This window comes from Chroicocephalus ridibundus, chromosome 3 (assembly GCF_963924245.1).
Source record: "Chroicocephalus ridibundus chromosome 3, bChrRid1.1, whole genome shotgun sequence".
Lineage (NCBI taxonomy): Eukaryota > Metazoa > Chordata > Aves > Charadriiformes > Laridae > Chroicocephalus > Chroicocephalus ridibundus.
The window spans coordinates 36,197,255-36,470,593 of record NC_086286.1 but is presented as its reverse complement, the minus strand read 5'-3'; the positions used below and the strand labels follow the sequence as shown (position 1 = coordinate 36,470,593).

At 56.5% G+C, this 273,339-nt stretch overlaps 10 protein-coding genes and 1 long non-coding RNA gene across 29 annotated transcripts; 6 read left to right on the top strand and 5 right to left on the bottom strand.

The window, feature by feature from the left end:
• Positions 1–51,092: 51,092 nt before the first annotated feature.
• On the bottom strand, positions 51,093–61,901 carry MRPL14 (mitochondrial ribosomal protein L14). 2 transcript variants are annotated; one of them, XM_063328740.1, is made up of 4 exons: positions 61,205–61,449; positions 60,857–60,954; positions 54,410–54,503; positions 51,093–51,738 (listed from the first exon to the last, which is right to left on the bottom strand). In XM_063328740.1, the coding sequence occupies exons 1-4, from the start codon at positions 61,306–61,308 to the stop codon at positions 51,375–51,377; spliced, it is 660 nt and encodes a 219-aa protein (XP_063184810.1). In that variant the 5' UTR covers positions 61,309–61,449; the 3' UTR covers positions 51,093–51,374. The 2 variants fall into 2 exon arrangements, with proteins under 2 accessions (XP_063184810.1, XP_063184811.1); XM_063328741.1 differs by lacking the exons at positions 54,410–54,503; positions 60,857–60,954; positions 61,205–61,449 and adding an exon at positions 61,839–61,901.
• A 51-nt stretch (positions 61,902–61,952) lies between these two features.
• Positions 61,953–111,121, top strand: TMEM63B (transmembrane protein 63B). Of its 2 annotated transcripts, XM_063328735.1 has the most exons (24): positions 61,953–62,111; positions 91,678–91,876; positions 92,502–92,581; positions 94,422–94,460; positions 98,098–98,188; positions 99,003–99,040; positions 99,799–99,941; positions 100,210–100,261; positions 100,549–100,657; positions 101,186–101,256; positions 102,107–102,187; positions 102,324–102,447; positions 102,534–102,667; positions 102,817–102,954; positions 103,209–103,362; positions 103,614–103,720; positions 104,498–104,584; positions 106,150–106,215; positions 106,356–106,518; positions 106,671–106,776; positions 106,919–107,086; positions 107,216–107,331; positions 107,567–107,647; positions 108,694–111,121. In XM_063328735.1, the coding sequence occupies exons 2-24, from the start codon at positions 91,700–91,702 to the stop codon at positions 108,856–108,858; spliced, it is 2,490 nt and encodes an 829-aa protein (XP_063184805.1). In that variant the 5' UTR covers positions 61,953–62,111; positions 91,678–91,699; the 3' UTR covers positions 108,859–111,121. The 2 variants fall into 2 exon arrangements, with proteins under 2 accessions (XP_063184805.1, XP_063184807.1); XM_063328737.1 differs by lacking the exon at positions 94,422–94,460.
• A 2,783-nt stretch (positions 111,122–113,904) lies between these two features.
• Positions 113,905–127,068, top strand: CAPN11 (calpain 11). 2 transcript variants are annotated; one of them, XM_063328739.1, is made up of 22 exons: positions 113,905–113,986; positions 116,803–117,085; positions 117,700–117,769; positions 119,215–119,333; positions 119,476–119,609; positions 119,785–119,953; positions 120,545–120,628; positions 120,715–120,800; positions 120,979–121,053; positions 121,466–121,626; positions 121,709–121,878; positions 122,101–122,112; positions 122,377–122,588; positions 122,695–122,734; positions 123,002–123,067; positions 123,417–123,474; positions 123,573–123,637; positions 124,502–124,570; positions 124,702–124,780; positions 125,243–125,359; positions 125,435–125,493; positions 125,736–127,068. In XM_063328739.1, exons 2-22 carry the CDS (start codon positions 116,840–116,842, stop codon positions 125,760–125,762), a joined length of 2,118 nt encoding a protein of 705 aa, XP_063184809.1. In that variant the 5' UTR covers positions 113,905–113,986; positions 116,803–116,839; the 3' UTR covers positions 125,763–127,068. The 2 variants fall into 2 exon arrangements, with proteins under 2 accessions (XP_063184809.1, XP_063184808.1); XM_063328738.1 differs by lacking the exon at positions 113,905–113,986 and adding an exon at positions 114,416–115,086.
• Positions 127,069–133,717: 6,649 nt separating this feature from the next.
• Positions 133,718–154,238, top strand: LOC134512892 (uncharacterized). Of its 5 annotated transcripts, none has more exons than XM_063328732.1 (32): positions 133,718–134,831; positions 138,004–138,111; positions 139,542–139,697; positions 140,410–140,541; positions 140,657–140,848; positions 140,937–141,020; positions 141,173–141,291; positions 141,452–141,566; positions 141,841–141,927; positions 142,246–142,361; positions 142,542–142,686; positions 142,909–143,015; positions 143,125–143,206; positions 143,589–143,720; positions 143,990–144,246; positions 144,426–144,549; positions 144,719–144,913; positions 145,220–145,375; positions 145,896–146,116; positions 146,414–146,591; positions 146,903–147,049; positions 147,257–147,655; positions 147,998–148,117; positions 149,203–150,750; positions 151,152–151,232; positions 151,468–151,554; positions 151,699–151,790; positions 152,020–152,105; positions 152,679–152,745; positions 152,871–153,028; positions 153,327–153,458; positions 153,670–154,238. In XM_063328732.1, exons 1-32 carry the CDS (start codon positions 134,403–134,405, stop codon positions 153,903–153,905), a joined length of 6,288 nt encoding a protein of 2,095 aa, XP_063184802.1. In that variant the 5' UTR covers positions 133,718–134,402; the 3' UTR covers positions 153,906–154,238. The 5 variants fall into 5 exon arrangements, with proteins under 5 accessions (XP_063184802.1, XP_063184801.1, XP_063184800.1 ...); XM_063328731.1 differs by having other exon boundaries at positions 133,721–134,831; positions 141,844–141,927; positions 153,324–153,458; XM_063328730.1 differs by having other exon boundaries at positions 133,721–134,831; positions 153,324–153,458.
• Positions 154,239–155,005: 767 nt separating this feature from the next.
• On the top strand, positions 155,006–190,237 carry SLC29A1 (solute carrier family 29 member 1 (Augustine blood group)). Of its 10 annotated transcripts, XM_063328726.1 has the most exons (15): positions 155,412–156,008; positions 162,420–162,582; positions 164,181–165,149; positions 183,250–183,332; positions 183,831–183,912; positions 184,188–184,360; positions 184,589–184,728; positions 184,937–185,071; positions 185,247–185,344; positions 185,735–185,825; positions 185,954–186,045; positions 186,184–186,292; positions 186,567–186,652; positions 188,385–188,584; positions 189,223–190,237. In XM_063328726.1, exons 4-15 carry the CDS (start codon positions 183,304–183,306, stop codon positions 189,332–189,334), a joined length of 1,347 nt encoding a protein of 448 aa, XP_063184796.1. In that variant the 5' UTR covers positions 155,412–156,008; positions 162,420–162,582; positions 164,181–165,149; positions 183,250–183,303; the 3' UTR covers positions 189,335–190,237. The 10 variants fall into 10 exon arrangements, with proteins under 10 accessions (XP_063184794.1, XP_063184796.1, XP_063184788.1 ...); XM_063328724.1 differs by lacking the exons at positions 155,412–156,008; positions 164,181–165,149 and adding an exon at positions 155,006–155,027; XM_063328718.1 differs by lacking the exon at positions 164,181–165,149 and having other exon boundaries at positions 155,413–156,008.
• Positions 190,238–190,524: 287 nt separating this feature from the next.
• LOC134512891 (uncharacterized) lies at positions 190,525–191,883 on the bottom strand. Its single transcript, XR_010070281.1, has 2 exons — positions 191,781–191,883; positions 190,525–191,191 (listed from the first exon to the last, which is right to left on the bottom strand). It is a non-coding gene; the product is annotated as an uncharacterized LOC134512891 (long non-coding RNA).
• Positions 191,884–192,038: 155 nt separating this feature from the next.
• HSP90AB1 (heat shock protein 90 alpha family class B member 1) lies at positions 192,039–198,196 on the top strand. The gene is made up of 12 exons (XM_063328716.1): positions 192,039–192,134; positions 192,222–192,368; positions 192,548–192,754; positions 193,026–193,185; positions 193,386–193,519; positions 194,001–194,318; positions 194,750–194,915; positions 195,111–195,301; positions 195,577–195,724; positions 195,998–196,266; positions 196,723–197,056; positions 197,599–198,196. Exons 2-12 carry the CDS (start codon positions 192,222–192,224, stop codon positions 197,706–197,708), a joined length of 2,184 nt encoding a protein of 727 aa, XP_063184786.1. The 5' UTR covers positions 192,039–192,134; the 3' UTR covers positions 197,709–198,196.
• Positions 198,197–199,218: 1,022 nt separating this feature from the next.
• On the bottom strand, positions 199,219–206,856 carry SLC35B2 (solute carrier family 35 member B2). Its single transcript, XM_063328727.1, has 4 exons — positions 206,770–206,856; positions 204,148–204,341; positions 203,724–203,884; positions 199,219–202,414 (listed from the first exon to the last, which is right to left on the bottom strand). The coding sequence occupies exons 2-4, from the start codon at positions 204,323–204,325 to the stop codon at positions 201,476–201,478; spliced, it is 1,278 nt and encodes a 425-aa protein (XP_063184797.1). The 5' UTR covers positions 204,326–204,341; positions 206,770–206,856; the 3' UTR covers positions 199,219–201,475.
• Positions 206,857–208,627: 1,771 nt separating this feature from the next.
• Positions 208,628–221,904, bottom strand: NFKBIE (NFKB inhibitor epsilon). Its single transcript, XM_063328729.1, has 6 exons — positions 221,358–221,904; positions 210,936–211,038; positions 210,152–210,383; positions 209,919–210,007; positions 209,405–209,653; positions 208,628–209,127 (listed from the first exon to the last, which is right to left on the bottom strand). Exons 1-6 carry the CDS (start codon positions 221,732–221,734, stop codon positions 209,062–209,064), a joined length of 1,116 nt encoding a protein of 371 aa, XP_063184799.1. The 5' UTR covers positions 221,735–221,904; the 3' UTR covers positions 208,628–209,061.
• A 9,791-nt stretch (positions 221,905–231,695) lies between these two features.
• TMEM151B (transmembrane protein 151B) lies at positions 231,696–251,964 on the top strand. 3 transcript variants are annotated; one of them, XM_063328714.1, is made up of 4 exons: positions 231,696–231,906; positions 239,094–241,087; positions 241,172–241,574; positions 246,553–251,964. In XM_063328714.1, the coding sequence occupies exons 1-2, from the start codon at positions 231,814–231,816 to the stop codon at positions 240,528–240,530; spliced, it is 1,530 nt and encodes a 509-aa protein (XP_063184784.1). In that variant the 5' UTR covers positions 231,696–231,813; the 3' UTR covers positions 240,531–241,087; positions 241,172–241,574; positions 246,553–251,964. The 3 variants fall into 3 exon arrangements, with proteins under 3 accessions (XP_063184784.1, XP_063184785.1, XP_063184781.1); XM_063328715.1 differs by having other exon boundaries at positions 239,094–241,574; positions 246,865–251,964; XM_063328711.1 differs by having other exon boundaries at positions 239,094–241,574.
• Positions 251,965–252,686: 722 nt separating this feature from the next.
• TCTE1 (t-complex-associated-testis-expressed 1) lies at positions 252,687–259,295 on the bottom strand. The gene is made up of 4 exons (XM_063328708.1): positions 259,016–259,295; positions 256,524–257,092; positions 255,111–255,560; positions 252,687–253,182 (listed from the first exon to the last, which is right to left on the bottom strand). The coding sequence occupies exons 1-4, from the start codon at positions 259,173–259,175 to the stop codon at positions 253,006–253,008; spliced, it is 1,356 nt and encodes a 451-aa protein (XP_063184778.1). The 5' UTR covers positions 259,176–259,295; the 3' UTR covers positions 252,687–253,005.
• Between the last annotated feature and the right edge of the window lie 14,044 nt (positions 259,296–273,339).

Here is a 273,339-nt window from a genome sequence, read left to right as displayed (position 1 = left end):
GCTGGCACGAGAAAGCGTTGCTGGCATGAGGTCTCGCTGAGGCAAGTTGCCCCCTGACATCTGTGGGCATGTGGATGTGAGCAGACATTCCCGTGGTGAGTAAAGGTTATGCCATGTCGCACAGGCAGACAGGCACGTTCACCATGAGAGGGTCCAAAGGAAAAATCATGCCCCTGGCCCTTCCTCTTACTAACAGGGAGGGAGTGACTATGAACAGAAGGATGATTGGGAAGACTTGGGCAGTGACCACGAGAACCTGGAGCCTGCCTGGATGAGGGATGAGTTCACTGTTCCCAGTCAGAGACCTCAAGAGGACAGAATTTTTGGAAGGGGAAAAAAAAAAGGAAGGGAAAAAAGAGAAAAAAAAAATACAGTGCCAAATGTGCTATTGCTGTGAGCAGGATTCACAGGTCAGTGAAAGCAAAACTCATCCTGTCACTCTATAGATCCCCCTCAAACCTGGAGTCAGAGCCCACCTGGCTGCCTTCTGCCTTGGGCCACTTCCCAAAGAAAGATGGAGAAAAATGCACCAGAGGGCTTTGCACAGCTCTATGGCCAAGAGTCTGTCTAACGACCTTTGCCTTTCTGGGGGTGTGACAACACAGAAGCAGGTTTCCCTGATATCAGCGCAAAGACCTGAGGCTGGAAACACCCCGGGTTAGAAAGCTGGGGGAAAAAGGACTTGGTGCAAGCTGGAAAAGAGCCAGGGATTTGAAGGAACAGTGAGAAGACAGACATCATCTTGGACATCACAGGGAACACTAACAGACATGAATGCAAGCAACCCCTGCACACTGTTTATGTCCAGAAGGGTCCTGGTATCTCCAGACCTAGAGAGGTCCCTTTTTTTCTTCCCTCCATCCTTTAAGCTGTCCACACCACATATGCCCTGCAAGCTTCATCTGACAGTATTTGTGCCACAGAGCTCCTTGTCACCAGCCACCGCCGTGTTTTGTACAGCCTCTTGATGGGCTCACTACCCAGCCCAAAGCCTGGACCAGGCCACCACAGAACCGCAGAATCACAGAATGGTGGGAATTGGACGGTACATTTGGAGGTCATCTAGTCCAACCCCCCTGCCAAAGCAGGGTCACCTAGAGCAGGATGCACAGGATCATGTCCAGGTGGGTTTTTAATATCTCCAGAGAAGGAGACTCCACCACCTCCCTGGGCAGCCTGTTCCAGTGGTCTGACACTTTCAAAGTAAGGAAGTTTTTCCTTATGTTGAGATGTTATTTCCTGTGTTCCAGTTTGTGCCCGTTGTCCCTTGTCCTGTCTCTGGGCACCACTGAAAGGAGCCTGGCCCCATCCTCCTGACACCTGCCCTTTAGATATTGATAAGCATTGATGAGATCCCCTCTCAGTCTTCTCTTCTCCAGCCTACGCAGACCCAGTCCTGTGTGTGGCTGCAGGACCCTGAGGTGACACAGAGAAGGAGGAGAAGTGGTGTCTTAGTTCACGTTGGAGAGGGCCAGAGGTCCCAGCCCCACCTGGCAGCAGCACCCCTCTGTGTTGGGGAGGGGGAGTGGGGACCAGCACACACTCCCAGGCACGGCAGCTGCTCTGCGAGCGCTGCCTCCCCGTGGGGGACGTGCTGCCCGCCTGGCACCAAGACCGTCCTTCTCCTCCTTTGTGGCATGAAACAAAGAGCAGAGGGAGGGAGGGAGGGAAGGAAGTGACTTCTCTGGAAGCGATTGTAGCAGTGGGATGAGCACCCATCTCTTTCCGAACAGACGGAGGAGTGACTCCCCCAGCCCTTCTCCCATCCCCTCTTGCCTCCCATTCACTGCTGGCATCCCCTCTTTCTCCCCCCTCTCCCTCGCCTTCTGCAGGCTGTGAAACTGGGAGAGAGGAAAAAAAAAAAAGAAGGAAAAAAAAAAAGAGAGAGAGAGAGAGAGAGGAAGCGGATTCGGGGCACTGGCTGGCAGGCAGACAAGGAGCGCGGCAGGGGCGGCTGGGAGCCCGGGACTCTCGGCCGCTGCCAGGGCCTTCTGGGCTGCGGGGCATGTACGTGCGGTCAGCAACGTGCGAGCCGGTGTGTGCCGGGGCCGGCAGGCACGCGCGGCTGGCAGCCTGCGTGCCCCTCCGCTCAGGCTCCCAGCAGGCAGCACCCCCCCACACCAGCTGGCAGCCTGCCGGGTGACTGACTGCCACCACGCACATCCCCGCTGACCCTGCCGGCGACATCCAGGTGATCACAAGTTTCTGAGCGGGTGGGTACGCTTTTCTATCGCGCCAGCCCGCCTGCCATTTTTGAAACTAAGAAAGAGAAACCGTGACCTGCTCCGTCCCAAGGCCGCATGCCTCCTCCCGCCGGCGATGCCATGCTGGGGATCATGCTGCTGCGGCTCCCTTCTGCCTGTCTCAGCAGTTTCGGAGCAGTTCCCAGCCCAGCACGGCTCCCGTGCCCTTGAGGAGTCGGCAGAGCACTGAGGCTCCCTCTCTCCCTCCGCTGAACCCCTTTTCACCCTCCTGCACCCCATTTTGGGAGCATCCTGCCCTGCTCCCGCTTCTCACCCACCAACTTGGGAGCAAAAAGAGGTCCCACTGGCACCCCAGTGGGATTTTGGAGTGGGGCTCCAAATGTCTCCCCAAATGCACCCAAAAGTCATATTGCACACTCAGGCACAGTTTCCCCTACACTCATATCAAATTCACGGGAAGGGAAGGGAAGGGAAGGGAAGGGAAGGGAAGGGAAGGGAAGGGAAGGGAAGGGAAGGGAAGGGAAGGGAAGGGAAGGGAAGGGAAGGGAAGGGAAGGGAAGGGAAGGGAAGGGAAGGGAAGGGAAGGGAAGGGAAGGGAAGGGAAGGGAAGGGAAGGGAAGGGAAGGGAAGGGAAGGGAAGGGAAGGGAAGGGGCAGTCACAGTGGAGCATTTTATAAGACGTGGTTTCTTCGTTTCCACATCTGTGCATTATGTCGTGGGCCAGCTGGGAGTTAACTGAGTCTTAGTCTCCTTCTCCTCATCTCCTGACAATGAACGAGGTTTCCAGCTGTTTTGGAGACCACAGAGCAGTCTCCAGGGCTGGAGGTGTGCTGAACCCATGAGTCAGCAGCTGTCGGTAACGGTTAGACACACGTGGGTGACACCGCTGGGGTAGGAAAGTCCCTGTAATATCACGCACCGGACAATAGGCACGTAGTAACTTGGCTACCCAAACCCATCCTTGGTGAGACTAAGAATATACCAACACCGCAACCAAGGCGTCCCTACGTCCTGGAGAGCACGTACGACTTAAGCCCTCTGGGGAGGCGACAGCAGCAGCACAGCTACGCAGGGATAGAGCCTGCAGCAGCCTCTGTGGGTCATGGCTCTCGTGCCAGTGGCTGTCAGCTGCCTTTCACTGCCCTCTGCACCTGCGTTTGCTCACTTTTGGTATATCCGACCCGTTTTAACTGCACCTCAGAGTAAAGCAGACCCCTCTGAAATCCTCTGAGAAAGATGTTCACCCCGCAGCAGACAAACCCAAGGGGAACTGGTAGCACGTGGGGCTGTGGGGGGTCGCTGGTGCTTTTTCAGGGTACTGAGATGCTCCTGGGTGGCAGGGTACCTCCTTTGCTGGGTGTCACTTGCAGAACAGCCCAGCAGAGCATTGTCGTAGAGCCCCGGCCCTTTGCTTGGGAAACATGAAAAAGGCCGCAGGCAGGGAGAGGCAACCGTCATGGAGGGGGCAGGAACACCAGCTTTTGAGCTCACACCGGTTGTTCTTGTAAATATTTTATTCATTTCTCAGTTATTCGCCGTAGCATGCCACTATCTAGCCTCTGGCTATCAGAAGGCAAAAGCACTGAAGAGCGTTAAGTGTATAAGCAGGCCTGACACGTAACAACTGCTGCATGAAGGCAGCACTTTTCATCTTCATGTCCTTTTCTGCAGGTTGCTAACCCAGCCCCAGGCCCCCGGCTCTGCCCCTGCCCCTCACTCCCGCAGCATGCCTGAAGGCCGTTTAACACACCACATATACAGTGGCTTCATAATTTTTACTCCCAGTGCCAGCAAAACATTAATTGTCCAGGGCGGGGGGCCGATAATAATCCAGGTTACTCAAAGCAGACGAGTAATCACATATCTATAAAAATGGACAAAGCTAGCTTGGAGATGGGCTGCCATCACGTTCCCTTAAACAAAGGAGGCAGATGAGGCAGATCTAATCACATCTTTCATTGACCCCATCCTGCAAACTGCCTTTGCCGTGTTCAGTGAGGAAGGGTGAGCCTTTGATCCAGGTAGCCTGAGCTGAGCAGCTGAGATGGGTAGAGATGCAGAGTCCAAGCCCCTGGGTCCAAACCAATCTTAGAGAGCTCCCCAAACATGGGAGCTGTTCAGTGTTCTGCTTCTGGTGGAAAGGCATCTTGGCCTGTTGGCCAAGGCACAGCAAGGTCCAACCAAAGCATGTTGGACTTCATTTCAAACCGCTGGGCACAGCACTGGGTTGATTTGCAACCTGTTTGCCCCCATAAGGCTAAGAGAAAAGCCCTGCTCTCCCGTACAGCTCTGCTCGTCGCATGCCGGCTGCTCTGCAGACAGCTTTCCAGCTCCATGTCCAGCAAACCTCTTCCCTTCCTTGGCCAGGCTGTTGCAGATGGGCACCACCAGCACTTCCTTCCTCAGCTTATTCATCGTGAAGGGCATGACCAGAGCCCGTGACAGCAGCAGCAGAGGAAGCGGGAAGTTCCCACTGAGATTTGCAAGAGTCTGTTGCACACGGGCAAGGCTGGCCACTGCGGAGACTTGTTTCTGGTGTGTGTGGAGAAAATTCAGCGCGGCACTGGTGAGACACAAAAGTAGGACTATGGAGAACCTGCCCTCCCATGCTCTCCAAGACCTGTTTGTTTGACAGTTTTGTTTTTTCTGCCATTCATGGCAGAAAAGGTGGGTGCTAACACCAAGTGGATGTCAGAGGAGCGTTGGGTCTTCTCCCTTTCTGCCTCTGGAAACCAGCCAGACATAACTCCACTGGGAGCATTACACCTGAAGGCAGCTGAAGGAAGCCGGGTCTCGCTGACAACCCAGAAAAAGGAGATTCAAAAGATGCCAAGCTTGTCAGTCCAGCCAGGGGGCGAGGGCAGATCCCCACCTGCTGCCAGCTATCGCAGCTCCCCCCAACACCAGCAGCACTTTAGCAGGCGCAGACCGTCCCCGGGACAGTGCCGCTGGGAGGCTGCTCTTCGCCGTAGGAAATGGGAGCAGCAGCTTCTCTGACTGCACATGTGTGGAGACCTCAGCCGGGGCATTGTGCTCCGGGCTTATTGCCTGCCCAGCCATTTTCCTGCTTTCCCCAGGGTCCCTGAGCTCTGCCAGGGCATTTCCCACCTCCAATCCCCTGCGATCCTCTGCCTGCACACCACCACTGATGTCCAGCAATGCCCCACTCTGGGCAAAGCCGGGGACGGCTGAATCCTGTGGCGGGAGAGCTTTGTGCCGCTGGCAGGCTTCCCACCCATCCTCCACCTATTCCTCGCCTTCCTACCAGCACTGCTCCGAACAGCAAGGAGAGAGCTGCCGGTGGGAATAACAGGGTGTATTATGCTGACGCTACTTACTGGGTCTGTCTGTCCAAATGCCCTGAAAGCTTCTCCCGTGTCAGCCCATGCTTTTCCGTCTGCTGACAACTTCAGGATGCTACACCTCTGCATTCACTGCTTCGTCCCTGAGGCACCAGCACAGTGAGGACCCTGGGGAGAGGAAGAAGAGGGGCCAAGAAGTAGCAGAAGGAGGAGTTGGGATGAGTAGAAGGCTGGGATGAAAAGCGAAAGAAGTGACAGGATCAGATAGGGGAAGGGGCAGAAGGAAAGAGATGGGTTAAGGGATAAACTGAAAGGACTAGAAGGGAAGAAGTTGCTCAAAGGGAATTACAGAGGTTGTTTAAACTGAGAATCAGTGGGACAGAGATTGCCTCCATCGTTGCCCAGCATCTAGGCCTGGATCCTAAATGAGCAACAAATTAATAGATGTGTGAACTCAAAACAGAGCTTAGAGGGGAGATGAATGGGTGAGAATTACCAGCATTCGGAAAACTGAGGAGACATCCAGACCCAGAAAGGCAAACAGAAAGAAGCAGGAAATGCAAAAGCAGCCAGGTCTCAGCACTGAAATCCCTTACACAAGGAGGGAGAGTGAAGGAAATGATGAAGCTGAGCTGGCACACTGGGAAATGGCCTGGCCCCATCCTGTACCGCCAGCGCTGCTTTGGGGGAGCTTAGCACCAGAACACTCCGTTTGGGAAATGCCGCTCTGGAAATAGCCCACTTGGTAGTGAGATCATTCATTCTTCTCGGCTGGAAACCTGACCCTGTCGCCAAAATTATTTTCCAGACTAGAAGCTGACGTTCATGGAAAACTTCGTCCCCAAGATCCAAATAGTGAGATCCTGAGCTTGTTGATGCTGAGCTTCAACACCTCAGCAGGCTGCACAGCCATCTCAGAAGTCTCTCAGGCCTTGCTGCCACCTGGCTGGTGGCTAGTCTCTCTCCTCACACCGTGACCAGCACCCAGGCAGCCCATGGGCTGTCTAACCTTGGGTTGGCACGGAGTGCTCATTGGATGGTCTTCAAACAGATTTATGGGGGCCAAAGCCCAGCAGTAAGTGGCAAGGGCGTAAGAGGGCGCAAATACCTGGTTTGATATTATGTCTCCTGGCTGCCATTAAAGGGAGTTAAGTCCTCCTGGATCTCCGGCAGCAGGAGGGGACATGTTTTTGGATGTCTTTTCTGGCTCCAAACATCACATGAATGAGTGTGGATAAGTCAAACACTTTCAGTCATGGCTTTTGTCACGGAGTCATGACTCTGCCAAACCACCATCCTACTTCTGAGGTTTTGGGCAACTTCCACCGTGCCATGCCGGGGATGTGAGCCATTGCGTTGGCAGGGCATTCTCTCCCCTGGCTCTGCACTACCTGCTGTCCGTGCTGCTTCGGCTGCTTTTCCGTAAGCAGTTGGCCCCAATCCAAAGAAAACAGCAGCAGCGATGCCATGCCATTGCAAGGCATGTCTGCAGGAAAGCCAGGCCCGCCGCAGGCAAGCAGCCTTCGCGGAGCTCGGGGGGAGGCTGGGCACACTCCGGGCCCTGTGCCTAATATTTGCCGTGGCACCCGGATAATATTTGTGTGCAGCTGGCAGGTGCTCACCTCGCTTTGGCTGGGGAGGTATTTGAGTGTGTGGTGAAGGTGTGAATTATACCATTCCAGGCACTGAGGAGCACTTGAGGGACAGCCAGGGCTGGAGGCATCTCCCCTGCCTCCAGTTTTGGTTGCAGGCAAGCTCCTGCAAAGCCCTCGCCTCCCCGCCTTGCCCTCTCTGCAAAAAGCACTGCCCTGGGGGGGACAGGGCGGCCCCAGAAGCCCCCGGCCACTTCACTCTCAGGCACCCCAGGGGGAACCAAGGGGCGATGCTCCTGAGGAGGAGCTGAATTTGGAGATTCAGGAGCACACCAGTTGGGATGTTGGAGGGAACCGAAATGCCAGGTGTCCGGATGGAGGGGTGGCACCGCGGGGGACGAAAATCCCCGCGCTCCCACCGGCAGTGAATAACCATTATCCGGGCCGCCTACAAAGGCAGCTCGCTGCCTGTGGGCAGACGTGATGGCAGGCACAGCCTCGGCTCCCGCGCTTGTGGGAACCAGGCAGGAACTCTCCCAGTTCCCCCTGGGCTCGGTTCAGCTGTGCCGGGAGATTTGCATTGGCAGCGGGGCGGCGGGGAAGCTCGCCCACCCCTTGCCCGCACGCTGCCAGCGTCCTGCCAGCCTTTCGCCTCTGTGAACTTTTTGTCTCCCGTGTGAAAGGGGAGCTTTTTTCAAAGGGATCGCTTAAACATTGGCATCTTAATTAGAAGTGGGCAAATGGCACGGGGAGCCCTACCTCTGGCTCGGAAGCGCACCTTTGCCCATCCGCTCCTCTCTTGCCGATCGGCACCCTCCTTCGCCACCAGGTCCCCAGGGACATCAGCTGGCAGAGCCCCTCGATCCATCCTGGCAGCCCTCAGCCCCCCACTGCCCCCAGCCCGGCTGTCCATGTCACGCATGGCTGTGCCAGTGTCCCTTCCGTCCCCTCTCCCAGCCTCCCGCTGCTCTCCCAGCCCCGGGACCCTGCCCCCTCCCAGCCACCCCTCGCTCCTGACCCTGGTGTCACCTGTAGCCGCAACAGCTATTCAGCCTATATCCATTACTAAATGAAGAATCCACTGTGAAGCAGCAGAAAAGCTCCGGCTGTACAATGCGCCCGGAGTGAAAAGGGAAGGCTGTTAACATCACTTGGAAAGGGGCCTGCATTTGACAACAAACATGGCCAAGTTTCGAGCTCCTTGCTAATTAGTCTATTAGCTATATGAGCAGAGAAAGCCTCTCGCCATCCAGCACCGCTCCACTCTGGCGCTTCAGCCCCGTCACCTCAGGAATCCCCTGCCCCGTCTCCGTGGCGCGGTGCTACGTAGGCATCACACCAGCGGCCGCCTGGCCACTCGCCTGCGCCTGAACGGGAGAGCCAGACGGAGACGGTTTCTCGCCGATGGTTTTCTCTAAGGAACAAAAGCTGCTTAAAAAAAAGAGGAGCCAAAGCCCCAGGTGCTGCTGGGATGCGGGGCTGCCGAAGGAGAGGGCACCCTGCAGTAATCCACAGACCCACACGCTGGCGGGATGGACATCCCCAGCCTGATGGTGCTGGCCAGGAACAGCCCTGTGAAGAAGGTGTTGGGGACAACTCGTCCCCTTGCCAAGGCCCACGCCCCCCGGCCACCCTCAGGTGCCAGCAGAGCCGGCAGCCCAGGGAGGAGGTCACTCCCTGGTGGGCCTTCGAGTCAGGAGCGAGCAAAACCATCGCTGTTCGCCCCAGCACATGAACCAGCACATCTCTGCACCCACAACCTTTCTGGCACCTTTCTGGCACCTTTCTGGCAACCCAGCCAGCCAACCCAGCAGAGAGAGGCTCCCAGTGCTTCAGCACCAGATGGAGAGCATCTGCCCGCCCATCCATCCATCCATCCATCCATCCATCCGTCTGTTCATCCGTCCGTCCGTCCGTCCATCTGTCCAGGGAATGGGTTAAACAGCCCATGCCCCACCCTGCGAGGCCAGCCTGGGCTTCCAGGCATGGAAGGGAGAGGCTTACAGCTGGGGCTCATTACGGGGCAGCCATAAAGAGGGTGGAGGCGCTTCCTCCCACACTGATCAGAGGAGCTTCGCAACTGTGTGCCCTGGAGCCAAGGGATGAGGTCCAGGGCTTGTTTACCGCCTCCTGTGAAGTAGGGGAGGTTTGTCCACGCCAAGGAGAAAGCCGGCTGATCCTACCAAGAAGCGATGTGTTATGTGCTTCCCCAAAGTGTGGGGACCACTTGATGACCACCTGGTCTGCTTTGGTTGATTTCTCCAAATCAGGAGGGCCTGATTTGTCTGGCCTGCCTGAGGACATTTATCCATCTAATATTTCCCCCACCAGTAGACAAGAGGGGATACTGTGCTCCCTAACATTTTATTGACTGTCTTCTGTTAATGGAGCTTGTTGACAAGCGCCAGAGATAGATAGATAGATGCATCTCTGCTGCCTGAAAACATGGAGCCGTGGCAGAAAAAGGTCCAATTCATTCCTGCCCTGTGCAGGACTTGCAGAAATCAAGAGGCAGCCTTTCCAATTTGGCCACAGTGCACTGAGGGATTGACACCAAAATCTCCAGCTGCTGAGCTCTCTCTGCTCAGAGAGACTGTCCAAAAGACTTGGAGATCTTGGAGAAATTTAGCAAAAATCCTAAGGGATGCACTAATAGCAGAGGAACGAAGCATTTTGTCCTGGGGATGGCATGTTGCCTGGCCATCAATGGATGAATGGAAACTCACGCGCCAAGGGATGCCGGAAGCATGGCCTTTTCCCTTGGAACGAGGGGAGCTCCACATGAAAAATGGATGACTCACTCTCCCGAGCACCACAGTCAGATGGGGAGGGGAGGAGGTCACGGTTCTCCTCCAGGCTCAGCCCCCGGAACAAACTTGCCATATACCAAAATGAGATATTATGAGTTCTTTGGCTGGCTCTGCTGGCTGGTAGACATAAATAGTGTAGATGTAATCCCCTCTGGTTTCCAGTGAAAGCTGGGAATGTCTGGAGGGCCAGCTGTAGCTTATGAGGGTTGCTGTGGTGGTCGTGTACCTCTTCAGCAGAATTGAGCCAGCTGCTCAGGCAGCTTCTTCTTGGCTGAGCAGGGCGGCCAGAGAAGGTACTTTCCAAGATCTGAGCTGTGTTATCCACCGTGACGCCTTTCTCCTCCCTTCCAAGCACGGGGGATTTTGTACTCCCCCCGGGATGGCCTTATCAAATGCTCTTGAGCTGCAATACAAAGTCCTGGAGAAAGCAATTCCCCTTGGTTTCATCCTACACTGTTACACAGGGGCGATTCAGCCAAGGAGTTTGGAATAATTATTTATTAATAGGTCATGAGATCACTGAGGTCACTCGCCTGTGAAATCACTGAGGAGCAGAAAATGGATCATTGGCCTCAAGTCCTTGAAAAATCATATAAACCTGTGGAGGATGTCTTTGCTCCATCCCTCTTCTACTCTTGACAGATGTTTATACCACAGTGGCCTCTCTCATCTCAGTGCTGTAATCCAGGCAACGGTCAGCCCTTTCCTTGCCAATGCCTCCTTTAGTGCGTGCGGTGGGTTGGCTTTTCCATGTTAACGAGGCTTAGGGTCTAGTTTTTCCATGCAGCCTCCACCCAGCCCCTGTGAACATGCTTACCCTCTGGCAGAGGCACCCATTTGCTTGAGCCAACCTTCACAGAGCATTTGAGTTTGAAGTGGCGGTTTGTGTGCTTCAGCACGGGGCTGAACCAACGCAGCTGCAAGAGGATTTCCCATACAGACTATGGCACCAGGTCTGTGTGAAAAGGAAGGTAGCTTAGGTCTGCTCTGAACAGCCTTCTGCAGAAGTCTGGCACAGCTCTGAAGGACTCCTGTGGGTTCGCTTTCCTATTGACCCCTTAGAGGACTCACCAGCTTCAGTGCGTTCTCTTCCTGAAGGACTGCTGTGAGGTCTACTGGAGGCTAGGCCCTCTTTCTCCTGATGTCTTGAAAGTTCATTCAAGGACTGATGTTTACTCCACGCTTGCAGTTTACCCTGGATTAGTGGTTTAACTTCAACCACAACAAAGGGTAGGCTTCATCCACCACTTCTCTAAATTTTTACTTGTTATCTAGCCAGCACCCGATGAGAGACCCATTCAAGAAGCCTTCTCATCTGATTGCTGTAGACAGGAATGATGTAAAGAGCCTTTCTGGTTGAGCCCCAGTTCTGCAGAATTAGGAGCCTCCACAGTGCAACTAAACCACCGCATTCCGCAGTAAGAAGTGGTAGCAGCCTACTGTCCTCTGTCAGCTAAAGGGTAGCGTTGTCTGAACAATGGGTTAAGCTTCACCTGGGCAACTGACAGGTTGCTGGTGTTGTGCCCTGTATCCCACAAGGCTATCCACTTGTTGAAATGGGAGATATGGTGTGGTGTCTGGACAACTCTTCCCTCTTCACTGATTTCCAGCGATGCCCTTCTTGTCAGCCTGCAAAGACCAACTCACGCCTGGAACTGCATGGCTGTGCCTCGCCGTGTAATGGTGCATGACCAAAAACAGGGCACCTGAGACATCATCTAGACGCGTCTCTGCCAAGGAGGGATACCGCTATCTAACCGGGCCTGACAGGTATTTGTAACACCTTGGTTTTGGACACTTCTAGAGGAGGAGATTGTGTGGTCTGTGCAAGGCACTCTGTCTTAAGAGGACAGGACAGCTCTTAAGGAGCTGAAAAGTTTTTCTGGATGTTGAACCTTATGTCTCCTCGAGATGGAGAACAATCCATTCTGTTCCTTTTTCAGACACTTTTTATGAATTTGAAGGTTGTCATGATTTCACTTTCCTCTTCTCCTAACTAGACTAAACAAATGCAGTTCTTTCAACCTGTACTCATAGGTCGTGGTTACTAGGCTGCTGATCATCTTCTGTGGACCTTAATAGATGCAAGCCTTTCTTCAGCTGCATTGCCCAAAACTGGACATATCCAGAAAGTATGAGGCTTTCCTAATGCTGCATGAAATGGGATGATTGCAGCACACAGGGTGCATGTGGCACTCTTGTTTATATAGCCTCGTAGGGACGTTTGCTTTTCTTCACGTCTGTGGGTTATCAAGTCACTCATTAATGACACCCGTCACCACAATGACACCCACGTCCTTTTCTGAAGGTCTCGTTGGCCCCTTGTATAGGCATAGAGCAGATTATCCCGCTAAGAGCTGTGGCTTGCATTTGCCCTTACGAATTGCGTCCTGTTTATATTCATTTCACCAATGTCACAATCTGCTTGAGCTCCCATCCTGATCTCCAAAGTGCCTGCAACCACCACGTGGCCAATCATCAATGGCAAATGTAATACGCATCTTTGAGACCAACACCCAGGCTGATCATGCAAAGGGCTCATAGCATTAGCTCTAGGAGACATCTTCCTTGTCTCCTTGCCCTCCAGCCCTGATGTAGAAGGAAATTAGGTAGTTGCCAAATTCGTGTTGGCTATTACTTTTCACCTTGCTATCATGCTTAGTCTTACAAATAGGGCGTCTGCTCCAGGGCCTTTGCTGGCGTTGAAGGCAGCCTGGCAGATCCGCCGTCCCGTGGCTCCATTTCCACTCCTTTAAGAACAGGTACTGTCCCTCTGCCTTTTCTCCCTAGTCATCTGGAACCTCACTCCTTCTTCGTAAGATAATTGCTACCACATTTGAGACCGTTTCAGCCAGGATTTCAGCAGGGCTGGCTAATCCGAAAGGAAGGTCACCGGTGAAAGGACAAGGGAAGTGGTGTCTCTGCCCTGGCCGGAGGGCACATGGCTCAAACCCTTCTGCCCAGCTCAGGGAGCCCGCAGGTGCAAGTCCAGCACCTCTTGCAGCCCGAGGAGGGTACGTGAGCCTGGAGACAGCATCCCGCAGCATCTGGCCTGTTTACATAGCAGGGAGCTTTTGTTAACATCAGGAGGTTGGCCAACGAAGGGAAATTTTACAATTGCACCACAGAGCTCTGTTGACTCAAAAGGAAGAGTTAGCTTCAAAGCAAAACAGGCTCCACGTAGCCAGGCTCACGTAGTCCGGCCAGCTGCACAATGAGGCGTTTCAGCAGAGGGCTGGGAGGCTGCTGGATGGATGCACAACATTCACACGGGGCAGATAGCGGCTCTCGCTAGGCAGCTGGCAAACAGGCAGCTCCCGGGAGCCAGAGAGCGCCCTGGGAAAGGGGCAGGCAAGGCGGGGAGACAAAGGCTGCCGGGTGGCTGCGGGGAGACTGCGGGTGCGATGCTGACATCCTCTCCATCAGGCAGGAGCTGGCAGCTGCCTCTCGGTACCAGGAGGGAAGGGAGGACAGGGGACGAATGGGCCACTGAGTTCCCAGGCCCCTTGGGGAACGTGACAACGGTCGCACAAAGCGCAGTTCTGCGCATCAGTGAAGGGGGCTGCCCGAGCATTGTCATCCCCCCCCCCAACCCCAACCGCACTTTTTTCCATTTCTTTTCCCAGACAGGAGCGGCCCAATTCTTTGGTGAACCTTTTTGCCTTGTCCTTACCTTTAGCCATGAATGAATTTATTCTTTGCTCTGCTTTTTGGTCCAGCGGTTTTCCCAGGCGGGCAGTGAGAGAGGCAGGCGGAGGGAGCGCTACATCCACCTCTCACTCGCTTCTCCCCTGCCCGCCGCAGAGCCAGGCAGCCCTGCACACCATTAATTACGGGGGACGGAAATGCCCCGTGCCCGATATCCGGTGGGGCTGAGTGATGACAGCCCGCTAATCACTTCCAGAATTTGTGATTGGAATTAAAGGGCCGGGTTCTCCTTTGGTGAGTGTGGGCAGAGCAGCTGGGGGAAGGGAACGGCCCCTCTTCGAGAGGAGACGAAGCTGCGCAGAATATTGCTGCGCTGCTGGGGCGATTCAAGCACTGGCTGGCTGAGAGGTGATTTATGAGCCTATGATAGATGTCCTGTGGGACATCTTATGATAGCGAGCAGTTACAGCTTTGCCGGATGACAACCTTCCTCCCTGCCCATCACATGCAGCACCTCCACATCCAGCATTCGTGTGCTCCTTCCCCGCCTTCTTATGCTCCTGGGAAAGAGCAGGTCCTGCCTCCATTCTGCCAGGCAATCAGTGCTGCCCACTTGCCTGCTTTCCCAACAAGCACCTGCGTGCTTCTTCCCTTCTCACCCACTTGTGCCTGGGAGAGTCTTCCCACACACCTCCTCCAAACCAATTTCTCCACTGTGGTGCTGGAGAGCATAGGAAGCCTGGCTGCTTGCTTTATCCCAGCTGGGGACTCACACCACTGGATTCCCCGGTGCTCCCTACCTGCCTGGTGGCTGGTGGCCGAGGCTGCTGCTTGGCTGCCTGCCCTGGGAGGTATACATCCTTGGGAAGGAGCCATCTTTCCTAGTTTTGTGGCTCGGCAGGACCCAGCAGCACCCCAGGGACTCTGCTGACACAAGGAGTGCTTGGTCAGAAATGGCCCCATCAGCTCCCACACTCCGGACACAAGATGTGGCGCAGGGGTGGAGGACACCAAGGGCAGCAAAGTCTTTTATTATTATTCATGTCACCAAGAGACAAGCACTCCAGAAGAGAAGCAAGCCTGTGCTTGTGGACCTGGCTCATTAGCCTGAAGCCTCTCGTCCAAAAGCAGCTCTGGGAGGGCCTCTGAGATGCTGCCCTGTCTAAGCACAGACCAGAACTCTTTTCTCCCAGGAACAAGGCACTGCCCCCATTTTCCCCTGTGCCCCTTTGCGGGGTTTCTCACCTCTTTGACTGAAGCTACAGGTCTGGGCTATAAGGCAAGGAAGATGCTTGTGGTCTTCCCATTCATCTCCACCCTGGGCCCCAGCTATGAAGCTCTCTGAAGGGAGGCTCAGGGCAAGGTCCTGTGGAGATGATCTGGAGTGAGCTGTGAAAAGGGAAGCCAGCAAGAGGGTGGGACGCCTGGAAGGCTGCAAAGAAACTTTTCAGTAATTGTGTCAGAGGAAGAAGAGATGGGGCTGTGGAATGGAAAGTAATGAGCTGTCTGCAGGGCATGCGCAGGACAGACTGGAAGCCTTGGGAGCCTCCTGGAGCCGGGCGGCCAGCTCCTGCAAGAGGGACTTCATGTAATACGCTTGTGTCAGCGCTACGCAAGGAGCTTTGGCGGCTAGCCCATATATTTGGGGATGAGCCTCACTGCCTGACTTCCAGATAAGAATTTTACAAAGATTTCTGGCTCCCAGTTTAAAACCACTGCAGATGTGATGTGTTTCCATGCTTCAGGTGGCCACTTTTTCTTGACTGCTGTGGGACATCCTTTAGCAGAGGTCACCAGTGTGGGAAACTCCTTCCCTGCCTAGCCTGCCAAACGTGGGGTTTGACAGCCTTCTGCAGACCCCTGTCTGCCCCAGCGGGGCGAGGAGGACGTTTGCAGAGAGCCTGGGATGAAATCACGGTCTGGGAGGTCTCTTATTCCTCTTTGCAGCCTCAGAGCTGAGCTCGGTGCCCAGCTAGGATCCACTTTATGAGCTGCTGTTGTTTGACGTGCAATCGCCATCCTGAGCCCAGGGCTTGAGATAGATACAATTAATAGATTTGATGAAATAACTGAGATAAAAGAAGGTGTCTGCTGGATTCTGGGCCAAGCCCTGCCCGGGATCATGACAACAAGCACATTTTGGAGAGCAAACATGCAATCGGGAGTGGGAATTAATTACCTGGGCTTGTTTATCTCTGCTCTCCCTCCCTGCCTCTCACGGCGGCTCACACCCCGTCTCAGTGCCAGGCTGCACGTACGGTAGCAGGGCTTTGACTAAGGCTTGCCTAGGGATCCCGGGCAGCGCGCTCCCATCTCCACACCCTGCCGGGCTGGCTGCTCACTCCTGAGCCTGGCAGGCAGCGCAGAGCCATGGGGCAAGCCAGGAGTCAGGGTGGCAACTGCCTGCTTGTGCCTCTCGCCTGCACCCAGGCAACCTGCTCCGAGACGGTGACGGTTCCTTGCAGGCGACCGTCGAGGATACAGCTCGCTGGCTAAGGGGGCCGAGCAGAGCTGGGGGATGCCAGGGTGCTGAGACGGTGCTGGTTGGCTTCCAGGAGCCGGATGGTAGTTGCTGAGAGTGATGGTGGGTTCTCAGAGGGTGATGTGGAGGAGAAAGGACCCGGCTCAGCCCTTCTCCTACGGAGAGCAAAGCAAAGAGGGACCACAAGGACGGAGCGGTGGCGTTGCATGCCAGGTGTTGGGACAGGCCTGCAGGCGCATCCTGAGGGACGGGGATGCTTGGAAGTCGAAGCGGGTCTGCTCTGCTCTGACTGCCAGGGCCACGCTGAGGGAAGCTTCCTCCCTCCAAAGCCTTTAGTCCCACTTCAGTCCGCCCCTGCCTACCCTCACAGCAGAGCTGGCACACGAGTGCCGGAAGGGGACTGTGGGCCTGTGGCAATGGAGGTGGTGAGGGGTGGGGGGACCAGCCCAGGCCTCCCAGAATGCAGGGTACCTCCCCCAGGCTAGCCCCATCTCCTGGGCCCTCCCCTGGCTCCTGATGGGCTGCATCTCCCGTCACCCCACGGTCGCCTCTTCCACTATTGGCCACCAAGAGCTGAGTCCATTGGTGTTATTCGGATCAGCCCATCCAGGTTGTTCCATCCGGGGATGCTACCGAGGAGCTGGAAACAAAGAAAACCCCGTACCACTGCCTGAAGATCCCACACACACTCTGAGAGCAAAACCCCTCTGGCTTGTAAGCGAGATGCAGCCACTTTTTGCAGCTTGTTTAGCAGACAGCACCCTGTGTTCACCAGTGCCTCCTGCCACCCCACCGAGGGGTCAGGTCAGTACCAAAATAATGAAAAGGCGGTACATCACCGATGTCTACTGGCTAAAGAGCCTCACAGATTTCTGAAACACCTCATGCTCTGCAAATTTGTGCAAGTGCTGGCCACACTGGGACTGCATCTTGCAGAAGAAGAGGGCAAGGAGAACTTGGGCAGCGTTAAAATCTTGGGAGACAAAAGGCCAGGCTTGGATGTGAAATACCCCAAGGAAGAGAGAAAGCTTGTAATCAGCTCAGGGAGAGCAGCTCGTGGGAGGACAGGGAGCGTGCTCCGAGGGATGGCACAGCACAAGGTCTGCACACACAGAGCAATTCCTGTGCACAAGGAGCTCTTGGAGCAGCGGCAGGGAAGGGATCCAAACATGAGTCAGATGGGCGCTCACTTAGAGGAAGGAAACGGTCCAGAGGACAAACACCAGACAGTCAGGTAGAGAGAAGAGCCACCACCTCCTCTCCTGAAACGCTGCTCTGGCCCTCGCGTACTGCAGGTTCCTGCAAGAGGAACCAGCAGCAGGACCTGGGAGAAGGGACGTGCTCCACCTGCCCAGCCCAGATCAACAGAAACGGGGGAGCTCCTCGATGCGCTGGCTAGTAAAACATAGCGACAGCCCAGGCACTTGCCTTGCGGACATGTCCTAAAACAGCCTGCCCACCACACGCCCCTGCCCTTGAGCAACATCTTCATATGGAATCAGCACGGCCACAGCAGGCAGCCCAGCCGGTGTGTGATACAGGGAGCGGAGACAAGGCACAGGGACTGAGACAAGCTGGTGAGCTGCCCCATGCAAAAATTTCCCCCTTCTCCCCACTCCGTGTAAGAATTTACAGCAGGTTTCTCGACTCCACTGGTATCTCCCTTAAACACACGGCAGGGTACTGATGGAGAGGACAGGCTCTTGGGCTCATGGGATGTTTGTTGCAGAGAGCATATGTGCTGTCCTTACAAATGGCACAGCATGCTGCGAAGGACTCTCTTATCAGTCCTGAAGGATGTACCCAACCTAGCATTAAATCTAGCTGGCCTGAGCGCCAAGAGCAGCGAAGCTCTGGTCCCACAGACTTCAACATGAGTCATTTACCTCCAGCACGGAGCCTGGACCATGTCCTCGTGGTGACTAACTATTGGCACCGCTAGCTCAGAGGTGTCTACATATGTTCTATGCCTACCTAGCTGCTGTCCTTTCCTAGAGCAAAGTCACACACACACACACACACACACACACAAACAGTCCTTGGGCTCTGCCACCAGTGCCCTGCACAAGTCCTGCCCCTTCACACTGGCTTGTGGCCTGCCCTTGCCTTGGCTGAGGAGCAGCATAGCTGCATTGCAGGTGTGCCAGTTCTCCCTCCCCTGGTGCTGCAGCCAGTCTGTGGGGACAAAGACTCTGCCCCAAGATGACGATGATGGCAGAAGACCTCATAACACAGCCCGCGAGCGCTGATGTTATGCTGGTCGCCACACTCAATTCATGACCCATAGCACCTGTTCTTTCTGAGTCCCTGGTGTTTTCTTTTCCTTGTCAGGGCAGGGTACCCCAAGCGTTAGGTATTTAAAGAGACACCCCCTCCCAGTCAGTACAAGGTTTCCTTGAGCCCTCCCAGTCCCACCGCCTGATGGGCATCTCACACAATGAATACACACAGTGCATTTGTGCTCTGGCTCCAGATGGTGAGTAGGATGAGCAAAGGGCTCTTCTCCAGGGTTTGCCTGGTGGTTTCACCCGCCTTGGTTGCTGGGAAATAATATTCCATTGGAAAAGTGAAGGAATTTACTGCGAGGGTGGTGAGACACTGGAACAGGTTGCCCAGAGAAGCTGTGGATGCCCCATCCCTGGAAATGTTCCAGGCCAGGCTGGATGGGGCTTTGAGCAGCCTGGTCTAGTGGGTGATGGTGTCCCCGCCCATGACGGGGAGGGTGGAACTAAGAGGTCTGTAATGTCCCTTCCAGCCCAAACCATTCTATGATTCTATGAATAAGTTCCCCTATGTCCCCTCTGAGAGCAAACCAACCCCAAAGACACTGACCAGACTGGAAGGGAGAGACACAGGGGATCCCCCCCCAGCTCTTCCCTCTGAGAGAGACGCAGCGCAAGAGATCTCAGCCGAGCCACGGCTCCCAGAAGCCTCTTTTTTCGCCCCTGCTTCCCAATACCCCCACCAATGTCCCCCACTCCCTCCCTGCCCCAGCTGGGTCAGTCCGGCCGTAATTGTTGTGTATGATTCAGTCATTTCCTGACATTCGGCAGCGTGCAGGGTGACCAGGAGCAGATGTACAGGAGCGGAGAAGAGCGGGAGCTATGCCACCGTGTCCAAGAGTGCTCCGGCAGAGCATCGGGCAAGGGGCGGGGCGGGGGGGGGGGGAGAAGAAAAAAAAAAAGAAAAGAGGAGAGAAGGAAAAAAAAAAAAACCCAAACCACACACGGCTCAATACTTTCCATGTGCTGCCGCTAAGGAGGAAATCGCCTCCATTTGCTACGTGCAAAGCTGGGTGTCTGCAGAGGGGGCCGGGAAGAGAAGGGAGCCTGTTTCCCAGGTGGGGAGGAGGGGCTGCGGGGGAATCTGCAGGCAGCTGGGGGGGGACACGCACGGTGCCTCCCACCCGCACCCACGCGGGACGGGGACGGCAGGAGGGGGCTCAGCTGCAGGTGGTGGAAGGGGTGGGGGGGGTGTGCTTGGATTCCCCCCACCCACCCACCCACCCCGCGCCGGGCTGCCGAGCAGTGGGGGGGGGGGGGGAAGGGAATGTGCGCTGCCCCTGCTTTCGGGGTGCCCGGGGGCTCCCACTCCCACCTGCCCCCCCCCAGCACCAGGGATGGCAGGAGATCCGGCTCCTTACCCACCACCCAGGCTTGCCTCTTCAGATGGGGTGCCAGCTGTGCCCCCACCCCCCACCCCCCCTCCTGTGGGGTACCCTGCGCTCTCTCTCACCCCTCAAAACAGGGGCAAAGGGGGGGTGAGGACAAATTTCCCACCCGCCTACCCCCCCCCCCCCACCTCCCTCTGAAGAACGTGGGGGCGGTGGGACAAGGGCTACGATGTCCCTCTCCCTTCCCGTGACTGCAGCTCTGTGCGTATTGGGGTGCTGCCAGCCCTCCAGGGCCGCTGCCCGCTGCTGTGCCCCTGTCCCCTCCCTGGACCTCCTGTCCACCCGCCTCTGGTAGCTGCTGCCCCCAAGCCTCGTCCCAGCTGGCAGCCTCCTCCTGCACCCCCCCACCCCCGGCAGCCACCTCTGCTGGGGCAGGAGAGGGGGAAGGATGCTCCTGACCAAGGTCCCAATCAGAGGCACCCCCAGACTGATGCCTCTGGGACTGTGGCAGAGGATGAAGGGCTTGTGGGGAGCAGAACCCCTCCTGGGATTTCGAGGGCTTATCCAGTGACACACTCAGCATCCCCCTCTGGAGCTGAGCATCTCAGAGGATGGAGGTCCTCTCTCTCCAACCACGCCTTGCCCACTCCCACCATCCCCACCAACACAGCAGTTACCCCTCCTTCACCCACACACTTGCTCCTGGGTTGGTGCCACGGGGTACACGCTCCTCGCCCTACTCCACAGCCCAGCAAAATGTGCTGCAAGCAACCAAAACCCACCTCTCCTTGCCTACCCCCAGTGCCAGGCGGGGGCCACCCCCCGTGCCAGCCTCTCCAGGGCAGGGAGACCCTTGTGCTGGGAGTGGCACCACGTTACCTTCTGCACCCAGACTGGGAGGCAAAGTCCCTGATTAGACAAGGTCTGCCAGAATCACCCCTGGTCTTTGCAAGCCCATGCCCAGCACAGCCCATAGAGCACATGGGCTTGACGTCTCACCGGGAGACTCTCATGTCCAAAGCGTTTCTCCAGCTGTGAGTGGGGACCGCCAGAAAGACTGGGAAAATACCTTCCGCTGCCTGCAGCCTACACCCCGGCTGTAAACTGTAAAGTCAGTCTGGTTCCGCTCCAGGCTGCTTAAACACCGGTCCAGACCCCTTGAGCACCTTCCGCGTCGTATCAGCAGGCTCACAGCTGCTGAGGAAGTTACAGCCCTCCCAGCCCCTCGCTGGGAAGCCACTGTTCTGTCCCGATTTGACCCATGTCCCCGGGGCCTTGTCTGATCTCATTTGCACAGGTGTCCCACAGGTGAGGAACCCTTGGAGTCCACAGATCTGCCTCCATGCCAGCTAAAGCACAACCAAGCTTTAGGCCATTGCTGTTCCCTGGGAAAAGACAGGATGAACAGGGCCAAGCCACAGGAAATCCAAATGGCCCCATTCGGAAACTGGGTCTGCTACAGGAAAGGCTTGGGAGGGGGGACAATATTTTCAGGGCTGTGGGGTCTTTGTCAAATCCATCGACCATAAAACACAGGGAAGAAAGTGTGCAGTACAACCCATACTATTTTGGCTGGTCCACCCCTTCGCTCATAGTCCTGCTCATCCTCAGAAGACCCCATGTGATGGGTGCCTTGGCCTGTTGCAGGTTTTTGTGGGGCACACTGGGGTACGGATCATTTGGCAAAGCCTTCTGTGATACGCAGAGGAAAGCTTCAGACTGACACACCCAAGTCCCCAGCACCCACTGGAGTGAGCAGGATGGCACTCAAGCTCTCCAAAACATCTCTTAGGTCACCTCCTGACCCACAAGCCCCTCTCTGGGTTATGCTGTCCACAGGGATGCCACAGGAATTGGCATCCCGGACAGTCCACCCTGAGGTCCTCCCCGACCTTTTGCAAAGAGCAGAACTTACCTCTAAACGCCTCCTGAGACGTGGGACTGTCCCCATTGGGATGTCTCGTGGTTCCCCTGCGAGATGCCACGGCTGGAGACCTGCTGTGCACCTACTGCAATGAAGAAGGCTGTCGAGTGTAGGGTCGTGAGATTGTGTCCTAGCTCTGCAGCTGCCAGCCAGCTCCCACTGGAGGGGCTGTCAGCTCTGTTCACCACCTCTGTGCTCTGTGGGCTGTACACTGTGGTCAAGAGCTGATGGTGCCTACTGAGAAAGGTTCAGTCCATCTATCTGCAGGACGGGTGGCCCTTGTCACCCCATGGAGAGCGCAGAAGCAGCCCCAGAAGCTGCAGAACTGGGTGCAAAGCCATGAGACAGCAACTTTAGTTTTTCTGGGGAATCAGTGTGGTGCACGGAGGAGTTAGCAACCCCCAAGCAAAGCAGGGGGACTTCCAACAGGGACCCCAGTTCATCTTCCAGGAAGGTGTGGGGAGGTGGCATCTTCTGCTTGCTGGCGGTGAAAGCGCAGTGGGGATGACGGCACACCACGCTGCCTGGGGAGGAAAACAGCTCTGAAAGCGGACATCCCCTTCTAACTAGGCATCTCCCCCTCTGTTGGTTTATGAATTTATTTTTCTTTTTCCCTCCTTCCTCCTCTTCCTCCTCCTTCTTTCCCCCTAATCCATGAACAAGACTCTCGGAGCTAGAAGAGAGGCGAAAACCAGCACAGCTGCGAATGCGCTCAGCGGCGCGCTGGCAGGCAGGCACGCACAGCTGGAGAGGGGAGCGCGCTCTCACACACACAAAGCAGCACCAAATGGAGAGCGTGGACGAAGGCCAGCAGAGGCCGGTGACTCACATATCCTGGCCTCCATCAGCTTCAGACCAAGGAACATCAGCAGATGACCCAGGCTGGCAGGAGGTACCGCAGTGCCTGAGCCATGCTGAGCACCCACCGGCCACCCAAGCCAAGGATGTGCAAACTCTCCCGTCCTCAGAGGCTACTCAACACATCTTGGTGGCAGCCAGATGTCAAGCACCACGTTATCTTCTGAATCTGAGCCTACATATTTATTTCCGCATCCAGGTCCTGACACATCCTTCCTCCCTCCTTCCTTCGTCAAACTGTCCATACCACCAGTGGCAAGAGGTGACCAAATGGGAGAGAGTGCCTGGTGTCACAGACCCAGCAGATGGGCAGAAAGGAAAGTGCAGCTTGCTGCTGGCTGCGCACCGACCGAGACGTGGAGAGCCCTGCACATGGCAGAGGTGGGGAGCAGCAAGGAGGCTGTTGTGAAAACTGCAGCTGCCGCACCGGGAGCTCCTGCTCTCAGGGATATTCTCTCCCCTCCCCAAAACATCGCAGCAACACGGCAGGACCTGTGATGGCTGCCAGATTCTCCTTGCTCAGAGGCTATTTAGTCTCCCAGAGAGGAAAAAAGCATGCTCACGGGAGACTCCGGCAGCAGAGCAGAACCAGCACCGCTAAGGACATGCAGCAGCCCCTTTGCAAAGGGCAGCCCTGCTCCTCGGCCCTGCCTGCACCCACCGCAGCACCACCATGGCCGGGCCAGCCTCTCGCCTTCCGCATCTGTCATGGCAGTGGTCCATGCCAGGGCACGGCAGCAACGCAGGAGAGAGAGGAGGTCTGCAGCATCCATACCCACCTCTCAATGCACGGTGCTGCAGCGGGTGGTGCTAACCGGGGACTTCAGTCTTCTTCCATCCTCTTTAATGCCTCCACCGCTGCAGTGCAGCTCTATGCCATTCGCTGTGGCCCAGTTATACATCCCAGTGTCGGTCTCCTTGCAGTACAAGTTCCTCCCAGTCCTGGGCAGCATCACTTTTATTTGGGATGCGGACTCCCCAGCTTGACAGAACACAGACACGCTGCAGAGCAGCAGGAGGGAGGCCAGTGAAGCACCGTTTCATCACGCTGCAAAAAAAATGGGAGAGGACACTGTACAGACCTGAGCAGTGGTACAGCCTCGCCCAGCCCTGCCTGCCCCTGGAGCCCTCATCTTCGGATATTTCTTCTTGCACAGCCGCTCTTCCCAGCGCAGCGGTCTGTGGTGCCTGGCTCCCCTCTCTTCTCCCCTCCTCGCCCTGCCGTGAGGACCACACAGCCTCCCCCAGACGTGTTGTAGGATGCACCAGCATTCAGAGCTGTCATGAGGTGGAAGTTTGAGGTAGCTGGAAAGCACCTGTATAAGCTGACCAACTTTCCTGTGCATAAGCAAACATACCCTGTCCGCCCCAAGCTCCATCCCCAAACCATGGCTGGAGCCTGGGTACCACTCAAAAATTAAAGATTGGGCACTGCCATTCTGGCCTGGGGGAGAAAGCAAGTGAAGGCAGACAAGGATGGAAGTTTTAGGGTTTTCTCACACTTCCTTCACCCCAACAAAACACGATCTCCACTCCAGCAGCTTTGTGAAAGCAGAGATACGAGGGATAGGCGTTGCAGGTAGGTCCACTCCCGCCAAGCACTATGAACATGCCGTCACTCTTCCCATGCCAAGCGCCGGTTTTCAGCCGGTTTTAACTTGGCCATACTTAAACTGTTTGGACTGGACTTTGTCTTGCTGGTTGGCTGCCTGATGTTGAAATATCTATATAAATATAGATATAAAATATATAATTTCAGCCAAAATGATTCATCTGCTTCCAAGAACATTGTAAGGGGAAATACTTTGGTTTCTCTTGCTTTTGTTACAGAGAAATCTGATGACCTTTTCTTTGAAGAGGTCTCAAAGCTGCATGTTTTTGGCATGCGGACTTGAAGTTTGGCAAAAGGAGAAGCAAGGAAGGTCTTTGGTTTAGTCCAGATGCACCCTTTTCTGCCGCCAAACTTAGCCAAGTCTTTGAAATATTCCATTTCACATGTGCTCTCTTAAGACAGCCTTATAGTGCTCACCAGCTAAATTCCCTGAAACTTTTCCCCTTTCAGGATGCACTCCAGCCAGGGGCTGAGCAGGATTTCCAGATAAGCAAAGCTGTGGATCACTGTGGTCCAGACCACAAGTCCGGTCCCTCCCTGAGATTAGGCAGCTCCTGCCTCCTCATACTGCCCGTCGTGGACCAGGCAGCTAAGCAACGAAAGCACAGGCAGGTGGAGAAAGGATCCGACAGAAATTGCTGGGAGGAGAGAGGATTTGGGATGGGGATTTGGCTGAAGGAAAACTGGACCGGACCCAGGCGGGGAAAGGAAGGTGAACCTCCATGAGGAGTCAGCATGAAGAACTGCGACCAACCGAAAGCGTGGCACAAGGATGCAGAGCATTGTGCAAGGATGCAGCCCTGAAAAAAGCCAGGGTACCCTGGGAGGCAGAGGAGTTGAGGAGCAGGGTGGGAGGAGGGGGACAGCCAGCTGCTGAGCATCACCAGCACATAACGAGGCAAGGGCCCCGGCAAAACCAAGAGGTCTTGGGTAGCATCACAGGCAGAGGGGACAGCCAAAAGGTGCGCAAGGAGTGTAAGAGCTGACGTTGTAGGGTATCAAGACAAGACCACATCTGCAAAGAGGTTTCTTTAACACAAAGCATGGAGAGGAATCTGCATGTCATGGATATATTACTATGAGGGCTCATCCTAGTAGATGGTGAATCAGTCCTGCACCGTGACATCAGGGTCCTGCCCTGCTGGGGGAAATCAGCAGAGCTCTAAGTGTGAGCTGATGGTCTCATAGAGGTGTGCAGGCTCCATACTCTGAAGATGTAAGAGGGAATTCATTGGAGAGTAATAAACTGTAAATTAGGACATTGCTTCCAAAAAGGGAGGGACACATCCTGCTTGGTATGGTGCAAATGAAACCCTCCAACGTGGCAGAGGCTCAGAATAGCTCCATTTGTTTATTTATTTTCATTGTGATGCTCTGGTTTTGCTTGGAAGCAGCCGCCCTGAAATCTTCACAGCTCCAAGGTCTCCGACCTCAGCTCCAGCCCAAAGGAGGGCAGAAGGTTTGGAGACCATCCAGGCAAACATTTGAAGCTTGTGAGCCGCGCTTCGCACTAGCATTAAGAGCCCCCTTCACAGTCATACTTCATTAGCTCTAGGCACCAATGCAAACGGTCTCTCTATGGACATTAGCTGGCCTTTCATGGGACTGCTATTCTCCACGGATGAGCAGTCAATGCTACCCGTCTCTGCTTTTGCTTTATTTTTCCCTTAAGGAGGAAAGTTTTCTTACCACTTTGTTAAAAATTTAAAAAAAAAAAAAAACACACAAAAACAATGCACTTACACTCACAAAGCAGCAATACCTTTTCATTTCTCCCCCAGAATCCCACAGGAAGCCCAGGGCAAACCCTACCACTTTTTCTCAGGAAGCGCATCTTCTCTTCCTCGTTTCATACGTAGACGAGAGCAGAAAGTTTGCATTCAGGCTGTGTCAGCAGCACAGGGGGTGACTTGCCCATCTTCCAGCTGGGGTGCCAGCCGGTGACTCATCTGCCATGGAAATCAGGCGGCGTGAAGCAGAAGAAGAATGGAGAAAGCAGCGGTCCATGTTATTCTGAGTGCGTCACTCCGCCAGGAGATTTCTTCCTGTGCAGACGGGGTCACAGGCCCTGGCAGAGGCAATGGGCAGAGCTGGACCTCAAGCTGCGGGGAAAACCTGCGGCGGAGAGTGTTTGTGCCTCCGAGCGTCCTCGAGAAAGGGTGCGTCTCTGGGCAGCTCTCCACTTAAACGCTTCCTATGCGGAGCGGCTGGAGATTATCTGTGGGAGCTACTTCTTTGTATTGAGTCTTTTATTCTGTTTTAACAGCAGGTTCTGGATTCTGGAGGGAGCTTTTACTTTTTAACGCAAACATGAGCTCCTGGAAACTGGTCAGTTTGGCCAAATGCCCTCCCTCCCCCAGGCCCTGATCCCGAAGCACCAGGGCTGCCTCCTGGTCCCCGAGCCTGGCCTTGCCACGCTCTGCCTTGCCACTCCAGGCTTTCCCCTACCCTGCCATGCTCTCCCCTGCTGTGCCAGGCTCCCATCCCGCACCATGGTCACCTCGTCACGTTTTGTGAGCAGGGCATCCTGGCTAAGGGGGGTGGGATCTGCGGTCCAACCAGGGTGCTGGGTCTGTGAAAGGGCAAGATGGGCACCAGCCACCTGGACTGCAGCTCCTGGGAGACAGAGCAGTATCGAGAAGTCGTGAGTGTGACTTTGTTCCTTGATGGCAGCTGAGCAGCTGGAGAAGGAGCGATTCTTGACCAGCTCTGCGTTTTAGCCTCCCTCTCTAGGGGAGGGCCAGGAGGGCATCTGAACCGGGGTAGTCCTGGGAAACTGCACAGCAGAAGTGGCTTCACAGGAGCATTTGGCATCGGAAGAAGGACCCGATGAGATTTGGCTGCTGAAGTCCTTCTGCCCTCGACTTCTCCTCCACAAGCTGGCTCCTGCCAGCTGTTCCTCCGTCTCTCCACTGCAGCACTGCCAGCTTTGGCCAAGCCGAAAGATGAGCCTTTCCAGCCTCAAAGCTAGGAGACTACCGAGGGGAGCTAGACCTTAGCAGACATCCTTAGCTCGCAAATTGATCTGAGAGCTCCTCCAAGGGGCAATGGCACTGCGGAAGAAAAGTGAGCCCACCGTCTCTCTCCCCCTGCATCCCCAGGTGTCCGCAGAGCCGTCAGACCTGCAGTGCTCCACGACCTCGGGCGTCTGCTCCACTTTCTCTGGGAGAGACGGCCAGGGCGCTTCCCTGGGCACGAGCAGCTCCCACGCAGCGGGCCAGCGCTCGGTGCCAGGGGATGTGTGTGCAGAGCCAGCCGGAGGTAAAATGTGAGCCTGCTTTCTCGGAGACAGCCAGGGCCAAGCCCAGAGGAAGAGGCGAAGAAAGCCTTTGCTGTCAGAGGCAGGGTTTACAACCAGACGTAAATGGCCTCGGTCCCTAAAGTTCCCATGGTGACAGTCCTGGTGGGAACCGAGCTGTCTCCTCTGCCCCGTCCCCACTAGCCTTTCCCAGGTCCTGGAGCAGCCCGGGTGAGCGCACCCCGCTCCAACACCCCCTGAGATGGGGAACGCAGTGTGGCCCCAGCTCCGGGGGGAGCAGCAGCCAGGGCACCTTGCGTAGCGTCCCGCCGGGGCCAGGCTGCAAATGCAGCAGCTTTGGGGTTTGCTGCTTCTCATTCGGCTGAGAGCGGGGTTTGGTATTTCCCTCCTCCCAGGCTCCAAAAGGCAAAAGATCAGTGACGACAGCAAAGGATGGACCAGTTCTCCCTGGGACACTGACACGCAGCACCTACCACCAAAGCCCAAGGTAGGCTTTCTGGAGAGAAAGGCTGTTTGCAACCCACGACCTTTGCTATAAGCTCCTCTTGAATTCACTAGCTCATTTTCTTTGCTGGTGTCTGGCCAACTTGACTTACAACTCTTCCCAGCACATGATATTCCCTTGCTTGTTTTACCAGTTTGCCTATTTAATGCATTCACATGGGGAAGGCCCATTGCAGAGGCATCAGTGTGCAATGCAGATCTGGGTTTGCTCCCAGGGAAGGCTTCCCTTTGACCTGCTGTGAGACCATGGGCAAATCGCTTGAACCTTCTGTACCAAAGAGTCCAATGCATTAAAAAAAGACATTGTTTTTCCCCTGCTCTTGCTCTGTCTTCCATGCTGTTAGAGAAAAATCTGGTGGACATAGATGTATGCACCACATCCCTCCACGGGAGCCACTCTAGACTCCCTCAAAGTCCCACCAGACTATCCCCAGGGCGGATGCTGCTGCCTGAGCTAATTACCCCAAGCTCTCCATAGAGCTGGTGGGAAGAAAAAGCATCTTTAGGACTTGATTGACCTAATCTATTTGAGTTGTCTGCTTGAGGATGAAACAACTGTGCTGCTGGCTGCTCATGAAGCCCAGCACATCTTGGTCACATTAGGTGCCTGCGCTGCAGAGCCTGAGACGTGGTCAGACAACTCGCGCTGGCCACGGCAGATGCAGTTTGGACTCACGGATGGTGTCACCCCAGTGAGTGAAAAGGATGGCTTTCCCCGATCATCTTTCTGAGCATAATTCCTCTTAAGGCAGAAGGCCCTGCCTTGGCTGGTTACAGCATGGCTGTGCAATGGACATGAGTCACTGCTGTAACGGGCTGAATTACGACTCCTTGCTTGCTGAGTTTAAAGCAGAGGACAGCAGCGGAAAGGCCTAAGCATGTGAAAAATGTTGCCTTTTCAAAACTGCCATTAGCCAATTGAAAATCTTTGTATTTGGGCTGTAAGTCTATGCCAAGTCTCTGTCTGAGGCTCAGTTCAAACACTCAGGCTATATAATCCCTTCCAGTCTGGGCTCATAATGGAAACGCCAACAGACCGTTAAGCACAGCAGTATTGCCAGGTTCTACTATAATTAAACACACACAGGAAAAGGTATAAATAACCAGGTTAAATTAGGCAGGAGGCTGTGTTTGAAGGGATCTCCGGGAAAGCCTGCAGCCTGATTGTGCCTGATCGGTTCAGGGGTGGTCAACCGGGGACCTGGGGTTTGTGCCTGGCCCAGGTGAGCCCTCTCCAGCAGATGCTGTGCATTAAAGCGAAGTCAACTGGCTACAATCACCTGCAGAGCCTGATGTCCCAGCCCCCAGGCCCTCTGTGCCTTGCAGAAAGCCAGGAAAAGGGGAAAATGGGAGCCTGGCTGCCTTCTGAGCCACGCTCAACCTTGCTGGGTTTATTTGCCCCATTGGGAGCCTTGTTTCTTGTTTGACACCTTGCCTTCATTTCCACAGCAACCAGATAAGGTGGCTTGAGGAAATGATGATGCAAATGCCACAGATAGATAGATAGAAAAATCTCAAACTACAAGAAAGAAAGGGCAGCAGAGGATGCAGACTTCTTTTGGGGATGTTGGTCCCTGAAGATCACTTTATCCACAGCCTTGAGGTCCTCCAAGGGAAGCACCTCTCTGCAGCATGGAGGTGTTGCAAAGCGGCCAGAGGAGACACGGCAGGTCCTGCTGTCTCCTCTCTGTGGTCGTTACCAATTCCACGTCCCGGGTGTCTTACAAGACACCTTCACAGAATCACAGAATGGTAGGGTTGGAAGGGACCTCTGGAGATCATCTAGTCCAACCCCCCTGCCAGAGCAGGGTCACCTAGAGCAGGTTGCACAGGAACGCGTCCAGGCGGGTTTTTAATGTCTCCAGAGATGGAGACTCCACCACCTCTCTGGGCAGCCTGTTCCAGGGCTCTGACACCCTCAAAGTAAAGAAGTTCCTCCTCAAGTTTAGATGAAACTTCCTATGCTCAAGTTTGTGCCCAGTGCCTCTTGTCCTGCTGCTGGGCACCACTGAAAAGAGCCTGGCCCCATCCTCCTGACACCCCCCCTGCACGTAGGTGCTGGGGAAAGGTGGGACACTCACCACTGGAACACTGGCCTGGCTGTACCAGCAGAAAAGTAAAGCCAGGAAAAAAAGGCAGATTCACAAGCGAAATGTTCCCACACCAGCCTCCTTCCTTGTGCCGATGGGTGCAAGAAGTAAAGCCACCTGAATGCTGCAGGACCCCCAGGTGAGGTGCCCAAACACCACCACCACACAGCCCGCTGCTTGCTCAGGACGGCAGTGCTGGCACCCGGGCTTTGCAGCAGGATTAGCTGCACGCACACGTCCTTCCCGGTTTTCCTCCTGTGACTCCCAGCTCGGTTCGACTGAGTTTTCTGGGCCAACTCTTCTAAATTTGTACAAGTATCCAGGGAGCTTTAGTAAATAACACAGTAAATATTTGTTTTCCGTATTTGTCTTTCAAAAAAGACAATGAGGCAGCAGCCACGCACAAGGACACGGCCACGCGTACGACCCCGGGCGATCGCAGAGCACACCCCGCATTGGAAAACTGAGGCTCGCTTTTCTATCCGAAGAAACGACTCCACCAGGCTTAACGTGGAAAAGACCCCCCCCTCCACTGAAACCAGACACACGCATGCTCCAGCACATATGTATATTTGTGTACGCTCGTATATTTTTCTGACCGCAGTCATCAAGCATCAAATCTTGCACTTTCCAAAAAAAGAAAAAGCTCATTTCCAGGCTGCAAGACCGACTCTGACCTCAGCCTGTGCTTCCCCAGCTGAGCTAATAACGCTCCCAACCCCCAAAATATGGAGGCAGCTCAGAATGGAAATGTTAAAGAGCCGTAATTCCAGAGGATGTGAATGGCTAATTCTGTACATTCAAATGAAACAGAGGGGAAATATACTGAATGGAGCCCATGTATAAGATCATATGAAATGTAAAAAGACTTGTTGTTCGGCGCACACACTGCCTCTTCAATCTAGTTCTGTTTAAATGCCCATTCTTTTCGTTTGGCATCTCCTTGTCCCTCGATGGCTGAATCAAAAGAGGAACGAAATAATGACACAAAGATTTTTAAAAAACTCAGCCCCAGCTGCAGCAGGGAGAAGCCTGAAGCGAAACGTGAGAGCGTACGGCTCTTTGTTAAGGTTTCCTTGGCTATAGAATATGGTATATGAAACGCCTGGCGGATCCCCGTTTGGTCCTATGGAGGGAGAGCTCTTAAGGTGGCTCCCTTGGGTTTGGGAGGGCTGAGGGAAGGCTTCCCCGCATTTGCAGGCAGCAAGCGTCCCACCTGCGGAGACCCCAGGGCCCAGCCGGTTCCCCCTCCGAACGCCCCGGGGGCCCGGGGCGCTCTCTGGCAGACGGTGGGTGGTCCAGCCTTCTTTTGTCTTTTTCTCCATTGTAGCTGCCGCTTTACATTGGAAAACCGAACGCGGCGCTTCTTGTTGGGAGATGGTTCCAATTTATATAGGTTTCCAGGAAATAAATATGGGTTGTTTTGGTTTTTTTTCCCCTGCCTCTGAGGTATTTTGTGCGTGCCCATCCCCAGCCGGCAGAGCTGCGCACACAGGCAGCTACGAGGCATCGGTGCCAGCATCGTGCAGCCCAGGCTCCCCGGACACAGCCTTTTCTAAACTCTGCCTTGGGAAGCTGGTGGAAGGCTTGATGCCCCGATGACTGCAGGGACCCCAGCGTCACCATCCCAGCAGAAACGGGGAAAAGCTGCCTGTCTCCTCCCGATCTCCAGCGCCCGCGTCCACGGGAAAGTTCGGCAGGTCATTGCACCGGATACCCCCAGCGCAACCTCCTTGCAAATGCTGCAGGAGATAATGCCTTTTGGGAGAGGGCATCACCCGGAGCATCCACTTCTGGGAAGGAAAACCACTGTTTGGTCAGCTCTCCGGCTATGAGGAGCAGCCAGGGAGAGAAGCTGCGGTGCAGAGGAGGCGGCTCACGAGGACAGGGCCAGCTCTCGTCACCGCCACCCAGCCGCTTGGCCAGCGCCATGAACAGCAACACCGAAAGTTGTCTAGTAAGTGCCGTGGTGACCAGCTCCCCACAGCTGAGCAGCTTTGAGCCATATTGCTTAATCTAAACAAACGTTCTGCGAACGTCAACACTAATTCATTTTCCGTGGGCTGCAAAGTTTTCCTCTCGGAGGCCCTTCCAGCAGCTGCAGCTGATTTCTGCTTGTGCCCAGCACGTCTTCCCCAGGACCCCCCACCTTCATGGTCACCAAGGTGATTCCCAGCGTGTCCCCTCACAGACCCCAGCCCTTGGGACATGCTGGGAGTGGGCTCTTTCCAGGGGTTCCCTGTGGGAAAACCCAGTGATGGGAGGATGCCCTGAGCTAGCATCGGCACCGAAGGCCCAGTGGTTAACCTGTGTCACCTAGACAGCGGCTAAAATTATTCATTGGCATTGACAGATTCTCTGTATTTTTTATTACCTGGGACACGCTTGGGCTGTGGAGTCCTTCTGTGCTGTGCCTACATCTCACAGCTCCTGGGCACCCACCGCGGGGCCAGCACAAGCGGAGTGCCATGCCCAGCCAGGCAGCAGGATGCTTCCCGGCTGCAAGGAGCACAGGGCTGCTCTGCCCAGCTCTTTTCCTGGCAGGAGGGCCTTTGCAAACCACCGGGTAGACATTCCCAAAGGCATCAGGTCACCCCAGCGCCCTTGGCTATCTTGGCTAAATCCCAGAGAGGAGGGGTGCTACGACCACCGCTCCCTCCTGCCAGGGCTGTGCCCCGGCCATGTGTGCAGCCGCCGCATCAGGAGACTTGTCACCTGTCTGTCCCCAGGGCTGGTGAGGAGGAGCACGTTCCTCCATGGCCACTGAAGCCACCTCATGACGCTCACGCACGTGGCTGCCAGGAGGTTGGCACGGTGCAGGGGAGGACAGCCAGAGCGGCCATGTGATCCCCTCGCTGCTATTCCTGGTCCTCGGGGAGGCTGGAGGGCTGTCACACGGAGCGAGAATCACCCGGCTGCAGCGTACAAGCCAGGTGAGTCCAGCTGTGGTGACAGCAAATTCCTAATTAGTTCATTGCATCAGACCGTCCAAATACTCACAGTCATTACCCAAGGATGGCCTACGTGCCGGGCAGGGTGTACTCCCCTGATCCCTGCTTCCCAAAACGGGAGCAGGAGAGCCAGACGAGCTTGCCCTGGAAAAGGGACACGCTGTGTGCTGTGCCCGGCAGGCCAAGCCACTCCAGGTGCCTCAAACCACATGGGGAAAAACCAGCGAGACAAAGTGCCAGGCACGCAGCAAATGGCCCGAGCGTGACTGTCCTACAGGGTGAGGTCTCCTCCTGCCCCGTGCGTGGATGTGGAGTGGGTCTCTCTTACCTGCAGCCACACAGACCCGGGCACAGGACGGTGGGGTGCACAGTGGCTCCCCCATCCTGCTCCCCTGCGCCTGGGGTGTAGGCAGGCCTGACCCTCTCCTTTCCAGCCGCTTTCCAAGGAAAGCTGGTTGCACATTCGGAGCCCCTCAACAGGGCGGTAATGGGGCAAGCTCCCTGCGCGCTCCCTGGTGGCTTTGCAGAGAGGCGGTGTCCCCACGAGCTTGGCTGGACACTGCGCAAGTGCAGGCTGGTGGGTCGGAGCATCGGAGGGCAGCCGCACCGCCGCCTCGGAGGTAGCACAGGTAGGTTTGGCAGGGAACTATGTATCTTGGAGCTGCTTTCCCCACGGCGGTAGCTGGAGACGATCCTGAATACTTAGCTGGTTTAATATGCAAACAAAAATCCTTGGATTGTCAGCTCTTCCAAGCAAGGGACCATCCGAGTGCTTGGCAAACACGCAGGGTGTGGGGGGACCTGTGGCAGCTAAGCAGCGGTGGCCAACACTGGTCACAGGATGGAGGTGAGGAACTGAGCAAGAACCAGGCTAGTCTCTGCTTTATGCTGGCTCTGAAGTTTAGCTGCTCTCCTTTGCTCAAGGCAGGCTTGGACGGGGTGCCAAGGCGTGCCCCGGTCCTCCCTAGGCTTGAGCCCCATCAAGGTGTGTGCTGCTGGTGTTTTCTAGGCATTGCAAGGTTCTTGGCCAGGTGGGGACCTCTGGCCAGACCACGAGGTGGAAGGAGGCTCTGCTGTCCTTCTCCCCCCTCACCTCCTGGCCTTGGGGGCACCTCACCCCGCCGGCTGGAGAGTCTCCCCTCTCTTGTGCCCTCTGAACGAAGGATCCTGCAGGATCCAGGGTGCTGCTGAAATGTGGAGACCTTTAGGGCGGCACACAGTAACCAGCTCCTGGCAGACACCAATCCTACCTAACTGGTTCGGACAAGGGGTGATGAAAAACCCTGCGTCCTGCTGAAACCGCTGTGGGATTTAGGTCAGGCAGGTGGGATCACCCAGGCTGCAGTGGGACCAGTGGGCAGGAACTGGTGCCCAAACAGTGCTAAAGGCACCACCAGATCTGCAGGATACCACCCCGGGGCACTGACGGGGGGGTCAGTGCCATAACAACAGCCTTGTCCATCCCGCAAGTAACATGAGCACTGATGACCAACAGGGCCCAGCCCCTGCGAGCACCATGCTGGGGCTTTCTGCAAAGTCCCTGGCCCATGCCACAGGCCATCTCTGCTCACGGGGGTGGCACAAGGGGAGGTGCCCACAGCAGGAACCCGATCAACGGTGCCGTTGGGAAAAGCCATGTTAGAGCTTCCCTCCTGGAGAAGGGAACCCGCTCCCGAGGCTCTCCTCCAAAGCTCCCCCTGAGCATCTCTGCACTTCAAATGCTCCCCAGAAGGAAAAAAGCCTCACCAATGCAAGCAGCCAAAGCTGCCTCCGGAGGAAACTTTATCCCCCATGTGGCAGAGTGGGCAGAGTGGATGGGAAAGCAGCGAATCCCCAGCCTGCTGCCTCCCGGGAACAGCAAGGGCTGTCCGTGCTGCGCTGCAGGCACGACCCACACCCGTGGGAAGGCTCTGGGGCTCTGTGCAGCCACCACTTCTGCTGCTCGGTCACCCTGTCCCACAGCTGTGCCAGCGATGCTAATGTCCTGGTCCCTAGAGTGGTAAATCCCAGCTGCAGCTGGAAGCAACCGACACATGCAGTCGCAGGTGATTCCTCAGGGGCTCCAAAACCAAAAAAAGAAGGGCTTTTTCCTTTCCTTATCTCCAAGCCCTGAGCAGTCAGTCACCCCCAGCTTCTCTGCCAGCAAATGGCAGGGAGTTACTCGGCTGCTTCTCCCGGCTTTCCCCACCAACGGGGACCTCTGATGCAAGTGGGAGGTCATGGGGGAGCAGGGTGGAGGGCTGTGAACATCCCTCAGGGCACAAAGAAGCTGCCGGGGAGGAGGATGCCCCAGCACTGCCTTGCGAGGCCGGGCATAGAAACGGGCAGCGGGGAGAAAGGAGTCTGTTGACAGCAGAAGGCAGCTGTGCCCCCCAAAGCCCAGCCTGCTCCCAGACACCCCCCCACAGGCCCAGCACCCCCACCCCGAGGCTGCCAAAAGCTCTCCAGGGGGTGCAGGGAGAGCACCACTGGGGCACGCCAGGGCAGCCCGGTGTAAAACCGACGGGGCCGCGCTCGCCCCGAGCCAGGCTGCGCTTGAAAAGGGCGGGGAGGCGGGGGGGGGGGGGGGGACGACGACCCCCAGTGCGGGGGTGGGGGGTACCGGGGTGTCGGTGCCGGCATCTCCACCAGGACACCTTAAAGTCGGTGCCTGCGGGGCCGCCTCCCCGCCGCCCCGCTCCGCTCCGCGCCGCTCCTCGCTGGGAAGCAGCTGACTCGGGGCGGCTGCCAGCGCTGCTGGCTGCTGGATCCGGCCGCGGCAACGTGCAGCCCGACATGTAAACCCGGGCAGGCCTATGCTAATGGCTGGGGGAGGGCGCAGGGGCGAGGGGGAACGGAGGTGGAGGCCGGAGCCCAGCCAAGCAAATTCCGCCCCCCTTCTCCCCCCGCCCCCCCCCCCCCCCCCCCCCCGCCTCCCCTCTTCTCCATCACCGCCTCCCCGCATCCATCTGCCTCCCCTCCTCCTCCTCCTCCTCCATTCATAAAATCCGGGCGGCACTGCCATCTACCGTAGCCTGCCACGGCCAGCCCGCCGCCCCGCCGGGCCCACGGGCAACCCCATAAGCCCACCGCCCCCGCCGGCACCCCCGACCCCTACCCGTGAGTCCCGTCCCCACGGGAACGCGAGCCCTCTTCCCGGCAGCGCTCCCAAAGGCCCCACGAGACTTCCCGCGGGGCAGAAAGGCAACCCTGTCCTTGCCCTTGATGCCAAGTTGGGGGCTCTCCGTCCAGCCCCTCACCCCAGCTTCAGGCCTGCCCCAGCTGTATTTGGGGGGGGGGGGGGGTCTCCTCACTGCCCTCCGGGGCAGTCAGCCCCACTGACGCTGACCAAGCAGTTAGAAATCCAGAGGCGGCAGAGGCAGTGGTCTGCTACCTCTGCTGTCTGGTCTCCCACCCCTACTAAAAACCCTCAGCTCCCACTTTCAAGCACCTCCTTAAAACCACAAAGTCCTCTCTCTGTGTGGGGAGATACAGGAGATAAAAACCCAGCTTCTCCTGTAACTGAGCCATGGGCCTGAGGCTTTAAAAAAAAGATGAAAGTAGACTTGCCCGCCAGGAGAAGGGTGAGTTAGCCATCAGCCGTAGTCCCTGATCAGGAAGAAACCTTCCCAGGGCTGAGCATCCCCCTCCAGGAGGAGACACTGAGGGGCAGCCCCGTTTCCTTGGTGAGAAGGCAGGCCCAGTGAGCCATTTCCAGTTCCCCACTGGGGAGGTCTTGGGCTCCCACTCCCCACTGCTTACAGCGTTTTATTCTCCCTCCTCAGCGTGCAATGGGGGCACCCCTGGTTGTGTCTTATTCCATGTCCCTTATTATCATCCACAGGAATAAAATCTCACACACCCCCCCGCCCCCCATCAGGAGACCCTCCCCAACCCCCCATGCCTTTCCTTTCCTTTCTTCCCTCCCTTCCTTAACGAAGGTTATCCCTGAGCAGCAAAGATGGCAACCCCACACCCCAGCGGGAAGCGAGCAGCCCTGCAGGGAGATAGGAGCTGGACCTCCAGACTCACGGGTGGGTGAGCAGGAGCAGCAGGCTCCCTGTCCGAGCCTTCCCCCTGGCAGCATCTCAGCTCGCATCAGCCTCCCTCTTTGTTCACCGGAGCTCCCCTCGCCAGGACTAAAGCCCCAGGGGAGCGGGAGAAGGGGAAGGGAGTGAATTTGGACCGTCCCAACAGAACAACCTGCAGGCGGGTCAGTGTGTGCAATGCATGTGCAGGTGGGAGACCTCGTGCTTGAAGCTGAATGGGGAGCACTGTCTGAGCATCTCTACAGGGAGCAGAGAGAGGGAGGGAGGGAGAGAGAGGGGAAAAAAAAAAAAAAATCCTGTGAGTGCAGCGTTTGCAAAATGAGCTGGCGGTAAATAGCTGGAGGATAGACAGCGTCTCTGTACGTGATGCACAGCACGGAGAGCTGCACCTGAGCAAGGCTGGGCCACTGCGCGCTCCAGCATCACACGTCACTTACTGATGCATCCTCCCCAGCCTGCCTCCTCTCTGCACCAGCTCCCCCGCCTCTGCCACGAAAATGCAGCGGGAAAAATGGGTTCCCCCCACACACACACTCGGCGCAGCCACAAATCAGAGAGGCGGGAGAGGCACAACTGAACTTGATTCAAGGTCCAGCTCGTTCTGGGGGCATCCGAAAGCACGAACCTCCTGAATCCCATTTTCCTGCTGGGGACCCACACTCCCTGAGCTCAAGCCTCTCCCCACGCCCCTGCTCGGGCGCTTTCTTCCCCAGGCAACGGCAGCCGTGCTGCCAAAACTCCCTGCTCGCGAGTGTCGCTCTCGCTATCCAAGCCCCTTTGTTCCCCCACGCAGGGCAGCCTTCCTCTGCCTTTCCCCAGCGAGAGGCTGAGGCCCAGCGCAACTCATCTCGCCTGGGGCTGCTCCAGCCAGGAGACCACCTCCCCTCCTCCCCCCTACCCCCCTCCATGCCGTGAAAGACCCGGCAAAAATCCCGAAAAGCATCGCACCCTTCCTACGTGCCGCAGGAAAGGCAGGAGAAGCCATCCTTCCCCCGTAGAAAGGCGCGCTCAGGGTGTACGGTTTCTAGCAAAACCAGCCCATTATTTGCCGTTTCCCCAGGCTTCCTCCCCAGGCCCGCTGGGTTTGCCGGTCCCAGAGGCGCCGGCGAGCGCTCCGGCAGCCGGAGCTGGGGGGGAAGAGGCCGGCACCCGCCTGACACCCTGTGGCCGCCGCCCGCCTTGCAGGGAAAGCGGGGAGCGGGCGGGAGGCAGCCCGGGGATGGGGCCGGGGCCGGTGGGGAGGGAAGGGAAGGGAAGGGAAGGGAAGGGAAGGGAAGGGAAGGGAAGGGAAGGGAAGGGAGGGGAAGGGAAGGGGAAGGGGAAGGGGAAGGGAAGGGAAGGGAAGGGAAGGGAAGGGAAGGGAAGGGAAGGGAAGGGAAGGGAAGGGAAGGGAAGGGAAGGGAAGGGAAGGGAAGGGAAGGGAAGGGAAGGGAAGGGAAGGGAAGGGAAGGGAAGGGAAGGGAAGGGAAGGGAAGGGAAGGGAAGGGAAGGGAAGGGAAGGGAAGGGAAGGGAAGGGGAAGGGGAAGGGAAGGGGAAGGGAAAGGGAAAGGGAAAGGGGAAGGGGAAGGGAAAGGGGAAGGGAAAGGGAAAGCTGCGTGGGAGTGGGAACACAGGGGTCTCGCCCGGACTCAGTCTTAAAGCTGACAGGAGTGGGGAGAAATGTCATCCCGAGGGCATGCCTGAGTCCCGCCACCCGCCAGCCAGGGGTAAAATGCTACAGACTTTAATAAAGCAGCGCACACAGGCGTCCCGGCAGTTTCCATAAGTGCCCATGGATTCAACCCAGCATGCGCGGAAGGAAAAGAATTTCAATTTACTGCTAGCTGATGGTCCAAGGCTCATACGAGCGCACAAGACCTCTCGCTCTATGGGCAGCATGTGACAGCAGGAGCTGCTATAATGCCTCGGCACGTGAGAGGCCCCTAAGAACATCCATATGGGTTTCAAGCTCCTCGGAGAGTCCTCCCCATTGCACGGCAGGGCCTGTCCTCTGCCCTTCCACGGCTTTGCTCACCTCCTGCCAGAAGGGGGTCGCTGCAGGGGCTGCGCAGGAGTAAAACCCAGTCATCTGCACCCCGCCAACACCACGGGGTGCCTGTTTGCTGCGCCCACCTAGGAAGGTGTGGTGGTCAGAGTGGCCCTGTATGGTGCATGACCAACACATGTCATGGTGCCTGTGCCAAGTGTCACACACTCCTGCAAGAGTCGAAACACCCCAAAAATTCCCACTGCTCAGAGCTGACCCTGTGACACGTCTGAGGCACCACCAGCAGCTACTACACAGCAGGACCCCAGCCCGGGGAAGCTCCAGCAGCAGCTGGGGATGGGGCTGGCACTCACCCTTCCCAGGGAAGCAAGAGGAATGGCTCCATTTAGTGCCCCAGGGGAGTTACTGACCCTCAGCATCCCCTCCTGCAGGGACAGCTGAGGTCTGCCCTCATCCCTGGAAAAGCTGCCAGGATGCTAGGGGCAGGGGGAGGTGAAGGTGTTTGCCGAGAGGGCTTTGAGAGACAAGCCACCGTGGAGCAGGCAGCCCTTGCTCCAGGTGCTCACCCAGTGAAGTTCTGCAACCTTCATGGAAAACCTTGTCTCCATTTAGGAGGGGATCCTTTGGATACCCGTAGTTCCCTGCCTCCCTTACAAACCCCAGTGGATGTCCCACCTTCTTGGGGCCTTGGAGAGAGACCTCCAAATCCCACCAAGCACTGAGCATGGCCACCAGCTTGATTCTTCTGCAGATACATCAGCCATGCCCGGGGAGCTGGTGACTCCTAACCGTGCCATACTGCTCACAGCACTCACAGCCTCCCCCGGGCACCCCCAGCTCTGCTCGCTTCTGCATTGAGAGACACCATTTCTCATTCCCAGGCTTTCTCCTTGGGTGGGCAGCCAAAGTTCCTCATTTTTTCAGAGCATTGGGCAGAGATTGCTGTAGAGCGGGTTGGCAGAGGGGCAGTATGGCTTTCGGCTACTTTCTCTGCTCTGACTTCAGTTTCACTAAACTGGCTGCAGTTCGGAGAGATTTCGACGTGATACTCTGCCCCAGCACGTCCCTCTGGCCGAAGCCCAGCGGGGAGAACCAGAGACATTCAGACGGCGCATCGCAGGGGAACCATTTTAATTAAAAGCGATGCTCTGGTCAGCGGGGCACAGGCTTCTTTGGGGAAATGGGGAGGAGGAGTGAGCTAGGCGGGTGGCGGGCGGGGGGGAGACATGCCTCCTCAGGGTTAGCTCTGGACTCAACAACTTTGCAAGGAAAGCAGGATGCGGCAGGATGAGCTGGTGCTCGCTTCCCAGCAGCCTCACCATGGGGCTGGTGCTCCTGGCAACGCTTACGGTGACCTGACAGCCCAGTGCAAACTGGGGGACACCCTCCCCCAGACTCAAAGCATTTGCTGCTTCCTGACACCAATCCCTCTCCCGGCAGAGAGGGAGGATGTCTGTGGGCTGCTTATGGTTGTCCGAGGGCACGGGGGCCCCATGCTGGCTCTCCGTCTCTGCCAGAAAAGAAAGCTAAAAGCCCAGGAGTGCCCTGCACCAGGTGGGTTATTGCAGGGTGGTGGGGAGCCACCACAGCCACAGCCACCCCCCGGAGCCGGGAACAACCACTAGCTCTGATGTCCCTCCTGGTGAGCCACAAACCATGGCGTGCTCTCAGCTGTGGTGACAGAGGGGATCCATCGCTGCCAGGGATGTGCTAAGAAGACAGAAGACAAGAAGCAACTTGCGAGGGGGAGTAGGGTTTGAGGAGGAATTAGGTAAGGGGATTTTTCCTCACATAGAAGCACAGGATCCACAGGGACTGGGAGGCTTGAAAGAGGGCCAAGACCTAGTGTACATCCTAAAAAGCCTCTCTCAGGTTGGCCTCCCAGCTAGAGCCTAGTTCACCCCAGGTAGCCATGATCCTCCCGCCTTCACCTGAGGTTCCAGGATGCTCTGGAAACAAAGCTCCCAGACATCAAACCACATGGCTCTGAATCACCAGGAATGCACCTCCCTCCAAGCAGCCACCAAGCACGCACAAGGCCTGTTTTCTGCTCCCGGGAGAGCTGTGGAAAGCAATAGCTGGACCCCGTCAGGAGTCAGAGGTGGAGCAGCCTCCAGCCTGGCACCCGGCAGATGCCGTGATGGTGCGTGGTGCCACGCTCCTGTCCCGGTAAGGATGCGTCTCACCGCCTCCCCGCCTGGGCTAGCGGCAGCCTGGCCACGTGAAACTACAATTATATTTCAGGCAGTGCAGGGAGCATTTCTAGCCCACGCCGACGGCTGCTGTGAAGAGACGCATGTGCCGATCGATCAGCGCCGGGGCGAGACGGAGGGAGCATGGCAGGAGGATGGGTGGCATGGGATGGAGGTGGGGAAGCTACACCACTGGTCCTCAGCAATGCCTGGCAAGACAGCGAGGAAAGGGTGGAGAGTGACTACGTGATGCTTCGCAGGGAGAACTGATCTTATTAATAAAAGCTGCTTCTTCCCAAGGCCTTGATAATCTCTCCTGCTGCAGATTATTTACAGCTGTGGAATTTAATACTCCAATGAACAAAGCTCCCCGCAGAAGAGAGGGAGCGAGTGGGCTGTTAACCCTTCTGCATGGCACCAGGGGCACAGGTTTGGTGTCGCAGGCTGCCGCAACCCCCCCCAGATCTCAGCACCTATGTGGCCCAGCACCCGAGCCAGGCTGACACTTGGCAGGAAGTCAACCCAAAGCCCATTCAAACACAAACACCTGGATGGGGAGAATCATAGAATCACAGGGTTGGAAGGGACCTCTGGAGATCATCTAGTCCAACCCCCCTGCCAGAGCAGGGTCACCTAAAGCAGGTTGCACAGGAACGCGTCCAGGTGGGTTTTGAATGTCTCCAGAGATGGAGACTCCACCACCTCTATGGGCAGCCTGTTCCAGGGCTCTGCCACCCTCAAAGTAACGAAGTTCCTCCTCATATTTAGGTGGAACTTCCTATGCTCAAGTTTGTGCCCATTAGCCCTTGTCCTGTCACTGGGCACCACTGAAAAGAGCCTGACCCCATCCTCCTGACACCACCCTTTAAGTATTTATAAGTGTTGATAATGTCCCCCCTCAGTTGTCTTTTTCCCAGACTGAAGAGACCCGAATCCCTCAGCCTTTCTTCATAAGAGAGGTGTTCCAGTCCCCTAATCATCTTTGTAGCCCTCTGCTGCACCCTCTCCAGCAGTTCCCTGTCCTTCTTGAACCGGGGAGCCCAGAACACCACTTAATTAAGAAGACAGGCCAGGGAGTAGTGCTCGGAGGCAGAGCCTGGTCAGGGCTGGGGGCTGTGTTGTCAGCGAGGTGGTGCTGCATTAACATCACCAGTTAAGCACTTGACCTTACAGACACCAGGCCAACAAACTCAGCCCCCAGGCTGAGAAGATCGCTGCCCCCAGCTACGTTATCCACCCCACAGGCTCAGCATTAGGCGTGTGTGAAGCTGAGTCAGCTAGCCCCGGGGGGCCTTGCAGCACGTCTGCAACGCCAGTGGGGTCACAAACTGCAGCCCAGCACTCTCGCTGCCCTCCCTGGGACCAGAAAGCCCATGGTTAAAATATACGCTTTAACATGCTCTGAAATGTACCCTTGTCCTCAGCTTGTCTTGATGTTCAAGTGCATGTCAGGATGAGGGCATAAGAGCCATCAGACTTGGCTTATTGGCCTGAACAGTCCCTTAGATACAGCTGATTCGGAGGGAGAGAGAATCACACAGAATCACATTGAATGGTCGGGGTTGGAAGGGACCTCTGGAGGTCATCTAGCCCAACACCCCTGCCAGAGCAGGGTCACCTAGAGCAGGTTGCAGAGGAACGCGTAGGGCATTCCCATAGAATGGAGTGGGCTGGAGGCACGGCCTGGCAAAAGCAGGGGTGAGAGGAATGTATAGGAAGGATGGGTTAATCATACGGGCTGGCTGTCCCACCAGCGTCAGAGCCTGGTTTGAGCGTGCGGAGAAGGAAAGGCAAACACCAGCCCTCACTCACACGCTAAAATCCACTATCCACCTGTCGTGGTTTTGGTTCCTATAACAAAGTGACAGACTGTGGAGCGGTAAATGCAGCCCGGTTTTGCTCTCCACCTCTCAACACACCTGTGTTTCAGACATTCCTCAAACACCACACAAACCCTTGGTCCGGTTCTGCACAGCACAGTTTAAAGGGTCACAGCAGCATCCCTACTGTAAACTACATAACTATAATCCCCGGACGTGATAAAAACAGCCCCTATCCACCCCACATAGCCCACGCAGGAAAAACCAGAGCTATGGCAGAATTCAGGTGGGATCTGCCACCCTCTCAGGTGGTAAAAGCCTGGCTCCTGAAGCGCAGGAAACACAGAGCTCACACACCAACTCTCGTGTCTCACGGGATGGCATCTCCTCTATTTGTCAGCAGCACCTGGCCTTTCTGCAGCGGCCAGATCAGCCCACGCCTGCCCTAAAACTACAGCATGTGCCTCCCAGGTTATGCAGCCCCTTTGCTCTTGATTTGCAACTTCTACAGCCCCTCTCCCACCCGTATGATGCCATCTGGTGGGGATCTCTCAGGGCTCTCCCCATCCTTCAACCACCCCACAGAGGAGGAGCTGGAGGCTGTAGAAGGGAGTTCAGCCCAGCCTCAGGTGGCCCAAAATTTGCACAGGACAGCCCATTAACTCTGCATTTCCTCATTCTTAAAAGTCTTAAGGTTTGCTCAACTTTATGCAGGAACACAAGATATCACCTGCCAGCCATCACTCTGCATTGGCGGAGCCTTTTGCCCTTGAGATTGCCAGCAAGAAACGCAGGCTGCTGTGAGCACGTTGAGTGGAGACACCAGCAGAGAAGGGAGCCCAGGGAGCAAGGGAAGGATGGATCCTGCCCCGCAGAGCCCGATGGGTGTTTGGAGATCCTCTATCACAGGCAGGAGGCCAGCCTGGCTTCCCTCTCCCTCCCCACCCAGAGCCTGAGCTGCCAAGTTTCCAGGAGGGAACTGCCTCCGCAGGTCCAGGTTTGATGCCCTGGAGGTCCCCATGTCCTCAGCTCACCCCACTCCAGGTGAGGCCTCCAGAGGACCTGTCCTTCCTCCGCAAGGCAGACTTGAGAAGCCAGTTAAACCATCTGTTTACTGCTGTTACCATCATGAAACACAGATTCGAGGCTTCCTAGAGCTGTCTAGGGCCTCCTGGAGAAGGGCCAAGAGCCGAGCATCAACCTCAGGAAACAAGGGCAAAGATAACATCTACCATCCTACCACCTCCTCTCCTCACTTTATCTACCCCTCTGAGTGATAAGTTTTTTGCCATCAGTGAACTGTAGCCTTTCCCACCACCCATCAGAAGAGGATTGGTTCAGAGTCTGGACTGCATGGCTGTGATTGTGAGCTTCATGATGGCCCTCTGTGGCCAGGGTAGGATGCCACAGGGTGATGTTACCATACCTGAGAGTTTTCAGCTCTGGAGGGCTGAAGGTCAGCCACCATACACGCTCCTACTGGGGAGTTAGAGCAGCAGTCACGAAGCCCATCAAAGCATTGCCCTTGGTTTTGGTAATGAGGACAGCACCAACTAGGGAGACCACTATACAATGGGTAGGAGATGAGAATTTCCTTGGGGTGGCCCATGCCTGGCTCATTGCCTTTCCTGCCCTGCCCTGGTAGATCCTGGCAGAAAGGGCAGAGTAGCTGGTGGGCTCTGAATGCAGCTTCACCTCCTCTCCCCACACCCCACAGGCAGCTTGGGGTACAGCTGCTGCAGGTCACCGCTGGAAGCACAACGGTACCCAACACAGGACGCCCGCCAAGCCCTTCGCAGAGCTGAAGCCCTTCAGCCGGCAGAGCTCACCCCACCACGCCTCCAGGCAAGCAGAGGGCTAGCCCCACCGCAAAGGAGCCGCAGGACCACCGCGTCCTCGCCTTGGTCCTGGGGAATACTCACCCCTGAGCTCCACACTCAAGTGCTGTGAGGCCATAACTACGAAGAGCAGACCATTTGAGTTAGAGAGAGAGAAAAAGGTCTGTGGTATGATCTTATACCGAATGACCTTGGATTTGCTTCACAGGCTCTGCCTCAACCCATGTTGTATCTTGGGGCTTGCATGTTTATTTTTAAAGAACCACATTAGGTTCATGGAGTTTACAGCATTCAGACGTTTTCAAAGCAAGCTTATATGTCACAAGCCTAAGTGACAGCCTGTCTTTGGTGTCCACACCACAATGACTGGGCACATCACTTCCCAACCATTTGGGAGAGGGGTGTGTGTACTATTCATACTGAGCACACTCGCTCTAGCTGGCACGGAGGTGGGGGTCCAGCTTCATTTTGAGTTGTATTAACCACTGAAGCTTGCTTGCGCCCTGGAGCAATGAATTCCATGGTGCAACTTATGCTTTGGGTGAAAGGAAAAATGAAAAAAAGCTAATTTTATTCCCTCTGCCAGCCTGTTTGATGGAACGTCAGTTCTACTGCTCTCTCAGACAGGGTGAATGGATGTGCCTGATATGCTTTCTCCACATCCTTCTTTTTATCCTTCTGTCGTGAGCCCTCATTAATCTTCCTTCTCTCCAGGCTAGACATTCCTGAGCTTTCCAACTCTGGTTTCTTGTTAGAGGGTGTATCTGTGAGAGGTCTAGGAAAATTCCCATCCTCTACCCCTGACAGCTTCTGAGATAAGCTGACCAGCCCGGCATGCACTACCTCACTTGAGGCTCCAACACTGATTTATGCAACAGCATTAAGACTAGATTCATTGTCGTTCACCACCCCGTGTCTTATGCTGGAGAACGGGAGAAACTACTCAGAAAACAAGTTGACGGGGCTGCAGTCGGTGCTAACTCGCTCAGGGGAGGGCCCTTTGGGCAGCGACCACACAAGCTTTGACCTCAGGGCTCTGCCCCGGCAGCGGTGCCAGCCCCAGCCTCCTCCCTTCACTCCCGGCTCTTCGCCCCCTCCAGCCCCTCGGGGTTTCCCAGTAGAAGTGTCCAGCCCACATCAACCTCCCTGATGCAGGGTCTCCCCCTGCCTTGTCTGTCTCCAACAGTAGCTGCAGAATATAAACAAGCGAGGCCCCGGCTCCAGCTGTTCCCCGGTCCTCTTTGCTCTCCCTGGGTCATGCAGATCCTAAACATCACAGCCATGTCCAGAAGAGAAGCAGACGGCTAAAAAAATTATAATCCTCATCAGAAGGGTTTGGGGGGGTGGTGGGGGGGGGTCCTCCTGCTGCCTCTCCGCCAGCGGCTGGGTGGAAAATGCTGCTCAGGCTGTTAACCCCCCTCACCGCCCGAGGCTTGGCAAGCCTCTCCCTCAGGGAAGGGGATTTGGCAACTGCCTCTTGGTGAAAGGCCCCAGCAGGGGGTTTCAATGCGTTTTGAGGGGATGTTTTGCATCAGGAGAGTGGCCCGGCTCCAGGCATCCCAAGGGAGCCGGGCTGTGCCTCCCCACTGCGCACCCCTGCCCCCTGCCATCCACAAGCCAGCATCCTGCTGCTGGGAATTGTGTCCCTCCTCTCCCTGCCCTGTGGCATCCACGGTGCCACTCACAGACCCATCTTCCCGTTGATTTCCCTAGCCCAGCTAACCCTCGCCAGAACGGGACGGGGGTTAGATGTCACCCTGCCACCCCTGGCCACTCAACACCCCTCTGTGAAGACAGGGTGGTCAGAGCTCCTTGGCTCTCCATGGGTCTTTCCCCAAGGGACCAGATCAGGCTCAGTCACCCCAAACTCTCCATCTTCCTCCTCCTCACCGGCCTTGGCTCCGCTGCCCCGCTGCGGGCCAGTGGCTGGGGAACGTGCTGACGGAGGGAGATTTTGGCTCAGTCGCGTCAGTCAGGCTTAGTGGCCCGCCGAGCCAGGCGGGGGGCCGTGGGGGCAGGCTCCTGGGCACACCATCGCGCCCACATTGCCACCTAGCCTCCCGCTCTGGGATGTGCAGGTCGCCGCCCTCACCCCCACCAACCCAGCGATGCTCACTTTGGACCAAGGTCCGGGCTCTGGCTGCATCACCCCTGGTTCAGCCAGGGTTTCGGCCATCTCCCCTTCCTCCCAGCCCCCAAAATCACTACTCCCCCAGCTCTGCGGTCTATCCACCCTGCTGGCACAGGGCCACGAGACGGGGCTGCCTGTCTCCCGGCCTCGGTCTCCAAGCAGATGGAAGACATCAGCTTCCCGCTGCATCCCTCTGTGATAATCTGTCTCGCCCGCTTCCTTTCGGGGACACCCCTTCTCACGGCCAGCTAATCCCCAGTGCTCGCCTGTCTCTTTCCAGACCCCGGCCCTTGCCGGAGAGCCCCGCCATATGTCTTTTCTGGGCAAGCATCTCCCCAAAAGGCCATCTCTCCCTACCCATTCCAGGATGCCCTAAAAAAAAGACCGCTCTCCCCCACTTCCCATGGAAGAATGCTTGGGCACAGAGTCCCCCCGCCAGGGGAATGGGCACCCTCTCGGGAGCTTCATCTGACGCAAATCCCATATCCAAACACACGGGAACAGACACTAACCCAGGGACCCAGTCGGAGCTGAGCTGGGAGGCACATCCGAAACGGGGCAAGAAGACCCTGGGAGGACTCTGCCTTTCGCTTCTCCTTCCCTCTGCAGCGGGTGGCAGCTCCCCCAGAGGCTGCATGGGAGACTAAAGAATTCCTCCTAAGAACCGTTTCACGCTGAGAAATTTTCCCATATACCATATAAAATCATGTTAATGGCAGAATAACAAACATAAATATGGAGCAGAGAAGAGAATGACCTTCCGGCAGCTGCTGAGGTAGGTGGTGTTTCAGTTTCTCTTCCCTCCCCTGATGGAGTCATCCCACCAGCTCGCAGCCATCCTTCAAGAAAAGGACCCGCAAGAATTGCTGCCTACGGAGGAAATCACATCTGATTTCCTCGCAGGATGGACGCACAAGGAAAAGCCTCCCATTTGGAGAGAGCACAGGCTCAGACAGATCCCAAAGATGGATGCCTCAAGCCGGAGCCCAGGAAACCCAGCAGCTGCTCCTGGGACACCACCACCACCTCGCTGCTCAGAAGGCTCTGGCATGTCTGGAGCAAAGCGGTAGGCAGCCTGGAAGTGAGAACAAGCAGATATCAGCTGCTGCGCTGAAACAAAAGAGAGGACCTGGAATACGAGGCCTGCGCGAAGAAGAAGAGAGAGAGAGCCCAGAGAACGTACATCAGCCTGGGCCGCTGGCAAGGTGCCATCCATCTGCTCCTGCCTGCGCAGAGCAGCGCTGGGGGAACCAGCATCTGACCATCCTACAGCCACAGCGGGGCCGAATTCAGCGGGATGAGTGGGAGTAGTCTAAGGGCTCATCCAGGACCCAGGCCTTTTTCCCTCCGAGAGATGCTGCTACAGGCAGCGCTTGGAATTTGCCAAGGATGGAGCTGTCACTGTGAGTCGGGAATTTCTGCTGAGGCCATGTTCCTCATTAGGGAAGCATGGGTAAAAACTGCAGGAGCCACTCTATGGGATATGCTTAGCTTAGCTGTCTGCATGTCTGCTTATTAAGCTCCGAGGTTAAGGATTTAGTTCCACGTATCAGTTTACTTAGAAATAAAGCATCACTTCACATTTTAATCTCAAGTATGCTGCATTGTCTTGCCCGCTTCCTCTCGTGCCCTCTCCCCACGACCTCTTCCCCAGTGAAACGCCAGAAAGTTATTAGCAAATATTCTGTGAAATATTTAATATCCAAACAGCAGGGTCTGTGCATCCCATGAGGGACTCATACGGTCCCTTATGGTCAGGAAAAGAAAAACAAGGACTGTTTGCAGGCCCCCCAGGTCCTGCTGGGAGACGCTTCGAGGCTGGAGCTGTTGCCAAGCAAAAACCTCACAAGCAAGCAGACCTTTGAATGAGTTATAAACCAGGCTACCTGGGACTGAGTTATTCCAGCTTGGGATGGATCCCGCTTCCCCTGTGCCCATAGGCTTTGCACAGAAATGAAATACCCCATACAAGTGACATTTGAAAGTCTATTTTCTGGCCCAATGGAAGTGGAAGCCATCTTCCTCTTCTGTTCTCTACAGGAACATCGAGGAAGTCTGAGCTCCTTCTGGCTGCAGGAGGGGCATGACAGACATATCGATTGGCTTATGATTTGTTTATAAAAAGAAATGATAAAAGTATTTGCTTATGTGTTTATTGGGGTTGGGGGACTTTCAAAGGCTGTGGAAGGTTTTCTAAAGGAAGAGCGCGGAGCTGTTAAGTGGCGTAAACACTTTCCCCAAATACGCATAAAAACATATACACTTTTTTTACTTGAAATACTTCAGCGTGCTACCGGGATGAGCTTTGAAAAAGCTAAAAAAAACCACACCTAAGCTGGGCTGTGAAGATTTATCCGCTAAGGGCAGGGCACAGTGATGGCTTTCCCACCCCTGAGCGGAGCTGGGGTGGACCAGCACCCTCCAGCCCTTCACCTTGAGCAGAGCAGAGCTTGTCCCACGCCCCCGGCCCGACGCTGCCCCTGCAGCCGGGCGGGATGCGGGATGGCGGAGGGCTCCCACCGGCGGCAGAGAGCCGCTAGAGGGCCCGGCCGGCTCGCCGGAGGATGCCGGGGCCGGGCAGCCCTCCAGGGGCCGGCCCTGTCCCCGCCACCCCGTTCCCGGCATCGCTGCACCGGCCCGCACGGCTCCCCGCGCCCGCAGGGCTGGCACCGGGCGTCGCCAAAGGGCTCGAGGAACAGCGCTCATCCCCAAAAAAAGGAGCCCCGGGAGCATCCCACGCCTATCCCGGAACAAATTCAACCAGGGAAAAAAACCCGTCAGGCCAAGCCCTGCCCCTGTGCCATGGAGGACAGTTGTGCTCATCGCTGTGACCAGCATGCAGTTTGTTCACCATCCTCCTTAGCAAAATGGCACAAACATCACCTCCGAGCACGGGAAGTTCCTCCTGGAAGCCGATCAGAAAGACTGACATCAGCCAGGCAAGCGTCTGCTCCGCTGAGATGGCAGCAGGCAGAAGCCTAAGCAGCAAGCAGGCGGAGGGCTGAAAGGCAACACCTGCGGGGTTCAGGAGGACTCAGAGCAGCAGAGCCAATGTCCACCAGCACACGGACAACAGCTGGCAAGGAACGTCTGCCAGCAGCAGCCAATTCCACTCTCCACTGAACTGGGCAGCACATAGGCTTGGGCTCTTCCAGTTCACAGGAAGTTTTACTAAGGGGGACAGTGACCTTACTTAAAGGTTGAGCCTGAATTTAAATTTGAAGCACCATCTTACCTGCGTTACGCGGAGTAATGGAGTACGAGGGGATCCCGGGCTCACCTTTTCCTTGGGCAATGCGGATTCCACAGTGGGCGGCATGGGCAGATACATCTGCCAGAAGTAACTAGCTAAAGTGTGATATAGCTCAGCACTGCAGCCCTCAGATCTTCACGCAGGGGCAACACAGGGCCAAGGTGAGGAGCTTTCCCAGCATGACAGGGAGAGGAGGTGGAAGGACAAGGCACAGCCAGCTGCCACTGCCACCGGACCCATGAGGAGTCAGCTCAGGGGCCTGAAGTTGGCCAGACTCCCACTGGCCGCCTCCCCTGCACCCTCTTCCCCAGCACTGCTTTGTAGGAGTGCTCTGCCCTGATGTCCCTTTACCTGCCACGAGCACCAAGTGTCTCTGCTCAACTCCATATAAAGGCAGCTGTTTGGCTCCTGGACCACAGCTGTCCCTGAAAGCAGTACAGTAGTGTTTGCCCACTACTGTGCCCGAGCTTAGGAAGCACCGCTGGACAACAGACAGTCTCGCCAACCAACATCACAGATAATGTCTGACATGGTCCCAAAAAGCAGTCCAAAAGGAAGGTGCTTTCTATGGATCTTTCAATCTGAACCCAGCCCTTGCGTTACTCGGAGAGCACAATTTCCTGAGGTTGGTCAGGTAGAGAGCACAGGCTGCATCTCAAACCCACCCCCATTCACTTCCCTTTCCTACCTCTGCTTCCCCACCTCTGGCATACCCTGTTCAACCACGCACCACCAAAGCTGGAGGCCATCATGCTCTCCCAATTCTGATCCCTCCTAAAGACTTTTCTTAGGCAAAGATGTACAAATTAATCCTTTTATCGAATGTGCCCAAGGCAACAACAGTTCATTATATCTCTCTCCTACTCTATTACATGGGAATTCATTTTGTAGACCACAGTGTCACTGGGCCACGGACTGACAGTGCTTTGCTCTTGGGGAACCGGGAAAGGCAGAAATAGGGAAAAGAGAACATAAGCAGTACAAAACAAGAAGGATTTTCACATTCTTATTTTAATGATTAGAGACCAAATTAACACCACTGGAGCAGTAAGAGTGAAGGAGCATTTTCCCAACACACTGCAGAAGTTCTGTGAAACAAATCCATCCTATTTGGGAGAAACCCCAGGTATTTCAATATTTCAACTAGTTGTCTGCAATTCTTAAACAGGAAGAGAGACTCTTGACGACTCGACTTTTTCACGTTTCACCATTTTCTAGAAAAGGACCAAGAAACAGCTACTGTATGAGAGAATTGCCAGAAACCATTCTTGGCTTTCATACAAAGTTGTGGGCAATAGCCAATACTTTGGAGAATTCTCCTTTCCGTCGCAGCATATAGGGTATTGGTGTTTTTATTCTAGTCCCTACTGGATTTCCATTGTCTTCTATGAGTACCACATTGTTGGAATCAAATCTAGGCGTCATGGTGGGGCCAGGCATCTTGTGCCCTACAATCAAAGCTTTCTTCTTTTCTCCTTTGATAGCCAGAAGGATTGTATCTCCTACTTTGCCAACTCCGGTCTTGTTATACACGTGGATACATTTTGGTGGCCGGTGGTATGGCGTGTTCCCCAGGGCGCTGTTGTCCACCACTCGCACGCGGGTGAGTTTCTGTATCGCTTGGCATGCTCCAGTGATACTAGCAAAGGACAGGAAAGAATGAGAGACAGATCTCCTCAATAATCCTTGGGGAGCAAGGGCAAACCCAGCACAGAATCTTGTCATTATAGAAACCATTCGGAAGGCGCCAGCAACAAATACATACCATACGGGTGACACATTGACTGCATTCAATGTGCTCTTTGAAAGCCAGATGCTACTCTGGGCTTTGCACACTCTTCACTAAATGTCAAACATAAAACGACTGTTCTACTCTGAAACACGACTAAAAGATGGTGTGAAGAGTGGCTTGCATTTTTGGGGCTTTTTAGCAACTGCAGATGATTCCATTCAACTTCAATTTACAAGCAAAAAAATGTGCTTGCTTCTGCCACAAACAGCCTGCAGGAAGCTAAGGCTCAAATCAGGCTCTTTCAATCTTGTAGACAGTTCCCAGCAATAAAGACTTTTCTGACCAATCTTCTTCTCATTGAAGTCTACGAGGGCCTGCCATCTTATTCCGCTTTCAGTGAGACCTCTGAGGCCCTGCTGTGGCTGTGCTGCCACCAACTAGAATCTAATGGATCATCATCTTCCCCATGTGGGAGGAACCCAGAGAGATATGTCTCTTCTGTATCTGCTTGCTCTGTCGGATTATTAGGAGTAAGAAACAACAGAAATAAACTGCATGATACAAAGTTGCTAGATCTGACTCTGAATATGCTTGGGAACAGCAGGAATAAACAGAAATAATTCAACCTCCCTTTCAAGAATGGCTATTCTGTAAGCCAGCAAGCTCAAATTCAAGTGATTCGCTGCTTCTCTTCAAAGGACACCCAAACACAGACCGTCGGAAAAGCAGGAAGATCCTTTCTACTGCTAAACCACTGCTTTGCAGGAAGGTACTAGAAACATGCTGGCCAGGCAGCTGCAGGAACACCAAGCTGCTGTCAGCTGAACTACTCAAACAGACAGCGTATGGAATCAACCTACTCATTCACCTTGTTTTGCAGCGTAGAAGTGTGTACAGTACATAAAGACCAATGGGGACCACCACCTCTTCTTGAAGATGAAGGACCTGTATGTCCAATCATAGAACATTTTGGGTTGGAAGGGACCTTAAAGATTGTCTAGTTCCAGCCCCCCTGCCATGGACAGCGAAACCTTCCGCTAGACCAGGCTGCTCAACGCTCCATCCAGCCTGGCCTTGAACACTTCCAGGGATGGGGCATCTACAGATTCTCGGGGCAATGCTGCCTAAAAGAAGTGCAAGCGTATCAAACACAGTGTGAATGGATATCAGCTGAAGCAGACATTTTTACATGCAGTAAGGGAAGGCCATCTGGGTCAGTCTGTGTTACTCTAACTGCTCCAGAGGCCCAGTGCTGCCTTTTGAGATTTGTTTCCTACAGCAGAGGCCTAGCCCAGCCTTCCCCTCTAAGCAGGCACCTCTCTCCTCTCTCAGAAGTTCACTCACCTCTGCAAGCAGCTGCCCTGTCCCACCCCATCCCCTGGCAGGGACAGTGGTACGCCACACTGCCTATCCTCCGCTTGCCAGGCTGTGGCTGCACAGGAGGGAAGGCGAAAGGGAGGAAGTTGGAAAGGGACAAAAGCACTGTCACAGGAAGGAAAGGGGAAACCTAGGTGGGACCGAGTCTGCAACGCAGCAGCAGCAAACAGCTGTAAGAGAGATTGCCCGGGTGCCACTAGACAAGAGTAACAGGACAAGGAGGACTTTTTTTCCCGTCCTTTCTTCACTTCTGCCACAGTCTTGGAACAAAACCCCACCACACCCAAAGCAGGCCCACCACAACTGAGAGGTTTTCCCATTAAGACTGCTGATGTCCTGCAGTAGCACTGCTTACCTCTGTGGACTTGGCCTCCCTCTCCCTGTCAGCGTATATATATACTTTAAATGTCTACTGGCCAATGCTCTCATGCAGCCCATTTACAGAGAAAGCCAGTAAGATGTAAATACCTCCTTGAGATAGCTCCTGGGACCACCACACAACCTAGCCCTCAGCATTGTCTTAATCCCCTCTCTAGACCAAAGTCATGGGAATGACCATTCTCACCCTATAAACTGAAGCCCTGAGCCTTCAAAGAGCTATATGCTGGAGATTCCCCATACACGCATAGAGCATACCGTGGGATTAGCCTCTAAGCTTTGTGCAAAGCATTGTAAAACATGAGATCCATAAATTTAAGCAGCTTTAAATGCCTTGACCCTGGAACAAGGACCTAAAGGAAAATAACAAAGTGGACACTGTTAAGGCACAAGGCAATAATTTTCAGGTTATTCTTGTTCTAAATAATTGAAATGATAAACTCTGGAATAATTTTAAATATCTAATTGGCTTTACATCAGCAGGGGCTGGCTGTTGCTTTTTTGGACTTGGCTGAGAAACACAGACACTTTCAACTTCTGTTTGCAGGCCCTTGCAATGCCCTCAAAAGCCTAAGAATCTCCTTACAAGCATACAAAAATGCAGAGTTCAGACCACACTTAAGATTGCCAGGAACCTGCATCTGTAGTTGTGTTTGGGCTCACTTTACAACCTGTGAAGAGACAACTATGAGATTTGTTTCATTATATTACCCTTTTTGAATTAGAAATACTGGATCTTATGCTTGACCTACTTAATAGCATCTCTTTCAATCAGGAAATTCTCCCAATAAAACAAAAGCAAAAGCAGGATTTGAAAAATTACCTGAAGTGTCGCTGTATCACTGTGCTGCTTAGATGGCTTAAGGATAAACCCAACTGCGTATTCAATAGAGCCATTTGGATTCTGGTAACCCAATCTGCATAAGAAACAAGAGAATTATGAACTCTGGAAAATGGACAGAATTTGTTTTGCTTCCTTTCCCTTATGTGAATCGCACATCAGAGCCTCAGCACCTCTTCAGAAGCTGCAATCCACAGCACAGAATGGTAACAGCATCCGCAGGGTGCTACAAAGCAGATCAACAACCCCTGCCTGAATTCAGCAGCCAACATAATTCAGATGCATATACCACAAAGCTGAACTCAGTACCACTGCACTGCAGTTTCCTGCACACAGAGGTAAAGGCCCTTCTGCATGCACTGTGAACCACGTAACAAGCAGGTCTGAGAATGTTGGACGTGAACCAATTTAGAGGCAGCAGTGACCAGTAAAAGCTACCATAGTTACTTGTAACAACTACCAATGTTACCTATAAAATCAAGCAAAAAGCCAGAGATACTCTGCAGACTGGCATCACAGCTTCAAGAAACAATCTGCCAGACAAGGGGTGAACCAAAACACCACTGGTGAGGGTACGCTCCCTCTCCGCATACACAAGGTGTTCAGCAGCCTGTGTTTAGAGACCAGAATCACACCTCTGCCAATCTCGCCCTGATAAAACCGTTCCCTGTAACTTTATGGGGCTCGCTCAACCCAAACCAAAATACCACCTAACTCAGGTTAACCTCTGAGGCTCACCACACCCTCTTCTCTGACTACATCTACGGCAGTTCTCTAACCTCATTCTGTCAGGCTGATGGGGACCAGCTTGCACACGCAATTGCGGAGGCTTGTCTGAACCCGGATCATTTTGCCAGACATCAGTTAGGGAGTGATGACCCAGGCAGCTATGCCAACAGACCCAAGTGAGGGGAGAAAACAACACCGACCTAGAGCCAGTCCTCTTTCAGGCCAGCTTTGGTAGAGCTAAGACTTTCCATCTGACTGCAACTACCGCCGTGTGACACTGCTTGCTTAGACGTTGGCAGTGGAACCAGCACATGCTCCGCTTCTCTCCTGCCTAAAGTAAACATTAAAAATACATTGACCTCTTATCTCCCTTCGCCAGCTCTCATCAGCTTAGGGCCAAACTGTAGCAGTACCTTGTAAAGCCATTTTCTTAACTTTTATTTTAAAAACAAAGCTGACTTAACTTCTCTAGGGAGAAAAAAACACCCACATAACCTTCCGACAGACAATGCCACAGCTGTTCTTATTACAACCAAGTAAAGCCCGGGCTAAATTTTCACTCTCTCTTTGCTTTTGTTTTTCCACAGTGTGTTTGCTAACTTGGGGATATATGTAATTTTTAGGGTTTGCAGTTGTCCTACAGAGCAAGCATTACCTGACAGCAAGATGAGAAGCACTGAAGATGTGCACCACAGCAATTTTGTAGCAGTGTTCCTCGAGCAAAGCACACAACACATGGCAAACCACCTTGCCTGTCACACAGGCAGGTTTGGAAGAGATCAGGAACAGCCACAGCTTACATTTATTTGCTAAACAAAGCCACTTTTCAGTGGGGTAGAAGATCTCCAAATGAGTTCAGAGCTTCTCTTCACAGCTCACCTGCACTGTCCCCTCTGAAATGAGATTCCATGAAGGCTGTGTTTTTGCCACAGCTCCTAACGAAAACAAGGCCCTGCAGTATTTACAGTGCTGCTGGGAATCAAGGTCCAATTACCCAAGCCTTGCTGCTGCTAGGATTTCTAAGCAAGTTCAGCTACGTTGCCTTGCTGTAAGCCCACACTCTGTGTTGGCGGGGAGGACAGCCTGTGTCCCATTCTGCACTTCAGTGTACTGTTTCCCCGTGTGAAACTCAAACCCAGTAGGTAATATTGCTCCTACTTCCTCCACAATCACACTGAGGCTTTGGATCCCTCTAGAAAACCCAAACAAGCATCAGCAGCAGTGAGTCGGCCTCTCTGTTGTCTTTGACAGATGTCTCCCAGGGGGGTCTGGCTCTCCTCCCCTAGCAGGCATGGTGGCCTCGGTGGCAGGAGAGGATGGGCCCGCTTATCTTCACCACTATATAAGACCGACAGGAGAGGTCTGCTGGCTTGTGGCAGGGCAGGCACGTGCGAACACTCTACCCACTGTCAGAGGGACAGCAATGTCAGGACCAGCATACCTAGATGTGCTCAAGGCCGCATGTCAGATTCCTGAAGCTCTGCCTAAACTCTGAACTCACTCCCCTCTCCTGGGAGGAGTCGCCACTTGTTTCCTCCCTCTGGCAACAGTGAAGGTTTGTAGTTACAAAACTACCAGCAGAAGCATCAACAGCGTTAAGTATCCAAGGACTGTTTATTTTTCCAGATGACTCAGTACCTCCTTCTTTGCTAAGAATTATTCCTCGGCACATTAAGATGTGTCATGAGCTAAGAAACTTCGTATGATTGATTATTTAGTATGAAGCATCCTGTTAGGAACTGAGTAAACAGGGGGGATGCTTCCAATTACCAGGAAGGTTCAGGGTGGAGAAAAAGAGAAGAATGCACCTGTGGCATGGAGTACAGCATGCAAGGGTGCAAGTGGGTTCATGAAGAGTGAATCACATTTTCAGCTATTGTAACATGTCACCTTCCCTTCTAGAAACAAACAGCCAATAGCCTGGGTCTGTCTCCAGGCGCTCCTCAACCAGACCCAGTCCTGACTTGCTCCCTCTGCGGCTGTGAACAGGGCGCTCCATCTCCTCCACCCTGTCTTCCCCTCTGTGGAGCAGCTAATTACTAACCTAAACACCGAAGGGCACAGAAGCCACTCAATCTGTCATGCTGGGTGCTGCCACACGAATGCTCCGAGTGCAACCAAAGTTGAAGAGCCGCTATGAAGTGATGAGAGCCATTGGCCCCAGCTCTCCTTCCTAGTGCTGATGTTGCCTCACACCAGCAGGCCTTAAAATGGCTCAGAGGAGGCTGCAGTTAGCACAGGCACAGGGAACGCACGTGACCTGACTTTGCTTATGAAGGTGGCTCCCCCAGGGTTGTCTCTGATCAGGTTTCAGTGCTCGGAGGTATATGGGAAGAGTATCTCCATAATGCTCAAGCACAGGAAAATCTGCAGGAATTCCCAGAAATCTGCTGTTGGTATTGCCCGATTGATGCAGGAGTGCACCCTACAACACCCTGGATAGGCAAAACACCACCGCTGCTTAGTACTTAGTCACTAATACACTCTTGACCAAGGAATTATCTTGGAAGGGACTTTTGGAGGTCATCTAGTCCAATCTCCTGCTCAAGCAGGATTAATTTCCAAGTTGTTCACGCTAGGCAAGAGCAGTATTTAAACAGACACTATCCTAAAATGAAAGGCCCAACACAAAGACAACTACTGATACAGTGCAGGGCACACATAGCTGCACCAAAGCAGTGATAAAGAACTATGCAGAGAAACCTTCTCTCCCAGCTCCGACCCTGCCGCTCCTAAATTCTAGCAGTGGCTCTATATCATAGTTAGAGAGACTAATTTCTTAAACCCAGAAACATAGAGACACTTTGCTTCTCTCCATTCCACATATCAGTTAAAAGCGCAGACCTCAGAGTGACTTCAGAGCAAGACTAAGAAAGGGTGAAGGAGTCTGTTAATCAAATATTCACTAAAATGACCCAATTTCTACTTCACTGATTAAGTCTGAGCACGCAATAACCTGCTGCAGCAAACACTCCCTTCTCAAGGGCCCTTCAGTCATACCCCACTCAATGCAACAGACTGACATCAAATTCCAGCACTGCACAACAAAGGAACCCTTCACCAGTTATAAAGCTCTGGAAGTTATTTACCCACTGCACCATTTTCAAGTGCCATACCACCTTCACCATTTCCCCTTGAGATTAAAGAACTAACTTGTATTTACTGCAATCTTGAGTGGTTTTTGAATAGAGGAGTTCTGGAAAATTTCATCCCAGCTAACAGAACCAGGCCACATACAATATTTTCAAACGCATGCACACATGCGAGTAGACCACCTCAAGGAGTTGATACAAACCAAGGACATCTTCCAGACATGGAGGACAGGATTACATACTCATTTTGAACCAACATCAGGGCACACAGTACCACAAAAGAAAGCCCTGTGTCCCCGCAACACACATTGCCATCACCTCCCTTAGACTAGCTCTAGCATTCATGTAAATCAGTCAGTCTTCAGCTAGATCAGTTCCCTGATCCAACTCATCCCATGGCCACATGAATGCCAGTGCGAGGGAATGTGGCAAAACACAAGACAGGGACTTCTCCTTTCACTGCCAACCCAGACTTACGTCGTGACAGTATCTCCAGAGAAACGCCAGCAGATTTGGACAGGAAAAGGATCCCTTTCGTTTCAGCACAAATACTGATGTGCTTCACAACAATAGTCTGTATGAATCTGCACTATTAACACAGCCATGTGAGCAGTAAAAAGTTCTGCATCTGAACACTCAAGAGGTCAGTGCAATGGCCCTGATCAAGTTTTTATCAGTGGTGTATACCCTAAAAACCAGCCAAGGTGCCGTTCGTACCCTGCCTGCATCCTAGAGTAAACGTACTTTTAAATAGAGCTGTTACCTAGCAATCCAGTATTACTTTCCTTTTTAATCACAAGCTCCCTATATTCCCAAGATCTGTAGTTCCACAATCATGCAGCTATTTCTTTTCCTTCTTTCTGCTAGTAACTTATCCATACGAACAGGCCCCAAGGAAAACCAATGGATGCTGCAAAGCAATTGCTGAGGCCTACTACCCAAAGCCTGCTGTCAAACATACAAAATAAAACAGGAAAAAATATTCTTCGCTTTTATAGTAGTAACCTGATCTACACAGTCAAACAGTGGGGGCCAACATCCCCTTTATTCTTCTAAGAGACCAAAATAGACATGCTCCAGGCACCACAAAGATTTGAACTGCATCTGTCATGCATCATTAAAACACAGGAAATAAATCCAAGACAATATGTGCGATGCAAATACCTAAACCCCTACTCTGCCACTGCAGGGTTATTTATAGACTGTCTGCCAGGGTGAGCTACAAGAGCCAACTGTGAACTACAGGACCCAATCCATTCACAGCTCTCCTCATAAAGGAAACGATGTGATTAAGGGCTTGTGTGTGTTAAAAATACACAAGATATTCATTACCAAGACATAATTGGTTTTACATTAATGACACACAGAAAGGCCGGGATTCACAAAGAGGAATTAAGTCTTTTCCAATTCCCTTTATGAATAGGATTAGCTATTAAACAGGATATTTATTGATCCAAGTTACCAACAGAAACTCATTACAGGTACATCTGTTAACAATTTTGAAGCAAAACACACTAACCTCATTTTCCAGATCACAATCAGGAAAGGCAGATAAAAAAAGAGTTAATACCTTTAATGGAAAACTTACTTTTGACGTTTTAAGTCCCAACTCTAAGGTACTTAAGGCTCTTAACATTCTAGCATCTGAGCACCTTAAACCATTCTATATATTCATATTCACAGCATTGTACTAAAATAGGAAGGCATTATTCCCACTGCACCAGCAGGAAATTAAGCTAAGGAGAGGACAACTTTCTGTGTGAGGTCAAAGGAAAGGAGCAGTAAAACAGGTACCTAACCCCAGAAGCTCTGCTCTGGTATGGTCTGTGGGGCTGGAGGTGAAGCTCAGAGAGCTCCCTCTCTGTCTCTGCCTTCTGGAATTATATGTGAATTCAGACAACTGCCCACACTCCCATAACTTAACACAGATATCACCTCTCAAATATATCTTTACTACTTCTAAAAGTATTGAGGTCTCGGAAACAGGGCGATAGGTGGCAAGCCACAAGACCAGATTCGGTTTCCAGCCCTGACCTGGTCCCAACCAGCAAGGTGTGATCACAAACCAGATAGCAGTAACTGCGCTGGGGGGGGTTGGGGGAGGGCTGTCGCAGGGAGGAGGACAAAACAAGAAGGAAGAGATGGGGAGCTGTGGCTCAACCATAAAAAAAAAAAAGTCAGGAACCACTGACCTAGGCTAGTTGTTTACAGAATAAAGAACGATAGTGGCTCCAGGCCTTCCTGATAAAGCTACACCAGAAAAGGATATCTGACACAGACAGAACTCAGGCTTAAGAGAAACCTAACCTGGAAACAAAGGCACACTCATGCTGCAAGGCAGCACAGAGCTACCTGCAGCTTTGCTGGAATAAGCTTTGCTTCTCACTCAAAACCTTCCCTTAACTCATTTTCTCTCCTTCCAAACAAGACCCTCCGGATAAGCCTGGGGAACTTTCAAACCAGGCAAGTGAATGCAGCTCAGATGAGCATCTGCGTCCTGGTTTTACAAGGGCTCTCTGCCTCTCTGCTTTTACTAGGAGTAAGTCTTTCACGCTTGTAAGAAACCTGTCACACAGTCATCTTCCCCAAATTGTCTCCCCTTACTCACCAGACCTCCAAAGGAGTTTTCTGGAGAATAACCAGCAAAGCACAGGCTGGCACCCACACTTCCTGAGTCCCCATGACACACACGAGCAAATGCCATGCCTGTCAGGACACAAGAATTTTGGTCCAACTTTGCTGCATGACTACTCATACCCACACAAGCCTAATCGTGGCAGCACAGCCCCGCATGAATTCTGAAGCAAAGAAACACTCTGAAGGACACACATGCAAGAGCATCAGAATAGACTCTGCGTTTTCCTCCTCCCCCAGGCCAGACTGTGAGGGCACAAGCTGAAGCACAGCAGGAGCAGAGGGTGCTGCCTGCTGCAAGAGGCAAGATGCTACTGCTCACCCCAGCTGCAGCGAGTGCCCTGCCTGCAGGTGACACAAAGGCTCCACACAGCCCGGGCTCTGTCTCCCAGCTGCTTTTACAAGATGGTATCTGCCCTGCTGCATGCCACTCAGACTCAGTCACTGGGGCCAGCGTTTCCCAGCCTTTTTGAAGCAGCAACCCATACTCAGGGTTTAGGCGTTTCAAGCCCTGTGCCCGATGCATCAGCGACACCTGCAAACGGCTCGCTGTGAGAGACGGGCGGCATGGCCGGTACCCGGAGGAAGAGAAGACCCGGGCAGCCCAGGCGCCGCAAAGGACTCACACACTGCTCGCACCGGCACTGTGGCCCGCTCCCACACCGACGCAGCGCCCCGGGGACCGCCCAAGCCCCAGCGGAACGCCGGCACCCTGGGAGCGGCCTGGGCAAGGCCGCTCGCAGGCCACCGGCTCCACAGGCCGCGTCCCGCCCCGCCCAGCAGGCCTAAGGCCCCGCCGCGGCCCATGCGCCGCCGGCTCAGGGGTGGGATGGGGCGGCGCGCTGCCGCCCGGCTGTCCCCGCTCCGCTCCCCACCACCCCGGCCCACCGCCGCTCCCGGGGCTTCCTTTGCGCCCACCGCCCACGCAGGCCCCAGTCCCCAGCTCCGCCGCGCACCTCCGAGGGGAACTCGGGCCCTCCGCCCGCAGGACCCCGCGCATGCGCAGAGCCGCCGCCGGGCCCCGCCCACCGTCGCGCCGACCCCGCCCGCCCCGCAGACCCCGCCCCTCGCCGAGCTCAGCCGAACCCAGCCGAGCTCAGCCGAACCCAGCCGGGTGGTTGCCGCTGTCTCTGCCGTACCGCAGCCCGGTACCGCAGCGCCCGGCCCGGCAGGGCCAAGTGGAGCGGCAGCCCAGGGAAGGGTGGGAGCCAGTCCGCGCCTGACACGGGGTAAGCAGAACCGGCGGGGTGCGACGGCTCCTTCCAGACCGGGCGGGCCCGGAGCCGCAGACTCGGTGCTTGGGGGTGGGGGGGGGGCGGCAATGGCCGCGCCTCAGGCCCTGCCGAGGGCGGAGCGGGCCGGACCGGGTGTTGTGTGGAGCCCTATAGCGGGGGTGGGCTGGGGCGGGGGGCGCCGCCTGCCATCTTGGGGCGGGGGGACTCGCCCCGCTGGCCCTCCGAGGCGGGGTAGGAGCGGGGCGGCTGGGGGCTGCGAGGCTTCTCGCCCCCCTGCCCAGTGTGCGCCGTCCCTCGGCTCGGCCGCTGGGTGGGCGAGGCGGTTTCGGCACCCTGGGGGTCGTTTCTAAGCACCCCGTTTCCAGCGGGTGGGAGCGGCTCCGCCGTCTCACCTGCCGGCGCCGTCGGAGGTGCTGAGGCCGCTTGTGCGGGTGCTGGGAGAGCCCCCCCCGCCCTCCTCCGGGCACCGCCGCGAGGGAGGGGGGCAGGCAGGCAGGAGGGATGTTTCAAGGGTGGGAAGAGCAGGGAAATTTCTGATACCGCCCTGCTTTCGCCTACCCTGGAGAAATCGGCAAAGATGGGGCTTGTGTCTATGCTCGTTGCAGCCAAGCAGCCTCTTTCCGCTCTTCTCTTGGTGGCCGGCCTCTCCAAATCGGCGAACCGTGTGTTTTTTTTCCTCTTGTCCTGGAGTGCGCCCTGGATGCCTGTATGTAGCTACCTGCTGGAGGCATCATGCCAAAAATCTGTGACGTGGCTGCAGTCAGCCTGGTGCCCGTAGCAGGTTTGATAGCTCTCAGCTGGATGGAGACCAGGTGTTTGGGGAATTTGGGATTCTGGGCACCTCCCTCCCTTGCCCTTCCCTCAATAGCAGGAGTTGGAAGCAAGAGGCTGAGCAGTGCGTGCTCAGGGTGTGCTAATTTAGTCGTGCGTAGTCCACAAGGGCCCCTGTCCCCCGTGTTTGTGTGTTACTGTGGAAGTGTCCCGCTCTATCATGCCATACTCTGGAGTAAGCACATACGGAAAGCCATGGGCTGCACGGCAGGAGCATCCCGTTAGCAGCGGTCATAAAGCCACTGAAGGGTTGCACAGCACAGGTGCCTCTTGGATGGTCCTGCAGATGCCCCACCCGGGCATGGGACAAAGACTTCACAAGTGCCTTGCGGGGACCGGTACCCTTCCCCTCCAAGCACCCGTGCTGTACCGTCCCTAATAGCCTTTTATTCTCTTAATGCTTCTGAGAGAGTGGAAAGCCAACCACTCCTCTCCTAACCGGCTCCAGGAGGACTCCGTTTAAACCAGAAATAGCAGAGCATTAAGGACGTTGCTTCTAATGACTGTAATTAGCTGGTATCTACCTAGGAAAGGCCTTTTTTGTCTGTAGCCTTTTAGTGGCAGGAATACGCTATCTTCACCAGGAGAAAAATCCCTTCTGCAGTCTTCACCTGAATAGCATAGGAGCAAGATAAACATGAAAGAAGATGCCTTTGAGGGGGTTGGGAAGAGACTCTGTTTTGGCTCATGAATGTGTTTTGTTGCACTAAGTTTGCTCTATTTTTGTCTGTTCCTGTCTTCGGTAACCTTGGAAGGAACTGAAGCTGCTGTATTTTCTGAGGGTGTCGGTTTTCTTGTCAAGAAGGCACTGCCGTGAGGCTTTGTAATGCTCCATTTTTTTCCCCTTCGACTGGAGCATGGTGCAACTATTCTGAAATGTCCTAAAGTAATGAATTGGGCCAAAAAAAGAAAAATACCGAGGGCTTTGCTTCTTGTTTGTTTATTGTTTTTTGTTTAGTTGTTTTTTTTTTTTCCCTTCTGGACTTTTAAAATATCCTGGGTCATATTTTTTAGTTTTCTTCAGCAATAAAATGGGCTAGAATCTTGCTCAGGGAAGGGAGGGGTTGGCAAATTTTTACATAGAAAAATAAAATACCCTCATGAAATCGCTTCATTCTGGGAACTAGGACTTTGAGAAAATCCCAGGTAGCGTGAGATGTGTGATAAAAGCCTGAGAGCTGGCAGTGCCGACGGCCTGCTTTTTTTTTGTCTGTTGCTAATTACTCTTTCCTTGAGCCCAGGGTGGCTGGAGTGCCTCAGGTCACGGGGAGCCCCGCAGCATCCTGCCAGTGGCTCCTCTGCCACCCTCCCCATCCATACCGAGGTGCAACCCCAGCCTGCATCCTATCTGCAAGTGCCCTGTCCCCATCCTTGTAGCCAGGGTGACGTTGTATGCAGGGGACCGGAGGGCTCCGCAGGCGCGGCACCTCCCGCTCCCAGGAAACACAGCCGAGACCTGCACCATCTGACGTGAAGCCTGCGCAGCTGTGGGGTGCCTGCTTTGTGCGGGAGGAGGCCCTGGGCGTAGGATACTCCGTGCACTGTTAATAGCAGACGGTGCTGGTTATGGATCCTGTGGCTGATTTGCATATCAAAGCATCTGAGAGCTCCGCAGTGGGTAACGGAGGCAAGGATGATATGGCTTGCTGGAGGCTGGGGCTGGATCTTCCCTGGGGGGTTTTGTGGTGCGGAGATGAGACAAGACGATGGGGATGCTTGGAAAATGGAGATTGTCTCCATGTCCTTGAATGACAGCGCCGTTAAGGCTTTTTTAATTTAGCAGCTGCTATCCAAGGGGTGGGAACCAAGAAGAGGGGGAGCAATCCTTGGTGGCAGTGCCTCGGGCTGCTCCTGCCCTACCTCCTTCCTGCCAGCAAGAGCTTGGCTGGCAGCTGTACCACCCCCCCACCCCCCCCAGCCAGCAGCTCCTGTGGCGAGCGGATGATGTGCCAGCCTGCTGCCTGTTCTCCATGCTGCCTCTCGAACAAGGAGGTGGAGTCACCGCTTGGAGCCTGAAGTGGAGGGGCAGGTTTGCTACCCCCTGAACTGGCTCTGTAGGGTCCCAGGTCCTGCCTGATGTCTCTGGAGGCATTGTGGGGGGGACCAGCAGAGCCTCCAATGGGTCATGGCCTCTGGGATGCTGCATGATTCAGAGGAAGGTTTGCCTGTGTTGTCTGGTCTCAGTAGAGCTGTCTCCTGTTCCTCCTGACTCCCCAGGGCCTGGCTCTGAGCTGAGGGGGTGGGAAGCGTACGCCTTTGCATAGGTCTGCCTGCTTTCACCCATCACAGCTACAAGGACTGCAGAGAGTCCTCTCTTTTTTTTTCTATTTTTCTTATTTATTTTTTCCTTTGCCCACTCAGGTGTTGGCAGGATTTTCCTGACCTGACCCATGAGGAGAGGTCTTTGGCTCTGTACTTTAGGCTGTGCAAAGGGGCCTTGCTGCTCACGCCCACCCCACAATGGCAGCAGCAGTGGAAGTCCAGAGGTACAGCCTGGGGCTCCGTGGGACCACCAGTGATCCCAGCGCTGCCCAGACAGCCCAGCTACCAAGCAGGTCGGTGCTGGCATGAGCATGGGGTGAGGAACCATGCTTGTGGTGGTGCTCTCACCCCTGCCCTGCAGCCATCTCTGTTCCTCCAGCACCAGGTGTCCTGCTTGGGGCCTGGCTGCAGCCGTTCCCAGTGGAAACGAGGATGGGGAGCTTGGAGCTTGCTTGCAGGGTGAGCTGGAAACTGAAATGCAGGTTTCTAGGCAGGGAGAGAGGGGAGAGATCCCCATGTTCCTCTGCCACCTTGATCTTCACAAGCGTGTTGCTGGTCCTGACGCTCTAGCTTTGAAGGACTGCAGCGTGGGGCAGCTGACCTCTCTGAGGGTAATTCTGCCTTCATCGTGGGAGCTTCTGCTGCCTGAGACTGCAGCCCTGAGCCTCTCCCCCATGCCCTGTACAGCTCAGGCTCTTGCTGGGAAGGAGTCCTCATCTCACCAGCCATATGGGGAGTTGGTGTGTGCAGGAGCTGCCTTGAGCGTGGCCCTCTCAGGAGGCACCTCTCTGCCTGCAGCCCTTGTCCTGTTGGCAGTTCTCTGGCTCGCTCAGGGGAGTGAGTTGGCGGGGGCAGGCCTCATGCTTTGGCTAGAAAGTTGGTTAAAAGGACAAAAGCAAAACCCAAGGCACGAATAAGAAACATGCATGTGTGTACGCACTCTGCAACAGAGAGAGAGGCAGAGATTCGTGAAGCTGGTGCCAAGCTTCTAGAGCAAAGGCTTGCAGTATGAAATGGCTTTTCTCTGAGCCTGCAGGCCTGCGGTTGGCACTGCCTTCTCGCTTCATGTCCTTCCAGCATGGAGCTGGGTGTCTGCCCTCTGCTCCAAATACAGATTAGCTGCAGGAAGCCCGAGACTCTCTTGCTAAGTGTGAGTTGCAGAGCATTTTCCTCTGTGCTTCTCCATGCAGCACTCCCTGCCCTTCGCGGGGTTATCTTTGCATGCTCGTTATGCTTTCCCCGCACATGATTGCGGAGCAGTCCTGGAAATACTTCTGTTCTCCCCATGGCTCTTGCATGTTGGTATTGTTTGCTTGTCATTCCCCCTTTTCTGCTTTCAAGTGACTTCCTCCCCATCCCTTGTAAAGCCAGGTGGGGAGTGGCAATGCTTTCCCAGTATCCCAGTGCTGTCCTTAGGCCAAGCTCTTACAGTGGCTACACAGCTTGTATGGGCAAGATAGGGATCCTGTTGGCATAGCCTACTGCTTCTTTTGAGCAAGGTTTCCTGTACTTTATGTGCTTTGGTCTAATTGTCAATGCCAGCAGCTTCTGCCCACATGGTTATTGTGCTGGGAAGAGAGAGAGGTCTTGTTTTATGTATGCCGTTTTCCCCAGAGAAATTGGCAGTTGGTAGTACAGGTCTGGCTTAAACCAAGGTTTTGAAGATTCCCGTTTGTGTGGCCTGATCTGGGAAGATGTTTGTGCTGTTGCATTAAAGGAAGGAGCTGGATCTCTTAAGGGACTGTGTGTTTGAAAGGTGTCACATTGCATCAGCACCAGAAGAAAGCGGCTGTGGGCAGGATTCATGTCGGCCTGTTTTTGGTGTGTTCTGCAGTTGACTTCCTGAACGACCTCAACTGTGCTGCCTCTGAGCAGCAAGCTGAAGAACATCTTTGCCTTTCTGTGGCTGAAAGAGTGGCTGCTGCGGGTCTTTCCTCTACAGCCTTTGCCTGTGGCTTCCTAGAAGGACTGTCTGTCCCCAGAGCTACTACTGTGAGTCCCTGCATTGGGTGTGTTTGTCCCCTCTGCACCGCTGTAATTGTGTGCGGAGCAGTTGCTTGCTTTGGTACTCCTTCCCTTTCCTCTAGGGATGCTCCTGCTGGGTCTGTGCAGGTCTCTTCTCCTGGCTCAGTGCAGACCATCGCGCTGCAGACAGGCAGCTGCCACCAGCGATGTGACTTCTGGCTCTGTCATGCCAACAAGGAGGCCATGTAGTGGTGTTCATGGGGAGATGTACTCTCTCCTGTTGACTTGCATGGAAGAGCAGCTCTGACAGGCTCCCTTAAGAGCATTCCACCGTCTCCTGATGTGTTGCTGACATGGGTCAGAGGGACGGTGCTACTCTTAAGTGGAACTTCTTTGGAGAGTTGTGTGTTGGCCTGGCCCTGCTTTTGCTAATTAAATAGGGACCTTTAGTAGGCTGTCTCGGGTCCCTTCAAGGCCAGGTGGTGAGACAATCTTGGCATGATCTTTTACTTAGAAGAAATTCAGATGGAAGCAGGCCTGCTTGAAGTAATTATCAACATCTGGTGTCTTCTGCTTTGAGGTCAGAGAGAGCCTGGCAGTGACATAGGCTGGCGAGGTCTCTGCAGCTGATCTTAGGATACTTGGGCTCTTGTGCCAAAAATTTAGTGCCTTTGGGATGCCAAGGAAGATCTTAAAAGGGATTCACCCTTCAACTCCCTGTGCACGTGGTCTAGTCTCCCTTTGTGTGGAAACTATTGGACTCTGGAGGCTCTTGGGTGATGCTGGTAAAGCTGACATCTTCCCCAGGATGACTGTATGCAAGTTGGTGATTTGGTTTTGCTGGGCTCTCATCTTCGCTTGAGGCATAAACCTGGCTGTGAATTATTGTGTGTCTTCTGAACTGCAGTAGCTGCCCAGGGGCTTGCTATTATTCACAACACAGAAAAGGCAGCCTGAGCTGGCATGAGTTGCAAAGTTATAAATCTGGGAGGAAGGAACTGGATTTGCGGTGGATGCGAAGCTCAGTGTGAACTCCCAGCTAGGGCAGAAGGAGCCAATGCGGCTATTGGATAGAAAAAAGAATTGGTGCCTGGCTGCGCGGAAAAGAGGAACAAATAAAATGTGACAGTAAGAACTCTGTCTTCACCTTGCAAAGAAGGTCAGGGGTGACAAGGTACTTAAAGAAGTTAATTTTTAAAAGTGAATCCAAGTACAAGTCATAACAGGTGACAAGACTAGTTAGGTAAATTAGATGTGGGCAAAGCCTTATGAAATTTCCCTGAAAGTACTTAAAGAATAGACTAAGGCAACTTTTGCATGGTGAGTAGCCACCTTAGAGAACATCTAGTTGGAGGGAGATCTCAAGATCTGATCCCTTGAAATACAGGGAGAAAGAATGGGACTACAACCAGCCTGTCTAAATAAACTGGAACAAACAGTTAAGCAGTTAATATTTATCCTGTTAAAGAGGTGGGAGAATATGCTGATTAAAAATCCATCAGCATGCGTTTGTCTGGAACGTACCACATCAAGTCGGTCAACACCCTTGCCTGGAAGGATGGCTTGCCTACTGGCTGAGCGGGGGCGATAGATGTCATAGAGCTTGACTTAAGTCAGTCTGTGTCACTGACCCAGGCGTCAGCCTCATAAACAAACATTGAAGGGATGGGAGATAGGAAGCATCCCTCAGGTGGACCCACAACTAGTTGAAAAGCTGTACTCAGAAGGGTTCCTCTCATAAGGAGACCCTGGCTGGGCAAGGCAGGGGAAAATGTTGGTATTACCAGGGTTTGTGAGCAGGATGACTTAGTGCTGTGTTGGAGAAGAGAACAACATGAGGCAAGCCTTGTGTGTGAGCAGTGACACCTCTAAGGTGCAGGAAGCAATTAGTCCTTTCCACAACACAGATGAGGTATTGCTGAAGGACCAGGCTCAGATGTAGACGCAACCCTTGGAAAAGGATGCACACAAACAAGAGAGTATCCAGCAAAGCAACAGAAGTGATTAAGATCTTTAGAAATACAGTGTGGGAGGAAGGATGCGAAGAACTAGGACTGCGTACCCTGAGGAAGAAAAGATGGAAGAGGGAACTTCATGGTCTTCAAGGATGTGCAGCAGTGTACTTCTAGAAGACTGTAGTTGTGATGAACACAGGGCAGGAAGTCACTTTACCTGTAACGAGGGAGTTCAGACTTCATGGTCTTCCTTAGTATCGGTTGGGATGGTGAAGCAGAAGAGGAGGCTATCTTCAGGGGAGGTTTTATGGGGGTTTTTTGTGTTTTGTGTAGGGTGTTTTTGTTTGTTTTAGAACAAATTAGCCAAAAGGCTGTAGATATGGATGAGTTGCAGCTAGCTGTGCCTCAAGCAAAGAATCTCACCAGATGACCTTCAAGCCTGGCAGTTATGTGAAGTGTTTGACACCTGGAAAGGCAGCTGTGAGTAGCCCTAGGAATAAGACTTTACTGCTGTAGGAGGTGCTGGAGAGACTGGTACTAAAATACTCTGTCTAAATCCAGTGTCAGTGCTCAGAAAAGGATGCTGAAAAATTGAAGAGAATGCAGAAAAGAGTTACAAAATAATCTGAGGGCTGGAGAGAAAGCTTTATGGTGAGAAACATAAGGAGATCAATCTGTTTATCTAATCAAGGAAAAGATTAAGGTGGCACTCAGTTATCCTGCATAAGCATAATGTATCTTATGACTGTGTATCATTAGCTTGGTAGGATAAAAATGCCAGGCCAAGATGACTGGCAAGAAAAACCCGTCATGAGATGCTGGGGCTGCGGTCACCCTCAGAGCCATGCAGCCAGGTCTCCCCTCTCCTCTTGTATGGGTGGAGATCCCTGTCTTCACCTGTTACCGCTTTCTCTGCACAACCCTTTTTCTCTGGCTTTCAAAGCCCCCCTTTCTTTGTTCCTCCTGCCTTGGTATCTAAGCCCTTTCCTTGAGACTCCTCTACATTATGGTTGAAAGCACTAGCCTGGACCCAGATAATGTAGGGTGTTGCCCTGACAAACCTACGCCCACTTTCCGTGCATGTGCCTCTGAAATTGTTCCCTGCCTTTCCTTGCCCCAGCCCGTCATCCACCTCCGAGCGATTTCTAGCATCCCTTCCCTTGTGGCACCCAGCTTATTTGCCAAACAGGTACTTGGGAGCAACCAGCACCTACCACCTCTCCAAACTTGGTACCCTGGTCAGTGAAAATGATGAATGAAACCAGATGTCACTCTTGCCTCTGGTTCCTGCCAGCCTGCAGTCCAGTGCTCTGTCACTTATAGCTGTTGGTTTATTTAGGGTCATTACACCCGTTTTCAGTCCATGAGGTGACGTTTCTGCCTTAGCCCGATGAAGAAACCTTGAGAGGGAGACTGGGTGAGATGCCGCAGCAGATGGCTCGCTAAAATCTTGCTACATCCACGACTTCCCTTTCACCCACTAACGCTGTAATGCTGTTAAAAATAAAAATGATCCAGTGTGCCTGACAGGATGTATCCCTTGTAAATCCCTGCTGCCTAGTGCTCCTGGAATCTCACACTCTCGTATCTTCATGTTTTATTATTGCCTGGGGTAGGAGGGGAATTTCAAAGCTAGTAGATAGCTCCTGACTATGGTTATGAGTCAGGGGAAAACAAATGCTTTGATGTGCTTTAAGGGAGAAGGGGGAAAAGAACCCCAATGTTTCCTTTACTTTGTTTTCTCCCAAGCTTTGTTCCATTTGATAGGAGCAGAGCTTTGGTTTGTAGGAAATAACCCCGGTAAGTGTTTGTGTCTTCTGGGGAGTTGCGTGCTACAGGGTGGAACAGCCTGGGCTGTTCCAGAAGAGTCTTGTGGAGTAGCAGCCATGGCTCAGCTCTCCTCTGGTGGGTATGGGGAGAAGGACACACCTTTGCGAATTAAAGGTCTAAAACCATGGTATGGTAGCAGCATTTGAGCAGCACGTGTCTGTGTGGTGCGTTAGGTGCCTCCTTCAAAACACCTGCAGCTTCTGGCCTGCCTGATGTGTAGGGTTGCCTGTTTTGATCGTTCTGATGATATATTATTTTGGCAAAAATGTTCCTGCTTCTCAGTCTGGCTTATTCCACCACCTCAAAACCCTGAGAAGTAGTTTTGCCAGTATAACTGCACCTCCATCAGCAGACTTATGCCTGTGGAGACATGTTGATCTGCTTGGGTGTCTTTGCCTCTCTGTCTAACACAGCTATGCTCGCGGATGTCTCTGGCGTTGGCTCGGTGTGAAAGATCAAATAGGACCTCTAGTTGGAGTTCAGAAATCTTGGTGAGAGAAGGGATGGGCCAATCAAAGTAGAGGAGGTATGCAGTTTTAATGAGCTTGTTTTCAAAATATATGGGAGTGACTGATGTATAGGTAGGAAAGCAGTGCTGGAAGCACATGGCTGGGAAATAGACTTTGGACAGGTTAGGGAGAGGGGCCTTTGCTATTTGGACTGCTGCACGTATACTCTGTCTCTTGTTGTTTGCACTGTGTTTCTTGGAGCAAGCAAAGGGATTTTTTTTAAACTCATTTGGTGAAGGTAGACTCAAGCCCATCCAAGCAGTGGTGCAGGTAGAGCTATGCGTTGTGACTGAATAAGTGCATGGTCTGGAAATTCCCAGTCAAGTCCTGAAGAGCTGGTGCAGGGCGGTGAGCCTGTCTGGCCCATAGCAAGCACGCCTGCCTGCTTTTTCCTCTGTTCCCCTCCCTTTCCCCGGCTGTTTCCAGCCTGTCAATCATCCTGATCAACCTCTAATTGCCTCTCAGCCCACCCCAGCATTTCAGAGCATCCCTTGTCTTGCTACGCATTACTGATTGCAAAGCCTGCCCTTCCTACCAACCCGTTCTTGCAGAGCTGGCTCTGGAGGCTCCAAGGAGAGCTCTGGGGCAACACCCTCTCCTCCTACCCCAGCGCCGAGGCTTGGCTGCCCTGTTATTCCTGCTCTGCCTCTCCACTTAGAGGTGTGTGCATTTTCGTGCCCGTTTTGCCTGCAGGAGCCTTGTGCTGGTTGGATTTCAGGATCAATGAGAGCTTCAGACTCAAATGTGGCTGGAGGTTGGTGGTTTGGGGTTTTTGGGTTGGTTTGTTGGTGTTTTTTTTATCTACTCTTGCTGCTGCTTTAAGGCATGTGTGTTGGGGATGGTGGCCCAGGAACTTCTGCCCCATCCCTTGGTAACCAAGCAGGTAAGAAGGTCCAGCAGGAGGCCCTGCTGGTGCACACTGCTGCCTGCCATGCCAGGGGAGGAACCTCCTGCTCCTTCCCTAGCACTGAGGCACCAAAACAAATACCAAAGGGAATTGCAGAGATGTGGTTTTTAAGCTCCTAATCCAGTGACTGTGGATGCTGGGAGAGAAGAGCGGACCACAAAAAGTGGTCAGGCATATGTGCTGTTCCTGTTGGGATCACCTCATGGGGCTGGGGATTGGCCTGGTCCTAATGAAAACCTGAAGTCTGCCCCAGGGAGGGAAGAACTAAAGAAGAAAATGTGATGATGGAGACAAATGGCAGGTAGCAGGAGGCAACGTGTAGGAGCTGCATGAGGTGCAGAATGAGGAGCCCATGTGTGGGGAACGGCAGCTGGGGGCACTGAGCAGGGCATCCAGCAGCACCACTGCTCCTCACAGGTACCTGAAGGTGGACGCTGCCTGCAGACAGGAGAGGCTGTGCTAGGGCTGGCAGGGGGTCCTGTGACTTAGGCCGTGGGTGGATGGAGAGTATTTTGTTCCTTCTTTCTCACTCCTGGAGATGAACTTGCTGCTGGGTGCCACCCCCCCTTCCCTTGAGGGCAGGGCATGTACCTGGTCCTGAAGAGCCTAAGTGCTGACTTTGGATGGCAGATGAAACTAGTGGTGTCAAAACTTCATAAGGCACGCTGCTGCCCACCTGGGTATCTCCCTGGCTGCTTGGAGCTGAGCTGAGCTGGCAAAGGTGGCACAAAGCCTGTGTTCTTGCGTTTACCCCAGCAAGCAGCTGGGAAATCATTCAAAAACATCTTTGGTTTTACTCCTGTGGCTGGTGATGCTCTCGAGCAGGGGCAGGACAGGTGTTACTCACCCAGGAGAGGGATAAATCCAAAAGTCCTGGTGGAGGAAGGGGCAGCAGGGCAGTGACAGCACCCTGCTGCTTGCCCAGACCTTACCGATGGGAGCAGAGGACCATAGCTCCAGGACATATCCTTCATTCCTAGTAACTCACAGGGATTTCAGCTGACCGTAGGTGGGGGTACAAGCAGCGAGAAATCCTTGTGTGCTGTTGGTACATCTAATCTGGAAAGTGGAGTGTCTTTCTAATGCTCATGAATTAACTACGTGGTATCCCTGGAAGGGGTTGTATGTGATTCCGACAGACAGAAGCAGAGGCACGGGGCGTACCAGCAGCATGCCCGTGGTCACACAGCTGGTCGGAGTGGGATGCAGAGCAGAGCCAGGCTGTCCTGTGTCATGTGTCCACGCTGCTTTGCTGCCGCTCTCTAAAACAGAGTACTGACATCTCACCCTGTGACTTGGGGTGGCAGGGATGCCGGCGGTGAGCTGGATGCACGGTCGTGCGTGATGGGGAGTGAGTCAGTGCCGGGGGCAGGTGAATCGGTGCCGGAGGAGCGGGTGGGCCTGGTAATGGGTGGGGATGGCCGGGAGCTGCCACATCGACGTGTGGGAAGCTGTCAGGGAGTGGGGGCCCAGCAGCTGGTACCAGGGTGAGCTGGGAGGATGGAGGGAGTGAAGGATTATCCTGGGCACAGGCAGCACCACTGGTGCCTATGCCTCTGGCAGCATATGGAGGGCAGAAGCCTGCACCCCCACCATGTCCATGGCTTGTTGGTGGGGAGAAGGTGTGCCAAAGGGATGGAACGTAAGGGTGAGCTGAGTGGACAGCTTATAGCCAAAACTTGTTGTGGGCTAGCAGTTCCTGGGCCCTGTGTGACGATGTCCCATGTTCCTGCTGCCAAGGCGGTGTGCTCCAGGCACACCTCTGGACTCCAAGCCTTGGCTGAACATGCACCAAGCCCCAGCTGAGGCTTTCTGGTAAAGCCCCTAAGACAACTCTCCCTGTGCCCGTTAGGAAAGGTTAAAAACTCAAAAAATCGATCCAGCCTCTTAATGTAAGTGTATCTTGCCAGCCTGTTTGGGGCTGGTAAGTGCAATGGCACAGGAGATGGATCCAGGAAATGACAGAGGGGAACATAGCCAGGAGGTCCATTACCAGTTTGGTAGGGTGGAATAGATGTTGGCTATTTGAAGGCAGGAAAGCAATAACTTTCTCGAAGATGGAGAGGAAAATCTGAGGCTCTAAAAATGAGCCTGGCATCAGGAGATGGCTGGGTGCTGGGAGGGAGGAATGGAAAATGCGGATGTGGCTCTGGGAGGAGCCAGGGGCTGGCACTGGTTGTTTCACCTGGATGGGCGTCAAGACTCATCTGCCACCATATGCATGTGCAGTTCAATAACATCACGCAGGGTCTGTTTCCAGCCACACAGGAGGGGATAAAGCCTGGACACTGGAGAAAGTCTGCAAAATTTAAGGAGTCCTAGGAGATACTAATTTCTTGCCTTCTGTTGCTCAGGAGCATATTCCTGGACAGTATGCTGAAATGTGACACTGCCATGGGAGCCTGGGGTTGTAACCCCTTTCCCCCCCCACCGCACTTTGAGACCCGTAGCTTGCCTTAGCAGTTGGATGTTCTTACTTTATACAGCCCCCCCAGATCTAACTCTTCCTAGGGGTGCTGAGCAAATGCACTAACAGAGTGACTGACCAGAGGGGATGCTGGGAGAGAGCGAGCAGTGGGGGGTGCTTTCCCACCTGCCCGCCAGAGGACCACCAGCTGGCAGGGTTGTGGTTGCCCCTGGAGATGGACACTGCCTGAAGAAGCCCTGTCAAAGCATTGTAGCAACCAACAGCCCTTCATTGAGCTGCTGGAAGAGGGTCCCAGCAGCTGTCAGGAGGTTTTTGGAGACCTTATGTTAAATCTGTTCTTCAACACCTGCTGGCACTCGGTGCTTCCCAAGCCCAGAGCAGGCTGCAGGGGGATGCTGGTGCACTCCTGTGTGCTGGATCTGATTTTGCCCTTTCACAGGAAGATCTTCACAAGAGCTTAAGGGTCTGATGTAAAAAAAAAAAAAAAAAAAAAAATGCTGAGCATGCCCTCAAGTCTGCTTCCATTGGTGAGGGAGCTGCGGGTGATCAGCCATGCTGCAGCACCCAGCCTGAAGTAACCCTCCCACGATCCCCTCATCTTCCCATGACAGAAGAAAGGTCCCTTGCTCATGCTCGCTTGACTCATCTCGTTCTCCGCTTCCAACAAGAGAGTGATTGGTGTTGGTAAACAGCATGTTATAAATAGGCAACTGATGCTATATTGGGAGGAGTTTTCTCCACTGGTAAGCACAGGCGTGGTGGGACTTGGGCCTGGAAGCTGTGAGCTTGGCTGACAGGCATGCGGAGGAACTGGTGACCCCTCGTCAAGGGGCTACTGTGGACATGGCTGGGGGGAAGGTTCTTGAGCGCCAGCTCTGTCCCTGAGAAGCCATCCACAGCTTCCCACCCCTACTGACATGTGGATGGGGACATCAGAGAGGAGGCTTGAAAGCAGCTAGGATTCGGGAGGAAGGAGTGAGATGAGCAGGGCTGTGTTGGGCTACAGATATCCTTGAGGAGCTGCACATGTTTCATGTAGGGGCGAAGGTACTGCAGTTGGCAGCAGTGGGGTAAAACTTGGGGCTTGGTAGCTGTCAACTTCCTCCTGATGAGATGGTCCCTGACTTGGGAGAAGGTACATAGCCAGCGTTTGTTGAGGCTCTGAAGATGAGCAGATGACTGTTCTGGGCTGCTCTGTAGTGCCCACTGGGGTGCCAGGTAGAAGGCACCAAATGCCAGATCTCTCTCTGATTGCTGCCTGTTCACACGTGCACGTCCCTAGGCCTGTGCTGCTTGGAGAGTAAGTATTGACCCTGAAGTGCTGCTGTGGCTTTCTGATGAGCTGCAGTAAATGAGTCACCCCCCTGGTTTGTGCATGATGTGAAGCCCTGAAGAGCTCTGGGCAGCAGGATTGATCTTGGAGGTCACAGCGTTGACCCTGAGAGGACATTTTCCCCTGCCACCAGACCCAGCAGTTGATCCCTGGCAGCCATGCCTGATGGCTGGCACCGCAGCCTCGATGGAGGCCTGATTTCCGTATGTCGGGATTCCTTGGAGGCTTTGACCGAGATGCCGGTCGAGTGGCGTAAGTAGAGGGCAGGGTGCCGGGGGTGAAATTCCAACCTCCCCGCTCACTTACGGGGCCGTGGCAGAATTGCTGTGGCAAGCCTCAGGCGTAAACAGGCAGGCAGGGCAGCAGTGGCAGGGCTGGCCACCCAGGAGGAGAGGCTGGAGGAGGTGCTGCCCTCCTGCATCCCTGTACTTTCCCATTTCAGGCCCTGGAGGAGCTACGCGTGGCTTCCAGGTTTGCTCTGGGGGCAGCTGGGCACCTTCCCCTCTGGAGGCTGGCCTGGGAGATGCAGTTCCAGCCCCAGCAGCATAAGGTGTAGAGGGGATGTCTCCACCACAGGCAGCTGTCGTTCAAGGAGCTGAGAGTTGGCGTGCCTGGGATGCACCTCCTGCTAGGCTGATGCGAAATCAGTGGTCCCCTGCTTAAGCAGCCTTCCTCCCCCATCAAACAGGGGAGGGTGACTGGGAGGAAGGAGCAGCTGGGCTTGCCTGGGAGCTCTTTGGAGGGCAGTGATGGCTTGCAAAGTGCAAACTGAATCTGAAAGCTCTTGCAGTTTGAGGAGTGGAGGCTTTGCTTGGCCCACTGCTCGAATAAGCGGTGTTGTTCGGCCTTATCCTGCATTGTCCATGTTGTGTTTTAGACTGTGTAAACCTAATGCTGCCTAGTGCTTTCCTGTGAAGTATCAGGCTGGCTCCTCCGAGCTGATTGGGATGCATTGTAAGATCCAGGCAAAAGGCATTGTAAGACCAGCCTGACCAGCATGTGAGATGAGGCAGTGTGGCTGAGCTTTCTCCATTGATAAAAAGCAAAATACCCTGCAAGAGGCTCCTGCCTTATGTCTAGCATGTAGCACATGTCTTTCCACACCATGATCTAAAAAGCAAATGTTAGGAAGCTTCTCCTCCATCACGCGTTAATGGAGCTCACCTCTTGCATCTGTAGATTGCGTTCCCCAGCAGGAGTGCAAGAGACCCTGGATTATAGAACTACTTGGGGAAATTGAGGTACTCGAGTGCTTTAGTGCAGGAGACCTGTTCAAAATACCCTGTAACAGCGATGGAGATGCAAAGGCTGTGTTGGTTGTGTGGTGGTGTTTGCCAAGAGCAAGGCAAGCCTGATGCTAATGCTGATGATGGGTAGCAAGTCTGGCAACAAATTGCGGGTGTGTCCCACTGTGTAAAAATGAGACAACTGGGATGTTTGAATGTTGATATAAATGAGAAAACTGAAGTTCACCATGTTGACACTTGCCAAACTACTGTGTTTATTTAAAAATAAAAAAATCTTGCTTTCCCCTCCTGCTGTGGACACTTTGGACACCATGGGAGGCAGCTGTGCCGGAGGAAGTGGGAAGTGAGAAGGAAAGCTAGGATGACAGGGTATGGAGGTTTAGATATTTGGCCATGATGTGACTGAAAGAGAACACTGGCCTTTCAGGCTATAAATGCAAAGGAGTTGTGCTGCAGAGCAAGGGGACCGCAGTACCGTTCTCGCTCTGGCCATATCCGTGTTTGGGATGCTCAGGCACAATACAGCTAGAAAGATGCTGACCATACAGAGAGACATCAGCTGCGGAAGCAGTCAGAGGCTGGAAAGGTGTGCTTGGAAAAATGCCAGGTGTACAGAGCTTAGCTTAAGGAGAGTGGAGGCAGGTGAGACATCTCCTGACAGCAAGGGATCTTATATCTCCATGCTGAGAAGGGGGAGCAGTATTTTTGGAGGAGCAGCCAGAAGCAGAAGTAATGAAACAGAATCAGGAAGAATGGCATGCCTTTCAAGCCTGCTAGAACCATTTGCCCATGAAGAGGAGAAAGCTTTCTGGTCTGGGATTATTTATTTAACCAGTCACTATAAAGTGTATTTGGAGGAACTTATTTCTCATCATCAAAGAAAAATTCTGGTTAAGCTACTTGATCTTTGCTGCTTCTACCCTGAGACACTCAGCTGGGGCTGGGCTGATAACCGGTGCACATAGCCAGGGTTCAGAGAGTGGTCTTGGAAAACATCTGGTCCTTGAAGCAGAACATAGTGCTCAAGTCTGTCCCTTCTTAGGTAAACACTTTAATTTAGCCATATACTTAAGTTATGATGGCTTCAGTGAGAGCGTTTCAAGATAAGTACATACTTAGGAGCTTTCCTGAGCAGGGGTGATTTCTTTTGCATGAAGATCCTTGGAAAAATATCTTAACAAGCATTTGCCCATACAGCTGCCAAAGCTCGATTTGTGTTGGGAGAAATACTAAGCAGTAACCTCATCTGGGTTATTAATTAGTAATTGATCTCAAAATGCCATAATCTACTAATTGTTTTTATACTCTTGCTCCCGTGATGTGTTTGGGAAGGCCAGGCAAGCTTCACACCTATAAGGAAAATTCTGGAGGAACTGCTTGCTGTTCTGCCATGTTGTATTAGAGGCCTCAGCCACTGCTTTAACGGGTGATTTGTCTTTTCAAGCAATACATGTGATATGTTGTCCTGATCCAGAAATGAGGTAAGGGACAGCATGTTCGCCTTGCCCTCGCACGTGAACCAGCAAAGAACAGTTTTGTTGCCTGAAGGTACTCTGATTTTCTTTGGGGTCCACTGGCTCCTTTTTATTTGGGTATACTGCCTTTCCTGCCCGCCTCTGTGATGCTGCACTTCACATCGGTCCATGTAGCCAGATGCCCCTTCCATAGAAGGGGAACAGCCAGGAGTGTGCTTTCTTGGTGGAAACATATGGTGCGCTTTGGTGCATCTTGCCAGTGTTGTGCTGTGTGCTGGTACCCTTGTCCAGGGAAGGGTTAGGGTTGTGGGTACAGGGTGACCTTCAAACCAAACTTCAAGGCTCCACTCAAGGATGGAGACACAAGATGAGATTCAGCCTAGGCTTGGGGCACGTGCACCCCATCCATCAGTGCTGTCACGCTGTTTTCTTTTGGCATTAGGTGTCATCTGTGGAAGCACAGAGTATGAGGGAGTGTTTTGAGAGGGAGAGGTGGTCTTGGGAAACAATGGCCAGAAGTGATGGGTTTTGGCTCCCACTAACCCATAAGGATGTGTCAAGGATGAAGGGCTTAACTTGCAGCAGAGGTGATGGGATGGGAGCAGCGCAGCTCTTCTGAGTGTGGTCCCTCTTGGGGTCGCTGCTGCTGTGATTCCAATCAGGAATCACCACTGATTTGCACTCTGTTTAGGGCTGTGCTTTCCATGGAAAGCAGCCTTCAGGTGTGCAGACTACCTTACAGCTGCTCTAGGCCATGATGCTTAGCTGCTCCTGGGTGTTCTCCATATGCAAGCCCATGGAAAGTGCCTGCTGCTGTTTTCCTTTCAATGCCACAGCCTGGAGGAGCAGAGGCTGCCTGGGAGACATGCCTGAGGGGCTGTCAGGTATCTGGTCTTAGTTCTTGTGTGTGATGCTGGTCTGTCTGGGCAGCAGGGTGCTTCCTGACTTCACCTCCAGCAGCCCTTGGTGCACAGTATTTGGTGTGCTCCACATTGCTTCTGGGGTGACCTTCAAGGCACCTCCTTTATATCAAGTCAGGATTTCAGTGGTCTTAGGTGTGAGCACCCTAGCTTCAGCCAGGGCTGTGGGCAAAAGGAGCCCAGGTTACCAACTGCATGTCTTTAGTAGACTTTCATAGGCTTGATATTTGCTCTTGTGGAGCTGTGCTCCATGGATAAACAGTGACTCAGAGCTGCTTTGCCCAGTTAAAGTACTGTTTCTTTGTTTGTCCTAACATTGAGATAGAGTCCAGATGACACAAGGCTTGCACTGCTGCGTCTTACTGAAAATTCAGTACCCTCCTCCAAGTCCAAACAGCCACTTTATCTTGCACACCTGTATCTGCAGGTCTGGGAGCCGGGCTGCTTGCCTTGAAGTACCACTTCAGTGTTCCTGGTCTCAGCTGGACGCCGTCGTCTCTGTGCCCAGCGACCGACCGGTGCTTTGTTCCCTGTGTTCCCAAGCCAGGCCCAGGTCCTCTTGCCAAGCCCCACGGGGTGGAGAGAGACCATTGAAAAGAAGAGCACAATCAGCATCACTCAAGTGCTGGGGGCTGGCTGAGAGCCCGGCATTCCCAGCCTGGTGCATGCGAGTGATTCCTGCCTGCAGACCCCAGCCCTGGCAGTTGAAGGCAGGCAGAGCTGCCCTGAAAGCTCAAAGAGACGTGTTCAACCCTCTTTCTTCCCAGCAGGTGAAGGTTGTCGGTGAGCTGGCTCTAGATTAGATCCTTCTGGTAGCATCAGAGCAAACGTCCAGCAGAAGAGGAACTGGGACATCTTTGGGTACTGATATGCCAAGTGAGGTCCAGTGGTTCTCTGTCTGTAGCACAGGTGAGGGCCTGGGGGCAAGGACAGTCTAAAATCTGTGTTTAATGTCCATCTTGCTCTGCTATGGACCTTTGTTATCTATTCAGTGGCCAGCAGGAGCTCAAAATTGGTCTCTTACAGCCTCTGTCTGCCATGTTGGAGTTCAGTAGCTGCTGGGACAGAGTGCATAAAGGGAGCGGTGTGCTGTAAAGCCTCAAGGTTTTTCCACCATCACTGTCCTAATTTGGACGTCCTTTTGGCCAAGGTTGCCCTGTTGTTCTTGGTTGTACTGGTTGCTGTGCCAGCCCTGTGCATAGTGTCCTGGGTTGTGCTGTGCTGCTGTTGCTGGAGCTCTGACTCCTATCTTGATTTCCCCAGCATATGCAGAATGCTGGTTCCTAGGTGTTCTCCTGTAACTGTCCTGGCTTGCTGGCCACATCCAGACCTCTTGCTGCGAGAGCCCTTTGCTGATGTCTGCTGTTGAGGAACAACTGACTTCTTTCCTCCTCCTGCTGTAGCTGATGAATTTCTTCTCAGCACGGAGTCGTAAAGGGAGCTCAATTCTACCTGCTTCAGGGCTGTGATTGTGTTGACCTTTGTTGTTTGCCTGTGCTATGGGTCCTTTGTAGACTAACCCTGCAAGGCAAGCACTACCCTAGGAGTGCGGTAAGGAAGGGGAGGAAAACACGAGAACATCCCTAGCCTGCAAAATACAAACACTTGGAGCTGCAATCTGCTTAAGGACCTTTGGAAAGGATCAGCCTTTATTTGTTATAGAAAGGGTGCAGTTGCCAGGGTTTGGAGTAGATGTTCCTGTTGTTGTAGGAGCAATGCTGAGAGGCTGCGCCTGCTGGAGGCCATGCAGCATGCTGGCTCCTTGACCCCCAGTGCCCACAGGGGAAGGGGTTTCCCTTCTGGGCTTGCTGATTTTGCATCCCGTGTGTTTCCTGCTGGATGAGAGAGCCAGGCTTGTAGGCCCTTCCCTGCTAGTGCCAAGTTTCTCCACCTTCTGATGTGAAGGAGGGGTATTCTGTGTGCTGCTAAGTGTCAACTCCAGGGATGCTGCTCTAAGCGGCCCTTGCACCTGCTTTGCCACTGTTCCTGAATTGATGCAGGGTTTCAATTTTCCTGAGTACCTATGGAGCACTTGCTAAAAGCATGAAGCTTTTCTGAAGTACCATCCAAGACACATAATGCCCCAACCCTGTGCCCGCTAAGTGCGGTGTTGTCAGTGCTTAGGACAGGAGGACCGGGCAAGAGAGAAGCTTACCCCCCAATAACCTCTGAGTGAGCAGCTTGCGTGCTGCAGAGTAAGGAGCAGGGATGCTCCCAGGGCTGATGCAGTAGGGTATCCTACCAGCCCCTGGCCTGGAACCAGCTGTGGAGCCCGGAGAAGCAGTTTGGACAACTCTTGAGAGATGCTTCTTGCCACTGCTTGGTGACTCGCATCACCAAGGCTTTCCTTGGTGGGAAGTGCTGATCACACTGTGTAGGGAAGTGATTGTAATCATGCCCAGTGGACAGAATTCCTGTGTCTTTGAGCGCTGTGCTGCAAGGAGGTAAAGACTCCTGTCATGCAGAAGTGAGGAGGAGGAAACAATCAATGTGACCTTGAGAGACTAGCTCAGAAACCTGGGTTTACGAGAGACACACACATATGCCTCACTTGAGAGGAAAAGCTGGGTGCAGATGAGAATACCCAGTCTGTCATGACTGGCAGGGGACAGTTATGGGGCATGAAGGAAGGCAAGTATGTTAATACTCCCCTATGCACAAGAGGATTAAGATCAGAGATAAACAAGAAGCTGTAAGGTGAGGTGAGCTTACTGATAAACAAAGGAAAAAGGGATGAGAGCTGGGAGAGGAGTAAAGCTCTTGCTAAAAATGTCTATCTGTGCAAAATGGAAAAGATGGCATTTGGTCACTTAAGAAATGAAGGGGAACATGGAAAAATTCAGAGCAAATAAGGCATCACCAGTAAGTCTGGTCCATGCTTCAGAAAAGCCAGATGTCATGCACCTGAACAGCTCTCACTAACAGTGCTCAAAAGCTGAAGTGATATTTGTGCAGTAAAGATCCTGTATAAATAGTTACTCTCACCTAAGGAATGAAGTATGGGTGAGCCAGCCTGGGGCAGGCTCATAAAAATTTTGCAAGGAAGGTGCATACCACATGCAAGTAGCATAAGCGGTGATAATAGACATGTAGGAGATGACCAAGAAGGCAACCCCTGAGGAACAGCCCACGTGTCACTGGGGTCCATAAACCAGAAGCTGAAAACCACTGGTGTTGAGAGATGGTGGAGTCTCCATCCTTGAGTTTGGTAAGCATCTGCTGGGAATTGGTAGCTACTGCTACTGCTGCGGTGTTGGGTGGTAGGTGAGGAGGCCCTGTTTTCTGGGGCTTACTCCCAACCAGGGCTTGGTTGCCATATGGCCACTGCTTTGCAGAATATACATCGTGAAGTCCAGCGCCTTGTCAGTCTCACCACTCAACTTATTTATTTTGCGTTTGCTGTATCACTACCAGCATATGCCTACAGGAAACAAGGGAAGCCAAACAGTGAGCAGTATTTCTTTATAGACTATAAAGTACAAGCTGGCAGACAAACTTGGTTTCTTTCTGATAGATTTACAGCCCAGGAGCTTGAAGGGAAAGTGACAGGTAGATATATTTGGAACCAAAGTGTTTGATTCGGTGACTCATGAAATCTAACACTCAAAATTTAATGCAAATCAGGTTGGCTGTGACTCTGCTGTGCAGACTGAGAGCAGATTGATGCGGAGAACTGTTGGATTGGTTTGGGCTTCCTCTTGATGGCAGAGGAGGAGATGGGCCCTTGCCATGGACTAGGATGGGATGCATGGATGGGACCCTGAGGGTGTCCATGTGGCATCAAGACTCCATGGTGTTTGTCAGGAGGCAAATAAGATGGGGCTGGAGACCTCTCCTTAGTGGTGCAGAAATGCCAGGTGCCAGGGCTGTGTTGGTTCCTCGTAGACAGATGGAGGCGGTCGGGCGGCTTTCTTGGCAGCAGTGCCGTAGCATGGTATTGCATGTCTGCCACTGTTCCACCAAACCTCCCTGGAGGGGAAGGGGATGCCATCAGGCCTTCCCTGTTGGCCAGACAGGGACAGACGCCCCTTGCCCAGGAGCACCCAGTACAAAGGGATGTAAAAACAGAGGCAGGAGGGCAGCAAGGTGTGAGGCAGGAGCAAAACGCAGAGCCAGAGAGACCAAAGAGCCTTTAGGCCGAGGACAGATTAGCCAGCTGAGATGAGAGGAGCATGAACTACTGCATACCAAGGTTTCGAGTGGTGGTACAGCCCCTCTTGGCATGGTATGTTATGTTCAGGGCACCATATGACTTGAAAGCACTGCCAGCAGATTGTAGGGAGTTCCTGTAAAAAAGAGGCATAAAAAAGACCTAGCTGTCTGCAGCTAAATCGGTATCACTTGGCAAGGCAGACAGTTTCCGGTGAGCGAAGGCAGCATGAAGGGTTTTGCTGATGTTCAAAGGTAAGGTTTTGTGATTGACTATCCTGGGTGATCTTGAAAGGGATGGAGTTGTGACCTGAACAGGTTCCCTGACCTTCATGGAAGTTAGCACCCAAAAGCTCTTCTCCTTATGGAAAATCATGGATGAGAAAATAACCTCCAAAAAATAAGTTGTTTTGTGTGGCCTGGTCAAAGGAGGGCTGTCAAGATGAAGTTGTGGAAGTGGTTTGGTTTCACCTGAAACTTGATGATTTCCCTGATGCTGAGATTCCCCAGCTTGTGGAGTGTTTTTTCCCAAGGAAGGGAGGGGGAGTTCTTCAAACAACCCTATTTCAAGCATTTGAAATGAAGGAGCAGCCCAGCACTGAGCCCCAGGAAGTAAGCAGGGGTCTCCAAAACATCTGTGTACCTTCAGGATCACCCTCTAGCAGGTTCAGGACAGAATGTCAGGAGGAGTTCCCCTCCTCCTTTTGGGTGGATAAGCCATTCTTCCTTCCCCTTTTGCTCATGAAGTGATCTACGTACATCTCAATTGCCTTTAGGAGAAAATAAAACCCAGGTTTCTCGTGGATCCAAAGGCTCCCAGCTGTTACAGTCTACTTCCATCCCTGCCGGGCACCATCCCAGTGCAGAATGAATCACTTGGGTGGTCGGTTGTGCTTACACCTGTGCTGGGGGCAGAACCAGGGGTTCCCGAGCAGCAGGATGTACACAGCCAGCAGTACGCAAGCTGCTGCAGAGCGGTGCTCTGAGCAGCATGGGGTCAGGGGCTGGCCGTGACAGTGACGGTATCTGCCAACACCAGGGCTGGGAGCTTATACACACAAAAAAAGTTGTGATGCCCTTTGCTGGGAGATATTTGAGGCCTGATGCAAAGCCAGATGGAAGGACCTTAGACCCAGGGCAAGGGGGCGCTTAGTTTTTGCTTTGAAGAAGCCAAACCTGCCAGATCAATGCTTTGGAGGCCTGGTGTCTGCTTGGCTGGCTCATAGAGATGATGAAGCATGCAGGGGGTGTTGTACGTTGACTGGAGGAGATGGAGAGGAGGCAGAGAGATGCAGGGCTTTGGCAGGCCCTCCCTCCTTCCTGGGCGATACAGGACTGATCCTTATTGTATGCTCGTCGGTGCTTTGCCCAGGCTTGTTTGAAATGTGCCAGTAGCACATTTTCTTCTTGATGCTTTTCCCCTTCGCCTGCAGATCGCGTTCCTCCTCGCTGCACCCAGTGTGTCAGCACTTCTCCGGCCCTCAGCTGCCTGAAAGCCCCATGCCAGGTCTGAAGCATGGCGCAGGGCAGCTTTCCCACCACTCTGTCTGCAGCAAGAGCGCTATTTACCCCTTTTATTTGCTGCTGTACTCTGGGAAAGGCTTTCAGCTGATTTGCAAGCCCCCTTCTCTCCGTCTCTCCCGAGGCTTTTCCCTGCTTGCTCGCCAAAGGTTGGACTGTTCTTCCTGTGGTCTGTTTGTGGCTGCAAGCGGTTTGCACAGAGCTCTGCTGGTCTTCTCCGTCGAGCTGCAGGTAACCTAGGTGGCTGTTTGGGGGGTGAAAAGGCTCCCTCAACCTTGGGTGCCAGCTGCTGCATGAGGGTCCCCAAGTGCCCAGTGCAAGCAGGTCTGTGTTGCCCTGTCAGGCGGGGGCTCAGGGTGGCACATCCTCTGGGCTCAGGTCCCTGGTGTCACAGCGTTACCTATGGTGCTTGGGAGACCAAGGGGACCCCAGAGGAGCAGGTCTGCAAAGACACATGCCATGTCCCCAGCACCCTCTGGGGCCAGGTACTAAAACAGACCTCACCTTCCTGAACGTCATGTCCTAGAGATTTAGCAAATTTTGGGATGGTTTTTTTTTTGGTTTTGTTTTTTTTTTTTTTTTTTTTTTTTTTTTTAATCTGGAAATCTCTAGCATCCTCACCCCAGACCTGCTGGTATCCGGCTGCCTATCTCTGTGCCCTGAGACTGTCACATTTCCGTAAACGAATGCATCTCTACTGGAGCACAATCTCTCTGTTCTAATTACAGATGGGGTTATTAACATTTACCGGTGAGAAAACAAATGAATGTAGCTTGTATGCTTACGTCGTTCTGGCTGCAAGGGCAGGCATATGCTTTATTGATTTATATTTTTCTGCAAGTGTTTCTCAGGCCACCTCCTCATGTCTGGCTGACATCGGTGGTGCGGCTGGAAGAACACAGCTAGCCGCTCGCCCATGTCAGTGCATCTGTCTGCCTGTAAGCCAGCTGTCCACCTTCTGCATCACTCCTGCCCGAGTCCCAGCAGGTTGCTTTCTCTTTCTTCTTTCCTCCTGGTGCCAGGGTTTTGGCAGAGGATGCGAGTGCTGGGCATGAGGCACAGAGACTCCAGGGTGAGCTGGAGAGGAGAATGGGAAATGCTCCATTTGGGAGGGCCTGCAGCGCTATTTTATTGCGTGCCCTAGCCACTCTGTGCTGCGTCAGAGTTCGGCGTGGGGCAGGTAGCCTCCTCAATGGGTGTCTCCTGGTCCCCTGCCCTGCAAGAGCCCCTCAGGACTCTGCCAGACATCAACCCCTGCCCAGACTGTGGGATGAGTCCATGAGCATCCTGATGCACACTCTGCAGGCTGAGACGCAGACATAGAAGGGTGAAGGGGTGTCATCCTGGCCTTCCCAGCCTCGTGCCACCTTCTTTCCTCTTTCCCTTTGTAATGGATGGCTGGGAGCATGGAGGCTTGCTTGGCTTCTATGTGGATGCTCATCCGAAAGGAAAACCCAGTGAGCTGTGCTGACCTGCAGGCCAAGGACAAAGGCAAGGAGGAGAACCCCTGTTCTGCTGGGTCTGCCAAGCCCTCAAGAGCAGCAGTTCCCAGGGCTGAGCAGGCAGGAGCTGGGCTGGAGGCTGCATGCACTGCAGGACCCGGGTGGGATGTGCTATAGGGACTTCAGCTGGGAAGCAGGATGCCTCTGCTCCTGACATGTAGGGGTGGAAACATGGGGCAGTGTGGACGCATAGGTCCTGCTGGGAATGTAGAGGTTGTGGTGTGGGGAAGGAAGCAGACTTCTCTGTGGATGGGGGAAACTGGGGGACTGTTGTTCCTCCCTCTGCCCTTCCTGCTGCTCATAGAGAAGGGGTTGGAGTCCAGTAATGCTGAATAAGAGCCGAAAATGCCTTTTGGCAAGTCATTCTGTGCTGTCCTTGCTGTTTTGAGGAAGTCAGCATTAAACACGCAGACTAGGGCTTGCGTGGGACCTGGTTTGATGTCCTGCTCTTACTGCTTCCTTGGCCCGGTTGTGGTGGGAAGCCGTGCTTCCAGTCAGGAAAGGGCTTGGACACCTCGGGCTGGTTCCCACCACGCCAGCCCTCACAACAGCTTACCACCAACTCCCTGTGTCTCTCTCTTGATGCGCAGAAGCTTGTGCTGATGGTAGCATCCCAGCCCAGGCAGAGCCAAGATAATCCTGTTCTACAGCCTGTTAGGGGAAGGAGGGACCAGGAAAGGCACTTTTAACCACATCCGCAGAACAGCACAGCGTGTGTGGTCACAGAGGCTCTCCTACCTGTGGTGGCAGCATAGGTGTAAGGAGGCACCCAGGGTCCTTCCCCAGAGGCAGGTAGCAGGATCTGAACAGAAAGTTTTGCAAAACCATCTCTGCTTTGGGTGGAAGTAGGACATGTGTTTGGGGAGGGGGGCGGTTGTTGCTGGAGAAGTACCCCTTTCCCTCCCGTGCTGCTGGAGGGGATTTCCTTTGGTAATGGCGAGCGTGCTGCTGTACCGCAAGACTGTGCTTGCTGTGAGCGCCGCCTCTCCTCCCTGCCTGTGCTTTGCTTAAAACACCGCACCTGGCATCAGCCGCCTCCAGGACCAGCCCTGCACCTTGCAGCACGGGACATGTTGCAGCGTGCCCTGCCTGGTAGAGGTTGGAGACCAAGGGTCCCGTGGAGCAGCCATCTGAGACCAAGGTGCAAACTGAGTGCGAGGACAGAGGCGTTGCCAAGCCTATGGGTTGCGCTGTGCCTGTCAAGACCAGCCAGCCTCCTGCTCAGCTGATAGGCTCCTGGGGAAGGTCTTTGGATGAAGGATACTAGGTAGACACTATTGATCAAGCCTGCAGAGATGGTCGTTAAGCGTTTTCTTAGTTGCCTCATATTGTGTTGTAACACCAGAAGAAGCTGGGTACCTTGGTGGGTCTGACCTGAAGTGATGTGCTGGCAGGTCACCTCTAGCCTGCTGCCAGGTGTGCCTGCAGCTGGGGGAGCTGGAAGGACAAAAGTGTTCCTGACATCCCTGCAAGCTCTCCCAGCCTTCCCACACACCCGAAACACCTCTGTCTCCATGGGGAGCCCCTTCTTGTGCTTACCAGCCAAGCAGGAGGTTGCATACCTAAGGATGGTGCTGACCGCTGCTGGGACACCTGGCTGGGCTGACGAAAGGGCAACCTAAGCCTTGGACATATATGCCTCAGCTTTTCTATTACTGGGTGTTCTGGGTGGGTTACTGGAGAGGCTAGGAAGGTTTATCTCCAGTCCCTTCCAGTCCATCTTCTGGGCTTCAGGGAAAACACAAAAAGTCTCTGGGACCTGTCTCTGTGAAATGTGGCTTAAATTACCAACAGGCTTGCAAAGTTTGTCTTGAACACGTAATGGTTTTTATAAATAATGATTATGATAGGGTCATGGGCAATGTAAGTGTATGAATGAGCCTCGTTGCTTTTAGAAAGACGACTGGAAAATGGGGCTATAAAACATGCAGGAATGAGGTAAATAGTTTGGTCTCTGCAGAGGAAAATTATACTTCTGTGATATGTTCTAAGTCTTTCAGTACTTCGGTAAAATAATAGGTAATATTCGTCCAGCTTATGTAATTTGCTTGGATGTTCAGAAAACCTCTGAAATTCCTTGCAGAAGACTGTTAAGAAAACTGTCCGCTGGAGGAGGTGTAGAGTCCTGGATCAAAAACTAGCTGAGGGTCCAAAAACAAAGCCTAGGAGTGAATGAGCAACTTGAGTGTGCCAAGAGCAGAGGGATGAGGTCCTTCGCTATTAATGACCCAGAAAAGATAGTGTGCAGCAAGGTATCCAAAATCTGCCGATACCCTGGAGTCATTCAGATTTGACAAGCTGAAGTAACTCCAAAGTAACACAGTGTGAAGCAAGGAGAAAGTGGGTACTGAGAAGTGTGCAGTCAGGTGTACTGAAAGGAATTATTCGTTCTGGGACATGGCTGGCTACTAAATTACTGTGGCTACTCAGGGCAGCCACACTGCAGGCCAGTAAGAGGGATGTTTTTCCTCAATAGGCAAAGATGCCATCGGAGAAATAAACCATGCTCAGCTGCACAAGGAGTAGCATAAGGAGAGATGCTGAGAGCATCAGGACGTCATTCCGGCAGTCAAGGTCATTTCCCTACCCAGGATATTGTATGTGGTTCTGGTCACCTTTCCATAGGGTCAAAAGAGCGGACTATATTGGGGATGTGCGGTGAGAGTGGTTAGAGCTGGAAGACACCTCGTGTCATGGGAAGGAGAGAGCACTTAATAATAGCTTAGTAGGTCTAGAAAAAGCAAAGGCTTTTATTCTTTGCCTTTTCTCACTATGGGAGGAGAAATGAAGGCTGTGGACTTGCAGTGAGATTGTAGTGGTTTATTCAACATCTGGAACTCACTGCTGCATTTTACAACCTAAAAGTTTATAAGATTCCCAAGAAGAGGAATGAGAGGTATTTATCTCTGCAATGAGTCCATCTAGGCTGACACTTTAGAGGTAAAGACAGAGGGGTGTAACTGTTCCCACTCCAAAGCATCTTACTTCTCTTTGCTGAGTCTCATCCCATCATTTCTTCCCATCCCTCCCCTGGAGCTTCCGAGTCTCTCATTAATTCAACCGGGGTGAATTATCCTGCCTGGTTTCCCAGTTTGTTCCCAACTGCGATCTTGTGGCTTGGCTTTCTCCTACTGCTTTTCCACTCCCATTTTCTTCTCTTGGCAGCCCTGCTCCAGCTTTGTACCTGTGAATATCTCTTGGTGGTTTTTCCAATGTGGCTGACCCCCCTCAATGCCTGTACCCAACCGGGCTTTTGCTCATCGCAGTGACCTTTGTCATCGGTGCTTCAGCTGTTTTGCAGCTGTTCATCTATCCCAGCTGATCCAGGAGGGATCACTTTGAAGCCAAGCTCTCTGGGGCACTGCAGTGAATGGTTTGGTGGTCACTATCCAGCCAGTGTTGTGCTGCAGTGCTGACAGATCTCTGCAGCCAGGCAGGAGATTGCCAGGATATACCATGAGCTGGAGGGAAGAGCCCTGCAACCCTCTCTGCTAATGTCACCATCCAATGCGGAGCTAGAAGGGCAGAGCTGGTGGCAGGGGACATCTCTGAGACAAGAGGCTGAAACCAGCACAAGGCAGTGGTGGTGGCGGCTTGGGCAAGTGGTGGCTCTTTTGCCCAGCCCACCAGGATGGCATTTCTGGGCTTGGGTGAGCAGCCCCTGAGCATTGCCCAGCAGTGACGTTGTGCCAGCCAGCCTCTCTGCTTGGTACATGGTAGTAGTGAAGGATTTGGGGTGGTTTGTGGGTGCTGAGGGGTGATTTATGGATTGGCAGCCTGGATAGGTCTTCCGGTCTGTTACCGCTGCTTCCTTCTGCAGCTGATGGGATTTTCTCTCCCCTGTTTGTGCTGTTGATTTGTCATTTCTAGACCACGCTGGTGACGCTCAATTTGCATTTATCCATTGCTAGCGTGGTCTTCTCTGTGTTTCCCATGGAGCTGTTCTGCGCAGGAGGAAGATTGTCCCATGTTGAAGCAGTGATGCTACAGTGATGCTGACCCGAGCCCAGCTGCAAGTCTTGTAGCAATTTGAGGAGGGCACTGAAATAAATAAAATATTTGATCAGCTTGATAGTATAGCCTAAGCCACCTCCCTGCCCTCTGCGTGCTTGCATCTAAATGCATTCAAGTCAGAGGAAGGAAAGAAAACAAGCAGGGGGTGTAACCAGCCCCTGATGGGTGCCCTGGGAGCTGGGGGCTGAGGCCCACAGTGAGCAGAGGGTGGTGATTCAGCCTAATAAAGCTAATGGCACGCAGCCAGGCAAAGGAAATTGTGGGATCATGATGCAGCAACTGTCCCGTAGCAGTTTGTTTCCGTCACCCAGACGTGACTTCATGTCTCCACCGCCCCACCCTTTCATTCTTTCCTGTACATAAAATGTTCTCCCTGCTGAGGGGAAGGGGCTGAGACATTGTGTCCTCAAGAAGAGGAGTAGTCCATGAGAAAGAGAGGCATCTAAATGGTGTGAGAGTGGGGGAACAAGAAAGGGAGCTCTGGGACTGTGTGTGGTGGGACCACAGCTGCTGAAGCACCTGGGTTCTTCCAGCACCCCACAAACTCAGCAGGCTTCTCCAGATGACCTTGTCCCTGGACACTGTTTCCCAGGGAAATCCTGCAGTGCAGAGGAGCCTGAGATAGCAGGCAAAGTTGGCCCCTAACTTTGACAGGGCTATCCTGTTGTCCAGCTGGTGTGTGTCTAACTAGGCCTTTCTCTCTCTTCCCTAGGGAAGACGATGAAGCTGTAGAGATGCTTCCCTACGTGATCGCCACCCTGGGCTCAGCAGGGGCCACCTGCAAAGCCTCCACATGCAACAACAGCACCAAGGACTACTGCTACAGTGCCCGCATCCGCAGCACTGTGCTGCAGGGGCTGCCCTTTGGTGGAGTGCCCACCGTCCTAGCACTCGACTTTATGTGCTTTCTCGTAAGTCTACCTACTGCTGCTTCAGCACTGTCTCCCCTAATTAGCCACGAAGGGAGGACTGTGATCCTGTGATTAGAGTTGAGGGCCCCAAATGCTATCTCAGACTTTGCTGCTGGCTGACTTTATGGTCTTCATAGTGTTGCTTAGCCACTATTGACTTAACTCCAGTACCACTGCACTGAGCCCATGGAAGGGTGTTGCAAATTTTCCTAAGGACACGTGTAAGGTTAGGTCAGTCATGCATCCCAAAACTCCTGCTTATGATGCCAGGTCCCTGCAGCTTTACCTACCCAAATGCTTTGCTTGTTCCTCCTTAGAAACTGCAGGACCACAGATGCTGCAACCATAATCTCACCTCCTTGGGACCTCAGGGCCTTTTGATCCTGTAGCTGACTTAGCTACAGGATACAACACACAATTGCATCCTGGACCTCTGCATTCCACAGCCACCCAGATAGTCTGATTTTAGCCGTGGGGATGTTGTGCTGTCAAATGGCCTCAGTGTGCTGTTAGCTGAGCATGCCTGTCCCCTCCTAGCTTCCTGCTCCTGTGGCTCTGCACACAGAGGACAAGGATGAAGCTGGACAATGCCTGATCTCACAGCTCCTCCTTTGCTCTCTTCCAGGCACTGTTGTTTGTCTTCTCAATTTTGCGTAAAGTTGCTTGGGACTATGGACGCCTGGCCCTGGTGACTGATGCTGACAGGTAAGCGTGGGAGGGAGGCAGGAAAACAAGACACGAATGGCACTCTTCATTGATGCGGGGCAGAAGGGATAAATACCTTTCCATGTGCTGGAGGCAGCTGGGCAGGAGAGGCAAGAATGCTAGTTGTATCCCCTGAGTCCCAGGAACAGGAAAAATACCTGCTCTTTTGTTACAGCGTCCTTCTCCCAACACAGGGAGTGATTCCCACGGGCTCCATATCACTTATGGTCCTTACAGTGATAGAGGTGCATAGGGGCCCTTACAGAGGGAGAGCAGATGGAAGGGAGGGAGGAGAGAGGAAAAGAGGTCACAGGAAGGGTGACGGTTGCCACAGTGAAGGCTTTGTTAAGCCTCTGAAGGTGTCTTTGTGGCTCTGCTGGATGCAGCTCTTGTTAAGAGCACTTGAAAGCGGTAAGCTATATTTCCAGGTGCTGTACTGCTGTGCTAATGCGAGTTTAGCTCGCATCCCAAGTGCTGACAAGTCGGTCTGGGTATGGATTCTTCCTGCCCAATGCATTCGTGGGCTGCAGTGTCCATTGGCAAAAGCCGAGGCCCATTGAAATGGCAGCTCCGCAGCAGAGTGAGATGCTATTCTTGTTTTTGCTGTCAGCAGCAGGAAGGACAATGATTATTTTCTTCCAGTGCAGAATAAGGAGCTCTCATTGATTAAGTCAGAGGGATTGTGTGCGTAGTCCACCTCTCTCTAGGGACTGTGCGCATGGCACTTCGTCGTGTGCTGGTGGCAGTGTGGCTTCTGAAGGCTTGCTACAAGAGATTCTTCTTCCCCTTGATCAGCTCCATGAGCTCATCACACCCAAAGGCTTGGAAGGGGCTAAGCTCCATCCTCTTTCGTTCCTTTGGTGATACAGATCCAAGCAAGCTGCTCTTGAGCACTCCATGCATGACAGTGGAAAGAGTAAGAGTTGTTTTCTTCCAGCAGTGAACCAGGAACTCTCCTGTTTAGATAAACAGTCCTGGATAGCATTAGATACACAGCTGTGTCCCTGTGGCTCTTCTGCCCCTCCTTTCCTGGCCTGGCTGGGAAAATCAGCAATACAGGGGCCTTGGGTGAAAGTGAGGAGTAGGGAATAGCTGGATGAGACCTCACTGGGGAGAGGGCAGCAGCTCCTTGGGGTTAAGCTATCTGGACCCAAGCACTGGCGGGTAGCCACAGGGGCTGGACAAGCTCTGACTTTCAGTGAGGAGAGAGGGACAGCCCTTCTCAGAGGTGATGTTGAGCATGTTGGGTGCAAGCGAGTGGGAGCAGTGGTTGTAGGCAGGAAGGCAGAGGGGTGCCAGCTGTTTGGCAAGGGAAAGCTGGTAAGTGTGGGGAGAGGGACAGCATAGCTGTAGAAAGGCTATCATCAGGACTGGGATCCCAGGGAGGATCCCCTGCTGCTTGGCCCATCCATGGGGTGCGATGAGCATTTTGGGAAAGTGGGATGCAAGTGTCTTGGCTGCCTGGGTGGGGAGGGAAGGCATAAAGGGAAGCTCAGATGGCAGCCAGGCAGCCCTGGCAGGCTGTCCTGCCTGGCTCAGTCCCTCAGGAGCTCCCTGAGACACCCATGGTGTGGAGCCAGGCCACCTTTTCAGTGAAGGCAGCTTCCCTTTAGCTGGCAGTAAAGCACTCTGCTCCTGGGCTGATGGGGGGTCTGGGGCGTTGTGGCTTGGGGTGGTGCTGGGATCTAGAAGGAAGGTCTTCTCCAGCCTGACCATCAGCAGGTCTCACTTCCTCAGGATGGTGTGGAGCCATGTTGGGTGCGTAGCTCCCTGTGACAGAGGAGACCCAGCACCTGCTCCCATGGTTGTAACCTCTCCCTTTCTGTTTCTGTGCCCCCAGGCGTCGACACTGGCAGACGGAGCGAGAGGAGCGGGAATAGTATGTTGTTTTTTCAGGGTCTCGTTTCTTCTTTTTCTTGCTCGCACTTTCTCTCTCCTTTTCTCTTATAGTTTTCTGTCTTGCTTTTGAACTAATCTTAGGTGGCTGGGAGTTCGGGCTTGGATTTGTGCCTCTTGGTGGATTCATGCTCTTCTTTTTCCCTTGCCTTTGTGTCAGCCACTACCACAGCTGGATGCACGCTGGTTTTTCCCCTAGTAGCACTTAAATGCTCCCTGAGGGCAGCAGTGACGAGGACCTCCCAGTCCCAGCCAAGGTGGAGGGTGCCACGTCACATACCCTGCTCTACCTGGCTGTGACCAGCTATCCCACCTTATGATGGAGAAAATAAACCCAGTTGCCTGAGCCCACGACACACTCAGGTCACCTGGGCGCAGGGGATCCTCCTTTGCCCGGTCCCTCTTGTGCCAGGGTGCAACGAGTGCTGCTCCCACACCAGCTGCAAGGGCAGGTGGGTGCACAGAGAGGATCTGGCAGGCAGTTGCAAGACTTCTGCCTTTTTCCTTTACCCTGTGAGGCTGCCAGGACCAGGGCAAGTGTTGGCCCTTGTCCCTTGCCACCTACCCCTGGCTGGCAGCATGCCTGGCAAGGCAGCACTCTTGTCCCTTCTCTCTCCCCTTGCAGAAGCAAACTTCCTGTCTCAGTGCTGCTGAGAGCATCCTCCAGCACCTTGGCCTAGCATTGCCCATGAAGCACTGCCATGGACCCTTTCTCCCTGCTCTTTCCTCTTTCTTGCTGCTTTTATGCCTAAGAAAAGAGCATCCCCCGTGCCTTGCTGACTGGTTGGGTGGTGCATGCTGCAGAGGATGCAATCAGCCAGCAGGACAGAGCCTGTGATGGTCGCTCCAGCCAGGCTGATGCATATCTAAGGCTGGGGGAACAAGCTGCAGCCTCACTTCTCATACTCCATCACTTGCAAAGCAGGTACCTGACACTACTACTGCCTTGAGAGGGTACAGGGATGCTCCTCTTTTTGTAGTTCCTCCTTGCCCCTAAAGGAGCAGAGCAATCAGAGCTGTGAAAACAGAGGTGGTGGTAGCTATGGTACATGGAAGAGGGGACCCCTTGCTATGCTTGAGTGCTTCACTAGGGGTTGGCCCTGCTTCAGGTGTGTCTGGCAGCTTTTCACTGCTAATGCCTTGCAGGGGGAGTAAGGCAGAAGAAGCAGAGCTGTCATGTTTTGGGGCTTCTTAGGGGGCCCACCTCAGTTATCCTTACAAGTGCTCACCTCTCGCCAGGGGGCTGCTTCTTCCTACTCCCATTCTTCATCTGGACTTTCTGGAGCTCTCTGCTGACCTCCCCAAAAACGTATGGCTTGAGCTGGGATGGTGTTGGTAGCCAGAAACTTCCAAAGCCTGTGGAGCTCAGTAAGGAAATCTTGTCCTGGCTGTGCTCCTCCAAGGCTGGTGGCACCTTCCAATCCCAGCTGTTCTCTGTGCTGAGGTGCAGTGGCACATGGTGGGTTAAGGACACGTGCATGCTGCCTGACGCTCCCAGCCCTTGAATGCAGCATCGCTCTTGGTGCAGGAGGGACCCTTCCTCAGATGGCAAGTACCATTGTCCTGCCCCTTGCTGGGGCTTGTGGTAGCCACTGACACTCTTAATTGGTGTCTCAGTCTGCACTGGGAGATTGTGGCAACCCACCTGCACCTCTGTGTAAAGGCAGTGATCACAGGGCCCTGTGGGGCTTGTCACCCACACAGCCATCTCCTGCCTTGCACAGCAGCAAGCCGCTTCCACAGCATGCCTGGCCTGGCCTCCCCTCCCAGAGCCTGCAATTCCCTTGGCCTGAAGCTAGCCATGCCTTGGACCCTGTCCTTCTCCCTCCCTGGGAGGGCCAGCACCAAATCTGGGGCAGCGGGCAGGGTCCCACCTTAATCTTCTCATGGTTTAGGGCAACCTTGCCTCCACCCACTTGCTTCATTAGTATTTTGTTTTAAAAAGCTGCTAGCTAGATGCATGTTCCATTGGAACTCCCTCTTCAGCTTCCCATCTTTGGCAAGGTTCTCTGTCTTCTCAGCACTGTTGGTCATCCTGATCATCATCTCTGCATCCCCCTGAATGGAGCTGAGTTAGCCTGGTCATCTCATAACATGGCACTCTTCTCAGTTTTTTCCTCAAGTGCTGCTTGTGCTCTGCCCTCTGCTTTTCCAGTTCTGAGGAGCCAAAAGCCCACTGTGTTGTCGTGCTGGGCTCTCCTCAGGGGTGCGGACAGCAGAAACTCACCCCCGCTCCCTGCAGCCAGCTGGAAGGTCTCTTGGATTTTAAAGGGCTGAATGTCCGAGAGCTTGGTCAAAGCTTGCTCTGTGCCTCAAGCAGAGCAGGCTGTCGGGCTGTGCAATCGCAAGGCTGCACACCACTGTCTAATCTGCACTCCTGTAGTCCCATGACCTTCAGCTAATCTCCTTTCCCCTCTCTCTGTTACTTCCAGGTAGGGACTCGGCAGGTGCTGCTCTGCTCTGAGGGAGGCCACGTGTCCCATCATCTTTCCTTCAGCAGGGTCACAAGGGTTTTTGCTTGTTTTCCTTCCAATAGTGTCATCCACCTTGTCTCTGGCACTTGTCTCTCAGCTGCTGCTTCTCCAGGTTCTTGTCCATCTGATCCTTCTCAAGCCTGTATTGGTTACAGGGAGACCATGTTTTCATCTGTTTTTTTTTTCCTTGGCTTCTAGCCTTCAGATTAGCTATATCTCTTCTCGTACCTCCGAGGTTCCAGCCTGCTCTTGTCATCTCGCAAGTGCTATTTGATTTAAGTCTCTGGACCATTTTCTTGTCTCCTTTGCCAGCTGCCCTTCACCTCCATTCGTAGTGGGGGTCTATTGTATGCCTCGGATGCTTCTGCTGCAGGTTCTTCATCTAGATCCCTGCCTGCACCTGGAGTAAAGTGGTCTGGGATATTCACCTCTCTTGCTTTCCTGTCCTTTAGCCTGTAGTCATTCACTTCCAGCTGTCTGCCCTGCTCCTGCTGGAGGGATTTCCAGGCAGGAGGCCCAGCTGAGGCTGTGGAGCATGTTGGACCAAGCCTGGCTCCAGGCAGTGCAGCAGCCGGGACTCAGCTGCGTTCCTCCTCCTGGGATTCCCCGCACTGAAGCACTGAGGGCGGGGAGGACTGGTGTAGCAGGATACAGCGCACCAGACTCCCAGCCTTCCTCTTCCCTGCGGACGAGAGAGGTCCTGCGGGACAGGAGCCGCTGCCAGCGCCTCTCCGGAGCACCAGGGCTGCCGCCTCGTGGCCGCACCGGAGCCAGAGGGGCACCCTCTGATTCCCACATCCTCTCCTCTGTCTAAACCCTGCGCTAAGCAGACCTCACCTCTCCTCTGTGGCAGCTGCTGCCAGCCCCTCCTCGTAGGGGCTGCTGAATAACACTGGTGCCTCTCAGAAGGTGCTGAGCAGGTAGCATCCACGGCCAAGCCCGTGGGGGCTGCCAGGCTCAGGGTGATGTCTGAGGAGGGGGACTCGGCTTACTGCTACCTCTGCTCTCTGATCTCTCCTCTCTCCATCTCACCTGGGGCAACCTGACCTGAATTAACCTCTGATCTTCTGGGTGCTCTTCGTTCCTGACAATGCTGCCTCCTCCCATCTTCTAACTTTCTCCCTCGCCTCCCGCTTGTCATTTTAGCGTAGCCTCCGCCCTGCACTCCGACAACCATGACCGCTACGAGCGCCTCACCTCTGTCTCCAGCTCTGTGGACTTCGACCAGAGGGACAACGTGAGTAGCAGCAAGAGTCAAATACTTTGCCTTTGAGTGGCCAGGAGCCCACAGCTTGTCTGAACCAAGGGCTCTTTGGAAGAAACACTGTTTGCTCATCCCCAGGCCTTAAGTCCCACACCTTGTAGTGTGTGTGTGGTACAGAGCTCAAGGCTCTATATAACTATGTGGCTTCTAGGCATCTGCTTAATTAAGTAGGCTCTACATCCATGTGGCTTAACAGACATCTGTCCAACCTATCATCTCAGCATTACAAATAATACTTGCCAGCTCCTCCTCACGCTGCTCTCTAGAGATGAAAACAGCAGTAGAGGTAAAGGGGAGGCACAGTTCAGTAGGATAACAGGGTGTGATGGATGGGTGGTGAAGCTCCCAGGAAATATTCCTCCCCAGGTGTCCTTTGAAGAGCACTGGCTTGGCCCAGCCTGCCTTCCCAGTCTCTGTAGAGCTCCTCTTGTCCGGGATGATGGCTGAAGTATCTGTAAAATGAATTTCATGGGTGTCCCTAGGCTGTGGAGAGCTTCCATGCTAGTCAGGAGCCAGGGTCACCTGGGTGGTTAAACTGACGCTTGGTAGGGGACAGCCACATGTCAGAGTCCAGCCTGTGTTGTCCCCCATGGAGTAGCGCTGTCATCGCCTTGGCCCATCCATGGCTCCGTATGTCTGGGTACTCATGGTCTGTCCCCCCCCCGCCCCGAGCCAAGTCTGTGGTGGTGCAAGGACACCAGCCTGGTCCCCCCGAGCCTTTGAAGGAGGGAGCAGGGATAAGGGAACACAAAGTGATGTGAGACCCTCCTGTCTTCTTTCTGCACAGGGTTTCTGCTCCTGGCTGACGGCCATCTTCAGGATAAAGTAAGTGCCCCAGGGCCTGCACAGGGACCCACGTGGGGAAGGAGGAGAGGCAGTGCAGGGTGTTGGGACACCTAGCTCAGTACAGCTGTGTGAAGCTGCTGCCCGTGCTGCAGCCGCCTCTCTGAAGAGCAGAAGCAAAACGTGCTCTGGAGAGGTCAAGCAAAGATGGGACTAGATGAGGAGTCCTAAAGCCAAAACTAAGGTCAGACAGTGAGTCTGTGACAGAGGAGAGCACCCAGCTCAGGTCTGCTCTGCCTCAGGGTCCTATCTCAGAAACACTGTCTGCTGATCTGTAGAGATGCTCCTCTCCCTGGGACTCCTGCTAGGGGCACTGCTGTCCAGGGAATGGCTACAAAGCGGGGATTGGAGGATGCAGGGAGACATTCCCAGGCTGATGATGCTCAGGAGTGGTCTTGGCTTCAGAGCACTGCGGGATGGTGTCAGCCATCCCATATCTCAGCAGGGGAGGCAAGGCCCACCAGGTGGGTGTGAGGCGGGGTTTGTGTGTGTCCAGCTGCCTGTCCTGGGGGGCAGAGGACAGGGGCATGGGGACTGGGGCTGCAGTAAGGATTGCACGGGCAGGTTTCTGCCCAGGCTGGTTCTAGGCTGGGTGCTGGGCTCCCTACCCTTGGGCCTTACCACAGCTCTTCAGGGCAGAACCAGGGGTGCTGTATGGGCTTAAACCAGGAGCCCTGTGCTTTTCTCCAGCATTTGAGGGAATGCAGAAGATTGCCTGATGGCCTTTTTCTCCCCGGCAGGGATGACGAGATCCGGGACAAGTGCGGGGGTGATGCAGTGCACTACCTGTCCTTCCAGAGGCACATCATCGGGCTGCTGGTGGCCGTGGGTGTGCTCTCCGTGGGCATTGTGTTACCTGTCAACTTCTCAGGGGACCTGCTAGGTGAGAGCAAGGAGCCTTTGGCTGGGCTGGGGGTGCTGCTTTCAACACCATGTCCCAGACCACTGGGGAGCAGCGGAGGGCAGGACAGGACTAACAGACAAACCCTGACTGCTGTCCCACTTGGAGTGTGGCACATCCAGAGGGTCATCCTGGGCACCTTGGGTTTTGGGGTGTTCTGCAGGTGAGATTCCTGCTGTAGACTACCCCAGTGGTGCTGTGTGTCACTCAGTATAACTGAATGTGCTTGTATCTGCCTCTTTCTCCGTAGAAAACAACGCCTACAGCTTTGGAAGGACAACTATTGCTAACCTGAATTCTGGGTATGTGTAGGCAGGGGTGGGATGGATAATTGAGCCCCTCGGGGGGGGTATTTTTTAAATGTCCACTTGCTGCAGAGCCTCACCTCCTTGAAGGTTTTCTGCCCTCATTGTGAGGCTACTCTCCCTGCTCCAGTTTCCAGGCTGAGCTCCTGGAATTTGGTTCTAGGGCGTGTGGGTGCTGTGCTGGTTACGCTGCTCGTGGCCCCAGTGCCTTCAGGGCCTGACCAGCCATACACAGACTTGTAGTGGCAACCTTGCATTGACCTTTGTGGTCTTCCTTGTGACAGGAATAACCTGCTGTGGCTGCACACATCTTTTGCCTTCCTGTACCTGCTGCTGACAGTGTACAGCATGCGCCGGCACACCTCCAAGATGCGCTACAAAGAGGATGACTTGGTGAGCAGGATCTGGCCGCTCTCCCAGGCACATTTTCCCACACCCTTCTGTCAAGTCGGGTGGCCTTGGAGAGAGTGCCGAGCACCCCACATCAGTTTGAGGCTGTCTTGTTTTGGCTGTTCTTTTATTCTGCCTGGCCAAAGGCAGGTCTCTTCCAGAGCTGCAGCCCCGTGGGGAAACAAGAGAGGCCTGCGCTGGGTGAACGTGATGGGGGAAGGCAACCCCATGCCTTCCTCAGGGGTTGCTTCAGCTGCTTTTGCTGCCTTTGTTTCTTAAGGGTACCCCTTGTTTCTGTTTAGGTAGCTGCAGTGTAAGCCCTTAGTCACTCAGTCTGCAGCGCACCGGGATGCAGGATGCCAAGAGCTAGTGGAAGCCTAGGAGAGGGGGAGCCCTGGGTGCTAGAAGTGATGGGGCTGCCCTTTCCCATCGCTGACTCAGGCCTCGGGGGTGGTGTTGGGGTTGCTGCAATCCAGTCTTTCACGCCATCCACACCTACCTGCCCTCTCCTTTTTTCTTCCTTCTTTCTAGGTTAAGCGAACTCTCTTCATCAATGGGATCTCAAAATATGCTGAGCCAGAGAAGATCAAGAAGCATTTTGAGTGAGTCTCACTGTGACCCTAAATAAAGGCTGCTCTGTAACGGGGCTGTTTTCACTGGCGTAGCGCTAGTGTTACCTGGAATGGCAATAATACATTGAGAGCAGAAAGCTAGTCAAAATCAGTGAACACTTTTATTTTGGGCATCTCCCTGTTATTTTTCTGCACAATTTTATTATCTGAATGTGCAGTGTCCTTGGTTTTGTGCCTTGGGATATACCCAGCTATCTCTTGCAGAGTTTAGCGGGGGTCAGCGTGGTAAGCAGAGGACAGGGCATGTCCTGGGATGTAGCCAAGTTCAGAGATGAGATGCGGGCAGGAGACGCTCAAGCAGTGACTATGGGAAGTTGTGCTGCTGCTTCTGCCCTGATCGCAGTCCTTGTAGAAAAGTATGTTTTTTCTTTTTAACAAAAAAAATCAAATTACCCTTCCTTCAGAACCTCAATGAACACACAGTTGGAGCCATGTTTAGAAGGGCCATGTTTAGAAGCACCATGGAGAAAGGAGAAATGCTTTGTACCTTTTGGGAACCCTTACGCCTCTTTCTGCCCCCAAGCCCTGTGGCCCATGAAGGCAGAGAGGAGGGTGTGGAGTCAGAGGGGTGCCTTGCTCCACAGGGCGAAAGTCCAAAGAGGCTTCTCATGCCAGAACCTGGAGGCTGTAGCATTTGCCCCATGTGTTGCTTCTGCTTTAGGGGACAGAGCCTGCAGGCTCCCATGCTGCCCCCAGCAAGCTCATGCTATGCATCATGATGCTCAGCCCAGGGCAGGAGAGAGGTCCTGGACACGTGGGGTTTGCTTGAGGGTACAGCCTTTGGCTTCGGGTGTGATGAGCTGGTGCTTCCTGTCTGCAGGGAGGCCTACGCCAACTGCACCGTCCTGGAGGCCCGTCCCTGCTATGATGTGGCTCGCCTGATGTTCCTCGATGCGGAGAGGTAACCGCTGGTTTGGGAGAGAAGGCAGGGTGGGCCAATGCCCCAGGCTCCCCCTCAACTCCAGTGCCACAGGAGCTTTTTCTGATCCCACCCTCTTTCTTTCTTTCCTTCCTTCTCTTCCGCTCTCCTGTTTCAGGAAGAAAGCTGAGCGCGGGCGAATCTACTTCACCAACCTGCAGAGCAAGGAGAACACCCCGTCCATGATCAACCCCAAGCCCTGTGGCCACCTGTGCTGCTGTGTCATCAGGGGCTGCGAGGAGGTAGGGAGAGCTGGAGGTGTTGGGTGGCAGGGCACTGGGGACTCGGCTCCCCAAGTCTCTGCTCTGACCCCTGACCCCCTGCCCAGGTGGAGGCCATCGAATACTATACCAAGCTGGAGGAGAAGCTTAAAGATGACTACAAGCGGGAGAAGGAGAAGGTGAATGAAAAGCCTCTGGGGATGGCCTTTGTCACTTTCCACAATGAGACCATCACAGCCATGTGAGTGCAAAGGGTCCTGTCCTCCCCAGGAAGGTGACCTGTCCCAGCTCTCACCTTAAATCAGAGGAGTGCCAACACTAAGGCATCCCCCTCAGCTTGTTCCTGCCAGCAGTCTGTGTTAGCATCTCCCTCTTTCTCTTCTTCTCCAGAATCCTCAAAGATTTCAATGCTTGTAAGTGCCAGGGCTGTGCTTGCCGTGGGGAGCCCAGGGCCTCCTCCTGCAGCGAGTCCCTCCATGTCTCCAACTGGACTGTCAGCTATGCTCCTGACCCACAGAACATCTACTGGTGAGCAGCTCTGTGGGGCTTAGGGGTCCTGCCAATGGAAAAAGGGGTGCACCCTTTCTGTCTCCCTCCCCGTCTGCTCCTCTGGTAACTGAATGAGTTGTTCTTGCTGAAGCCCAGCTTGGCTGAGATGGAGCTCTGATCTGACTTGGAGGGCGAAAGCCTTGGGCTGGGTCATGGTGTACATGTGAGGCCCCCAGACCTGACCACCTTCCCCATGCAGCCATCCTGATGTTCCTCTTCCCCCCCTCTCTCAGGGAACACCTTTCCATCCGGGGTTTCATCTGGTGGATCCGCTGCCTCGTGATCAATGTGGTCCTCTTCATCCTCCTATTCTTCCTCACCACCCCTGCTATTATCATCACCACTATGGACAAGTTCAATGTCACCAAGCCTGTGGAGTACCTCAATGTAAGGCCTTCGGAGACGGGTGCAGGATGGGTAGCATGGGAACCGCCCTGAGGGACCACAACCCCTGCAAGGGAGGGGGTAGAGAGAGAGGTTGTCAGTGGTCACCAGGTCCTGTCACCCTGACCATGAGGGAGGTGCTGAGCCTGGCCAGGGTGCTGGGGACTCGGTGTCAGCAAAGGCAGCTGTAGCTGTGGCTGGCACAAGAGCTGCCACACCGTGTAACACGCGGTCTCTTCTCTGCCTCATTGCAGAACCCCATCATCACCCAGTTCTTCCCTACCCTGCTGCTGTGGTGCTTCTCTGCTCTGTTGCCCACCATTGTGTATTACTCTGCCTTCTTCGAAGCGCACTGGACCAGGTGAGGACAGCCAGCGCCTGTTCTTAGTCGTACCAGCGTGCTGCCTGACCACTAGACACTTCTCACTGATGTAAAGCTCCTGGTTGGATCCTTCTACTCGAACTTCTGTCTTCCACTCCAAGCGTGGTGTTATGTTGCACCTCTTGGATACCTGGGGTCTGCTGTGGACAGCTGTTCTGCCAATCCTTAGCTGCTGTTGTGCAGCATGGTTGTCTGAGCAGAGCTTGACATAGGTCTACAAGAAGAAAAAAGCTGAAGGGAGTGGGGGCTGGTGAGAAATGCTAGTAGCGAGGGAAACCTTGGCTTGGGTGAGTGGGCCACGGTGGTGTGCCTGTACCCACGTGTAAGTCATAGCTTTTCCAAGGGAAAATCACCTTACCTTCCCTATGGTCAGAAGCCGTAGCAGCTATGTGAAGTGCCGAGCACTAGAAATGCGCATTCCCCACAGGATGTGTGATGTAAGCTTTGTTTTCTGCTATATGTTGCAAAGATTGGTGGGGAGGCTATTACCAGCTCGGAGGATTGCAGGTTAAGAGAGGTGATTGCAGAGAGTCCTCTAAAGGTACAAGGGCTGGGAGGGCCTGTGAGACAAGGCGGGAGGAACTGGGACTCGAGAACAGGCCTCAGACATACTGGAGGGAAAGGTACCAGTAGTGGACTGGGTGGGATTCAGATTAGACACTGGTAAGTGCTTTCTGATGAGAAAGCAAAGGGGGCACCGCGTCTGGGGCTGGCAGAGTGACAACAAAAGATTAACAGCCTCCTCTCTGCCCTCAGGTCTGGAGAGAACAGGACGACCATGCACAAGTGTTACACCTTCCTCATCTTCATGGTCCTGCTGCTGCCATCGCTGGGCCTGAGCAGGTAGGGGTGGTGGGAGAGGAAAGCAGAGAGACCTGGAGCAGAGGGAGGGTTGAGATGCACCCCTGGCTGTTCTCCTACACTACGTTATTTCCCAGCTGCACAAGTGTCCTGGACACCATACCCTTGGGAAGGTGGCACTTAGTTCTGGCTGGGGGGCCAGGCCAGGCCATACCTGGTTGGGTCTCTAGGATATTATTGAACCAATCTGCGGATACATTGATATGTGCCATGGTGTTACAGATAATGCAGCAAAAATTGGCACAGTTGATGGACACATGTGAAAAGTCTGCTAGAGGTCTGCTGGTGAAGGAGCATCCTGGTTTTGGCTGGGATGGAGTTAATTTTCTTCCTAGTAGCTGGTATAGTGCTGTGTTTTGGATTTAGTATGAGGATAATGTTGAGTGAGCGAGTGGTTGTGGGGTGCTTAGGTGCCAGCTGGGGTTAAACCACAACAAGGAGGCGCTCCCCACCTCTGTGCTCAGTGCGCACTCTGAATTTTGCACAAAAGTAGTGAATTCCCCCATCGAGCCAGAACTGAGTAGGTTGCAGTGCTTGGCTGGGTGGCATAGTTATGTGTAGGCTGCAGCAATGCTCATCTGTTTGGATGTGAGCCCCAAATCTTCCTGCAGGGGTTGTAGAAACACCCTGTGCAAACAGCGGTGCCTCAGCTGCCACCCGTCAGCATGGGCTCCCAGCACTGAACAGTGGATGAGTAAGGAAACAGTGTGAGGAAGGAAAAACTGGGGAGTGGGAGTGGGACTGGGGGCCCTCACTGTGGTAGGGAGTTACTTATATATACATTGTAGGGTGTGGGATCTACACGTCCCCTGAATTCAGGATTCAGGGTACGGCCCCTCAGTGGTAAAGTCAGGCAGCTCCTGAGAATAGACAAACCCTCTGATAGAGGCAGAAGAATAGCCCTCCGTCCTAGTGGGTGCTACGGCAACGTTTCCCAGCCAGATTAAAAATGCCTTGTTGCATATAACCTTATGATGTAGGCAGGTAAATGCTCTCAGAAGGTTTGCATTTTGACCAGATACTGTTAAACAGACCACGCTACCTTCTGAGGACTCGGTCCCTGTGCTGTTGCCTCTGGAGCGCTGTACTCCACCAGTACCCAAGGTGCCAGAGGATTGGATGGTTTTATATCAAAAAATCAGACTTGAGGAAAATGGAATTTGTTTCTTCTAAGGGATTTTTCTTTAATCTCTGTGTTGGAGGATGCCTTGTACCTAACCAGTTTCTTCTGTAGAGTCAGTCATCTGTTCCTTGCATGGATGTTGTGTCCAAACGGAGGGAAGAGGAAAATACTTCATTGATAGGATCAGGGTAAAGGAAGAACACACATGAGAGTGGGAAGCTTTACATCCCTTTTTGGGTGCTGCACTGTTTTTCCCAGTGTCTGACGTACATTATTGCTGGTGGCACATTCCAAGAGTGAACAAAAAAGTCTATGGTCAGAGCTTTGGGTCCTTCTAGTGCAGCTTCCACGTATTTGCATGTGCATGTCTGTCTATTGGTGCTTCTGACTGTTGCCCTTTTCTTCTTGTCCCCCTCCTCCACAGCTTGGATGTGTTTTTCCGCTGGTTGTTTGACAAAAAATTCCTTGCTGAAGCCGCCGTGCGATTTGAGTAAGTGGAGTTGGACAGAAGGCCCTTCTTTGCAATGGGGAGGGAGGTTCTTGTTGGTGTCCAAAGGTACTGTGGGCTCCCAGCTGCTGCCCTGCCAGGGGGAGCACCTCTTGCAGCCTGCTCTCGCTGTGCCTCCCCAGGTGTGTGTTCCTGCCAGACAACGGGGCCTTCTTTGTCAACTATGTCATCGCCTCTGCCTTCATTGGGAATGCCATGGACCTGCTGCGCATCCCTGGCTTGCTTATGTACATGATACGCCTCTGCCTGGCCCGCTCGGCCGCTGAGCGAAGGAATGTCAAACGAGTATGTAGTGGGACTGAGGGCGTGTGGTATGGCCTCCAGCTGGGAATGGAGTGCTATGGTGGGGCCTCGATGCTGTGTGTGCAGCTGGGTGTGTTGTGCACCCCCACTGAGCTCCTGGAGTCATGCTGATGGGTCTCTGCTCCCTTTTGCAGCACCAGGCCTACGAATTCCAGTTTGGGGCTGCTTATGCCTGGATGATGTGCGTCTTCACTGTGGTCATGACATACAGCATCACCTGCCCCATCATTGTCCCTTTTGGTAAGTGATGCTCCTCTGCCTCCCTGTGTCAGAGGCTGGGGGGAGGCAAGAGGGGTGGCGTGGGAGAGAGATTCCCTCTACTGGAGGTACTGGGAAAGAGGTCGATTCCCCTCTCTGCTGGCATCCCTCCCCTTTCTCCCAGGGCTCATGTACATGCTGCTTAAGCACCTGGTGGACCGATACAACCTGTATTATGCTTACCTGCCTGCCAAGCTGGACAAGAAGATCCATTCAGGGGCTGTGAACCAGGTGGTGGCAGCCCCCATCCTCTGCCTCTTCTGGCTTCTCTTCTTCTCCACCATGCGCGCAGGTGAGTACTGGGCTGGGTTGCCAGCCCCCAGCCTCCTGCAGAGCCGCTTCCCTGGTCCTGGCAGCCCCCAGCCGTGGAGCATAGTCAGGGGTTTTCTGACACCACCACTTTGTTTTTCCTTTGCCCCAGGGTTCCTGGCCCCCACTTCAATGTTCACCTTTGTGGTCCTTGTGATCACCATTGTGATCTGCCTGTGTCACGTCTGCTTTGGGCACTTCAAATACCTCAGCGCTCACAACTACAAGGTGAGGTGGAGTGCTGGGTGGGAGTGCAAGACTCTTTGCCTTGGGAGCACAGCTCAGCAGCAAAACAGTGGGGGCTCTTGTGGGCGGCCCAGACTGCTCCACGGCAGAGCTTCTCAAGCCTGGCTTCACGGAGGGGACAGTTCTTGAGGCCATCCCTGCTGCCTGGATGTTACTCCTGTGTGGGACAGCAGACATGTCATCCCAGCAGTCTCTCAGTTTCTCCTTTCCTCTCCAGATTGACCACACGGAAGTGGACTCCATAGAAAACAGGCAGAACGGGAGACCTGCCCCCAGCCTGCCAGCTCCCAAATCCGCTGTGAGTTCCTGTCCCCACCTCCATGCTCCTTACCCGGGTTTGGGAAGGGGGAGGTAACTTTCTGTCCGAGCACCTCGCTCATCACCTCTCTGAGGCAGCAGCCAGAGTTTCCCAGAGAGAGTGGGAGGCAAATGTTGGGCCCTGTGCTGCTCACCTAAGCTGGGTGATGAGGTGTAACCCACACACACGTGCACCCTTTTCTAGCTGCTCCTCAGATGCCATGCATCTACTTTCTGCCTCTTTCTCGGCTGGAACAGTGAATCCAACTGGGTCAGTCTCCCTTCTCCTTCTGCATCTTTGAGCGCTGGCCCATCAGCAAAGGCTGCCACCCATTGGGCTGATCCTGGTGCCAGCACAAAGAGGTCTCCATAAGCATCGCCTCAAAGGCTGCAAAAGTGTTTTGGGGACTCCCCCCTCCCCTGCCCAGCTCTCTGGGATCTCAGATTTCTGAACTTCTCCTCCGTTCACTGGGTCTTTTCCAGCCATTTCCTTCCACCAGGAGACTTCTCTACTTGGACTCTGTGCAGAGCTGTTCAGGAAGTACATGCAGAGCCTCCTGCTTCCTTAGGAGAGCAGGGCTTGGGTGTGGACTTGTAATCCAGGCTCCTTCCCAGTCTCCACGTATCTAAGGGCAGCAGTATCTCTTCAAGAGGAGATTCCCCTTAGGAGGCAGGCACAGCCTCAAGGGGACAGATCCACTGGCAAAAATGGGAGCACAGTCTTCTAGTCCACGTAGGCTCTGAAGCCCTGAGAAGCCCCATGCTCTCCCAGCCCTGGCTCCCTGGGGGTGATGCCAGTCCCAGGATGCTGGGGTTTGGCCCGACCCATGCTGCAGGCACATCTGCTGTTGCAGGGCCAAACCAGCCTTGCTTTTAACTACTCTCCTGGTACATCCCGTGGAGTCTGGGCACTTCCTCTCCCTCCCAGCGTATCCCCACACTCGACCTCTTGCATGGTGCTTTGTGTGTTGTGCTCTGCCCCCGGGCTCACATGTGTTTCTGCTCTTTCCTCACCCCTCGCCCACCCTGTGCATATGGCCCTGGCAGAAGTACATCGCCCAAGTGCTGCAGGACTCCTCGCCCGAGGGCGAAGCGACAGAGTCGGAGGAGCAGGGGTCGCAGGACGAGGAGCTCATCAACACGGATGGCATGAACGACACGGATTTCCAGTCATGTGAGGACAGCCTGATAGAGAACGAGATCCACCAGTAGGGACCTCGGAGGGAGGGAGGGGAAGGAGGCCCAGGAGCGGGGCAGGCTGTACGCACGAGACCTAGGGAGAGGCATCGAGGGTGCTGGCCACTGCCCTCGCCCGCCCGCCCTCCGGGGCCGCTGCCTTCAGTGAGGGCAGGGGCCCTGTCGCAAGCTCTCCGTTTCCCTGCCCCTCCACCCCTGCGCTGGCCCAGCAGCTCGGCGGGCATGCTCTTTACTAGCTACCTTCTTTAATGCGTCCCCAGACCCCAAAACCCTGGGGGCTGGAGAAGAGGGGGACTGTGACCCCCACGGTGCTGCTCTGGACCCGCAGGGAGGAGGAAGGCTGGGTGCTTTGTGGGGAGGGGCGCAAGGAGAACCTCTGGGGGCTCCTAAGCAGCCCCCTCTGTCCCCCGTCCTCCTGGCAAGGAACACTAATAATTTATTAGATTTACAGGAAGGTGACAAACAAAAAGCTTTAGTCAGTGTATTGGAAGTACCCCCTAGGGAGGGGGGTGGCTTTTGTTGCACCTTCTCCCCATGCGTGCTCTTTCTCAACCCCTTGCAGCATCCCCTTGGTGTGACGTGCCAGGTGTGGGGGGTGGTGACAGAGACCTCCCCCCCTGACCGTGAAGGTGACAGCCTGGCCTTGCGGTCAGGGTTGGCATCACCCTGGGGAAGGGGTGCGGGGTTGGCGTGAGCCAGGCAGCCCCTGGCAGGGTTGAGGGGTGCTGAGGGTATTTCTCGTGACAGGAGGAGGCGCAGGCAGCCTCTCCCCCAGGTCCAGTCCCCTCCTCCCCCAGGGGATTGCAGCATCATTTTAAGTGGCATTTTTTTTGCACATTTTACTCCCCTTTCAAACAAATCAACCTGACCCCCGTGTGGTACCGCAGCCCCCTTTGCTGCCCTGTGTCTGCAAAGCAGGGTCAGGCTTGGGGGTGGGGGGGCCGTCCTGGGGGTCTCCTGGGTGCTAGGGAGAGGGGAGAAAGGGTCCTGGACTGCAGGCCCTCAGCACCCTGCAGGGTGCCTGGTTATGATGGGGCCCCATGGGCTGCCTTCCCTGAGCTGCTGCAAGGTCTTCCCCCAGCTGAGGTGGTTGGAGAGGGAGGGAGCCCCGGGAGAGGAGCCCCTGGGAGCCCTCTCCAAGTAAGACCACTGTCTTCAGGAGCACAAAAGCCTCAGGGGGCTGTGCTGGCTTTCTGCACCTGCCCTGACTGGGTGAGTCGCCAGTCACCCCGGCATCACCCAGCCTGAGTTTCCTCCCCTACCTTTGCCCTTGCCCCCTCCCTGGTGATTGCTGTGTCCCAGAGGCAGGCAGGGGACAGGATGGATGGGAGAGGTGGACTGGAACCCCTGGCACCTGTAGGGAGGTGTGACCCTGTTTAAATGCTCTTTGTGAGGAGGTTTCTGGTCAGGATCAGTTGCCCTCAATTGCTTCCCCCCTCCCCTTGTGTAAAATGTAAGGAAAATAATAAATCTCCCTGCTATCGAGCTATATTTATTTCCCTTAACCCCTTGCCACCATCCTGTTTGGTGCTCGTTGCAGACACTAACACCCTCCCCTTTGCCTGTCATCTGTGGGTGCTGCACCAGCTCACTGGAGCCGTGCCCTCCAGGGTCTTACGGGGCTGGGGGAGACAGTTATTTACCTTTTCAATCATCCTTGCTGGCCCTGGAGCTCCAAGCACTTTAAAAGACCTGAACAAGTGAAGCGTCAGCCCTGCCCCTTCCAGGGAAGGGTGGTCATATCCCATGGCTTTTCTCACCCTCGCCCCCCATTAGAGGACACATGGAGCAGGCGGGGGGCTGCTCCGGGGAGGACGTAGCTGACTTTCCTGTATGCCTCTCTATAGGAATCCCGGGCCCAGAGGAAAGGGGAGACGGAGGGGAAGACATGTGGGTCTTCAATGTATGGGGAGGGCAGGCCGCCCTGGTTCTCAGGGCTCGGCTGGGTCTGGAGCACATACAGGTGCAGAGGGGTACGGTGAGTGTCACCCGTCCCCTCCAGGGACGGGCTAGAAATGAAATGAGCATGTGAGCTGAGAGCTCACGGTCCGCTCCCAGGCTGGGGCAGGGAGGATGTTGATCCTGCTTCCCTATTCTTGCACCCACCTACCGCCCTTGGTCCAGCAGGCGGGCTGGGATGCTCCAGTCTCTGTAGGTACAGCCGTGGCCCAGGGCTGCCTCTGCGCCTGTCGGGGCTCTGCCCACGGAGAGCTGTGTGTTCTGAGTGGCACTGTCTGTGTAGAAATGTGTATAATACCCTGTATATATTTGTGTACAAAAAAAAAAAAAAAGGAAAAAAAGGAGCTATTGTTCTTGCAGTCTTTTCTTTGTGGAGCGGGTTGGGGGCTGGGATGTGGCAGGAGAGGACCCCAGCTGCAGTAGGGATGCAGGAGCATGCGTGGTGCAAACGGGGGAGGTGGGGGTTGTGCGCTCCCCCTGCCTGAGCCTAAGCCCTGCTCTGCTGCCAGGAACTTGGCTCTGGCTCACAGGCTCTCCCAGCCCAAGTGGGCTCTCCCTCTGGCTTGCAGAAACATCAAAGGCTTTGCTGCTAAAAGCAGGTGGAGGGGGAGCTGCACGCACTGAGGCTGGGATGGGGGGAGATGCTTTGGGAATGGTGTGGGAGGGGAGTTTTGCTGGTATCCTCGGTGGCGGATATCAGCCCAACCCTACAGTCCCAACAGCAATTTATGTGGCCGCTCCTGCCATCTCTATCCGAGAACCTGTCCCCTAGCCTGCTTCGGGTGGACAGCTGAAGCTTTTGGGAAAGGGTTGAGGGGTGCTAGACCCCCGGAGCGCAGCTTGGCTGGGAGCGCTTCCCTGCCCTGTGATGCTGCGTGTAGCTCAGCCATTCCCTAAGCACGGGGGCAGGCAGCAAGCAGCCAGCGCCCGGCTCTGCTCCCTGCTCCAGGCTGGAGTGTGTTCCTGGGCAGCTGCTGCGTGCTCATTACTTTGTGTAGAGTGGCCATCGCACAGAGAACGGCACAACGGAGAGGCGAGGTGTGGGGCAGGCCTCCGAGAGACGGACAAGTGACTCCAGCTCCATTCCCACCTCGCTGTGTTCAGGTTCTGTGGCTTCACCTGCCAGCAGCGCAGCATCGGCGGGGGACAAAAAGCTCTCTTTTTCCCTGGCACCCTGCTGCCAAAAGGCTGGGAAGAGGCAATGCCTGGGCACAGACAAAGAGAATCAAAGACCGAAAGAACAACAGTGGCCACTGCCAAGTCCCTGCAGGCATGGCTGCAAAGGGAAGCTTGAGGGAAGGGAACAAGGAAATTGCGCAGGTATTTGTGCAGGTGTTTGATGGAAACTGGTCCCAACCAGAGGGGGCAGGACCCAGGACAGCCTGCGTGACGGGATTACACAGGAGCTGTCTCCTACCCCAGGAGAATTAGCTGTGAAAGCGGCTTTAAAGGCCATCGAGGGGCAATGAGGTGGGAGGAGAACGGGGTCACAACAAGGACGGGCACTGTCCTGTTTGGATCCAAGCGGTCAGTGGTGGTCAAGGCCAGAGAAAAAGCTGTCAGAGCCATTCAGGCACAAGCCCAAAGCAGGAACCAGCCCTGGCGTCGCAGGTCTGCTTGCTCCTTGTCTGAGGGCACATTGCTGCCTGCAGCTCAGTGCAGAGCTGGCTGGTGACCCCAGCAGGGACCCCGCCACACTCCCAGCCTGTTGGCAGCAACAAAGCCACCTTCTGGCTGATGAAACGATGGAGCGGCCGCTGCGGCAACCCAGAGCAGGGCACCCCAAAGCCTCTACCACACCAGGGTGGGCAGAACAAGCTGCCTGTGGCAGGCTCTTTGAGGTGGGGATGGGGACAGGGCAGCTCTAGTGGGTCCTGGCCAGGGCCAGAGAGTTCCCTTGTGGGTGCAGCAGCACAACCATGGTACAGCTGGTTTTGACCATCCTGGTTGTCCTTCCCTCAGGCGAGGGACACAGATCCTGACCCCATTTGCAACCTGCTCCCTGCTTAGCAAGCATTTGCCCCACTGGGGCAAGGTGGGGTGGGTTAGAAAGCCAGTGCTCTGTGAAGCCTGGGGGAGCAGCTGGATGCCAGTGAGGTGCTATGGGCACAGCCTCCCCAGTTGCAACTAGTTAAGAGGGGAGAAGAAGGAGCCCCACAGTTGGTGACACCATTTAGGACCACCATGTTCAGCCCTGGCAGCAGAAGAATGGCAGGGTAGAGCTTCTTCCCAGGGCTGGGGCAGGTAGGGTTGGGCCAAGCCATGCCGAACTGGGCTCAGCTGAGGTGGTCATGCCAGGCCAAGCCATGGTGGCCATGCTGGGCTAAGCCCCACCAGGCCAAGCAATGCTAGTCCATGCTGGGCCATGCCATGCCAGACAAAGCCACGTTGCACCACAGTGGGCTGTGCATTGCCCTGCCGAGCCCCACTGCGGCCATGCCTGTCGGCAACAGCACCACCCAGCATATCCGGACCATGAGTCACGGAGGGCACGCATGGGCAGCCCTGCTGCGGGAAGCCCCAGGGCAGTGGGACCCGCTTGGGATGGGCCCTGCTGGCACCCAGCAGCGAGGGGCAGCTGGTGGGGTGGGTGCTGGCCGTGGCTGCCGGGACTTGCAGGGTTGCTGGCCATGACTGCCTGGGCTTGCAGGAGTGAGGCACAGCTTCCCCAGGCACGAGGAAAGAAGGGAGCCCACGGTGGGTGACACCCGTTGGGACCACCGTGCTCAGCCCTGCCACCAGCACAACGAGCCCTGGGAACGGGGCGCAGCGCAGAGCTTCACCCACTGGAGCTGGTGTGCCAGCAGCGTGGGGCAGTGCCATGTCACCCCCAATCCCCTTTCCCAGGGGAAAGTTGCTTCCTCTTCTCCTTCCACCCATCCCTGTGCACCGATCCCTTTGCTCGGAGCAAAGTTGAAAGGAGCGCGCCCAGCCCGGCGCTGCCCACCCCCAACCCCCCATCCCCGGGAGCTGGGAAGGGGTGACAGGATCAGCCGGCATCGCACCGGCATCTCTTGTTAAAACCTTTCCCGGGAGCTGTGAGCGGTCGCTGCGCCTTTAATTCCCCCTCCCGGCTTCTCTCGTACATCCTGCCCGCCGAAACCCCACCTTCCGCGGGGCCGTACCGAGCCGAGCCGGGCTGGGCTGGGCTGAAGCGAACAGGGCGGTGGCGGCGGCAGCTTCCGTAAGTCCATCCCCCCCCCCCCCCATCTTCCCCATCCTCACCCTTCTCCGACCCCCCAGCACAGGGGGAAACACCGCGGGGGGGACCCCGCCGACGGGCGGGCAGGGCTCCTCCGCCGCGGGGGCGTTCGCCCCCGCGGCGGAGGAGCCCTGCCCGCCCGTCGGCGGGGTCCCCCCCCCGGCTGCTTCCCCCAGGCTCTGAGGTTCTCCAGGCTTGCCTATTTCCCCGCATCCCCTTATTATCCGTGGGGATTTTTGCATTAGATAACGCAGCCGCAGAGACCCGGGGGCTTCCCGAATCAGGGCGGCGAGTAAACTGGGTACCCGGGATGCGATGCCGACCCCCGAGACGCATCTTCGTCGAGGGGGATGGGGCGGGGAACATAAAAGGGAAGGGTGGGGGAAACGAGGATGTTTTTTGGCAGCCGGAGGGTTGGGAATGGCCTGAGAGCTGCTTTGCGCAGTGTGGGACCCTATGGGCCGCTGTGGCTCCGTGCTCCGAGCTGAGTATGCGGCAGGATGCGATGTCTGGGCTCGGCCTGGCTGGTTTTGAGGAAGGGAGCTCCCCCCTCCTTCCGTCTCCAAGAGCAGCTGGCGAACTAGAGGTCTGCAGGGATTTTTGGCAGGACTTCAGCAATGATGCACTCCAGTGGTTTTTAAGTATGTGCTAAGGTGCAAGAGGTATCGGGGACCCTGCAGGGACCAGCATGTCTTTCTGCTCCCACCTTGGAGGGATCAGAGGTGTTTCTGATATTGGAAAGCATCATATTGTGGTTGGACGTTGGCTGGTGTGAAAAACTGCCCTGGGGGCTTGGCTTGTCTCTGCACGCCCTTTCCTCTCCCATGGAGGACCTGCAGTGTCCATCAACATCAGCCTGGGGGAGGGTGTCAGCAGCCGACCCCATTGCTTAAGGCCCTGCTTGGTTCCTGTCCCGACCTGGGGTCTGAAATGCTTTTCCTTGCTCTGCGCCTGCGTGACCTCTGTCTGCCACCAAGCACAACCTTCCCGAGTATTTTGAGCCACAGAGCTAAGAATAACTCACACGGTGCTCATGTCTCTGCAGCACACAGCTCCCGTGTCCGCAGCCATGTCCAGTGCCGGTAGGCAGGGTGGGAGAGGGTGCAGGGAGCCTGGCAGGGGCTGCGGGCAAGGGGAGCTCCCCAGCTCTTGGGCAGGCTGTGGTGTGAGTGCTGGGGAGGTGGGAGCTGGAGGCTGTGCGGCCAGCTGCATTTGGGATTCCTGCTCCTGCAGCCCCCAAAGGCTCTGGGCAGCGTCTCAGACCGGAGGAGCCATCCCGCTGGCTCTGCAGGCAGCGAGTGTCTCGCTGCTGGGAGAGGCTGCCAAGGTGCTGGCTGCAAAGCGGGAGTCAGAGGGAGGGGGTGGTGGAGAAGGGCTAAGCTCCACGGATTTGGGGCCATCATAGAGGAATGAAGAACTTGCACTGCGTTGGAGAAGGGCAGTGGATTTAGAGCATCCCCGGTGCAGGAAGGGTGATGGGGAGGAGCGGATTTTCCTCCTGAAAAGCTTCTGGTTAGAGCAGCCCCTTGGGTTAGCAGACAGGTTTGTGCCCTGTGCACGGGCCAAGAGCTTGCAGCCCCCTTTTCGCTGTTGCCTGCCTTCCCCTAGCTATTGCAGCACTTTGGGACAAGGAGAGCTGCCTCTCCGGAGCCAGGCTGTGCCCAGCTCCCCTGGGACGGGGTGCTGGGGAGGCAGCAGCCAGCCACTGGCATCCCAAACCACTGCTCTCAGTGGGTCGCTGGCTCCTGGGTCGTTTTCCCGAGAACCGCTCCGCTGCCTCACACGGAGAAACCTCCGGAGTACTCAGCACCAGCCCCCTCTGAGCGGGAGCCGAGACGGCTGGGGAGTGGGGCAGGGTAAGCCGCGGCTGCCGGTGGGCCCACGGTGGTGGCACCCGCCCCACGTCCCTGCTGCAGGCGACCCTGCTTGCCTGGGGGGGGGTTGGACCAAATGGCGAGGGATCGGTGCGGTGCGGGGGGGGGTCTCCTGGTGCCGGGGTTCCCCCGCTTGCACCCAGCATCTCTTCCCGGGGGCCTCCCAGCCGGCTGCTGCGCTGTGGCCGCCGGCGAGGCTTGAGTCACCCCGGGCCGGGTGAGTGTCCGTGTGCGCCGGGAAGGGCCGTCCCGCCTCTTCCTTCCCTCGCCGGCCCCATAGATAGAGCTGTCTCTGCCTGGCCGGGCTCCTCCCTTCCCTGCCCTATTGACTCAGTGCTCAGGCAGCCGGGGCGGAGGGAGAGGGAGAAGGAAAAGCTGCGGGGCGGGAGCTGGCGCCGGGACGAGGGAAGGTCCGGGAAAGCTGCGCCGGAAGGAGAAGCTGCCGGGGGCGGAGAGCGCCTGAAATTCCTCTGGGCTCGGCCTTTCTGCACAGCTGGGATGGGATGGGATGGGATGGGATGGGATGGGATGGGATGGGATGGGATGGGATGGGATGGGATGGGAGAGCCGTGGCGGGCTGCCTCCTCCCAGCCGGCCCTCGAAGCTGCTCTGCTCCTTCAGTGTCCCCTCAAAGATGGGATGTGATGGCCGGGCTGGAGGCCGTGGGTCGGAAGGGGGCTCTGCTGGGGATGGGATGTGGGGAGGCCCTCCTGGCGCCTGGGCCCAGCCTGGGGATGCTCTGTGTGCCAGCTCTGCTCGCCGTGCTGGGGCAATGCTGACGGAGAAGGTCCCTGCTGTGGGGGTGGTGGGGAACTGGGGATCCGGGCTCCGAGCCTGGCACTGTGTGAAATGGTTGATGTCCCCGGGGGGGTGTACACAGGTACCGGGCTCTGCCTCAGCCTGGCCGTACCTGTTTCTTTGCAGGGAACGGAGCTGAAGGTAGCGGTGCCGGTGCCCAGCCATGATGCCCTTTGGTGGGATGGCTGCCCGTCTGCAGAGAGACCGCCTGAGAGCCGAGGGGGTTGGCCAACACAACAATGCCGTCAAGTACCTCAACCAAGACTATGAGGCCCTCAAACAGCAGTGCATTGAGAGCGGCGCCCTCTTTAGGGACCCCCAGTTCCCAGCCGGCCCTTCTGCCCTTGGATTCAAGGAGCTGGGGCCACACTCCAGCAAGACGCGGGGGGTGGAGTGGAAGCGTCCGTCGGTAAGTGCTGTGCTTGCTTCTCCTCGGGCTGGACTGGCATCCCTGCCCTGCAATGTCTGCACTGACGTGGTTTGCCAAGCTGCAACCTGGCCCCAGCTTGCTCCTCTCGGTGATCAAAGTCCCTCGAGTGCTCCATAGCCTCCTTTCCCAAGGGCCTAGAGCAATACCCCGTGAGTGTCTGCTCAGAAAAGCATCATGTCTAGCAGGCTGGGCTTCCTCTGGGCAGCAGACCATGGGCTTTAAAATGGGCAGACTATGTCATTGCTTCTAGGTGTTCTGGCACGGATGTCTCACCCTTGGTGACTGGGGCTGTTGAGGGTACAAATATCCCCTGGTGCCATGAGTGCAAGGGGAATGCCATTAGTCTGTCTAGCTGTGTCCTCCCATGGCTACAGCAGAAGATCTTGTCTTGACGACCTTGATGGTTGCAACCTCCATGATGATCTTGGGGTTGCGGTCAAGCAGATTTCCCTGGCAGAGGGCAGGTGGGGAGCATCTCTGGGGGACTGTATAACCTTCCTCCCGAGTCAGAGCTGCAGTGGGTGCCAGTCCCCTCAAAGCCCAGGCCCTGCTGAGACCCAGTACTGGCATCTGATTCTCTCCTTCTCCTGCAGGAATTAGTGGATGACCCTCAGTTCATTGTTGGTGGTGCAACCCGGACGGACATCTGCCAGGGGGCTCTGGGTGAGTGCTGGAGCTCTGTCCCCAGACCTGTCTGTGTCTGGAGAACAGTGGCTGGGGAGGGCTGGCATGGTTGGAGAAGATGTGTTTGTGTAAGGTTGAGGGTGGACCAGTTTCACAGCACCTTTCCCCAGGCCCGTGTAGCGCATTTTCATGCCAGCCTCTGCACGACCACCTCTGTACCAAAGGCTTCCTTCCCATCTAGTGCAGTGAAAACTGGAAGGCGGGGGACACCCTCTGCCTCCTGGTGGCTCCAGATTAAGGCTCCACAAAAATGGGTTGATGCATGCACAGCTTGACCATGCTAAGATCAGGGGAGATGCTGGGTGGATCCATACCTGACACATGCTGACAGGAGCTGCTCCAAAGAGCTCCCTGCTTTGGTAAATGGTGAGGGGTAGCAGCTGGATGACAAGAACAAGCTGAGGTGAGGATGTGCTGGTCATGACAAAGGGCTTGCAAAGCAACTCAGTGTGGCAGAGTACAAGTGGTGATTTGTCATTTCTCCAGGGGTGTCTCCTGGGGCCGAGGCACTGAGACAAGGAGAGCAGTGTTAATGGGCTGGACAGGCTGGCAGGGCTGGCAAATGGGATTTTGTGGTCATCAGAACTAGATCTGGGTATCACCAAGAGTGTCGTCCTGATCTGGATCAAGTTGGGCACTTGATCAGGAGTATCGTGTACCTTAGCACTCGTAGCACGCTGGTTTCAGGGCTGACCACATTTAATGTATCCAATAATTAGAGCAAACTTGAGGTGTTAACCGGAGCAGGTAACAGCCCAGAGCGCTGCGGTGGTGTTCAATTGGTCGTTAAAAAGTCTGGAATGCCATTTTGTCAAACCACAGCCCGGTACAGGTTATCCAGCCTCAAGGCGAAGGTGTGACGGGCTTCAAAGGCAAAAGAGAGAAGGGAAACAAGGCCAAGAATTTAAAGCATAGTGCTGGCCTGGAGCAGCACTTGTGGTTAAGAGCACTTGGAAGGAAAAGTGCGGTGATGTTGCTCACAGTTTGAGAAGCCAGGGCAGCAGCATTAAACCTCTCGCTCGATGAAATGTTTTTTTTAAATGCAAAGTGTAATTCCGCTGCAGAACTCACTGTCTGCGATATGGAGGGCAGTCATACGAATGAGTCCCAGGATTGTCTAGATAAACGGCTGCAGGAGGGGGCTGTTGGTGCTGCGTGGTCTGTATGTGGTGGTCTGGATACAGGCTCCAGGTCAGGGAGGACCGTTGCCTGTTGCCTTAAGCTAATTCTTCTCCCCGAGGCAGCCTGTCTCCCTGAGCTCCGTTTGTCTGCTGGACCGTCTCTGGTTTCTCCATGTGCTTTTTGAGCCGGGGAGCCCCAAACATTTGCATGGAGAGCACGCCGTGGGCTCCTACACATCCACAGCCTGCCCCCCCAGCAAGGGAGGTGGTGGGTGCTCACACTGACCTCCTCCCCTTCCCCAGGTGACTGCTGGCTGCTGGCTGCCATCGGCTCCCTCACGCTCAACGAGGAGCTCCTGCACCGTGTGGTGCCCCACGGGCAGAGCTTCCAGGAGGACTATGCTGGCATCTTCCACTTCCAGGTGGGCTGCGAGCTCCTGGCCCTCCACGGCTGGTGGAATGGGGGCAGGAGGGAGGATGGTGGGTTGAGGGCATCCCTCTGGGGTAGTGATGAGGAAGTCATGTGATGCTCTGAGCTCACCCCGCTCTCTCCTGACCTCCCAGATTTGGCAGTTCGGTGAGTGGGTGGACGTGGTGGTGGACGACCAGCTGCCCACCAAGGACGGAGAGCTCCTGTTTGTGCACTCGGCAGAGTGCACCGAGTTCTGGAGTGCTCTGCTGGAGAAGGCCTATGCCAAGTGGGTACCCCCATAGCGGGCACATGGGTGGGTGGGGGAGAGGGCACCTCACTGTGCAGGGCGGAGGGGAGGGGGTCTCTTCTATCCCTGGCCCTGCTTTTGTTGGGTGCCTGGGGAGCATCAGTGTGCGATGTCCTTGTCACCTCACGTGCCCCTCTTGCCGGGCGGTGCTCAGGCTGAACGGCTGCTACGAGGCACTCTCGGGGGGCAGCACCACCGAGGGCTTTGAGGACTTCACCGGCGGCGTGGCAGAGATGTATGACCTCAAGCGGCCGCCACGCAACATAGGCCACATCATCCGCAAGGCGCTGGAGAGGGGGTCCCTGCTGGGCTGCTCCATCGACGTAAGTGGTGTGCCGGGATGGGCCAGGGGATCTGCCCCAGCCATGGCCAAAGTGAGGCCTTGCAGTCACAGACCGTGTCAGCAGTCCCCTGGGCTGGGACACCGGGCGGGAGGTTACTTCTTTCCCCTCTTAGCAGAGCACCCTTTCCAGAGCCAGCGTGGTAGTCCCGGGGCAGTGAGTGGAGCTGCAGCCCAGCTGCTGGGAACAGGGTGCTTTGGATGGAGTGGGAATGTCCTTCTCAAGCATGGGCTGTTGAACAAGGGTCTGCCTGTAGCTCGGCCCTTGTCTTATGTCAGCGTACGAGAATTGCCTGGAGCAGGGTTTTCCATCCATTCCCTCTCATGAAATCCTTTTCTTGCTTTCTGAAGTTTGGGCGGTTCCCTGATGGATCTTCAGGGTCTTCTGGCTGGGAAACTGTCTTTATGTTGTCCTCAGCCAGCAGTGTTTGAGCAGAGGGTTCTGGTACCTGCTGCCTCTCTTTGCTGCAGCAGTGTAAAGCACAGGGAATTCTCCACACGCTGGAGGGAAGGGGTAGGAATAGGACTACATGAATTTACTGTTGTTCACTTGAGCTTTGCACATTCTCCTCAGATCACAAGTGCCTTTGATATGGAAGCAGTGACCTTCAAGAAGCTGGTGAAGGGCCATGCCTATTCTGTCACAGCCTTCAGAGACGTGAGTTGGTTATGTGAGACTTTAATAGCAATAAAATAGCCTGGCCAGTGGCATGGGCTCAATCTCCTGTGTCCACTGGCCGGCAGGTGAACTACCGAGGTCAGCAGGAACAGCTCATCCGCATCAGGAACCCCTGGGGTCAGGTGGAGTGGACCGGAGCCTGGAGCGATGGGTGAGTTGGTCAGATGGGACACACAGAGCAGTCGAGTGCGTGGCACTGCCAAGGGGAAGATCACAGTGTGCAGTGGCCTTCGCATCGGTGAGGAGGGCAGTTGAGGGCCAGCTCTGAAGTGCTCTCAATTCACCTTGAGTAGTCTCCTCATCTAATTGTCTCTCTCCTGCTACTCCAGCTCTTCCGAGTGGGACAACATTGACCCTGATGACAGGGAAGAGCTGCAGCTGAAGATGGAGGATGGAGAGTTCTGGTGAGTGCCAGAGCAAAGTCCTGCACTTCTTCAGCAGCCAGCCTGGGAAGGAGCAGAGGAGCTGGGGAGAGATCCTGTGGTCCTACTTCGCCTGAAACACATGACCTACCTTTATGAGCTGGGTTTCTGGCACCAGAGAGCCCGCCAGTGTTTTCTCAGCTGGTCTAGTTAATAATTTTCTTCCCTTCAAGGAAATACAGTCCAACTAAATGCAAAATAAATACCTAGGAAGGTTAAACATCCCTAATTCCCCAAACCCAGCAGAAGGCTTTAAATGAGCTATAACTGCTCAGGGCAAAAGATCTTGCTGTCCCTTAATTCTCCCAAAATGCTGCCTGGGTCTGGAGCTGCTTGTGCTCTCCTACTTCCCCCAAGCTGTGCACTGGCCTCAGCCTCTGCCTGCCTCCCACAGGATGTCTTTCCGGGACTTCATGAGGGAGTTCTCCAGGCTGGAGATCTGCAACCTGACCCCCGATGCCCTCACCAAGGACGAGCTCAGCAGGTGGCATACGCAGGTGTTCGAGGGCACGTGGCGCCGAGGGAGCACTGCTGGGGGCTGCAGGAATCACCCAGGTACCATCTCCCAGCCTTGCATCTCCACTCTTGGCAGCACGATTGAGCCGGGTGTCTCATCTACGTGTCCGCTTCCTCCCAGCCACGTTCTGGATCAACCCCCAGTTTAAGATCAAGCTGCTGGAAGAGGATGATGACCCCGGGGACGATGAGGTGGCCTGCAGCTTCCTGGTGGCTCTGATGCAGAAGCACCGGCGACGGGAGCGGCGGGTGGGGGGTGACATGCACACCATCGGCTTTGCTGTCTATGAGGTAACCCCTGACTGCCCCGATGCTGCTTCCTGGGGACCGGCTCAGCCCTGCCAGTCCTGCTTGGACCTGGCACCCAAGTCCTCAAGGAAACCTTTCCCACCTGTTTTGGCTGATCCGTGGATTAATGTCCCCTGTCCCGTGCTTCCTGCCCTGTAAGGGATGGGGCCAGGTACTGGGATTCTGATTTTTTTTTTTTTTTTTCCTTTTCTCTCCTCCCTGCAGGTTCCTGAGGAGGTACGTCCTGAGCCACCAGAGCCTACCCGCTCTTGGAGGGGAGCGCAAGAGTGGGCAGGAATGGGTGCACATGCGTGTTGTGGAAGCTCCCACCATGATGGCAATGGCTAATGGGTGCTGGCCACCTTGATGCGGGAGGGATGGCTCCTGCTGGATGGACAGGACAGGAATGTCCTGCCCAACAGGGCTGGCTTTGGTTCCGCCTCCCTCTGTGGGTCCCCCCTGTTGCAGGGCTGTGGTCCACAAGTATGTTCATTCCCCCAGGCCCAGGGCAGCCAGAATGTGCACTTGAAGAAGGACTTCTTCCTGCGAAACCAGTCGCGGGCACGGTCCGAGACCTTCATCAACCTGCGGGAGGTGAGCAACCAGATCCGTTTGCCCCCCGGCGAGTACATCGTTGTGCCCTCCACCTTCGAGCCACACAAGGAGGCCGACTTCATCCTGCGGGTCTTCACCGAGAAGCAGTCGGACACAGCGTGAGTCCCTGCCTGGCTGTGTCTGCAAGTGGTGGGACATCTTCCCACCGCAGGCAGCCTGCTGACTGGGGACCGGGCTCATCACTGTTTCTGTTTTCTCCCCCAGGGAGCTGGACGAGGAGATCTCGGCAGATCTGGCAGATGAGGTAGGAGCTGCTGCTTTCGTTCGATTGCTACTGAGGCTCTGGGGCTTTGGAGGAGGAGCTGCAGGCAGGAGGTGGCTGCCTGGGTTTGGGACGTCACTGTGGCTGGAGAGGGGCTTGCAGGGTTGAGGTGATGGGGATGTGGAAAGTAACAAAGATGAGAGGAACAAAGAAGAGCTTCCCTTCCAGTTTGGGTTTGCTGAGCCTGGGAGGCAGGGCAGAGCCTGGGTTTGACCACTAACCTCTTCTTTCTGGCCTGTGTCACCCTAGGAGGAAATAACTGAGGATGACATAGAGGATGGCTTCAAGAACATGTTCCAGCAGCTGGCAGGGGAGGTGGGTACAGCTGTGCTGAGTTCTGGGGCCTCTGCCCTCGGGAGGGGATGGAGCACGACCCCCTGGCCATGAGAGCTCCAGCCCACCCCACGCTTGCTCAGTCCAACCCCGCAGACAAGTCCATCCCTGCCATGGCTCAGCCCAGCTGCCCTTAGGGGTGGTGTGATGGGAGCAGATTTGGGGAAGGGGCATTCAGCTGTGTCCCAAACTCTTCTGGGCATGCAGGAAATGCAATGGCACCCTGATGTTTTGTGATTAAGGCAGAGATGTTTAGGCAGGAGGCAGGGAATGGCCACAAGTGGGGTGGAGAGCAGGCAAGGGGTGGCTGCTAACTCTGCTCCTGCTGCAGGACATGGAAATCAGCGTCTTTGAGCTCCGGACTATTCTGAACAGAGTCATCGCTAGACGTAAGTGCTGCCCTTCCCGCCCTTTGCTGCCCATGGTCCAGGCCTGCTTAGCAGGTTGGGTCTTGATGCATGTGCTCAACCCTCTCCTTCCTCCTCAGACAAAGATCTGAAGACGGATGGGTTCAGCCTGGACTCGTGCCGCAACATGGTCAACCTGATGGATGTATCCTCTTGGTGCCACGGGCAGGGGGCCAGCTTCCCCGGTCCTCAGCCTGCCGGCAGCAAGGCTTCTCCATGGGAGCTGGGTCTTGGCTCTTGGCCATGCCGAGGCTGTTCAGCCAGGAAAGGGAAGGAAGGAAGGGATCCTTCTGGCTTCAGGGCCACCTGCCCTATACACCTGGGCTTTAGCAGCAGGTGTTTTGGAAAGGGTCATCAGTTCCCCTGCTTGGTTTGGGCCCTGGCTGCTCTGCCAAAAGCCTAGCCCAGCCCCACTCGCGCCTTCAACCTTCCCCTTCATGAGGAAGGGCCCTGTGCTTCCCTTCCCCGCAGGCTCCCCAGTCTGACGTGCTGTGATGCCACCCAGCTTTCGAGGCACTCCTGGAAGGGAATGAGGGCTGTTGGGCTTCTTTCCCCCCAAACCATCCTGTGCAGCAGTTGAGGATGAGAGGTGTAAAGAAACAGGAGCCACAGCCTGTGCTCCTGATGCACAAGGACATGCAGCTGAGGGGTCAGGCGAGAGCAGAGGAGCACCTCCGAGCCCTTCTCCAGCCTGGCCCTCCAGCATTCCCTTTTGCTGCAGGCCAGCCCAGTTTTGCTCCGAGGACACCACAGTGATGTGTTTCCTACAGCAGCAGCACAGCTGCACCCGGGGAGTGGCACGGCAGCTAGTTCAAGCATTGCACTTTCCGCGTTGGGTTGCAGGCTCTGATCTTGCTGATGCCGCAGGACAGAGAGGGGAAGTTGTGGGTAAATTGGGCAGGCCAAGTGTGGGCAGGCTTTTTTCACCTCGGGTGGCTGAGATCTGATGGCTTTGCCTTTACACCACCCCCTTTGCTGGCTGCTTTCTCCTTGACCCTCTGCTCCCCAGAAAGATGGCAGTGCCCGCCTCGGGCTGGTGGAGTTCCAGATCCTGTGGAACAAGATCCGGAGCTGGCTGGTGAGGAGGAGCTGGGGGCATGGCACACTGCACAGGGGTAGCACCCCTCCTGGGGCAGCGGGGCAAGGGGACAACCAGGCTGGAGGCCACAGGAGAGCCAGTCCTTCACATCATCTGTGATGTTTTTGCAGACGATCTTCCGCCAGCACGACCTGGATAAGTCAGGCACCATGAGCTCCTATGAGATGCGCATGGCTCTAGAGTCAGCCGGTAGGTCTGGAGAAGGATGGGGCTGGGCTGGGGGCTGGGGAGGGGGCTCCTGCTGTTGGACCCCTGTCCCAAGTAGATGAAAAAGAGTGAAACCAGCCTATATTGCATGCTTGGAGACAAACTGTTGTGGTAGTGAGATGTGGCCCATGTCTGCTCTGGGCTCTCTCCACCCCATCTGTGACAAGTGCTGGAGCCTTGGAGTTAGGGATCCACACAAGGTGGTCCTGACTCTGTCCTCCTCCGACCTTTAGGGTCCCATCCTGGTAAAGCAGAGGCCTGGGGTGGATCAGTGAGCTAAGTAGTCATATGGCTCCAGGGAGATCATCCCCTCTTCCTGCTGAGGCTGGACACGGTGCCCTTCCTTGGGTGGGTTCATGGCCCCTTTGGGTGGGGGCATGGACTTTCATAGTTACACCCTCCCCTTCTGCCTCCCTGGGGTGCTGACTGCTCTCTGCCTTGCAGGTTTCAAGCTGAACAACAAGCTGCATCAGGTGGTGGTGGCCCGCTATGCAGACGCTGACATGGGTGTGGACTTTGACAACTTTGTCTGCTGCCTTGTGAAGCTGGAGGCCATGTTCAGTGAGTGGTGGCTCTGGGACAGGGAGGGCAGGGACAGAGGGACGCATTGCTCACCTTGCTCTTGTGCCCCTGCAGGGTTCTTCCACGGCATGGACCCCGAAGGCACTGGCACTGCTGTCATGAACCTTACCGAGGTGAGTGCTCAGCCCAGTGGGTAGTAGGGTGGGAGGCAAGGGGGCAAGGCATTAGGGTGAATGAGGTCCCTGGGGTGGGTGGTAGAAAGCCCTCCATCCCCTCGGGTAGGGAAGGAACCCATAAAAGATCAAGATGAGAAAACAGGATTGTTGCGGGCTCCATGTTTCTTGAAGGGCTGTCAAAGTTGACACATGAGGGCATACATCAGCCCCTACTCATCCCTTCTCCCTCTCCTTCCCAGTGGCTGCTGCTGACGATGTGCGGCTAGGAGCCACGACAGATCTGCTGTGGCTGGGACACCTCGGCAGGCCAGGCCCCCTCCAAGTGCCTCCCCTTGGATCTGTGGACACAGGATACTCTTCCCCCCTTGCTCCATCCCACGCTGAGCCACCAGCCCTGCCTCCCAGCGAGCCTCACGCCACCCTCTCTGGTGGACCAGGGGTCAAGGCAGGCAGGGGATGCCCTTCTCCTCTTCTGGGCTGGGCTTCTTTCCACTCTCCCCGTCCGCTCTCCCCACCCTAGAACAAGAGGAGGGCAGCATGGGGTACCTGTGCATCCCTGCACCAAGCTTGGCGGGAGTGAAGGAGCAGGCTGGGGGCCGGCTGCAGAGCCATGAGAGGCAGGAGCTGCAGGGGGAAAAGAGGGGGGACTCATATTGCTTGCTCTAGTGCCGTCCCATCCCTGCTGGCACACGTTGCCTGTCTCTGCGCACACCCGGGAACATCAGCAGGTACTGCCTTGCCCAGGCAGAGGCAGAGGGTTCCCAGGAAGCCGAAGTGGCCTTCTGGGAGGAGGAAGGGCCATACTTTTCTTCTTGAAGCCCTTGCACTGCACTCATCACCACTAAGCACGACCAAAGCATGGAGCCCACTGCCTCTTTCTGCGTGGCCTTCAACACATCTCTGCCACCTCCGTGCCCCTGCCTTTGCCGCACCGCTGGGTCAAGCCCTGCATCTTAAGCACTGAATGTCTGGGGGCTCCCCCGCCACGTGAACATGTGCCACCCTGTAGTGCAGCAGAAGCTTCTCTCCTCCTCATAGGCGCAGCAATGCCACCACCGTCAGAGGGGCTTGGCCTCCCCTCCCACCCCGGGAGCTCCTGGGGCATCCGCTGCCCCTCCTTATGGCCTACAGCAGGGCTGGGGAGGGGGGGGCAGCACCCAAGAGGTGATGCCTTTCTCCAGACAGGAGGAAGTGGTGGTTTGTGGACTGTTCTGCACACAGTTGGGGGGGTGGGGGGGATGTTCCCCGTTCTCTCACCCTCCCACACTGTTACACTCCCCTCTTCCATTGGGTTCCTTCACCCAGTTGTGGATGGGCTCCAGTGCCAACATATTTGCACTTCTCTGTGCTCCTCCGCTCCCCTCACCTTCTTCTGGGGTATTGGGGTGGCTCCAGCTTGGCGGCGGGTGACTGACCATCCTTTGCCCTGTAGAAGCAGGCAGTTAGCTTCCCCCAGACCCCTGTCCTCGCTGGAGGAGGCGCCTGCAGCAATAACCACTGCTGCCCGCCTGGCAGCTCTGCTTCCTCGCCCTGCTCACTGCGCACTCCGGGAATAAACCGAGATCTGTTGGACGTGTGGCCCAGGCAGTGACTTGGGGGGTCGCGTCCTCCTCCTGTTCGCTGTGGCCGGGGCTGGGGGGAATGAGATGCGGAGCCAAGCCCAAGGCGTGCTGCTTGTCCAGCCCGGGCCATGGATGGAGGGGCACCACCAGGTACAGGTCTTGCCATGGGGAATGGGGTGGTCCCTATTCCCAAGGATTTTATAAAAACTCACATCTTCCTTTGCAGGGGGTGTTCAACACCAACACACAGGGGCAGCGCCGTTTAAGAGAGGTGTAAGGGAGTGCTGCTCTTCAAAGTGACAGCAAGCAGCGTGGTATTAGCAGGGCTGTTTGGTTATCCCAGGGATTTTTCAAGTGGAGGAAAATCCGGTGCTTGCTTCCTGGTGTTGGTGGGAGGAGGAGTGTGTTAGTGCCGGGCTGGGATGGGGAGCCAGGGCAGCTTCACCCCAGCCTGTGCCCCAGGGATGTGGGTGCAGCCATGCTAGGGGAGCCCAGGGTCTGGCCATGGTGTCCTGCAGACTTCTCCAGGGCACTGCCGGGTGCCTCTGCCATGCAAGCAGCTGGAGCAGTTCCAACTCGCTGTCCCCCTGCCTTACCAGCAGCCTGGCAGTGGCAGAAAGCAGCCGGTGAGGCTGGGTCTGTCCCAGCCGACTTTGCGCTGGGGTGGACTAATGCTGGTCATGGTTTGCTGCCCCGGACGGGCCCTCGATGAGGTCTCCTTTGCTGGTGGCAGAGCTGGGGTCTGCTCTTAAAGAAAGGTGTCTTGGGGAGGGGATAGGACGGAGTTAACCGTGGAGCAGCTGGGAGTGGAGGGCAGCCTGGACCTCTGGACCCTGGAAAGGGACCACACGAGGTATGTGACCCTGAGCAGGGGCTGTGGGAGGCTGGTGTTTTCCCCTGCTTCCTTTGAGGCCATGCAGCTTGCCTTTGGTGAAAACAGCAGTGGAGGACCGGGTGGTGGGGCTTTTCCCTGTACGGCTCAGAGCAGGACTTGCTGTCAGCGTGTGCGTCCTGCCCCTTGCTGACACCCCAGAAGGACATCGCAGCCCAGATGGCCCCAGGGGCGCTCAGCATTTGGAATAGGAATGCCTTTCCACACCTTATCCCCCCAGGACCTCAGTATCCCTCATGTGGGTGCCCTTTGTGCCAACCCAGCTCATTGGGGCCAGTCTCCCCACAGTGGGGCATCACCCAGCTCTGGGGCAAGCCAGCCTGGCTCAGAGCATGGAGAGGAGCTGAGGTGCCATGACAGGAGGGAGCACGCCCCCAGCTGCCTCCCCAGGCTGCCCTCTCCTCCCGAGGCTCTACAGGGCTGGATGGAGATGGGCTACTTGCACTTGGCTCTTGGCTACCTGTGAGCTGAGCTTCCCCCCATGGGGTGGGGGTACCTTGGGGCTTGCCAGCCCGGGGTCCCTGCTCCTCCGTGCAACCCAGAAGGCCCTGGGAAACAAGGGCTCAGGTGGGGAGGGGATACAGGGGTAAGCATGCAGAGCTGTCATCACTGTCCCAGCTGCAGGACCTCATCACACACACACAGGCCCAATTGTAGGGCACGGTGACGCCCTGGCTTTGGGATGACAGGTGCCCCCGGCACAGCCTTATAGAAGCCCCTTCCCTCCCTCCCTCCGGGTGCCAGCTGGCAGATCCCTTCCTTCGCTGGCCCCAGCAGCTGGCAGGCCAGTATCGGCTGGGGGCCAGCAGGTGGGGGGTCCCCAGCTGCCAGCTAAATGCCACAAAGAGTAGCCTGGCTCGTTCCCCTCATTGCAAAGGGGACAAGGAGGAGGCCCAGCAGGGTCCTTAAATGCTGGTGTGAGGTGAGGAGCAAGAGGGGACAGATGTGGCCGACACTGCTCGTAGCTTTGGGTTTGTCTTGCGATGGGCACCAGCCAGCCCGCTCCCCCCTTTCCCACACCGATCCCACGGGTCTGCATTGGGTGGGAGTGCACAAAGTGGGCAGGCAGCACCCATCTGTATGTATGGGACCACAGGATTACGGCTTTAAGATGTAGAGAGATATCAAGTCACAGGAGTTGCACCGGGGGAGGATTAGATTGGACATTAGGAAAAATTTCTTCACAGAAAGGGTTACCAAGCACTGGAACAGGCTGCCCAGGGAAGTGGTGGAGTCACCACTCCTGGAGATATTTAAAAGAGGTGTAGACGTGGCGCTGAGGGACACGGTTCAGTGGTGGACTTGTCAGTGTTAGGTTTACAGTGGGACTCCACGATCTTAAAGGTCTTTTCCAACCTAAATGATTCTATGGGTGCATAGCACCACTGCTCCTGCTCCCCAGCATCTCCTCCCACACCCTGGGCCCTGTGTCCCTGTCTCCCGCAGCCCACAGCCGCCTGCCCATCCTGGGGGTCTCCCCTCTCCCACCAGCTGCTCATGTCCATCCTCCAGGCATGGGACGGGGGGGCAGGACTACAGCCCGTTCCCACCTGGCCCCACCAGCTGCCCCGGCAGCCGGGCTCCGGCCTCGTCTCCCCCTCTGCTGTGCTTAACTCTGCTCCGGGCCCGTGGCCGCAGGAATGTCAGTCCCGTGGGCACAACGGGCCTTTGTGCGAGCAGAGACGGCGGGCGGGGGGCCATGGCCCAGCCCAGCATCCCCAGCCAGGGCTGGGGAACGCCGCAGCCGAGGACATGTGCTTGGGCAGCAGCTGCCACCAGCATGGCCTCGCAGCTCGGTGGTGTTCCCCCGCTCCCCATCCTCCTCACCCCTCCAGCACCAGCAGCCAGGCAGCGGGAGCATCCTGCAGCCACCGCCATCCCGGGGAGCAGCGCCAACACCAGCGCAGAGCTGGCACTTCCCTCGTGACAAGGGATGCCATGGGCTCGGCCACCCCACGAGGGGAGCAGGAGGGCTGGGGGCATGGGGAGGGGGCCAGTAGCACCAGGCAGCAGCTGCTGGATTCGGCCTTTCTCAACAGCTGCCGTCTCAGCGCCAGCAACAGGGAATGTGCACGGGCTGGGGCTTTCCAAGGCCTGGCCGTGGTGCGTTAATCCAACTATTTATAGCATTCGCATCCCTCCCCAGCAGGAATGGCCCACGTTCCTCCTGCATGGGGCCGGGTGCTTGGGTGCCACTGGTGTCCCCACCACCCACACCCTCTCGGGTCCCTGCCAGAAGGGTGAGGTCTCCTCAAACAAAGGACTCTTGGGCACCTCTCATCTTCTTCCCCCATTTCTGTTAGCTCCCAGTGCTATGCAAATCTTGCACACCTTGTGAAGAGATGCCCGAGGGCCATGCTCTTTCTCCCAGCATCCCTGCTCCCTGCTAAATCCTCTGGAGCCTTAACCATGCAACAGCCACTTCAAGCATTGGCAGGTGCTGATGGTTGCTCTGTCCCCTGCGCCTGCCTCTTGAGGTGGCACGATGGTCTTGCCCTCCCGCAAAGCAGAGATGCTGTCCTTGGAGCAGGCTGGGTGCCGGCAGGTCGTTCATGGGGCAAAGGCCAGGGATCTGGCCCACTTCCAAAGCCCGTGACGGCTTTGCCTGTTGGGCAACAGGACACAGGGATGCTCAGGCGGCCTCCTCTCCACCGACAGGCAGCAGCGACCAGGCAAGGTCACACCGGGAGAAAGCACAGCCACATCCTGCCCAAAAGCTGGCGTGTCCCACACCCCTGACCCTCCAACCATGCCTCCTCCGAGGTGGCCTCACAGAGGGTCATCCTCTCCCAGAGAAGGAGGAGGAACTGGCTGGCTCCAGCCCTGGGATCTGCCCAGAGGACATGTGGGCTGTGGGATCAGCAGCAAGAAGGAAGGTGTTGGGCTTTGGGCAAGCTGAATCCCCAGGGCTTTGGTTTGGCAGGGAGGAGAAGACAAGATGACATCTCTGCACAGTCCTGCCACCATCCTGAGGAGAAATCCTGCAACTGGGCTGTTTCCAGCCCTCTTTCCCATCACCAGTGCTGCTCCATCCGCAGGGTTCCCAGGAACCCATGCCTGCCTTGTGCCACCCAGGGGCGTCTTCTGCTCCTTGTTGGCTGATGTCCAGCTGCCAACTGACCACCTGAGAGAAATAAGTGCTACGGAGGAGTAAATAGTCCCTGTTTGGGCTCGGGAAGTGGATCCCAGCCCTCCCTGGCAATTAAATAGGGGATACTTGGTTGTACAATCGGTATGATAAAGAAAATGGACCCCTGAAAGGAAGCAGCCTTGATATGTACCTGGCAAAAAAGAAGCTAGCCACTTGGTGAGAGATTTTGAGCCCCTTGGTAAAGAGGGATGGAGGATAGACAAGAACAAGGGTTGAGAGATAGAGCAGTGACTGCAAGAGCACAAATTCATCTGTGGATCAAAAAGGTTACAGCAAGGCTTTACACGTGAGCACAGGACTCCGGTGTCCTAAATCTTGTGTTTGGAAGTAGATACTGGTGGGATTTCATTTTTTTTTTGAGGTTGCATTCTCTCCCCAGCTCTGTGCCTGACTCACCAGAGGAGCAGGGTTAAGTCCCTTCACCTCCCTGGGCTGTGCTTTTGCCCAACTGCGAAAGGAGGCTAAAGCCCCTGACCTTCCGGACGGGGAAAGCAGCTCGGCAACATCCCTGCATTTTTGGGAGAGACAAAAATCTGCCCCTTGACGAGTCCTGAGAGCTTGGCAAACAAGCCCTGCCTCACTTTCCGCCCAGTGCTGGGATGTTGCAAGGGTCTGGCTTTCACGGCAGGGTAACCCCTCCTGCCCGCCCTCCCTCCCTGGGAGGGTGCAGGTTTCTGCAGAGGCTGCACACTGAAGCCTCTTTGTTCCCAAGGGATTTTCCACCCCCACCTTGTGTATCTCTGCCACTTAACGCTCAGATGCAATGCCCCCAGGAAAGTGCTGCAACACCTCTGCTGTAACACCTCTGCACCTGGCCGGCACCTCCCTTTCCCTTTGGGACCGAAGGACAGGATTCCCCCAGCAGGCATGGAAGGATGGGCGGCTCCCCCAGCTCAGGCACAGCTTCTCCTAGGAATAGGTAAGGCTCCCTGGGGAATAAGATCTCCGTTCCTCCCTGTGTTCCACTGTGGTCACTACCGCTGACCAACGGCACTGCACTTTTCATCCCAGTGGTCCCCAGCCTGCGCAGGGGCAGGATGCTGCAAGGGCCCTCTGCAGAGGGAGGGGATGTTCCCCCTGGGGCCGTACAGCTGGGGAAATCGAGGCACGAAGCGTGGCAGCGACTCACCCGGGCTCAGTCGCAGCACAGCAAACCCAGGAGTCACAAAAGCAGGCAACAAGCACCACACCTGCTGCCTCCCTGATAAAAGGGGAGAAGCACCCTCCCAGGGAAGGGTAAATCCTGACACAGCTGCAGCAAGACTTTGGCTCCTGCTTCCTTCACCCGGGCTCTTCCCACTCCCTGTTACACCGCTGGCATGCCTGGCAGCACGCAGTGGAGCAGTGTGCCTGTGCCGGAACCCTCTGACCGAGGCAGACCTGGAGCCCGGGAGGCTCCGGGAGGCCAGTCCCAAGGGGCTGACGTCAGCCCCGGTCCTTGTAGCTCCCGGGCCTGGAGCTGAGCCGTTTGGGGAGCTGTTTCTGGTTTCGGCACATGGTGTCTCTGTGCTGAGGCACGGCCAGCCCGTTTTCCTCATCCAGGGCTGGCTCCCTGAGAGGAATCTGCGGGGCTGGGAAAGGTCACCCTGGCTGAGCTAACCGCCCTTGGATGGGACTCGCTGGGCAAGGGACAGCTTGCATCAGGCAGGCTGGGAGACGGAGCAGTAGCTTTCAGTCCCTCGTGTCTGCTCATTCTCCTAAATTCTGCTTATGTGGGAGCCAAGAGTAGGGCCTTGGCAGGGCTTTTGAAGGGAACAACAAGGGAAGGAAATGAAGCCAGACAGCCACCAGGAACAAAACAAAGGTTAGGCGCAGGAGGGAAGCGGAAGGGCACAGATGCAAGGCACGGACCTTCCTGCCTGCACCCTCACCCTGGCTAGCTTGTGCTCCCCTGGCCTGCGGGAGCCTGGCTGCTTGCCCCAGGCAGGCTCAGCTTGGGAGCACAGCTGGAAAGCCTGGGACGCTGGTTACCAGCTGCTCTGGAGCCCCGATCACAGCTCTTTCCCACTGGAGTGCCCTGTCTGCTCCTTGGTCTGTGCCCTGGGGCATCCCTTGCTTGCTCTCCTTGGCGGTCCGCCTGGTCTGCATTCCTGGCCCTTGTGGGAGAAGGGTGGCAATTGCTGGCGCTGGCAGAGAATGACAGGCAAGCATATTTTGGAGCCGGCTGCTTGCTTAGGGGCTTCAGCGAAGCCTTGTAGTGAAACAGAACCCCGTCCTGACAGCGTACATTTCTGTGGTGGGCAGATGTTCCTCCCTCGCCCCCCTTCTTCCCCCAGCACTGCCACCCGGACAAATGGGGTCCTGGGCTGAGGAGCAGTATCGTTTACAGGGAGCATGTGTCTGGCCTGGGAGGAGGGGGGCATTTAAATGGACAGCTGGTGGGGGTTTTTTTGTTGTTGTCCCATGCTCTGGAGCTGTTCCTGCCATTTGGGCTGGTGGCAGGTCCACGTGGGGGCAGCTGAGCAGCACAGGCTCCTCTGGGAGAAAGGGCTGAGCGGGAAGGATCCCAAGGAGGGTAAGAGGGACCAGGGGAAGAGGTGGGGAGGAGAGCGGTCCCCTCCAGCGCTTCTCCCCCAAGCAGCCCCCGCTCCCAGAGAGGCGCAGACCCCCCGAGACCCCCGCTCGGGGCTGCCGCATCCCTCTCGGGTGCGAAGGTTCCTCAGAGCTGCTGGGCACCTCGCGGGGGAGCTGACGGTGCGCCCGCGGGCTCGGGGGGCCAGCATGCCCGCCCCGCCGCTGGCCGCCCCGCTGCTGCGCGCCCTTCTCGCCCGCCTGCTGCCGCTGGCCCGCAAGCGCCTCCTGCCGCCTCTCCGCCGCCTGGGCCGCCGGCTGCGCTCCCGGGAGAGCCGCCAGGCCCTGCTCACCTGCCTGCTCTGCCTCCTCAACCTGCGCAAGAAGGTGGACGACTGAAGCCCGCCGGGGAAGGGCAGGGCGCGGAGCCTCACCCCCCGCCTCCCCTCCGCCCGCCGCGGGAGGAGGGACCCGGGCAGGGGAGGGGACGCGCCCCGGCGGGGGCGGAGGGTTCGTCCGTCCCTCCCGTCCGTCCCTCCGTCCGCGCCTTGCCGCTCCGGCCATGGGAGCCGGGCCGCCCCCCGCCCCGCTGCCCCCCGCCGCCGGGCCGCCCCGCTGAGCGCCCCCGCGGCAAGGGCCGGCCCCGCCGCCGCCCGCCCCGGGGAAGGAGCCGGCGCCGCCCGGGCGGTCTCCATCACCGGCGCTGCCGGGCAGCGGGGGACCCGCGCCGCCGTTTGGCCCCACGGTGCCTCGGCTGTCCCCCTGCCCGGCGGCGGCGGGGAGGGCGAGGATGTCGGGCAGCACGGCGAGGAAGGTGCAGCCCTTCACCATCAGCACCAAGCTCTCGCTGCCCAAGTGCGCCGCCGACTTCCCCGGGGACGCCTGCCCCGGCATCGCACTCGCCTCCGCTCTGGACAACCACCGCGGCCTCCGCCGCAGCCTCAACGAGCGCATCTCCCTCTACCTGGCCCAAGCCCGGGCCAGCCCCGCCGCCCCCGAGAGCCAGCCCCGCAGCCCCAGCCCCGGCGAGGATGGGGGGACCGACGACGAGCGGCTGAACCGCAACTCCCTCGCCCGCTCCATTAAGAAGATCACGCTGTCCAACTGGCACGGGGAGGCTGGCCCGGGAGATGCGGGGGGACCCGGGGACCCTGCCCGGACCGGCGGCGAGAGGAACCACAATAACAACAACAGCAGGACAGGGAAAGCTCAGTTCAAGGTAAGCGCTCCCCGTACCCTGTGCCCTGCTCTCCCCGCTTGCGTGTAGTTCCCCCTTCCTGGCTGCCAGGGGCTGGGTAGGTCCCGGGGAGGCTGCACCCCGGCAGGGGATCTCTGCTGCCTTGTCCCCAAGCCCTCCAGGCAGCACTTGCTACAGGGCTCCTGGGGTAGTTTCTTTTCCTCCTGCTTCCCCCCCACCATGTACTTTTTGGTACCCTCAGGCTGGAGATCTTTGCAGGCGAGCTGGAGACAAGCTTTCCCTAGGGCTAAGATGAATCAGAAAAGCTCTGCCCTAGAGCCCCAGCTGTGGAGGGCTCAGCTCTAGGGATGCCCATGAAGACGGAGTTGTGTGCGGGGGAGCTGGGAACTTGCTCTCATGCATGCCGGAGGGGAAACCGAGGCTGGGAGAAGGGAAGTGACTCATGAAGGGCCACACAGCCAGGCAGAGCCAGGACAAGGCCAGGAGCAGGACCCAGGGCTCTTGGAACCCCACCCTCCAAGTGTGAGTGCTAGCAGGCACAGAGATCCGAATCTGTCAGTGCCGGAGCCCAGGAGACCCCCTGTGTGGCTGCAATGGGGCAGAAGGCAGCTCGGAGACTTAGCCATCGCTGGCAAGAGCAGGCAGGAACTCCTTGGGATTTAACCCTGACCCGCAACAGCTGGTTTCCCGGCGGGATAGCTCTAGGGAGAGCTGCACAGCCCACTGCCAAAATCCTCGTCTTCATTGCCAATAAAGGCCAGGCACGGCCTCGCAAGAGCTGCCGCTTCCTCCGGCATGCAGGCAGCTCCTCGCTGGGCGGCTGGAGTCTGCGCAGCCCAAGGGGCATCGGCATGAGGGCTCCCCTCTTTCATATAAGGTAGGGACACGTGCTCAGCGTGGTGGTGTGGTGCGGGACTCTCGGGAGGCTGCCAGGATCGGCCCCTCCTGCTTGTCCGGTTTGGGGGGGTGGAGCTGGAAGGGGGGGCAGGCTGCAAGATGGAGCTTTGAGAGGGAGAGCCAGGGCGCAGGGAAAGGCGTGTGTTAGGCGGGACGGCAGCCGGCAGAGAGAAGGGAATGCTGTCCCCCATGCAGGGCACATTAGGGCTTTCCCAAGCATTCCCCCACGGCCCTTGTCTCTGCCCTTCTCTCCTGCCCTGTAAGAACGGGGGACTGTTCTGGGATAAGCACAGTGCAGCCCGGGAGAGTCTGGCCCTACTCGTCTTGCTCATGAGAAGTCACTGGCACCTACTCTTATACGGAAATGTAGCAAGCACATGTGCCATGTTAATTTTGCTTTTAATGAGGGAAAGAAGCATTCACAGAGGAGGCAGCTGAGGCCGCTGCACTCATTTCACACCTGGCTTTGCTCATGTCATGAAGGCCAGGGTCCTGCTGGGGAGTGGTTAGCACAGCACCTAACAGATGCCAAGGAAGGCACAGCTCCTCTCCCAGCCTTCGGTTGCTGCAAGAGTTTGTTGTTTTGTTGGAGCAAGGACCCAGCTCCGGCCAGAGGGACCGGGGAGGAGGGGCAGTCCCAGTGGAGCAGCTCTGCGGGAAGGATGAAGTCATCCTTGTGCCGGCAGCCCTGTTTTCCTGCGGCTGACGGATCGCCAGACGGGGACTTTAAATAAAGCTCCCGTGTCACCTGCAGGCATGTCTCCCATGGCTGAGCCCTGGAGGGGGGCGGAATCACGGGCTGCAGCTGGCGTGGGACGCTGCTGCCTAGAAGAGGGGCTTCCTAGAGTCTTATGCCTTGTAAGCACTTCACATTTAGCTCCCTGCCATTCCCTAAACGGGCATCCAAACCTCTCAGCCCTGCAGTTGTGAAGGGGGGTGCCTTCTCCTTCTGGCACCCTCCTTCCTGCCAGACGCGCTGAGCTCTCGCTGCGCCTGCCGGGCCATGACTCAGCCTTGCTCCCTGCCTGCTCTTCCTCCTCGGGATGGGATGCTGTGGCGTGGTGCCGTGGTCTGTCCTCTGCAGCCACCAGCCAGGCTCCGCAGCCCCCTGGAAAGGTCCAGTGGTGCTGGTCTCCCAGGGGTTATAGGGTTGTTGGGCTGCTCATGGGGCCCTGAGTCATTCTGGTGGCAGCAGCTGTAGCGCTGGGGGATGTCATCCATGTTGGGACTCTTCTTCAGTCACACGGAGAAGGTAGGAAGGCACTTTCTGTGCAGGCAGGGAGTTCTGCTTTGCCTGGATTGTCTCCCCTTTGGATGCTGGAGTGGTCCGAGCAGTGGTGGGCTGGATCCGGCTATGGCTGATTCAACAACCCCATTTGCTGCAGCCCCAGAGGAGACCAGGGAGGAGGTGTCAGGGCAGCACGTGTTGCCCACCACCCTGTGCTGCCCTGTGCAGGCTTGGATGGCTGTTACAGAGACAGCAAGGTGGCCCCAGGGAGGGAGTGGAAGGAGATCCCTAAATAGATCCCTAAATCGGCCTGCTGTATCCAACAGCCTGAGAAAAGATACATCCTAAAGGATGAGAATAACGGCCCTTGTGCATGATCCAAGCAATCCCACGCACCTCTCCTCCCGGGCCTGGGCTCTGTTAAGGATAAGGTAACACGGAGTTCATCCTGGACCTCCTCTCTGTGGCTGGCAGTGGCTCCTGGACTTCCTTCCTCCTACCTCTCCTGCTCCCACCCTCACGCACCCCTGTCCCATGGGAGCCCTTCCCTGCCGAATCAGCCACCCCCTTAACTCTTGCCTCTCAGACAGGCGGACATCAGGGATCAGCAGCTGGGAGGATTCGGGTTTGTGCCGGTGGAGTTAATGTCCTCCTGTACCCTCGTGCCTCTGCCCTACTGTCCTAGAGATGGGCGGGGGGGCTGACCCTGAGTATCCTTAGATGACCAGGGGCCAGTGGTGACCACTGAATGGGTTTCTGCTCATTTTGGAGTCAATTCAAGAGAAAAAAGGGGGGGGGGAGCAAAAGTGGAGAAGGTGCTGAGCAAAGCAAGCTTAGAGCTCTTGCCATTTGCCGAATGCATGGCAGGAGCTGCAGATGCTGCCTGGAGTATCTTGGCCTGGATGTGTAAGGAGGGGTGGGCAAGAGCCTTGCCAAGTGGTGTCTGAGTGCTGCTGGCAGCCTCCTCTGGTCCAGGGCAGGGGGAGACGGATGCGTGCTCCTCCATCCCCTCGACTGCTGGGACAGTTGAGCACTTCCAGGCTCATGGCTGCGCCTTCCCATCTCTAGGTCTTCCTCAGGAAGGACGTGGATGTGGAGAATGAGCAGCAGGAGGCCAGGAGTCCCCGGGCCAGTGGTTTCTGCTCTCCGGTGGACAGAGGTTCCCCCTTCTATGCGGTACGTCCCCCTGCCCTCCCCATTTAGAGGGTCTGACCCAGGGGCACAGCTTAGGGCTGAGCAAGTGAGGGTGGACGCGGGTGGTCTGCCCAGGCACAGGTTTGGATGGAGCCTCGCCGCTTTAAATGAGTGAAGGGACAAGCTGGGCATGACAGGGTGAGGGGACAGCCCCCATGCCAGCACCCAGAGGTTTTATCACTTCCAAGGGAGACGGATTATGGGCTTCTCCAGCTCTGGCCATGGCAAGAAACTGAAGATCCCAGAGTCGCAGGAGGGCCTGAGAATATGTGTTGCTATTTTAAAAAAAAAAAAAAAAAAAAGAAGAGGGAAAAAAAAGAAAAAAAAGGCCAGAGGATTTCTCTAGTTCTTGTGGTTAGTCAGAAAGACTTTGAAAAGCGACTCCCATGCCGTCAGCGGGGCAGCACATGCCAGAGTGCTTAGAGAGCCCAAAACAGTTGCCTGAACCCTGCTGCTCCACAGGCTCCCGGGAGACTGCGCCCTGGTGGGCTTGGGGGCGGCTGGGACCCCATGGGGCCGCTCGCAACAAGGTCCCTCGGGGAGGAAGAGCTGCTCCAGCCCAGCCCCGGGAGCAATTTCTGCCTGGTGAGAGGAGGCAGTGAGCCCTGTGCCTTCAGGTTTCTCTTGAAGATGCTCAGGTTCCGGTTTGCCACCGGTTAGTGTGTGGTGAGGCCCCCATCCCCGGGCAGCAGGGTGGGAAGCGAGTGCCCGGGTGGCTGTGCCGTCCCCTGGGTTGCGTGCAGCTGGGCCCGGGGCTGAGCTTGGAGGGGGGCCAGCACTTTCCCTGGCTGACCTTCGCTGTCACCCCCGGCAGAGCTGGAGCCCTGACAGAGAGTTTCGTCAGCGCCAGCCGCCAGCGAGGCTGAGCCCCAGCGGAGATGCTGCGCTTCCTGCCCCCACCTCCCAGCCACCGCCGCTCGCTTGGGATGGGGGTCTCCGGGCACCCCTGAAGGAGCGGTGGGCTGAGCTCGTCGGGCACCTGCCCCATGTACCCCCATCCTATCCCTTCCTCTGGGGTGACACCAAATAGATGATGCCACAGACACGAATGCTCTTCACAGGGATGTGCAGCTTCAGGCTGGAGGGGCAGCAAGCATGGCGTCCCCCTCTGAAGCGGGTGTAGAGTCCAGCCTGGGTGCTGGGTGCCAGCCCACCAGCCTGGAGTGACCCAGGGCTGAGGGGCAGCCTGGCAGCCCCCTGCCGAGGCCGCAAAATCCCCCAGTGTGGCCTCTCTAGAGGGGAGCTGTGTCTCAGGGTGCTGAGAGAGCACCCCGAATATGTCAGTGAAGGAGGGGGCTTGGGGACGAGGCTAGCTGACCTTGTTTACTTTGGCTTCTGAAATGCTCTGGGGAGGCAGTGGGGAAGGCTCCCTGGGGCAGCACACTGATCCCCCCCATCTCTGCCCACCCCAGCTGGCAGGTCCCCCGGCATCATCACCCTGGAAAGAGAGCCCCAAGGGCAAGGAGCCCGTGGTGGCACTGAGATGCAGTGGGCGAAACGGCGCGGGAATGGCCCCCCTCCTCGACCCGAGCCCCCTGGTAGCCCAGTTCAACCGGGAGATGCTGCAGGTGAGGCCAGCCGGGGTCCCTGCCCAAGGGGCTGCATGGGGAGCCGGGGGTGGGGGTGGGGACGGGACCGTCAGCCTTTCATGTGAGCTGTGGGGTGGGGTGCGTGGCGGGGAGGGCTGAACTCCCAGCCCCGAGCGAAGCCGTGGTTGTGGCATGAGATCATGTTTGGCCGCCTCTCCCTGGCTGTCGGCCCCGGGGAGAGGGGGTCAGCCGCACCAGGGCCCTGCTTCCTGCCCATGTGCGCACGCTCCTCCCGTCCCTCATCCTCCTCCTCCTCCTCCTCCTCCTCCCAGCCCCTCTCCCTCCCCAGTGGCGTGGGAACCAGGATGGCGCAGGGGGGGCACGGGAGCTTCCACACCACACTGGGGATTGCGCATGGGTGCTTGCACTGGGGAGCAGGGTGAGGGGATGCTTCATGCAGGGATGCCCCATGCAGACACCCCCAGTCTGGCCTGCCCGGTGGGGCCCCGGCTTCTCCTGCTGGGTTGGGGCAGATGCTGGAAAGGAGTGAGATGCTGCTCACCTTCCCACCTCCATCGCCACCAATGCTGTCCTGAGCCCCTTCGCTGGCCTGTTGGCTCTGGGAGCAAACGGGTTGTCAGCCAAAAGGGTGCCCTCCAGTCCCTGTCGCAGCTTTGAGGGGGGATTTGGGCTTGTGTCCCCAAAGCCGCGTCTTCGGGATTCCGGCCATGTGGCTCTTCCCACGTTGCAGGCGGAGGGCTGGGTGCGAGGCAAGCTGCGGGACATGAAGGACGGCTGCGACCTCCAGGACTGGGAGGAGGTGGCTCAGACCCTGCAGCGGGACATGAAGGATTTCGAGAACACCCTGATAAAGCTCAACCAGGTGAGGCCAGGCAGCGGCAAGGCTCCCATTCCCCACAGCACCCGCAGCCCCGGGCTCTCTGCAGTGGACGGTCCCTGGGAGCCCCTGATGCTGAGTGGGTCCTTTGTCCCCACAGATGGGCGAGCAGCTGATATGGCGGGCGAGCCCCAGTGCCGAGGGGGTGCGGAGGCAGCTGCTGGCCCTGCGGGACCAGTGGCAGCTCTTGAAGCAGACGGCTGCCAGCCAGAGCAAAGCCCTGGGGGGGCTGCGGAGCCTGCAGGACTTCAACAGGAAAGCTGAGCGGCTGGAGGCATGGATCAGGCACAAGGTGTGGGGCATGGGGAGCGGGGAGCATGGTCCAGGAAGGGGGACAGCTTAGCTATCCCCCTGCCTTCTCACATCCTCTCCTGGCCCAGGAGGAGAAGCCCTCCCTGGCAGCCCTCCTGCAGGAAAGCCCGGACAAGATCCAGCTCACCCGACGCATCCTTGACTTGAAGCAGGTGAGAAGCTGCTGGGGGACCACCGGCGTGCTGGGCACCGCGAACCCCACGGGGCTGGGGCATGGTGCAGGTCCCTGAGAGGGGGGCAGGAGGGATGCCAGGGGATGGCCAGGGGATCACAGAATGATGATGTCTCTCTCTGCTGGGGCCAGGAGGAGCAGCAGTTCCAGAGTTTGCACGAGGAGCTGAACAGCCTGGCCCAGAAGCTGGAGAAACAAGGCAAAAGTGAGAGCAGGAGCATCTCAGCTCGGCGCAAGCACCTCAACAAAACGTGAGTGGAGGACATACGGGCTGAGCAGGGGCAACAGGGACCTGACGGGCTCTGAAGCAGGACCCCTGAACCTCCTGCCTGCCCCCCACTCGCCCCAGCTCTGCACAGCTCCCCAGAGGAGCGGGGGCTGCCCTTCACCTCTCCCCTTCCACCCACACAGGTGGCTGCGGCTGCAGGGGACCCTGAAGGAGCACCATGAGGCACTGCAGCTGGCCCTGGAGGTGGCCGCCTGCCTCCAGCAAGCAGATGCCTTGCTTGGGGCCATCCACGCCAAGGTACCAGCACTGGAACCAGGCTCAGCCTGCTGCGTGGCTGTTGCATGGCCAGAGTGAAACTGGGCAGGCAGCACCTTGCTCTCGTCCCCTGCAATGGGGGCTCCTGTGGTCCCAGCACCCTCAGCCTGGGGCTTGGGGAGACAGCTGAGGGACGGAGCCTGATGTAAGAAGGGGAGCCAGAGCAGCAAGCTCAGCTTTGCAGTGTCCCTTTCTGCTGGAGCTGAGGGCAGGTCCCTGTCCTCCTCCCGCCGCTGACTGCAGCTTCTTCTTACAGCAGAGGAGCATCTGCGGTGTGGGGAAGCCAGGGGAGGGTGAGCCGTGCCGGGATCGGGATGTCAGGGACATAGCCAGCCAGGTGATGGTAAGTGCAAGGCTCTGCCTCGTCTTCTAAGCCCTGGGGAGCATCCCGACGGAGTGCGGATGTGTGCCTTCCCAGGTCAGCGCTGGCACCAGCAGGGCTGGGGGCTCAGTGGGCACCCCATGGCTGTGTGGGGTGGCCGGGACCATGTGATGGATCGGGGAGATGCCTTAGGGGCAGCAGGAAACCAGGCTTGGTTCTCACCACCTCCCCTGCTCCCGCAGGGCTGGTGGTGGGTTGCCATCACACACTCGCACCATGGCTGCAGTGGCTCATCCCTCGCCAGCCCTGTCATTGCTCCCCGGCTTCTCTCTCCTCCAGATGCTGGACGTGACCGTGTCCCAGCTCCTCAGCCTGCAGCCCAGCCTGGCAGCCCAAGTCACCCCCAAGCACCGAGATGTCAAGGAGAGCTGGGCGCAGCTCCAGCAGGCGCTGAGGTAGGGCACAGCCTGGCAGGAGACCCAGGGTCCCAACCCTGACCCCCCAGTGATGGAGCCAGAGGCTTGGGGAAAGACCTGGGTTAGCCCTGGCAGGCTCTTTGGGCCACCAGCTCCACTTAAGGACTCTCTTTTCTCCATCCTCTGCTCCCCTGGGCCTCCCTTGCACCCCTTTCCCAGGACAGAGAAGGCTCCGTTGCTGGTGAGCAATTCCCCGAGGGGTGAAGCCATGGCTCCGACCACTGAGCCCCGAGGAGATGATAGCAGCCGTGGGGCCATGGGGAAGGAAGCAGGAGACAAACGGACAAGAGGCCCTGGGAGCACGGTGAGCACGGGTATCTGCCTTCCTTTGGGCATCTCCAGCACCTCTGCCATGGGAGGATGGGAAGCTTGTGGGAAAGGGGTTCGAGTGTTGGGCAAAGCCCAAGCTGAGTATGCCTGTGACCTGGCCCCACCACTTATGGGAGGCGATGAGTGCTGGGGTCCTGGGGTAAAGTGGTGCACACTTTGGGCTGGCAAAGAAGGAACGGGAGCCCTTGTGTCGTAGGTGCCAAAGGATGTGCCAGGGAAGACGGCGGAGCATACAAGAGGGGAGGAGAGCAGCCCTGGCTCTCCAGCAATGGGGCAGCCCCCTCATGGAGGGGACATCAAAAGGTACTGTCTTGTGGAAATGGCTGCAGGGAGCAGGATGGAGCTGGAGGGGATGGGGATGGCAGTCCCCTGTGCAAGGGGCAAGCTGCCCTGACTGTCCACCTCTCTGCAGGAGGAGGAGAGAGGCAGAGGCTGAGTGGGGGACGCAGCAGCTGGAGGGCCAGGTGCAGGACATCTGCCAGACAGTGAACGTGGTAATGTTTCCCCAAGAGTCATCTACTTTGCTCCCAGCCCAGCCAGGGGAGCCAGTGTTGGGGTGGAAAAACATCCTTCCCTGACCCCTTCCTGCTGCTTGTGGGCATGCACGCTTTTGCACGCACACCTGTCCCTGGTGTGGGCACTAACACACCACATCTCCCTGCTCCCCGGCAAGACCATGTCCCCGCACATGGAGAATGTGTGTCCCGGCATCCCCCCATGTCCATTCGGGGACGTAGAAGCAGCACAGATGCAGCGGGAGCTCCTGAACCCCAGCTCCAGCCCTGGGGCTGTGCTCCTGGTGAGCACCCTTGGGTGCGGAGTTGGGGGACACACACCAGACAGGCGTCCATCCTAACCCCTCTCCCTGCCTCCCAGGAGGAGCCGGTGCCGGCGGGGCAGCCGGGGAGCCCGCAGGTGGAGGCCATGCTGCGGGAGCTGGGGGAGCTATGGGAGGACCTGCAGAGGAAACACCAGGAGAACGGCGCCGTGCTGCAGGAAATCGATAAGGTACGTGGCAGATGGGCTGGGGTGGGCGCAGGGGCATGGCCCCATCGCAAGCAGCTTGCTGGGATCATCAAGCGAGGCCAGTGCCTGCAGGAATGGGATCTGCAGTGTTGGCACCAACATCACCAGCTGGCATCACAGCTTGTGCACTGCTCCAGCTGTGCCACCCGAGCTGCCAGTGTCCAGGGTACCTGAAGTGGGGTGGCAGGGTGGCTCCTGCCTCCCCTGGGTAGCTCAGAGCCAGGCTGATGGGCTCCCCGCTTTCCCTACAGGCACTGAGGCTGGTGGGGGAGCTGGACCGGGCCGAACGGTGGCTTCAAGCTGTGGCGGGGTCACTCTCGGAGCCAGCCACCATGAGAAGCCCGGCAGAGCTGCGCCAGGACCTTGAGGAGACAGGCCAGCTGGAGAGGCAGCTCCTGCTGTGCGGCCTCAAGCTCCAGGCTCTTCGGGAGGAGGCGGCGAGTGAGTCGCCCGACAAGCACGAGGGGGCGAGGAAGATGCAGAGGAAGGTGGAGATGGTGGAGGACAAGTAAGTCCCAGGGGCAGGTCCCTCCTTTCTGGTCCCTGGGAAGGGCAGGGAGGAGGATGGTCGCCCCAGGGAGGTGCAGGGAAGAGGATGGTCGCCCCAGGGAGGTGCAGGGAGGAGGATGGTTGCCCCAAGAAGGTGAAGAGGGCACTGGCACCCGTGACAGGCACCTTTCCCTGCAGGTTGGCACGTGTGCAGGCAGCCCTGCGGCGCCGGGCGGCAGACCTGCGTGATTCCCTGGTGCTGTCTGAGTTCCTACAGGACCTGCAAGAGGAGGAGGCGCGGAGCCGGCAGGAACCTGCAGCGGTGAGCAGCGGGGCCAGGCGTCCCTCAGGATTGATTGTACTGCACCTGGGACAGGCCCAAGGGTTGGTCTGTGGCTGGCAAGGGGACTCCATGCGTGCCCCCCACCAGCCCAGCTACCCGGGGGGTCACTCTTCATCTCTCTCATGCCTGGTCTTTCTGTTGGCTCCAGCCAGGGAGCGGGTGTTGTGGCTCTCAGGGGCCTTTTCCCCTGCTCTCAGTCAAGGCTGGGCAGCCACCAAGCAGCGAGGACATGAGCCAACCCTTGGGAGAGCTGCAGGAGGCTGTGGAGATGCTGAACGATGCAGCAAAGGAGCGGGAGCGAGTCATGGAGGTGGCGGCAGAGACAGAAAGCCTGGAGCGGCTGGTAGGGGATGGAGACGGAGGGTTTGGGGATGCAGCTGGGTGGTCCACTTACAGCTGGATAAGCCAGCTAGTTGGGAGAGGGCATGTGCCTCAGCTGGTCCCAGTGGGACACAAGGGCATTGGGATACATGGGGACTGCGCTGTGCGAGGCTGGTATCCCCATCCCTCCCAGGGCTGGTGCTCCCTGCCCTTTTGCAGACGCATGGCAGGGTGTCCCCAGGCTGGGGTGGGCTGGGGCTGCATGATGAGTGATGGCACAGGGGTCCCATGCCAGGGCTCATCTCTCTTCTTCCCCCTGCCTATCCAGGTGGCAGAGGTGTCCCCGTGCCTGGAGGCCCTTCGATGCAGAGCAGAGGCACTGGCTCGAGACACAGCCCAAGCAGAGAGCGGCTTCACTGCAGTGAAGAGCGAGAAGGACCTCCAGGGGCTGCAGGACTTGCTGAGCCAGCAGCAGGAGATGGAGGTGAGACTTGGGGAGCACCATGGCTGGCCATGCCCGTGGTGGGGAGGTGTCCCGGCCGGCTGGGGCCCTCCTGGGGAGGTGCTGCTGGTCCCTGGGGGCCCAGGTGCCGTAAGCCTTGGCAAGGTGTCACGGGCCGGGGTGGAATTTTCCAGCAGAGCTGAGCCCTGCCCCGCTCCGCTCCTCTCCACCAGCCCGGGCCAGGCAAAGGGAGAGAGCTTGCATCAGCTCCTGTGTGCCAGCGCCCGGCTGCCAGCACCTCACTCATCTTCCCGCTACCGGCAGGGAGGTGACTCACATGGGCAGAGCCGGGAAACCAGGCAGCCCTCGGCTCTGCCTGTCCTCCCCTCCAAGGGTGGCTCTGCTCCCTCTCTGCAGCCCCTGTGCCAGCATCCTCCCTTCCACCCCTGCATCCTCCTCTCCATCCCTACATCCTCCCCTCCATCCCTGCATCCTGGGATGCAGGGGAATCCAGCCTGGGCGCAGAGGAGTTGGATGCACCCTGAACCTTTTCCACTTTCAGCATGTGGTGTCGGAGACCCTGCAGGGGCAGCTGGAGGAGCTGGAGAGGGCGGCTGCCCACTTGCAAGAGCTCTGCCCCGCTAGGATGTGCCCCGTTAGCCGGGAGGTGGAGGGGACGCTGCGGGCCTGGTCAGAGCTGCGGGAGCTGCTGCGGGAGACCCGGGCCCGCGTACAGCAGGCTGGCCGGCTGCGGAACTTCTTCAAGGATTACTTAGCCATGATGTAAGTGGCGATGAGCCATCGGGGTTGACTCTGCGGTTGGTTGGGGGGAAGCTGGTGAGAGCGCAGCATTGCCAGAGCATGGGCTGCTGGCGAGTACGCGGGCAGTGCTGGAGCTGCAGCTGGGCAGGACCACGGGGAGCCTGGAACAATGGGCTGTGCATCTCGCCCTGCCCCACCAGATTTGTCGCTACCCCGGCGAGCTGCTTCCAGCCACCCCTGCGCGTGGGAATGGCTCCCCTGTGGCAGGGCTGAGGAGGGGCCAGGTCGTTCCTGAGCCCCTCTTTTACATGCCCACAGCTCCTGGACGGAGGACACGCGGGCTCAGATCTTCTCCGAAAGCCCGAGTGGCCACGGCCTCCCGGAAATTCCATGTGAGGAGCTGGAGAGGAGGATTGAAGGGAAGCTCAAGGAGTTTGAGGCACTGGCAGCAGCAGGGCAGCAGCTGGTGTCTGAGGAGCACTACCTGAGTGCAACGGTAAGGGCGAGGAAAGGGGGGAGCCATATTTGCACCCCCTGAAATCCTCCAGGGACAGTCACTGGTGGAAAGAGTGAGGTGTGGGCACAGAGCCCCTGCAAGTGGTACAGGGCCAGCCATGCATCTCTGGGGCTGCTCAGAGCAGGAAGGGGTGTCACCCAGCAATGCATGCTGAGACCTGAGGTGACACCACTGACCCTGTCCCACTCCCCAAAACCCCCTGAACTGCTCCATAGTGAGGTGTCCTGGTAGGGCCAGTGTCCCTGGGCCGGGTGTCCTCGTGGGTTGCCCAGCATCTCTCCTCCCCTCAGATAAAGGAACGCTTGGAGGAGCTGCAGAGCATGCTGGGCTGGGTGCTGGTGCGCTGGCGAGCACAGAGGCACCAGCGGGACGTGGGGAGCAAGCAGGAGGACAGACAGGACACAGAGAGCCCCTCAGGCGCATCCCTCACCGGCCAAGTGAGTACCCAACTATGCTGAGACCTGCCTCGAGGCTGAGGGTAGCAGGGGCACTGGATGGAGCAGGTGGTGCAGAAGGGGAGGGATGTGCCCCAGGCTTGTCTGGGGTATGGGCACGACAGGCAAAGCAAAGGGAAGATTGTCCTGAGAAAGTGCCTGGCCCCGGCAGCCCTTCCTCCACGTTCCCTCTCTTGCCTCGCTCTCCAGGATCAGCGTGCCTTGTGTGCTCGGTCCCGGCTGGAGAGCGTCCGCAGCCCAGCAGCGTTCATGCCCTGCTCCCTCCCCAAGCTCGTGCAAGGATCAGAGCCACAGATGCCGACGGGAATGGCCATCTCCCCACCAGCATCACCCCTCTCGGATGCCCCATTGGGAGCAGAACGGAGCTGGGGGGAGCCCAGCAGCTCAACACCCTGCAGCATGGAACCCCCTGAGGAGGCTGTTGTCTGGGATCCTGCTGAGACCGCCACGCTGCTGCTGCCACCACGGGGCCCCAGCGGCCTGGGGGGGACGGTCAACCTCATCCTCAGCATTGGCAAGAAGGGCGAGAAGAAGAAGGTGCAGCCGGTGGCCAGCGGCGAGTGGCCAGGGGAGGAGGCACCGCGGACGGTACGTGGGGGACAGTAGGCGGCTTTGGCAGCACTGTGGATGAGCACCCAGCGCAGGTCCCAGGGCCAGCCACCCCCGTGCAGCCAGGGCAGCTCCCACGCAGACTGGGGGGCTTTGAGGGCTGTGGGGTAGCCCCCATGCTGGCAATCCCCCGGGCCATTTCCAAATGAGCTGTTTAGTCTGTGTCAGTCTCAGGAGAGGGACCTTTGGCTGTGACGATGCTGAGCGATGCCCAAGGGCTGAGGACCAGCTTTTGCCACCCTCTTTTGCCTGCGCTCTCCTGCTGTGGCTCCTCGCCTGCTCTGCCCTCAATTCTCTCTGTCTCTTTCTCCCCCCGCTCAGCTCCCTGCCACTAAACCCTCAGGCTGTAAAACCTTTTGGAAGCGTTGCCAGGGGCTTTTAGGAAACACTTGGGGTAGTTTAAAGCGAAAGAGAAAGCCGCCTCGCCAGCCGGTGGAAGAGGTAACATCCCTGGGGGAGGCTGCATGCCGGGCAGAGTGGCTGCATGGCGTGAACCCGCCTGCTACCAACCCTCCTGGCCGTGCCACCGTGCCCGGCCAGTGGTAGTCCCCTGGGAGAGGGGAAACCCTCCCAGCGCCATGGGCTCCAGAGTGTGGCTGCTGGGGCATGCGAGGAGGGGGCTCGGATGGGTCTGGCCACAGTTTGGCTCCCTGAGTAAGTGGTTTTGGTGGCCGAGGGAGGCAAGCCATTGCTGGGGGGCTGCAGCTGTCCCTCCTGCAGCCAACTGAAGGGGGAAGAGCCGGATGGGGCCATGTGAGGGTGCACGTGTTGGGGGGGCATGCTCAGGGGTGCATGGCTTGTAACCCCAGGGCTGGGGGCTCAGCGTTTTGCTGGGGCTTCCATCCGTTTATTGCTCCAGGCCTGGCACAAAGGGTTGTGTGCAAGGAGCCCCAAGGGCTGCCATAGCCGGGTCCCCCGTGGGGCGGCCCAAGGAAGAGGGCAGGGAGCCAGAGAGGCCTGAGGGGGTCAAGACAGGGTGGGGGGCTGCCAGGACGCTTGGGGGTCCAGCCTAAGGGGTACAGGCAAAGCCGTTTGCTTTCATCCTTGTGGCCCCAAAAATCCAGAAGGGCTGTGGCTGGGCTGGAGAGGGTGTGTGCGGGGAAGGGGAAGGGAAGGGGCCATGCTCAGTCCCTGCCATTGCGAGTGCTCTGCTGCCTGGGGACGTGCAGGGGTGGCAGGGACAGGCACCAAAAGTGGTGACCTGGAGGACAGCGGTGCTGATGGAGAACGCTATGGCACAGCCAGCCCCCACTGCACCACAGCGGCGGGGGGGACGACTCCATCACAGGCAGGGTTTCCCCTGCCTGCCCCTGCCCTGCCTGCGCCAAGGTGAGAGCAGCCCTCGGGGAGCTGGGGTGAAGCCATGCTGCTCCCAGCTCTGCATGTGCCGCTGGCGAGCATTTTCGGCTGCCAGCTCCCCCGCCTCCCTGCTTGCCCAGGCGCAGCATGGAGAGGGGGCGGTTGACGTGGGGTGATGGAGGGCCCGGCCATGGGGATCACCCCTCTCTCCTGCTCTGTGTCCCCAGGTGCAGGTGGGGGCCGGGAAAACCTCCGACGCCAAGCGGCCACCTGCTGCCGTCCGCCGCCCTCCGGCATCCAGCACTGGGACGCCGGCCGCCTCCCACACCCTGCCCAAAGCCGGGGCCGGCTCCCTTTTCAACAGCCTGCAGCGGCGGGAGCGGGCACGGGCCGAGCAGGCCCGGCTGCTGACACTGCAGGGCATCATGGGCTCCAGCTCCCTGCAGCCTGCGCCTGAGGAGCACCACGGTCCCAGCAACACATGGCCTCAGAAATGCGGCCGGAGGAAGGGGGGGCCGGGGGCGGCCGCCGCCACTGGACCCCAGCTCGGGGAGCTGCTGCTCTACGTCAGGAACCCGCTGGTGCGGGACATTGATGCCGAGTGCGGGGCAGCCACCGGGGACCCCCGCCGACCCAACCCAAAAACCACGTGTCCCCATCTGTCCCTGGGCTCCGTGTTCAGTCTGGAGCTGCCCCGGGACGTGGCGGTCCTGGGGAGCCACCGAGGGGCCACGGCACTGCGGGAGGAGGTGGAGGGGCAGGAGCAGAGGCAGGGCAGGAGGTTGAGACCATGGGAGCCCACAGGCACACACAGGGCTCGATGGCAGGAGGAGGTGGATGTGGATGGACGCATTCCCCAGGCACCCAGCGAGGGGCTGGGGACATCCCCCAAGGGCGACCGAGGAACGTGGTTCGAGGAAGTGAGCTTCAACCCCAGCTACAGCCGCCAAAGGGCACACCGTGCCGGGGAGGAGCCCTGGAGCCCGCAGCATCCCGGCAGCGCCACTGAAGACCTCCTGGACTTCAGGCCGAGCCGGCCATCCCGTGTCGGCGTGCCGCATGAGCGGATCAGCCAGGAGGGGGAAAAGCTGGCCACCCAGCTGGGCAAGGATGGCAGCCCCAGCGCCGCCAGCAGGGCCAGGCATCACAGAGGCACTCGGCTGGAGCTCAGGCCATCATCCCCCACCGCCATCCCAGGCAGGGCAGGAGCCATCCCTGGCACTGCCCGCACACAGCGGCCAGCTGGCAGCGGCCAGCCTGGGGGGTCCCCAACTTCCCCTGCCGCCCCCACCCAGCTCTCTGTCTTCGAGTGGGCACTGGGGTCCCCCCAGCCCCCCAGCCCCGTGCCAGGCACTGGGGAGGTTTGCCACCCTGCCCACGGGCAGTTTGAAGAAGAGGAGGAGGAGCTGCAGGCCATCTGGGATGGGGCGGGCAAGCAGCAGGCACCTAGCCCACGGGCAGGCAGCCGTGCCCACTGCCGGCCAGAGAGCGGGGTAGGCAGCCTGCCCAGCCCTGATGCCACCGCCGGTGGGCCCCTCATCCTCTCAGCGGCCAATAACGTGCTGGTGGCCAAGTTCACCCTTCCCACCGCCGCCCGGCTCCTCCACAGCCCTGCAGGAGAGAAGAGCCCCAGCGTGGGGCACAGTGGCGATGGCAGCCCCAGCGGGCACGGGACGTCCCCCCGCATGGAGGAGCTGGTGTCTGCAGCCCCACTGGACAGTCCGGGCGCCCGGGATCGGTGGAGGCATGGGGAAGAGGAGAGAGAGGGCAGCAAGGTGAGAGCCATGGGCTGGGGGCTTTCCCTCAGGGTCAGGTAGGGAGTCAGGGGTCACCCCAGGCAGCAGCTGGATTACCTGCTCCAGCAAATGTGACCTGTGTTTGGGGACTCCCTAACTCAGGTTGCCCCTTTGCTCCAGCTGCGGGGGGTGGGGAAGAGCTAGGTGCTGACTTTGGGGGTCCCTGCAGCCCGGCACCCCACACGAGCCCTCAGCCTTAGCAAGGCAGCACTTCACCCCAAAAGCCTACAAACAGCCCAGGCCACAAATTTGCTCCTGTTATCCCATTCCCACTTTGGCATCGCCCAGCGGGGATGGGTCAGGTGGACCCCATGTGCCCATGGGCTGAGCTGGCACAGCTGGCCCTCGCGCTGCTTCACTCACCCCCTGTCTCCTTGCAGGTTCCTCCTGGTAAAACGGAGTTTCAGATGATGGAGGGGACGCTGGAAAGGAAGCATGTGTTGCAGACAGGAGGGAGGAAGGTACAGGCATGATTATGGAGCTTTAGGGCTGGGCTGTTGGTATGCGGTGGAGGGAGGATCTAGGTTTAGGGGTGGGAGCAAAGCCAGGGATGCTTATGGTGCTACCATGGGAGTGGTGTTGGCCATGCTGGGAGGGCAGAGCCCACCAGGACTGGGGGGCATTTCGAATGGCAGGGGACCCGCCTGTCTTCCAAACCTGCTGGTGTTACAGCCGTCCCCTGCTTGTGTCCCACAGGCCAACTGCCGGGCCTGGGGCCTCTTCCACGCTGTGCTGATGAGGCAGACATTGTGCTTCTACCAGGACCGCAGGGACAGTCTCAAGGTGCGCTGAGGGAGGGGAGGGGGGAATGGGAGGGGGCTGGCATCGGTAGCGGGTACCTGGAAGTGAGGTTGTCCTCACCCCTACATCCAGGGAAGGCAGAGCCTGCCAGCCCCACTGTTGGTCTTGCTGTTCCCTGTGCTGCAGAGCTCCGTGGTGGCCCTTCCCCTGAACCTCTCCGGGGCAGTCTGCACTCCAGATGCTGAGTACACCAAGAAGACCAACTGCTTCAGGCTTCAGTGAGTCACCCCAACCCGGGGCACCCTAACGAACCGCAGTCCTCCCGAATGTGTCCCTGCTGGGACAGACACACACCAACACCCCTAGCCAGGGCCACCTCCATCCAGTGCTTAGATGAGGGGTTCCTTCTTTCTTTCTCACCCACTTCCCTTCTTTCCCAGGCTGGCGGGGGCTGTGGTATGGGCACCCCACCTGGGTCTCGTTGCTGACTTGTTTTCTCCCCCGCAGGCTGCGGGATGGCTCCGAGTACCTCCTGAGGGCCCCCTCCCAGCCCCTCATGAACGAATGGGTCTCCAAGCTGCAGCAAAACTCAGGTGAGCAGCCCTTGCCAGCGGAGCAGGGGCCCAGCTATATGTGGTTACTATGGGTGTGCAGCCCCCGCCAAGCCCTCTGATACATGGGGTAGGTCAGAAGAGAAGCAGCAGGGTGTTGTCTCTGATTTATGCATCCTCCTAACCTGCCTCGGGAATGGCAGTTCTTTGCCAGGCAGGATTTGGAGGCTTTGTTTTCACACCACATACACAGTTATAAATCAGGAATAGCACAACTGACGTCAGTGCAGCTTCAGTAGCAAAAAGCCAGTGTCGGGAAAATTATAACTGTGCCTTGGTCTTCCTCCATCTCTTCTGCGAGGCCTGGAAACCCCTTGCCTGCCCTTCAGGCAAGGAGATTTGTAATACTGAGGTCTTCCCGCTGCTGTACCCATACCCAAGGGGGCTCAGGCCCCGCCATGAAATCCTAGGGTGGTTGGCGGGACAAAGAGCAGGGGCTACAGCAGGAGGTCGGAGGGGTCAGCCATGCAGTGTGGGCACCTGGAGCTGGGGCTGGCTCCATGGGATGGTCCTGTGCACTGCCAGCACCCAGCAGGATGTTTGCTGTGCCCTCAGGTTTCCCCGAAGTGGATTACTTCCAGGCGGCAGCACAGCGTGTTGAGGGCACCGGCAGTGCTAGGGGGTGAGTAGCCAGCAGCCGGCCAGCCAGGTCTCGTTGTTACAACTCTCTTGCCGGTGTGTGCTGCTCCAGCAGGGCATCGGTGGGCCAGTCTGGTTCACTAAATCTCTGCTACTTTCCGGTTTCAGCAAGGTCCCCAGCCCTGGAAGCTCCCACCTCCAGGGACATCATCAGGTCATTACCGCCAAGAGCCAGGAGATCGTGGTGCTACCCCGCTCAAACGCCCGGCTGCAGCGGCCTCTGGGCAGCCAGGACAGCCCAGGCGATGGGGCTGCAGCAGCAGCAGGTGACTTTCCTGCCTGGCTGGGCTCCTGCTGTCCCCCGTCTCCTCTCCCCAGCCCAGAGAGATGCAAGGGAGCTGACCGTGAGAATGTGGCTGTTGGTCAGTCTTGAACTCAATGGGGTCTGGGCCAGGAGTCCCAGGGACCCTTGCCCAGGAATGGGGGCGGGGGAAGACCAGTTACCTCTGTCACTTCCTGGGATACAGGGATAACCACGCAAGTTTCCCTGTCCTCTTTGGGGCTGACACAGGGGTGTCCTGTGGTGGCCTTGCCTTATGACATGTCTCCGTTCTGCTTCAGAAGATGCTCATGGGGCCGGGCACAGGGAGCAGCAGTGGTCTCCCAGGGGGTCCCCCGGGCTGTGGGACAACAGCTGCCAAGAAGACGACTTCGGGCTGGTGGCCAACAAGAGGAGGTCCTACTCCTTCACCTCAGGTACGTCTCTGTTTTCGCTATCACTGCCAGGAGGTGGCACTACTTCCCCTGTCCCCACAGACACCCAAGGGCAGGTGCGATGCTGCTCCAGCACCCACCCTGTCCCACATCCCTGCACCCTGGGCTGCAGTCCCCCACTCGGGGAGGGCTCTGGGGGACTGGCAGCACCCATTGGCACCCTGCCCTCCCCACTGACTGCTCCTTCTTGCAGCCACCTACCAGAAGATCACGCCGGTGGCCGTGCCCAAGGAGCCGGTGGAGGCTGGGAGCAGCTACTCAGTCACCCTCTACATCGGGGAGCAAGCGGCGGCTGTGCCACGGGCACGCTGCCACTCCTTCGTGGCCCGGCCGGGGAGCCCACGGGACACGCTGGGGGAGAAGACCCCCGCCCCCCCTCGCCCCAAGAACAAATCCGTCTTCAAGAAGTTCTTTGGGAAGAAGGAGTGAGACCCAGCTGAGGGGGGAAGAAAAGCCCCAGCCTGCCCTTTTTCCTCCTCTTAGGTGCCATCCTGGCCCGGTCTCTGCTCCCAGCACCAGCTCACCACTTGCCACCTCCCTGGGGGCGAGACGCTGTGGCAAGCGGCTCTGCTCCAGCCAGCCCCAGGGTTGCACCGTGCCCCAGCCACTGCCACCCCAGACCTCAGCCCGGCGCTGAGCACCCCTCCTGCCCCCCCGCCGGGTGCTCTCCCTGGGTGCTGCTGGCTCCCCAGGCGTCTTGCTGACATGCAGCACAAGCAGGGGTGGAGGGGTGGATGTTTTTATTAAAAAACAGATGCTTAAGCCTGGGAGTTTCTTTTTCCATCAGCACCCGCCCGCGCAGGAGGAGAGGGGCTCTGCAAGGTGGTCCCTGCTGAAAGACCTTCAGATGAAGGGGGACCTTGCAGCGGGTTTTGTTCCTGCTTGGGGGGAAAGCCTGAGCTGTCTGGCACCTTTCACAAGGGTGCTTTGTCCTGTCGTTCCTCTGCGCCTGCACCCAGCCCAGCTAATCCCACAGGGCACCACCTGGGCCCCTTTTCCCTGCTGCGGGAGCTCGGCAGGGAAGCCGCTGCCTGCAAAGCAAATTCTCCTGCCCGTGTAGCCCTGCCAGGCCCGCCCTTCCTCTCTCGCAGGGTGGCCACCAGCCCAGGTCACGGCAGGCGGATGCTATGTGCCATGGAGGGGGCCAGGGGAGTGTGTCCGTACCCCCAGGGCTTCCTGCATCCCAGATAGTTTGCAATAACTTCACCGGGCTATGCCGGCTTCAGCTGCCCTGGTTCCTGCCTGTGCTGGGAAGGGGAAAGAGCAGCTGGTCGAGACTGTTCCCGAGCGTGTGCCAGCCCCGGGGGGGGAGATGGGGAAGTTTCCGGGGCCGTGGGTAGCGGGGCCTCTCCCCAGCAGGCTGTGAGGCTTGGCCACGCACACCCCTCGCCTCCTCATCTGCACTGTCGGGCTTAAAATAGAAGTGCTGGCTGCAGCCCAGCTCTGCAGCGAGGGCTGGGAGAGAAGAAACGTGGGCACGGGGCTGCTCCTGCCACCCCTTCTTCCCTCCCCACGGTGTCCCCAGGGCTGGGGACAGGCAGCGAGGTGGAGGTGGGTACCCCAGTGTCACCTGCAGAGGGATGTTCTCTGTGTTCCCAAGGAAGGGATGGGAGGAAATGCCGGCAAGGGGTGCTGCCATGCGTATGTGAGGGGTGCGCGCTTTTTGTGCTGCCCCTGTGCCTCCCCACCCTCCACTCGGCTCCATCGCTCTTGGCTCCGGCACCTGTTTTCCTCTGGCACTGAAGCTCAGCCGCCTGTGCTGCCTTAATGGGAAGAGGAGAGAGGGTGGCTGGGACTGGGAGGGGGGATGTCCTGGTGGGGGGCCAGCCCCGGCTGGCTGGGGAGGAGGCCGAGGCACGGCATTCACGGCTCCGGCCGCGCATACCAGGAGAGCAGCCGGTGGGCAGGCGCCAGTTCATTCCTGAGCAGCTGAGGGGCCCGGCAGAGGGGACAGAGGGTGCTGTTGAGGGTCCCCCCCCGCCGGCCCTGTGGGGCCAACGCAGAGCTGTGATGGGGTGGGGGCTCAGCAAACGTCCCTCCATGGCCAGCACAGCAGCACGGGGTGACACGTGCCACCAAGAGGTGCCCTCATCCCAGGGATGATACTGGCACCCACAGCACTGCTCTGGGTGCCCAGGGCTGTCCCCCTCGCCCGGGCTGCGTTGTCCGTCCAGGGTGGCTGCTCGCCCGCAGCCTCCCCTTCTCTCCTTCCTCGCGCTGGCGCTCGGCCCCGCTGCAACCCGCTGACGAATCCTGCTTGCAGTTCCTATGGCAGAAGCCGCTTCCCCTCCCTCTCCCCGCTAATCCGCCCGTGCATGCAGCCTTCACCTGCTGAGCCAGCAGGAGCCGTGCTCAGCCGTCCCCAGCCAGCGCCAGGGCTCCAAAACCCACTCCGGCTGCAGAGTCTCCACACCCCGGACCCGCCGCCCCAGGATACCCCGACCCCGCTCGGCACCGGGCAGCGAGGAGGCAGCAGGCAGCGAGGCGGCAGCAGGCAGCACCAGCTGGCACTGGGAGAGCTGAGCCCTCGAGGTAAGGCCAGGGTGCAGGCAGGGTGCAGGCAGAGCGGGGTGAGAGGAGTTGTTCCCCCCAGGTACTGGCGAGGGGGTCTGTCTGCCATCCTCCCCCCGACGAGCCAAGGACTTGGCTGCACCGCAGTCCCACTGCAAGGTCACCCTGCAGCTGGGGGCTGCACTGAGGTCCTGGGGCCATCACCCACCAGCTCGCTCCCCCACCCTAGGCGGGGGGACACAGAGGTCTGGGAACCCAACCAAGACCCGGGACTTTCCGGTCCCATGGCTGCGAGGAGGGTTCGGAGCCTGGCCCCGCTGCAGGGGGAAGTGAAAAGGGGGAGCAGCAGTGGTGTGGCTGGCTGCTGGCATCCTGCCCTCCTTGCCTGCGCAAACTCACAGCGTGGCAATGCCCCCCGTCGTGGGGCAGGGTCCCCTCCGGGACAGGGTCCCCAGGAGGGCTGCAGGGGCAGGAGGACCAGCATTGGGAAAAGCCAGAACACAGAGCATCTCTGTGCTGGGGCTGCAGCAGCAGGGTGATCCCAGCAGCATCCCTCTCACAGATGCGAGCACTGCAGCTGGGGGATCCGGGGCAGAGTGGGGTGCGAGGCAGGGTTAGGCAGGAGTGAGAGCAGCGGGGCTGGCCCTGGGTTGGGGCTGAGGGCTGTCCTGCGCCCGTCTGTGCTGTGTCCTTGACGTGGCAGGCAGCGCGCTAGGACCTGGCGAGCCCCGGGCTTGCATTGCTGGCAGCCCTCTGCCCAAACGGTGCGGGATCCTGCCTTGCCAGCCGGCAGCACCGCGGGAAGGAGCCTGCCAGCTCCGGAAAAAAACATGTAAGCGAGCGTGGCTGTGCCACGGGCCACCCCGGGCCAGGCAGGAGCTCCCTGCGTTGCGTCCCACGGGCTGGGACATGCCAGACGGAGGGCTGGGGACAGCCGCTGTAGGCTGTAAACAGGGCACGGGGTTAAGGGCCAGTGCTAGCAGCCATGGGAGCGGGTGGGTGCCGAGGCAGAGCGGGGACCCCAGCAGTGATGGCGGCTGCAGTCCAGGGAAACCCTGGCACCCGTCCCGTGGCAGTGCAGGGCAGCTGGGGTTGGGGTGCTGGGGGAGTGACAGGCTGTCTGACGGGTGCTTTGACCCCAGCGTGCTCACCCCTGTGCTTCTGCCTGTACTGGGTGCTGCTGCCTTCCCCTCCCCATCCGGGACTCCCCATGGGGCTGGGCAGGGCACCTGTCCTGGGAGATATGGCTGGCACCAGGACAGTGCCACGGGGCAGCAAACGTCTCCCCACACACATACCCCAGCACCAGCCAAGTGGGTACAATTTTTGGTTACCCTGCCCGTGGGGATGTCACCCCAGGACTGGCACGGCCACCTCTGCCAGCCCCTGTCACCTTCCTGTGTCAGTCCCAGCCTTCCCTAAGTGCTGGCTGCATCCCTGCCCCACCAGTCCCTTATGTTCCTGTATGGCCCCAGAGGTGCCTGCACCCCGGGGGACCCTGCCAGGGAGCCCTCCTTATTCCTGGAGTTCCTGGGGCTCTGCCACCCTTCACCTCCCAGCCGGGGCTTCCTCTGCAGCCCTATCTGCCTCTCGCAAGCCCTTTGTCCCTATAGCCGGGCACTCTCCCATGACCCTTTCTATTTGTAGGCTGAACGCTGGGAGCCGGGACCCCGCCCTCTGCCCTTGCACCATTCCCAATCCAGCTCCTTCCTCCCCACGCGCCATTCCCCCATCTGCCCTCGGCGTGATTTGGCCCGGTACAGAGGTCCCAGCTGCCCGCGGGGCCCAAGGCTTAGCCCGAGGCTTGTTTGCAGGAGCCTGACCTGGCGTGCAGGGGACAGAGAGAAGAAGGTACAGGCAGTGCAGGGATTGCAGCGCGGCCCTTGCCCCCGGCATCCGTGGTGCCTCTCAAGGTCAGGGCGCTGCTCTGTCGCCCCGGTAAAGGTTTCATGCAAAAGGTGAGAAAAGAGGGTCCCCGCCACTGCTTGCTGCTTCTATCCTTCCCATGCCCTGGTGCTGCTTTGGGGAGGGAGCAGGCTCTGTAGAGGCTGCGATGGATGGGGAAAGCTAAGGAGCGAGGGAAGCTGGCATGGCCAGGTGGTAGGAGGTAGTGAAACTCGTCTGTCAGGGTCCCCAGGCCCGTGCAGGAAAGATGATGGAGGATGCGGCGAAGGAGCGCAGCCACCTGCTGCTGGTGGCCTGCTTGTGCTGCATGGGCTGTCTCCTGTACAGACATATAAGGAGCTCCTGCTCCCTGCCAAGAGCAGCTGGAGTGTCCCTGGAGGTGAGCTGGGTGGCACTGGGAGCAGCGGGACAGGGGATGTGGGCAGCAGCGGCAGAGCAGCCTGACCATGGCAGCCCTGACCTGAGCGGCCGGCGGCAACAAGCCACTCCGGGGCTTACTGGGAAGCCGAGCTTTTGTGGATCTCTCTTTCTTCTCGAGAAGCCTGGCTTCTTGCAAGCATCCTAGCACCTCCGTGACTGTGGCTACAAAGCAGGGCCAGCAGCAGCACTGCTGGGCACTGTGCAGCAGCTCAGCCCTGCTGCGAAGCTTCCCGGCTCTGCTGTCCCAGGACACAGCACTAGCGAAAGCCAGGCGAGCCTTTTCCACCCGCTTGGATCCACTAGAGACGGCAGGTCCTGCAAGGAGAGTGGAAAAGTAGGTGATGCCTGCAGCTCCTCCTCAGAAGGCGGGGGGGGGTGTCTTCATGGGAAGCCAGCCACTGCTGTTGTCAGGGCTGACTTTCCCCTTGTGGCTGGCCAGGAAGGAGATTTTACTGGGTCTGGGTGGCAGTGTTAGCAGAGCAGGCTGCGTTTCCCCGGAGACTGTCTGTGAGTCCTGATCAGCTGAGGATGGATATGTCAAGCCAGCCTCAGGCCATGAGCCCCTGGCAAGGCAGCGCCAGGAGCCCCCCCCCTTGTCCCTATGGCACTTGGCAAGGGACAAGGATGCTCCTGGCTGCCTTATAGCCCAGGGCGGTGGGGACAAGCAGGCAAGTTGTCTTAAGCGAGACATGCCAAGGAGGTGCACCTCATGCTTTTCCCTGTCCCATCCCATCCCTGCGAGACTCAGGGCTCACAGGGGACCAGGCAGGACCCCTTTCTCTGGGGCCTACAGCTGAGCTGCAAGCGCAGCCACCGCAGGACAGGTGTCATGCTCAGGGCGACTGTCACTGTGTCGTGTCCTCATGTGATCCACCTTGGGTGACAGCAGGACCCTGAAATCTGCTTCCAAACACCATCCCTGCCCTTCTGCATGGTATGTTACCTGCAGGCAAAGGCTGCCCTGCTCCTTTTCGCCCCCATCAATCCAAGAGCTGGAGCTTGTGCCCTTAGACTTCCCTGCTTACCCCCCCCCAGCTTTCCCAGCTCTCACTCGTCCCCAGCCCTACTCCGCAGCTCAGCTGCAGGTTAGCACAGCACACACACGCCAAGCCCACCCCAGTCGCTGCCCACGCTTTGGGGTGCCTGGTCCCACACAGTTCCCAGTGCCGGTGATGGCCCCATCCCCCTGCTCCAGCCCGCTGACTCCTCATCCTCATGGCAGGCCCGGGGGCCGCTGGGGGCCCAGCGTTGAAGCCCTTGCCCGCCTGTCCCTAGCCCCCTGCCCGGGGTGGGGGGTGCTGCTGGGGATGCTTCCCGGCTTGGAAAGGCCAGATCCCCTCCCACCAGCCCTCAGCCCCCCGCTTTCAGAGCACACCACTGCTGCGCTCCCCACCCCTCTCATCCCCCATTCCGCTTCCCCACCCCCCCCACCCCCCGCATGCTGCGGTGCCACTTAAGCCTATAGGCCGGCTAAGCCCTTCCCCGTGGGCTCCCCGTGCTCCCCGGTCACGGGAGGGGGCCCGCAGCAGCCGGCCGCCCACCCTGGGGCCGCCGCGACCGGTCCCCGCCGCAAGGCGCGGGGGGGACACGGTGGTGCCGCGCCGGGCTCCGCCAGCAGGGGGCAGCACCGGCCCGCGCCTCCCGCCGATGAGTTCGTGGGTGCTCGGCTGCTGCGCCGGGGGGGTCCCTAGCACAGCCCCCAGCACCACCCACAGCACAGCCCCCCAAGCGCAGCCCCACTCGTGGTCAGGCTGCTTTGCAGCGAGGGCAGACAGCTACCAGAAGCTGGTGGCCCCCTCTAGGTCAGTCAAACTCTTCCAGGCCCCCCCCCCGCCACCCCCCTGCCGCAGCAGCAGGAGCGTGGGGCACTGCAGGCTCCTGGCGATGTCCCCCCAGCCCCACGCGTGAGGGGCTCAGGACACCCCCCCACCCTCACCCACCCCCCAGGTGTTTCCTTCTTCCCAGGCAGTGCTAGCGCTTCCTCTGCCCCAAGGGTGGATGCTCGGCTTTGCGGAGGCGCTGAGGGAGGGAGGGTGATTCTGGTGGCCGGGCTGCTGGTCATGTGTTCGGCCTGCCCTTCTTTTGATGCCTCATGGTTGGGCTCCACAGAGTGGCCTGGGAGACCACGTTTCGGCTTGGGAACCCGCGGAAGCATGACTGGCAAGGAATGGAAATGATGAACGGCTGGTACTGTTGGAAGCTGTGGGAAAGGGCTCTCCTGGAGACCTCCCTGGGGAATGTTTGGGAGCATTCAGCCGCAGCTCCACTGCCGATTCGCCCAAGGGGGAAAGCATGACGGGGTGGGCTTAGTCTCCAAACAGGATTTAGTCAGGCATGCCAGACGTTTGTACAGAGCTGAATTCCTCCACGCCAGCCAGCGACTGTTGGGCCAGGCACAGACGGGGGCCAGCGTGGCCGTGGGAGCTCCTGGGGCTGTGTCTAGAGCCCTCATCTCCGCACGTGGCCACGTGCCATGGTCCCCATGGTGCTGGTGGCTGCAGAGACCGTCTGGGGAGCGGGCAGGGTGGGCAGCCTGTGGCTGCAGCTGCACGCCCCAAGAGTCGGAGCACGGCTCTGCCCGCTGCCACCAGGGCAACCCAGGAAGGCTGATGGGGAGCCATGGCTTCAGGCTGTCCCTCAGGGCTGGGATTCAGCCATCCTCCAGAAAGCTTTCTTCTGCCTTTTAGATGCTGCTTGGAGATCCAGGGAGCCGCTGGGCACCTGGCTTCACCAGAGCGTAGATGGGCTTTGCGGGGGGCGGAGGGGGGGGGGAGCAGGACCACACAGCAGCTGCCACCCCCTTTCCTCCTGCCAGGTTCCCTGGTTCCCAGCTGCCTGCAGCTCCCCCGTGGCGTTTTACGAGGGTGGCTGGGTTCCAGCCGCCTCCTTCCTCAATGGCTCTGCTCCGTCGTCGCAGGAGGCTGGTGCTGCCAGCCAAGGAGAGGGATGTGCCCCTGGCACTGCTTCAATGGGCCGGATGACCTTGACTATAGTGTGGCTCCCTCCGCCCACGCCAGCTCCATCCTCCGCCAAGGACACCCGGGGTGAGACCACGACAGGATGACAGGGTGCTCTGAGTGGCCCGTGCCCCGGGGCTGCCATTTCTGAATGCTGCAGGGTGTTCCCTTCCCACTGCCGTGCCAGGGGTTAACTCCGGCTCCTCCGGTGAGGATGGGAGCCCACACTGTGTGTCTTGAGTTTAACAAGGTCTCAGTTCAGCCCCTGGCATATGAAAACTGCTTGCACCGGGGTTAACATTTCACCCTTGGCCAGTGGCTGTGCAGCTGTCACTGAATAACTAGCCACCCAGCAACTCCACGACTAATTGGTGTCATTAGGCAGTAAATGCTTGTACAAGAGAGCAAATGGGCAGTGGGTGCTGAGGAGAGGGCAGCAGCGGTGCGGCTGGTGCAGAGAGGGAGGGGAGATGTGCAGGGTGCAGAGAGGGAGGGGAGATGTGCAGGATGCAGGGAGGGAGGCAGAGGGGTGGGGATGGAGGAGGGAGGGATTGCTGCAGGAAGGATGGCCCAGGAGACGGAGGGGATGGGAGACCCTCAGCAGTGGCTTGGGCAGGTGGGTTTGCGTCTCCACCAGCCTGCCAGCTGGGAAGTGGCCCCGATCCCAAAGATGCTGCTGTCCCATGGGGGCATCAAGCCCTCTCCTCCAGCTGTCTGAGAGGGGCTGGAGCTTGGCTGGACCCCACCACCCCCTGGGAAACCAGTGGGCGCCCCAGGCCCCTTGCTGCGCTGTGCCCGCTTGGCGGACAATGGGGTTTGTTTCTGCTTGCCCAGCTGGAAAACACCCATGGCCCTGCCACTGGCTGGAGGCACTCAGGGACAAGGACCTTCCCTGCTGTGTCCCCAGGCTGTTTTTTCACCAGGGGGCATGAGCTTTGGGAGCAGCAGTGTCACCCCGTTGCCTCTCGGTGTTACCAGCCAGGGGGATGCCGAGCACAGGGAGGCCACTCAGCAGCAAGTGCCTCCCTCTTCCCTGCCTCTCCTTGCAGGATTTCGGACAGGGCTGCTGCTTTTCTGGCAGTGAGGTCCTGCTGCCCTCAGCCCACTAGTGAAGAAGTCACAGGGAAGCTGCCTGACTTTATCCCGGCAGGTCGGCTCGCACGAGGAAGCAGAGGGACGGCGGGGCGCTGGAGATCTGCGTGGCTCCCTGCGAGCGGTGACGTTCCCGGCTGGATCTGCGTGCCACGGGCAGAGGTCAGGAGGGGATCGCAGACCTGCTCCCTACCTCGTCCCAGCCGGGCTCAGGCCATCAGGTGAGCACCACCTCCACCCCACCACCTCCTTCCCCAAAACTCAGGGCACCAAGGTCCCGGGGTGGGGGGGTCACCATTGGGAGCCCAGCAAGCAAAGACCAGGGAACTCTCACCCCCAAAAAGGGTTTGCCAACAGCTCTGGAGCCAGGACCCCAGCCAGCCACGGCCAGCAAGGGAACAGCAGAACTAAAACGGTCCCTGAGCCATTAGCTGATCTCAGCGAGAGGCTGAGATGCTTTGTTGATTATCAAAGCATCCAGGATTGTTGCAGTCTCGTTATAACTGAATTCCCAGGAGCCTGTAGTGATTTTTTTTTCCCCCCATTGGCTAATAGGTTAATAACCTGCTGGCACTTGACAGAGGTCCGGCATCTCCTGTGTTTCCCTTCATGTGACTGATTAAAATGCCCCTTCTCTCCCTTTCCCAGCCCGGCTGTGCTCCGCTGCCTTGTCACACGTGCAGAGAATTGGATACGGCTGCTAATCTGCTTGCCCCCCCCCCCCCCCCCCCAGCCCCATTCCTGCCTGCCTGCTTGGCCCTTTAAGCGCGCTGGCTCTCTGTTTCTCTGCTCCGTGGCACCAAGGGCTCTGGGACGGGGTGGGCAGCACCCGATGGAGGGAAACGCTGTTGCTGTGCGTCGTGCGTGCAAAGGGGAGGGTGGTTTTGCGAGGGAAAGGGGAGCCGGATGGCGTGCAGCCCTCCCTGACCTCAGCCCTGCTGCAGGCTGACGGCCTCACCGTGCCTCAGTTTCCCCTGCCCCTAGCACAGGCACGTCAGAGGGAAAGGGGAATCTCCTTGTAGAGGAGAGCTGACGGGTTAATTAATGTATAGTTGCAAAGCACTTGCAAATATCTCGAGGAAACCATTTGATGTGGGTGCCAAGTGTAAAGGATTGCGGAGACACCAAGTGCCTGTAAATGCTGCCTGGCTCCTCAGGCCCTAAAACTCAAATATTGCCCAAGAGGCACGGAAAATATTCCTTCAGCTCATATGATGCATTACCCGCAGCTTGGAATAAATCTCCCTTTTTGTTCTTGCTTTCCAAACCAGCTGTTTGTTTGCTTTCCCCTTTTGGATTTTGTCATTGTAGTTGAAGCAGGGAATTGCTACAAGAGGGGGAGAAAAAAAAAAAAAAAAAAAGGGCTTTTGTGAAAGGTTTGGCAGTCAGCGTCTGTGAAGGGAGAGCGCTTTGCCTGTTTGTTCTGCCTGTTACGCGCTAGTTTTGAGCAGAGAGTACAAATTTGGGCTCCAGGTGACGGTGCAAATTTGAGGTTTCAGAAAGAAAACTCGAAGGGCTGGGCAGCATGAGCCCCACCGGCACGTCCTGGGAAGCGTGTCCGTGCGACTCCCAGCCTCATGCAAGGCTCTGCTGGCTGCCTTCTGCTGGGAAAGCAGGGCTCTGCCTTCTCCCTTTGCTCTGGGGAGCGCAGCAGTCTGCCAACAGCGGCAGCGTATTTTGGCACCAGGCTGCGGCTTCGGGGATGGAGAGGGTGGAAGAGCAACAAGCCCCTGGGCCCCGCTGGAGGCTACTTTTTCTCCTTGCCTAAATCACACAGGGGAGAAACACCTAGTTCTACGTGTCGTACTCTGTCATACAGCGTTGGGCCCAGTACCAGTGCTGGGCAAAGCACCAGCTGTTTCCAGTTTGGAGCGGAAACCGTTTCCGTAGCTGTTTGCTTCTTCTGGGAGGCTTGTTATTGTACTCGCAAAGGCGAAGACGAGAACACGAGACTCACTTGGGAGCAGAAGGCTCTGCAAAGGCAACGCGCCCCGTCAAGATGAAGCAAGGCAGCTTGGCCATTCAGCAAGGGCTCGTGCTTGCGGGGCAGTAAGTGAGGTGTCACCGGCTGCGTGATTTGTCACCTTCCCTCACGGAGGAGGTGTCATTCCCCTGAGACCACACGCCAGCATTGGCATCATGCAGCCCAAGGACCGTGCATCGCTCCTGAGGGCGGACGTGGCCCTCAGGGGGCTGAAGTGCCTCTCCTGAGACAAGCCCCACGAGTGAAATTTCTTCTGTCTTGCACCAGCCAGAGCTGAATTTTAATGGACTCTCTCTCCCAGCCTTAGCCTTCCTCACTCCACGGTGTCTTCCTTGCTCCGGGTGTCTTCCTTGCTCCGCGTCTCCTCCTTGCCTGAAGGAAGGCACCATTAGAGCCCACCCTGCAAGTGGGTGGTGGGTGGTCATGCAGGTCTGTGTGCAGAGAAGCAGCCAGAGGCCCGCGCTGTGCTTATGAGCTGGAAGCTGCCTTTCTCCTCGCCTCCCCCTCGGGTATTCCTGCTGGCCTCCCGTCTGCCTGCGGTCACCGGTGGCTGCGACGTCTGTTCAGCGCTAATGGATTTCAAGCCCCGTGTCTCCATCGAGAGACGGCTCTACTGAGAGATGTTGATCCCAGTGCTCGGGAGCGGCTGTGCAGGCAGGACCAGAGCCGTGAATTAGAGAACATTTTAAACCGTACTTTGGTGGTGGTAAGTGCTACGCACCCCGCTGCTGAAAGCCTGGGGTGAGGCAGTGGCTACATCCACCCTGTCCTGAAGCGGAGACTTCCCAGAATATCCACTCAAAGGTAAATTTTGTGGCATTTCTCCTCCCAGCAGGGTCTGAGGCTCTTAAAGATGCTGAGAGCCTTGTCCTGGCGTCTGGAAGCACAGTGGTGGTTTGTCTGGGCACCGCCGGTCTGGACCGTGTGCTGGGGAGTCCCTGGGGGATCGGTTCCCACAGCTTTTAGTCTGTGCTAAAGTTGGAGCTTATGTAGAAAAATAAAATTGTAGCGATGCTCAAATTTTAGCTCATGCTGCTGAGCAGCAAGTGTGGACATCTCGCGGGGAAACAAAGGACCTGAGGTGCCGTGGCATCGATGTCCTGGGGGACGGCCACGGAGGCTCTTAGGGCTCCACAGGTGACAGTGTGGCGCGTCTCAAAGCTAGAGAGGAGATGATATGAGACATCTCAAAGCAGGCGACCTTGCCCTTCTATTCTGCTTTTTTGAGGAGAGGAGAGGAGAGGAGAGGAGAGGAGAGGAGAGGAGAGGAGAGGAGAGGAGAGGAGAGGAGAGGAGAGGAGAGGAGAGGAGAGGAGAGGAGAGGAGAGGAGAGGAGAGGAGAGGAGAGGAGAGGAGAGGAGAGGAGATTTTGCCTTTGTTGTAGCTCACCCAGAAGAAGGCTTTCCAGATGGGAAAGGCTTAGGGATAGTGGACTGAAGAAAGGCAGGCATGGGGCTTGGATCTGTCATTGCCAAGGAGACGCAGCAGAAGCTTAATTGGAGATGGGAGCTTTTAAATTTAATTTGATCCGATATGAATCTTACATTTAAGACAAGAGCCTCCTGTCTTACTATCTGACGACGTTGTCTGCTGCTCACTTTGTGTTCTCAGTGCACCCTCCTAGCTGACCCCAGAAACTCGTAACAGCAACAAGTACCTACCCACCAGCACAGAGGGAGCGATCCAGCGGCAGAGGCTGAGACCGAGCAGGACAGTGAAGGAGTAGCTTCCTGAGGGTGACACCCCATTGTGCCTCAGAAAGCACTGGTAGCTGGCTCACCTCTGTCCCCATTGCCTTTTTCCCTGGCTTTGAGGACTTTTTGCTTACGTGTTGATGTTTTGCAGGTCTGGCTTAAAATACAAGCTTGGTGTTCGGCGTCTGCAGGGAGATGTGTGTTACAGAGCAGCTTTCTGAGAGATATGGGAATCTTCCAGGGCATTCGGGGGTGTTTTAACTTCCAATTTTAATTTCTAAGCCAAACCAATCGCTGACGAGAATTTTCCGAGGCTGTTTATTAACGGAGTAAACGCTTTCGCAGTCGAAGCTGCTTCAGGGACTTCCTGGTGCTGCTGCCTGCGGCCACATGGCGTAGGTGAACGGGGGGAGCGAGGAGGGCCCTGTGCTGCCGGCAGAAGCACCTCAAAACACTGAGCTATATTAAAAAGGTTTCTGCAGACCGTTTAACCGCCTGGATCTGAGGTTGAATTCAGGTGCACTCACTCCCTTTTGCTGCAGGACAAAGTACCCCCCCGGAATCCTGCTGCACCTTGGCACTGTTAAGCAAAACAACAGGCTTTTATCACGCTGGAGTAGATATCTTTTCCAGAGAGATAGGAACCTGGAGGCAAGCAGTCTGAAAATAAAAACAGCTTAGAGTCCACGCCTGCCCTTTGGATACTGGCTACACACGATATTTATATCCTCTGGATACAGGGGGAATTGCTAAATTTCAGAGAGGTCTGCACATCCACCTTCCTGGGTAGCACCACCATGAATGTACAGGGCAAAAAGCTGTCCTCAGTTCCCTCCGTAAACAGATATATATATATATGTGTGTATATATATATGTATATGTAAACACAAGTATATATTTTGCTTACGTGTTGATGTTTTGCAGGTCTGGCTTAAAATACAAGCTTGGTGTTTGGATTCTGCAGGGAGATGTGCGTTACAGAGCATCTTGCTGAGAGATATGGGAATCTTCCAGGGCATTCCGGGGTGTTTTAACTTCCGATTTTAATTTCTAAGCCAAACCGATCGCTGCCTGCCGAGAATTTTCTGAGGCACCCGTCAAGTGGTGACCGCCAGCAGAAAGGGGTTTTGTCCAGATTAGGAAGTGGCACTGGGGACAAGCGATGGACCTAGCAAAACGATCCCAGATCCCAGCTCGTGCTCCATGTAGAGCCATAATATAATGTATAACTCCCTTTAGAGCTACTTACTAATATATGGGTATTAATAGGGACTCGGAGCTGAGTGCAGCCCGGGAACATAAAGGGGGGGGTACTTTGCTCGCCTTCCACCAAGGCTGTGCTTTGCTAAAAACCCCGGGCTCGGGAGGGCCAGGGGTTTCCCCGCCGGCTGCGCGGCTTGGGGATGCGGGGCGGGGGGGTGGGCGGAAAGTGGGGGGAGCCAGGGGCGGGCAAACCCAGAGGAGGGAAGGGCCGGCACCAGTCAGCGGCGCGGCGCGGCGTGGAAAGCGAGCGGCGCAGGTGGGTTCGCCCTTGCGGTGGGTAGCGGAGCATCTTCCCCGTTCTCTTCCTCCCCACCCGGGAAAAAGAAAAAAAAGGGGGGGTGCTTCCCCGTGGGGGTTTCCTTCCCCGCCCCCCCCCCCCCCCCCCCCCCCCCGGCAACCCACGGGAACCGCGTGGCGCTGAAGGCGGCAAAAAAACGAGGAGGAGCTTGCGGAGCGGGGAGGGAGGAGGTGGCTTCCCATCCGCATCGGGGACAGAAAGCGCCGGAGCCGGCAAGGAGCCCGGGGGGGGGACAGCGGTGGGCGACCGTATTTAAGGTATTGGCTCAAAGTCGTTGGGCTTGAAACACCCCCCACCCACCTCCCCCCCCCCCCCGGCTCCCTCCGAGGCTCCTAGCAGCGTTTCAAAGCTGCCGGGTGCGTGGGTTCCCCACGCACCCGGCAGCTTTGAAACGCTGCTAGGAGCCTCGGAGGGAGCCGGGGGGGGATGCAAGCTCAGGATCTGGCCCCGCAGCGTGGGGGGGAGGCGGCGTGTGGGTCGCGGCTGGGATGCCTGTGTGGGGTGATGCGTAGAGTGCCGCTTTTTTGGGTGGGGGTGTGCGTATGTGTGTGGGGGGGTGGGTGGTTTCTTCCTCGCTGCCTCTCAGGGCCACTCCAAATCCCCTTTCGTAGTTATTGCCGGGGGAAGAGCACGTGGTTTTGGGGGGGGGGGGATGCGAAAGCAGAGCAGCCAGCCTGGGGTTTTTTGGGGGATGCGAAGCGGGCTGATGCTCTCTCTGATGCCTGGGATGCAGGACTTCACCGAGGGGTTTGTGCAGCGGTCCTCCGTCTGGAGGGATGTGCATCTCTACCCATCACTGGGGGGGGTGTGTGTGTGTGTGTGCATGACAGGGGTTGCTGGGTGTCACAGCCGGGTGCACGTTGTGGGGAAGGGGCTGGAAGGCACATGGGCTGGGCGCCATGTGCCGCTGTGCAAGCAGCGGGGCAGAGCCCCCTTGGCTGGCAGCAAAGCTGCTGGGCCGGGGTTGCTCCAGGTCCTGCTCAAGAAAATGCTCCGAGCTGGCTGTGGGATGCAGTGGAAGATTTCAGTAAGCGTTTCTTTCCATTCCTGAGCAAACCAGCTGCGTTAAGGGAGAGCCTGGTCCAGGTAGGAGTGCCGAGAGCTCCTGTGGAGCCCTTTTGTGCTGTCGTCCCCACCCCTGTAGTTAATTCTGAGCCTCTAGTTAAATCTGAGCTTCACACCCCTGCTAGGTGCTAATACTGCCAGACCAACACAGTCTCTGCCTATACTCACCAGCGCTCCCATCTGCCTCTCGGGAACGGGCTGTGGAGCTGCGGGCTGTGTGGGAAGGCAGTAGCAGCCAAGCCCTGGGGCTGTGGGATCGCAGACAAGTGAGCCTGTATCCTTGAGCCCAGTAGATTCCCCAGGGCTAGGGGCTGCAGGAGGAATTTGTGCAGCTGTTGGCCACAGCTGGATGCGCTTCCCGGCTGCTCCGAAGCAGGAAGCAGCCCAATGGCCCCTCAGTTGCCTGTTGCGAGCCGACACAATTGAGGGACTTCTATGAATACCGACACGGGAAATCCCACTCCCCTCCTGCACCGCATCCCGGCTTGGCGGCATCGTTTCCGCTCACCAGCCCCTGTGAGCTGCTGGACAGCCTCGGGCTCCCTCGGGCTTGCCTTCACTACAAAGCTCTCTCCGGACGTGACTAGGCAGGGATGCTTTTCTCTCAGATTCACTGGTTGTCTGAGCGTGGATCGTTGATACAGTGCCAGTGCAGTGCCGACGCCGCATGTGTGCCCTCTGGAGCACTCCTGCTCCCACCGTTGCCTTTTCCTTCTGGAAAAGACAGGTAGGCTTGCTCTTGGCTCACTGAGTAGGTCTTCACAGAGCAGGGACACTTTCCATATGGCACCGAGGGCTGTAACATAGGCCCCAGAAGACGGTTTGCAGAGTGGCTGTTCCCCGCCAGCTAGCACAAATGAGAGGCGAGGGCCTACGCTGTACCAGGTACTTGGAGTGAAGAGGATGAAGAAGTTCGCTCCAGCCTGAACCAGCAAATGTAGCGCCAGCACACAGGGCAACGTGGCACCTCCATCCTGCAGTTGTCCCTATTCTCCCTTCCTCCCTAAGCTGCGTAGTTAACTGCTGGCATCATTTCCCCATCATGGCATCCCTGCTCTCATTATCTTGGGCTGGGAGGTATTAATGAGCCTCTTCCTCTTTGAAGATGAACCATGGGCCTTGTTCTTGACCTGGCCTGACCTGTGTCCCTCCTTGTTGTGGTCTGGGGGGAAGCCAGGGCACAGAAGACAAGGCACCCATTCACGTACTCCCGTGTTACACCTTCCTCGTTCTGCCTGGCTCCATTCCCAGCTCCCCTGTCAGAGTCAGGGCTGGGGACTGGCCCGTCGGACCAGAGGGAGTCCAGGAGCGCCTGCCTGCCTTGTCCAGATGGGAAGATGCTGGCCATCGGCTTTGGGAAGCCAGCAGGCAACCTCCAGTGCTTTCTCTGGGACACACGTAGATCTTAGTTGTTTTCGTCCAGCATAATATCCTGGTCCTTGACAAGTGTTAAGGAAGCTGCAACACCCGCTCTTATCAGCAGAATGCTGTTTGCTTGCGGTCCTCGCCAGCTCAGTACCAACCCCACAGTGCCAACTCCGCTCGCTTCCCTGTGCCTTCCTGAGTCTCCCAGCACCCAGCTCTGCCCTGGGGCTGCAGGACCACGAGCTCTCGGGGTCGCGTCTCCATGCTAACTTGTACTCAGCTGCCAGCAAGCTCAGGTGCACTGTGCAGAGTGAGCTACAGGCGTTTGCAGATGGGCAGGAGTCAGGGTTTTAACAGCCACACAGCTATTAGGGTTTGATTAAGCAGTGCGATAAAGACCAAGTGCTTTCTAGGTTAAGAGCATGCAAGATCGGGATGCGGAATGGGGAAAGAAGCATGCGGAGCAGGGGGTAGACCCTGGGTGGGTTTGGTTATATCAGGATGTATGGCCCAGAGGGACCCCACTGCCCCCAGCTGAGATTGCAGTGCAGCACTGCGCCCCATCTCCTGCTCCAGACCCCCCAGACCTGGTAGGGGGATTGGTTTTACATGGGCTCAGGGGTCCCCGTGTGGGAGAGGAGCCGTGGTGCTGCGTCAGGAACGTGTACGAGGGTTGTTGCTCCCATGGGACAAGGGAAGCTGTTGCGTAGGGATAGCACTAGCACTTTGTAACTTCATTGCTGATGCTGGTGGTGTGAAGAACATCATTGGTGTGACATTTTGGTCCTGCTCCAGCTTGCAGCAGGCTTTTGCCTGGTCTCACCGATCCCCGAGAAAGGGGAGGCTCAAAGCACTGGATATATGGGGCTGTCATGCACCATCCGTGACACAAATCGGTGAGCCTGGCATTCCGGGTGCAGTGCTGTCTTTCAGCCTCTTAGTTAAGCCATGAGTGAGCACAGTCAGGCTTCATCTCCAGGAGACTGGCTTTTTTTGAGGCCAAAGGGGAGCAGAGACCTCTTACCTGCCTCCCGGCTCACGCAGAAGAAGGCAGCAGGAAATCAGGCAGATTTCCGCAGGGCCTTCTTGCTTTCTTCCCACCACATCACTGCCAGTGGGATTTGCTTTAGTTCATGTCCTTTAGGACTTGTCTGATGGGAAAGCACCTCACTGTGAAATTTCCAGCTGGAAATTCATGGAGCGAGCAGAAGGGAGGAGGCAGGCAGGGGCTGGAGGTGGAGAAGAGCAAGGCTGGGAGGGATGCAGCTGGGTCGGGAGCAGTGGCAGAAGCAGAGGGTCATACAGCCAGCCTCCTGCCCAGTGAACAGCCCGCTCCGGCCACATACCGAGGCTGAGCGATGGCAGCAGGACTGGGTCATCAGCCTCGCTGTACCGAGGACAAGCCATCAACCTGAATGCGTACCAGCACCGCCAGACAGCCACTGAAATGTCCCCAGCCTCCTGCAAGGGTGCTGGGTAGAGGGGCGTCCTGCCCGGGACACCCCGCTTGTCTTCTCCTGCTGCTGCCCATGCTGTGGCTTCGCGTGTGGTCCTCACCTCTGCCTGCCTCAGCACATCTAGCACAGCCACCCACTGATGCCACAGAGGGACAGGGAGATGATTTACATCTGCAACCGAGGGCCGGCTCGCCCGGAGGAGCTCAAAGACGGTGAGGGCTTTGGGGTAGGCAGCCCTGTTTGAGTTTTGCTACAGGTTTGCTCGTGGGAAACCCTCATGAGAGGAGCTCCCTCCTTTTAGGCTTGGGGATTGCTCCTGGAGAACAGCTCGGGGAGGTGGGAGGGATGGGTGGCACAGCTCCCTTCTTGGTCCTGGCCAGGGGCTCAGGGTTGAAGGAGCTGCTTGCCCTGTCTTCGACAGGCCTTGTCTTTTCCTGGCCTCAGGACCAAGTTGGAGGCAATTCCATTTTTTTGCCTGGGATATCCTCCCTTGGTGCTGTGGATGAGCTCCACAACGGTATTTGCCCTGGAAGGGACCTCTGTCCCCTCGGGGAGCCTGCTGCTGCGGGGTACGTGTGGGGAGCGCAGTGCTTTCAGCCCATCAGGGTTTGTAGGTGTTGGGCTGCGGCTGAGGCCGGCAGCGTTGGGTAGGTCTCCATGCTGTCCTGACGAGAGCGGGAGCATTATCCATTAACCACAGGAGAAGGCAGACCAACGGCAACACAGCCAAGCTATTAAGAAGCCATCCACCCTCCCCTGCAGCTTCTCCTTCCCATTCTCACACCCTCTCCTCGTGGCAATACAAGGCTGGTGTAACCGTGTGGTGAACCACATCAGGGAATTGATCTGCCGGCATGTTCCCGGATGGGGCTGTTACCCTGGAGGCAGCGGGAGTGGGGTGCCGGGGAGATGGGGGGCAGGAGCCATGCCTCGCAGGGTGTCAAGGGAGCTGCCACAGGGCCCTGCGCTCGCCCTGCCTGGGCTCTGCGTCTGGGCTGGCTCCGAAAGAGGAGCCTTCGACCAGAAACTAAACCCAACAGCAGTAAATAGCCCCAGCTGCCGGTAAACAAATACGAATCATCCGCCACCAGCTGTCCCTCCCTTCCTTCCCTGCGGTTGCAAGGGGGACGAGGTGTGCCAGACAGGGATTGCTTCAGCAGGGGTCAGCAGGGCTCCCTATCGCCTGCATCGCTGTGGGACTGCATCGGCACCCCAGCGTGTTCAGGCACCCTGGCAAGCTCTGGCAGGACGCCTTGCTGGGTGGCCAGTCCGCTCTGACGCAGGCTACGGTACCCTTGGGTCTCCCAGCTGGGAGTCTCAGAGCTGCCCTTGTCTCCTCTGCTCCCCAAATTAATGTGGAGGAGGCTGGGATGCCAGCAGAGCCTGCAAACCAATGCCAGCCTCTCCCAAAGCAACAATTTGGCAGGAGCAGAGCGCTTGGGGGCTCCCATGCAGGGGTCTCCACGCTTGCCTGAGGCATCCCGAAGGATGCTTACGGTCCCAGGCAGCTCGGGACCTCATGGCTGTGGCACACCAGGTGGTGGCTGGTTGCAACGGATGTGGCAGCGTCTGCCGTATGGGATTTGGAAGGGATGTGACTTGCCCTTTTCCTACTTGTGGCCGGGCTTATTATTGCTGGTTGTGCAGGAGAGTCTGTTTTGGCTGGGCTTGGGCAGACGCGGGGGTGAGCTCCCCACCTCCTGTTGGCTCTCCCTGCCTGATCCTACTCACACAGAGGTTTTCCTGTTTGCCGTGGGCTAGCCAAGGCCAGTGCCAAGAGCGGGAGGTTTGGGCTCTGACTTATTCCCTCCGAAGGAGGTGTCCGCCTCAAGCCTTGCTCTGGCTCCACATGTGAGACCTTAGTCCTGCCAGGCCGTTTGGGGAAGAGCCGAGTTGTTCAGGGAGGAGGGAAGAGGGTTCCAGAGGTGGCGTTTCCGCCCTGGGTGTTTTCTCCAAGTCCTTTGCTTGCTCCATGCCGCCGATGGCATGCTGCCACCTTGGCTTTCTGATTCCTCGGTCCTCAGACTGTGTGCTGCCCATGTGGCTCTTCTGGAGCCTCCGCAGAGTGAGGACGTGGCAAGCCCGGCTCTCAGCAGGCAGCATCTTCCTTCTCCTCAGCCTAATTTGAAGTCAGCTGGGAAATGTGCAGGCGTGTGTGGCTCCTGGAGTGCCCCCGACGCAGGTCCAGCTAGGGCATCCATCCCTTCTCCCTCCTTTTGTTTCTGGGGATTGTGGAGCGCCCCTTGGCTGGGACAAAAGGGGTGAGGGGGTGACAGATGTGCCCCATCTCCTGGAACAGACCCATCATATCCCTGTCCATTGTGAGATGGCTGCGTTTAGCAGCTGAAGCCGGTTCGGGGTTTGCAAGACGCTGCGGCTGTCCGAGCAGCGAGCGGGACCTTGGCAGGACGGGTGGCTGGCAGAGGGACCGTGCAGGACCACGGCAGACGCCAAAACCTGTTTCCCTGCTCGCCATCCCCTTTCCCAGTAGGGCTGCGGACATTTCATGCCGAAAGCAGCAGTCAGCCAGGGCCCCTGTTCCTGACCTGGCCTACAAGCAAAAGGCCGCTTTGGTCTGCGGGAACCCAAAATAGCCCTTGTATTTCTGTCCCGGATGCCAGGCACAGCTGACATGCGGAGGACGGAGCCAACCTCAACCTGCCACAGGCCTGGTGGTGGTTGGCCCCTGCGTGTCCATCCCTGCTTTGGCCCGGGGGGAGGCTGCTGGTAAGCAGGGAGGAATTACCCCGCCAAATTTGGGGAGCTGGGGAGATGGTGCCGCCAGGGGAAGATTGTGTTGTTCTGGCTCTGGCTCCACTCCTTCACCCTCCCCGACTAAAGTGGAAGCAGCTGTGCAGCCTGGACCAACATCTGAAAAATTGCTGGGAAGGGACAAAATGAGCTCTGCCCCTGTGCCAGCCCCCGGGGCAGGGCTGGCAGCCTGCTGTGTCCCCTCCGCCGAGTCCTCTGGGTGCAGGGGCAAGGCTGGCTCCATCCAGCCCCGGGGGTGCTCTCCCACCTGCTCGGGGGGCTCGGGAGCAGCATGGCCCAGGGGCATGTGGTTCAGCAGCTGGGGGTCCTGCCTGCTGCCAGCACTGCACGTTTCCGTCCGGCACGTGCTCCTTATGGGAAGGAGCCACAGCTGGGAGGACAAGGCCTCTCCCCTAGGAGGAGAACGCGCCCTGGGGTGTGGAAGGTGGCTGGGCGGCAGTGGGCAGAGGGCTGCTGTGGGCAGGCTGGCTTCTCCTGCCCTTCCTCTCCTGGGCACCTCTGCGGCTGGACTGGCCCGCACAGGGTTTTGTTACAGAAGCAATTGTGCTTTGGGGGTCGAGCGAGCAAGTCCTGGGCTCTTCTGGGGGAGAGGAGCCCTCATAAAGTGCACAGTGCCATTTGGGGTGGGAGAGTGTGTTTGGGGTTGAGCTGAGCCCTCCAAGCCTCCTCCGCCAGGGGCTCCATGCATAATGGGGACCTCGTGCATAGCTTGCGGAAGGATTTAGAGAGGTTTTTGAACTTTCCAATGATTTCATAGCCCCCCATGCCTTGCCCCTCACTGCAGGGCTGTTCTGAGAACCTCCTGGCTGCAGCGTAAGCCATCCCCATCCTTCTCTCCCAGCCCCTCGCTGCAGGTTACTCCTTGCTCAGCTCCCTTGTGTTGTTCCTGGCCTTACTCCTTCCTGGGTCTGCCAGCTCTAAGCTCAGTTCTAGGGCCAGGAACATGAAGCAATGAAGGAGGAATCCTCTCCCCTCTCCATCCCAGCACCCTGGTGGCCACCAATGGCAGGTGGCCTTCTGCTGTCCTGCTCTTCCCCCCATTATTGCTCCCTGAGTGGTGACCTTGGGGTAGCCACGTGTTGCTAGTAGGTATGGCAGGCTATGGAGAAACTCATCTTGCCCCTCTCCTTCATTCCTTGTCTGTGGGACTCTCTCCCAGTCTGGCCTGCCTTGGTTTCTTCCCATGCATTCATTGAGTCCTTATCTTCAGACTCATCAGCCACAGCCTGTTTTGGTCTCCTCTTGTTTTGCTGTGTTCTTCCTCTTTACGGAGCTCACCTTCATTCCTTTCAGCTGCAGACATGAGGGGGAAATGGGGACATGGTCCAGTAGGTTCAGCCCATCCCTCCAACGTGCTGTTGCTGGTGCCCAAGGTGTGGCTGGCCCAGATATCATCTGTACATCTGTACAGATGGGGATTCCTCTTGAGCAAGCCCGAGCGTGACTGGGGGGGAAGCTGCTAAAGCAGAAGAGATGCATCTGGCAGCCATGCCCTAGGGGTTCTTACCTGAGCACTGCCCCAGCCCAGCAGGTAGCACCCCTCTTCCCACTCAGCTGGGTGGAGATGAGGAGTGTCACCTGCCTGCAGGAGAGCCAGGCTGTGGGCAGGCAGGAGCCAGCACTGTGCCTTGTGCTGTGGCATGGTTGGGATTGCCTCTGTCATCAGTGTATGGCTGTCCTGGTATCTGGTGGCCTGTGCCACCAGTGCACCAAGTGCCAGGCTCATCCGTGCGAGGAAGACCTGCTCCTGACTCAGGGCTGCCTCTGGCCACTGCTGATTTTTACATTAATGGTGTCCGGTTGCTCTCCCCAGGGGTCCTGTAGGATTTTCTCCATTGGGAAGCGGAAATGTGGCTTCCTCCCATTGTGCCTCTTCCCGCCGCGGTACCCCGGCTGACGCCAGGGGAGCACCCCTTCCCGCAGCACCCGCCTCCCCGCAGTCCCAGGCAGAGCCAGGCAGAACCTCCACCGGCCACGCCGGCACCCCTGAGGGGGCTTGGACCAGACCTGCAGACGTGGGCTGCCAGGGGGCTGCTGGCTGCAGAGGATGCCAGGTGAGGATGAAGATCTGGGGCAAGGTATCTCGAAGCCATGGCTGGGTGGTGTGAGCTTGGTGTGAGCCTCTGTGCCTGCCCATAGTGGGTCATTTCACTTTCCCACCCTCCGCCCCCACCCCAGGCAGCCCCAGGCACCATCCAGGTCCTGCAGGTGGTTTCTGCCTGTTTTTGGAGGTTTCTGCAGCTGCGTTGAGTGGAGCCTTGAGCAAATCCCTCTCTCCGCCCTTGGGAGAAAGGATCTTTATTTTTCTAAATTTCCAACAAATGTAAGCCAAATCTAGCCCTGGAAAAACATGCTTCCTTCCGCCTCCTGCCGAGAAGCAGGTTAGGGTTGTGCCTTGAAGGGGATGGTCTTTTCCCTTGGGGACAGCGGCCTGAGCGGGTGCCATCAGGGAAACCAGCTCCTCGGAAGAGCCCCTATGAATCCTGTCTCTCCAAACAGGCTCCCAAGAGCAGCTTATCTCTCCTCCTCTGACGCCTCCTCAGAAATGACGTACCCCCCTTAAATCCTGCCCCCCCCGGGGCACTGTATCGCTTCCTGCACCTCCAAACCACTAGCCTTGGAGCAGGTGACTGCTCCGATATCTGCGCGGCTTTTCCTGCCTCTCCCAAGGCTGTGCCGTCCCCGCAGTCCTGTGGCCTGAAGTGACCAGGAGCGAGGATCTGGGACCAACCAAGCTGGTAAGCTTCTTCCTGTGACATTAAAATGTCCCCCCATCACAGGCAATGACCCGGCTGGGTGGTGCAGCATTTGGTGGCACCCATCTCTGCTCTGGGGTCTTGCCTGGGTGCCTGGAGAGGTTTTCTCTGGCCAGGGACCAAGCGTGCCCAGGCTTGGGCGCTTGCCGTGTGCTGAGGAGAGAGGTGTGTGCATTCATCGTGGGTCTGCCATCGCTAGGGCCCCCTTGTTGGCATTCGGCCAGCCATACGTCACGGCTGGGAACCCACTCAGCAGCCCCAGTGGGGACTGGGTGATGGGTGGAAGAGTCCCAGCCGCATTGCCTAGGGGAGTTGTATGGCTGGCTCTGCCCCATCACTGCCTGCTCCCTTCTCCGTGGTGGGAAGCCCTTCAGGGACAGCGCTGGAGTCCCACCGGGCCCTGGGGAATCTGCTGCCCAGCTGGGTTGCTTTACCTGCCGGGGCTGAGGGCCCCTGAGGAGCCTCTCGGGGCTCCGTGAACTCTCCAGATAAGGGACTTTGCAGTTGGCTGGTGTGTGCAGTTCAAAACACACCGCGGGGCTGAACGCTCCCCCCGCGCCACCCGGCAGCCGAGATAACAGCCGGCGATGGGTGGTGGGAGTGGGGACAGCCTCCATAGCTCCTGCTAAGGAGTTTGCGTGGTGGCTGCGAGTGCCACAAGCCTGAAGGCAGAGAGGGTCTAGAGCTGCCTCTCCTTTTGCCCATGGAGGGAGCAAGGTGAAGCAGGTCAGAAATGTTGCCCAGGGACCCTGCTGCACAGACTGCCTTGCAGGTTTTTTCCACCAGCCCAGGCCATTGGGGTGCAGAGGGGTTCGTCCACACACAGCGAGGCAAGGAGGGGGGCAGAATTGCCCCCATCCCGCTCTCTCGCCCAGCTCCCTCCTCAGGACGCAGGAATGAGCAGACGGGGGGAGCACATGGTGCAGCAAAGCCTGTTTGCAGAGAGGTAGGGCACGGAAAGAAGAACAAGAATAATAGGAAGTGCTATCAGCTCTCTGATGGGAACTGCTTGCAAAGCACATCAGGAGTAGGAAGCCTGCTGCAGTCCGTTGGGGGGACGGGGGATCGGAGGAAAGAGGCCATAGCAGAAAAGCCAGGTGAAGATTTTGCCTCTCTGTCCACTCCAGAAGAACCTGAGCAGTTTCTTCCACCATCTTCTGTGAGGCTCCCCAGGGCATCTGCAGAGGAAAGGTTAGAAAGCAAAGCTAGGCAGCAGCAAGTCGCTAGGGCAAGGCGATGTTCACCAGAAGAAAAGGGAGGGTGAACCGTCTGGCTGTCACATGTGGCCTCTAGTCATTCATTCACAACTGCCCCGGCCCCCGGGGACTGGGAGGGGGGAGAGACGTGACGTTGGTTTCTAAGAAGGGCTGTAGAGAACTTCAGGGAAAAGCTGACCGGTGAATCTGGTGCGCCGCCCAGGCGCCTGCACAGGGACAGGGTCCGTGGGCAGCGGGGGAGGCTCCTGCCGAGGGGCCCCTGAGCTGGGGCAGCGTTTCAGAGGGACGCTGGGCTTGGGACACCTGCGCCTCCTTTCCAAAAAAACATTCAACTGGGGCTTTCAGCCCAGTTTTTAAGGGAACTGGCTGGTCAAGAGGGAAGGTCCTTGCGTGGCTCCATAATTGGTACAAAAACAGGAAGGAGGGTGTAGGAGTCAGCGGTCAGTTTTTGTGGTGGAAAGAGATCGCTGTGTTGGGTCCCATGTTTTTTCAACATGTTTGTGAGCAACCTGGAATAGGGAATGAGCAATGAGATGACAGGGCTTGCTGAGGCGATTGGATTACTCAGGTTTATAGGGACAAGTGCCAGCTAGGAAGAGTACAGAAGACCATTACAACACCGGGTGTTAGGCAGATGAAATTCAGTTTACATAAAAATCGAGGGATAGATGGTGGGCAGGGAAGCCCCAGATCTGCAAACAAGATTACATGCTGAGCTGGCCACTCGCAGCAAGGCCTGGGGCTATTTCGGTTATTTCGTGCATGTAAAAGTCATCCAATCATCTTTGTGAGTGACAAAGCAGAAACAAAGCAGGAAAGCCTTTTGCAGCTCTTCAAATTGGTGTCTCATCACCTCGCGGTCCCTCTGTGCCCCCAGCCCCAGCATTTCTGGAAGGGTCAAGGGGAGCCAGGGAAGGCTGGGAGGAAAGCAATAAGGAAGACCGAAGGCGTGGAGCTGTGCCTGCATGACTAAGTGAGCTAGAATTTCTCTGTTTGGAAAACGTGCTGTAGGGTGGATACGATCCAGGCCTGTAAAGCCGTGGCTGGCGTGGAGAAGCCACTCCGATGTTCATCCACCCTTTGATGGCGAGGGAGCCCTGGCCGAGGCCTTGCACGCGGGGAGAGATGCTGCCCTCGCGCAGAGGCTCCCAAGTTAGAGGGGGAAGCAGGGATTTCACAGAAGTGAAACCTGCTGTGGGCTACAAAACATATGAACAGCGTATCCCTCCCAGCTCGGGGGCTGGGGGAGCAGTCAGGGAGTTAGCCTGTGCCTGTGCCGCTCTTACCCTTTCTTGGCATCTGCTTTTGCCCTCTGATGGAGACAAGCTTTTGAGCCAGAGCAGCCTCTAATTTGACCCAGGGTACCTGCCCTTAATTTGGGAGGGCTTATGTTCGTCACAGCGCTGTGGTGATGGTACACAATCACGCACACTCATATGTCTTGTGAAATACAAGCACGTGTCCCCACAGCTGATAGCTGAAGGTGGAAGCAGGCAGGACGCTGCCCGGCAGGCTGGTTCCCTGGACCCCGGCACAAGGTAGGAGGACCCGTGAATGACATGGATAGAGTTCAGACACGCACATGAAATCTCATGAAACAAGACGGTCTCGGAGCATTTCCCATCCTCCAGCTGGGTCACAGCCACCAGGGCTTCACGTGACTTGCACACCTGTGCTGGGCTCGTTCCCTGTCTGTAGGTAAACCTTGATGGGCCCCTCGATCAGCCCTTCCTGCTGGGAGGGCTCTGGTGTCACCCAGGGGGGTGAGCGGATGTAGGGGATGGGGTGAAGCCTGGGGAGACATCTGGCCCATCCCCATCTTGGCCGTGCTCGGAGGAAGTGCTGACCTTATCCCTGCAAAGCGATCCCCTACACGTGGCGGCAGGAGGACACGGGGTGCTCGCCATCAGGCCTGACGGCAACCCCTTGTCTAGGGACTGCAAGGACGGTGCTATGCTTGGTGTGGCAGAAAGGACTTTTCTTTAAAGAGCTGGTGTTTCTGCGTGTAAACCCATAGCATCCCTGCCCAGCAGCGTGGTATTGCTCTTGAGTGGAAAGCCAAGCGTGCGCTGTGCTCGCCTTTGGTGAAGGCAGCAGAAGCAGGAGAAAAGGTGATGTGTGGGAAGGAAGGGGTAGGGAAATCTCCAAAGCCCGGTGACAAATGGCTGCCTGCAGGCATGGCTGTCCTGCGGTGCACGTTTTTCTGCAGAAGTTAGGAGGTTTTGGTGATGGCTGGCCCTGCTGTGGGCTCCTGGCCGGAGCTTGGCTGGCAGTGGGACTGTGTGTGCCCCAATACCGCAGGTGTCACTTAACTTCTGTCAAGGCCTTTGTGCGGTGTGAATGGGCAATTAAAATTGTGTCACCTCTTGTTTGTACCTGCTCAGAGGCACTAGCCTGTGGTTTAAGACCACTCCTTGTTATCTTGCTCCTTCCGCTTACACATTGCTTCCGAAGGGATGAGACGGACCGCCCTACGCCCAGGAACAAAATGGATGTCCTTACGCCAAGGTTCCGCATCGCTCCTCCTCTCCCCTGTCCCCCAGGCTGTGCGACCACAGAGCTGGTGGCTGGGGTAAACATCAGGAGACTCCTCTGGGAGGTGAAGGGTGGCCTCTGTCCCCCTGTCTGCTCTCACCGGGACCCGGAGCAGGGTTGCCACCTGCTGCTGGTGTTGGTTCATGTGACCTTTCCTGTTGGTTGTAGGGTTGTTTGTAAGAGACGGCGGCTGGACGCATTTCCCGATGTAATGAGTGCTGACCCGTGCGCCCCTTGGCAGGCACCGGCTCTTTGTAGAAAAAATTAGGAGGCACTTTGCGAAGCGAGACAGAAAACAAACAGAGCAGGCAGGAGGCTGCGGCTGGGCAGCCGGGCAGCGCCTGCCGAGGAGGACGGGTTCCTGGCGCAGGGATGCGGGTGCTCTCTGGACAGAAGCAGGAGGCAGCTGGGAAAACAGCGTGGCGGAGCAGCACCTAGTGCCCTGCCCCGGCAACCCCTGATTCCCGATCACCCCTGCCGCCCCTGCCTCCTGCCACCTCCTCCACGACACCCTTCCCTTCCTCCCTTCCCGGGGCACTGCGGATGGGCGCCTGGGCAGCGGGACCCGGGCCCTGTGCCAGCTCTGGTATCCGACACCTCTCCTCCTCCTCCTCCGCGGATGCCACTAGACCCACATGGCCCCAGCCCCCGTGACCTGAGCCGGGGCCTGACGCTCACCCCCAGGAGCAGGGGGGTGCGGAAGCCGGGGGACAGGCCACCTTCAAATACAGCGAACAACAGGGCTTTCCCTGGCTCTGTCCTCCCCAGGTATGACTGTGGGATCGTTCCCTGCCCCTGTTTCTTGGGACAGTGATGTGACCTGGTGGAGGGCTGGGAGAGGGAGCGGGGGCTTGGCTTGGCAAGGGGGCGCTGGGGTTATCCTGCCTGTTTGGGGGTGAGATCTGTTTGCTTGGGGACAAGCAGTGTCCCCGGCAGGGTTTCTGTGGGTGAGGGGGTGGCAGTCGTGCTTGCAGATCCCCCTGCTAATTCCGAGTCAGGGCTCGGGGCGTCTGCTGCTCACAGAGGGGCTGGCAGGCTGCCGGGAGGGGATTTTGGGATCTTTTCTCTGGAAGCCCGGGTGGCTCGCAAGGGCAAAGCAGGAGCTGTCATGCCCTGAGCTGTCTGCGTGGGAAGGCTGGGGAGCTGCGCTGCAGACGGCTCCCACAGCATCAACATGGTGGCACCTGCCGGGTTGGTGGGGCTCTGGGTCCCACGCAGACGTACCTGTCAGCCTGCTCTGCCTTTTCCAAGCAGCCAAAACCCCTCTCCGCATCCCGCCGGCTATGTCTGGGCTCCATCGTAGCTGTAGGCTCCCCGACCTGCGGGACCGCGCCGGGGGTGAGCGGGAGGCGAGCGGTGCCCGGAAAAAAAACCCAGGCAGGGCACCTGCGACAAGGGACGGGGCTCCGCCGCCTTTAAGGCACAGCCGGGGCTGGCAGGGACTACAGATCCCAGCATGCTGCTCCCAGCCTTGCCTCCTTCCTCCCTCCCACGCCCGACCTGCCCGGCTGCGGGCGGGGATGCTGTAAAGCCGGCGGCGGTGCGCTCGGCTCGGGTCGGGGCGGGGGAGGGGGGGGGGTGGCATGCCCCGGGGGGGCCGGGGGCTCAGCGCCGGGAGCCCCGCTGCTGATGGAGCCCTGGGAGAGGTGCCGGAGCATCCCATGCTGCGACGCCCGGACTGGAAAAGGACAAGGCAGGCCTGGGGCTTTTGCGGGGCGGCTAATCCCCTTCTGTCCCCGGAGAAGTGTCGCGGGGGGGGGACGACGACACACACGCCGGGGAGGGAATGTCCCTTCTCAGGGGTCCTGGGGCTGCGTCGCTGGGGTTGTCTTCGGGGAGAGCAACGCCAGGGCACACGGGCAGGTGGTGATGGGGGAAAAGAAGCGGTGGGCAGCCGGGAGGGGACAGCAGTGCCAGGGACGTCCTTGGCTTTCCAAGGTGACCCAGGACAGGGCTGCCAGAGCCCCAGAGAAGCGGGAATCAGAAACGGGGAGGTTTTTTTTTTTTTGTAGTTCTGGCCGGAGAAGCTGCTGAATTATATGTGGTTTTTGTGCCGCCGTGCCCCGTGCGTTGGAGGGAGGTGGGGAGGGCGGGGGGGGGCGGACGCAGCCCGCTGCGGATATGCTTCGCTCACAGCCCCAGGATTGGGGACACAGGGAGCTGCAGGCTCACAAATCCCTTAAGAGCCTGCTGTGGAGCAGCCGGGCAGCCGGTGCCCAGCAGCCTGGGCGTCTCAGGAAAGCGATTTCCCTTTCGGAGGGAAGGCGTGCTGTCCCTCAGCCGGTCCAATAAGGCCGTGTGTCACAGCCCCTCGGCTAAAGGACTCCGAGCCGCAGGTTTCCAAAGCTGCTGCACTGTGCTCTCACCATTTGCTGTCTCTCTTTGGCTCTTAGCCGGCGGCACGGCCGGGGGGATAAAACCAGCACTGTCCCTGCCTGGCCTGCGTCCCTCACTCCCCCATAAAATCCTGTTTGTTTTTCAGACGGAGAGCAGCCACGAGACTTGTTGTGACCTGCGCTGACACTTGCTGCATAAGATGACAGCAAGAGACGGGCCCCAAGATAGGTAATGCCGGGCTGCAGGGTGGGTGTGGGGGCACATCCAGGATACCAGGAGATACTGGGACCCAGCATCAGGGGGACCCCCTCGCCGGCATGCTCACTGGGCTGCTGAGCTCTCGCTTCCCCAAGATGATCTCTCTCGTCAGCTTTTCCATAGCAAACAGGCTGTAAACAGTCCCCAGTGCCGGGACATGCCTGGGGAGCCTGACTCCCTCCCACTTCTGGCAGTGGCCACTGTGCATCTGGGTGCCACATGCCGAGGAGCAGCCAGCTTCCCCCCACCTTCATACCCTACCAGGGAGGACCTCCCATGGATCCTCTGTGGCACCACGTCTCCTCCGGCAGCCCAGGATAGCAAGGGCTGTGGGGCAGGGACACGGCAATAAATTTCATCCACCATCCTCCTGGTGCCTCCAGCTGCAGGGTCGGGGACAGTCAGAAGTGATGCCTGTCCTCTGCCCTGACCATTTTCCCGCTCCAAACCGCTCTGTCCCCTCCACAGGTACAAGGCTGTCTGGCTGATCTTCTTCATCCTTGGCCTGGGAACGCTGCTGCCATGGAATTTCTTCATGACTGCCAGGGAGGTGAGGGCTTCCCTCCTGCTGCTGCCCATGACACTAATCGTTCCCTGTCGTCTCCAGGGACCGTGCTGTAGGTGTGGCAGCACTGCATAGTGTAGAGCTCCCACATTTGCATGCAGGAGACAGAAGCGTGGGTCACCTGGGTGGAACAACTGACACTGAGGTGTCAGGAGGAGCCCTGGGCTGCGAGTGGTGTTGGAGGGGGGACAAGGGTGGCCTGAGTGTGCTGGGGGGAGGCCTTGCGGTACCTCGTCCCCACCAGGCTCCTTGTCTCGCAGTATTTCATCAGCCGCCTTGCGGATCCAGAGGAGACAAGCCACTTGTGGAACGAGACCAGTGGGGCTGCCTTGCCCCCCTCCTACCTGCAGTCCATGTTTGACAACTTCATGACACTCTGCGCCATGGTGCCCCTCCTCATCTTCACCTGCCTCAACTCCTTCATCCACCAGCGGTGAGTCCTGCCCTGTCCTTGCCCCTGGCAGCCCACACAGGACCACCCAGCCCTGGCCCGTCTTTCTGCCCTAGCACTGAGCCAAGCTGCAGCCCGTTCAGTCAAGTCAAAGGCAAAACACCAGTCTCCTGTTCTGGGGTTTGGCTGCGATTTCCACAGGAAAGCTTGGCCCCAGCATCACAGGCTTTTCGGGGATGGGTTTTCCTCACCAAGACCCATCTCTTGCAGGATTCCTCAGCAGATCCGCATCTTGGGCAGCCTGGTGGCCATTGGGCTGGTGTTTTTAATCACCGCGATCATGGTGAAGGTTGAAATGGAGCCTCTTCCCTTCTTTGTCTTTACCATGATCAGCATCGTCTTCATCAACTGTGAGTGATGCAGCAGGGGGAAGGAAGGGGGCACAGCCCCATGGCTGGGGCTGATCTCTCGGGGAGAAACGCATGAACCTCACCACGGGAGAGCCAAGGAGGAGGGCGACCTGCCTTGCCTCACAGGGCAGGGGCCTTGGCTGCCCACAGAGGTGCAATCCATCCTTGCCTTTGGTTTCTCATTTCTGCTCATCTCGCCCCTTTGCAGCCTTTGGCGCCATCCTCCAGAGCAGCCTTTTTGGGCTGGCAGGGCTGCTGCCTGCCAGCTACACAGCTCCCATCATGAGTGGGCAGGGCTTGGCGGGCACCTTTGCCGCTTTGGCGATGATCTTCAGTATTGCCAGTGAGTAATCCCTGCCCTGTGGGTGACAGGGCCGTCCCAGAGCCCTGCTGTCAACAGAATCTGCTGGGGTTGTGCTGTAGGGTTAGGTGGGAGATGGCAGCAGGGCCTCACCCCTCTCAGCCCTCATCATCTTCTTCCTTTTCCCCCCTGGTCTTCTCCCTTCCTGTGCTCCCAGTTGGCGCCCAGCAACCTGAAAGCTTCATCGGTTACTTCACCACGGCCTGTGTGGCGATCGTACTGGCAATTTTCTCCTACATCCTTCTGCCTCGCATGGTGAGACTTTGTCGTCCTGGTGGGGAAGGGTGTAGGGACACAGAACCTTTTGCATCACAGCACAAGGACCATGGCGCACTAGCACCCCAGCCTTGGCTCCTACCAGCCTCCACACCTCCTGGTTCAGGGCAAGCCCTCCCCTGTCCTGGGGAGCTCCACGAGAGAACCCCAGGAGGTCTCTGGGATACTTCCCGCTTCAGATACCCCCAATATCCTTGTGGAAACGAGGCTCTGGGTGAGCAGGAAAGCATTAGTATTGGACAGAAGTGGAAGGAATACTTTCCCCATATTGCATTTGCCCATATCACCCACATCTGCTATTACCACAGAGCCCCTGGCAGCCTTCTTTCCTTACGCATGAATGAGTTCTCCGTGGCTGTCTCTCTGCAGGATTTCTTCCGATACTACTCCATGAAGGACAAGACAGAGTACCGTGTGTACAATGCAGAGCTGGAGACCAAGAGAGACCTGATTAAGAAAGGTGAGGGGCTGAGAGGAGGAAGAGGAAGGAAAAAGAGGAAGAGCTGAGAGGAAGAATGAGATAGAAGAACTAAACTAGATCCCAGCTTTCTAGGATCTGATATGCCCTACTTGTGTCTTTCCCTGCAGACGAGCCCAATGGGATGGAGCAGAATAACTCAAAGGTCATCCCTATCCACAACCCTGATGAGAAGCCCTCAGTCATCACTATTTTTAAGAAGGTGAGTTGCCAGCAACCCCTGCCCTGCCCCTCGTCTCAGGGGATGGGCACAGGTGTAGGAGAGCATGGGGAGGAGACCAGCCCCGCACTGGTCTCTTGGCCTGTCTTTGGTACCAGCCTCTTTCTTTCACCTGCCTAGCTCTGGGTCATGGCTCTGTCTGTCTGCTTCGTCTTCACTGTCACCATCGGCGTCTTTCCTTCCATCACAGCTAAGGTGTCCACTGTCCTCGGAGAGGGAAACAGATGGGGTAAGTGTGGCCAGGGATGGGGTGGGGTAGGAGGAAACTGGGAACAAGGTAAATGGGAGAAAAGAAAGTGGGGCTTGAAGCAGTAGGTGTGCCTTAGGGAAGGAGGAAACAATGTGCATGGTCGTTTGGATGCAGACACTGGCCTGGCTGGGAGACCATTCCAGTCCTTAGTAGGAAACCAGGAGGACCTAGACCTGAAATAGAGTCTCCATGCGATTGGCGGGAGGGCCTGGGGCACCCTGGGCTTGTCAGTGACCTTCTCCCCCTTCTGCAGGTCTCTACTTCATCCCTGTTTCCTGCTTCCTGCTCTTTAATGTCTTCGACTGGACGGGACGGAGTCTCACTGCCCTCTTCACGTGGGTAAGCATGGGGCAGGGAACAAATGCCCAGGCAGACTCCATCCCCGGGCCCCTCGGCCACGGCTTTCACTGAGGCTGCCATCCATGGCTTGGAAGAAAGAGGTGCAGAGCTGACTCCTGCCTTGGCTTTAAGTCCTAAGCAGAGATTTATGGGTCAGAGCCGAGAACCAGAGTGTTGTTCTGTCCTCCTCCCACCCTTCTTTCAGCATGGCTTGGATGAAGCTGCCTCCTCCATTTCAGCCTCTGTAAACAAACCTTCACTCCAGCTATGCAAACAGCCAGGCAGGACGGCGGCAGCAAAAGAGGGTGAAAGACAGGGCAGCCCAAAATAAAACCTCTGGCCTCCACACAGGACACAGCTGCTTTAAAAAGCCTTGTCCTGGGAGCAGGGCAGAGCCATGCCATGTGGGTGACAGAGCTGTCCCCTGCCACATCCCCATGCTCTCATCTCGCCTGCCTGGCTCAGAGCTGCTGGAGCTGAGTGATGGGAGCTGTGGTGGGGGTGGGTGAGGAAAAGGGCTTTCACATCTGTGTCTCTTCCTGACCCTTCACCTACCCCCCAGGCGCCTTTTCCCCCTGTATTGTTTGGGCTGTTTGTTTAGAGAAGCTCCTCAGCACCACGTGCCATGGGGTCTGTCCGGGTCTGGCTTCCCCACGGCCTGGAGCTGCTTCTCCCTTGGCCATCACTGCTGGCTGCCCTTGTCCTTGGCCATTGGCCGTGTTGCTTGGTGTCCAGCCCGCAGCCTCCGTGGTGGGATGACCCAGCAGGAGATGTTTCCAAAACAAGACTGTGTGGAAATTCTGACTGTGTGTGGTTTGGGCCTCATTTCCCTGGTTGGGGCCCCGCTCGCTCCTTTTCTCTTCCTCAGGCACGAGAGGCTGTTGCTGCTCTTGCTGGTTTGCCCACAGCTGGCCTAACCTCAGCTTCCCCCTCTGCTCCTGAAGTGTCCCATGGCTACGCCAGCCCACACAGCTCCCAAGGCAGCTGTGGGTCTCCCCTGACCCCAGACCAGTGACCTGTCATCTGTGACCCTGGCACCTCACCAAGGTGACCCCAGATGGACCCAGCCATGTCTCGTACCAGGAGCTGCCTCGGTCACAGCTGCAGGGACAACACAGGAGGACGGTGTTTCCTTCTTCATCCCAGCCTCACGTGTCCACGGACCCCGTTGGGATCCAAGGAGACCGTAACTCAGTCCGTGCCTTTCCCAGCACTGTCCAAAACAGCCCCAGCGTAATCCCTTTCCCAGATTGCTGGACCTCACCCCGCTTAGCTGGGCCATGGCGTAGGAGGCTGAAGAGCTGGTTAAAGCCCAGTTTGCAGGCCCTGAGGTGCCAGAGGGGATTTACCTCAGCCAGCCTTGTCCTGCGCCGTGGTTCGCTGCAGGAGATTGCGTGAGCATGCACGAGGCTCTCCTGCCTGCCTGCCTGTTGTTTCCAGCAAGGGCTTAGCAGTCGCTTACAAGCCCAGCTCAGTATTTTGGCTCTAGTGCTGCTCCTCTCCAAGTCAGCTGGGACAGGACTTTCAGACCTTGTAGGACCCTCCTGACCACAGCACGCGGTGACGCTGAGATTTGTTGCAGCAGAGAAGGTCTCTCAGCAACTTTGCCCTCTCTGTGGCTCCTCCGCAGCCCTGGCGCAGTAGGGACAGCCCTGTATAGCCCCTGCCAGCATGCCATGGGATGGGGAATGTCCACTTCTCAGCTGCTCAGTGACCCGTGTTTTTCTCCCAGCCCGGGAAGGACAGCTGCCTCCTGCCAGTGATGGTGGCCCTCCGAGTCATCTTTATCCCCCTTTTCATGCTGTGCAACGTGCAACCCCGTTACTACCTGCCTGTCGTATTCTCTCATGACGCCTGGTACATCATCTTCATGATCTTCTTCTCCATCTCCAATGGCTACCTGGCCAGCCTTTGCATGTGCTTCGGGCCCAAGTAAGTAAGAGCTGGGGACAGGGGAAGGGTTGGCTACACCCCCGGATGCCAGCCCCAGCACAACTGGAGTCTGGCTCTGCCCAGCTCTGGCGTGAGCACACCCCAAGGGGATGCAGGCGCAGAGGGGGATCGCCCCACCACCTCGGGGGACACAACCCCTGTGTCCCGTCTCCAGCCTTGTGCCTCCATATCCTAGAGATGAGGAAGCTATTGTTTGAGCTCTCCGTTTCCCCCCACTGCCAGGCTGGGGAAGGGGCTGGATGCAGTGGGGATCTGGAGGGGAGCGGAGCACGGCGCAGCACCCACAGCAGGGTGAGCAGCCCTTGTCCCGCAGCACGAGGAGCCCAGCTGGGGCTCAGCCAGGCAGGCTGCAGTGCATGAGGGCAGGAGTCAGAGAGGGGTGTCCCTGGTGCCGGGAGCTTCAGGGCAGCCTGCCTGATGCACTTTTTCTTTCTCTACGAGCCCGTAATGTGGAGGCAGGCTCTTGGAGACAAGGTGGAGTTGCTCTTGCCATTCCGCTGCTGCAGAGGAGCACAGCTTCTGGCTCCTGTGGCGTCCTCCCACCTCTCCGGTGAACCCACAGCAGGGCACAGGGCACACATCCCCGAGGCCGGGTCTGACACCTATTTCTCTCCTAGGAAAGTGCTTGCCCACGAAGCAGAGACAGCTGGAGCCATCATGGCCTTTTTCCTGTCGCTGGGCTTGGCCCTAGGAGCTGCCGTCTCCTTCCTGTTCCGAATTCTCATCTAGCAGAGGCACCCAGAGGGTGCAGGGACACCGAGACACGGCTCCGCATCCTCCTCCGAGGCCCTGGATACCTCGGCACTGTGGGGAAATAACACCTCACGCCTGCCCCTGCCAAATCGCACTGCCACAGCAGACATTACACCCAGGGACGGTTCCACTCCTGCAGGGTTGGCCTGGCTCCTGCCACGCTCGGCTGTGTGATGCCTTCAGGCCTATGTGCCTTCTCCTTTCCCATGCTCTGTGTGTGTGTGCAAGATCCCTGGGATCTCACAGAGGTCCAGTCGCCTCCTACGCTGTGTTATTTCCCCAGCTCAAGGCCAAAAGCCATTGTCAGCCGCCTCCTCTGCGACAGAGTTGAAGGCTGGTATCCAGTGTTATTCCCTTTCTTGCCCTTGTCCCCAAGGCACCTAGGGACTTGCTCTCCTCTCCTTCCAGGGGGCCTGGAAACATCCCACACCACTTCTCCTGCTGACGAGACTTGCAAATGGGGAGGAGAGTCCCCGCCAGCCTCTCCATCCCCACTCTCTGTTAGGCGCGCGTCCCCCTGCCAGCAGCATCCCAGGGACACAGAGGTCTGCGTCCCACCCACATGAAAAACCAACACCATGGCTAAGCTGAGGGAAGAGATCTCCACAACCCACCTTCTCGCCTTCTCCTTTGCCTTTGTTCCCTGCTTTTGTTTTTGTCATTCTGCCATTGTTTTCTTCCCACCCCCTGGTTGTGTGACAGGAGCCCCCACACTGGGCTGCGAGAGGCAATTCCCTTCCCACACAGGCTGCCTTCCCTGCCTGCCTGTGCTGCAGGGGGGAAGCGGGGTGTCTGACCTCTCCCTTGGCTTTCCTATCCCTCGTCTGTGTAAATGTGTCTGTACAGTTGCTGTTTTCTATAAAAAAAGACCAAAACGCCCCTTTGGGTATGCGTGTGTCTCTGTCACCACAGGGGAGAGTGGGCTGTGGAGCAGCAAGGGCTGAAGGGAGCAGGCACTGGCATTTCCTGTGTCCCCTGTAGCCATCAACAGGCAGTGAAGCAGTATGTGCATCCCCTGCAGGGACAAGCGCAGTGGCTCTCTGCTACGGGGACATGGCCAGCATGGTGTCGAGGTTTTGGCCAAACCGGCCAATGGCTGGCGACAGATGCACCCCCCCAGCCTCTTGTGTACAGAGCGGAAGAGGAGAGATAAAGAGATTTACGAGTTTAGAAGAAACTAAACAACTTTAATGAGTTAGAAATTAAGATAAAAAGGAAAATAATGAAAGAGATACAGTATACACGCAACCCTATTAAGCTCTCAGGATGACGTCACCAGCAGGCACTGGGGACGTCCCAGGCCGGACTCAGCACGAGTGGGAACCGGGTTCCACAGATGGAGTCAGGAGCCCACGGATCAGGATCAAAGGCAGATGAACAGACAGGGTCCTCCTCGGACATCAGCCATTGAAGGAAGAGATTGACCCTTTGATCCCTCAGCTTTTATACTGAGCATGGGGCAGATGGGATGGAATACCCTGTTGGTCAGTTTTGGGTCACCTGTCCCGTCCGGTCCCCCCTGCAGGTGGGACCCCTCTACGCTTTTCCGCTCCTGACCCTCCCAACGGGGCAAATAACAAAATTAGCTGACTTGGGTTGTTGTAGCAGTAAGTATAAGCAAGAGCCTCTGTGCACACCATTCCTTGGCACAAACTGTCTTATCGCTCTGAACGAACCTTTTCAGACACAACATGCTGATAATTTCAGAGAGTTCGAAGACGCCTAGCTGAGAAATAAAATTACTGAACAGAAAGTTGGTTCTGCTTCACCTCAAACCAGGACACGCGGGAAGGGGGCGCTGCCCTCGGCACCTCCGACCAGGAAGGGATGCACCTGCATATTTTGGGGGGCGCCGTGAGCCGTGGCACACACCCCTGGCAGCCCCACCTTGCGCCTGGGAACAGCCGGAGTGCCACCTCCTGCTCCTGGGGGGGAACTACACCACCCTGCCAGCCGGCCTCCTCCCCTCATCGTTCCCAGCCATCATCCTTCGGCGACCCCCAGCCAAAAACTGTGGGGCCCGGGTCCCCTCATCCCACCCCCACCCCCCCCCCCAGCTTCCTCTGCCGGTCAGGCCTGTGCGCCCCCAGCCCCAATAAGGAAAATAAGGGATGAAGTTCATCTTATTGTCCTTAAGACACTAAAAAATACAGCGCATCCAACTTCCAAGGGGGAAAAGGGGCCTGCTTTGCTCTCAGACCCCCGACACGGTCCCCACCACCAGGGCCGGTCCCCTCCATCTTGGCCCCTCCTCTCCCCCAAGGCCTCCCGGTTACCCCACACGGCTCTCGGGGCAGCCGCAGCACGGAGCTGGGACAGCTGGCACCCCCCCGGGGCTGTGCGGATCCCCCCATACCCTGCCCAGGTCCGGAGATGGCCCCGCTGACCCTCACCCTCGTGGAAACCTCTGGAAGTTACTCACCACTACTGCCCATCCGCGACGGTGCTCCTCCGCTGCCGGAAAATAGTCCCCCGCCGGGACTGCCCGCCGCCCCTCGCCGCGGCGCTCGGAGGGACGCGGAGACCGCGTCCCTCCGAGCGCCGCGGCGAGGGGCGGCGGGCAGCCCCGGCCGGCAGCTGCGTGAGGCTGATGGCTGCTCTCCTGCCCCCGCCCAACCCCACACCGTTAACGGGCAACGCTGGGAGGGCCCACAAGTGATTCGGCCGCGGGCCGTTTTAAGGCGGAAGGAGACGGTTGACCGGTGCCGTATCCCGTGCCTATAAAAGGCGGCCGGTGGGCGTTAAACCTCTTTTGCCGGTGCCTGTATCCGACGCGGTAAGGCCGCTGCGCTGTCCCGAGCCGGGGCCGGTGTCCCGCTGACCTCCCTCGCCCGGTACGAACGGCCTCTTGCTTGCCTTGCACATGCCCGAGGAAGTGCGGCACGGGGAGGAGGATGGGGAGACCTTCGCCTTCCAGGCGGAGATCGCCCAGCTCATGTCGCTCATCATCAACACCTTCTACTCCAACAAGGAGATCTTCCTGCGGGAGCTCATCTCCAACGCCTCCGACGTGAGCCCCGGCCTTCCTCGTGGTTTCCTTTCTCTGTTGGTGGGGGGGGGGGATGATGTCCCGCTGGGGGTGCCCAGGTAGAGGCTGGTGCCTGGGCGACCTGCGAGGCTTGTGGTGCTGGGGGGAGGGAGGTGGCTGCTGAGGAGGGAGGCTGTGGCGAGCATCACCCTCTCCCCTAGGCGCTGGATAAAATCCGCTATGAGAGCCTGACTGACCCCTCAAAGCTAGACAGCGGTAAGGACCTTAAGATCGACATAGTCCCCAACCCCCGGGACCGCACGCTCACCCTGGTGGACACTGGCATTGGGATGACAAAAGCAGACCTCGTCAACAACCTGGGCACTATTGCCAAGTCGGGTACCAAAGCCTTCATGGAAGCCCTGCAGGTGGGTTGTGTGGGTTCCCTAAGGCCTGGGCCACAAGCTTTCACTGGGGTGTAACCCTAACCTTCCTGCCTTTTGCTGCGGGAGGTGTCAGCCTACCTAAGTGTGCTTCCCCACCTTTCCGGCAGCAGGGAGGAGCCGAGGGTAGGGCTGGCTGCCTGTTGGCGCTTGCCTCTTTTTCTCTGTATGCTGACCCAGTTCTTTGCTGCTGTGAATAAGTTGCTGGCATCTCCCGTCTCTTCACTGGTCTATCAGTCTTTCTCTGCTATCACAGGCTGGCGCAGACATCTCCATGATTGGGCAGTTTGGTGTGGGTTTCTATTCTGCATATCTGGTGGCTGAGAAGGTGGTTGTCATTACCAAGCACAATGATGATGAGCAGTATGCTTGGGAGTCGTCAGCTGGGGGCTCCTTCACTGTCCGAACTGACCATGGTACGTACAAAAAACCAAGTGTATTTCTCTGCTAGAAGTATCCCTTTTCCTGGTGCTCCCTAGAGCTGTGCTGCATTGTCAGTCACGCTTGTTAATGTTAGGTGTCAAGTACTGTTTAGGGTCAAGGAGCTGGTCCCGCCTGTTTTTTGCTCTTTAACACTATACACTGAAATGCTAATGTTTCTCTCCCCACACCGTAGGTGAGCCCATTGGACGGGGCACCAAAGTGATCCTGTATTTGAAGGAGGACCAGACAGAGTACTTGCAGGAGCGGCGTGTCAAAGAGGTGGTGAAGAAGCACTCACAGTTCATTGGCTACCCCATCACACTCTATGTACGTAAGGGGAGGACTGTGGGGACTTCCTGGAAAGCTGGAGGCAGATGTGGGTGGTATTATGAGCAGGAGCCCAGAAAAAGCAGAGTCGAGTCTTTTCTGTTCCCTGCCATAGCTCCTAGCTGCTGGTTATTGAGCAGTGGTGCTCCTGGCTCTTGTGGCCAGAGGTGGTTTGAGGCTGGGAGCTTATTGGAGGTGAAGGTGTATCTAGCCACACTTTTGGCCTTTGATTTGTGCAGCTGGAGGTAATCTAAACCAGCCATGGAGGGAGGAGCTTCCTGCCCTTTGTCTCATCTTCTCAGACACAGCTTTTGGTAGCATGAGCTGTGGAGGGACTCTGAGGGCTGGTTTTAGGAGAAGCCCTGGTTCCAGATGTTGCATTTGTTGGGAGGACACCCATTTCTCTTATCTGGAGCAAAAGGATTCCTAATAGTGGTTGCTTGGGGCTAAACCTGACTCTCGCTTGTCCCTTTCTCCACAGCTGGAGAAGGAGCGTGAGAAAGAGATCAGTGATGATGAGGCAGAGGAGGAGAAAGGTGAGAAGGAAGAGGAAGAGTCAGCATCCAAAGATGAGGAGAAACCCAAAATCGAGGATGTGGGCTCTGATGAGGAGGAGGAGGAGGGAGACAAAGGCAAGAAGAAAAAGACCAAGAAAATCAAGGAGAAATATATTGACCATGAGGAGCTGAACAAGACCAAGCCTATTTGGACCCGCAACCCTGACGACATCACCCAGGAGGAGTATGGCGAGTTCTACAAAAGCCTCACCAATGACTGGGAGGACCACCTGGCTGTCAAGGTGGGTGCTGGGCCACCCTGCCCTTCAGGGAGAGACAGAGGGCCCCTTTCCAGCCCATACCCAGAGCCAACACATGGTTGTGCCTCAGTGGGAGTGAGGGCTCTTGGGCCGCTTGGTGGTGCCCCAGCCTGCACTGGGACTCCTGTGCAGGTGGAGGGGTTGGCAGTGCCAGCCTAGAAGCAGGATGGGAGGGCGTTGGGCCTCAGAGAAGCACAACTCCTCCATCCAGGCCTGCTGGATGCCAGAGTGTGCTGTCACACAGGGGCCTGAGGAGGGGAAAATGCAGGCTGCTTGGATGATAGAGACCTTCCTGCGCCCCCCTACCAGCCCCAGTGCTGAGGAACGGCAATTCAGCCTGCGTGCAGCAGGTCCTGGGGGACAGGGTAGAAGAAAAGCACTCCAGCAGCTGTTTTTCCTTCCTGGCTCTGCAGCACTTTTCCGTGGAAGGGCAGCTGGAGTTCAGGGCCCTGCTCTTCATCCCACGCCGTGCCCCTTTTGACCTCTTTGAGAACAAGAAGAAGAAGAATAACATTAAGCTGTACGTGAGGCGTGTCTTCATCATGGACAGCTGTGACGAGCTCATCCCTGAGTACCTAAGTAAGAGCCCCTTTGCCTTGGACTCCCACTGCGGAGCTGTGACCCCCACAGCCTGTGGTACCGCTCCTAGTATAAAGCGGCTGTCTGAGGCACTAGCTGGTGCAGGTGCACAGTAGTCAGTGTCTTAGCGCTTTTCCTCCCGTGATGAAGCTTGGAGCTCTTAACCTGACTCATGTTTTCATTTCCCCTGCTCAGACTTCATCCGGGGCGTTGTGGACTCAGAAGACCTGCCTCTGAACATCTCTCGTGAGATGCTCCAGCAAAGCAAGATCCTCAAGGTGATCCGCAAAAACATCGTGAAGAAATGCTTGGAGCTCTTTGCTGAGCTGGCAGAGGACAAAGAGAACTACAAAAAATTTTATGAGGCCTTCTCCAAGAATCTGAAGGTGAGCTGGGCACCCTGCACCTGGAGGAGGGAGGGGCCCGTGACCCGTTTGGCTGAGGAGCAGGCTTGTCCCTGTGTTGTGTCTTTGCCTGGGTGCTAGGGTAGAGGGGGGTCTCGCAAGTGCCCCAAAGAGCCTTTGTGGGCAGCTGGCCCCTTGGCTGCTCTAGGCCCCGGACTCAAACAGTTAGGGGATGGGCAGAGATAGCTTTGCCTTGAGGGTGGCCAAGTGCATGCAAGTCCCATCCTGGAGGCTTCATGCATCTCTTCTGCCCCCAGCTGGGCATCCATGAGGACTCAACCAACCGAAAGCGCCTTTCGGAGCTGCTGCGTTACCACACGTCCCAGTCAGGCGATGAGGTGACTTCACTTTCAGAGTATGTGTCCCGTATGAAGGAGACCCAGAAGAGTATCTACTACATCACAGGTGAGCCAGAGCTCCTCCGTGCAGTAGTGAGGTGGAGGCAGGTTACCTGCCTATCAGCCCTAACTTCAAGCAAATTTCTCCAGGTAGGTCCTGCTGCCTTCAGCAGGCTCTCCCTGCTGAATAACAGCCCATCTCTGGGAGCCGGGGAAAGACCACCAGGTCTAGAGCGCCGGCTACAGCCTGTTTTATGCTAGAGGCTCTGAGAGACTGCTGCTGTTTGTCCTGCTGTTAACCAGCTCTTACATCTTGGTGACATCTCACTTCTATACCCAGGGGAGAGTAAGGAGCAGGTTGCCAACTCAGCCTTTGTGGAGCGTGTGCGGAAGCGTGGCTTTGAGGTGGCGTACATGACGGAGCCCATTGATGAGTACTGCGTGCAGCAGCTCAAGGAGTTTGATGGCAAGACCCTGGTATCAGTCACCAAGGAGGGGCTGGAGCTGCCTGAAGATGAGGAGGAGAAAAAGAAGATGGAGGAGAGCAAGGCCAAGTTTGAGACCCTCTGCAAACTCATGAAGGAGATCCTGGACAAGAAGGTGGAGAAGGTGAGATGGGCAAGGAGCTCAGATCAGGGCTGTGTCCTGGGCTGGAGGGAGGGGGCTGGGCCCTCTGTGATGCAGGCAAGGGCCCCAGCTCAATGCATGCCTCTGATCTCCCTCATCTCCTGCAGAGGAGCCGCTAAAGGAGACTGGAGGTCCCAGCATGCACGGCACCATCTTGCTCTAAGCAGCCAGGCTGCAGGTGATGGGCACTGACCCAAATACGTGCAGTGATGGGAGAGGGTAAGTGTGGGAAACGTGCAGTGGGTGCTGAAGGCGCTGGCTGAGCTGTCCAAACTGCTCCGTGCCACAGTCCTGGAGCTGCTTGAAGGATCTCTGCTTGCTTTGGGGTGTCCCTAAGCAAACCTTGGGCAAAGACCTGGGGTATCATGTGTGCTGTGGCTGGGCCCAGTCTAGGGCATACGGGGACCTTGCTCAGCTAACCCTCGGCTACATTGGCAGGTAACTATCTCAAACCGGTTGGTCTCGTCTCCCTGCTGCATCGTCACCAGCACCTATGGTTGGACGGCCAACATGGAACGCATCATGAAGGCTCAGGCATTGCGGGACAACTCTACTATGGGCTATATGATGGCTAAAAAGCACCTGGAGATCAACCCTGACCACCCAATTGTGGAAACCCTCCGCCAGAAGGCTGATGCTGACAAGAACGACAAAGCTGTCAAAGACCTGGTGGTGCTACTTTTTGAAACTGCTCTGCTGTCCTCTGGTTTCTCCTTGGAAGATCCCCAGACCCACTGCAACCGCATCTACAGGATGATAAAACTGGGCCTTGGTAGGTGTCCATGCAGCATCTCGGGCCTGGAGCAGGTTCTGAGAGCAGGTTATCTGAGTGGGCTAGTGTGTAATTGTCTTGGGGCAGGGGGAGGCCAGTAACGGAGCCATGCTGGTGTGTTGTGCAGAACTGGCTGTGTACGTAAGGTGGCCAGAGGCAAGTGGAAACCTGGAACAAGGTACTTTGGGAGGTCTCAGGGCTCTTGAGTGCACTGTCCTGTCCTCCACGAGGCCAGGAGCCACCATCAGGCTGCTCAGATGACAAGCTGAGGCTTTTCAGTTCTTCATAGCGAATGTCAAAAGCCTGCCATGGGAGATGTGAAACAGCTTGTGCTTGCACCCAACTTATTTCTCCAAACTGGCTTTTTTAGGCAAAAATGTAAATGATAAAGTGTTGTGGCTTGCCATAACTACTAGGTACCAATAGCCCTGTCCCTCAGGCTGTATCAGCAGGAGCCAGCCTTTGCTCTGGGAGAAGCTGTTCCTCTGAGATCACTTGGTGTCAGTTGGAGGCCTCGTATTTTCCTTTCTCTCCTCTCCCAGGCATTGATGAAGATGAGACGACTGCAGAGGAGCCCAGTGCAGCTGTCCGTGATGAAATTCCCCCGCTCGAGGGAGATGAAGATGCATCCCGCATGGAAGAGGTAGACTAAAGTAGGAGGAAGCCTCTTCCCTTACCTGCCAGGCCTCTGCCCCACCTCACATCTGCTTAGAAGGGGGTCTGCTCCCACCAGCTGCTACTGACTCCTCGGTGGTGTCAATTTTTTGGATTTGTTTGGTTGGGGTTGTTTTTGGCAGGGTGCAGGAAAGCGTGATTGCCTGCTTGTCAGTAGTGAGTTATTCAGGCAGCCCTGAGGCCTGTCTGTTCTGTGTCTTTCTGCTTGTGTTAGAACAGCTCATGGGGAGTGGAGGTGAGGAGGCATCAGGCTTCCCCTGTATCCCTGCCGTGGGTCTCCCACATTCCCAGTAGGCATCAAACTGCCCTTGTTCCATCTGGGTGGGAGAGCCCTTCCTCTGAGCTGCTGCCTCCCTCAAACCCCAGGGTAGGATATTGTATTTTGGTTGTTTTAGTTATTTTTTGTTTGATTATGTTTGTTGTTTTGTTCTACTGGAATTAAAGTATCAAAGAATGTGGTTTACACAGCAGGGTCCCTTGTGTTTCATGCCTACCATACGGAGGAAAGGTTCTTAGCCTGTGCCTGAGGCTATTGGGCCGCTGGTCTCTCCCCTTCCCTGACTGGTTTTCAGAGCCCTGCTTTAGGTGATCTCTGTCCCTTCGCTGCCACGAGGCACCATGAAGGAGATAGGAGAAACACCTGCTGTGCAGGTGGGGTCATCTCCAGCAGGCAGTAGTTGTCCACCCAGAGCGCTGCATGCCCCACAGCCTGGGAACAAACCTTTCCAATCTGCACACATCAGCTGGGCAAGCTGAGCCAGGACCTGAGCTGGTGCTGGCTGGTCTGAGTGTCCCTGGGGGCAGAAGCTGTGGCAGGAGCCACCTGTGTGTTCCCTTGCAGTGCAGAGCAGGGTGGAGTTGACAGCTCAGGACCATATTCGAGCTGCCTCGCTTCAGCTCTTAGGCCAAACTCATCTTGCTCTGTGCTCTAGACTCCTCCTTTCCTCCCACCTCCAGCCTGCCCTTTCTGGGCTTCTGCAGCCCTGGGGGGCTGGCAGTATCTGGCCACCCCCTGGCTTTTGCCTGTGTCCCAGATGACTGAGAAACCTGGGTCATCACCTCTGATTCATCTGCCCCTTGCACTGAGCTCACACTCCATGAGCAGCGGGGTTTGTCACCCTCGGCGACAATGGCCCCTGGGGTTTGTCAGGGGAAAGTGACACCAACATCAAGTTCTCCTGCTGCCTGCTTGCCAGCAACCACAGGCACAAAATGGAGTGGGCTTTAGCCAGTTATCTGTCTTTTACAGGGCGGGGAGGAGGCAGGGCCTTGCTGGAGTCCCTCACTGCACACCAAGGCACCATGGGGCAGTGTGGCAGCTGTTTGGGTGCAGGCTGCTTGGTCAGCGCTGGAGCTGAGCTAGCAAATGCCTTCAGGGTAGGGTTTTTTTTCACTGAGACAATAGAAAAAAATGGTTTAAAAGTAAGATTTCTCTTTCTATAGGAAAGCTTTGCCAAATAATGAATCAGTAAAGTCAATTTTTCTTTTTAACTTAGAATGTTTGTTTTTTCATAATTTTTTTCTTTAGATCTACATGTAAATTAGAAGAGGTATCCCATTCCTAACCTGGCAGACAACCTATTTTTTTTGACCAAAGGAAAAAATAACCATTCCATGTTCAGTCAGCAGATGGTGGAGACGCAGACATTTGGGGGAATTTGTAGGGGCAGGATGAAGTGCTGTGAGGCTGCACAGGCACTTTCAAGAGCTTGGAGGTACGAGAAGGAGCACAGGTAGAACTGCTGGAGAGCCAAGTGCTCTGAAGCCTGGGCTGCGCTCAGCACCAGCTCTGTTATCCCTGCTGGCTCAGCTAACTCAGCACTGTGATAAGCAGCTCCTGTCCCTAGTCTTCTCCTCTGTTTCTCTCGTAGCCCTCACCTGTGTCTCCCCTTTCTCTAGCTCTGTTAGGCTAAGGTCCTGTCTCTGACCCCAGACCTCACCATGACTAGAATACATAGGCCTACAGCCAAGGTTTTTCACCAGGCCTCCCAATAGGTACCAGCGGGATGTACAATCCATCCCCCAAGCCTTCACTGGCTCTGGTGTGTGGCCTGTGAAGCTGGTGTTGGTGCAGGTGCACCCCATAAAGGACGGGTTCTTCCAGGGCTGTGCTACATCACTGAGGGCCCTGGCTGGCAGGTGCTCAGCAAGCCTCTGCACCATCTCTCTCTAGCTATGCAGGCTGTAGCTACACACACCGTGGCTGCCCAAGCAGAGAACCCAGGAACCAAATCAGAACCAGGCTAACAGCTCCTCCACCTGCCCACCAGTGATCCAAACCTGGCTGTGCTCCCCCTGTCAGGCCTTGGAGCTTTGGGTCCAGCCCTGGCTGATAACCTGCCTGGGCAAAGGCAGAGGCACCTGTGTTTGGAAAGAAAAGATAGCTTTGCTGTCCTAAAGAGACTAGGGACGCAGGAAGGGTTGGGAAGTCTCTCCCCTCCTTCCAGGTATATGGGAAAAAAAATAAAAGTTAAAAAGAATATTTACCCTCAGGGCACTATATGCAGCATATTTTTAATTTAATAAAACAAAGAGGAAAAAAAAAAGTTGCCTTTCAAAAGTACCAAAACCTGCTGGCTTGTCAGTCAGGTTGTGTTGAGGAGAAAAGTGTTACCCAGTAAAACCCAGGCTCCTGGGGAAGAGCAGCTTTCACTGCTCCACCCCCTGCTGCCTGGGGAGCAGGTGCCCACTCGCTCCATCCCCTGCTGCCCGTGGAGCAGGAACAAGGCACCGCAAGCAGGCTCTGCCCCATCTCTCAGCCCTCCAGGCACAGTGGGGCTCTGGCCAAGCCCCAGTAAAGCTGGGGCCGGTGCCTCCAGTTGGCAGGAAGGAGAGGGGCTATTTGTGCTTCTCTGAATGGCAACCACAAAGCCCAGAAACCGTGGCACTGAGACACCCCGAGGTGATGCCGGAGCTTCTGGCGAGTGCAGCCTTTGGCCTGTGACAGCAGCGGATGTAACCAAAAAGCAACCTAAAACAACTCAGCAAGCCTTGGGAACCGTACCGGCCAGCCTCAGTCTCTGCATAAAAATCAGCCTGGGCTGAAGGGAGTGAAGAAAAGTGTCTTGGAGCAGGGGCGAGGAACTGATAAAATAAAACTCGGAGGTACTGGCTTTCACTGCAGAGTGCTGCCCCCAGAGCAGATCCCAGGCCTGGGGTAGGACAGGATGGGAGTCCTTCCCTTAGCTGTGCCTGTCCTACTTGGAGCAGCTCCTGGGAGGGGGGCTGAGACCTCCCCTGTCTTGGGACAGGCTCATCTTGGGACTTGCCTCACATGAAGGTGTTTCAAAAAGAAAGCTAGTGTTTTGTTTACCTTTCCTCCTGCTGAGCTCTGTAGTAGTGACAGAAATGGAGGAGCATTAGCCAGAGGCATGACGGTGCCAGGGAAAAGGGCTCGCTTGTTCATCGGTGACTTTGGAGAGAAGCCACAAGACAGAGGTGGGGCAGGAGTACCAGCAGCCCCACACTGGTTTTTCCCCCAGGATGCAAGCCCCCAGGCCCGTGCCTTGGCTAAAAGTCTTTGACCCATTAAGGCAAATGGAAAGGTTTGAAGCTGCAGCAGCCCAGAACATTCCCTGGGCTTGTTCCAGCCCCTTCCCCAGGAAAAGCAGGTGGAAAAGTGAGTCATTGGTCCAGCCTATCCATACCCCACCCTGCTCCTCAGCAGGTTCTCAGAAATCAAGCAAGTACTCCCGAGTGGAGGCAGGACAGCAGGCATGGCTTAAATGCCATGGCCCTAGTTCCTTAGACCTTTTGTATAGGGCTGTCCCCTGGCGGGAGCTTCTTACTGCGCTTCTTCATGCGGCTGCGGGCGTAGACACGGAGGAAGAGGGCCATGAAGACAACGGCTACACCCAGCCCGCCCATGACAGTGACAGTGTGCCCATAGATGAGGCAGGAGAGGAGGATGGCAAAAGCCTGGCGGAGTGTCATTATGATGGTGAAGACAGCTGCCCCAAACTGGTTGATGGTGTAGAAGATGAAGAGCTGGCCACAGGCGGAGCACACCGAGAGCAGCACAGCGTGGGCCATGAACTCTGAGTGGCGGGCCATGAAGCGTACTGACTCCAGCAAGGCACCCTGCTCCAGGAGCGAGCCTACCGTGAAAAGGCAGGAGAAGACATTGACACCAAACATCATCTGCACAGGAGACATCTTGTAGGTGAAGAGGGCGTCCTGCCAGTTGGAGGTGAAGCTGTCGAAGATTATGTAGCCAGCCAGAAGGACTATGCCTGAGAAAGTGGTGACGGTGGACATATGCCTGTTGGGAGCACTGGAAAGCAGGAACATGCTGACCCCCACGGAGATGAGGGCAGCAGTCAAGTACTCCCAGTACTCATAACTCTTGCGCGACACCAGTTTGCCCATCATCATCACTGGGATCACTTTGGAGGCCTTGGCCAGCACTTGGGTAGGGAAGCTGACGTATTTGAGTGCCTCATACTGGCACCAGCTGCTGAGGATGTTGGAGAGGGAGGCAAAAGAGTATTTGTACATAGGAGCCCCATGGCGTGGCTGCTTGGTCAGGGCGCAGTACAGACCAGCCACCGTGAAGGCAAGGATGCGGTTCATGAACACTAGGAACTGGGAGTCCTTGAACTTCTCACCAGGGTCTGTTTCGGTGGCACCATACGTTCTTGTCATTACACGCTCCTGGAGGACACCCCATGTGAGGTAGGAGGCCTGTGAAGCAGGAGGAACACAGGGGGAGTCAGGACCCGCAATGGCAGCTGCAAGCAACCACGGGAAGAACAGACCCCTTGCTTGCCCCAGCATTGCCTCATCCTCTGCAGGACAATGCTTCCCTGAGACACTGGGAGACAGGGCCACCCCCCACTCCACCCATCTGAGGGAACCCAGTGTACCATGTGGTTACAACCAGGAACATCCTGTCCCAAACATAACCTGCTCAGTTTACAGCCTCTTCCAAGGGGAGAAAGGCCTGCAAAGCAAACATCCTGGCATACAGTGAGCCCCGTAAAGCAAACATCCTGGCGTACAGTGAGCAGTTATGCTTTAAGCTCCCTGTTGAACCAGACTGACAGGATCAGGGAACATTACTGATGCACAGCTGAGGTTTTAGTGCCAGCTCCCCGTGGCAAGTCCTGGCTGTTTTCCCAGTGGCCTCTGCATTGGTTTTCACTTCCAGCTCCCTAGGCCCAGTTCTTCCATCCAAATCAATTCCGGTTTCAAACCCAGCAGACAAAATTGTCCTCCAGGGATGATCACTGTTCTGGCTGTAACCTCCGTTACTTCTGGTGCAACAGTACCAAGCCCCTCACAGAAGTAACACAGACTTTCTCTCACCACACCACCTCTCCCGAGAAACCGAGGCACAGAGAGATGGAAGGACTTGGTGGTTACCCGCAGCAAGTCTGGATGAACTGGGATAACAGGCCAGAGAGTGGGTGTCTTCTGCTGGCTGTGGGATGTGTGGGTTTTTACTATCACAATGCCCACATTTCTATTTTTAATCCTCATAGACCTAAAAAGCTGCCCTTCCTAATGATGTTCTGGCTATAGCTAAGACTTAGTGAAACGAAGATTAAAAAGTCCTCTCTATCTGTAGCTGAATTCAGTATTTGTCTCCAGTATTCGAATGCAATCCATCAAGGCAGGGTGCATCAGCCTCAGGAGGTGAACCAGAGAAGAGCCTGGGTGATAAGAAGGCTCCAACTATCTGCTCCTCTGAGGTGAGGGCCAGACAAGAGCAGCCCTAACAATCTGCTGAATCACAGGATTTTCCCTATCCGTGGCTGCAGAGGACTGCGATTGGACAGACAAGATGTCCCAACCTGGATGACCTCCACAGCCCTTAGAAGAGACCCAGCAGCCCTGGTGGGCTATCCTGGTTGAGAGGCTGTGTCCCAGCCTCCAGCCCTGCCCTGATCAAGGACAGCACTGCATCCTTGGTCTTCAAGAAACTGACAGCCGCAAACCTGCTGCCCACCTCCTGCTCCCAGAGCCAGGCACACATGCACAGGGCCCCTACCTGTAGACCAGCGGCGCAGAAGACCAGCTTGAAGATCTGTCGGGCTGTAGAGGACTCGGTGGGCTCTGTTCGGGGTGGCAGGGAGCCATCCTCCTGGTGTAGAGACTTCACCTCAGAGCCGAACACGCATGATTTGATGACAGGGAAGCAAATGCCTCGGCCTGAAGGGGGTAAGAGAACATAGAGACAGAATTAACCACAGCCGCACCAGCTTGAGAGATGAAGCCTCCCTCCTTAAGCCTCCACATCTGCTGCTGCAGGGCCCTCAGAGAAATATGTTTCAGGGTAGCACCTAGATGGGTCTGGGATACAGCTCTACGAGCGGCTTGCTCCTGGCAGGTCAGGGAAATGACCAGTCAGTGCCGAATAGGGTGTGGAGAGCTCACAAGGAGGCAGGATGTGGAAGGGAAGCTCCTGCCCTTACCTGTCTCCAGGTAATTCCTTCTCTTGAAGTACTGGATGAGGAGGAATCCCGGCACCACAATACTTGCGTAGCCAGCAGCATTAATAAAGAAACGGAAGAGCCAGAAGTCCCCCCAAGACTCCTGCAGGGCAGCGGGGATCTCTTCAGCAGCAGCCATGGTAGGGAGGGAAGCCAGCATGAGGGGAAGGCAAAATCTGCAGAGAGATGAAGAGGCAGGCTGCAGCAACCGGCACACGGCCAGCTCTGCTCCGCATGCCTGTGCCACCCAGCCTGCTCCCCACCAGCAGGCAGCACTCAGATCCCACGGCAGCGATGATGGCAGCATGTGAAGTAGGAAAAGCCCTCTAGAGTTCAAGAGCACGACAGGCATTTATATTTGCTTCTGTTCAGGGTGTTTGCTCTGGCTTAGGAACACGTGGACTTAGAAACTCGGACTTCCAGGAACGGAGAGAGCATTTGAACACTGTTGTAACCATCTGGTTTTGACAACGTCCTTGCTCCAAATGTAAGGAGCACCTCACACCTCACCTTTTTAGGTTAAACTTTAGCACAGCTCCTGGGTGGAAAAAGAAAAGGTCATTGAATTGAAAAAGCAACTCCTACCTAGCAGCTCATGTTTCAAGCCTGTGGCCAGAACAACCTTCCTCTGAGGCCAAAAGGTTCAGAGCTTCCCCCTCCAGCCACACCAGCTGAGTGGAGGAGAGCCAGGGAGGGCTCAGGCCACCAACCTCCCCCACCTCCCCACGCAGCCCTGTAAGGAAGCGTGCCAAGGCATTCCCCACAGCTCAGAGGAAATTACCAGGGCTTACCCGCTTGGCAAGACACAGCCGGAGAGCAAGGCTGGGAAGGAACTTTCCTACCAGCTGGCTGGCTGGGATTTTACCAGGACTATCCAATAAGTTACAGCTGATATTCTTCAGGTATAGCCCTAAGGTGGTGACGTAGCCAGCTTTAAAACAGCTTTAATACTCCCTGAAGGACTTCTTCCCTCCACTGTCCCCTCCCTCACAGAGGCAAACCCGTGATATCCAGGGGCCATGCGAAGAACAAGAGCACCAGGAAAACAACAGAATGAGCAAGCTGGCAAGGACTTCCTACACCTGAGACCACCTGGATCCTCCCCTCGCACAACAAGCTTCAGCTTCCTGCATCAGGGTAGGAGGTTTTCTTGGTCCATGCTCCATCCCTGCCTCAGCCTCTCCAGTAGAAAAAAGCCTCAAGATTGTCTTGGGGGCCAGGTGGGGCTGGCTACATAAATTTGCACCAGAAGAAGCTCTGGGCTCCTGTGACAAAGGGACAGAGATGTTAATCCCCCCTCCCCAAAAAAAACCCAAGTCACAGGAATTTAGGCCCTGTGAGGTGTACCTGGCCCCAACATAATATAGCTGTGACGTCTAGTAGCCCTCACATGAAACTCACAAACTTAGACCTTTAAAGGCAAGAAAGTCCCCTGCCACTTCATGAACAACAAGCCCTCCCAACCAACCTCTTGTCCCCTTGGGAAAGACCTGAGGGGCTTTTATCCTCAGTTGCTGTGGCCAGGACCCTGGAGTCCAACAACTTGACCTAAGCCAAGGCTGTGTTTCACCCTGAAATCTCCCTTCTGTGACTTAAAGGACACAGAAATTCCCAGCCTTGGGAGAAGTGCAAACAGCTGGGGGTGGGTTTCTGTGCCTGCTTCCTGTTCTCCCCCTGTCTCTCCACTATAGAAAAGGCAGTTTGACACCTCCACCCCTGTCATCTCTCCTGCTGCAGGGGCACCATCGCAGGCTGCAGGGGTGCTGCAGGATGCAAGAACAATGCTCGGTGCAGGCACCTGGGCCTGAAGCTGCCCCGATGTTCCCGCGTTTGCCCGTATTAAGTAACCCCGGCTGATCGCAGCAGGGTGCCGGGACGCCATTCGCTTTTGCAGAAGTCAAGACACAAGCCGCAGGGCGGGTTGCCACACTCCTGGGCCACGTCTCCCTTTCAACCTGACGAGAGAGACCGAAAGGCCAGCTGGCTCCACTGCGCCTGTCTTTTACCCTCCACGGTCGGAGACCCGGCTCTGCTCTCCCACAGCGGCCGTGAAGAAGAGGGACAATGGCTCTCTCTATGCCTGCACTAGCAATTCCCAGGCCCCGAGAGCTGACTCAGTGCAGCAGGCTCTGCCCTCCCCCGACCATGATCGGGGCCGGGGGGGGGGGGAAGGAACAGGGAGGCCAGTGTTACAGGTAGAGAGAGGGCGGGGGGGGGGGGGGGGGAGCTGAGCGGGCATGAAAGGAGCCATAGTCTGGAATATGCAGAACACCCAGGGAGCCGAGCCGAGACTCGGGCTACTGCTCCCCCCTTACATGAAGCCACCTCGCCCAGGGACTCCCGGGGCCCGCCAGGCCCTGCCCGCGGCGGGGGGCGCGGCCTCCGCGCCCCCCGCCGCGGGCAGGGCCTGGCGGGCCCCGGGCTGAGGAGAGGCCCGCTCCAAGGCTTTTCTGCCCCGGCCGCCCGGCAACCGACCCACCACCTCAGGGACGCCCGCCCCCCAGCCCCGCCACGTCCCCAGGGCGGCGGCGGCCCTCGCCCGACCCCTGCCGAGCGGGGTGGCTGCGGCCCTATCCCGCTCTCCCCGTCCCCGGCCTTACTTACCCACCTGCGGCCCGGTCCCACTGCCGGCCGGTTTCCCCTCAGCTCCGCTCCGCTCCGCTCCGCTCCCGGCGGCGGCGGAACTCTAGCCCGCTGGAGTCCCCACAGCGCCCCCTGTCGCTCCGGAGGGCCCGCGGCTGAGGGGCCGCCGCGCCCACGCGTGTCTCGGCGGCGGGAGGAAGGGAGTCGGGCCGGCGCGGGTGGCGGGCTCTGCACCGGGAAGGGGCCGGTAAATCCCCGCCCTTCCCCGGGCACACAGGGGCGCTGCCCGGGGGGCGGTGGGGCGGGATGAGGCCTTCTCCCCGGGCCGGTAGTCCCGCACCCCCAGCCTGGGCCACCAGGCAAGGCTGCAGGGCCGGTTGCGGTCACCAGGTGGCCACCCAGTAACGTGTTACAAGGCATCTTTATTAAAAAAAAATAATTATTTAGAAATAATTAAAAATAAAAAAGCGCAGCTCACCCATAGAAGCGTCTAGGCTGGAATGGACCTTTAAGATCGAGTCCAACCATCAACCTTAACAATGGCGAAACCTCCACTAAACCATGTCTACCCATCTTTTAAATAAGATGGCAATTCCACCACTTCCCTGGGCAGCCTGTTCCAATGCTTGATAAGCCCTTCCGTGAAGAATTATTTCCTACTATCCAGTTTAAACCTCCCCTGGTGCAACGTGAGGCCGTTTCCTCCGGTCCTATCGCCTGTTACTTGGGAGAAGAGACCGACCCCCCACCTCGCTACAACCTCCTTTCAGGTGGTTGCTTCTGCCTTTTCCCTCCCCTTCCCACCCAGCTGCAGCCCTGGCCCCACCATGCTCCTGCAGTGCCCATCGCTCCTGCTCTGGGCCACCCGTGAGTGCCCCACGCCCCCTGCGAAGGTGGCACAGGAGGCAGCCCCACGGGGCACATGCTCCTGGCCGGTGCTGGCCGAGGCCCGTGAGCAGAATATGGCTTGTTTGCCACAGGGTCGAGGCCCTGCCAGAAGGTGGGAGGCAAAGATTCGAAAGAAACGGAGCAATCCAGCCCAGGGCTGCTGAAGAGACCAGGCAAGCTCTAGAGTGGCCAGGGGGGAACTCATGCTGCTTTCCTGGCAGCATTCCCTTGCTATCTGTCTTTCCAAGAAGGGAGGAGGAAGCTCACTCCAGAGGATCTCGGGGCGATTGCGCCATCCAGGATTTGCCCCAAACAATAGCAGCTGCTCCCAGGCAGCAAGTGGGGAATTTCCCCGGCTGAGGTAGGGTCAGGCGCACTGGTTGTCTCCATTCCCACAGCACCTTCTGTTGCTGGTTCCCCAATGCCTCGCACGTGCTCCTCTGGCTTGGAGAGGGGGCAGGGAAGGGTGGTGAGCTGAACCACAGAAGGGATGTGGAGATAACCCTGCTGTCTCCGCCACTTTCAGCCTGGGGGAAATCTAAAACCCAGGGAAGAAGTTTTTTAACACCCTCCCAAGCCAGGAGATGGGGCAGGATCTTTCTATCCTCTTTGCGGAAGAGGAAACCACGGCACGGTAAGGCAGCGAAATGTCAGGCATGACAGCAAAAGCAGGGATCCACCACCTGGTCTTCCAGCACCTGCCATGCTCTGTCTTCAGCCGCGATGCCAGACGCTCGGCAGGACGGCTCAGGACAGGAACGGAGCACCAGGCTGTGATCCCCCAGCACTGGAAAGGCTCTGCAAGTGGGGAAGCCCCCGCGGTCCGGCTCACCTTTTGCGGTGCGAGGGAGGGAGGAGGACCGGAGGGAGCGGGCGGGCTGGGGAAGCCCCTGCAGCCCTCACATGCCCGGGCACCCGGGGTAATGCTCAGTCTCCCCACTCAGCAGGGGGAGCGGGGGGGTTAGATCACATGAGACCTCAGGCGCCCACAGCAAGAACAAACGTTTATTAGAGTGAGCATTAACTCCTCTCACCCCACACTTATTCTGACGGCGTCTGGGGGTGCCAGAGGATGCTCCGTCCACCGTACAGCGTGAAAAGGGGTCCTCTTTTGCTCCTTCCCTGGGTAAGCTGGAGACCCCCACAAGTCAGACCCATATCAAGGAAGGGAAATTCAGTCCTGCTGCAGGGCACGAATACTACAGGAAAAGCCTCCCGTGTGTAGTGTTCATAGCGACACCTTCTTTCCTCCGAGAAGGCAGCCTGAGGGCAACAAAACTTTTCCAATGAGGAAAGGGAGGGATGATAACGTCTCCCAAAGTGTCTCTGCTCCCGCTGAACTGAAGGCAGGCAAGGTCCCAGCGGGCAGCAGGGCAACAGCGCAGGGTGAGGCAGCAGCCCGACGGGCCAAAGGAGTCCAGCCGCTCATTCAGAGCACACCACGGGCTTCCCTGAGATCTTCAGATCATCAAAGGGCAGCAAGGCGAGGAGCTGCAAAGGCCAAGGGTGCAGAGATGTAAGGATCCAGGGTCGTGTCTCCACTCAGGGCTGGGGTAGGGGCCCAGAACTTCCCCCCCGGCCCTGCAGCCTCTCACCTCCCCACAGAAGTGCCAAGAAACCCTGGCTGGGCTTTCCCTAGGGCTTGAGGCAACAAGCAGTCACCCCACGCACCCCCAGAGCCAACGCCTGCACCCTATAGGGGAGGACAAGCAGAGCTAGAACCTCCTCCTAGGAGCTCCCCCCAAACCATACAACCCCACAGACTCACGTCATCGTTGCCATCGGCCAGGTCCTGGGCTGTCTCATCCTCCATGTTCCTCAGCAGGGTGTCAGCCCCGGAGTGTGAGAGGATGGCGGCGATGGCGGCATCCTTGCGGCCCACAGCCAGGTGGAGCGGGGTGCACCCATTGTACATCTGGGCATCCACGTACGCCCCGTTGCGCAGCAGGAACTGGACAGCCCTGCGGTTGTGGCACTCCACGGCCAGGTGCAATGGCGTCTTCCCGCTCGTGCCCTCCTGCAACCCACAGACCACAGGGGCATGGGTGCGGGGTCCCCTCAGACGGGCCCTGCAGCACCCACCCGCACATCCTTGGTAGAGTGCAGTCCCCACCCGACTTCTGTCATGGCACCCAACAGCCCCGCAAGGACCTTTCCTCTCTTCTCCCTCAAAATTCAGTGCCTCCCAGCCCAACAGCAGTGCCTGCCCCGAGGCCGGTGCCCAAGGGAGCCACACACCGTGCCCAGCCTTACCCAGACATTGCACCTATGCCCAGCCTTACCCGAACATCGATGTTGGCACCGCTCTCCAGCAGCAGAGACATCATCGGGATGTTCCCCTTCAAGGTGCTGATGTGCAGACAGGCCAAGCCTGGGATTGGAGAGACGGGAGAGAGAGCCACAGTCAACCTGGACAACACTGAGGAATGCCATCCCTGGTGTTCCCGGATCCCTGCACACACAACGCATGGTCTCTGCCCCAACTGGGCGACCAGGCTTGCCCTTCAGGTCTCACCTTGCCAGTTCTGGAGCTGCAGGTCCTGTTGTTGCCCGTGGGGCTGTGCCGTGCCCTGCGGCGGGGCCGATGCCCGCAGCAGCTGCTGGGCGCACTGCAGGCGCTGCTGCTGGCAGGCCAGGTGCAGCGGGGTGTTGCCGTTGCGGTCCTGCAGCCCCGGGTTCACTCCCTTGTGGATCAGCGCCTGGATCACGCTGGGCTGCTCCAGGTACACGGCGAGGTGGAGCGGCGTCTAGAGAGGAGGTGGGGACAGAAATTAGGAAAGCCCGGGGGGGCGGGGGAATGCCCCAGAGGACACCAAGTGTGATGAACCACACCAGCCTACAGGAGCCAGCCTGGTGGCACGGGCAGGCTGCTGCGCAGGAGCCTGTCCCTGTCCCGAGGTTAAGCATGGCTGACACTTGGGGGGTGCAAACGACTTGCTGCCCCACATCCACCTCAGCTCAAGGATCACTCATGGGGCCAGGTTATCTACCCTGCCACATCCAAGCTATGCCTGCTCCACCCTCCGGGTCTGTCTGCGACGTCCTGGGGCCTTGTAAAGGACCCCTTCACCCTCTTCACCCTCCGGTGCTGGGAGCTGTCACATCTCTCTCTCAGGGCATCTCCCACACCCTTCTTCCCCTCCCTGAAAAGGGGCTGCTCACACAGGACCTTCACCACGCTCTGAAGGAATTATAGGGGGGGGAGTCCCGGGGAAAGGGCGGATGGATTGGGCATCTATCCAGGGAGCAGCCTGTGGCACCTCCCTTCCTCCCATCTTCCACCTATCACATCCACATACCTGGAAAAGATCATTTTGGATCTCCAGCACCTCTCTGGGCAGGTGAGCAATGCAGCAGAGTGCCACAGCTGGGACACAGTGGATAATGGCTAGGTGAACCAATCTACAGAGGGAATAAAGAGGACAGGGGAGGAAAAAAAAAAACAGAAAAGAGTCCTGAGTGCCATGCTGAGGAGCAGAGATCCTCCACTGCTGCATGGAGGAATAACCTTCCCGCCTCTTCTGCTTCCCTTCCCTTCCCACCAGCTCAAAGCTCCTCCATCCTGCCCTCTCCCCAAAGAAGCTCAGCAGCAGGACAAGGCAGGAACATGGTCTGAGGCTCCCCAGGGCAGTTCTTCGCCCTGATCCCCGCAGGGAATGGACTCTCCTGTCCCCGCCAAGCACTGCAGAGTCCTCCCTCGGACCTCACAGCATGTGTGGGGCTCGGACCCGGCACTGCCCAAAGACCAGCTTCCAACTGGGACGGGTCCAAAGAGCCTGGGAAGCATTTCACAGAGCCCGAGGGCTGGGTTTGGCGGCTGTGGATGGATGTCCGGGCTCTGGCAGCTGCCTGGGGAATTCCAGTTCCCCACTGCCGGCTGCACACCGCACTTCTGCTTTCCCCTCCATGAAGGCAGGCAGCCAAAGCCAGGCAGGAGCCCGGCACTGGTCCAAGATCACCTGCGCGGCACAGTGCCCGTGCCAGCTGGTCTGCTGGCCCTCACCAATTTCCTCTTCTCTCCGCCACATCCTTCCCTTTCGGCACTGCCGTGGCAGGGCTAGCATGCAGCCCACCGGCACAGAGGGACACCAGAGGTGTGGCCGTCAGAGCTCGGTGGCTAGCAGGGAGCCCACATCCTCAGGACTGTGGCCCCCACAGCCACGGGGTGGCCAAGCAGCCTGAAGTCCCCCAGCCCAAGGAGAGGTTTTATTTCCAGCTAGGTCAGAGCGCGATGGAGGCAAAGCCGAGAGGGAATTTCCAATCCCCTCCACTGACCTGCTGTGCTCCTGTGGAGAGGGACTGGCCACTTGCCACAGGGCAGCCCCCTTGGGCCACGGCAGGCAGCAGCGAGGAACGGGCAGCAGCTTGTGCTCTGCAGAGCATGGCAGGCATGAGCTGAACCTCCTGCTACCTCCTCGCTGCTGCGCTGGGGCCCCTGGGTGGCTTTTATCTTTGGCAGCGATCAGCTCTGAACCAAAGGCCGGGTTCTAAGCGAGCTCCTGCCACCCATGCTGCTTGGCAGAGGTGGGCAGGGACAAGGGACGGAGGGCGAGAGCTGTGCCAGCCTTGAAAAGAAAACCCGCTTGCCAGACAGCCCAGCTTTGGGATGGCACCTGCAATATAGGGGATGGACAGCATCCCTCCACAGGTGAGATGGCAAGACCTGGCCTTAAAGTCTTCCAGCAAAGCAGCGGGGCTGGGGCTGTCTTCTCACCAGCTGCAGCAGGGACACTTGTGGACAGAGGCCAGTCCCCAAAGTGTCCTTTATCCACCTCCTCCCAAGCGCTGCCTGAGGGTTAAGCCAGCACCTTGGACCCTGGCCAACCTCAGCTGAGCCCCATCTTTGGTGGGAAAAGAAAGCCAGTTCCTCTTCACCCTGCTGCCAGGAGAGAGGCTGACAGGAGAGGTTGCATCCCCGGGGAAGCCCCGGGTCACGGCAGGGAATTCCCCGCTGGAAGGAGAGGCCACCCACATTTGCCTACGCACCGCCATGGGGTGCCCCCTCGCCGCCGGTGCTCCCCGGGGCAGGGGAGGGGGCTGTGAGCTGGGGCTGAGCAGCCCCACGGGCAGAGTCTGGCGGCTCTCAGTGGACCATGGCGCAAGGGCACAGCCAAGGTGCCCAGGCCAGGCTAGCTGGGGGCAGGAGCAAGGGGCAGAGCTGGAGGACCTGCTGCAAGAATACCCCTTGCCTCAGCACACTCTTGCTGGCCCTGGCCTGGGTATGATCCTGGCAGGGAGATTCCCTGCTGTGTTTTGCATCAGGCCCACGGTCCCAGCAGTGGCACCTGCACTGAGGTGTCCTTTGCCCGCTTGCAGGGACAGCCCCTGTTTCTCCAAACCCACTCCCAGGCACCACGTGCAGCAGGAGGCTGAGGGATCTGCCTTTTTCAGGTACTGCAGAGATAAGACCGCTCAGATAGGGGACTTTCCAAGGCAATACGGCTTGAACTTTAAACCTCTGCAGCTTTCACTTTCCAGAGCCACGCCGGGCTCCCGGGGGAGAGAGCAGCGCTCAGGGTCGCGTCCCACAGCAGCCAGCCCCCACGCCCCCAGGAATCCCCCCGGCCCCTCTGCCACAACCCACACCATGCCGCACTGTCATGTGGGGACAAGTGGGGCAGTCACCCAGGGGAGGTGGAAACCCCGGGCAGCCCTCTGCCACCTCGCTCTTCCTGGTTTGGGTGGCTTTGCAGCTCAATGAGACGATGGAGGCGCTCGAGGCTCAGCTGATGCCAAGCAAGTTTGGGCATCTATGCCATGGAGGTGATGGGGGTGACCATCCCCACCCGGCCACAGCTCAGGCTTTCACCTTGAAGCTGGGACGTGCCTGCTTTGAAGGATTACTTCCCCCACGCCTCCCTCTTCCTTCTCCACCCGGGCGCAGCCTCCTCCTGCGCTTTCATTTCTGCATTCGTTCCCCGCTTTCCTCATTGCCAGCCCTCAGCTTCCTGAAACGCCTGCGAGAGCTGTGAGCTGCTCAGGGGAATCGCAGCCAAGCCACCGGGCTGGGGTGAGCCCACCAAGAGCACGTGTGCACCGAGGGACTCTGTGCCACGGGGGGCGATGCCAACCAGGGATCGGGACTGTCTCCTGCTAACGCGGGGAACGTCCTGCGCCCAGGAGAGCTGAGGTGCAGGCATCGTGCCAATCTCCACTTTCCTCCGGCCAAGGCCACGAGCACACCTCTCTCTGCCATGGCAGCTGCAAGGTCCAGATGCTGACAGGCTCATTCATGCTGGCATCCAGCAGCCACAGCTGACGCCCACAGCCACGGCACGGTGATGGAGAGATACACGCTCGCTGCCAGACACCCCTCGTCACCCAGCCACGGCCCCCTACCTCTGCCTGACACAGTGCGGGGGCAGTGTGTGTGCCCAGGGGGGCTTTTGGAAAGGGTAACAGGGAGTTTTGGAATGGGCAAGGGAAGGAGGAGCTGTGGGCAGGGGAAACGTGGCCAGCCTGGGAGTACAGACTGCTGGGCTCGTTCTCAGCTTTTCCACTTGCTCACCAGCTCCATCCTGGCACAAGGGGACTCGTTAGTGCTCTGAAATCACAAAGGTCCCACAGGCACAGGGCATTCCTGGCACAAGGTGATCTACCCATCATCAGAGCGGTAACGATCCCGGAGCAGAGGGGTCAGGGCCGTCTCGGGGGATGTCCCCCAGCCTGGACACTCAGTACTGCCATGCCCAAGGTGGTACAAGTTTAAGCACAGAAGAACACCCATTTCCACAGTGCTGTCCATCTCCCAGGCTTCTGAGTGACTTCAAGCACCTGGTAGGAAAAACGTCCGTGTCTGAAGATGCCTGCAACTGGGGGCAAGGAGTAAGGGTAAGGGTGACACCCAGCTCTGACACACAAGCAGAACTGATGAAGTCCCACCAGCTCTCTGGCTACCCTCCTCCCTCCCTCTAGAAAAGGGGCTGACCGTGCAGATCCCCCCCATCCATGCAGCAAGACACTTTGCCCTCAAAGCAGCTTCTGCCTTCACTATCTCACCCCAGAAGCACACAGGACAAGGGACTCGGCATTCAGTAGAATTTGCTTTGACAAATTTTTCTCCTTCTCTAGATAAGGTCACTGTCTGCAGTGGGAACAGTTTGCTCCTGGCTCCTTATTTTGGCTGAGTGGAGCAGTAGGAAATCATGCAAACAATTCACACAAGAGAAACTTGTTCAGGGGAGGAAATGGCCCCAGCAGCAAGAGAGAGAGCAGAGCGAGGCTAGGAGGAAAACAGCAGGGGAATTCCACGCTTACCCTGCTCTCCTGTTCCAGCCCCGTAACCTGCTAACCGCTTCCTCAGCCATCAGCATGAACCTCTGCCAGCAGGCTCAGCAAGCGCAGCTCCGTCCTGCCCTGCAGCCCTCCGCCAGCCCAGCCCAGCTCCCTTCCTCCCCACATACTAATGCGATGCTGCCTGGCTCCATAAAACTGTGCCAGCTGCCCTCTGGCAGCTCCAGGGGAGCAGCAGATCCCAGCCGGCTGTAGGCTGATCCCCCACGTCCTCTGCTCCTGCCCTGGGCCTCCTGTTCTGCAGGTTTCTTCTCCCCTTCCCTGGGCAAAGCCCCTGCAGCCATTGGCTTCATCCCCCCTGATCTGGTCCATGTGCTGTTGGATGAGGGGTGCTGGGGGCCGACTGGCAGGGGAGGCATTGCGAGAGGGCTGTGGGCACCTCGTTTTTTAGTGAGATAGGGGAGGAGGAGGTGGGGAGATGAAGGTGGCCGCATTCACCCACGCACTGCACCCCTGGCCTTGCATCCTCTAGACTCTGCACCCACCCACATGTTTGAGCATTTCGCTCCATTTCTGAGTGGGCGGGTGGGTCCTGGATTGCAGAAACCCCGAACACCAGATGCACGCAGACTGGCCCCTGCAAGACGAGGGGTCTGTCCTGCACTACCATCACTGCAGGGATGAGCCAAGCCAGAAAGCGGGTCAGCCTGTGCCAGGAGGATTTCCAGACTGGTTTCACAGACATGCGCCGAGAAGGGAAACGAATGATTGCAATAAAAGCAGTAAACATCCTGAAAGGTCCACTGGTCGTGGCAACTCTATTTCAAATGAAGCAAATTCCCATTCTTGCCCATCAGGAGGAAAATACGCTCTACGGTTTCCGTGCACACAGAGATATCTTTGGGTCAGAACAGCCTCTTGCAAGAGGACAGTGCCTGGACTTCGCCAGAGCCTGCACAACACACTCTAACAATCATTTACAGCCCCGTGCACATACCCTCGCTGCCTCAGGATTTTCTTCTAACGAGGCACCAGCCGTGGGTCTAGGAGGCCTCAGGGCACCCCTTCAGCCCTGCATCTGCCCCAGTCAGAGGGGCTTCCCGTCTCCGGGACGCAGAGAGCATCCCACGCAGCTTACTGAGAGGCACCCAGTAACCACTCTCACAGCTCAGAACCCACAGCCTCTCTTCCTACACAGTCACGTCTGACTCCTCTTTTATCCACATTGTATTAAAAAAAAAAAAAAAAAAAACCAAACCAACAGAAATCAAAACTTTCTTTGTTAATTTAGCTGAGCTCAACCCTTTCCCAGCAGTAGCCAAGCCTGCCCACAGAGTGCAAGGATCTGAAGCCCTCCCCACCTCCAGTGATCTGTTACAGCCTGGCATCAGGCTTCTCCACCCCAGGACACGGAAATTTCCAGCCATTCTTTCCCTTCCTTTGTGCTGAAGTTCCCTGTGCCTCTCCCCAGCTCCAAGGCAAACGTATGCAGGTGGAAAGTCTGAAAAAACTTCCTCCAGGCCAGGCTGAAGTCATCCGAAGGGGGAGGGGACGGGGGGAAATCTCTTCTTGCCTGCCTGGTCTCAGAGGGCTGCCAGGACTTACCCACCTTACGCCAAGGCTGTATGTGTGTGACCCCTATGGCGGCCAGCAACTTTTGAGGCATCCGAAAGGAGCCTGTGCAGAGCTGCCCGCCCTCGCTTGGAGGGGCACCAAGCCCTCCCCTGCTCACCAAACTCCTGAGCACGCCTAGAGGAAGGGATGAGTCCAGGCACGGGATGCTGGACACAGCAGGTTCCCTACTCCCTCCGGCCAGCCTCACATTAAGGCTCATTTTCTTCTCTGCCCCACAATGGCGGTGTACTAGGGAGCAACGCAGGATAGACTCAAACTCCCCTGGCAATCAGGCAAGGATCTTTCCAAAGCCCCCCCTGGAAAAACCAAGGGCATCCCTGCTTCCTGTTAACTATGGCCATTCTGCTGCTGGGCAGCCGGCAACAGCCCAGCCCAGCCGAGCGGGGGGCTCCCAGCTTGACCAGCAAGCACGTGCGCTCTCTGCACACTTTTAATCTTTAATCCTTCTCCTAAAACTGTGTCTCTCCAGTCCCCTGCTCCTTTTTTCTTCTTTCACAGTGGTCTTTCCCTTGATGTCACACACCGAGCATTCCCCCAGGCACACATGCTGGGATGCAGGGGTATGCACGCTGAGCAAGCAGGAACACTGGACGGCAGGCAGCCTGGAATGGGAACATCCCCCCTGGAAGGGGGACAACCTCCATTCCCCTGCACGGGGAAGATCTTGGGCACAGGGCTACACGAGATGGGGGGAGGGGGTTACAACTGGCAAACACCGGTGAATGGTTCTAAGTGGCCCTTGGCCTCGCAAGATGAGCCTTCACGCTCAGTGCCTACCCACGCGGGCAAGGGCTCAGCGGGGAAGGCCCCTTGGTTACCATCACACGGAGAAGAGCTCAGAACATCAGTTCCCGTGGGGCCCCAATTTTACTCAACTAACTGTCCCCAAGCCCTTGTTAAGGCATCTCAGCCCACGAATCACTGGCACGTGATTTCTTATCATCAGACGGGACAGCACTTGTCTCTGGTGGAAGGAGGAAGTCAGGCTTCCTCTGCTCCCCTCCCTCCCCGAAACACGCACCCAACCAAAACCACTCGGTCCCATTTTCCATCTGAAGGAGGCCGAGACCTCCCTCCCGTGATTGAGCTGGGGACCCCCGACCTTCACCCCCGCATCCGGAGCCCCCATGCAGAAGATGGCCACCCTCCTGCGGAGGCGCAGCCCCCAGCCTTCTGCAGCACGGCACAGCCAGAGGGCCCTAAGCAAGACCCTATGCACTCGACCCAGCTGCCCATCACTGTGGCATCAGGTACCGACGGCATAAACAAGTGCGTGGCCCACGGACCAGCACGGGCAGAAAGGGAAGCATGTGTTCAAGTGTTTTCAGACAGAATATATAGAGAACAGAGAGAGGAAGCTCAGCCTAGTTTCCCACCCTGATGAATCAACTCTGCCTCTCCAGAGCTGGCAGAGGCTGCCTTAAGCCCAAGCAAATGGGGAGGTTTTCCCTTGTGCTGGAACACAACAGGTGATCCCATCCCACCCTGAAGGAGCTGGTCCCATCCCACCCCTTTCCCAGGACGCTGGACTAACGCATCTGCCTGGCGAGGCCAGAAGGAGGGGGTTTCCTCAGTAAATCCTAACAAAGGTTAGGCTTGTCCGGAGGCCGGGGCACAGCGATAAAGCTGCCTGCAGCCTGCTCTGAGCCAGCCATGCCTGCAGCTGGAAAGCCCCTCTCTACGCTTCCACACAGAGCAGTCCCATCGGGACTCAATTCAGCAGAAAAGGAGTTGGTTTACATGGAAGAGTCGGATGCTTGGAGGAGACCACTTGGTTCACAAGGAAAAGACGGATGCTTGGAGGAGACTGCTTGAGCGCCCAGGGCTTGCTCTCTACCCTGCCGCAGAATAAGCAGGATATGTACCACTGCCCCAAGTGCATCCACCATCTGCCTGTTCCTCGTCCTTGACCTCTCCTGCCGCGCCAGCTCTGCCGCTCTCCCTCTCAAGGACTGATGTGCTGTAGCCCCGTTACTGCAGCTCTGACTTCCCCGAGGCAGAGGGACCGCCAGTGGCATGGGGGCAGCATGGGGGGGGGTGAGGTTTTGCAAACGATTCCTGGAAGACGGCACCCACACATTTCACTGTCCATCACACCCACATCTCCCCTGTTGGCCAATTTCCTTCCTCCAAAAGCGGGACCCCTTCTAATTCTGAGCACGGGAAGAGCCAGTTTTAGCCCCATTGCTTCACCCTGTCTGGGCTAACGCTCCTCTCCCGCAGAGGCAGGCAGGCAGGTATCCAGGGAAGATCCTGCGGACACTCCAACCGCCCAAGCACATGCTCCGAGCCTCTGCCTCCACCTTGTACGCTTCCCCCCGGCCCAAGCGTCAGCTGACCAACACAGCCCCCCTGGCAGGGATACCTCGAGGTGGCACGGGTGGGCGAGCCCAGGGGAGCCATGGATGGGCAACCAAGACTTCCGCCATCTCCCTTTATGTAAGCCCGGTGCTCCTCTCCACTCGGTACCAGCCAGGGCGGCTGGGGAAACAGCAACTACTCGGCTAAAACCCCTGAGCTTTCTGTATTTTCAGAATTACAATTACAGGAAAACGTTGTTGCCCAAGTCTTCTGAAATATAATGATAGTATGATTTTAATTCTTGGCCTGGAGATGTTTTGTGGCAGACATTCAAGCAAGGCACACAAGGAAATGTGCTGCTGACAGACATGAAAAGAAGTTGATGGGTTTGTCTGGCTGGATGAAAGGGATGAAGCCTCTGGCCATCTGATCCCTTTTCTCTGGGGACCTTGTGTCACTGGATGAGCAAATGCTCCTTAGACTTTAACATTACTATCAGCCCCAACCTGTTTTTGCATACAAAACCGGTGGCAGTTCAATGAGTCGCTGGGTACTCTTGCAGTCTGCATTTGTATCAACCGGAGCGGTGGATGTTCAGCATTTCTAAATATAAATGCCGCCTACCTCTGCCGCAGGGTCAGGAGGAGAGACAGGAATAGCAGAGGCAGAAATCCACAGCCTCCCCGCTTTCACCACAAGAATAGCGTGGGTTTTTTTCCCCCCCACAGTGCTGGGAGCAGATCCCAGGAAAGCGGCTCCTGCATGGACACGACCAGCCCAGAGCTGTACGAGCTGCACCGCCGGCAGACTTTTTGCTCCCTCCCTCTTTACAGATTTCCTGTTCTGAATTGCACTGCAAGCGAGAGAAAACAGAAGAGCGACTGCAACCATTTGGAGAGCTCTCCGAGAGCTTCTTGTGCCTACAGTAACCAAGGCACCACCGATTAATGTTCCCCTAGTTAATGAGATGCTTGTGCTAGGCTCTGGCCAAGCAAGTCTGACAAGCGAAGGGCTCAGCCACCTTACAAAAACAGCCCCAAGCAGCTGCATCTACCAGACTCCCTAAAGAGCAGCAAGCAGGGAGCCCTGGGCACACCACGACGGGCTAGCCCGGGGGGCTTTTCTGAGGCATTACTTCCACAGCTCTGCTTAAAAGAGCCCTGGCTCTCTCTCCGTGGGCACCTCGGCTCTAGTGTTACAGCTGGGAAAGGCGGTGAAGCTCCTCCATGCCAAGGAGCCCCAGAGCCAGCCTGTAGATAGGCCAAGACTAGAAAGTAGTATCCAGGTGCCCGGCTGGAGCGCGTGGGAGGCTGGGTTTAGTCTAACCTTGCTTGCTGCGAGACTTCCAACCAATCCTCGGGGCAGATCCCACAAGTGAGCATTAATGAACTAATTAGCAGAGGCACAGGCTCCTTCCTAACCAGGAAGTAAACACTGGGGCTGGCTCCCAGCTCATCTTCAGCCTCAGAACCAGATGTGCTCTGCCAGGCGAGGACAGAGCCTCCTTGCTGCTCCCACGACTGAAGATACGTGCTCGCTCGTCTTAGTGCTTCTCAGTTTCTCTTCCTCTTGCACCATTACTCAGTATTAAGCTCCAGTCTGGGTTTGGGGCAAAGCTTTGCCCTCCTCAGCTGCGAGGAGCACGCTTCGCTCATGCTCCGTGTGTGCACTTGTGATGAAAACCTTCCGTTGAGGGAATGTACTACAGGAAAGAGCCGTGATTAGCTAGAGGCAGTTACCAGAAGCCAAACCAAATACCTCAAGCGTGATGCCTCTGCCTTTAAGAGGGCATTACGGATGTGGGAAGCCCCCCCCCCCCAGTTAAGAGAAACACTTGTCTCCGTCAGAGGCTCACGAGGGCAGCCCCATAGTGGGGAGTGCGTCACAACTGTGCTGAAAGCCACGACTGTGCAGGCGGGTTGGCAAGGCAAGGCGATTTCCACCTGAGAACAAACAGTTCTTGGGTTGCTTGGTCTGTGGCCCTGACACAGCCATCTCAAGGTCTTGCCCTGCATAGCCAATCTCGTTTCTGGTCTTGCTTACACACCACCTCACGCAGCCAAGCCTTCCCCATCGGGGAGGAAACGTTGCATTCTCTGGGGAAGAGGCAGCTGGAGGGGCTTGATTAGCTCCCACACCACCTTCTAGTTGCTAGCAGTCCCATAGCAAGTGGAAACTGGCTTCCAATGGCAGGTCCGTCCTGTGCCACGTTGCCCTGAGTGCCTCTCCCTGCTCACTGTGCTGGACCCAGCTCGGATGCCCCACTGGTCACCCACCCAAACCCACGCCAGGCTGCTGAGCATCTGCGTGCAACGCAATCTGGGAGACTCTCAGGACAGGGACTCGGGGAGTCCTTCCCAGCCCGGCTGAACGGGTGCTCCTCGGGCGAGGGCTGGGGACCGCTGCAGATAAAGCTCGGCTTATCTCTAGGCACCGGCTCCCCGCCACCGGCCGGCTGCGAGGGGCCAAGCCTGGGGCTGGGGGGGTGTGTGTCCCGGCGCTCGCAAGCCTCCCCCGAGCATGGAGGGAGGGCAGAGTCCGCTGTCACTTACGTGTCCCCGTCCTCCGAAACGTAGGTGAGCGCCTCCAGCTGCTGCCGGCTGAGCCCCTCGGGCGGCGGCGGCGGCTCCTCGGGCCGGCAGGCGGCCGGCAGCCCGGCCAGAGCCTCGGCAAGGGCGCCGGAGCCGTAGCTGGAGTCCAGCCGCTCCTCGGCGGCGGTCTCAGTGGCGAGGGTCTCGGCGGCGGCGGTCTCGGCGGCGGCGGTGGTGGGGGGGATGTCGGCGGCGGCGGGGGGGATGTCGGCGGAGGCGGGAGTCTCCCTCCCGCCCGGCAGCGAGCGCAGCGACTCGATGCCCGAGTCGCACTGCCCGTCCTCCCCTTCCCAGCCCGCCGCATCCTTGCGGCACTCGCCGCCCGCCGCCCGCGACATGGCTCAGCGACCGACGCCCGCCCGCCCCGGCCCCGGCCACCACCCCGACCCCGGCCCCGCCGCCGGGGGGCTCATGGCCGGAAAGCCAGCGAGCGGCGGCCGGCGCGAAGGCTAAGGCGCCGCGGCTCCTCCTCCTCCTGCCCCTGCCCGCACTGACTCAGCCGCGCCCGGCCCCGCCTGCCCGGGATTCCCCCCGCCGCCGCCCCGGCACCCCCTAAACCGGGCGGGGGAGGGAGGAAGGAAGATTGCCTCTCCCCGCCCGCTTTGCCCGCGGGCGTCGCAGGAGCACTAGGAGGGAGAAAAGCCACCCGTGGGCACGGCAGGCGAGGTGGCCGCGCTGTGCTCTCGTGACGGGAGGCGCCGGTGCGTTCCCGGAGCTGCCTCCTCCCCTGCCCTGTTTGTTTGGGTTCTTTAAATAGCAGGCAGGTTTGTCAGGGGTGGGAGAGGGACCTCGTCAAACCAGGCGGTGCGTGGGTGAGGATGCTGCTGCTGCGAGCGCAGGTGCTGACTGAAGCCGCAGGCTCTGTGGGAAACGGTATGGTGGATGTCACTTACCGGTAGCCGAGATAGGTGAGAACGAGACGTTGAGCTTTTTCCCCTGTGCACGGTTTAACCCGTTTCACTCACTGAGACACCTTTCTTGTCTCTCTTGCCTGTACAGGCAAAGGGAAAGGCTAGGTGGCCACTACAGTGGGCTGTACAGCCACTTCCTGCCGCCTCTCTGTGTTGCAAACAGAAAGCCCAAAGCCCAGAGTGGCTGCCGGGGCTTACACAAGAGCAGCCGGGGCACAGAGATCAAAGCTGAAAAGAGAAACTCAAACGAAGGCCCAGTGAATGATTGACCAGGCTGCATTTCACTGTTCTCCTTCCAACATCAAAACTACCCAGTTATGTTCCTCATGGATCTGCATAGACTTCGTCTAGTTACTTTCCAGTGACCCAAGCAGTGGACTTCCCTCAGCTCTGAATGCAGGTGATGCTTTAAAATCAGTTTCACTTGTTGCTTTCACTGCTTGATGTGCCTCTCTGCCTCCGCGGGGTGCCAGTCTTTCCAGTTCAGCCCAGCAGGAGGGGAAGGGTCTCTTCCTGCCACACACCTGCACTGGAGCTCACCTGGGAAGAGCTTGGTGGTGGGTACGGGTTCACACAAACCACATGCAAGGCACCGATGAGTTCCCCCTCCTGCGCTGCAGCTGCCACTTTGGGTTTGCGTCACTCCCCCAGCACTGGCCACCAGGCCTTCAACCACAGCCTTGCTGCGAGTGAGTGACCCACAACAAGTGCCTCTGACTGGGTGGGAAGAAAGGTTTTGGGGTGTGAGGGCATCAGGAGGCAGGCAGGGGAAATCTCTGTTGGCGTCAATAACTTCCAGTCACAAGTTTTACTCCCACGCTTGGGATCTGTTTCAGTATCTCCTGTGGCGTCCCTGGCACTGCCTGGATACAAGACTACAACTGCTAAGGGGAAGGAGCTTTTCCCACATCTTATCAGCTTTGTCCAAAGCATGGGCCGTATATTCATGTCAGTCCCTCTCACACTCTGGTGGTGGCTCCATGTGCTTCTGCAGCTGATGTTCTTGACGCCCACACAGGTTTTCTATCCTTTCAGCTTTCTGTACCCAACTGCTACTAGGTTACCCATCAAATACCTTCCAAAATACCTTTGCCATTTTCTCAAGTAACATACTAGATGCTACTAGAGCATCATCATGGAATGAATTCTTATAGACATTTGCATGTATGAAATCAGGCATTAGGAGAAATCCACGTTGGTCAAATCAGAGCAAACCTGTGTGGCGATGCACAAAGATTTCACTTTTCCGTGAACTAGTTGCTGCTTGGTTTTGCAGCAAGTGGCAGTCACCCCTCAATTATCTTGCGATGTCCTATTCCAGTTGTGGCATAAGTGTGGAGCTTGCTTCCAGGGCTAGCACAGGTCCAGGAGAGGTTCAGCCAAAGCACAGAGCCTGAGCTAATAAGCCCTGGACCGGCTCTGCAGGGAGGCAACTGGAGCTCCACCACTTGGGCATCTACAGACCAGTCTACAGCAAGCTGTCTACACCTCTGGCTGCCAAGCAGCCCCTGGGGGTGGCCTTCCTCTGCTGATGATACGCACTTAGCCGGAGCTAGTGATCTCGCAGCTTCCCTGAGGGGAGGCTTGAACTTTCTTGAGCTGGCTAGTGCTCCCCCAGGGCTGCGTTGCAGTGGCCTGCTGCAGCTGAGCTGTGGGGACCGGCCACTCCCCATTAAAATCGGCTATGCCACCCAGGCACCCAGGTCCAGCCACTCCGCGCTCTGACCTCCCAACTACACCCACTCTTACCCAGCTCAGTCACCATCTCCTTGCCGTCTCTCTTCTGGCTGGATGTGCTTCTACTATCCTTTCGCACAACTTGACTGGAAAGTCTGCAGCCTGAACTTGGCCACTTTGCCTCGTTGCTTGCCTTCTGTCACTCATTCGGCAAGGCTTGGGCTCTGGTTCATGCTGTCTTCCTTGTCAGAAAGCTTTTCTGCCCGGCCATGTGGGTTTTGGACTTACGTTATTTTCAGAGGCTTTAAATACAGAGAGATATACATATGCATATGCACATGCACATATATAATATCTATATATAATGTATTGGCAGGTAGTGGTAGAGCGAGTAAAAACATTTAAATGTAATATGAGGCCAATCTTGATGTTCTGACTTGCTTTGGAGGATTTTAAAACTGCAACTCTAATTCTGGGCCCTCTCTGCTCTCCTTTAAGATGTCTAATTAAAAATGGTTAAAATTGCAGGTACAAAACCCAAAGAGATAGGGATCTATTCCCACTAGAGGTCAGTGTCAGCACACACCACTCGAAAGCACCCAGTGCTACTCAAAATAACCTCTCCAGCAGGAAACTCGGCACAGAAAGTCTCTCCCACCACACTGCCCTGCCAGGAACATCGGGGCAGAACCCGGGCATGGGGAGGACTCCTCAGGAGACCTGTAACCCCTGGCAATGTCCCTAATAATGTCCTGTCCCCAGGTAGAGCCCTCAGATTTCCTAAGTGAAACCCAGCTCTCTGCACCCAGCTTCTTGAAGCCAAGCTGTGCCCACCCCAGCTGCAGCCTGGGCCTGGCACCAGTGTCTTCTCCACAGTTCCTCGGGCTGTTAACTGGGTGGGATAAGTGAGATGAGGTCGAGAGAGGTGTAGAGAGGGTGTTTATGCCCACTCTGTGTTTGTACTGAGGAAAAATAATGGTACTTCAGTTGCCAGCTGTGGTCCTCTGCCATGTTTAAGCAACATACGTAACCCGAAATTGTTGTAAGCAGCTATTGACACAGTAATTCACACCAGGCAATGTGTCTGATGTTAGATTCCCCCCCCACAGCCTCTCCATGGCACAGCTTTGGTCCCACGCAAGCATCAGGCTGCCCTGTTCCCCGGGCATGCAGCCCTTTTTCCCCATCCCCAGTAGCAGGAGTCCTGAGCCCAGCAGAAAGGTGCCAGACCCCCATCTGAGGAAGGTCCCACCCCATTTTCCACACCAGAGATGTCTCTGGGTGCCCTGAGCAGCAACCCAGACCTCTGCCTGGGACTCTAGCTCCAGCTCAGGGAGCTCAGCCCAGAAGCCACGTGCGCTGGGCTCTTGACTGTGAGCAGAAGCCCCAGGAGAGAGAGGAAAGCCACAGGAAAGATGACAGACTCCTCTGGCTGCTGTTCCATATATCTGACAGCAAATCAGCTCCGTGGTGCACCAAACTGGGTCACTTCACTTTCTGGCCTAACAGAGTAAAGCAGGAACATGTCTTTTAAAGATTCAATGCCCAGAAGGGAGGCCAAGCTTTCCAATAGATCAGGGCAAAGCAGGTCCTCCTCAGGTACCCACTTTTTGGAGGTCACCAGCCCAGAAAACGCTGGCTGCCCTCTTGTGGTAAGTCTGGCTGAAATCACAGCGTCAGTTTGACTCTCTCCAAGGATGCTACTCTGGGCACCTTCCTGCTTTTGCACTAAGGGATTATTTCCAGTCTGAGTTCTCCTCCCTGCAGCCTGTGTTGGATGCCTCTTGTCCTTTCACTGTGCACTCCCGTAACCTTACGGGACCCATCACGCTAATACGGTGACACAGCCCAGAGCAGATCAGGTTTGTCTACGTGTGGTAGGTGGTCGGCAAGTTGATCTCCCTGAGAACCATCATTCTCACTATTGCCCAGAGTCCCGTGGTGCACAGGGCAGTTTCTAGCTCCTTCTGTCATTCACAGCTGTGTGTCTGATGTGTAGGAGGTTGGGCAAAGGGATCAATTGATTCTTTGAATGGGGATCCCACCTAACTCACCTTGCTCTCGGTCGCAGCGTTCACTTCCAAAAGCAGAATGTGCACTGAAAACCCTTCAGCTTGCAAAGCAGATGGACAAAAACCCCAGATATTTCCACAAAATTTCATTCTAAATTAGATCGTCTTTGTGTAACTCCTGTGGGCTCAGTGGCTGCAATGCGCTCTGCTCACATCTGGGTAAATGCGTGGCTGATAAGACCTCGGTATGTATTTATTTATGTGTGTGTGTGTCGCTGTGTGTGCTCAGAGTTCTCCCAAAGGAGGCGGCAGATGTGGTTTTGAATGAGGAGGGGGTGGCAGATGGTCTTGGAAAACTGATGATAAAACCGTGCTTAAATAGATGGTGAAACTGTGCCCTAGGTGAGAAATCTTGTCACCTGGGGCTCCCTTTATAGCTAGTGGAGGGACAGGCTCACTTCCAGAGAGCGGCTCTGGTCACCTCTGTCTGGCCACACCACAAGGAAGAGTGCTCCTCCCTTCCCACGGAATGGCTGTGTGGAGTGACGCAGTGCTCTGTCGCCAGGCTATCATTTATTCATGACTCTCTAAGCACAATGTATCCGGCAGGGGCTATCCAAGACAGAACAAAACCCTCTACTCACCCACCCATCCCTCAGCCCACCTTGCCAGGGAGCGCAGGGCGGATGCTGCCCATGCTGCATCCCGGCCTTCAGCATCACCACTCTGGACCCGATGGCCGTTAGGAAGAAGGATGGGTTAACTTCCATTTTTGAGTTGCCCCTGCTTGAATTGCTTATCGCTTCACCCCAGCCCCTCACCGTAGCCCTGCAGCCTCCCCCACTAGCCCAGTCCTTGCCTCCTAACAGTGCTCCGAGTGGCTTCTCTGCTGGTCCCTAGCAAGCCGCGCAGTGCTGCCAGAGATATTACTCATGCAAGCTCGTCTCTGCTCTCAGGAGAGTTAAACCTCCCGGCTGCCAGACTGAATTAGAGCTTGTGTCTCTCTACACTTGCATCAGGGTGATTTGGGAATAGGCCTGGTGGAGCCACACTCCTGTAAGCAAAGTGAGGAGCCCAGGCAGGGGTTGGGAGAGAGGGGTGAGCAGGATGGACGGCTCTAGGTGGTGGGGAGGGGAGGTGAGGGCGAGCAAGCTCTTTGCCTGTTGAAATATTCAGGTGCTGTGCAGGAGCACAGGGCATGCAGAGGGCAGGTGGTCATCCCCAGGGACGGAGAAGCCCAGGCACCATGAATAAATGATGAAGGAGTCCGTGTTGCCCAGGTAACGGGTGCTCCTGGCACATTGAAGGTGGGATCACAGCCATTCCCCAAGGTGGGGTCACAGCCATTCCCCAGGACGTTGGCCTCGCCACCAGCCCCAGCCCATGTGATGCCCCCTAAGTAATGCACAGTTATGCAGTGGGCTTTTAGCCCCTTCCCCAGAATGGCCTCATCTCCCTCACCTGCCCAGGTCCATGGGGAGAGTCGGGTGATGAGAGGATGATTCCCCAGACCAGGATGTGTCAGCTCCAACCTCTCGGCGTGGGGAAGGCCAATTGCAACAGAAACCTAATTTCTGCTTTTAGGGAGGTGACTCCCCAGACCGTAACTGTGGATAGGCTAATTTCTGTGACCCATTTGTTTCCATGCCTTGTTCTTTTCTGGGTGTGATGGGCCAAAAAGCTAAGGCAGAAGAAAACATTTGCCAGGGGAGAAGTTGGCTCAGTTTCCAGGCTCTTGGGGTGGTCGCCACTGCTCCAGAGTTACATGGGACAAGATGTCCTGAGGACTGTCAAACAGCACCTGGGCAGCTCTAAATCCCCTTTTCATTTCTAGGGGGGATGTGAGGGAGGGCCCTGGGTATCCTGCTGGACTGCTGGAGAGAGGAAAGCAATTTAACCCAAGCCAGAAACCTCTGCGGAGCCTCACAAATAATTGCGGTGACGAAGAAATAGACTCTCCTGGGGCTGGATGGAAAATAAGCAAACTGCACACAGGCGGCCTGTTGGAAAGGGAAGGATCAGAGGAGGGATCAGAGAGTTTCCAATGACAGCAATTCCCATCTGTGAAATACACCCCAGAGCAGGAGCTACAAACCCATGTACTTCATGAGGTTTAAGACCATTTGTGGACCGCTGGCACCTTGCCCGTGGAGATGCAGACCCCCGTCTAGCGATGCTGAACAGCAACTAGTTCCCCAGTCACAAATTAGTGACCCCTACGGGTTTCCTTCCCCACAGTAAAGGGCACACCTGGATCTCCTCCCAGCAGACACGAAGTCTGAATGTAGCCGAGGAGAACGTAAATAATGGCACAGATTTCCTTGAGGACAATGATTGCGGAGGTCAACACCACCGACCAGCAATGGCGAAGGGATGTTGTTTAACAGGAGCAAGAGGCACGTTCCATCACCCACGCTCCCCTTGTTGCATTATTAAGGAGTAATTTAATTGGAGCAACACATTCTGGAAGGCTCAGGCAGCCAGCATAAAATATCCTTGAAATTTCTAGATGTAATAGGCATTAGTTTCTGAGCTCAGAAAATCCTGCATCCAACATGAGGGGATTCTCTGCTACACATCTTCTTAAGAGAGAAAAAGCAGCAGACCACTAGGAATCATTGATTGCTTCAAAAAAAAAAAAAGACTTAAGATTTGATGACACTTGGCCTATTTAACACAATAAAGCTAACCCCAATGCTATATTGGACACAATAAAGCTAACCCCAATGCTATATATAAGATGCTACAGAATATTTCTGCAAAATCCAGTTTTATATTTAGGCTATGAATACCAGCCAAAAGATAGGTACCTATGCTCTCCTGGTTTAAAATGCAGCCTCTGTGAAAATCTTTCCAGAAATGAAGTTCAAATTTACTGCACGGGTAACACATAAAACCGTATTAAACCAGGAGCTAAAAGGCTATTTTCTGTTACTACCAGAGGCAGAAGTGTGAGACCTTTTCTGGCTTGACGCATTATGGAAAATGAATGGAGAATACTGCTAATATGACCTAGTGCTTTACATCTGCTTGGAACAGGCAGGAATGTCTCTGCAGGGTGGCAGATAGACGGGATCTGGAGAACAAACCTACTTACATCCACCTCTACTTCAGTCACCAAGTCTTCGTAAAAGCCTCCTTACTTCTTTCAGCCATTTTGTCACATCAGAAGTGCCCCCGTACCAGAAATGTCCCGCTCTCTAACGTGATCTAACAGTAGAGCACCCCGAAATGTAGAGGAATAACTTGGTGGGGGGGAGGGGGGAGGATTCTTAGATACTAAAGCAAAGATGTTTTTGTCTTTTGTCCTCAGGAGAAAGAGGGGTTGAGTGTTTAGGGCAGCGTGTTATAATTAGGACTCCTGTGTTCTCCCTGTGATGGTGACACGGAACACGGTCTTGAATGTTGGGCCTTCTTGCTTCAATTTCCAAATGGCGTATGCATCGTATAGCCTTATTTCTCCCACTCTCAGGGGGGTCTTGTGCTCTTTGTAACACGTGTAACAGCCCTGCCCTTGGGTTCCTACCTGAGGGTCAAAACCTGGCACATGCCTGTTTCCCGCAGAAAATGGCTGAGAACTTGTACAACTTCAGTTTGGACAGAGCAGGGCACAGGATTTCTTTTTGACACCTCAGCTCAAAAATAGCATAGCTGGTGATGTGCTTGGCAGTCTTGTCTCCAAGACGCAGAAAACATGCTGCCAGGGCCAGAATCAAAGATGCCTGATACAAAAAAAACCCCTACTTTTGGCTCACCAGTAGCTACTGAATCCACTGGTGGAGGATAAATTGCAGGGCTCTGTGTGGGTGGCTCCACAGGGGTGGCAGCACCCCGCTTCCCAAGGGTTAGTTGTAGTGGATAACATGCCCAAAATGGGCATGCTGAAGGAAGCTGCTCCTTGAGGCTGTGGGTGTGCTCTGGAACTCCTCGCCACAGAACGCACGCAGCATCTAGAAGTCCAAAGTTAATGCAAATTCCAAAGTGAATGGACAAACTCCCTGGAGAAAAAGCCACCATGGGCTACTAAATGCAAAGACACAAACTCGTCTCACCTTTTTTTCCCCCTCCACCCTTTTGCTTTGCTCTTTTTGGGTGACATTTCCATCTTTGAGAGAAAGCCAGAGCTGTTCCTGGAGGGTGATCATTCCACAGGCGCCTTTTGGTCTGTCTGAGGTCACTTCCTCCAGGAGTCCCTAGCACTACAAAAAGCAGAAATGCCTATGCATATGCAAATTATTTGCAACTGTCTATTAGTGTGCATGCAATAGCATACAGAAATCCTATCAGCTCTGGGCTTGTGCCTCTTTGCCTTGCTCTGCCACGGTACACACACGCACCGGTGAGCTCTCCTTGGAGGCATGGGATCCAGCACGTGGGGATGGGTCTGAAACCTTCAAGACAGCCAAAGTCTGCCGAGAGGATTGGGCAAGGGGTGCCTGAGCAGTAGGCAGCGAAATTCAGAGCAGGCTGCTCCTGCTTGCTGCTGTTCCCATGGAAACAGGGGAAAGGCGAGAGGAAACGCATCCCCAGCCTCTTTTGAAGATGAGCTCCCTCAGCAGCACCCTCGGCTGCCACACCTATTCCCATCAGAAGCAGGGGATGGCAATTCCCCTCGGATGAGTCTCCTTGAGTGAGACCACCAGGCCTACCGACCGTCCCTTCCCCATCCCAGCCAACAGAGTGGGCAAGAGCAAGCCACTCATCCCAACCCCACGGCTGAGCCTCAGAGCTCAGAAAAAGGGAAGCAATTTCCAGCAAATTCTGCAGCTGATGCTTTTCCCCAGTTTGGATCTGTGGAAGTACCTGCAAGGACACCTGCTTTCCCAAGGCTGTCAAGGAAGCTGGGCTCTGCCGGCAATAGCTGGACCTGGATGAGTCTGGCCCCTTCCTGAGCTCTGTGTGTGTGTGTGTCCCCTGACGATGCTGTGAGTTTAGGTTGAGGGTGTGCAGAGCCTTTCCCGCTTGTCCCTGCAACCAAGGAGGTTAGGTCTACGGGTGAAAGACGCTGCAGTTGGCTCTGTGACACCTAGTTGAGCATCCCTGGGAGATCAGCGAAGATGCTGCCCGACCTAAGGTTTTCCCCTGAGTGCTGGCATTAGCGCTAATGGTCAGCCTTACCCCCCAGACCAGCTGGGGCTGCCCACGGATTAGAAAAACATCGCCAGAGCTCACGCAAAGCACCCCTGGTCCTCCGAGCTCTCCCACTTCATCCCGAGGGGAGGAAAACCCACGGGACCCCCTCACCTCCCCATCACCAGCCCGGCCGGGGCCGAAGCCCTCCCAGCCGCCCCCGTCCAGCCCGACGCCCCCTCGGCGGGTCTGGGAGCGGGACCCCTTCCCAGCAGCGCCCTGGACGGCAGCTCCGCTCCCGGTGGGGCTCCCGATGGGCGGTCGCACCGCGCTCCCTGCCTGCTTCCCTGCCTGTCGCCGGCGCCTCAAGGTCACCCGCCGCCCCGCTCGGGGCGGGCGCGGATCCCGCCGCGCCCCCATCCCCATCCCACCCCCATCCCGTCGTACCCCCCGCCCTCGCCCTCCGCCGCGGCCCTCCCACCGCGGCTCTGCCCGCCCTCCGCCGCGCCGGGCGCGGGCGCGGGAGCGGCGCTGCGCTGCGGCGGGGGCCGGGTGGCCGGTGGCCGGCGGGCGGCGAGCGCTGCCGCCCTGCCGGGGCTGGGGGCCATGCCGCCGCGCCGCCCGCCCGCCGCGCCGCCCCGCCGCCCGCCCGGCGACCGGCGAGGCAGCGCCCGGCGGCGGGCGGGATAATGCGGCTGCCCAGCCCGCAGGCACCGCCAGCGGGGTGCCCCCGCCGCCGCCGCCGCCATGTCCCCCCCGGCCTCGGCGGCCGCCGCCAGCGAGGGAGGCAGCAGCACGCCGGTGCCTCCGGAGGAGGAGGCGGAGGGGGCCCGAGAGGAGGTGAGGAGAGCGGCCGTCCCCCCACCCCCCGGCCCGGGGCTGCCCCCGACCACCCTCCCTCCCCCGCTCCATCCCTCCCCGCCCGCTTTGCATGGCGTGCTTACTGACCGCCCCGCCGCGGGCCGGGACGGGCTTTGCCCGCACAGGTACAGACCCCCCTCGCCGGGAGCCCCTCTCCCCTCCTGCGGCCCCGGGGCTGCGGTGCGGGGCCGGCGGGGGCAGGGAGGGGGCGAGGAAAGCCGCCCGTCGGTCGCCGGCCGCCGGCAGGCTGCCCGTCGCCCCGGCCCCGCATCTCCATGTCGCTCGCCTGTCACTTCGGGCTCGCCGCGGTGCCACCGGGGCTGGAAGGGGGGCAAGCAGCCAGCGGCGGCCGGGGCCGGGGATGGGGATGGCTGGGGTGTAGGAGGAAGGGGCAAGATCACAAAAGAGAAGTGCTGCTTGGGCTTGCTGCAATGGGAAGAGGTTGTTATGCTTGGGAGAAATGGATATGGAGACATTCCCCCCCCCTTCCTGGGTCTGGCTTGGGGGGGGGTGCCAGGGGGTGGCACAGCTGCCTGGGTCTCTGTGAGGGGGGACACGGTGGGCAGCAGGGGAGAGGGCCTGGGGACATGGTGAAGCCGGGGGTCATCGCTGGTGGAGGATGGTTGGGAGAGCGGAAGGTGCAGACTGGGGCAGGCCAGGTACCAGCACAGCCTTGCCTCTAGGTATGCTGCAGTGTCTCCCCACCACCAGCTGGTGACTTTTCTGGAGTCCAGACAGAAAATGCCCAAAAGGGTGAGGAGCAGGGTGCTCTGTGCGTTGGGAGCAGCACGGGGAGGCAGGTGTGGGAACCCCTTTGTCTGCCCCCACAGATCCTGCTTGCAGCTCGGGCTTCCCAAGAGGAGAGGAAGCAACCGCACTGGCTAGCAAGACCCACCTTATGCTATGGGGCTGGTGGCCCATGCCAGGCAGCTGGGTAGTGTAGGGAGGGCAGCATTCTCCTGACGTGGTGGGTTGTCCTCACTGGTGAGACCACAGCTCAAAGGGCAGCCTGGGGGGTTGCTCGGAAGCTGGTGCATCACTCATCCTCTGCTGTTGAGGAGCTGCGGTTAGCAAGTGCTGCATAATCCCAGTGCTCTCTGCCTCCTTGGTTTAGGAAGAACATGCATGCCCGTGCATGGTTATTCTATATATACAGACTTATATTTAGATATAAATAATTGTGGGAGAGGAATGATGAAGTTCAAGGACTGGGAAGCTGTACAAATACCATATACTCTGCTCTGCGGCTGCTCCTCTGTTCCTGCTTCCATTCAGCAATCCCTGGTGCCATGAGCCCAGGCTCTCCAAACAGATCCTGACCGGTGAAGCTAAACCGTGAAGCACCTTTTTAGCGTGAGGACATGCTTGTGCCATGCTGGGACATGGTGTCTTGCCCCCATTGCGGTGGCAGTGCTGGCGCTACATTCAAGAGAGCACAGTGGCTTTTGAGAGGTGCCAGAGTGAGAGCCGGTTTGGATGAAAGAAGCGTAGCAGGAGCAGTGCCCGGGTGAGTTTCCCTCGCCTACAGTGTCTCCTGCCTCACGGGGATTACGAGAAGATCGTCTGGGCTTTGATTGCTCTGCGGTGGCAGCCAACTAGGGTGTCAGTATAATCTTACCCCGTGGGAGCAGGCAGAAGGGCTACAGTCCATGACCTGCACTGTTAGGCTAAGAGCATGCTTCCCGCGGCCAGAAGCTATCGCAGACTTGCATGAAGCAGCTGGTGGAGGAGAGGGAAGCAGCAGCCTCTCCTGACAGTGCCATGCTTGCTGGTGTCTCATCTGAAGCAATGAGGAGAGACCTTAGTGGAGAGCTAGGATTCACGGACTGACCGAGGGCAATCCTCTCATTTTCAGATATATCGTGAGGGGAGGGTGTTCCTGTTCCCCTGTAGTGCCTGTGTAAGGCCGTAGGAGCAGTGTGATGTCCTCATTTCCATCAGGACCAACTGCTGCTGCCAGCATTGCTGAGCATCCCAGGAGTGTGTCTGAATCCCAACTGGAAGGGTCCATTGGCCAGGGCTGGCAGGGAGCCAGAGGAGGTGCCTGGGGACTGGAAAATGGGAAGTGAGCTCTGCCATGTTTGAGGGTGCTTCATATTGACATGTCTTGTGTCACTGTACCTCGGAGCCATGCAAGACTTCAGGTGCAGCTCAGCTTGTCCCAGCAAGGCAAGCAGCAAAAGCTATTGGCCGGAACGGGCTGTAGCGGGCTGTCCCTGTTGGCATCACATGCATACACCTACACTTACTGGTGATGAGCTGAATCTCACTCAGCAATCCATTTCCACCTTGGAGGGTATGAAATGCCAGGGAACAAGCTTTTCAGCCTGGTAACAAGCAAAAAAATGTCCTTGTCCTGCTGCTCAGGTGGGATCCGACGGAGGGAACCAGTCCTCCTCCAAGTTGCTGTGTAAAATGGAGACCTTGGTACCATTGCAGAAGCTGACTGCTGGCAGGGTTCCCTGGCTCCTAGATGCTCAGCCTTCCCCTTTCCTCTGCAGTTGGCAACGCTGCCAGCCTGGGGTTGAGCCAGCTCGCTCTTCTAGGCAGGTGGTTCCTGAATCTGGGCGGTTGGCATGTGAGGTGTGATGTGGGGGGTTTGCTGGGACCATCCTGATCAAGAATTGCCAATGTCTGTCCGGGGCCTTGGAAGACGATGGCAGTTCCTAGAAATGACTGGATCCTCCCTATCGGCCTTGTTCTAGGGATTTGAGGTCAAAGGGGACAGGGCTTATTAAATTCTTGCGTGATGTAAGCAAATCGGCAGGGCAGGGCCATGGAAACTGATGCTCAGGAATCCCACTGGAGTCCCCTGCAAGCTGCTGCCACAGCCTGGCACTCAGGAGCTACCTGGGCCTTCGGGCTGCTGCTCTGGGGCTTTTGATTCATTTTTTTCAGCCCCGTAGAGGGCTGTCTCTAGGACACCTAACCCTGTGAACCCCGGCACATCTTGTAAAGTGAAGGCTTAGCATTCTGGGGGTGAATTGAGAGTTTCAGGCTGGTCTCTGCAGGGAGAAGCAGGTGCGAGGTGCGGGAGGTGAGGACATGGGAACGCTTGTTAAATGGAGGGATGGTAGCGGGACAGGCTTTTTCAGAGAAGAGCTTTGGGGAGCTTGAAGGATTTCTGGAGTTGTTTAGCGTTCAAAGTTGCAGGGTCCAGGTTGTAGGGGTGATGAAGGTGTTTTGGCCCATGTGCTTTGCCACCGGAGCTCTGGACAGGTTTATCTCCTCAAGACTTTCTTGAGAAGAGGATTTCTCATATCTCAAAGGAGTTCAGTGCAAGCAGTGATGGGGACCCTCTCTTCTACTGCCTCTGCCCTGTGCCTTGCAGGCATCTCCATTTGCTTCATGGCTGCTCCGAAGTCATCACCTCCGCTCCTTCCTGTCCATCCCAGAGCAGCAGCTGCAGGTGTGGGACTCCATCTCCTTTCACCTCAGGGGGCAACGTCAGAACCAAACGCTATGTGTGAGGGAGGGGGGGCTGTAGCAACACTCTACCCCTTGCCCTTCCCAATGTGTGTTACGATTAGCATCCAGGCGCCTGGCAAGGGTTATCCCATGTGTTCTACATGGTGAACTGAAGCAGAGAGAAGAGCATTGACTGGGGTCCCACAAAGGGGCTGGCCAAGCCACGGCTGGACCAGTTCTGCCCTCTAGCACTGCAGAGATGTTCAGGTGCACCTGCAATAGCGGATTTGCTCACCACTCTCCAGTGCTCGAGCCTGAGCAATGGGGGAGGGTCCCAGTGATGGAGGAAAGCCTTGTTTGCGGTGAAGTAGGGCAAGCATTTCGCCTCGTTCCACCAGACTGCAGCGGGCAGATGATGATGGCGTTTATATCAGAGCCTGCTCTCCTCCCAGTGACACTGTTCTGGGACAGAAAGGATTTCCATTTCCCCAGCTTCCTCATCTGCTTGTTTGCTGTGCTGGACTTCTCCAAGGCAGGTAAAGAGCTCAAGGAGGCAACCTTATTCAGCTGCTTCTGCAGGGGAAAGCCGTGGAGCTGGTTGTTTGCTCCTGTGAGCCCTTTGCAGCCCGGGAGAGAAGCAGGGATGCTGCAGTTCCTACTGGGATTAGACTCTGCAGCTGGCTCCTCCTCCATCTCTGCTGTGGTTGTATCCCCTGTCGTTGGCACTTGACCAGCTTTCCGAAACCCCACCAGCACAGCCGATGTGTATGTGTTTTACCTCAAAAGCCTAGGACAAAACTGGGTTGTAAACAGTTTACAGCAGGGGTTAGCGTGACCCTGTAAAAGCGCTGCAGTATCTAAGTGCTGCGTAGTCCTTAAGGAGGAGACTAATGCGTGGACTAGGGCCCTGCTAACACAGTTCCTGGAACCAAGCCTGGGCTGCATCGCACTCCCTGCCGCCCTGCCCCGGCTGGGTGACCGCAGCGGGGCTTGCCTGCATCTCCGCAGGGCGACAGCCAGCATCGCCCTTCTCCCGAGTGGGACAAGGCAGGCAGTGCGGGATACGAGGGGACGGGGAGCCACTGGGAGCTGGAATTTGCTTTTCCAAGATGGACCTGGCCAAAGACCTGCCTCCCTGGTGCCCCTTCCCCAAGTTGTCAAATGAGCGAGCTGAATGCTTTGATTTATTCCTTGTGCTCCGTTTGCAGATCCCCCCACCCCCCCACACCCCGCAAAACAAGGCACTGTGCAAGCCCTCGCACCCCACAGACACCCCAGGGTTCCCGTGTGCCTTGCAACTCCTGCTGAGACCCCCCCGTGCTTCCTCCTTTGGCCGAGCAGTCCCCTTAGAGCCCCGCAGCCAGGGCTGCCGCTGCCGGGGAGGATTTGCCATGCAGAAGGCAGCAGTGGGAGAGGAAACCTTCAGCCGCCTGGGTAGTGTCACAGCCATCCAGCACGAGAGAGCCGCGCTGCAGCCGAGCGAAGGGCCGAGGGATCCGGGCTGGCTCTAGTAACCACAGCATGGACCTGAGGGTGCAGCTCGGGCAGCTCTGCCTGCTGGGTGCCCCCCCTTCCTCTCCCCGCTCCCTTTTCTCTTCCCCGGGGATTCAGTTCTTGCCCCGTGACCGTGAGGCTGCTGCAGTGGAGGGTCGCCCGGGGAAGACTGGAGCACACACGTGTCCATGCCGGGGCGGCCGAGCAGAGCCACGCTGCACCCCTTGGTGTTGCCTGCAGACCAGCACTACCCCCCTGCCTTCCCCGGGCTCTGTGTCTCTGTCACCGGTTCTCGCTCTCAGACGGTTGCCTCAAAGAGGGGGGCTCAGCACTACTGGTGCTTGAAGGACCCCCAGGGGGATATGCCACTGTCCCCTTTGCCACCGGCGGTCCCCCTGGATGTGCCACCTGCTCCATTCGTGGCGTGCTGGCTGCTGGGGCGGGCGGGAAGGGAAGCTCCTTGCCTCCAGGAGAGAAACCTCTGTTGGAGATTTGGGCTGGATCCAGCCCTGCTAATCGCAGTGGCAGATGTCCCACTGGCATGGGGTGGACCAGGCTTTGGCAAGGTGTAGGGAGTGAAGATTAGCATGTGGGACACTAGGGGTTCAAACCAGGGCTGAGGGGCTCTTCAGGGAGAGCAGGGGGGATTTCCTAGAGGAAAGAAGAGGACAAGACCTGTCCCTAGACCTGCCAGTGGTGTTGCGACCTCTGGTTCTTGCTTTAATTTTTCCTTTTCATGCAAGGGTGAAAGTGCCTCCCCTACTTTCTGGCAGCGTGAGTCCATTAAGCTCTTTGGGATCCCTGGATGAAAGACCTCTCCAGCCCAGTGTGCTCAGGAATGGAGGAGGGATGGGGCCAGGCCATCACTGTCCTGAGTGGTGTCATTACAGCTGGCGTTAGCCCCTACGACGGTGGAGGTGAGCTCAGGAGCCATGCTGTGTGCAGCTGGGGAGGGAGAGCAAAGCTGAAAGCCTCTTAGAGAGTTTAGTGGCATCTGCACTAGGCGGGGGTTCTTGTCCCCCTCTCACATTTGGAGATTGTTGGGTTGGATGGCATTAGGACTGGATGAAGTCTTTTGTATAAGAAAGCAAATAAACTCTTTGCACGTTCTCCCTTTGGGTGCGATAATGTCAGGTCTCACTGACCAACCTGGATCAATACTTGAGACTTCAGGGTGTTGCAGAGAGCGACAGTGGTTTCCTTAAGTGGGGTTTTTCCCGGGTCTTTGTGAAACCCTGCACAGTTCCTCTGGTGAAGGCACCAGTGCAATCTCTTTTAAAAGTCCTGTTGCTGAAGTCCTGTCCTTTCTTCACCATGAAAGATCTGAGATCGGTTTTTCCAGAAGGGTGGGCTGTCACAGCCAAATCCCAGTGCAGGCAGGGACATTTGCTGGCAGCCATGACCCACAGCTTGCCCTTTCTGCTGCTGCAGGGTACTCTTCTCTTACAGCCTGAACACCTTTTAGGATATTATTCTATATTCACTTACTCTCCCACCAGAGGTGGCTGCATTTCAGTTGTGGAAAAGTACTTTCCGGTTTGTATGGTTTATAAAGCACTTGAGAAGCACTTCAGAGCCCCTTGGGCTGCCAAGTGTTGTGGTGGGAATCGCCATTACCAAATAGAGGCTTTTCCAGCTGCAGAAGGTCTGTTTCTCCGCCTTACAGGCACCCCGGGCAGCTTGTGCTGCCCTGGTAGGAGAAATCTGAATGTTGCTGTTGGTCATTACTGGGAAAGGGGGGGAAGTGAGAGGCACGGTGGGATGAGCTGTGGTGAGGTCTTCAGGGGGGACAACCCAGTAGTTAGAGCTGCCTGCGCTGGTGGGATGGGAGCGGACACCAAGGTATGTGGGGGAGATCCCCCAGCCTCCATCTTGCTGGGCTTCAGTACCCCTCCCTGGGACGTGGCACTGGTGGGCGTTACTCCCCTTTGAAGAAGGGGGATGCTCAGGTTGCGGGCAGGCAGAGTTTCCCTCTGCTGCTCTCCTCCACATCCAGCTGGGCTCTGGCTGTCTCCCAAGGAGGGGCAGAGCACCACGAAGGTAATGGAGGGGTGACAGCTGCCCACACTGTGGGACTGTCATCCTGGGGGAGATCCCAGCCTCCGGCCTGCCCGCTGAGGCTAGGAGCCCTACGGTTTCTGCTGTTTGTCCCCATTTGTGGAGCTACAGGGGTGCCACCGCTGCCTGCTCCCCATCCCCTTGCTGCTGCAGCTTACTGACTCCTCTCTTGTTTTCTCTCCCCTTCTCCTGGTCCCCTGGAGCAGCAGCGGCCGGTGAAACAGTCTCTCAGCAAGTCCCTGTGCCGAGAGTCCCACTGGAAATGCCTGCTGCTATCCCTCCTCATGTATGGCTGCATGGGAGCCATGACCTGGTGCCATGTCACCAAGGTGACCCGACTGACCTTTGACAGCGCTTATAAGGGCAAGTCCATGATGTACCACGACAGCCCCTGTTCCAACGGCTACGTCTACATCCCCTTGGCCTTCCTGGTGATGCTCTACGTGGTGTACCTGGTGGAGTGCTGGCACTGCTACACTCGCAACGAGCTGCAGTACAAAGTGGACGTGGAGAGCGTGCACGAGCGCGTGCAGCGGATGCAGCAGGCGACCCCCTGCATCTGGTGGAAGGCCATCAGCTATCACTATGTCCGCCGGACCCGGCAGGTTACCCGCTACCGCAACGGGGACGCCTACACCACCACCCAAGTGTATCACGAGCGGGTCAACACCCATGTGGCAGAGGCCGAGTTTGATTATTCCAATTGTGGAGTTAAGGACATCTCCAAGGACCTCATTGACTTGGAGAGCTACCCAGCCACGCGGCTCCGCTTCACCAAGTGTTTCAGCTTTGCCAACGTGGAGTCGGAGAACTCCTACCTGACCCAGCGGGCCCGCTTCTTCACGGAGAACGAGGGCCTAGATGACTACATGGAGGCCAGAGAGGGGATGCACCTCAAAAACGTGGACTTCAAGGAATACATGGTGGCCTTTTCCGACCCGGACAACCTGCCTTGGTATGTATCCCACTATGTCTTCTGGGTGGCGGCTCTGCTGACCCTATCCTGGCCCCTGCGGGTGCTAAATGAGTACCGCACCTCCTACGTCCATTACCACGTGGAGAAACTCTTTGGGTTCGACTACGTGGCGGTGACACCGGCTGAGGAGCGCTCCTTCTGCCGGAGGATGCCCCGCGTCAACACGGTGGACAGCACCGAGCTGGAGTGGCACATCCGATCCAACCAGCAGCTGGTGCCCAGCTACTCGGAAGCGGTCCTGATGGACTTGGTGGGGCTTTCCGGCTGCACCAGCTACTCCGCTTGCCGGTACGGGGGCTACCGGCAGAACTGCGAGCGGTGCCACAGGACTATAAGCAGCTCCTCCATCTTCTCCCGCAGTGCCCTGAGCATCTGCAATGGCAGCCCCAGGATCCCCTTCAGCAGCAGCCGCTTCTCCCTGGGCCGCCTGTATGGCTCCCGACGCAGCTGCCTCTGGCAGAGCCGGAGCGGGAGCCTGAACGAGCAGAGCTGTCCCACCGAGCAGACCCGCCTCTCCAGCCAGGTGACTGTGGAGGAGGAAGACCCCCCTCCTTACCAGGATGCCCTCTACTTCCCTGTCCTCATCGTGCACCGCAATGAAGGCTGCCTGAACCATGACCACCGTCACCTCCACCGCAATGGGTCCTGCGTGGAGACCTCACTGTGAAAGCAGAGGGCGGTGAGATCTCGTTGTCCATTGCCTGGCCCAAGCCAGCGCAGGATTTGGGGAGAGGAGCACAGGGGAGGGAGATGGCCCAGGAGGACATCAGGATAAGCGGACACGGCATCTCACTCCGACAGCCAGCAAAAGCTCTCCCCGCCGTGGCTCTGACCTCCCGGAGGGGTGAGTGCTAATGCTCCCCCTGACATGGCACAGAACTCTAGACCAACCACCACATGCAAAAAAAAAAAACAACAACCCAACCCAACCAACCCAACCCCAAAACCGTAATTCATGGCATCAAGATCCAAAGGGGGGAATAAAAAGACAGGCCTGGTGCAGGGAGTGCGGTGCTTTGGCTCCCAGCCCTGGCTCCAGGCTTACTTGTGCTCCGAGGAACCAGCAGCCACCAGAAAGCGCCCTGCTGCACCTCTGCCCACCCTGCTGCCCACGCTGGAGCGAGACCTCTCGCAGGGTGGAGGGGAACGGGCCCCCTGGGAGCAGCGTGAAACTGCCTGTGCCTGAAGGTCTGGGGCACCCAGGCGCGTGGAGCCGAGCGGCAGGTTAGAGCAAAGGCTGAAAGCCACAAATCCAGCTCTTCCCCTTCCCCATGACCGTTCCCCACCCTCCCCACTGTTTTTTTTTAGACCATGCTTCGACTGTTACTCTGTTCTCACTGCTGGGAATGGCACCGCCTCCAGAGGATCCCAGGCTCGGCTCCTTAGGAAGCCTTGGCACGCCAGCTCCAAGAGTCAGCATTCCCTCGGTAAAGGGCTTTCGGTTTGGGATTACAGCAGGCAGGCAGCACCGGGAAAGGGATGAATGTGCAAACCCAGACGGAGCGGGGATCTGTGGCGCTACTGATCCGCTTGCTGGAGGAGGGCTCAGCTGGAAGGAGAAAACGGGAGGCCCCCGGTGAGCTGGGGAAGGGGAAGAGGATGGCACGGGGACAGGCATCGTGGTAACAGGCAGCGCGTCAAGTGGCTGGGGTCCCTTCCTGGCTTTGAAGTGTGCCCTAATCGGTTCAGACAAGCATCAAGGAAGGCTCTGGTAGGTTCATCTGCAGTTCGCCTATTGATAATAGAGCGGCAGGTTCGTGCATGTCTGCAAGAGTGAATTTTGCATGAGATCAGGCTGGGCTCTGGCTGCAGGCTCTGAGCTGCAGGCTCCTGGCAGCCTGGTTTTGGCAGAGGGCTCTGAAGGGCTTGGGGGAAGAACTGTAAAAGCACATTGGAGCATCGGGAATCTGGGCTGGGGAAATGAGGAGCAATGGGATTCCCCTTCTGTGGACCCCCACTGTGGGTGCAGGACCCACGTCTGGCAGGCAGGGAGGTGTCTGCCATGAGGGATGCTCTGCAGAACAGATACTGGGGATACGTTAGAGGGCAACCTGCTTAAAACCAGGCGGTTTGCCCTACAGAGGTTTTTGCAGAGAGGTGTCAGGCTGTGAGAAGTGAGGTGGCTTCTGTGTAGCCCATTAGCCCCTGGGTTCCACTGCCTTGCTCTTGTCAGGGCAGGTTGGCCTGCTCTGAGCTCTGTGCTGCCCCTTCTGTCCTGCCGGGAAGGTTATCGGCGATGCTGGGCAAGGAGCCTTTGTGTCACTGAAGCTGCATCAGTGGCTGCAGCACGCAGGCACCCAGCTTTTCCTTCTCTGTCAACACCATCCCCAGATCTCTCGTGTCCCTGTTCTGGGAAAAGCTGTCTCCTTTTCAGTCAGCTCTTTGGGGGAGTGCGTGCCAAATCAGCCAGCGATTTCTCCAGGCGGCGCTGCTCCTCAGCCTCACCACACTTCCCTCATCCACTGGGGCAAACAACAGCTGAGAACAGCAGGTCTTGGGTGACAGGAGCAAGTCTGGTAGCAGCTGGGCATTCGGGCTTGGTGCCTGCCTCTGCATCCATTGCAGAAGGGCAAGATGCAACAGCAAACAGTAAGGCTTTTTATTTAGTTCAGCCAGTCTTGCCTCTGCCAATTTATTAATGGAGGATCTGTTTATGCTGCTGTACTGCTTCCTCCCAGATCCTGGGGAGGCTGCAAATGCACCCTTCCACCACATCAGTCCTCTTCTGAAAATCATCTCTTGATGGCAAGCCTGGAGCGGTCAGCACCTGTGGGCATTTTAAGGCTCTGGTTGGCTTTGCCTCCAGAGTGGTCTGTTCTTCTGCTCTTTGTGCCTTGCCTGTCCTGGTCAGTGTCTCTTGCCCTTGTCCTTCTGGATCTCAAGTGATAGACTCCAAACAACGGCAATTTGAACAGAAAAGCCCTTAAAATTGCACTCTTATGATTCTGTCTTGTCACCTGCCCTTACTGTCACTACCGGACCTAGATGTTGGCTTAAATAAGAGGGTCCCTTTGAGAACAGGGAAGCATAAGGTCTCCCGTGTGGATACATCCTTCTCCGTGTTTTGTTCTCGTCGTTAATGGTACAGATTCAGACTGGGTGAAAGCGGCCACAGCCCCCTTGGCTGCCCTGGGATTTTTTTGCTTAGTGATGACATTTGGCTTGCTGTGCACTTGTGCTTCTCCCTCCAAGGGCCTAATGTGAGCCAAGGCCAATGCCGAGGATCCTCGTCACTCCGGGGAGCTAATGGTGTGTGCTTGTATGTCCTGGTGAATCAGGACGCTTTCAGTCAGGGGCGCTGCAATGGGTCATTAGTGAGGAACATGGTCTGCTTGTCCTTCCCAACATGTTGTCTTTGAAATCTCCTACACATTGCTTAAATTAGGCTGTGATGTCTCATCTTTCTATCTTCAGCCTCCAAGGTGCCTTGGACAGATGGACTTATCAAAGGTTTGGCAGGCCTTTTAGCTCCCTAGGGCAAAGACAGTCCTCAGAATAGGGACAGATTAGTAGGGTCTCTGGGCCCTGGTCCTTTAGCACCTGCATCAGAGTTCTGCTTTCAGGCACCTTGTCCTCCACTCTTTCTAGTCTTCTTCATGAGATTGACTCACTTTGTTCCTCTGGCCCCATTTTCACCCATGAATTCTTATCCTGGAGGTGGTCTGTCCAGGGGGATACACATGTCTTTGAGGCTCGGCTGCTGCGATGGCCTGCGGGATCTCTGCAGAGTCCCCGTGCACATAGTGCCAGCCGCAGCCAGGTCCCAGACATAGTCCCAGTGCCATGGTCTGTGACCATGCAAGACACACAGCACCCTGAGGAGAAGTGAGACCTGTCTCACCAGTACTCTCTGCTGCCCACCAGGATTTCTCGGAGATCCCTCCTCATATTCTTGGCCCTCTTGCCCCACTGCACCTGTGGGAACTGCCCCTGGGGTCCAGCTTACTCCATTCTTGCCAGGCTGGAGACCTTCCTGCCCTGTCTTAGGCTGAGGAAAGGGGGATGTCATGCTTGGGCATGGGAGGGGAGCGGGACTGGGCAGGAGGGACGGGAGCTGCCTGGTGGCTTGGCAGAATTATGGTGGAGCTGAAGAGGACAGACTGAAACTGGGGTTGGGCTCCCTCTCCTTCTCCCTGCCTACAATGGCAGGGCATCACATCTAGCCAGGTGGGGAACTTCATAGCAGAAAACGGGGCTCTCCCTTCCCACCCCCGGCGTGGGACGCAGCCAGCAGAAGGGGTGTGCGTGTCTAGGTTTCCTCCTAAGCGTTGGCAAAGGACCCTGCTGCCCTGGGCAAAGGGCAGCTGGTTTAATTCTCCTTGCGGCTCAGGTTATCAGCACAGATGTCCAAAGATGGTCTGTCCCTGTTCTGGCACACAGCCTGTCCGTGGTGGAGTGGTCCCATCTCCCCCCGGCAGGCAGACAGCCACCCGCCACAGCTCCAGGCTGAGCAGCAGTCAGGCGCCTGCTCTTCCTGCAGACTTGTGTCTGCTCTCTGCCGTGTCTCCGTCGGTGATGGCGATTCCTTTGGCAGCTCAGCCGATGGCCTGGTCTGCTCCGCTCATGATAGCCTGCTCCCTGATATCTAACCTGAATTCTCCCTGCTGTATCTTAATGCCATTACTTCTCCTCCGCTGACTGGTGAGTTTAATTGGCTCTGCTCCTTTTCCCCATGGCCTTCCCAACACAAGCAGGCGTTATCTGGTCTCTGCAGCCTTCCTCCCTTCCCCGATCCCAGTGTCTTCTCTCCCTCAGGATCTTACCGGGCAAACCCTGGCTTGCGTGATGGTGTGGAAGTTTTCCCTGTGTAGCGAGACTGTCCTTCCTGCTCTGAGCCTGGGCGAGAGGAGAGGGACAAAGGTGCAAGCAGTGCCTTGGTCTGTCAGGCTGGCAGGTGTTCTCATTTCTGGTGCAGATCTCTTCAAAGCCAGTGAAGTGCACGGTGTGGCCGGCCCCTTACGCAAGGAAAGCCAGGACTGCCCGCATCACCCTTTGGGAAGGTGAAAGCCAGGTGCTTGTCAGCACCAGGGGGCAATACATAGAGCACCTCCGCAGTCAGACGGCTTTGTTTTTTTCCATACGTCATTCACCCGTTGCAGCTTTCCATGGGCCGAGAGTCAGGCTCAGCACTGCACTTGTCAGCACGCTTTCCTCTCATACCGGGACGAGTGAAGTGGGAACACTGCCAGCTCCTCTTCCTGGTGTTTCTTGGCATTAATACATCCCTAAAAGAGACCTGGTCCTCACTGCTGCAAGGCCGGACAATAAGTTTGGGCTACTTGGTGTTTCCCATTGCTGGCAGTATACTTGCTGGGTACTTAAAAGCTCTCCAGTGTTCCTGAAGTAGAAAAAGAGAGAGAATGAGCATGTGACAAGCTCTGGATTAGCTGATCTTCAATACACGTCACCACCCATTTATCTATCTTTCAGCACACACTGGAAGCTTCCCAGATAACACCCAGCTCTTTGTTCATGGAGAACTTGTTGATCCCACTGCATGTCATGCAGACCACACCAAGGAGGAAGATTTCAGTGAGGGCTTTCAGGTTGAGCAACTGTAGGAGCATTTGTTAGTACAAGGAGAGGGAATCTCATGGCCAAAGCCAAGCCTTCCAGAGCCACGCACCAGGCAAATAATACTCAGGATTAGTGCTGGGGAAGCCGCTGTTTTTCTGATTTCAAACAAGCACATCCTCCTTCCTTTCCTCTCCCCATAAAATGCACATCGTAGAGACCCAGCCCATCCCTGCCCTCTTTGTTGTCACTCCGCTCACGCTCGAGAGGCTGGTCAGTAACTCTGGTGGATGCCCATGGAGAGGGGACTGCAGGAAGAGGTGGAAGTAGAAGTTTAAGAAAGTGGAAGTTTAAGAAAGTTATTTAGCATCCGATGCCAGTAACTTGCTACCTGCTGATTAGCCTGTGGGAAGAATAGTATCTTTTAAGCTCTCCGTCCAGCCTTTCCAACCATGGCTTCAGCATTGCTGCCTAATATCACCAGGGTGCTGCCTTACTTTTAGCAGGGTACGACCTTGCTGCAATGTGCTCCTACTCTGCTGCAGTAGCTGTGGGGCACGGGTCTGAAATACTCTAACACCACTAAGAAGCTGTTTTACCAAAGAGCTCTAAGTCTCAATTTGTGATAGGTGCTTCTAATCATGTTTCATTCGTGTTCAGTGGTTAGAATAAGGTCTGTATGAACATGATCTGGATCCATATCATCTCAGAAATGGGACATGGTTTAAGTGTTAGCTCTGTTTGGTAATACTGCCTCCTGCAATGCACGTGGGCCTAGAGTCTCCACTGACCCAGGTGCACATAGGCACCAAAGGCTGGTTCATAGGACCTGGGAGCCCAGTGGGGACTTGGGGCTGAGCCCGCCTACAGCTCTTTTCCCTGTGGGCATTGTGGAAAAGGGGGAAAAGGGCTCAGTCACATTTCAGGTCGAAATTAATGGGCTATGTTCATCCTAGTGTAATTTTACTGAAGCCAGTGGTACTATACCAATGGGAGCTTGGCTTAGCAACTCCTCAGAGTGGTCTGTCCTTGAGTCCAGACAAATTGATCTGTCACAGTGTTGCTTTGATGCATAGAGTTCATGTTGGGACTTGGCCAACATGAATGAATGTTGACTATCTACTGTCTCTGCAAGCAGTGGGTTGAATTTTTCTGCTCTGCTGCCTCCATCACAGCTGCTCCACCAAGGGAAATGTTATGCCCATGGACGCGATCTCGTCAACTCCCTCAAAAGCAAGCTAACAAGCAAATTGACCTCCACTGCACTGGGAGAAGAGCCTTCTCCCACAGGACCGTAGCCTTTCCGCACACGAGGGAAAAGAGGTCCCAAGGACAGAACTGAACCTGCAAGACCTGTGGCCTCATGGCCTCCCCTTCTTCCTCCCCTCCTCACCTCGTCCGTCTGTCTGTCTTGGGGGAGGGACAGTTTCTTTGTGGAGTTCAGCAAGCTCTTCTTCCTGCAGCTCGTAACCAGGCTCTACTAACAGGTACATCATCCACCTATGCAACACTTCCAGAAGCTGACGAGTTTTCAGGAGCCCGTTACAATGTGCGGCGTGGCCATCCAGCACTGAGAATAAGCACAGCGGCTGCTGGAAAGCTAGGTGGGTTTTATTCCTCCCCTCCTCCTGAGGAAGACTTTTTGTTGGGGCTTTTTGTTTGTTCATTTGGTTTTTGTAAAATTCATTTGGGGAAATGAAGCTTGTGAGAAATTGGTGCCCATCCTGAACCCTCCCTGGTCCTTTGAACTTCAGGAACGGATGGATCACCTACTGTGATTATAATTTAGCGGACTTTGTAGAGCAAAGTAACTTCACACAAAGACACACAAGGTTCTTTCACTCTCCATCAGCACAAGCTGCTTCTGCAATCTTAGCTACTCACATTAGTGAAAGAAAAAGCCTAGCTAGAATGTGGTGAGATGACTTAGTGTTTTGTATCAGTCCCATGGTCCCAATGTCCATTAGCAGTGCTGTCAGCTGCCGTGCCATGAATTAGGACTTTGGATGGCAGCCCACAAATCAGTCAGGGTGGAAAGGTTTGGAAAAACCCAAGGCCAAGTCTATACGCCTCTCCAGGAGCAGATGCAGAGAAAGGATCAGCCGAGAGCAGACATTGCCTCCTGCTCAGCCCAGCCAGAAGCTGGTGGGCTCGGTTTGTGCTGCCCCTGCCCCCCCAGGGAGAGCCTGTCCCCAGGGGCCGAGCCAAGGGGAAGGAAAGTAACGCAGCATCTGACGAGGCAGCATGCACAGTTGGGAATAAAGAGGTGACAACTAGACACCAAAATAAGAGCAATTTCACTTTGGAAATGCCAACAGCTTTTTCAAACTGAAACGAGACTAAAAGCCCTTTAACGGTTGTGAGGAGTGTTTCAGGTTGCTGTTCCTTGCTTAAAAAAAATATTTTTTGACGATGAGGTGGATTTAAACACTCCGCTTCAGTCAGCTCTCTTAGAAACGTGCAGTGCCGGTGGAAAAAAAATGCTCAAGGAAGATTGGGATGGTGGCCCTGTGGCTTCGCAGTGGGGTGGGCTGGTCAGGAATGGAGGCTGGAGCTTAAAGCCTTCCTCTGCCCCTGGAGGTGTGACCTGGCCGTCCACCCACCCAAGCACGTGTGCGTGGCAGGATGTGCTTTGGTGTCCTGGGACCCATGGTCCTGCAGAGGGTTGGTGTGTTTGTGGCTTTGGTCTGGCGTTGCCCGTCCGTCCTCACGGCAAGGGCTTTGCAGGGTGACAGAGCATTGCTTGTTCCTCGTGAGAGGAAACTCCTGACCTGGTTTTTGAGAGGAGATGGTGTGAAGTGTCACATTTGCTGCAGCGAGTGGCGGGGAGCAGGGATAAAAGCAGGGAGCAAGCTGTGTTTGAGAACAAGCTAATCCCTTGCTTGACTGCCTGAGATGGGAGAGCTGCTGGATCTGCTCCCCGGCCAACGCTCTCCGCCTCTTCTCACCCTCCCCAAACCCCACGTGCAACCTGTCAAACTATGGACAGGTGACGACCTCAGGCGTGCTGGTGGCCAGACCTTACCAAAACCCCCTGCTTTGCCAGCGCACGGCCTTCCAACAACGCTCCCTGCCCTGGCGTGCCTCGTGCTCGCTTGGTGGAGGGACGGCACAGCCTGCAGAGGATTGCCACACAGCCTGGCCTCACTTTTGCATCACTTCGTGTTTTCCCAGAGAATTTCACGGCACTTCTCAGAGCCTTTGTGGACAGGAGAAGTTCCACAGACTGAAGTTAGAAAACAGAAGCCCCTGGCGTTTTGGTGGTCCTGATCTCTAGAGCCCTGGTGCTGCACCCTGGGGAGGAGAGGCAGGTTGGCTGTTGTGGCAGTGAGGGACCAGGGGACAGTGTCGCGGCGAAAGCAGCGTGTCTGCTGGGGGATGTCCGAACATGGGCCCTGTGCTTCTCCACTGGGACTGAGGGCAGCTTTGCTGTGGGCTGAACAAGGCGCAGCTGATGGAGGAGCTAGCTGAGGAGGGCAGAATAGCGTGTAAATGCGCAGCAAGACGCGTGGAGAGGAGGGGCTGTACGAGGAAAAGCTGGAAAAGGCTTTGCAGATGTGGTGGTTTTTGCGGGAGGCATGAGGCAAGACAGGGCAGGAGACTGCTGTGCTGGAACAGCGGTGCGAGGCAGGGAGGGTGGCGGGGGTGGGGGGAAAGAAGGAGTGGGGAATTTGGCGGAGAAGCCCGGGAGCAAAGCGGTCTTTCAAAGCATGCTCTGGCTGAGGAGACAGGCGGGAGGTATTTCCAAGCTGAGGTGCCCAGGCCAAGCCTCGCTGCATCATCGGAGGCAGCGATGTTGCCTCCGAGCCCAGCACTGACAGCTCGAGCACGTGTCACCAAAACCACAATGGGTAATGCAGCCACAAGGTGTAAATGTCACTAATGAATAAATTGCCTTGTGCCTTGGAGAGCCTAATCCATCACGGCCGGGGACGGGGATCTGACAGGCTCGGCTATTTCAGGCACAGCCTGTAGGGAGGAGGAACTGCTTCATTTCTGAGCCGTCCCCTCCGCCTAGAGAAACCGATGGAAGGCTTGGCTCTGCGCTGCTCCTCAGCTTCCCAGCTGCATCAGTTCAGGCTTCATCCCTCTTCACTGCAACCGAAGGAAGGAGCAGGAGAGAGTCTAGGTTGGCCAAAAGTGCCCTGTCAGCAGGGCGGTGTATGGGCTTTGGCCGGGGCTGGCTGGCGAGGGGGTTTGGAGGGAGGCTGCTGCACAGAGGGCATGGGTGGTATAGGTGGGGCAACGCAGCGGGTCCCCAGCGATCAGGAGAGCTTGTATCAGTTGTCTGGGGTGCAGGGCCGCGGCCGGCACCAGGCATGTTTCAGGCCAGGAGAGCTTGGCACCATGTTTTACAAACTTGCCCTTTCCTCCCCAATTCAGTTGCATAGTTTGCCCCTATAAGAGGCGACCTGGAAAGGCTCTGAGGCTACCCCAGCCCAAGCCCTCACCCTCTCCGGAGACACGGCTCTACTCGGCTGTGCCGGGGGCAGCGCACAAGCCCCTCCACATTCCCCCCCTGCTGTTGAACCCCAGCTACCAGCACCTCGTCTGGCTCTGCAGAGGGCCAGCAGGTACCCGGCAGGCAGGGACAGGAGCTCAGCGTGGACAAATACAGCCCCATCGGCGTAAAGGGGGGCTGAACTCAGCAACCATTTCCATGCACAGCCTCTGCCCATCCCTGCGGCAGCCTGCTCCTCCACCCCCAGTCTGTGCTCGAAATCAACCTGTCGTCCTGTTTGCAACATATGCCAGCGTGACACCTTGCAAATCGATGCCTGCGTCGCTGTGAGCACAAGTGGCCAGGCTCGGGAAGTCGGCCACCAGCTCCCACCGCCGCTCAGAGCCGCAGAAACAGGGCTTGCCATCTGCTGCGGGAGGGAGCCAGCCAGGTGCCCCGGCTCCGGCCCGATGGTGTAGTCGAAGTGAAAGCCCTTGTGTCATTCCCCCTCCTTTACTACCCGGCCAGCCCCTGTTTTCCTCCCCTACCGTCACGCTGGCACAGACCCATGGGTGGGGGGATGCTCCCAGCTTGGCTGGAGTCCCTCTGCTGCTGAGTGCCACCCAGTGCTGCTTGCGCTGCATCAGCAGATGGCGAAGGGAGGGGACACCAGCTCCCAAGCAAGGCGCCGGAGGTTGTTCCCTCCTCCAGATGGAGGCCCACAGCTGATCCCCCCACTCCTCAAAGCCCCACAGTACTCCTTGGGTATGGATCTCACGGGAGAGCGAAGGGGTCTGTACTGACCCTGTGCTGGCACGTGCCCTTCCCAGCACAGAGTGACCTGCTAGTGACTGCTCTGCAAGGCAGTCCCACACCTCCGTAACAAGAACTGAAGGTGACATTAATGACGGGAGCGTTCACACTCAGACAATCTGCTGTTGCTGTCAGTGCTTTCATTTTTACCAACTTGTGCGGCGAATGGTTCGAACTCTTGTGAACTGGCAGATAGTTGGTCTTGGGTGTGAGTGAGGGGTGCGGGCTGCTGGGTTTGGGCTTTGCTCTTTGGCCACGCAAGTGATGGGAGGGAAGGCAAAAGGTTCTTCAGGCACCAGCTGCCGGCCCAGGCGTTCCTGCGTGTGGCAGCAGCCCACGAGCGTGTTTGGAGGGCACTCGGGAGGTGTTAACAGTCTTGGCCATTTGCAGGAAGAGGAGCCGTGAGTAAGCCGGCAAGCAAGTCAGCAGTTGTTTTGGGGATGATGCGTTTTCCCCGGCCCTTTTCTTTCCACCCCTGTTCCTCGCTGGCTCTGGCGGCCAGTTCCTCCTCGTGTGTCCACTAGCACGTCTGAGGGATCTCGTCGCTGCCCTCCCAGCACGAGCTTTCATTGCACAACTGGCTGACCAGACCCAGCCCTGTACTTGGAGCTACAGGCAGGCTTGCCCAGGACCAGGCCACCCCCCATTAAGCCCCCACCCCACCCTCGCTGCTGGAGCTGCTCCTTCATCGGCCTGATGCTGATCTGGGTCTTTTCTGCTGTTTCTGAACACGAGTTCTCATCTCATTCAGGTGTGTCATTCAGTGGAAATATTTTGTAAACGCAAATAAGAAAGAAATAAATCTATTCAATACCTCGGTCTCGAGGATGGGAAACAAGTCATGGGAGGTGCCTGGGGGGGGAGGTTTCACAGCTGCTGCCACCGGTTGGGTTTTCTGGTGGATGTAGCCCCTGGAGCATCCATGAATAGTTGGGAAGGGAGCTGCGCAGACCTGCGAGGGCTTGGGGCTGAGCCCTGTCGGCACCCCTCGTGCGGCCACCGCTGCTGGGGACAGCCTCGCACTCCGTCCTTTCTGATCTATAAGGGGGTGACACTGCGCAGGTAAAGGTCCTGTGGGCCGGCGGCACCGCAGGCGTCTGTATCCATCAGGCAGAGCAAGGCAGAAGCGGGTACGTGGCAAACAAATTCTTTTGTGAGCACTGGGAAACAAGTTTTTACTCTTCAACTCTGTCAATATGATCTAGCTCTGTCTGTCTCTCTCTCTATATATGTACAAACAGTATATCACAATGTTGCCTTTTTTGTTGGAAATATCAAAGTACAAAGATTGTAAACCAAATCGGTGTAATAAAAGTTTCAGATGATTCACTGAGGTGGCTGCCAGCGGTGGGTCTGTGAGCGCTGGCGCCGGGCAGGGCTGGGAGACGTGAAGCCCCTGCGATGCTCAGAGGGTGGGAGGGGATGGAGATCAGCCCCACTTGCTTAATTCCCTGCTGATCTGTCCTGAGGAGGGGGGATGTCAAAGGACCGAGGCAAATTGGGTACATGCCCTGTCCTGTCCCCAGGTGGCCACAGCCCATGGGGCAGAAGGAAGCTGCTCCATTTTCTTCCAGGCCCAAGGAAGCTGCTCCATTTTCATCCCTGTGGGGTGTGTGGGTCAGCAGTCCTGCAGGAACCCCTCTAGCTTGAAGTTACGCAAAACACAGAATTTTTTGACTGATTTGCACGGAAGAGCCTTACTGGTGAAGGTGAGCATCCGGTTGTAAAGGATTCGCCTGTTTGCAAACCAGGCTGGAACTGATCAATGGCATCGCAACCTAAAGCAGGAAGCTGGTGGAGAGACCTATCATTTATTGAATTTATTTTTTTTTTACTTTTCACCAGCCATATCTGAGACTCCAGACAGGTTTTGCTATAAAAATGAATAAATCCTTGAGCAGAGCAATAGCCAGAAAAAGCTGCTGAAGAACTAGAAACAACACTCCCTCTATCCTCTATGCATCTCATGTCCTCCTCAGGAAAAAGCCTAAAATAGCTGTTTTCCCTAAAGGTTAGGTCTGTTCTTAGACCATTTAGATGGTGGAGACTTCACCTCAGCTGTTTTACAGGTGGAACAACATCCAGCTGCCCAAACTAAGCTTGCTGCCAGAGCACATAAGATTTAGTCTGAGGTACAGTGAGAGAGAGAGAGATCAAGAGGCAAATTGCTTCTGCAACGCGGCTGCAGTCCCATGAGGTCTAATGTCTGTCTCGTGTGAAAGTCACAGGTTGGATGATGGAGATCTGGGAAAGGCTGCTGCTGTGGTGGCCACAAGTTGACCGTTTCTCAGGAATACAAATGAAAACAAGCCTCTGAAGTGAAGTATCTCCGACACTGCGCCTACAAAGCTGGTGGCTCTCTGGAGCGTTTTCTTCAGAGGAGCGTGGCAGGGGGTTGCTGCAGAGACCCCAGCCTCGCCGCGTCCCGGTTGGCCCACACAATTTGGTGGATGTGGTACTCGGTCTGCTGGCCCACCTCAGCCAGGCGGAGGTCGAACTCAGTCAAAGCCTTGTTATCCGCCAGCCCATCAAGCAGCTGCTTCCCACCATCCTGCAAATGGGTGAGAAGAAGGGGTTAAAGGAGGAGATCCAAAAGTGAAGCGTGTTCCCCCCTTTCCTCCTCCCCAGGGCAACACCTCCTGCACCCCCCTGCTGCCGGTGGTGATGGGCAGCCCATGAGATGGTACCAAAAGTGACAAAGGCCTTCGCAGAAGCCCGAAATGTTGCTCACAGAAGTAGAGAGTAGGAGTGTAACCTTATGCAGCACTCAGTGATATGACACATGCTAATGACTCCCTCTGGGTACCGTGTCAGGAGTCCTCAAGCTCAGGCTGGTTAATAGCACGGCTGGCGATGATAACCTGAGAGGAGTCTCTGCTCTCCCCTGTCCCCCGGTCCCCAGCTCGCTGCTGGCTGGGGACAAAGGGCAGTGTGATGAGGTGTGCCGCTCCTCCTCTTGGCCATGGCAAGAGCCCCATTCTCCTACCCGGATGCCATTTCCCAGGATGGGTTGGCTTTCCTGAGGGAGAACACCTCACGCTACTAAAGCCCAGCCTGCACAGGACAGAAAATGCGATGTAGATAGCTTTAGCAACTCAATTTGGAGCATTTCCCTCTCTTACCCGAAGCGCTGCCTTTAGGGATGTGATGATTTTACTTCCCCCCCTCCTCTACAGCTATTCTCTTTCAGGTAAATACACCTCCTGCCCCCATCTCCTCCATCCGGGCGGTCCCCTCATCCCAGCACCCTGCCTCTTAGACCTTTTGCCAAAAAGGACAGAGCAAAAAGGACCGGGAAGGAGTCTCATTTTAATGGGGTACAGAGGTCAGAATTTGATGCCTCTCTAGCAAAGACACCCATTTCCCCAAAGATAATACCACCAGCCCACTTTTTGGGGCTGTTGTGGAGCTTTACACATGGGTACCAGGAGAGGTCATCAGAAGGAAGATGCTTTGCACAGAGATTTTTATTTACTAAGCAAAAATCCTTCTCTCCTTTCTAACCCTTTGCCCCCTTGAATCATTAAACTCAAATGGTTTTCCACGTCCAGGATCATAAAACTCAGAACTCACAAAAGGTTTTCTGCCATCAAATCCTTTTAAAACCGTTGTCAAGCACATTGATGCCAATATTCCTGCCAGCAGGGACAGCTGGTCTTGCTGCCTCTTTATTGTGACAGTGAGAAAAATTGAGGCAGCACAGAAAGTTTAAAAGCCAGCATGATTGCATTTGGCTGTCTAGTTTCAGATTTCTAAAGCTCTTTTTTAATCAGCAGAAGAGAAGCAGTCTGCTTTGTGGGCACGTTGCATACTGCAGCTCTTAGGGATGTAGTAAGAGCTGTGGATGCTCCTCTGTCTAGAAAATGCAAGCCTGTGGTTTAGGAGCCACTTAGAAGCACCCAGACGTGACACTTTTGACCTACCGCACCGCTCCGGAGCTGCAGCAACCGAGACAATTCTCTAACAGTCTCCTCTGAGCGTGTGACGGACAGGAGAGATTCTGGGAAGGGTGACACTATCACTGTCTGTGTTCTGCTGAATGACAGATGGCACAGCAGATCCAAAGCAGCGAGGATATGCATAAGGCCCTCGTCTCAGGCCGCCTATCATTATTATCCACTCCCACGTGTGAGAAGCGACTGTGATTTTTCCCAGACATACTCCCTGCTTTTCAGTTTCATGGCGGTGGAAATCCCTCTCTGCCCAGAATCCCAAAACCTGGAGGCCAGATTCAGCCCTGTGAATGGAGCTAGATGTAACGAGCGAGATAAATGCGTGTGCGTGCACAGAAGATGTCCCTCTCCTTCCTGCTGTCTGCGAGACTCTCTTCCCTGCTCGCTAACTGATTGTTATCGCAGCAAGACTGGAAAGTGAAGGATGCATTTGCCTCTGCGGCTTCGAGGCAGGGCAGGCTCAGCATCTGCTTTGCAAGGCCACCAGGCAGGCTCACAAACTGCCAGGAGAAGGGGTTTCTCTTACCAGCCCCAGGTGGTTGCACGAGAAGTTGATACTCGTCAGGGTGGCGTTCTGAGCCAGGACCTGGGAGAAAAGCGTGGCGGTTGGCTCTGACAGGTTATTACTTCCCAGATGGATGGACTTCAGGGTGGTGTTGGTCAGCAGGGCACGGCCGATTGCCTCCCCGCCTTTGTCCTCCACGCAGTTGAGGCGCAGGTTGAGGGAGGTCAGGGTGGAGTTCTCAGCCAGGGCTTGAGCAAGAGCCTGAGCCCCCAGGTGATGGATCTGGTTGTTACAGAGATCGAGGATTTCTAGTTTGCTGTGGTTGATCAACTTGCCAACAGCTCGTGCCCCCTTGTCCCTGATGAGGTTGTGGGACAAGTTCAGCTCCACCAAGCAGGGGTGATCCAGCAAGTTAAGGACCAGCAGCCTGGTCTTCTCATCATCCACTTTGCTGCGTGTCAGCTTGAAAACCTGTGGGGATAAAGGACAGGCACACTAAACCAACCATAATCTCAAAAGAGTTAAGCCCATGGCCCACCAGACAGGATTCATCTCCCTTCACTTCAGACACCTTTAGCCAGTAGGCTCAAGTACTTGCTTTTATGGTGGGCAGATACTTCCAGCAGGCAGGACATGCCACTGATGTCCCGTGCCTATTCTAGGGAGAAATGGTTCATCTCCTGGAAACCCCTGTTCCTCTCCTCTAACACCACAGGATCTCTGACACGGAGGGCTAAATTAAAACGAGATAAAGCTGCCCAAACGTCTGCAGAGGGTAATAGCAGAACTCACCCAGATCACAGTCAAACACTGTGTGGATGAGCATGCGCAATGGTGGTAACCACAGTCCTCTCTGTGAAGGGCAATGCCCTGCATGGCCAGGGCACCTCAATAGCCACATAGACCTCAATAGAGCTGACATTTTGGAGGGGGTGAGTATCTGCGCTGCACTTCGCACAGAGCTGAAGATTGCGCCCATAAAGCAAAAGCCTCATCACTCTAAGGCAAATGTGAATAATTCCCCATCCTCTTCTTGGAGGTCTCTGCTGCTCTGGGGCATGTTGATATATATTTACTGAGCATAACCACCAAGAACTGTCCTTAAAGAAAAACTCTCTCTAGGCTTCTTCTCTCCCTCCCAGAACTATGTAAGGGGTTAAACCAGAAGTGTTGCTTTCTCTTGGATTACAGAAAAGATGTTTTGTTGGAGCAAGCATTTTTCTCACTGACCCTCCGACAACCTGTTCTAACAAGGACATATGTGGAACAAGATACTTAGCGCTAGGCCGGCAGGTTAACATCCCTGCGCTTGGCCAGACTGCACCTTGCAAAGGGAAGGGTGCTGCCAGCAAGCGAAACTGGTCCCTGGGTTTCTACCCCCAGGAAATTTGAATATCTAACTGAGGAAGAAAGATTCCGTTTGGGACATGTTACCTTCAAGTTGTGGCACTTCTTCAGGGCAACAGCCAGGTTCCAGCAGTCCTGGTAAGTGAAGTTAAAGAGGTTCCACTCAAAGTTCATGCCGCAGTCCTTCACGCCATAAGTGAGATGAAGCTCTTCGAGGTGAGGGAGAGCAGTAATGAGGACTCCCAGGTCATAGTGGTGCACAGAGACCTCACTGAGCTGAAAATCACTCCCTGTATCAGAGAGGTCATCTCTCTCCTCCTTTTGATCCACCTTCAGTGGTGGCAGGAACTGATCAACCTCCAGTTTCCGCACGTAGTCTTTGCAGATCGGGATGAGATCTAGGACCTGGTTGGGGTCTGTGGTGTTAGGGATGAAACATTTCAGGATGTTCTCCAGGTGACGTTCGAAGAACATCCGTTTCCAGCTGTCTCCATAGTTGGAGATGTCACAGACTTGCCAGCGCTCAGCGCAGCACCTCTTCCAGTAGTCCTCATCGCTTATTAGGTTGGCAGTCACAGCAAGCGGAAGGCCAGTGGAAAGCCTGTCCAGGACCTTCCTTTGGTGCTCAGGCAGAAGACTGTCCAAAATAGGGTTCTCTGGAGGGGACGAAGAGGAGAAGAGGTTGGTCTGGGCTGTAGGAACCATGGCTGGCGCTATGGTTCTGCCCAGGCCCCCAGCTGTGTGCCCATGCCCTCCCCTCTGCCATGCTGACTCTCTTCTCAGTTGCCAGCAGCTGGTGCAGGGAGCTACGCTGGCAGAAAATGTGTAGGATTCATCTCCTACATTTCTGTGTAGGATTTTTAACTTTTACAATAAAACATCAGTGTAATTGGGTTTACTCCCATAATATTGGGGATCTGCATCAGAAATTTAGCTCCCAGTTTAAATCTAGTTTGAATACAGTTTAAATTCAGAGCAGGACTTCTGCTCCCAGGAGAGCTAATTCAGCTTTACAGCGACGGGAGAGCTTGGCTTGTCATTTGCTGAACTTTCTCCCTTTGGTTTCTGAACATATTGAAGGACAATATTTGAGAGCAACTGCCTGTGTGCTCTTCATGCGAGTCCTTGTGCCTTTTTATCTTAACTCATGTGTCTGTCTCACCTCAAACTGATTCCTGTTCCAGTCACACTAAGACACACTCTTAGCTTTTAGGTCCACCTTGTTTAAATAAAAGTTCTCTTTTCCCACAAGCATTTTCCCTTCAGGATCTTTCCTGATGCTCACCCTAAGTCTCAGCTGGCTTCTGTTCTGGTGGAAGTTCTTTGCGGTAAGAAATGCCAGAGAAAAGCCGTGTGTACTCACACCACGAATGCTCGGGGACACATACATAGTAGTGTTGAGTAACAGAAATCATCAGTGGAGAGGCCTGTCTGCGCATGGGAAATCAGATTTTGAGATACAAAGTGGGGTTAGCTTTATATTTCCTCTGTCTCTGTGGCATTTCCTTCCTAAGGACACAGAGTTTTACCCCAGCCTCTTCCTGGAGTCTGTTCTCCAATGTCCTACAGCTGGCACTGCAGTGACCTTCTCTGCAAAGTCCCACGACGCAAGCAGAGGTGGGACATGTATGGGCAGGGATGGGCTAGATTCCCTCCTGCTCTCTCAGGCCACAGCAGTGGGCAAAATGCAGACGCACAGCTCAGGTAATGGCATGAGGGTCCCCAAGACACTGAGCACACTGCTTTTCTGTGCACCCAACGTAGGTCCAGTCCATTTGGCTCTGGACTGACTGATCAGGCTGATAGGACTGTGAGGGTCTCCCAGCTCAGACCCACAAGTACCATCAGCTCCTGGCCCAGGGCAGCACTGAGCTCCTCTGCACTCTTACCGTCCCAACATGGGCATAGCCTTAGATCTATCTCTGGTCTTTGCTGCTGCTCCACTGAGTCAGACAAAAAGACCCCCCCTCCCAGTCAGTTCCCAGGTGAGACATGCTTTTTTCTGTCTTGCTACTCTTCATCAGTCCACTTGCTTCAAAAGCACATTCTCTGCCTGAGAATATAACTTGTCACATCACCACCAAAAGGCGTGGCGAAGGCCTGAGACTGTGAGTACAATACTTATTCCGAGATGGTAGCTCCTCTAGGGAGGGAGCAATTCTCCATCTCTCTGTACAGCACTCAGCACAACGGGGCTCCATCCTTGAGTGCTATCGTAATGCGTACGTGAATCAAGAGAACAAATAGCGGCTCCACAGCCTTGGTCATGGTTGAGGTAAGTGAGACCAGCAGAGCATGGAAGGAAGAAGAAACGATAGGACAAGGTTAGGGCAGAGTCACATCCTGGAGAGCAGCCCAGAGGACTACAGCCATCCCTGGAGTGTACAAGTACGTACTTAGCAACTAAACAGTTTGTTTAACTAGCTGCCCGAGGGGACATTTCTCCCCATCTGTTCCTTTGGCAGGGCTGGGTACCACGCTCTGCCTCTCAGATGCATCCTCCTGCCTTGTTGACCCTCTGCTCCCTGGGACTGATGCTCTCCCTCCATGTGTCCCAAGGGAAACGCGCTCCCACTTACGTTCGAAATTGTGAACAATGTTCTGGAGGCAGAGCTCAGTGAGGTGGGGGACGGTGGCGAGGGACCACTCGGGATCCTCAATGACGCGGTGTGCGCAGTAGGAGCCAGCAGCCAGGCTGGTCTGGGACGGACGCAGCGAGGGAGCAGCCGGCTGCTGCATCCTGCTCGGCACCCGCTTCTCCTTCAGGAGGAGCAAGAGGAAAATCGCTTGAGAGCAGGAGTCACTGCCGCATTTTCCAGCTGGGCCGGCTGCAAAAGAAAAAGGCAACTTTAGAAAGAGGCCAGCGATAAGAATGCTCTGCTCACGCCACTCTCCTGTAATGCACTTGGCCCCTGCCCTTTGCTGCTTCCTCTGCTTGGACTGGAAGCACTGCAGCAAAACAACTATTATTCAGCCTTATCTTTATACACTGCCCTGTACACAGAGGTCTCTAGGCACCACGTGTAATAAGCAGACAATAAAGCGGTGTTAATTCAGAGTGCTGTTGAAGAGGATGGACAGGAATTGATTGCTTACTGTCTTTTCCAATAAAAGAAATAGGTGGAGCTGGCAGCAGCTGGGTTTAAAGCAAAGGAAAACGATGGTTCTTCGCACCGTCTGCAGTTGAACTGGGGAATTCCCTGCCACGTGGTGTTGTGGATGCTGAGACTCTGCGCAGGTTCCAGGACAAATCCTTGGAAGAGAAATCCCTTGAGAATGATTCAGTGCACAGAAACCACATCTGGCTCAGTGCGAGTTGAACACAGCTGGAGGCAGGGAGAGTGCTGGAGCAAAGAAACACAAATACTTGCATTGTTTTTCTACTCCAGGCATCTGCTTCTAGCCCCTGTCAGAGACGGGATACTGGGCCAGACCATCTCCTAGTTCAATGCCTGTTCTTATGACTCTTTAAAGACAAGTGCTTTACAGATGAATACACTCTAAGTGCATTCGGGTTTTTTTTCTGCTTTTCCCAATTACTCTCCAGCTGAACTCCTTCCAAACATCCATTAACTGCTGAGATGGGTCAGACCTGTTCAGACCACACTGAGCCTAAGCAGACACCAGCTAAAAGAACCAGCCCGGAGCAGACGGCAGGATGCCCAGTCCTATTAGCTCTGCAGAGCTTTCCCAGACCAGTTTCCCATTTGCCGTTTCCTATCCCAACTTCAGGACCAGCGCTCTCAGCCGTCAGGATCCCACATGTATGGTTATTGCCTGGAAGTCCTAATGGTTCCCTTACCAGCCCCACCAGGCTGAAAGAGGCAGAGAAGACACTAGGAAGGAGTCTGCCTCTTGAATTCTGGGTTCAACAGGAGTGCCCAGGCTTGGTGAGCATCTCCCAGGGCACACAGACCCATGCTGATCCTTATTGGGGCTAACTGGACATAACAGGGCTGCAGTGCACAGCTGGGCAGCTAGAGTCTGCAGGACACCTACAAGAAGCACGAGGCAGACGGATGGATGGCAGTGTCAGAGGTGACGACAGCTTCCTGCAAGACCAAGAGGATGTCCCAGGGCAAAGGTGGCCTTTCTCCACAGCAGAGCCAAAAGGATTCTGAGATAACATCCTGCACAGAAGCCAACTGCTGTGCAGTACCTTCCTTGTGCCACAACAGCCCTCAGCCGAACAGCGCTTTGATCCCAAACAGCTCCCCCTTAGTGAAGGGTGTGAGCCAGATGGTGCTTCCCAGATAAAACAAATGTCTAATGTCCTCCCCCTGCATCAGGCTGCTTCCCTTCTCCTCTGCTCCCCCCCACCCCCAACCACTTCCCAGTTTGTGCTGTCTTGGTCAGCATAAGCCCCTCTCCTCCTGAAAGCTTTGTATCTGGCTTTGCTAGCGTTCCTCCCTCTGGTCCTTCCCCCTCCAGAAGACATCTGAGGAGGGGCCTGCAAAGGAAGCTGCAAAAGGAGGAGGAGAGGAGATCTGTGAAATGCCAAGATCAAGAGGAACAAAATGATTCACGCTGCACTGCAGCAAATGTGTCAGCAAAGGCTTCTTCTAATGCACTTGAAGCAGGTCCGAGAAAGGAGTAGCTGTTTCAGAATGAGAGTCAGGAAAGGGTGGAGATGGCAGTGGCAGCATCCTCCAGCACAAAGCAGGAGGACGAAGGGCACCAAGGGCAGGGAAGCTGTGATTCCTGGGAGGCACTGGTGTACGGATAACAAAGGCAAAGACTGTAGGAAAAACAGAGGGCCTGGTCTGAAGAAGGGTGGGTGTGGAAGGAGGAGGAATGGGTGATATGCAGATGTGAGGACTGGGAGTCCTTTCTCTGCGAAGCTCCCTGCCCTCAAAGGAAGGTGCTGCGATGGTGGGCTATCATTGGGAGGGAAAAGAAGAGGCCTGATCCTCCACAGCATGCTGACCCAGCTGAAACCCAGCTCTTGGTGCCTGATGGGCTTCAGCAGAAGGGCAAAGCACAGCCGGATGGCAGTGAGGTGGCATTAACAGCGGAGAAGTGACTGGGAAAAATGTTTTCTCCTTGCTTAGTCCTTCGTCCTATTCAAAAAGCATCTGTATCACTCCGTCCCCCAGGCCAGTCACAGCTAATTAGAGCTTCTGATGGCTTTCCTGACCTTTTGGAAGCGGTCATTAAAGGCCAGCTGTTGGGGGAAGCCAGTGCAGCATTGGTGGCCTAGGATTATTCAAAGCTGCATTCTAGCAGACGATCTGATTGCCAGTTTATGTATGGCAGATTGATTTTTAGAGGGTACGTAACCCATGGCGCACGTAAGACTGACAAAGGGGCTCCCGGACACCAAGTGGGAGACAGCTGCCCTCAGGCAGAGCCAAAACCCAGCTCTAGCAGCTGTGCAGCCCCTCCATACACTGGATGAAGCTGGCTGAGCGAAGCTCACCTGCAGCAGGAGGTCAGCCGGTGTGTGCTGGGTGGACGAGGCCCAATGTAGGACAGCCCCAAAGCAGAGGGAGACACCTTGGTGTGCCTGTGTCCCGTCGGCTGCCAAGGAACTCTCCCCCGACCTGAGCTCTGCCCCCAGTCAGCTCTGCCGACTCCACCATCCCCACACAGCATTCGGCATGAATCCAGCAAGAGCAAAGCTGCCGGCGTGCGACAGCCAGCCCACAGGGTGCCTGAATCAACCCCACGGCTGCGGTGCCGGTGCAGGGGGGAGGTGAGTCTGCCGCTTAGTCACCGCTCCCACTGCATCCATTCCCACCACCCCAGCAGGGTAAGCACATCCCACCGGGATGCAGCCCGTCAGGAGAAGAGCCTGTTTCCCGGCAGCATCCCCTATGCCTTGGCTGCAGGGGTCTCACCCAGCCAGAGCTAACACCCCAAGTCAGTTCCCATAGTTGGGCTTGCTGAGCATCTATTTAAACACCGGAGAAGCGTTGTAATTCACTGTCAACAAGCCAAGTTAACAGCGTTAATGCATGCTCCTTCCCACCCACTCTACATACGCATCAGCCACCTGCACTAAAAAGGCTTTATTAAATGATATGCAATGAATGGGGTCACGTAGTAAATTCCCAGTTTAGGTCATTTAACACACAGATTAGGCCAAAAGGTAAATGATACTAAAACTTCTAATAAAATAAGAAATCACACTTCCCTTCCTAGGAAGAAGCCAACAGAAATCCACTCACACAGCCAACTTATGCTGCTACCTAGCACGCCTAACAAACCTTCTTCAGTTCAACCTGTTTTGATCTGGAAATACAAGATTTCTGCTCTTTCAATTCACACCAAAGCCCGGAGAGACCGAAAAAAGAATAGCTGCATGGAAACCGGTGACCTTTGGCTGATGCCTCCTACCAGCAGTACCGTGACCCAAGAAACGGAGCAAGTGTAAACACTGAAGAGTCTCTAAGTGCAGGAGAAATTCTTTCTGACGATGGTTATGCCCCAGCTGAGATCGCATTCGCACTGAAGCTCAGCCTACCCAGAAATCAAGGAAGTTCTTGCGTCCCTGCAGCAGCGCCCTGAAAAAGCCAGCTGTTCTGCAGGTGTCCTGGCCTTTCTGCTATTACGTCTGCTGCAGGTGGGCTAGTGGGGACGTAGGCAAGTGATCCCAAGTGCTGCCTAACACCACTGAGCCCCCGTCACCTGCACAGACTTGCAACACTGCCTCGCACTTGCACTTCAAAAAGCTGATGCTAAGTGTGCATTAGCATGGCATATTGCAGGCTTATCAAGGGGCTGAGTCTCTGCAATGGGCTTTAAGTAAGGGAAGGGGAAAAAAAAAAAAAAAGCATGCCAAATGAGGAATCTATTTAGCTTCAGATATAATGGAATTTGTCTGTAACGGGAGATTGGGCAAAATGAGGCCAGCCGGCCGTTTGGGAATATGGTTAATGTCATCATTGTAACCCAGGCGGTGCCAAGGGCCGACGCTGTGGTCCTGGATAACCCAACACACCGGACCCCTGCCCAGCTGAAAGCCCAGCGGGGGCTGCAGAAACGCGACAGCACTTGGGGACCCCAGCACTGCCCACTGGCCACTCCGCACAGCTGGCTCTGCCCTGCCAGCCCCCGGGGAGGCCAGCCAAACATCTGGCCGCCACTGGATGCCCCAGCTCCCCCCGCCCCGTCCCACCTCCCTGCCACGCCGGCGGCGCGACCTTACGCTCCCTCCTCCCTGCGAAGCTCCCCTCCGGAGCCCCGGGGAGGGAAGGAAACTCATTACCCGTCGCCGCCGGTCGCCGGGGACGCGGCCGTTGCCGTTGCCGGGGCGGGGACGGTGGGCGGTGCGGGGGGAAGAGGGGGGGCGGAGAAACGGGGTTTGGGGAGCCCCTCCCGGGCCGGGCACGCCCCATAGGGGGGTGCGTGGGAGCTCGTAGGGGAGCTGGCCCCACATGGCGGGGGGTGGGGGAGTGTCGCGGGTGGGTCCCGAGCGGAGCCGGCGCAGGGGACAGTGCTCCGCACCGGAGGGGACACGCTCTGCCGGCGGCCGGGGCTGCGTGGGGCGGCGAGAAGCAGCGGGAAGGCAGAGGGATGGGGTTTGGGATGGTGATCCCGCCTCACGGGGCCCCACCGGAGCCGCTGGAACCCGCTGGTGGTGTTGGGAAAATACTGGAAGCGCAGGGTCAGAAAGTGCAGGGTAAGAAAATAGTGGAAGCGCAGAGAAAGAACAGGAGGATGCCATAAATTAGCCAAAATAAGGGAATACCGAGGAAAGCACAAAGGGAACAGAACTGCTACAAGGCCAAAGAAGAAATCACAGAAGCACAGAATGGTTCAGGTTGGAAGGGACCTTAAAGATCATCTTGTTCCAACCCCCTGCCATGGGCAGGGACACCTCCCACTAGACCAGGCTGCTCAAAGCCCCATCCAGCCTGGCCTTGGACACCTCCAGGGATGGGGCATCCACAACTTCTCCGGGCAACCTGTTCCAGTGTCTCACCACCCTCACAGTAAAGAACTTCTTCCTGATATCCAATCTAAACCTACCCTCTTTCACTTGAACTATCCTAATTCACATAGTAAAAAAACCACCCTCGGGTAAGGAAAGCCCCCTACTAACAAAAGCCCCCTCCACAGGGAGCATTAAAAAGCGAGGATGCTGCGACACTAAGTAGAGACAAGGCACAGCAAGAACCCATGAGGATGAGGATGACTAAGCCTAGCTGTAGAAAGAGCTGGTAACTATGGATTAACTGTTGCTCAAAAGGCATAAATGCTTTACCGTGTGCTAACTGAGGCGTGCCAGCTTTGTGGATGAACCACCTAGCACCCATCTCTGCACAGAAACGAAATAAACATCTCACTTCTGGGTGTATATCGGCTTCTTGCACAGCGGGTTAAAAGAGCACAGATTTGGGACAACAGTGGAAACCCCCTTTTCCAGCACAGAAGAAGCATGTGAGTGAACCACAGCATCCCTCGCGCCCCTGTGCTGGCCCATGTTGCTTCTCCAGGGGTGCTGGTGGGGACATTTGCCGAGGCCCTGTCTGGTCCTGTGGTGGCAGCTGCATCTTGGCAGCAGGGAAAGAATGGGGCAAGCACTGCTCTGTGAATGGCTACCAGTATTCAAATGGTGACATTTTGGGGCCGTTGCAGGCAGGTCCGAGGGGGAGGAGAGTGAACCTGACAACTCCACTGAGAGCGAGAAGATCATGGTCCATCTGCTGTGTGCCCATCTTTCTCCTCCTCATTCTGCTTTTTTTTCATTCTGTGGGTGAGCACCTGCCTGTAGAGCAGGGTTAAAAAACTGAATCCTCAGCATAGCAGCCACTGCACACGTAATGCTGTGGAATACGGAGAGGAAACAAAGGGATGAAAACGTGCATCTCCTCTTTCCCATTTCTCAGCTCTAAGCATTTTTGGTATTCACCAGTAGATTTTCAGACTGAAACGTGGCTTTCTTTCGCCCCTTCAAAATGCCGATGCGTGCAGTAGCGGGCACATGTTGAGCGAAGCCTGGCTGTGCCCTGTGGGAACATACATTATACTGGTGCCAGCTCTCATGATAGTCCTGCAAATCCCATGATAGCTGGCATTTTTGGGAAGCTGCACTGGCTTTCATATAAAATACATCTCCTGGTTGTGAAGAAGACGTTACAAAACGTTTGGATTACCCAAAAGGCTTAGCAACAACGCAATAAATGCAAAGCCGCATGGATTAAAAAAAAAATGGATCAGGATTTTGGTGCCTCCTTTGTGAGTTTCAAAGATGGTGAGTTAGAGTTCGGCAGCAATGCATTTCTTTTCTAGGTGTGGCCTGATTCTGTCACTCAACTCCCCAGAAGACAGTGACACCGCCTGTGAGTCCGGCTGGTGTTGAACACTGTGGGAGTGTCAGAAGCCTTAACCCTCCGCAAACACTGGCCCCACACTGACCACATCACTCCTGGGAACACACATCATCTTCAGGGCTTTCACGATCTTGAAAAGCAGAAGTGAGAGCAACACAAAACTAGAAATATTTTCTCTTGCACTGATTTCTGTGCACGTCTTCAGTTTGACTCCTGAATAGCAAAGGAGATAGATAAACCAGATCCACAAAAATAGCCCCCCTGAGTTACCTCCACAATTGTGCTCAATTTCTCGGCTGAGCTTTCAATAAGCCAGCAATGGGAAGTCTTCATCCCAGCTCACGGCTAATATAATGCAAATATCATGCTTTGAAGACTTCACGGTCCAATGGAGTCCAGCTGTGTCTGCCCGGAGTCATTGATTCCCAGAGGCAATATTGCCCAAGCATTGCAGTCAATTGTTGAACTGGATACAATTAGGTGTTGAATCATACGCTGAAAACAAGTAGTGGCACCCCCAAAATGGCTTTGTTAACTCTTTATCTACCTTAGCATTTATTTCCATGCGTTTCCAGTGGGGGGTGCAGTGGCACACCTCCTCAAATGCTATGGAGTAGCTGACGATGTGGAGGGTAAAATGTCCATATTCATTCCCTTTCCCATTCCCATGTCTATTCCCCCTGTCCACACCTGAGGGAAGGGATGGAGGAAGGCACTGCTTCCTGGCCTTAGTGACTGAGCATCATCCTACCAGCAAACTCCAGCTGCCCTCTGTATCCCTTCAGGGGTCTCAGATTTCCCCCAGACAGCACCTATGGTGCTGTTGTGCATTATCAGCTCCGCCGCCGTTGCCTGGAGTTTGAGGACAGTGTAACAGTAGTCGAACTTCATATCACAACAAATAAATAGGAAAGGAGACAGGTCTTGCGGTGCCTTGTGTGGGGAACATACCCCGCAGGGCACCCTCTGCTGCTGACACGAAGATTTGGGTGCTGTTCTGGAGACAGGGCTATGGCTGTAGGGTGACAACCTTTTTTAGTGTCCCAGGCATGGTGGACTCGAAGCACGTTATCCTGCCTGGCTTCTCCCACTCTGATTGCTTTGTCTCTTTGAGGGCATTTGTAAGGACTTGCTGGGAGATGAGCCGTGTGGGGATGAAGGCAGCACCATGTCATCCTGGGAAGGGGAGAGAAAGGAAAATCCTTGCTTTACCTGCCCATGACTTAAGCTCACAACTGGGTGTGATTACTAGAGCTGTGTCCTGGTTTGAGGTAGAACAAAACCAATTTTCTTTTCAGTAATTTTACTTTTCAGTTAAGTCTCTCCTAACTAACTGCAGTCTCTGAAATTAAGGGTGTGTTTTTCAGACAGTGTCTGCTTCGAGCAGTGATAACTTCTGATGTTTATAGTTAATACTAAGGGATGGTACGCAGAGAGGCTCTAGCTTATACTTATTCCGATACCATCCAAGGTCAGCTAACTGTCATATGCCCCATTGGAAGGTCAGAAGCGGAAAGGCGTAGAGGGTTCCCAGCTGCGGGGAGGAGGGGACAGGACAGATGACCCAAAACTGACCAACCATTCCATCCCATCTGCCCCATGCTCAGTATGAAAGCTGAGGGAGCAAAGGGCTGAAACCCTCTTTTCTTCAATGGCTGGCATCGAAGGAAGACTCTACCCGTTCTTCTGCCTTTAACTCTGGTCTGTGTGTTCCTAAATCCAGTTCCTGTCCGCCGCTGAGTTCAGTCTGGGATTTTCCCATTGCCTGCTGGCGATGTGATCATGATCCTGGTAGCTCAATATTGGTTTTGTATTTATTTGTATATATTTCATTATCTTCTTATGAATATTATTATCTTTTCTTTTTATTGTTAGTATTTCATTAAAGCTAGTTTAGGTTTTTTCCAACCCATAAGTCTCTTCCCCTTACTCTTTCTCCCTTTCTGGGAAGGGAGAGGGGTTAAGAAAACATCTGTCATTTGTTTAGTGGCCAGCCCAGCCTAAACCTTGACAAGCTGGGACACCAGAAGCTCAGGCTTTGTCAGAGAGCTCCAAACCTCTGCTCCATCTCCAAATGGTCTTTTATAGCACCGCAGGCTGCGCTTGCTGAAGGTCGTCCAGGGAGAGAGACTGGTGGCCTGTACGCAGCCCGTGTGCTGCAGGGACCGGCAGAAGTTGAAGACCAAGTTGCCTGTCCATGGCTGGCCCGGGGAGCTCCCTCTTTTGACCCGAACCTCTGCTCTTAAGTTTCCCTTCTCTGCATCTGTCCTGGTTTCTTTCGCCAACAGGCTCCAGCAAGAAGCAGAGCCTTGCTCCTCTTGAAGAAGATCCTGGATGCGGCCCCTCGCAATCTAGGCATCTTCCACTTCAAGCTTAGCAGCTGAGAGAAGGGGACCCAAGGGAAACCCTCGCCCCAGCGGCTCTGAGTGCCAGGATTGCTGACAGCCATGCGGCACCAGCAGTGAAACTGTGCTGGGTGTTGCTGGGGCAGGGCCTATTGCCAGGCATTGCCTAATGCCAGAGCAGAAGAAGACGGTGCCCAGGCACAGAAAGGTGCCTTTTCCTCCTGCAGCCTGCTTTGCCCGGCCACCGAGATGCCCTGCAGCCAAGCAGCTCTCCTCTCCTCTAATCTGCTTCTCGGTTTCTCCCTGGTGGGGTGGCACCAGCAACCAGCTGTCTCCTTGGGGACTGCACAAACGCATCTGGTGAGGTTTATGCCCATGGCGAGCGGCAGGCTGTTTGTTTGCGGTGGCAGCTGGAGGTAGCAGGAGTAGAAGGGGGAAAAAACCAGCTCCTTCTGTACACGTGTTTACCCGGCCAGCTCTGCTAGTGCATCTCCTGCAGCCCCCTTTGTCCTCACATCACACTGTGGCAGCCAGAAGTCACCATACTGGGTCAAGATACCATTTCATTTGAGTCCTTTACGCCCTGCAGGGCAGCTTCTCTAGCTGGTGCCTTCAGCGAGGCAACCCCCAATCTGTCAGGTGCGGTTCATCTCTCCAGGGGGGAAGAACGGCGGGCGCAGCTGAGGGTCCGGTTTGAGAGGAGGCAGTTGGTGTTTGATGTCTGCCTGACACTGACGGGATTCACTAGGGCAGGAACCAGCGAGGTTCGTCCTTGGCGCCGGGGGAGTCCTCTTGCACGTATGGCTTCTACCCTTTCAATGAGGAGCACAGAAAGTTGCCAAAACTGGGGCGACTCAGCAAATTGAGGATGCTGAGGAGAGCAGGGTCTGGCTCCAAAGCCCTGTCTCCAGGCCCTTGTCTGGCTGGCTCCCTGCAGCTCTTGCTGGAAAACACAGCTTAAAAGCAGCCAGCATCTCCTGGAGTCGTTAGGGAAGCAGCAAAAGAAACGGCATCCTGGAAGGAGGAAAAAAACCCCTGCACAGCCAGCGCTGAAGGACAGGAGAGCAGGATGCTCTCCGTGCTGCCGCTCCTCCCAAAGCTTTCTGCTCTCTCTGGGTCCCAGCAGGAACCGTGCAGCTGCTGACAACTATTAATAGGCAGGGAGAACGTGGGCTCTGTCTCCTACGGCTTCCTGGGATGAATGGTAATTACCCTTAATTAGACTGGATTTGGTTCCACCTCCTACCTTCCAGCCCCCTTGCCTGCGCTGGCAGGCAGAGACCGGCCCATCTGCTGCCTGCGGTGGCTCTGTGGGGAGCAGGGCCCGGCAGCGGGAGCGGAGGCTTCTCTCCCCGGGACATCCTGCAGGCTTTGCCGGTGGATGCTGGGCACAGGGCAGGAGGCAGAGCCCTCCAGCTGGTGGGGGCTGCAGGAGCTCATCTCACCCTTTGGCCTTTCCAACGGCACACAGGAGCCCTGAGGGGTGGTGAGATAAATGATCCCACCCAAAAGCCGGAGGGTGCAGGTGGGTTGGACGCTCTCTCTTTGAGATTAATTAAAGAAACAAGACAGGGGAAGAAATAATCAGAGGATCTGGCCTGTCATTGTGGTTGACATGCCCACCACCATGCATCGCAGCAAGGTCTGTGAAAAGGGGCATCCTTCCTCCGCTGCTGGTGCAAGCCAGTCCCAGAATACACCTGGACTTGTCCCCCATCTCCCATGGGGCACATCCCGGGTGCCATAGGGTTAGTCAGGATACGACCTGCCCAAGGGGAATGCTTTTTTCCTTCTTACACCACTCCACCTCTGGCCTGAACTCCAGAGCAGGATGGTTTCTTTCATCCAGGTAACTTTAATTCAGGTACAAAAATAGTGCGGGAGGTTTTCTTTGTCCACTGAGGCTGCGCCTCCGAGGAATCACATCACAGGAAGACAGAGGCAAAGGTGGATGGCTCTTAAACCTTTCCTGTACATCCCAGACTCTGGCTCTGGGGCAGGACACCCCCAGCCCCGGTGTTTGTCCAAGATGCTAGCTAAGGCTGCACTTTGCTAACCCCACCTCGGTGCCATCCTGCCCATCTGAACAGCCGCACGGTGTCTCAACAAATCCTTGCTGCTTCCCTAAAACCTGGATATATCCCCCTTGGTTCAGCTCAGCAGCTGGCAACGCTTTCCACCACAGAGACCCCTTTCCTTCAGTGACCCTTGCTGCTTGTAGCAGGATGAGAGGAAAAGGGAGGACACACTGCCTCATCCTGCCAAGCTGAAGCTCTCCAGGTGAGACAGTTTATTTGCCTTTTCTTAGGTTTTAATTATTTTTTTTTCCAGATCATATGTTTTCTTGACTGAATCACGGAAACCCTTCTGTGGGCAGGATCTGTGCCCAGGGCTCCCGTTTGCAAACGCCTCTCTCCTTGCTGCTGGAGCCCTCTCTCCTTCCCTCGCTCCGAGATCCCTCCAACGTCAGGCCAGAAGACTCGGGTCCCTCTGCTGCCTCCCACTCAGCCCCTCGCGCTGCATCCAAATGCCAGATGGCACACCAGGCTCCAGCAGGAGCTGTGCCAGGCTCTCCTCCCTTTCTCTCCACACTTTCAATCTACAGTAAAGAGGCGGAGAACCAGCACAGCCAGACTTCAGGCTGCCGTGTTTGCCCCAGCTTCCCTGGTCTTCAGCCCCAGTCACGGTGGGGTTGACGTTGGGACCTGCTAGCAGAGCTCCCTGGCTATGCTATAATTAAGAAGCAATGCCTGGGCTGTGACCACAGCCCCTGCTTCCTCCACGCTCCCTTGTCCCCGCTTCCTTCCTTATTTGTTGGAAAAACATCTTGTTCAGTTGGGGTTGCTCACCACCACTGGGGAGTTCCCTGCCTGCAAAGCACCGGTCTGAAGGTTTAGCAAGCTCCTCTGGGGCAGGACAGGCCCCCAGTTCCCCCTTACTGAAATGAGAAGGAGAAGGGGAAAAGCAGAGCAACCGTCCTGCCAGAAAGTGTGACTCAGAGGCTGTGGGCAGCAGCAATGTCCTATTTGTGAGCCCTGCTGGGGGCTTGGGGCTGCGTTTGGGCAGCAAAAGGGACTCAGGAAGGATTTAATCAGATATTCCCAGCCTTTCGGCTTCAGATGGCTGGGTTAGCACAAAGTCCGCTGCTTTTGGCACAGAACTGGGTGGCCCCTTGAGCAATCCCTCATATTTCCTGGCGGGACTCTGACACTTTCTGCTGGCTCTTCTTGATACCCCAGGATGGGCATCTCCATTAGCACTGCCTGAGCTCTAGAGTCTCCGCTGTCACTGCTGCGTCACAGCAGTCCCCACACATCCTGTCCCTGCAGCATGTGTCCCCTCACTGCCAGGTCGCTGCCACCCATCTCCTTGGAGGTGATGGGGAAGACATCTCCCTTAACAGACTGCAGGAGGAGAAACGCACAGAAACAGGGCTAGCTGCAGCAGGTCAGGCCACGACGGAGGTAATTAGTATACAAACGCTGGTCACTGAACGCTTTTGCTAGCCCTCCTCCTCTGCGCGTCTATTCCTGTGAAATGGGGTGCCATTGCGTCCTCACCAAGGGTGCTGGCTGTGGCCAGTTGCCCTCGGCTGTGCTGGCCATGCCTCTCCCTGCCCTGCACACTTGGCCGCTCTCTGCAGGGCTCTCCAACGTGGATGGTGACACCTCGCTCGACAAACCTGGCAGCGGGTGCGTGAGGCAAGCTGGGTGCCGTGCGGGAGAGGAGAACTGGCTGCACTTTTCGCTTTGGAGGAGGGAAAGCATCTAGTTAGTGACTTCTATTCCTGTCTGGGCTTGTTGCAGCCTTCACGACATTCAGAGCAGGTGTGAAGCTTTTCCCTTCCCAGGCTGGGGATGAGAGTTCGTGGGAGGCTGTTTTCCAGCACTCTCATGGAGATACTCTGTTGGTTTTGAGTGGTTTCTATTTTTCCCTGGGGTGGCCCGTGCTTTGCATTTTAGCTTGTGACTCTGTGTCATCCCCTTCCCTGTCCCAATTTATTTCCACCTCTCCCTGTTGTGCTGTGTTTTGATAAACCCAAGGTGCTTGCCACAGGGGTAAGTGCTCTAGAGGGACGTCGAGGGGGATCAGGTCCCACAGCACAGGCGGTGCACGGGGAGATTTTGAAAAGCCCAGGGCAGGCAGTGCAGCATCTTTCCCTCGTGTGGCCACCAGAAAGCAGCTCCGAGGTGCAGAGGCTTTGTTGTATTTGCAATGAGGGCATCATCCCTGCTTGACTCACCTCCGAGGCCAGCTTGCCTGTGATACCCCTTGCAGAGGGACATCCGATACGCCTTGCAGGGGTCCACCTCTTCCCTTGAAGGCTGGGGTTGTTCCTCAGAACCTTGACCCACAGAAGGCGTGCAGTGGGGTGAGCTCTTGCAGCACCCCTGAGCCAGCTGGGCTGTGCGGGCTGGGGAGGTGGGAGCACCTGGGGAAGAAGGTGCCTTCTCCATCTCTCAGACCCTCAGTGTCCCCCAGCAGCAGCTTCATACATCTTACATGAGCAGTTGCAGGGTCTGGTGTGGGACAGCTAGGGTTGGCAGAGGGGGGACCCTGTCCACCCGGTCACAGCGAAGGACAATGTCAGGGCGGTCACTGTGGCGGGTGCGGGACGCTGATGGGATAGGACAGCTTGGGAGCTTGCGCGTCGAGGGCTGCTGAGTTGACACTGTCCTTTGGTGCCCTCTTCTCACCGCAGCAGAGCCCGGCACCGGCAGGGCTGGGGAGCTGCCAGCTGCCATCACTGTCCCTCCAGAGCCATGCTCTGTGACAGATCTGCTTCTTGCCGCTGCTGTGCCCAGCTCCTGGGCGCTCCCCAGCCCCGCAGCGCGGTGTGGGGGCCACAGCAGAGCCCCGGCCCCCTTCCTGTTCCCTTTCAGGCCTCAGCCAGTGGAGCAGAGGAGCCCCAGGCGTTTCGCTGCGTGCTGGGGGCAGCTGGGTGGGGGCTGCCGAATGCCTGCGGCTGCAGCTATCTGCCCCTGCTTGTCTGTGCGCCTGCCACGCCAGCAGCATCGCAGGGCGGCTCAGGGAGAACCACTGGGCCTCCCTCTGCCCCCCGTCACCACACCAGGATCCTGCTGGCAAAGGGAGCTGGGCTCAGCCCTGGCACGCTGCAGGCTCTGCTTGCAGCCGCTGAGCCGGGCGGCCTGGAAAACGCACGCCTGAGGGTTTGTTCAAGGGCCAGAGCTCGCCTGATGCCTGCAAGGCGGCCTTTGAACCCCCGAGGAGTGACCCAGAGTGCTCCCAAGGACTTCCTAAGTGCCAGCGATGCGCCAA

What these genes read in the sequence shown, in the direction of transcription:
- MRPL14 (XM_063328740.1), bottom strand. Translation starts at nt 61,308, where the DNA reads ATGCAGCAGGGCAGATACCATCTTGTAAAAGCAGCTGGGAGACAGAGC. An exon ending in GGGCACTCGCTGCAGCTGGG is followed by an intron (nt 60,955 to 61,204) that starts GTGAGCAGTAGC and finishes GTGTCCTGACAG; the next exon opens with GCATGGCATTTGCTCGTGTG. An exon ending in AAAACTCCTTTGGAGGTCTG is followed by an intron (nt 54,504 to 60,856) that starts GTGAGTAAGGGG and finishes TTTCTTATGCAG; the next exon opens with ATTGGGTTACCAGAATCCAA.
- TMEM63B (XM_063328735.1), top strand. Translation starts at nt 91,700, where the DNA reads ATGCTTCCCTACGTGATCGCCACCCTGGGCTCAGCAGGGGCCACCTGC. An exon ending in GCTACAAAGAGGATGACTTG is followed by an intron (nt 100,658 to 101,185) that starts GTGAGCAGGATC and finishes CCTTCTTTCTAG; the next exon opens with GTTAAGCGAACTCTCTTCAT. An exon ending in CTTCTCCACCATGCGCGCAG is followed by an intron (nt 107,087 to 107,215) that starts GTGAGTACTGGG and finishes CCTTTGCCCCAG; the next exon opens with GGTTCCTGGCCCCCACTTCA.
- CAPN11 (XM_063328739.1), top strand. Translation starts at nt 116,840, where the DNA reads ATGATGCCCTTTGGTGGGATGGCTGCCCGTCTGCAGAGAGACCGCCTG. An exon ending in GAACAGAGTCATCGCTAGAC is followed by an intron (nt 123,475 to 123,572) that starts GTAAGTGCTGCC and finishes CTTCCTCCTCAG; the next exon opens with ACAAAGATCTGAAGACGGAT. An exon ending in CATGGCTCTAGAGTCAGCCG is followed by an intron (nt 124,781 to 125,242) that starts GTAGGTCTGGAG and finishes TCTGCCTTGCAG; the next exon opens with GTTTCAAGCTGAACAACAAG.
- LOC134512892 (XM_063328730.1), top strand. Translation starts at nt 134,403, where the DNA reads ATGTCGGGCAGCACGGCGAGGAAGGTGCAGCCCTTCACCATCAGCACC. An exon ending in AGGCATGGATCAGGCACAAG is followed by an intron (nt 140,849 to 140,936) that starts GTGTGGGGCATG and finishes CTCCTGGCCCAG; the next exon opens with GAGGAGAAGCCCTCCCTGGC. An exon ending in CTCGCCAGCCGGTGGAAGAG is followed by an intron (nt 148,118 to 149,202) that starts GTAACATCCCTG and finishes CTGTGTCCCCAG; the next exon opens with GTGCAGGTGGGGGCCGGGAA.
- SLC29A1 (XM_063328724.1), top strand. Translation starts at nt 183,304, where the DNA reads ATGACAGCAAGAGACGGGCCCCAAGATAG. An exon ending in TCATCACTATTTTTAAGAAG is followed by an intron (nt 186,046 to 186,183) that starts GTGAGTTGCCAG and finishes TCACCTGCCTAG; the next exon opens with CTCTGGGTCATGGCTCTGTC. An exon ending in TCACTGCCCTCTTCACGTGG is followed by an intron (nt 186,653 to 188,384) that starts GTAAGCATGGGG and finishes TTTTTCTCCCAG; the next exon opens with CCCGGGAAGGACAGCTGCCT.
- HSP90AB1 (XM_063328716.1), top strand. Translation starts at nt 192,222, where the DNA reads ATGCCCGAGGAAGTGCGGCACGGGGAGGAGGATGGGGAGACCTTCGCC. An exon ending in GCTACCCCATCACACTCTAT is followed by an intron (nt 193,520 to 194,000) that starts GTACGTAAGGGG and finishes CTTTCTCCACAG; the next exon opens with CTGGAGAAGGAGCGTGAGAA. An exon ending in TGGACAAGAAGGTGGAGAAG is followed by an intron (nt 196,267 to 196,722) that starts GTGAGATGGGCA and finishes CTACATTGGCAG; the next exon opens with GTAACTATCTCAAACCGGTT.
- SLC35B2 (XM_063328727.1), bottom strand. Translation starts at nt 204,325, where the DNA reads ATGCTGGCTTCCCTCCCTACCATGGCTGCTGCTGAAGAGATCCCCGCT. An exon ending in AAGGAATTACCTGGAGACAG is followed by an intron (nt 203,885 to 204,147) that starts GTAAGGGCAGGA and finishes TACCCCCTTCAG; the next exon opens with GCCGAGGCATTTGCTTCCCT. An exon ending in TCTGCGCCGCTGGTCTACAG is followed by an intron (nt 202,415 to 203,723) that starts GTAGGGGCCCTG and finishes CCTGCTTCACAG; the next exon opens with GCCTCCTACCTCACATGGGG.
- NFKBIE (XM_063328729.1), bottom strand. Translation starts at nt 221,734, where the DNA reads ATGTCGCGGGCGGCGGGCGGCGAGTGCCGCAAGGATGCGGCGGGCTGG. An exon ending in GTTTCGGAGGACGGGGACAC is followed by an intron (nt 211,039 to 221,357) that starts GTAAGTGACAGC and finishes TTCCCTCTGTAG; the next exon opens with ATTGGTTCACCTAGCCATTA. An exon ending in GCAGCTCCAGAACTGGCAAG is followed by an intron (nt 210,008 to 210,151) that starts GTGAGACCTGAA and finishes CTCCAATCCCAG; the next exon opens with GCTTGGCCTGTCTGCACATC.
- TMEM151B (XM_063328714.1), top strand. Translation starts at nt 231,814, where the DNA reads ATGTCCCCCCCGGCCTCGGCGGCCGCCGCCAGCGAGGGAGGCAGCAGC. An exon ending in CGGAGGGGGCCCGAGAGGAG is followed by an intron (nt 231,907 to 239,093) that starts GTGAGGAGAGCG and finishes CCCCTGGAGCAG; the next exon opens with CAGCGGCCGGTGAAACAGTC.
- TCTE1 (XM_063328708.1), bottom strand. Translation starts at nt 259,175, where the DNA reads ATGCAGCAGCCGGCTGCTCCCTCGCTGCGTCCGTCCCAGACCAGCCTG. An exon ending in AGAAGTGCCACAACTTGAAG is followed by an intron (nt 255,561 to 256,523) that starts GTAACATGTCCC and finishes TTATCCCCACAG; the next exon opens with GTTTTCAAGCTGACACGCAG. An exon ending in CGTGCAACCACCTGGGGCTG is followed by an intron (nt 253,183 to 255,110) that starts GTAAGAGAAACC and finishes ACCCATTTGCAG; the next exon opens with GATGGTGGGAAGCAGCTGCT.